Source organism: Electrophorus electricus, chromosome 14, assembly GCF_041902795.1.
Source record: "Electrophorus electricus isolate QZ-2024a chromosome 14, ASM4190279v1, whole genome shotgun sequence".
Classification (NCBI taxonomy): domain Eukaryota; kingdom Metazoa; phylum Chordata; class Actinopteri; order Gymnotiformes; family Gymnotidae; genus Electrophorus; species Electrophorus electricus.
Window position 1 is genome coordinate 25,255,607 of NC_137510.1, and position 241,482 is coordinate 25,497,088.

The following is a 241,482-nucleotide window of genomic DNA, read 5'->3' on the forward strand; positions in this document are numbered from 1 at the left end:
TGTGGTAATCAGTTCACACAGTTGACTGGATTTGTAGTTTACAGCGGAATGACTGTAGCTGGGAATCAGTGGGAAAACTTTGCACCTCGATTCATCCAGTGTGTTTTCAGGGAAAAACTTACTACCTGTGTGCAGTGTGTGTGTGTGTGTGTGCATGTGTATGTGCGTGTGTGTGCGTGCGCATGTGTGTGTGTGTGTGTGTGTGCGCGTGCATGTGCGCAGGCGCGTGTGTGTATAACGACTGACAGATAGTATTTATATCATACTTGCCCCACCCAGCTTATTATAATTCTGCAAGTAATGTTTTGAAATCTCTCTCAAGCATCAATCTCACCCTCACCCACCCTCACCTACCCCACCCACCCTAACCCACCCCACCTACCCCACCTACCCTAACCCACCCCACCTACCCCACCCACCCCACCCACCCTAACCCACCCTCACCTACCCCACCCACCCTCACCTACCCCAACCACCCTACCCCACCTACCCTCACCTACCCCACCCACCCTAACCCACCCCACCTACCCTCACCTACCCCACCCACCCTAACCTACCCCACCCACCCTCACCTACCCCACCCACCCTAACCCACCCCACCTACCCCACCCACCCTCACCTACCCCACCCACCCTAACCTACCCCACCTACCCCACCCACCCTCACCTACCCCACCCACCCCACCTACCCCACCCACCCTCACCTACCCCACCTACCCCACCCACCCTAACCTATCCCACCTACCCCACCCACCCCACCTACCCCACCCACCCTCACCTACCCCACACGCAGGAAGGTGTGGTGTCTCCACCACAGTTCCCTCCTCAGTACCAGGTCTGGTGAAGCAGCCGACTGTGTAGCCTTCATTCAGTATTCGTGGTTGCGACAGAGACAAGAAAGATGGCTAATGTCAAACCCGAGCTTAATGGAGTGAGAATCTGCCATTAAAGACACGTCTGAGTTCACGTGTCAGAGTCCTTGCACAAATGTAATGGACAAACAAAAGTTAAACTGGTATGTACAACCTGAAGGATCAAAGTTTTCTCGAGTTTGTGGGTGAATTTGTTAGGGACATTTTTTTTTCTGCTGCTCTACACTGCTGCACTTAATGTGACTTTTTTGAATGATCCAAAGTAAAGATTATTTGTGTTTCTCTCCCAATTCACTCAGACATAATGAACTCATTGTAGGAAGTGGTCGTTTTACCAGTCGATTCAAAAGTTTAAAAATTCTCTTTTAACTGTAGTGGAGATCAGTCTCCAAAAGCAACAACAACAACAAAAACCAATACTCAAAGATGGTATCGGTAACTGGCCGGTAACTACACACACCGCGCTGGTAACTGGTCACTGGTAACTGGTAACTGGTCACTGGTCATGAATGTTGATAATGGTTAATCTCTCTCTCTCTCTCTCTCTCTCTCTCTCTCTCTCTCTCTCTCTCTCTCTCTCTCTCTCAGGTGTGCTATACCTGCAGTACGGCGATGACACAAAACAGATCCGGATGCCAAATGAAATCACGGGTGTAGACACAGTGCGAGCTCTGTTCGTCAGCGCCTTCCCCCTGCAGCTCAGCATGAAAATGCTCGAGTCCCCGAGTACGGCCATCTACGTCAAAGACGACATGAGGAACATGTACTATGAGCTCAGTGATGTCAGGTATGCTGTGTGTGTGTGGGGGGGGGGAGGATGGGTGTTTGTGTGTGTGTGTGTGTGTGTGTAATCCCTCTGTTCTTGGAATGTTTCTGCTCTTTCCAGCTTCTTATCACCCCCTGTCTGTCAAAGTGCACTTCCTTTTCCTGTTCTCAAACAGGTTCAGTCAGCAGCTCCGAGGACGTGTTAGTGTGAAACCAAATGTAAAGGTTTTTTTGACCCGATACATCTTGGATGTATGTCAGTTGAGCTGGATTTCACAAATTAAAGGTCACAAAGGTCTAGTGTTTCACAGGGCCACCACCTACTGCAGATATCGTTAGGAAATCATTCAGTATTTGCAAAATACAGGCAGAACGGATAAAAACATGGGAATTATTCAGAGAATAAACAAACTGTTGAACATGAATGTGAAACTGTAAAAAGACTTGTCTCCAAATTTCAATGACCATTTCATAATTCATGGCATTCTACTGTTCCCTAATTCTTCATGCTCCATTGGCATGTTTATATTTTATGGTCACACATCTTTGATAACATGTACACACACACACACACACACGCACACACACAGAAAGAACAAACCTAAGGACAAAGCGACCTTATGTTTTGATTGTGTCATTAGTCATTTGAATAGTTTCAGTGAGCTGGTCTCCTCTCTCCTGACGTGCACACTGTCCCAGCGCTGTGCCTGTAGGTGTCCTGCATGAGGTGAGGAGCTCCTGCACTCTCCAGACACACAAGGCCTTCTACCCTACCGTCTCCTGTCTCGTCCTGTGCTTCTCGCCTGCCGTAGTCCCAGCTTTTAATTAGCCCGAGCTTTCGGAATGGTAGCGAGTAAGAGTTCTCCACGCATGTGTGCACACACACAAAAACATACTCGGAGACACACACCGCCTCTTTAATCTTTAATTCACTCTATCGAAACAACAGCCTCGCCCCTTCCGTTGCCACAGCGATGCTGGCTGAACTTTGAGACGCTCTCCGTAGCCTTGCTGCGCGGTGATACTGAATCGCAGTCACATGACCAGAGACAAGTCCCTTATCACACAGATAGATAAACGCACCAAAAAAAAAGGCTGCCACACACAAGCAAATGAGCAACAGGCGAAGTTGAGCTCACCCTCACAGCGTTAGAGCGTCGCGTTAGACAGAGAGCTCGCAGCTGAGGGCACAGGAAGAGAGGCCAGCTCGTAGGGTAACAGGAGCTAGGTGTCTGGGAGTGCCCACGGACTCAGCCATGGAGGACGGCCGCAGTGCCAGAGTGGGGTCTCCTCTCTCCTGGAGTATAGGAGGGGACGCCCCCCTGTCCCGATACCATTCCCCGCTCTCCCGCGTCGACCTGCCTGCCAGCCCTGTCCACCCTGCCGTGGCCGAGCTGAGGCGAGGGCCTCGTGGGCGCTGTGCCCGCCCGCGCTCAGACGGCGCTGTCTGGGCCGCCCACGTGACCGACGCCGATCTCTTCCTCCACAGGGGCATCGTGGACCAGTCCTGCCTCAAAGTGTACCACAAGGACCCAGCGCAAGCTTTCAGCCACGGGGCCCGGCCCAGCAACGGGGACACCAGGGTGAGTGCCCACCCCGTCACGGGGCCCCTCCGTGGAGACATGGCTATGCCCAGAGGGTTTGTCTCCATTCTGAGCTTTCTGCGGTGTTTGGTTAAAACCGCTTACAATCTGCTGGTGATAGTGTCACTAGGAACATGTTCAAGGTAACGTAGCTTTTTGAGTGTCAGAGATCTAGATGTTCACCACACCGTTCAGGCCACATGAACAGCCTATAAGTATAAAATAGGCCGGCGACCTAAATAATTGCCCTTAGACTCCCTCCTCTCGCGGGCACGTTCTGTGATCCTCAGACCCGCTTCTTTCGGCTCGTCTGTGTTGAGTGCATTTATCAAACCCCCTCCCCCTCCCCCCGCGGCCTTTTGATGCAGTCTTTTGTTGCCTGAGCCTAATTCCACAGGGATTAGAGCAGGTCTTGGGTGTCCTCATCCTGTGCTTGGCCCGCAGATCCGAATGAAAGTCGGAGGGCTTTCATCTGCGGCATTCTTTGCCGTAATCCCCCCTAATCTCCCACAATGCCCAGCGTGTTTGTTTGGCACTGATGTAACGGAAATAAGACCCTTCCCCACTGTGTGTGCATGCGTGTGTGTGTGTGTGTGTGTGTGTGTTTGTGTGTGTGTGTGTGTGTGTGTGTGAGAGAGCAAGAGAGAGAGAGAGAAAATGCATGTCCAAAACCATCTGGGTCGACTCCAAATTTTTGCTATGAATGAATCCCCAGTCTGGCTTTTACCATCTTAATGCATTACCAGTCATTTGAATAGATCTTTACATACACCAACCACCAACAGAGAAGAACCACTATGTTGGAAAGTAGTTTGGTGAATGTGGTTTCTTCAGCAAATGGGTGTTCTTATTTTATAGAATAAAGGCTTTCGTGATGCTGAACATTGAGAATTCTCTCCTTCGTGTACGTGTTACTGAGAGGACCGATGGTCTTGTGACTTCTCAGATGAGCACAGTATTTACTCTGGTGTTTATGAGGCAGTGAGACCAAGCTGATTGGCAATGTCACGGTGTTTTGAAAACACTTCTCTCCTAAAAGAGTGAGAAGCATCACCAACAAGTGTCCAATAGCATGTCTTTTCACAAACAGTGGTCTGATAGTGTGGCTTTTCACAAACAGTTGTCCAATAGCGTGGCTTTTCACAAACAGTGGTCCAGTAGCGTGGCTTTTCACAAACAGTTGTCCAATAGCGTGGCTTTTCACAAACAGTGGTCCAGTAGCGTGGCTTTTCACAAACAGTTGTCCAATAGCGTGGCTTTTCACAAACAGTGGTCCAGTAGCGTGGCTTTTCACAAACAGTTGTCCAATAGCGTGGCTTTTCACAAACAGTGGTCCAGTAGCGTGGCTTTTCACAAACAGTTGTCCAATAGCGTGGCTTTTCACAAACAGTGGTCCAATAGCATGTCTTTTCACAAACAGTGGTCTCATAGTGTGGCTTTTCACAAACAGTTGTCCAATAGCGTGGCTTTTCACAAACAGGGGTCCAATAGCGTGGCTTTTCACAAATGGGTCCAATAGTGTGGCTTTTCATTTGCTTTCTCCACTCTCTTTTTTTCTGGCTCCTCAGCTCACCGAAGTGTCAGGTTTCTTCTAGTTTGAGATTACTGGTCAATCTTTTACTTTTATGCACATTGTTTAATAACTGCGTGTTTGAACTTGGGATCTTCCAATTCTGTCTACAGTCATCATAAACGTAGCAATACAAGGCACCTATCTGTGAAAGACCTTGACAGCTTTCTTAAGATGGACTGACTTAAGGTGGAGTTTCTACTAATAAGAGTCTTGTTTTATTTAATAAGAACCTCCCCCACCCTCCTTACAGCTACAACAACCTCCACCAGAGTTTGGCACAGGGCCCAAACCCCCATTGGACTTTACTGCTGGTGCTGTGCATTCTGCTAAAGAATATAATCATCTAAAATATCTTTGTACACTGTAGCATTAACTTCACCCTTCACTGGAACTAGGGGGCCCAAACCCTGAAAAACAACCCCAGACCATTAGCCCTCCATCGGACTTTACAGTTGGCAATAGGCAGCGTCATCCTGGCATCCTCCAAACCCAATATCTAACGATCAGACTCCCAGATAGTGAAGCGTGATTCATCACTCCAGAGAACTCGTCCCGCTATTCCAGCGACGGCGTGCCTTCCACCACTCCGGCCGGCACTTGGCACTGCCCGTAGTGACCTTAGGTACACTGCCCATAGATACAGCCACTCAGCCACGGAATTCCGTCATGCTCCAGGCACCCAGTTACTGTGCCGATGTCTACAGGCTGTTAGGAACTCTGCACTGTGATGCAACAGAGCGGTTTTCCCGCGCCGTGCCTCGGCACTTGGAGGGCCTGCCCTGTCAGTGCGCACGGCCTGCTGCTTTAGCCAAACTGGTGTTGCTTCTAGAAGATCCTGTTTAACAGTCACGACAGCTTGCAGTCGACCAGGGCAGGTCTAGCAGGGCAGATGTTTCATGAACTGGCTTGTAGCAAAGGCAGGGAGTTCTTCATGAAGAGCCATTCCGTTGGTAGTGTTTGTGTTCAGATATCGCATGGCTTGATTTAACACACCTGTTAGCAATGAGTGCAGATGAAACACCTGAGTTGGCCTGTTGGACTTTCGGGGGAACAACACCTCACTTCCTCACTTTCTTTCCACAGACATGTAGACATGCATTCATCACTAGCTGCAGGGTCCCATAGGATGTGATGTACTCCAGCACACATTCACGCAGGCGCAGTACACTCAAGGAACCAATTAAGTGAACTCTGCACCTGCGGAGGTAGAGGCAGTCTGGGGGGTGGGGTGGGGGGATTGAGAGAGAGGAACGATCTGTAGATATCTCACAAACGTAGGACAGAATGCGGATCTGCGCTGCTTCCTAAGAGACGCTGCCTGCAATCGTCCCTGTTCAAGTGGGTTCTCATCATGTCATAGGAGAGACACAGAGAAGGCGTGTATATTCTGGCGCGTCTCACCCCTCCCCAGAAACATTGAGAGTGAGCGTGTGCTGGGAGAATAGGAGCCTGCTCGTGATATAAGAACTTTGGACCGCAAACAGAACAGGCAGAGGCTGTAACATAGTGGTTTGGTTTCATCATGATCTGTTTGTTTGTGTAATTCGATGTAATTTGATGACTTAGTGTTTAATGTTTAATACCCTTTCTAATAAGAAACGATCAAAAGTTGACTGTAGTTCAGTGATTCAGTTGAGTGTTTTTAACTTTTGCTCTGACTAAGTGTGCGTGTGTGTGTGTGTGCGCGCGTGCGTGTGTGTGTGTGTTTATCTTAATTCTTTTGTCTTGTTTGTCTCTTTTTCTCTGTACGAGACACACCCATCTTTTTTTCTCAAGCACTTTTACTACTTCAATCTCCTTGGGCCAAATTTAGGACAAAATTCCTGCATCCAAAATTCAGTTCAGATTCAATCAAATTTTGGTATCACAGTTTTACCACAGGCATCATTACACATCATTACATTGCCCTGCCATTTCTTTAGCTTGCAAAAGAGGACGTTTCAGGTCCACGTCCAACCCCCCAGTCGTACGCACCTACAGTTAGGATCAGATGTTGTTTGAAAGGCGGATGAGAGAGAGCTCTGTGCCCAGCAGCGCTGCTGAGCTGACTGGCGTCTTGGCTCCTGTCCATGCTGGGTGTGGCGCACAGAGACTGACTCAGGCCTGGAGAATGTCCCGCCCGCCACGGGACCCCACAGGACCCGAGAAACCGAGCGATCCCCTCCCTACCAGAGCCCAGCCCCCACGTGCAGAGAGCGCCGTGGAGAACCCGGCGGCTGTCCACCAGCGGGGGCAGGGCTTTACGTCACTGCGCGCCGCGTTGCTTATTATAACCTGAGGTGTTTTATTTTTTCAACTCCTGTTTACAAGAACATCTGTCTGTATCAGAATACAGGGACAGAAAAACCTGGGGCTTTTAAGATTTACGATGTCTGTTGACACAGAATTACGTTTGCTAACCTTTAAAAGGGACGGAAGGAATCCTTTTTAGGGGAATAAAGAGCTCCGTCTTTCTGTTCTGCCCACGCCTCCTGTTTACTCGCCCGGTGCTATTGGGTAACTTCTAAATTGGGGAACTGGCTGTCAAGGAAAAGGACTACAGTAGATCACTTTACATGCCAGAACACAGGCAGAGGTTTCACTTCGGGCCATGTTCACTCTGTCTTCCATGCTGTTCCTGTCTGTGGTGACATGGTTATTCCTGTTGTCTCTCATTGCTGAGACAACAGGAAGAAGCTTTAGTTCAATCTCTCAAGAGATCATCTAGAGACGTTGTGCGGAACTGAGAGAGTCTCCCGCTGCGGGGAGACTCCAATTCTCCATATTCAGTTGGCTAAAACACACACACACACACACAGACACAAACACACATACACACACAGTTGGAGGAGTGTCTGTAAAATGACAGACAAGAGCACTCATGTGCGTGTATACACCCACTTGTGCGCACACACAGCTGCTGTCTGACACCCGTCTGTGGTACATTAGTGTGATTAGTCTACTCTGGGAACCTTCCTGGGCAGCCAAGCCGGTGTGGGCAGCCTGCGTGTGCCGCCTTTGACTGAGGAATCTGTGCCAGACTGCAGGTGTTCTGATTTACCATGTATAGTGTGTCACAGAGAGAGCTCTCAGGATCACTCAAAACCCTGTACACATACTCTCAGTCGCTCTCTCTCCCTCTCTCTCTCTCTCTCTCTCTCTCTTTCTGCATATCCAATACAATAGTAACACTGTGGTCTGAAACAGAGCACCTGAGCACAGTAGGCCGTGAATGCAAAGAGTGAGATCGCATGGCTCTTTTAGAAAATATGTCTCTTGTGCAAACTTGTTTATGAAAAGACGGGTCTTATTTTTTGTGAGAATTCTTGTATTAAGGCAAATTCAAATGTCCTTGTTTACAGTCTGAGGTTCAGCGCACAATGTGGCATTTGCGGGTGAAAGAGCCCCTTAGTGTTGGTGTTGTTTGGGGACTGAGTGATCCAGGCACGGCTTGGGTGGGCAATACGACCAAAGAATGTCACGAAGTGTGAAGACCTTTTATTATGCATTATACATTTTGTTTGCTAACAATTTGGGACAGATGCTACATCAACACAATAGTCAGGTAATGGGGAAAATGCTCCAGCATCCAATCAGATCATTACTATGCTGTCCCTTTATTTCCCTTTAATAATGTGATGCAACTACTATTGTTTCTCTCTCTAAATGGTGTAAATCTCTTTTACATGAACCACAGTTAGTTGATGATAGAAAGATCTAGAAAGACCATCTGCAGTGTTCTATTACTGTGATATAACTCATCACGGTAGTGTCACATCAGATGATAATTACATATTGCCATGTTTCCTGGTACAGGGTCACTATAGGGGCAGAATTACTGTGGAGGGCAAACAATCTGCCCTCGACCAGTGTATGGATGTGTGCAGACTGGTGGCCATATGAGGGGGTTCTTCATTGCAGTTTGCCATTGTTGCACAGTGGAGAAGAGTTTATTAAGGAATAAAGTTAATAGATTTATGCAAATCTCAGGCCTTGTGGACAAATTAAATGGTCATTTATGGAACTTCAGCTCATTAAGGTTTGATGGTCTTTAGGTGATTTCTGATGGGTCCAGGAGTGTCTTAAATGTAACTCTTGGATCTTAATCTTTTAAAGTGTTATTTCTTTTATTTTGTAGAGTAATTCTTCGTTCCAGTGATGTAAACATGTCTTTATGCCTTTCCTCCCCTCAGATGCACAGAGAGGTGATGTACGCAGCTCGTGACGGGCCGCTTCTAATGCGGCAGGCCTCACTCGGCCTGTCCCCAACCCATGCCATGCAGGGTTCGATGTCACCCCCAACGCCCCAATCCATGCCCCCTTCACCATCACGCATCCCCTTTGGCCCCAGACCCCCGGGGCCGGCAGGAGCCACTGTGCCCCGGGAGAGGGCGGGGCACACTCTGGCCACGCCCACCCGCTCCGCCTCCCCATGCCCCAGCGCCATTCTCGAGCGCCGCGACGTCAAGCCAGACGAAGATGTCGGCTCCAAGAGCATGGTGCTTCCCGCCCGCGGGGAGGGGATTTACGCAGACCCCTATATGTTACACCACCATGCCCCGCCCCCTGACGCAGTGGACCACGCCTACCACCGCGGCCCCGTCCGCCCCTATGGTCCTCCTGGAATGCCGACGGACCCAGGAGAGCATCATTCACTGTTTCGGCAGAAGAGCAGGAAGTACACGGAAAGCCAGCTGCCCACACTGGGGGCCAAGACGCCGCCCCCGTCGCCCCACAGGATGGGCGAGATGAGGGTGATTGACATCCATGCTGGCCAGTCCCAAAGTGCCGTGTCTCTGGAAAGGTCGTCGCCTGTCAGGCAGTCCTTCAGGAAGGATGCACCTGTCTCTATGGATATGGTGGTGAAAAGCAGGAATGCCTTGGCATCCCCTGTGACCCCTGACCTTCAGCCCCATTGTCCGCTGGTCCCACCTGGTGACCCTCAAACACGGTAAGACTGTGCTAGGAGAGAACAGCGAGGCTGTGTGGGGAGGGGCATGCACTAACTAACAACACATCCATCACTGACTTTTACCTACTAACCACGACTCCATGATGTAACTCACTACATGCCTCCATTGCATCCTGATATGTAAACATGTCTAACTGCATCCGTGAGCTGTCTGTTCCTTTAGTTTGAATTCTGCCAGTGTTGCAAACCCAGTAACACAGTAGGCTTGTTTGTGAATGGAAACCTTGTATGGCCCCTTTGAAAAATACAAGAGAACATTTAGACTTTTCCGGTTTCCGGTGATTTAGATCGGTGCCATGGTTTTATACAGCGCACCCAGAATTCCACCCTGCTTTCAAACCCATACCGTGGGCAGGCATCAGGAACACAGAGTGTGATGTCCTCAGGGAGTTCGGTGACGTCTGGCATCAGCAGGCAAGGCTAAGAAAAGAGTGCTCCAGAAAAATAAAACTGATCCTTAGACTGTGTGTGTGTGTGTGTGTGTGTTGACTCAGAGCAAAGCATAGTGGGTAAGACCACCCGAGTGGCATAACTGTCCAAAGAGAAGTTGGAGGAGCAGAAAATATTGTGGCCTGATCAGAAGCTGAACACAGTGAATTAAGCTTAGTTACACCTGTGGATGAAACAGATTTTTCACAGTGATACTGTAAAGCAATCCTGGCAGACAGGTCTTTGTTTATTGAGGTTCTATTAGCCTTTGGGACATCCTGATTATATAAGCTTTCTGAATTTTTAGAAACTCTAAACAGTTTCAGATTTTAAGGATTGACGCGGCTTTGGGCTAATTGGTTGGGTTTTAATACGCAATAAGATATTTCCATGAGATTTCCCTCAGATAAATGTCCAGTTTGGTAATTGTGTCTTAACATCGTCCGCTCTGAGATTAATAAAATGCACCATTCATTAAACTCGGCCCATGCCTAGGTAGAAAACAAACTGGTGATTAGCAGTCAGGCGATTTGACCTTAATTCTCTCTCTCGCGCACACACACACACACACACACACACACACACACACACACACACACACACTCACACACACACACGCTCGAAGGCACACAAGCGCATGTGTCTGATCTCTCTCTGCAGAGAGAGAATGAAGGCTATGGAGGAGCAGATAGCCAGTCTGACTGGTCTTGTGCAGCATGCTCTCTTAAAGGGCCCCAGTGTGAACGGCAACGACAGAGAGCAGGCCAGGTAAGCAAGGCAGTCTGGGAAGTGTAGTTCTCATGCCAACCTTTGTCTTCCAGGGAACAGGGTTGTATAGATGAAGAGCTGTCGGTAACCACTAACTCGGCATGCTCTAACTACTCACTCTTATTCACGTCGTATTCACATTCTTGCATTCATGTAGTGTAATACTGTTCTTGTGGTCAGTGTGGAGGTATGTTTGTTTCATGTGAATGTCGTGTGTATAAATATAATGTATTGATGTTATTTTAGCGACACAACAGTGAAGTCAGGATCACCTGTGCACAGCATGTCCAGCACAGGTGAGATATCCTCTCGTTTCTTTCTTTCTCTGCAGAACGAGATACATTGCACACCAACAGAAGCCAAAAATACTTCTCATCAAACTGGCCTTTCCTACTTATTTCAAATTCAGCACATCATGAGATTTTCCACTCATTCCATTACACATTACTCATCACACACACACACACACACACAGTGTAAGTTACCCTCCCAAAAAAGCGCATTGGTCATGAGCTATCAGCTTTATAGGGGAGATCTCTATAAAATACACAAAGTGATGTTTAGATGGCAAGAAAAAACATTTCAATAAATGAATACATTTGGTTTTCTCTCCAGGATTAGTTTCTGTGCTCAAGTTAGATATGGGCCCAAGCACTTTCAGCAGAAACTGAAAGCTGATTTATTGTTGTTATTTTGGGTACAAAGTTTATTTCCGAGTGTTTTTTTTTCTCGGGTGTTTAGGAGGGTCTCCAGTGCTTGGACCCAGAAGCAGCACAGTCCCACCTGAAAGTTTCTCCACCTCTACTCCACCCATCAGCTCCACCCCTCTGCAGGTGAATCTCGCCCAGTTCAGGAAGAATGTATCAGAGCTCCGCCTCCAGCTGCAGCAGATGAGACAGCTGCAGGTACAAAACTGTCAGCAACCAAGTGCATACATCAGTAACGGCCATCCATACCTGTACTAACATGTTAGGACTGTATTCTGCATTGTTCATGTGTGTGTGTGTGTGTGTGTGTGTGTGTGTGTGTGTGTACTGCAGTTGCAGAATCAGGAGTGCGTGAGGGCTCAAATAAAGCAGGCCGAGCAGGAGATCAGTGTAAGGCTGGCTGAAGCACTGCGGCTACAGGAAGACCCTTCACACAAGCAGCGCATGCTGGTGGAGGAAGACAGACACAAATATCTCTCCATGGAAGAGCGAGTCCTCACACAGCTGGGGTGAGCGCCAAACACCACCGTGGGCCTTTGCTGGGTTGCTTGTTTTCTTTTTTTCTTTTTTTGCATTTACAGAGGAGGATAAAGGGAAAATAATTGTGTGGAAAACAAACAACATAATGACCTAAAATGGTTTTTAAAGAGCCCCATTTCTCCAACCCTTCTCAGTTTTAACAGGACGTTCAGCATGGAAAACACTGTATATTTGGCAGGCTTGTTAAAAAAATTAAGAATGACTGACAAGCTAGATAGAACAGCGATTCACAGAGATACAGGATAAAAAATTACTTTGCAAGAAAAAAATCAAATGCCTTCTACATTTAGTAAAGGAATCTCCTTTGAACAGAATTGATTTGAGAGGCTTTGAAAACAAAATGCTATTTACTATATTTACTATAACTTATTAAATCCCATTTCTATTTGCTTGTTTCATATGTCTTGAGTACTAATTGCATACATAAATTGAAATCCTGCTGATATTTAGTGCAAAAAATGCACATCCACTCAACCCCCCTGACATCTTCCCACGATGTTACTCCTATGTTTTACTACACAGAAATCCACTCGAAATGTTATTATTGTTTTACACCAACTTTGGCATTTCTGCTTTAAATTGAACAGTTTCCTAGAAGGTTACGTCTTTGATGTCAAGGCAGGAGCAGGAGTATATATTGTCTTTTATTTTATATTTGTCTACAATGTCCACTTACAATGTTAGTGTGGTTTTAGGTTCCAAAACCAGACATAGTTCATTTTTATATAATAATAGTACGGAATAATTTAATGATGTAATATTTGTATGATACTATATATTATGTATGTGTGTACTGTTGTGTGTGTGTGTGTGTGTGTGTGTGTTTGTGTGAGCGCAAAAATGCATTTGATCCTTTGACCAACAGTCGGTCTATCGATCTTTCCTTTTATTGATGACGTCGTAGTTGGCAGTTGTAACTTCAGATGTTTTTACTGGTGCAAAATCAACTGTAACCTGGAGCAAACGCATACGCTGAGAGGAGCGAGATTTGTTAAGGGCAAATCCAGAATCAGGGTCATAATCACAGTCCAGGGCGTCTGAGAGCCGACACGGAGAGTCCGGGAATGCACGGCTACAGGGAACAATGCAGAGACAAAATTGGAAATCGGTTACAACAAACAGGACTTATACAATCAGGGGTTTGCACCAACAACAATAAGGAGAACAAATCAAAGACAAGGACAGCAAACACCAAAGAGGCGTGGACTCAGAATGACTGAACAAACACGGGGTTTAATGCACATCAAAGAGAACCGAACAAGCCATGGGTGAAACTCATGAATAGAGTAGAAGCAATGGAACCAGAACAAGGAGGCACATGGAACAAAATCCAGGAAGTAAACAAGGACATTTGAAAAGGTTGCCATGGTGATAGAGACACTAGGAGGGGCCAGTCGTAACATCAGCAGGCTCCTCGCTGCTAGTGGCACGGTCGTTAGTTTGCTGCTCCCAGCCTGCGTTTAGTACTGGTTCTGGTTGACGCGCCGTTGTATAATTGTCTGACTCACACGTTCTCTTTGTGCTCTTTTGGAGCCGGGCCAGCGTTGTTATTTAGCATTAACATTGCTTGTCTCAGCTTAGCATTAGGGAGATTGGCAGAGAGAACGTGAATGGCAGAGAGAACGTAGTTCATAACAGGTCATTATGAACCACCCGGAACGGGACATGCAGAGGGCAGACAAAGAGTACAGTGAGCTTGTGAGAAGTGCCGGGACGCAAGACAAAAATCACCGTCACCAAAGAGCAAAAGGTAGAAGTGCAAGCGCTGTGTGCGGGTGAGCAGCGGCCCACTGTGAGCACTGGTGCATGTGACCTCAGAGAAACAGAGGTTTGGAAATGGGCCATTTTGTAATTTCGATTCTAGGTATGAACTCTGGACTGGGGGAGTGAATAGTGTGTTTTGAAATTTTAACAATCTTTACATATTACTTCAAAATTCTGTATTTCAGTTAAGCCAGTGAATTCAGTTTTCCATGACGGGCCCTTTAAATCCTTTACAGACCACCTCCTGAAATGGCAGAAGCGATTGGATCTAAATTTATTCAAATGTGTCTAGGGTATGTTTAGCTTTGCATTCTTATGTGGATATTCCATATCTGGATATAATCCTCAAGACACATGAAATAATAAAGTCAATGGTCCACATAACGTGAATAGATGTGGTTAAAATCTTCAGGGATGCAGTCCGGACATAAGATGCATGAAACCACAAAGTATAAACAGGATTTTAGCTCATTTCACTTTTTAATGACTAGGAACAGGTCTGTTTTGATTGTGTGTGACTATAGCTTTGTTTACCTGTCTAATTTTGTTTAAAAAAGCATATTTTCCCAGGGTTATCGAAGCTACAGGACCAATATTACATTTGGAAACAAGACACATATAAACACATAGACTAAAAGTAGACATTATATTTTATTAGACATTCTCACTAAGTTGAGCCTCGGTAAAAAAAAATGTAAGGTTCCTCAGCATTGTATGCCACATTGTACATGGCCAAATGTAAGCTCATTATACTGACTGACCAATGTACTGGTTGACCAATGAACATAACAAAAACTAAACTTTTGTAGAGCTGTGCCACTTGAAAAAGGTGCATTGTGGAGCAAAAATAGAAGAACAGCCATACCATGAGTGAATGGACCATGAACAAAATATCAGTCAAATTTATTTATATAGCGTTTTTTCAACAGATGTCAGACACATGCGCACACACCTCATTACCCCCTGTGATCTGCCACTCCAAAGGAGCCACTGAAAGTCTCGCACCTTGTTTTCATCCCACAAACCCTCATTCAAACACACCTCTACTCAGAGTCACAGCTCCAAAAGCAGCAGCAGAGTGGTGTTTCCAGTCTGCAGTCGCTCAGGTTAAAGCCAGCGTCTGACAACCTGTAGAAATAATGTCCACGAGTCAGGCAGCGAAGGAGTGTGTGGTCTGTCTGCAGAATTCACAGGGCCGTGCGGAATGTGGCATGGAAACTGCACTTAGCAATCGCTCATGGCTTGGCTGGACTGTTGGGGGACGCTGGTCTTTAAATAAACTAAATAAAGTGACACACGTATGCTGACTAGACAGTAGTCGGTAGTTGTAAGTGTTGGGCCACTTAAATGAATAGGATTTGTACAGTATAACACACCACAGTTCTGTTCATTTGATGACTGTCAGTCATGGATTTATTTTGCGTAACGTTACATTGCTTTTAACCTCATTTCATTCTACCCTGCAGTATTTCACAAGTGTTTGGTCTAGTGTTATAATGAGGTTTATAGTTTTACCCATAATTTTCAGCCAGAATGGAAACTGCTTCTTTCCTTCCTACATCTTTCTTTTTTTAATTTCTGTAAAATAAAATGTTTGTTTTGGTTTTTTTGTGGTTGTTTTCCCCGCAAACTCAGGGTTACAGCACAGTCAGGAGGTTGCAGATGAAGGTCTCTGATCTGTCTTAATATAGACTGTGCTCTCAGATTTGCATTTGGGCTTGTGTGTACGTGTATGTGTGTAAATAAATGCGTGTAGATTAAACACGAATTATGCACAAGTGGTGCCTTTGCACTGCGTTTTGTGCATGCGAGCTGTGTACTTCCTAAGTGCGTGCCTAGCAGATGTCCTAAGACTCTACCACACTACAGTCAGGATGAATCTTGAAGGTGATATGTTAGGATTGCTATTTGTGTATACATTTCACAGTAATTCTCTGTCTTCTCCAGGGAATAAACAAACCTTTTCCTTCATTTTATGAATAATGCTCATGAAACATTATTGAGACTACATGCATTATTTTAATTTATGTACAGATCAGATGCTCCTTTGTCCAGTATTTCTGCACTTTATGTGGTAAATGTGATAGATAATATATGGTGGTGCGTCTGTGCTCACATTCGAATGAATTGCTACTGTTTGTCTGCCCCCTAGAGTGAAAAATATGTAATTACAACACAATTACAACAGTTTGTTTTGTAATTATAATATTTAGGGAATTGAATGTGATTTTAATGTAATGCATATTAGTTCATTTGTATGTGTTCTTGTGTTTGTACAGGGATTTAGAGTTCTATGTGGAGTCTCTGAAAAGAGAGCCGAGTTCAGACGTAACTCCACGTTGCGTCACCCTGAAGGAAGTAGAGGAGGGGGCTATCAGCCTGAGGAAGGTGGGCGAGCACCTGGCAGGACTTAAAGGTAACGGGGGAGGGGTCCTGCAGCTTTCGGTCAGCACGCTTCAGCGCCGCGCGATATCCTCACGTTCTTGCCCCGCTGTGTGCGCGCGCATGAAGGAGAGTTCCCGGGCCTGCAGGCGCGGATGCGCGCCGTGCTCAGGGTGGAGGTGGAAGCCGTGAAGTTCCTGAAGGAGGAGCCACACAAGCTGGACAGCATGCTGAAGAGGGTGAAGGTGCTCACCGATGCGCTGAGCACTCTGCGCAGGTACGCAGCGTTTCAGGGGCTTTCATACCTGAACGACCCATAATCAGTGTGAGGATAATCACATGATTATGTTTCATGTATTAATGTTGAGCCTTGCCTCTCCTTTCCATGGGTGAATAGAAACTAGTTAAGTTTAGTTTTAGGTTCCTTTATGGCAGCTCTTCTACTAGAGTGGTTTGGCCATTCGACCTCTCTGCTCCCCACAGGCACATCTGCTATCTAACGTGTGTGTAGCATCTCAGTCAGCATACAAATAACTTTATTCAGTCTACATTTCATATATCAAAAAATATATAGCAAATATTTCTAATTGTATATATCATGTAATAACCTTATTACTATAGTTACTTATTTAGTAATTATAATGAATTATCCAGTATGAACACTGAGTTAGAATCTACCGGTTGGTCTTTGGAGTGTGGGGAGTTAGCAGTGTTTGGAGTGTGGGGAGTTAAAACAGTGTTTCGAGTGTGGGGAGTTAAAACTGTTTGGAGTGTGGGGAGTTAAAACAGTGTTTCGAGTGTGGGGAGTTAACACTGTTTGTATGTTCACCAGTGGGAATAAGAGCTTAAAAGCTTGCGTGTGTATTACTGACAGACATACCCATGGTCACCATGTATCTGTTTGTATCGTCTAGGTCTGTCACCGAGGGCTTGCTAAAACCTCCAGATCCTGTTACCATGACGACTTTGACTGCAGTGGAGGGGGTGGAGTCAGCCCCTCCTGCTGATCTCCAGGACCCAGTGACCACGCCCCTCCTTGAGCCTCAGAGTTCCTCTGTTAGGTCTGAGGTCATCAACTCCAACCCTGTGGTGATCCACCACGCCCAGAGCTCCCCGGTGACGCCGCGGCAGTGCCAGCAGTCGGCGGCACCCTCGTCCGCCAGCCCCGTGCAGCTCAAGAAACCCAGCGCGCTGCAACCAGACCACGGCCCGCCGTCGAGCAGCGTCGCCAACGGCAGCGCCCGCAGGAGCGCGGCTCCTGGTGACGACGTAGTCCACGACGGCGGGGCGTCTCCGGTCCTGTTCATAGAAGAGATCACAAACCACAGCAAGGGTAAAAACAGAGCCACGTCGATAGAGGTGAGCTCTGGTAGACACGCGGTTGAGATGTTGCATTAGATACGGCAGTGGACCAGTCTTTATAACATACGGTATCTACATGTATTTACACAACCAAATGCATTCAGTGATTGAAATAACCAAGCATAAAAAAAAGTTTTACATGCGTGCACGTCATTAACACGGCACACCAAGAGTCCAGTTCAGCAAAATGAACAGAACCTACACATTTCAGTAGTACGTTGACTGATGGTAATTTGACAGTCGGTCTGTTCAACACATACAGAAACGTGTAACACCTTTTATCGCACAAAGGAAAGCATATAACTATAAAGCCTGTGACTAATTTAATGTACCTGAAAAAAGCACATGTAAAATCTATAAAGATTTATTAAACATCTCCATTGAATTGCATGATAATGTAAACAGCATGAGTATCAGTAACAATCTGCATATCTGATTAGCTTCTACTATCAGTAACTAGATATGGGATATTGGTTTCTTTTACATTGTTGCCCTTAGAAATAATGCTAGCTACCACACTGACTATATTAGTGCTAGTGTTGCTAAGATATGCAAAGGTACATTTACATTTATCACATTTAGCTGATTTGTTTATCCAAAATGATGAACACACAACACTATGAGAAATCCATGTTTTTTCCAAGTCATAGAGACCTAGCTTACATTTATATTTACATTTACATTTATATTTACATTTACATTTAGCTTAAAGTCAAAGTCAAGTTCAGTGTCTTTTTAGACTTTCTCAGCTACGGCACAATTAATCTAATTTTGAGTCCAGTCATTTCTCACTTCCCTCTCTTTCATCTCTCTCTCTCTCTCTCTCTCTTTCTCTCTAGGCTGCTGAGAGAGAGTGGGAGGAAAAGAGACAGAACATGGGCCATTACGACGGGCCCAAATTTGAGAGGATGCTCCAGGAGGCAGAAGCAAACATGCTTAGGGGGATACCCAGCCTTGAGGGTCCAAGCAAGGGGGACAGCCCACCGAGTCCCTCTGCAGTGGCTCCCGCTGCTCTGGAGGATATGGTGGAGAAGCACCAGCCTTCTGCCATCCCCGCACAAGGTAGCCATGCTCATATCAACGGCGAAAGAAGAAACGAGGGCTTTTACGGCCGCTAACGCTTAGCGTGCCCGCCCGCATGTACGCACAGACACATGCTGGGGACAGAGAGATCTTTCTCTCAGTGCAACATATTTAGCGGTCGCTATCAGGCCATGTACAGCTGCTTTGAGAATGACAGTTTGGTGACCGTTTCTGTTTGACCGGAGAACTACATCGTTAGGCTATAAGAAAAAGGTTGCACAATCCTCTGAATGGTCACAGAAAAGGAAAAATTAAGCCCTTCTATAGAAACATAAAAGCATGACTATTTACCATAACCGTTTGTACTAATTGTGTTTCAGAAAACAACCAACCTGAGTCACCCAGTTCTGAGAAGCCCCCTAAGACCGGGCCAGAAAAAGCCCCCAAAGGGCAGCTAGAGAAGCCAGCTAAAGCAACCACAGTGGAGAGGCCTGCTAAAGCAAACCTGACGGTCAAAACCAGCCTTGAGAAAGCCACGAAGCATCAGGACAAAGTCACCAAGCTGAGTCAGGGCCCAGACAAGACCAACAAACCCCCACCTCCTCCCCCACCACGCAGGAACTACCCCACCACACCCCCCAGCACAGGCATGACCACCACGCGCTCAGGAGAGCTCGTCTGCATCAGCAGGAAGGAGTCAGGCTCTGTGCCGGTATGCTGTGTGGCTGTGGGTTTGCGTACATGCGTGTTGCATATCTGTGTTGCTTAATGTGCATCAAAGAATGGAGACAAGACGGTTCTGCCGCTGCAGCAAACCAAGCAAAGTTCTGTAGCGCCCCATCACATGTATGCGTCTGCATGCTTGCACATATTAAAGGTCTACAGTACAGCACTAGCTCAGCCATTGGAGCCTGTGTGTCAGAGATAAACAAGTCGAACTAACTGAATATGACCAAGTTTTGTTCAGTTCTGTTCCCTTTATCATCCCCAGAGGACATTTGATTTGCACCCATGCATACTAAATATACAGTATAAAAACAAGCCACATTTACATTTACATTTATATTTAACATTCAACAACATGCAAAAAAATCATAGACATAATATACATCAAATTAAACCATATAAATACAGTATACGCAGTGTAAGCAGTATAGAAACAGTAAATAGTAACATGCATCACAAATGTAAGAGTGCTGTAGCCATGGGTGTCATGGTACGGCTCCTCCCCCAAATGTCTGTGTGTGTGTGTGTGTGTGTGTGTGTGTGTGTGTGTGTGTGTGTGTGTGTGTGTGTGTGTGCGTGCGCGTGTGTGTGTGTGTGTGTGTGTGTGTGTGTTTGAACAGCAGCAGTTATTTCGTTAGCCATCTTACCAAATCACACTTCAGATTTACACTTCAGGTTTTTTTCACACCTCTTGAATTAGCAGTTTTTTCAGTTCCACTTCTGCACAGTGGGTCTTATATGGAAATGTCATGAGTGAGGTCAAAGACACCGCTGTTTCCAAACATACATGGTGACGAGTGTACTTCATTTGCTTAGTTGTAACATTTAGTTTTAGGCTAAAAAGATGCTACTTAAAATGTAGAAAGTAACTACACTATTTCTTTGCAACCCAACAACACTGTACATCCAAAGCCCAGACAGTCCTGAAAGGGCTGTTGTTTTATGTTTGGAAATATGAGCGGCTGTCTGGTGAAGAGCTGCTGGTAACGTGGGTCTCTGATGCAGGGTGCTGCAGGGGAACAGAGTTCTGCTCCGAAGTCCAAACCCAAGAGTCCCGTAGAGGCGAAGCCAAAGTCCTGTGCCCCGCCTGCTCTTCCGGCCTCGGCTGTGGCTGAGGGGGAGGACAATGGAGACAAGATCATGGCAGAGCTACAGGTGAGCATGCGGAGACACGCGCGCACACACGTCCCTGGTTGTTGTGCTTGTGGGATGTCTGTGTTCTGGTTTCCTTGTGGTTGTAGGGCTTCATTTATCTGTGGCAGCAGGGGTATTGTTTTACTTGACAAAAAAGTGTCATGTCCTCCTGACATTCAAATAACAGATTTAGTGCAAATTATTTCTGTTATTTGGTATATAATGTCAAATATATTCTTAATATTCTTAAAACACATGGTTACTAATCACAGGACTGCATATAGAAGTGGTCCCATGTCTCCCCTGTAAACAGTGAGCTATACTCTGGGAACGGGGCCTTCTTAATCCGCTACACATATTTCCCCCTCAGGTTTTCCAGAAGTGCTCTGTTAAGGATGTAGGGCTCAAAGGTTTGGTAGAGCCACAGATCAAAGAGCTAAGACCCGGGGCCTTACCGCCCCTCAGAGATAAGAAGGTAACAGACATGACCTCTCTTAGCTGTCCCTCTAGCTGCCTGCTCCTCTCAACCGCTTGCCCCTGATGGCTGCCTCATATAGTGCTGGTCTGCGTTTTTCTCACAGTGCTTGCAAAGCTATACATGCTTATGATGGATATCTGTACAAAACATTCTCGCTGATTTTTCTTTTAAAACCCTGTTTTTCTTTTCTTTTCTTTTATTTCTGCTGAACTCAAGGCTTATGCTGTTAGTTTCTAGTTAAAACCCAGATCCAGATATGCCTCTTTGTGAATAAAAGATAATTCTGCTTTATCCTTGCAAATTTGATCAGCTTTGTATATTCCTCCAATCAATAAACTCATGAGTTCTATGGCATTGTAATGTAGCCTTTTGTTGTTGCGTGTTTCTTTTGAAATGGGTAGGTTTTAGACAACTTTTGAACACATATTACTGCTAAAAAATACAAATCTGTAATACTATTTGAAAAATACTGGTGAGAAAATGACACCTCCAACATCGTCATCATGTGAGGATGATTTGACCTTTATATTTTTTACAAGTAGTTTGGACCAACCAGTGTTGTAAACAGTCATCATGAACTAATTTGCCCGCATCGTTGGAATTCTAGTTCATTCTGGTACATTCCGGTAAAACGGTGTCATTGGGAGCACCTACATTCAGCCTTAAGTCCAGCGTAAGGTGTAGCTTCTGATGGGTTGTGGATAAGCTACAGCGTAGAGGAGGAGCATATGAGAGTTCAGTTGCTCTGACCTGCTCACCCTGCATGCCCTGCTCTAAACTTCCTAACTTCTGGGTTTAACGGCTTTCTCCCCTCTACATCACTGAACAACTTTTTATCTTTTGATATTTTTTCTAACGTTGTATAATCTGATCTCAAGAAAAATAAGAATTACATCTTTACTCACTACCATTACCTCCTGTCACTTTATATACTTAAGATGATTTGCCAATTTCAGAGTTCATTTTATAGGTATTATGATTTTCTTTAGGTGTTAGATTTTTTATCTAAAAGTTAATTACTCTATTGTAAGGTTTTTTAAACTTCTAGGAGTGTAATCCAGATCTTTACCATGATATCCTTTGCCACAGATCATAAGATAAATGCAGTGATCTAGAATTTCACTCATATTTACAAACAGGTTGTTGTTTTTTTTAACACAATTAGAATGCATGACATGTTCCTAAAGGTTTCAAGCTTTTCAAAGCAGTTCTATGAACAGTTTCTTGTGGTAGAGAGTTAAGCGGTAGGGTATCTGTGAGCAGTGATGTTATTCCTCACAAACTATCCTAGCAGAATACAGAAATCCAAGAAGACAAAGTTCTGGTCACAGATGAAAATGGCAACAACACAGTCCGTCAAAGTCCAGGGGTAAGCAGCTGTGCTCATCACTACTATTTATTTATCTGTCTATTCATTTATTTATTCTAACCCTCCAAAGCCCCACTTGCACACACATTTTCAGTGTCAATAGAAACAAGCCCTGATGAAGACCTGTGTGCTGAATTGCTTTGGTTGCAAAAATGTTTTTCCAGTCATCAAGTGTTGCTGGTTTTATTTTCTCTAAAATAGTATTAATCTTTAATAAAGTAAGCATCACAATTAATAATCATTGGTCAGATATGTCAGGTACATATTTTAACACATTTGAATATGTAATTTAGTGTCAGTCATTTTACTCTGGAAGGCGTTTACATGTATTACATCATGCTGTGTATATAAAGTCCCTTACTAATATTCTTTTTCATTCCCTCTTTCCTTAAACTTTTGAAGGTAATCTACTATGTCACAGCTCAAATCACCAAGGACACACCAGAGGATTCAACTGACCATAGATCCGCATCTCAATCGTCCTCATCACAGGTTTCACATGTCAGTGCTTCTGAAAAAAAAACAAAAATGCCACAGGTATCCTCAGATGGCTCATCTGGTAGCCCAAAGAACAGAGTCCCTGACAACATACGTGGCCTTCCTAGTGCTCTGTCCTTTAAACAGCTCACTCGATCAAGCTCACTAAAGTCAAAACACCAGTCTCCAACTGAAGAAGGGCCAGGTAGCCCAACACAGGGGAAGGTACATGTGGTCAAGGCTCCCCAGGTACAAGTGAGTGTAGAGGAGAGGGTGGAGTCTCCTACAGCAGTTTGCACACCTGTTTCAGTTAGGTGCCCAGACCTGATCCCTTGCCAGGCAAGCGCAAGCTCTGGTGAGTTGGGATCGGCAAGTCGGGAGCTTGTGTTTGGTTCATGCAAAGCTAGAGAAAGAAAGTATGAAGAAGATGAAAATGATAGCGAGGCCTTCCTCAGTCCTGACTTGCCAGGAGAAGAGCCTCCTCCTCCTCCACCTGATAATATTGCCTTCATGATCACCAACACCAAAGTGCAGGCTTTGTCCACTGGGGAGTACCAGGAGCTTGTCAATGCCAAGAGAGGTAATGTGCAAACTGTCACTGTTGGCAGCAAACCACAAAGCAAACATGGCAATGACAAAGTTTCTCAAATTGTCACCAACAGCGATGGACCAGATGATGTTGAAAACAGTGGATTCAGTAAAAAACCTGTCATTATAATTTTCGATGAACCAATGGATATCCACTCAGCCTACAAACGTCTCTCTACCATCTTTGAGTGTGAAGAGGAACTGGAAAGGATGCTGTCAGAAGAAAGGATAGAAGAGGAAAGTGAGGAAAATGAGGATGAGGAGGAAAGAACTGGAAGGATACAGGTCAAACTTAAGGGGGATATGGGAAATTCTGGGAGGGCACCAAGTGAGTCAAGCCCTTTCTTGGGCACTGGGGACAAGTGCCATGTGTCTTCATCCCCACTGTTATGTGATGGGGGAATGCTAAATGAGACTGCAACTGATCCCAAGCAGGAGGCTAAGAAGAAGTTTAAGTTAAAATTCCCTAAGAAGCAGTTAGCAGCTCTGACACAAGCACTTCGCACTGGTACCAAGACAGGCAAGAAAACCTTACAGGTGGTAGTCTATGAAGACGAGGAAGAGTCAGATGGGACTATTAAGCACCACAAAGAGACCAAAAGGTTTGAAATTGCGAGATCCAAAGAGGAATCAGCAAAATCCGAATCAACCCTTCAGGAAACTCATGGACGGACAGAAGAAATCCGAAAGAGCACTTACAAGACTCTTGACAGCCTTGAGCAGACCATCAAACAGCTGGAGACCACCATCAGTGAAATGGGACCAAGGTCTCCTGAGGATCTGCAACCTAATGAGTGCTCTAAACATCACAGCAGCCCAGGTAGGGAGACCTCAGACAAAGGGACTCCTCAGAAGACCTTCGTTTCCAAACCCTCCAGCAAGAGTTCTGGACTTCGGAAGAAGCCCAAACCACAGATCCTTCCTCGGCCTTCCACGATCCCCACCACAGGCGTATCCATCACTCCAGCATCTTCCCAGCAGGTCTCTCTCTAGCTCTGACCACTTCGCTCATGAAGACTGTGGGTCTCTCCCTATCCTCTTCCTCACAGCAACCCCAGCCTAACCAGTGACTTCCACAGATCCCTAATCTCCTCTTCCTGTTCAGGGGACTGACTTTGGGATCTCAGCTTTTTTAACCCTATCTGTATATGGTGTGTGTGTGTGTGTATATGTTTGACTTGGTGTTTCACAGGTGGTATTAGCAGATCCTATACCTCTACCTTCACATGTTCACTGATAAGTTTCTAACCTTGGGTTCAGACAGCCAAAGAGAGTGCTCACAGTCTTAGAATCACACTCTTTCTGGTTCTTTTAAAGTGGGTTTTAAGGTACAAGCACAAGCCTTGTTGGTGTTAAGGACTGTTGGTGTTCAGGACTGATTTGCATGCATCTTTATCTCTTCTTTCTGACGTTATGAAATACCACAGATGTTATGAAATACCACAGATGTTTTTGTACAGACTTTGCCTACTTCACAAAAGTACCCCCAATGTGGCACTTTTTTGTGTTCCTTTCTTTTTATTCCATTTTTTCTCCTGTGTGGTTTGAATCCCTCTTTCAGAACGCCAGCGTGTCCTCACCTACTAGTCGGATGCCGGTGCCCATGTCTGCCAAGGCCAGGCAGCCGCCAGGCACCTCAGACAGAGAGAGGGCAGCAAAACAGCAAAAGCTACAGGACTCTCAGAGGCAGTTCCGCCAGGTAGTCTTATCATAGAAGCACTGGTCCAGTCAGCCATGAGACATACACTTAGGGACACTTACACCATTTACATTCAAATGAGTACATGCTAGTTGTGAGCTACAATAGGGCTTGAGTCATAAAGGAAAAGGAACTAATTAAAATCATTTTCGTACATTCTCCTTTGTGTGAATGGCTCAGTGCTGACAGCCACCTTGGATCTGTTGTCAGCTCTATGGCTGTGATTGCTGTGACTGAAGGCATGTGACTATCTTGTAACACCACGGAATGCTTCTGCTTGTTGACTCTGCTTGCGGCTTTGGTACTGTGTAGGTGACGAGGACACAAAAAGAACAAACAGAAAGACAATCTTTATCATCTCTTAAGTTACCACCACATCTTTATCCTCAGTTAACAGTTAGCCATGCTTGGGCTAAAAGCTGCTTACACTACTAACTTAAACCAGGTCACATATCTCACACTTCACTTTCACACCTATATTTATTTCTATAAAACTACACAACGATATAACACTACTACCCTTGCTAGCTAAGAAACTCCTCTACTAAACCCAATCTTGGACACTTTCCCCTGTTTGCCTCTCAGGGGATGAGTCCCCTCCCCCAACAACCAGGACCAACCCCCTACTAAATTTGCACCGCCCTCTGGAAACCTTTCCCCAATGCACCTTCTCCACTCTTCCTGGAGCGTCCTCTGGTCTTGCGTACTGGTTGGTTACACTGTGCAATACTCACTTTAAAATATGAATGATCTTAAAAACTGAATAATTTTACATTGCCCTCCCATCTCCTCTCAGCTTTCACTTACACTCCCAAACGAAACTCTGATAATATACTTGACATATATGTGTGTGTCTGTATGTGTATTTGTGTGTGTGTGTGTGTGTGTGTCTGTGTGTGTATCTTAGTCAGTAATTAATGTACTTTCTGCCTTTGATCTCTGATAATTAACTGTAGATGGTAGTAGTGTAATTTTAATGTGTTTTACACATTCTTCACATCTTCGCAATGAGTTCCCCTATGGTTGACAATCAGTGTGTTTTGGCATCTTTGTTTGCAGGCTAACGGAAGTGCTAAGAGATCTGGAGGAGATCCCAAATCCACTTCCCCTACCATGCCTGCCTCTAAAATTCCTGCTTTTTCCTCTAGTACAGGAAAAGGTGCTTCCCAGTCTGATTCTACTAACCCTGTTAACTCCTCGATTGCCCCCACTTCCTCTTCCTCCCTTTCAACCAACAAGTCTTCCATTCCCACTCATCGCTCAATCCCTGCCCCGTCTTCCCAGATTCCCTCCCTATCTAATGGCTCTCTGAAGCTCGCACCTGCCACTCACAGTGCTAAAAGCCTGTCTTTATCCACACAGACCCAAAATGGCAGACCTTCCTCTTCTTCCTCTTCCTCTACCCATTCCCCTTTGTCCCCCACCATGTTGGCTCAGGGTGTGAAGAGTATCCGAACCATACACACACCCAGCTTCGTCAGTTACAATCGGCCACACAACGGGAGTGCTGGAAAATCAGCTATCCCTATGGCAACAGCCACCAAGGACGCTTCATGAAATGCTCAGCCACTATCATACAGTCATGTCTTAATGAGGTATTGTTCCTGCTCATTAACTCAAGTTCTTGGGGTTTTTTTTAACACAGCTTTGTTCCATCCCCCACCCCCTGATTTTATCATTATTTTGCTGTTGCCTTGCATCCAGTGTTCCGACTGCACTTTGTGGGATTCGGGGGGGGGGGGGGGGGGGGGGGGGTGTATTTCAGTTTAACTTTTTGTGTATTGTGTGAGTATTGCTTGTTCATTCAGTAGTTTTTACATACAAGTAGCTTTCAGCCTGTTTTAACTTTCATGAAATGCATGCTAACCAAAACATTGTCATACAGTTGTGGAAGAAAAGAGATTTCATTTAATTGTATACTGCAATCTTGGATTGTTCCATTTCTAATATTTGATTATATTAAATATATATATTTTTATTATTAAGACATTAAACACATAAAAGTTATAACTCACAAAGTGTAAAATAATGAGCACTTTGCTCTTCAGTGACTCTGGGTGGTCATGTTATATTTTGATCTTTTTTTAACTTGACAAATATTGGTTGCAGCCATTGTTTGTTTTTAAAGTGTACCAATACCGTACTGTACCTGTAGACAATTTATAGCAAATTAACATTTTTACACTGAACATTTCTGTTCTCAATTTCACTGCCAGTTTCTTTGGATTTTATTATGAAGTAACAACAGCTGTGCAAAGAGTGATGCTCAGTCTCTTCAACGGTTCTCGTGCCTACTTGCCAAAACGTGTTTATCATCTTTATTATTCAGAACTATTGAATATGTGCTGTGTTAAGAGACTCTAGATGTATATGTACAATGGGCTGTCCCTAACTCAACCTACCTGTCTGCAACACTCGTGCTTTACTGGATGACTGGCTTTTAAATTAATAAAAATGTGTGTCTAAATGTATGGTTGAACGCTAATGAATGATAATCCCGTTCTCTACTACTCCTGTATATACTGTAACTGCGCCTATGAGATTTAGTCTAGTTTTGTTAACAAATTGTACCAAAATGTATTTTTATGCATGCCTTTCTGAAACTGTAGAGAAATGATGCAAGAGAAAGACGGTGTAAAACTATGCTTGCACAGATAGATTTTGTAAATAGAATTGTTTCCTCTGGTTGTGTAAAGCTTTACAAACAAAACAGCACACATGAGCTGTGAGCAAGACTGTAGGCATAAAAGTAATAAATTTCTGCATGTCATCTGTATTGTCTCCTTTTTCAGAAACTTTCATATAAAGGTTTGCGACGGTACAACTAGCCCTCCAGCTGCGTTCTTGTTTACAATCAAAGTGCGTGTAAAATAACTTTAACGCGACAGCTAAGCTAGTTTAGTTAACATGCTCAGACGCCACGTGTTTCACCCAGTCAAACCCAAAGTAAGCACATTACATGTGTGTGAGCCCATCTCCGTTTTGTTCCACACCATCACCATGTGTTTAGAAACAGCATTGGCAGCTGGATAATGAAACACGCTGGCACTGTGAATTAGAGCAGCTGGGAGGCTGCTGGTTTCACACTGCAACCACATGACACACGGTGCTTCTAAATGTTCCAGTAACTACTGACTTGCGCTTGCCATTCGGCAACATCTAACACACAAAATTTAAAATTCTATATCTATAAAATTCTTAAAATGTGGCTATATGGCATAATATAATAGGCTAAGTACACTCGATAATAAATATTGTTCACTGTGATGAGAATAAAATTAGTATTTAAGTAATAGAGATATGACTACTTAATTAAATTATTGAAAATTTCCGTGCGTAATGACGTTTTAGTTGGGTGATAGTCGTAATCAAAATTCGACGCGTTTTTATGTGTTTGTTTGAAATGAAGATATCGTGTCGATTGTAAGACAAAATAGTTACGGGATGAGCACGAATCGTTGGACAGACCAGTCAGACGGTTACGGAATGAGCACGAAGCATTCGTCAGACCAAGCATGCGGTGCTCATAAAGCAGAAATGAGCCAAGTTAAGCGTACTTGAAGGCACTTAAAATGACTTTCAGTTCCTAGGTGAAGAGAATTATTCTGTATGCCAAATTCTCCTTTGAAGGAGCACTACTGAACCTACAGGTAAGTACTTACGTGTTTTTAAAAGCCAGTATATGAAATGTTTTGGTTTTTTGTTTTGTTTTTGACAGAAGTTTTAAAAAGAAGAGTCTATACAGTTCTCTCATTAAGGAAAAATGGAATAATGTAATAGAGAAAACTGACTCCAGCTATGAGTGTAAATGCAGTAAGACTTTACAGTCAGCTCTGAATGTTCTGTTTATGTTAAATTCTAAAAAGCATTAAGAGCCTTTTAATTACTCGACCACTTGCTGATGGTGTTACACGTAGCTGTCATGTTTCAGTAAATACTGCCTGGCAGTTAACTACCCATTGGGCTGTACAGCCTATGCCCAGAGAAAGGACCAGCTGGAAGGCTCAACATTGTGGACAACCAAGTCTATCTGGGGAGTTGATCTTGATTACGAATTCTCCCTGTTTATGGTGATTCCTTAGAACGAACATTGATCCTAAAGCTGTGTCCCCATTCAGACAATTTGTAAAATAAATAAATAAACAAGTATTTTTTTAACATCTATTACCTTTACTTTGTATTGAGAGAGGCAGTACTGAGGTGGTTTATACTTTGCTATATCAGTCTGTTTATAGCTCTTTCTTTCCTTCTCAGGCTGTGAAAGCCGGTTATGAATCGCTCAGAGGAGGAGCGGGCTACCCTGTACTCGGCCGGGACCCACGAAGAGAACGTTTTTTTCACCATCTTCTACATGCTGCTCCTTGTCTCCTCGGTGCCCTGCAACGCGCTGGCTCTGTGGGTGTTCATGCGTGGACAGAGCTGCACCCCTTCCACGGTGCTTCTGCAGAACCTGGCGATAGCCGACATATCCTACGTGCTGGTGCTGCCCATGCGCGTGCTCTACCACGCCGCAGGCAGTCGGTGGCTCCTGGGCGAGGCCCCCTGTCGCCTAGTGGGCTTCTTCTTCTTCCTCAACCTCTACTGCAGTTTGTACTTCGTGGCTTTCATTAGCGTGGACCGACTGCTGGCTGTGGCGCTGCCCCCGCGGTGTCAGCGCCTGAGGTGTGGAAAGAAGGCCAGCGTGGCGTGCGCGATGCTGTGGGTGACGGGGATCGTCTCCATGTCGCCCGTGCTATTCACGCCCCAAACTAGCACCCTTCGCTCCGGAGTAGGCAACGTGACGGTGTGCAGCCAGCTGTACCTGGAAAAGGCGTCTTCCAGCGCTCTTGCGTCCACCGCCGTCGCGGTCACTGTTCCTCTAGTTACCCTGCTGGTCTCGTACACCCTCATCCTCCTCAGGCTCCGCGCGACGCCGTTCCCGGAGAGGACTCGTGCTCAGCGCAAAGCAGCGGCCATGATCGTGCTGACGGTGCTTAATTGCCTTGTGGCATTCGTGCCTTACCACGCACACCGATTCCTTTACATCGAGCGGCACACCCGGGGCCACATATCCGATGCTGAAATCAGGTCCCTGGCGTTTGGTAACCGCCTGACCTCAGCCATCACATGTTTTAGTGCAGTTCTTGATCCTGTGATGTACTTTTTCTTGGCTAGAAATTACCGGCAAGCTCTGCTTAAGATGTGTGGAAGAACAGTGGACAAGGAAAAGCAGCCGTCCACCACATGAATAGGGCAGATCACTCGCCCTATTTTTATTCATTTCTTTTAAGCACTTATTATAATTATAATTTATAAGGAAATAATTGATATAATGTAATACTAAGTAGTATTGTTGATGTTGTTGATGATGCTTTCCTTTAACTCTGTTTAGATATGCCATCGCCAGCCAGTGGTTCATCTAAACATACTTAACCCTGAAACTGAACTGCAATCTCAGTGGCTACAGTAGCTACAATACACTATACTGTAAATGTTACCTGTATAAGCCTATTATGATGTGCTGATTAAACCCACATAAACCTAACCTCATATTTCATTTTATTCCACCGGAATAAAAGTGATCACTCATTAGGCCAACCCGAAGTCATTTTAGTTTCATTATTAGTTGCAGGCAGTATGCTCACCACAGACTGCAGTAACCATAAACAGTCAGGACTCATCATCACATGTGAAGCAACCGACGTGCGTGTGATGTTATCATCATACGGGAAATAGCAGTAAGCATGCTTGTGATGTCTGGGTATGCAAAACAGTCCAAATGAAAGTACTGGAAATAAGCATTTACATATCTTACACTCCAAGTATATGTTTCACATCACCACTAGATCAGAGTTCTCTGGACAGGTGTGACAACCATCTACGGTAAATGTACACAGAATTCACCTATATTTTAAGACACTGAGTCCATAAAGCTGCTCATACTATGAATAATCAAAAACATAATTTTGATGAATATTCATTGTTTACGAAAGCCATAGATTTTAATCTTTTTTTTTTTTTTACTGTTTTTACTGGGTTTTTTTTTTACTGTTCAAGATCTCTAATTATTTTGTTATCATGACATAGCAAACACTTGTTTCTTGTGATAACGGAATAATTTTATTGAGGTATCGAGAAAACTAAAGTTTACTTTTTCAAGATAATTAATTTGATATCATCTGTGATCATCTCAAACATGAATAAAGTTCTAAAGTTACAATTTCTCCATAATTGCAGAGCTGATGAGGACTAGGCCTAAGATCTTATATAATTAAATATGTTCTTAATGGAGAAATATATTTTTCTTAATGGAGTAATGCTTTGTTCTTAATGGGGTAATGTTTGGGGGATTTATGCATTTGTATTTCTAAAAGATGAAATATTTCCTCAAGAAGCCTATTATTTTTTATTCCTTTCACAGAATAAGCACCTGTTTAGCAGGGAAGATGAAAGAACACAAAAGAAATACAGTAACAGTTCAGCTGCGATTTCATAATCAGCACTGGGAAAATCCAACAAACATTTCAGAGAATAATCAACAGCTTGTGAACATTCCTGTTTCGAATGGTTACATGGTACATTACAGGAACTTTACAATCAACAACGCTGCTAACACCATTTCTACATAACGTGTTGTGTGTCTTAAAAGTACCAGAGTGCATTATATAAAAAGGCAACAAAAAGTATCAAATTGCACTTTACAGTATTTTCTTAGGACATGTTATTCATATTTGTTGATCATAGATTATAGGCTACCACATTAATTATGTCATTATTTTAAGAAAATAAAGTTTTGTATTTTGGATACCTTCTCATTATCATGAGAAAACATTGTTTTTATACCGTGATAATGAAAGAAATAATTTGAGATCTCAATAAAACTAATAAAATTAACAAAAAACAAAAGCAAACAAACAAACAAAAAAAAAGAGTTAAACAAATGCCAATCCAGGGCCTTTAAGGGCTTTCTTGGCAACCATAGAACAGACATCAGTACCATTGAAATTCTGGTGGCCATTCAAGTTGGAATGTTGGAGATATATGTAAGATGTATATAAGATGATAAACAAGGATCATCTCCTTTTATACATCGCCATTGCCTTGTTCGTGAACACAGCTCTTTATGACTTGATGAGAAGTTCCATACATTTAAACCCGCACGTGTGTGTGTGCGCGCGCGCGCGCGTGCGTGACTTCTCCAAAACCGCCCGCGTCTTCGTTGCGCACGACGTCCACCGAAAGTGACCGAATCTCCTTTCCATCCGCGGAAGGCGCCGTCGACTTCTGTACCATTTTTGTCCGCCGACGGCCCCCGTGGCGGGAGGCGTGTCTAGTTGCCCGGGTATCTCTGGAAGAAGCTTGAGGAAGACTTGAGGCGTCCCGTTTGTTTACTTTTCTAGCTTTGCGCCCACACACAACTTTTCGCCACGGCGCGTTTCGGAAACGTGAGCCAGGTAGTAATCTGGATCCCACAGTCGGTGTTTGAAGTCGCACGTCGTCGTGTCGTGTCGCGTCGCCACGAGCTAGAAAGTCCTGCTCGGGTGGCGCAGGTCAGCTTAGCTAACGGCAGCTAACGTTAGTGAGTCCAACTAAAAACGCCGCCAGTAAGATCCGTGACAGCCCTTAATCTAACTTTTAACACCCGATCAGCCTCTGCCAGGGCAGCAGGGAAAGGGAACTTCCTCTGATATGTAACGCTAAACCCACCCTGGGGGATACATGTGAAGTCTGCAAGAGCAAAGGACACACGCCTCTCTAAACAGAGTCCAGGCGTTTGTGAATGACGTGTTTGTGGTTGTGGAAGGAGGAAAGGTTTGAATTTCAGCTTTCTGTTGCGTCTCCACCTCCATCTCCAAACGTGCGCGGGTGCGCGCTCGCCGCCGCCGCCGCCGCCATGGGCACGGCCTCTTCCATGGTGAGCCCCGGGGACGTGATCGAGGACGCGTACGGAGGCGAGGGCGGAGAAGCCTGCGAGATACCGGTGGAGGTGAGGCCCAAGGCGCGCCTCCTGCGCGGCTCCTTCCGCCGGGGCCCGCGCGCCATCGGCGCCAGCTTCAAGTCCACGGGCTCCGTGGAGCTCGAGTGCGCCGCCGAGTACGAGCGCCTGAGGAAGGAGTACGAGATCTTCCGCGTCAGCAAGAGCAACGAGATCGCATCCATGCAGAAGAAGGAAGCCAAGCTGGACGAAGAGAACAGGCGGCTGCGCGCGGAGCTGCAGGTGAGGCCAGCACGGGAACAGGAACCCGATGGTACAGTTACGTGGAAACCTTGACTCACGGCTTTCTCCCACAGGTTTGTCATCGTCTGCAGGTAACATCTCAATCTTAAAAAGGAGTGTTTGGGTGCTTATTTGTAAAAAAAATTCTGTGCAGTTCAGGAGGTAAATGCATCGTGTCTCTTATGGGCAGGCTTTGCAGAAGACTTATCAGAAGATTCTCCGGGAGAAGGAGAGTGTTCTGGAGGCTAAGTACCAAGCCATGGAGAGAGCTGCCACCTTTGAACATGACAGAGACAAAGTGAGACGGCAGTTTAAGGTGTGAACGCCCCCCCCCCCCAGAAAATGCTTACTTCATTTTTCATCATTTTTCTTTCCCTTTTCAGCACAAGGTTGTTTTTAGCGAGGTTGTTTCGTTGCGAACGACTTTCACTTTCAGCCGCCCCATGCGCATCTCCAATCCCACGCCTTCCTCCATTTCCCCTGTCTCCTGTCCCGTCAGCAGATCTTCCGCGAGACCAAGGAGAAGGAGATCCAGGACCTGCTAAGGGCCAAACGGGACCTGGAGTCCAAACTGCAGCAGCTCCAGGCTCAGGGCATCCAGCTGTATGATCCCGCCGACTCTGACTCAGACGACAACCACACGAGCATCACGAGTGAGAGCTTAACCTCGTCACATGGAGCTGCTTTGTCATTTACTCATAGAATGTATTCTGGCCAGTACAGTAGGTTAGGGTCCAACATACAAATGTCTCGATGCTTGCCTTCCATGAGACCCAAAGCAAGGTATTTCAAGCCAAGCCGACCAGATTGGTCATTTTTTTGGCTAAAGAACAAAAATTAATTCTCTTGTTCTTTCTCTGCTTCTCTGTTCAGTGAAATGAAGATTTTGACCTGTTACTCTTTATTTTGGTTTTTGTATTTCTCCTGCTCCTTACCCTGTTCTCTCTGTGTCTAGCCGCAGGGACTCAGTGCGAGTATTGGAGTGGAGGTGTTCTGGGTAGTGAGCCCTCTATGGGTAGCATGATGCAACTGCAGCAGTCTCACAGGGGGCCCGAGTTTGCTCACAGTCTCATTGACGTAGAGGGGCCATTCGCCAATGTCAGCAGAGGCAAGTGCACTAAACTAAACTAAACTAAAGCGCTAAACCTGCTTAAAGGTCTGAGATTTCAAAGTGCTAGATCGGCATAATGTCATTGTGTGTGTGTGTGTGTGTGTGTATGTGTGATATGCAGATGATTGGGATGCAGCAGTAGCCAGCCTGCTCCAGGTCTCTCATGTGTCTCAGGCCTTATGGAGTAATACAGTCCGCTGTTACCTCATCTACACCCAAGAGACCAGAGCAGAGCTCCATGCCTTTATACAGGTACACACACACATATGTAATAAAAAATGTTAAAATGACCCTAGTCTTGCTCTAAATTTCCCCTATCCCTACGCTAATTTTACTCCTACCCTTTTCTGCAGTAACCAGTCACAACATTTTGTTGTCAAACTATGGTTAGACACACCGTAATGCGGTGCGCACAACTCCATTCTCTGTGTGACCTACATTCTCGTCCTGTCCCACAGACTCATTCCCCCGGGCTGAGACGCTTTTGTGAGGGTTTGGGACATTTCTACCTGAACGTGTGTTTCCCTGAGGAGAAGGCTGCTCTGTACGTCGAAGAACGCAAGGTGGAGATTGAGAGGAGCTCTGTGTGTGTGCTGCTGCTTAAGTCCTCGGTGTCCAGGTCAGTTGCGCGCACACACACACACACACACACACACACACACACACTACTGTGTTATATGCTAACTTGTCTCTCTGGCCCGATAGCTGTTTGGTTGAAGATGTGGACGAGGCGTTTGTGAGGACTCCCGATGCTCGCCCTCTGCTGCTGTATCTGAGAACCGAGCAGGGGAAGGGCGAGTCGGACAGGACATCTTCCTCCCTCAGTCCTGCTGCCAGAGAGTTGCTGGAGAGGGTTAACAAGGCAGACAAGGGCGCGAAGGTCAAGGTAGGACTGTCCACCCAGTTTTGAAAAAGCGTTTCGCCTTACGGACCAAACGCGGCGTCCAGCCGGTGGTTGCGGAGGCGCTGTGGTGGAAGTCTTTGTCCACTGAGAGCTTGTATGTGAGGAGAGCGTGTGGTAAAGGACACAGGTCTGTGTGCAGGTGGTGGACCACGCAGGCTCTGCAGAGGAAGGAGCCGCGCTCGTCTATGCTCAGCTAGAGAAGATTATAAAACAGGTACATGAAACAGCACGCATGTTTTCTTTACACTGATTCAATGAACTGCAATGGGAAACACCCAGTGATGGGCATGTGTAAGCACGGCTTCACTGAGCTTGTCCAGTGTGCGCTGAAGGGCCGACCAGTACGATGCACTATACATGCCTTTACTGTGTGTTTGCACCTTTTGTAATTTTAGTATTCCATCTTTCTTTCTTTCTTTCTTTCTTTACTCGCTCTCTCTCTCGCTCTCTCTCTCTGGAGGAGCTCCTGGGGTTGGAGCAGGAGGACAGTGGTCCGGCGGAGGAGAGGGAGGACCTCGACTCGGGAGATGTTCTCTGGGACCTTCACGATGACCAGGAGCAGACTGAGGCTTACCAACACACCTGCAGCGCTGCTGCACATGTCAGCTTCCAGAAGGTTCTCCCTCCTCCTTTCCTCATTTTACTCTCATTTCACTCAACACGTCTGGGTTGGTGATAAATATTCACATTTGTATTGACAAAGCTTTGATGAAGAAATTAACATGGTAAACAAAAGACCACAACATTACTACAACTGCTAACAATAACATTAATAATAATAATAATAATAATAATAATAATAATATAACCATAAAAACAATACTCCTATTACCAATAATAATAATAATAATATAATTTCCTGTATCTCAGGTGTCTGACATGGTCACTCAAAGTCCCTCAGACTGTGGCACGAGTGAACGTACAGCGCTGTCAGTTATAACATAACTACAACAATACTCCTATTACCAATAATAATAATAATAATAATTAATAATAATAAACGTCCAGTGCTGCCAGTGTGCTAAACTCTATGTTCACCAAGAACATACAGCAGCTTCTCATCAGGGAGATATGTGGGAATATGTGATTAATTTTAAATATGTGACTAGTTTTGGTAAAGAATTTAGTTCTAATCTAGTTAAATTTTGTGCATTCAGTTACAAAGTGCAGCTCTGTGTGGATCTTCTAATCCTGCCACTGCTGGCACAGTGTCTGTTCTGTAGCCAGGACTGTTTGTCTGCCGGTCTCCATGTCCAGGCGGTGCTCGCTGGGTCTGTGAGGGGGCTGTTCTCTTTGCTCATCTCTTAGTGCTGCAGCACTTTTGAAGGATATGAGTGGGACTCGCTGTGTTGTAAATGTGTCCTGAATTTGTTGGCTTTTTTTGTATCTTTAATATTAATAGAGATCTATCTAATTCTGCCCTGCATGTGTATTTGTGGTGTCAGTACTGTGTTTGTGGTGTCAGTTTTGCTCCAGCAGGTCCATGTCCTGCTGTGGCCCCTGTGCAGTGTTGGACAACAGAACCAACTTGTCTGCATACAGCAGGAGTTGAATCTCTGAGTCATGCAGTGTGAGACCAGGAGCTGGAGACTCTTCTAGTGCTTTTGCCAATTCATTAATACAGATGTTAAAAGTGTTGAGCCTTGTCTCACTCCACGTTCCTAAGAGGAAATCTGTTCTGTTCGAAATCTGTCCGGTTTTTATTCCACCCTGTTTCCTGCGTACGTGGTCTTAATGAGATCATATGTTTTACCCCCTACACCACTTTCTATGAGTCTGTAAATTATACCTTGCAATCAAATGCCTTTTTAAAGTCTATAAAGAATGCAAATATTTTGCTTTTTATTTGTGACGACTTATTTATCAATTTCCTCCTTACGATCCTGCTCAGTAATTCAGAGGTCTAATGGGTTATGAATGTCTGTCTTTAACAGCCAATTATAGCTCCTTTTGTTTATATGATTTTGTTGAAGATTTGCATTCGACTCTGCTTTCCTAGAAGAGACTTTGGAAATGGTTTGTTCAAATGTCCCCATTCTGTATTACCAGTTCTTCATGGTCTCTTTTTTTAAGGTTTGTTTTGACCGACTCCTCAGTGTGAGTTGACAGTGTATTTTGCTTTTTTTTGGTTCTGAGTGTACATTTGTGCACAGTAGTGAAGGTGTAGGTGGGTGTTGTTGGGATCTCTGTTCTTTTGATTTGATCATTTCCTAAGTTCCTTCCAGGTTAAGTGACATTCTTGTTCAAACCAATGATCATCTTTTTTTAGGTTTGGATTTTGATGCACGCTTAAGTTTTAATTTTGCTTTTGCTGATGTCTTTTCAGAGATTATATTTAGATTTTATTCTGCCAGATTGCCTGCTCCTTTACTGTGAACATATGTGGTGTCCAGAAAGGCATCTAAAATTTAGTTGAACTTCCACAGTACTGATTTCTCTCTGGAACTCTTCTGTGCTGTTTTAGGCCTTTCTGTATGGTCTCCTAATGTAGTACATCTTACTGGGCTATGTGAGTGCAGTGTTACTCTCTGTCCTGCTAATGAACACAGTCATTTGGCTGTGATCAGACAGAGGGGTTAGTGGTTTAACATTGAATGCACTGAGAGAGAAAGGGTCTAAATCTGTTTTTACATAAACTACGGTACTATTCCCAAGAGGTGAGCAAAGCATGTGTCTTCCTAAGGAGTCCCCTGGTGTCCTGCCATTGACGATGTACAGACCCAGCAAAAAGAATTGTTATTAATACAGGGTAATTTATTAATAGAGGACAGATCTTTTCCTGTGTGGGTGAAGTCAGGTTGTGTTCCTGTTCTGGCATTCTGGCATTTCCCTGGACCTGGAAACAGCCCACGTGTGTCTCCATCTCTGAAAACACGATGTATTCAGAGTAGTTTGGGAACTCTGAGGTAGGGATGTAGCTGGCACAGAGGAATATATCCCTCTGTGAAGAGACTACAGTGCTTGTGATTTTGAGCCAAATATAGTATTTCTCTTTTTTAAGAATGTCTATATATTGATGTAAATTTGATTTGTATCAGACTATTAATCCTCCTGGGGTCATCTTTTGGGATGATAGTATAACGTCTCTATATTCTGTGGGACAGTGAGTGACCATGTCAGCCTGACACCACGCCTCCTGTAGGATTATGATATCAAGGTCTTTGATGCAACTTTTAAAATCGTTATTTAAAGACTTTAAGCCAAAGCCTGATGAGCTCAAACCTTGGCTTGTTCCACACACTAACTGAAAGGGATGGTCATTTAAAATGAGAGACACTGTAAAAAAGTAATTCAATATAGTATTTGATGAAGAGTGTCCAGTGTTCAGTATTTTTTCTTTGATTTTCTCTGTCTCTGTCTCTGTCTCTCTCTCACTGTCTCTCTGTCTCTCTCACTGTCTCTGTCTCTCCCTCTCTCTCTCTCTCTCTCTCTCTCTCTCTCTCTCTCTCTCTGTCTGTAGTATGTCGACAGCCTGAACGACATGGTGGCTGCCCCTCCTCCCACTCCTCCTCTCCTGGTTTCAGGAGGTCCAGGCTCAGGCAAATCTCTCCTGCTTGCTAAATGGTATTGTTCACTTCCCCACACGAAACCCTGCTGCCATAACCATTCCCAAAGGCCCAGGGGAGAGAACGCACCTGGTGCTTTGTCTTTAGCTCGTTTATCTCATCTTATCTTAGCTCAAAATCCTTCTTCTCCAGCAGTGTGGCCTAGCACCAAGGGAAATTTATTTATACAGCGCTTTTTTGCAACACAAATTGTTACAAAGCAGCTTTACAAATGACTGGATCCAGATCCCTAATGAGCAAGCCAGTGGTGAGGGAAACTCCCTGGGCGGATTAAGGAACAAACCTTGGGAGGACCAAGACTCAGTAGAACTGATCCTCCTTGGGTGGCCCAGCTAATAAATAGTCCATTATGTTTAGTCCTAGTAGCCACTTCAGTATTGGTGTGGGAGACTCAGCTAGTCTGGCTGGTCTATATAACGCCTTCTCTTGTCCTCAATGTCTCAGGATGGAACTGCAACACAAGCACTCCCCCAGCACCCTGATCTTCTATCACTTTGTGGGCCCTGCCCTCTCGGCCAGCGCAGAACCCGTCCTCATCATCAAACGCCTCACTGTGAAGGTCTTTAACCTCTCAACCCGCATCTCACCGCAGCACTAAAACGGCTCCGCTATTGTTGTTATGTCTCAGCTTATTAAGCCTGTTTTATAGGAGCTTGTTAATAATATGTTGAACTAAGCAACCTTCTGTGATGAGTATCGTGTTAGAGGAGGCAAGTCTGTTTTGCTAGCTGGCTGTGGAGGACATGAGGACGTGCCATGGACTGGCCCGTCCTCAAGCCCCAACAAAGAGCCCATAGCCAGACTGAACACACTGACGGGTGGTTGTATATCATCCCCTCCAGCTCCTGCAGCACTTCTGCTCAATGTCGGGCCTGCCCACGGACCCCTGCAAGATTCTGGAGGAGTTCCCCCGTTGGCTGGAGAGGCTGTCAGCACGTCACCATGGCAACATTGTCATCGTCATCGACTCCATCGACCAAATCCAGGTAACTCCCATCAAAAAAGTGTCTTTACTTGGCTGAGGGCTTTCACCTGTTCAGATGTAAACATTAGTACTGGCTCTAGTACTAAAACAACAACAACAACAAAAAGTTTTTATTGTCTATATCCCAGAATGCTGAGCGACATATGAAGTGGCTGATTGACCCTCTTCCTCCCAACGTCAGAGTGCTGGTGTCAGTCAATGTGGAGACATGCCCGCAGGCATGGAGGTATTTACACACAATTACACACACACACACACACACACACACACACACACAGCATTGTTTTTCTTGTTTCTTCTATAGGCTGTGGCCCACACTGCACCTGGAACCACTCAACCCCAGAGAAGTGAGAAGTGTCATCCACACAGAGTGTGTGAACACTAACGCCAAACTCACAAAAGACCAGGTGCGTGCGTGTGAGTTAAAACGTATCAGTATGTTCTTTTTCAGTGTCGTACTTTCAGTTCGCCCGCTGCGAGAACTCTGAACTTGAACTCTGCCGCAGGAGATGAAAGTGGAACGGCAGTGCTGCTCGCCGTCCCACAGTGCCCTCTATGTCTCTGTGCTGGCCAGACTCCTCACCTAGTGAGTTCTCGCATGTTCGTGGTTTGATCGGCCTGCGTGTTCCACCCACCCTTCACCCGCTACTGTGTCTCAGCTCCAGGTCCACCTGCTCCTTGGAGAGGAGCCTACAGCAGGCCTCCACGTGCCAGGACACGGTGGCGTTGTACAGACTCAGCCTGAAGGTGGCGCTAGACGCACTCAACACCGACAGAGAAAGGCACGTCATGAAAGAGGTGAGCTCCCGTCTTCAACCTTTGACCCTGTTATAAGGACGTTGGGAAAATACTCGTGTTCAGTCCAAATCGCTTTTTTACAAGTTAAAGTTTTTCAGAGTCAGTTTTTGTTTCTTCTGTTCGTCTGTGTTTGACTTTGTTCTCGTGCAAGTTACTGTTGGTCTGACTGAGCCTCTGTATGTGGAATTCCCCCTGCAGTTATTGGGCCTGGTGTGCGCCAGTCATAATGGCGTGAGCGAATCGGAGGCATTGGAGATGTTCCCGGAGCTGAGCTTCCCCGCCCTCTCCTCTCTGCTCTGCTCCCTGCGCTGGCTGCTCCTCGTCTCATTCTCCTGTGGACTCGTACGCTTCTGCCACCAACAGGTCTGTTGCCTTTAAGTGTGAGTGTGTGTGAGTGTGTGTGCATATTTAATTTTGGAATGGTGATTGGTGGATATTTTTATTTTGTTTTGCTTTGTCTTTTTTCACATCTTCAGCAGAAAGAAACAAAAATGTTTAAAAGGGGTGTGTGTGTGTGTGTGTGTGTGTGTGTGTGTGTGTGTGTGTGTGTGTGTGTGTGTGTGTGTGTGTGCGCGCATGTGTGCGTGTAGGCGTGTGAGGCCGTGATGCAAGAGTTTCTGCAGGGCGGTAGGTCCTGTTCCGTCTACAGACAGAAGCTGATTAGCTATTTCAGCCACCTGCTGAGGTCAGTGCTTCATTAAAGCCTTTTCTTGTTGTCTTTTTGAGAACACACACACAGCTTTCTAAAATGTGTGTGTGCATTTATAAAATAAAGCACCGGCCATTTGTCCACACCTGCAACTGTGTGTGTGTGTGTGTGTGTGTGTGTGTGTGTGTGTGTGATCTCAGTGAGAACAGAGTGACATGGCGTGTCGCCGATGAGTTGCCATGGTTACTGCAGCAGCAGGATGACCGGAGTAAACTACAGCTCAGTCTGCTTAACCTGTTTGTCTCACAGAATCTTTACAAGAGGTGTGACTTTCAGTCCCCACCCACACACACACACACACCCACACCCACACACCCACCCACACACACCCACCCACCCACCCACACACACACACACACACACACACACCCACACACACCCACACCCACACACACACACACACACACACACACACACACACACACACCCACACACACACACACACACACACACACACGCTCCTTTCCCGCAGCTGACAGAAGGCGCTTTCCCAAAGTGCTGCTCAACAAGTCTCCATGACAATTCCGTGCAACCTGCGCTGCCACATTAGAGGAAGTGTGTGCAGGTCGTGTGACCAGGGAGAGGACGTGTGATGCCTGTTACTGTGCACTCGCAGGGGTCGTTTCTCCGAGCTACTTGCCTACTGGCAGTTCGTGGGGAAGGACAAGGTGTCCATGGCGACGGAATATTTTGATGCCCTGAAGGATTTCGAGCGCAAGTGCGAGAGCGAGGAGAGCATGAGCCGTCTGGCCAGCCTGTACGAGATGCTGGGGCGTTTCCTCAAGGACCTGGGTCTGCTCAGCCAGGTATGCCCGCCCGCTGCCCCTTACACACACCAAACCCGCCCTCACTCGCGCACACACATACACCCTGCCCGCTGCCATTTACGTCTCCCGCTGCTTCTTCCACACTGCCAAATCACTTGCTGCCACCTTGCTGGTCGCATGCTCCTGCTGCCACTCGCGCGGCCTCTGCTATGCTGCCACTCGTGCGCTGCCTCTGCTATGCTGCCACTCGCGCACTGCCTCTGCTATGCTGCCACTAACGCGCTGCCTCTGCTATGCTGCCACTCGCGCGCTGCTGCTGTCACGGTCACACAGCCCACTTTACCGTCCCCGCTGCCCTGGTCTGACCACCCCTTCCCCTCCCCAGGCGGTAGGCCCCCTGCAGCGCTCCCTGGAGATCCGAGAGACAGCCTTGGACCCTGACCACCCCAGCGTGGCCCAGTCGCTGCACCAGCTGGCCGGCGTCTATGTGCTGTGGAGGAAGTTCGGCAACGCAGAGCAGCTGTACAAGCAGGCGCTGGAGATCAGCGAGAACGCATTCGGACATGAGCACGGCAGCGTGGCCCGCCACCTCGACGCCCTGGTGCTCCTCTACCAGAAGCAGAACAAGTGGGGCACGCGGCACACGCCACCCGGCACTGCCCTGGAGGTTTGGTTCCACTTCATTCCGTTTCGTTATGTTTCTATCCGCAGGTATGAGCAAGCCGAGAAGCTCCGCAAGAGATCCGTCAAGATGAAACAGAAACTGGCTCGGCAAAAAGGTCACATGGTGAGGAGCTTCACGCGCGCACGCACGCAGCACCATACATGAAATATCTTTAGATTAACATTCCTAATCCATGTGTGTCTGTACAGCACATAGAGTACATACTTGGATGTCTTAATAGACATGCTCATTCTTATATTAGTACTAGACCGTTGTATGAGTTTGAGGTTTAAGTTAAAATGCAAATATAAAAAAGATGTGTCTAATTTATATCGTGTGTGTGTGTTTATAGTATGGATTCACTCTCCTGCGTCGGCGAGCACTACAGCTGGAAGAGCTGACTCTTGGTAAAGACTCCGCTGACTGTGCCAAGACTCTCAACGAGCTGGGAGTCCTCTACTACCTCCAGAACAACCTAGAGTCAGTGCATCCGCGCTCCTGCCCACCATACCGCTGCTGTCCCTGAGAACAACCCGGTTGTTTCTACATCTTAAACACAGCCTCCACAAATCCCCCGGGTCTTCCGTAACGCATGCACGGCTGTCCCTGAGAACAGCCCGGTAGTTTCTACATCTTAAACACAGCCTCCACAAATCCCCCGGGTCTTCGGTAACGCATGCACGGCTGGCAAACCCAGCAGGTTACAGAGATGGCCCACGTTTGCTGTTCCTTTAAAATCATTTGCGCTACACTACCCAGGCAGGCTGGTGTCAGGAGCCCTGCAATGGGAAGCTCAGTGTGGGTGTGTCTGGGAGAGACGTGTCTGCTCTTCTGCGTTGGCTTTGTGTTTAGTCCTGCAGACCTGTGTGGTCAGATTATTGAACCTGTTGTTTGACTGTTGTTGTCTCATGCTAAACTGCGCTGTAATGTGTATGTGCGCGTGCATATGTGCATGTGTGTCTGTCCCTCTCCCCAGTGCGGCGAAGGTGTTCCTGACACGCTCTCTGGAGATGCGCCAGCGCGTGCTGGGCGCCGAACACGCAGAGTGCGGGCAGTCGCTCAACAACCTGGCGGCACTGCACAGCGAGCGGGCCGAGTACGAGGACGCCGAGCGCCTGTATGAGCGGGCGCTGGATCTCCGCACACGCGCCCTAGCCCCCGACCACCCCTCGCTGGCCTACACGCTCAAACACCTGGCCATGCTGTACAAGCGCAGGGTGAGTGCGCTGCAACCTGGCCTTGCACGGGCTACGCGTCACTTAGCTGATGTGCTGGGGAACTCCCTGGGGAGTTGGGGGTGAAGGTGGCATAACTGGTCATTGACTAAAGAGGCAAAAGGACTTTGATTTTAGTTTGGAGGGATAAATAAAAATAAATATTAATGTTTGATATGATTGCTTAGTCTGGTGCCTCAAATAGGTGCCTTAACGATACACCATTTAGTCCTGAAACAATCCCGCACAAATTCCAGCAAGGAGCAGATGTCGCACTTGTCTTCTGGAATGGCAATTTTCTGTCATGTTATAAAAAATATGGTACAAATATGGCATAATGTTTGCCCTCTTTTAAAACAAAATTAGGCTTTCATTTGAAAATGAGTTAGACTATATTTTTTTTGCTGCTAAGCTTATATTTTAGTATACAAAGGTTTAGCAAACAAGTTGATAATTGTGTTGCGTGTGCGTGTACGTGTGCATGCATGTGCTTGTGTGTGCGCGTGTGTGTGTGCTCCAGGGGAAGCTAGAGAAGGCGGTGCCTTTGTACGAACTGGCTCTAGAGATCCGAGAGAAGAGCTTTGGGCCCAAGCACCCGTGTGTGGCTACAGCTCTGGTGAACCTCGCCGTGCTCTACTGCCAGCTGGTAATGCCACACCCCTCCTCACCTTTGTCAACCTGACATGGTCCAGCCAGGATGTTCGCTTTGACCAATACTTCAGAGCTACACTTCTCTTTAATATAGTGCCAAACATTTTAGCCTGCAAAGTTGTAAAAGACACAGATTTTATCAAATATTTGTTTTTTATATGCCACTTTTTTTTTTTCTTCTTTTTTTTTTACCGAGTTACTACTTTTTTTTTATTGAGTGCATTCCCTGCCCACAGCTCAGAAGAGGACGGAAGAATTCTGTGGCTAATATGGCACACAATCTTGCCCTGAGAAAACCCGACTGAATTTCCATTTATGGCACTTATTTTGAAGAACCGGACGGCTTCTGACCTTAGTGTTGACTGTTTTGTGGTCTGTGTGTGTGTACCGCAGAAGAAACACAGTGACGCGCTGCCGTTGTATGAGCGAGCTCTCAGAGTGTATGAGGACAGCCTGGGCCGGCAGCACCCGCGAGTTGGGGAGACTCTGAAAAACCTGGCAGTTCTCAGGTTTGTTCCCGACACGTCTTCAACGACTCGCCAAAACCTTGTTCTCTCTCCCCAACCTCCATCTCATTGTGCCACTCCCTCGTCCAGCTACGAGGAAGGAGATTTCGAGAAAGCTGCCGAGCTCTATAAACGAGCCATGGAGATCAAGGAGGCGGAGCCGTCCCTGGTGTGTGGGAAGGCCCCCTCCCGTCACTCCTCCAGCGGCGACGCCTTCAGCCTGCAGAGCCCCGCCTTCCTACCCCACAATAGTAGGTGACCCTGATCCCTGCGCTGGTGAACAGACTTCTAACCGAGGCGTCATCCTTTCACACTAAGTGCACCTCTGCAATTAAGCACGGACTGAATTTTGAAACGCATAAGGGAGCCATTTTTCTCTGGTATTGGAAGTATTTGTCAGGTGCTGGAGGTCTGAAACAGAATGTTTCAGTCTTTTTTCCTGCTGTAAACACTACTATTTTACAGTATTTATTAACAGTATTTTTAAGGTGTTAGCCTTGTTCCAGAGCAACGGTCCCTTTCTGTCTCCAGTGTCATGTGAGCAGTAGGATTGGATCTAAATGTGAGTGTAAACCTGCCTTAGAACTACACTACAGCTGTCTGGCCTCCAGTGCCGCGGTCTCCTGAGTCAAAGGCTCGTGGCTATAAATGTGAAAAGAGCTTTAGGAGGAGGACGATAAACAGATGACTGGGTACTGGGGGGGATGATGAAACTATTTTTTAAGAACCATTTAATCGAGATTCCACTGAAGATGTGCTGCACTTTTGAAGAGAATCATGACCTTTTACATCCCCAAAACGCTTCTCTGTAGTGTGTGTGCGGTGTGTTCACAGTAAATGCCAGTCAGACGTGTGCTTGGTTTGTGACACCTCCTGTTGTTTTATATTGTTCATACATCATCTATTGGATCAGATAGTCGGAGGTCCACACGTGATCTCCAGAAGCCCCAATTATGGTTTGTTCTGCCATTTATTATAATTATGTATTTTTATATTCTGATTCTCAGACGTTGCAGCTTTTAGATCCCAAATTCTACTTATACATATAACTTAAATATTAACAAAATACTGAGCTTCTGTTAATTTGATCTTTTGTTTGTTTTTCTGGCGACACATCCACATTCTCCTGTTCAGAGCGGCGGATTCCTGCAGCGTGTCCTAAACGTGGTGCCATAGCGTAGCCTATACTAGCCGGCTCACCCCACTAACGTCGCGCTGTTTGCAGCACTAAGCCCAAGTCTAGATTCGCAGTCTGCAGCTGTGCTGCTTCAGGAAAACATTAACCCGTATCCGCACTCAGCTCAGGATGTCAAAATGCCTGATCAACTCAGTATAATACCCCAGCCATATGAGATTATGGAGGCTGCAACTTGAGAAAAGGCTTAGCACTGTTTTGTATTACATTAAATATTAATAGTCTTCAGGGTGAAATTACAAAGTTCACTGACTTCAAAACATACCAATTAATGTAGATTGATACTGTGTGTGTGTGTGTATATAAAATCTGTATTATTTGGTATGTTTTGAAGTCAGGAGAGAGATTGATTCAAAATTGTAGTACACAATCTCCAGAGAAACAGAACATCCTTCCTCAGCTGCGCAAGCATAGTGGACATATATATAATGTCTGAAGAATACACTGAGAATGTTTTTATCCGTATGACTTACACAGCGATTGCTACCGAGTGCACTCTGAACAACGCCAAACCTTTACTGCGTCAGGCAGAGGCACTAGGGGGCACCGTGTGGAGTTCACGCTGCCGTCCATGTTTTGATACTTAGAGAGAAAGCGTTTGGCCCCCCATGCCAGGTCTTAATGTGAAGCTTGTGTGCAGTCCTAATACATCTGTTTACACTTAGAAAAGAAGTATGTTATTTGTATACATGTATGAAGATGAGTTTTATACGGCTGTTAGTGAAATTAGATTTGTTATAAGACATCTGTTAATAATACAACAATTTATACCATCTTATGCAAGCAAATTTCTACACATTTTATACCCAGAATGTACAGCATGATGTGTACACCATATTAACATAAGTATTACAGAAATACAATGAAGGAACAAATAAAGTTATCTTGTGTGTACTTGCTGTGGCAGTTATTGTGTAAATAAACATTAAGGAACAGTATTTTTCCTAATTTGGGAACCACTACTAATATATCCAGATCACTATGGAGTAGCAGATATCTAGAGGGACTGAACAATAGTCGTTGTTTTTGCAATGCTCACGTCACAGGCTCCACTGTACAAGACAGCCCCCCAAATGCTACAATTTATATACAGTTATCATGAATATTAATAAAGATTTTATTGAACAATGTCAATATTTTTAAGCTAATAAAAGCACAAAGAACTAAATGTCCAGCTTGTTAAGTTTACCAGTAAAGTGATTTTGGAAATTAAGTTCCTTTATGTTGAGTACAGTCACATGTACACACACCTATGAACAGGGTGAAACTTTTTTTTTTTTTTTTTTTAAATTTACATCTAGAATCCCATTCCAAAAGGCAGACAAGTCCTGGGTAAATCAACATGGCTCTCCAAACCCGGAACAGTCAGGTTGGTCTTGAGCAGGTGTTCATTCTTGCTGTGAATGAATATTTCCACGCTTGTGTGTAAGAAAACAGTGTTACGTGATGTGGGGCCTAGTCTCATAGAACCTTATAAATGGAGTGGGAGTGTTTTTTCCCCTGTATGTGACATTCTGAGAAGGTGGGTGGGTGAGAGACACTACATTTTCTTCATTTGAGCCATCAGCTCCTCGAGACTCTGCTCCGTCTCCTCTACCATGTCCTCTGGACTCTCTCTGACCTGTTCAAGTTCACATGGCAAGAATCACAACATGTGAGCATCAAGGCAAGGACTAATGTGTGATGGCCACATTCATGTTGCTGTGTACCTTCTCAGGGGGGATGGTGTAGATTGGAATTATGCCCTCTGGTAAATCTGGTTTTGGGCCTGAAGCAGCCTGCAGTTCGTCCTCTGTCACCTCGTCTACCACCTCGATGCCTAGCGGTGTGCAGTAGGCCCACAGCAGGGCAAACACTCAGACGACACTTTTAACACGATCTTCTGTTGTGTGCTATAGTCTGTCATTATATTAACATCACCTTGACTTCTATTTCGAAAAATGCAATGTCTCTCTGTAGTTTAGGATATATGTACATGATATCTGAAGCCAAAGATTTTGAAAAGGATTAAAATTGTCTGTTTTAGTGTTTACTGCCCACTGCTGATCCAAAAAAAGACCCAAGTGTTTACCAAAATGCTCCTTAATTATCGCTAAGACCAAGTGCAGGTAATTGTAAACCCCTTTCATGTGAGAAAGTGGCAAGAGTTCATTCTATTAACCGCTGCAACCACAAAAAACCCAGATCCCATTTAAGAAAAAAAAAAAGCCAGCACTAGCCTCCATGTGGGCACTTCACCTACCCCACTCATTATCTTCATGCACTACTTCCTCCTCCTCCTTCACTACTTCCTGTTTCGGGTGCTCTGTCGCTTTTTTCTGCTCAAAGAGAAAAGTCAGCACTATTGGGTACGGAGCACCCCGGCCTAGAGCAGTTGGGCTTCAGGGGTTCGCACTTCACGTAGGGAACATTTGTGTCTGAATATAGTGCTACAGTTTTGATTTGCAGCTGTGAGATGCTAGTAAACACTGGACAGGGAGAGGGAGAGACCCACCTTGTGCTCCTCCTGCTGTCTCCTGCAGTGCATGTCGCTGCACTGGGCGTTTGCCTTCATGGTCATGCTGGGGAAGAAGTCCTCCATGGCGTTGTAGCCCAGGTAATAGCTAACCGTTCCAAAGCCCAGCAGGTACCTGCAGAACCGCATTAGTGCACTTTAACATGACCCAACCACGCATGCCCGTAGAAAGGAAAGCACTGGACAAACGGGAAGGAAGTGACTGTCCAGGGCCCTGTTTATAATGTTTATATAATCTTTTATATTTATGAGCAGATACTTTGGCTATGAGAGTGAAGGTTTAAAAAAGATTAATCAGTGTATTGTTCCAAAAAGAAATAAATAAATAAAAATCCAATAAAAACTACTAATGAATATTACTGGACATACGAAACATGCTCAGGTTCAGATGTCACCCAGTGAGGAGCACTAGGACTCAGGGCTGTGTGGGTTGTGACTAGCTTACTTTAGGACATTCTGCACAAGGATCCCAGCAACCACGCCCATGGTGGTGGGCAGACTGGCAGCACAGACTCCATCCTTCTTCAGCGTCTTCTCATCGATGTTGGTGGCCACTACCAGGGGAGGGGCGCACTGCCAGACAAAAACTGGACATGAAGCCCGACATGCTCTAGACTGACGCTGGCATGACTCAGATATGATTACGCCACCATCGTGAGTGGTTGGTGAAACTACGAGCTGCCAGCCATTCAGAATGTTCTAGAATTCCATAAAACAAGGCTGCAAGTTTTGTTCCAGGCAAGCACTACTGCCTCAGACCTCCTTGTAGAAAACAGTGCTTAATATAAGGCGAGGTCTGAACCCAACATGTTCGTTATTAGCGCAGATGTTCTCAAACACAGTCCTGTACATATCTACATTCGCCCAAACCCTACACACCTGATTCAACTCAACAGCTGATTATTCAGTACTTCCTGTGCTGAGTCAGGTGAGGGGGGAAGGGGGAGGGGCTTCTGTAGTGTGTGTGGGTTGGAATACGTGTGCGTACAGCGAAGCAAGCCGTCTCTCCTGGGTTAATGAGCTGGATGTGTCCAGACACGGCATTTTCACTGACTCCAGACTCCATCCAGACCTGACCCAACTCATTACAAGCCTAAAACAGAAAAAAAACCTCTCATTTGCTGTTTACTGACACATCATGAGACATGATGGTGCATAGCTCAGTGGTTAAGGTACTTGACTTGTAAGGTTGCTGGTTCAAGCCCCACCACTGCCAAGTTGCCACTGTTGGGCCCCTGAGCAAGACCCATAACCCTCAATTGCTCAAGTTGTACTCAGTCATAATAGTAAGTCGGTTTGGATAAAAGCATCAGGTAAATGCCATGAATGTAAATGATGACTGGACTGCTTGAAAGAGAACCAACTTTAAATATCACTGCGGAACATCATCGTGAAAGTGCAGTTAACTGCTCACGTGTCTTCTCTAATGTAAATAAACCAAGACCAAGCTCTGTCTGAAAAAGCAGTAATAAACATGTTGTGATCAAATACCCACTGTGTTAATAGCCATTCGAGCCTCGAAATTATCCACACAACTCAAAAGCAGGTCCACTGGCTTTCCCTCTTCAAGTCCACCATTACTGAAAACATTCTCACACAAAGTACAAATATAAGTAACTATCACACCACAAATGACAAAGCATGCTGAGAAGAACTTAACTTGTATTACCCATGCTGCCAGCTAGCTTATGGACAAAGCACCCACCTGATACGGTCCATGAAATGTGTGAAGTTGTCCATAGTGGTGATGTTATAATTGTGTGTCTCAAATACAACATCTGGATTGATGCACCTGCAGGTCAAATATGAGCAGTGATGGAGCTCGGTATAAAAAGTATCATCTTTATAATGTGATCCTCACTTAACTTCAGTTACATACGATAAAAGCACTAAATCCGAACAATGACTTTACTACTAAATCTCAGACCTTTCTTTTCTCCAAGCAATGCATGTGACTGTTTTGATCACAATTGGTTAACCATTAAAAGAGCACTAAAAAACAAACACTCTTTTCAGTCTTAAAGTGAGGGGTAGTCATAGCTCAGTGGTTAAGGTACTTGACTAGTAATCTGAAGGTTGCTTCAAGTTGAAGACCCACCACTACCAAGTTGCCACTGTTGGGCCCCTGAGCAAGACCCTTAAGCCTCAATTGCTCAGGGCATACTGGGTCATAATTATAAGTTGCTTTGGATAAAACCTCCTCGCACACCTGAGTGTGTGTTCTGCTGCCTCAACTTTGCTAAGCCCAGCTTGATGTGGTTGGAAGAAGAGGCGGTTCATGTTGGCCAGCTCCACCTTGTCATAGTCAAACAGCAGCAACTGCATAGCAAGAAACCACAGACACAGCAGAAAAGGCCGATCCACACATCACTGCAGAGCTCTGCTTCTAATACTACCTTCACTTCAGTGATAAACATTACAAAGAGATTACAGGTGCTAACCCTGCTTATACCAAACTAAACAGATGGGGCGGGTGCAGGAGGTAGAAGGCTGGCTATGTTACAGAAGGGTGGCATTACCTTACCGATGCCACATCTTGTGAGCATTTCCGCAGTGACGCTCCCGACGCCTCCTACTCCGACCACCGCAACAGTAAACGAGCGGATTTTCTAGAGACGAAACATGGGAAAGTCGATTAGATAAAGAGGCCACGAGGTCTCCTGAGGGCTGACTTTATATTCAGCACAAGCGGCGTACCTCGTAGCTCTTGACTATACCCATTCTTTTCAACGCCATCAGTCGGCTACAAGAAAATAAACGGCATATCAAAGTCAGATTCCGGATAGTTTATTCACTACTACAGTAAAATGAATCGTGTCTGCAGAACAAGCTGCGGGACAGCCGCGCACCTGTACGGGTTGGAGTCCACCACCTCGGCGCTCATTTCTTCGATCTTGGTTCTTACATGCGCTGGGGTTTCAGGATCTGTTTTCTGTTTGCATTTTATAAGTTCATTTTCTAACTCACGGACGCGCAGCTTTAGTTCCTCGACCGTGGACATTTTAAATAGGCACCGGTACGTTCTGCACGACAAATATGAAGATACAGCTGATCTTATAAACACACCTTTGCTAAATGAATGTACACGTCTGCACTTCTGTAACCAGCTGGAACACGGTGTCTCACAATAACGTGTCCGTGTAGAAACCAAGGTCTCGTTAGCAGTTAGTGCCTTGAAATAACTAGCTAACTCCTAAAATAAAATATAATAACATCATCATCAATAATAATAATAATAATTATTATTGCTATTTATTTATTTATTTATAATTATATATTTTGTAAATAAAATAACAATAATAATTATTATCTAGCTATAATTATTTTATTATGTAGAATAAATATCATCATCAATAATAATGATGATCATAATAGTAATAATAATAATAATAATAATAATAATAATAATATAGTAATAACTATCGACACTTGTCATGTTACTTGTTGAATGAATGCTTTTTTTTGGTCTGTGAAATAAAGTTTCAGTTGAATGAACTGAACAAATGTTTCTGGGGACATCTGCACACAGCTGCCTGTGACAGCCATGGGCTGGTGTCTAGTGAGAGGTGGCGAAGGGGTGATAATTTGGGGCTTTCCTCCAACCTCAGGCAGCTCTCTAGGGTTTCTCTCTGGGGCGGCTCTCTGCTGCCACTGTCTTGGAGCAGCTATCTTGTGGGTGGGACTTTTTTTTTTTTTTCCGCCAGTCGCTTTCGCCTTAGATGTAGCTACTGTTGAACCGTGATACACGCTAGCTGATATTGATGTTGTGTACTTTCAGTGTGGCCAGACATTACTAACTTTATGACTCCAGGAGAAAATGGATTTTAATGTGAAAAGATTCGCGGCGGACGCCGGAACCTTCCTTAGTCGAGCGGTGCAGGTAAAGTCTGGTATTGCTGAAAGGCGTTGTTTGGACTGAAATGACGATAACGATAACGTGTTTATGGACGACCGAGCGGTGTGACTAACGTGGCTGGTTAGCTGAAGAAACACTGGACATTTAAAACATACCAGTCGACTAATATTATTGGTAATATCAGGAACCCGCCGGGCTGTCCTCTTCAGTCAGAGAGCTCGAAGCACTTCGATACAAATAAAACTTCGATTGAAAACGGATTCAGCACGAACATGATCTGGGAACAACATTTACGAAGCGGGGGCGTTGTTCTTTTGGATCTAGCTAGCAATATGACTTTTTTTTAAATCTGGGAAAGGTTGAGCTAGCGAGGCAACAAAAAGTTTCCGAGTGCTAGCTCAGCACATCCGGCCCTGCCCAGCCAGCTCAGGGTGAACACGCCGGGCTTTGTTTGGACTGAACCTAGAGCCAGACTAAGGATTACCACCTATCTGGCTACATTTTGTATCACAAGACAAAACACTAATTCGATAATCCAACACAATCAGATGGTTGATATAGATAATGTTAGCGCAGTAAGATAACGTTAGGTTACCAAATGTCCTGGACCGTATAAGTAACGTTTGTGTAACTGAGTCACTTGATTATATAATGATGTATCATTCGGACGTGGGGTGTTTGTTCTGTAATTTGTACCGTTTTGTGTTGCCTCGGTGGATGTAATCGACTGGCTAAAATGAGTGACTACGATCAAACGGTGGCACTGGAATATCTCTGGGGCTTGTGTGTCCCTGTTAGGTTATTCATGCTTTAGGTTTCTAGACATGTGTCCGCTTGTGAGCTTCCCCCAGTTAAGGGTTTCAGTTATTATGGAAAGATGCAGATGCAAGACTGTCGTATTGCAATGGGTTTTATTTCTATATTTTATTGTCTGTCAGTTTACAGAAGAGAAACTGGGCCAAGCTGAGAAAACCGAGTTGGATGCACACTTGGAAAAACTTCTGACTAGAGCAGAATGTACAAAACACTGGACAGAGAAGATTCTGAAGCAAACAGAAGCATTACTACAGCCCAACCCCAGTAAGATCAGAGGGCCTCAGTCCCCTGTTTGGCTATCTGTTCATATTAGAAATGTATAAAGTATGTTAACCGATACCAGTCCTGTATATGCGGTCTACCTTGTAGGGAAAATGAAAACAGCTTACTCAGCGTTTTAATTACTCAGCTCAAGTTTCAGTGGATGTTTATTTTCCCTTCATGGTGTTTAACATTTTAACAGAACTTTAAAGGTGTGTACACAGCTAAATCCACATCAGTAGCCCTTCTAAGATCTCACACAGTATAACTCAGTCTCACTGGAACACAGACACTCATACACTGGCACTCACACACACGTGAGTGCAATGGCATCTGGCTTATTATGTGAATGGTGTTTGGTGTCAGTTTATTTTTCTCTTAATGGAGTTCCTCCTTTAATTTGCCTTGCAGATGTGCGGATAGAGGAATTCTTGTATGAGAAATTGGATAAAAAAGCCCCCACACGGATGAATAACCATGAGCTTTTGGGGGAAGCCATGATAGACTTTGGGAACGAGTTTGGGCCTGGCACAGCCTACGGTTAGCCTCCATCTATAACTATTACTTGAACTAACTAACTATAACAACAGCTATAACTATAACTCAGTGCTTTGTGTCATCACGCTACTGCAGAACGCCATAGAAATGTATAGAAAAAAAACAGCTCTTCTCTTGCTACTGTGTTGAAAACTTTGATGTGTTTCAGTTATTCCAGTGATGCTACATATTGTTCTGCAGTACTGACTAGAAATGAAATAATTCAAGTAATCATAACATAATAGAAAATACTGCTTATTTAGTACTGAGATAAAATCCAGGGTGAGTGAACGGAAGAACCTTTGTGTAAGTTGCGATCCAGTTATGATGCTGAACCTAGCGGCAGGGCTTCCTGTATGTGTGTGTAGGAAATGCGCTGGTAAAGTGTGGGGAGACTGAGAAGCAGATTGGAGGAGCTGAGAGGGAATTTATCCAGAGCTCAGCCATTAATTTTCTTACACCTTTCCGGAACTTTCTGGAGGGTGACTTCAAAACGATACTGGTGAGTTCAAACCTTGGTCAACATTTAGAATTCATCTGAAGTGCAAGTTAAGGCTTGAGAAATTTGTTATCACATGGAAGCAGGTTCTCTTTTTTTTTTGCAGTAATTTCTGTCCAGTGGCACAGAGGCAGTAGTCTAAAAATACAGCGATAAGCTTTCCAAAAATATTTTTAGTATCGCCATATAAGACTGGAATCAGTCCTAACCTTCGATGAAGGGAAGCACGTTTCTCACACAAACTGGTCATTTTGCACCAAGTAATGAAATAACGACAGCATGATAAGTTAGGATTTATCTGCCTTTGTGCACAATGAGTGAAGCAGATCAAATCTGCTCCTGTTTTCACTGTGACCCAGACAACACTCGTCTGGCCGAGGTCATTAGAGGTCAAGGTCAAGATCAGGCTTGTTCGGGTGCTTTCAGTGACAAGGTTGCTACAACTGATTTGAGACAACTCATTTATTTCAAGCTTGAAAATAGCATAGCAGTTATGTTTTAAAGTGACCCTGTTTACATTAGCAGTAATGTACCCAAGAAGCTCTTAGACGGATATAATCTTGGGAAGTATGTTTTAAAATATTTTTATGTGCTAATTTTCATATACATGAATCTGATATCTGAATAACCGCACATGCTGTGAGGTTTTAGAGTTAACGAGTTATTGAAGGTATTGAAGTAACTAACGACCCTGCATTCTCAGCCCTGTGAAATTTTAGAAGAAAGTGTGTGTATTTTTTAAGTGATTTATAATGAGGTGATGCTGGCATGATGTAGCTGCTCTGACCCCTCCGCCTCCACCCCTGAGCAGAAAGAACGGAAGCTACTGCAGGTCAAACGTCTGGACCTCGACGCAGCCAAGACCAAGCTGAAGAAGGCCAGGGTGATGGAGGCCCGAGCTGCTGTGAGTCCTCCTCCCTCCTCTCCTCCGCCTTTCGCTCGGTACCAAAGGCTCCACGGAGGCCCCTGCTAACACCTCCCCTCCTTCCTGAACGTCCTGAACCTGGCGCCGGTTCGAGGTTGAGTGTCGTAGCGTGGTCTCGTCTCAGCAAGCGTGAGCCTGTCTTTGGCATCCTGGTTCCTCTTTTCAGCTGAGTGAGCTGCCTTCGGGAGCTCGTTGTTAGTGTGCCCGGCGAGTTCCTTACAAGGTTCCTTTTTCTGAGTATGCCTGCGATATATTTTTTTTTTCTTTTTTTCTTTTTTTAGAGGATTTCCATGTTTGCTCAACAGTGCTGAGCCATTTCAAAATTGCACACTTGCTGGTGCTGGGTTGCACTTTTGTAACGGAAGCGCAAGACAGGGCACATCTCTCTCATGCAGACACACACAGATACACACACAATCTAATCTTCTGTGCAATTCCAACAAGCCTGTTTGGTCTCTACTACATTTTTTTTCTAATTAATGCTTTGACTCGGTCACTTTACTAAAATAGTTTTTGCTTGTTTGCTGAGGCCAGTTTCTCAGTGAGGTTTCTCAAGTGAACCACTTGTTGAAAAGAAAGGAAAAGGAAAAAAACCTACTCAGCAGCTGAGGGTAATCGCCTGCTCCCCTATAGTGCTTTAGCGAAGCCTTAAGACTGCTTAGTGCGCACGTGTGTGTGCGGGTTGGTGGATATTTCTGGTTCCCCTCCAAAGATGTGGGCAGAGGAAGTGACAGAGGTAAGAGGAATGATTGGACTTTTGGATTCCTCCATACTACTTGGCAGAGACGTGTTGAGAGCAGCTGCTGTAAGGCAGCACCCCAGTGGCCTTGAAGCCACGTCAGGGTAATGTCCTGAGTAACTGGCATGGACCTCCTCATGGCCGGAGTTTAATCCACAGTCACTCCAAATCTTAGCAATGTTTCCTGTTCGTTCAGTGTGCGTGTTTTAGTACAGGGATAATATAGGTTCAAGGTTCAAAGGTTCAGAAGGCTTTAATGTCATTTCAGCTATATACAAGTACACAGCAAAGATGAGACAATGTTCCGCCAGGACCGTGGTGCAACACAAAACAAGTGCAACAGATGACGCACTACACGAGTGCAACAATACAATGCAGTGCAATATGAAGCTACTTTGTGAGAGTACTTGCATGATTGATGCTTCATTTTATACCATCTAATTTTATGTCTCTCTCTCTCTCTCTCTCTCAGGCAGAGCAGGATGTAAAGATGACCCAGAGCGAGTTTGACAGGCAGGCCGAAATCACCAGACTGCTCCTGGAGGGAGTCAGCAGCACACATGTATGCATGATGGCTACGGCCCAGAGCCTCTTAAAAAGAGAAATACAGTCCAGCAGACGAGTGTCGCTTGACCCAAAATTATGTCCAAAAGACATAATTTGTGTCTCATAAGGGACTCATAGACCCTGTGGTGATCTTCTAAAATATGAAAGTTGCCGACCCTTGTACTTTTTGCCGGCTGGAGTCTGACAGGAACACGTATTGGTGTTCGCATCCCTAGCTAGCTGGCCTGGCTGTCTGTAGACTGTGGACTGGCCTGAAATTTGGGCGTAGGGACCTGGGGTTCGCTCGCTGCCAGCGTTGAGGCCCCGGAAGGTTGCTGACTTTTTCATGCGGTTGAGCGGGGCTCGACTGCGGGACTGGGATGGGAACTTGGCGCGGTGTGGTTACATGTCCATGCTTATCTCACACAGGCCCATCACCTTCGCTGCTTGAACGACTTTGTCGAGGCTCAGACCACCTATTACGCGCAGTGTTATCAGTACATGGTCGACCTCCAAAAACAGCTCGGAAGGTTCGCCGACTTTCAATACCTTGTTTCAACCCTCGTGTCTATGCTAACAGCTTGGCTAAAGCCCGCGAGGCCGCGCTCCAAGAGGTTGCCCGCTAACGCGATCACCTTTCTTCTGTCTGCAGCTTCCCTTCCACGTTTTCCTCCAGTAGTAACCAGACGGGAGGCGGTGCCAATGTCTCTGTGCCCACCCTGCCGGTGTCCACGTCGCCCGCCGCCGCTCCAAGAAAATGCTCCTTGGGGTTCGGCGAGCTACTCACCGCGGGGGGCAGTCGCCGGGCGCGTGTGCTCTACGACTACGACGCTGCCGGGAGTAGCGAGCTCTCCTTACTGGCTGATGAGGTATGTACTGTCTGGTTGTTATCGCCGCGATACACGGATAACACTGTTTTGGCGAGCTTCTCGTGAGGAGAATGGCACCTTCAGCAGTGCGGCCTCTGAAGCAGCAACTGTCCTTTTCTTGTGCAGGTGATTATGGTGAGTAGCGTGCCAGGCATGGACTCGGACTGGCTTATGGGAGAGCGTGGGAACCAGAGGGGCAAAGTGCCAATAACCTACCTAGAGCTGCTGAACTGAAGAGGGGAGATGGGGATTCAAGAGTTGAATGCCAAGAGTAAACACAAACAAACAACAACAAAAAAAAAACCGCTGCATATAATTCACGTGTGATTTAACACATTTAATGCATATGTGCAACTATGCTTCTGTGAGCTCCGTCCATGCAGACAGTGTCTATGGATGTTTAGGCCACCAAGGGAAGTCTCATTAGAGGCCTTTCTGTTTACAAGCTGATCAGTTGATGTTTGCAGCACTCCGTTTGGTAACGCGGGACAAACTGTGACCTTGAAAATGTGGCCTTCATTTTGAAATGTGTGCAAAAGGAATCACTTGACTTATGACTGAACCTTTTAGGTTGGAAAGACATCCAGTTCCTGCCCACAGTGGAACCTGCCAAGCTTGAGTGCCTGTAATCACAGCCACAGTGCCTCGGTACACACTGCTAGCAGAACGCTTAGCTGTTTGCTCCAGTTCTATGGCTTATGTACAATTAACCCCTTTGCCCCCAAATACCTCCATTTCCCACCTCCTTTTAGTCGAAATGTCAGTTGAAACAGTTTTTTAAAACAATTTTTAAATACCTTTTTACTTTTACTTCGTAGGCAAAACATTGTGGAAAGTGGACCAGCAGTATTCAGTGTAACATTTGTAAAGTGTTTTACAGTTTAGTTTATTGTAAGGTACAGTTAAGTTGATTGAATACTGTAAGTTCTGATCTTGTGTGCCTTAATGTCATTGTGCCTTCTTCTAAAGTTGACAGTAGTTCTTTTCAGGTATCTGAAACAGAAATGGTGGTCTAATGAATGTTAGGCAGCATTAGGGCTATACAGTGTGACAGACTGCACCAAATGTTCATTTACAGCTGTGTTTGTGGTTAAATTCAACTCTTCACATGACTCTTCCTGTTTACGGGTTAAGTATAAGTATTATTTGGGGTTAATATTCAATTTGAAAATGCATTGTTTTTGGGTTTTTGTTTTGGACAAAACATTTTTATTACTAGTCTGTCTTAAGATGAAAGCTGGCGTCCGTTTTAAAGGATGACTTTTATTTGAAATTTGTCTTTGTTTTGTGGTATTTTACAACTTGATTAACTTTTTTTAAAGACCCGTCAGCTTATTCACAGAGTGCAATAGCACAATGATGTTTAAAATGTGCATTTGGGAAACGGTTTCCCTCAGAACTTCAGAAAGTATAGCTTATAAATTCATGTTTGACAGAACTCTAGTCTTAAATGTGAATCTGCTGTCTTGAGACAGGTGACCGTCTTGGTGTATGTTTTCTGCTATACACTACTCAAAACAAAAGCATCCTAGCAGTGCTGTGTGCAGATCCATACGCTTCCGTTTTCTCCCCACCTAGAGATTATAAATATAGGCTGCTGCCACATTCATGAATCCATTATAAAAATGTCAAAGACCTACAAAAAACATGCATCAACAACACACATTCATTTGATGATAAAGTGAACGTGTACACATGATAAATAAGACTTTCAGTATTGTTCCAGAGAGGAACTATATTTGCCAAAACGTTTCTGATTTCTGATGCACGTCTAGAACGATTAGTTTTTAACTGCTAGACTATCAACACGATTGAGGGAAAATTGTACAATATCCTTCACATTTGTTTAGTTGGTCATTGGTATTTTTACACAGTGGTCAATGCTAGTGTGGTCATGGTCATGAGTTTTACCCCAGCTGAAACCTAAACCCAAAATCGCAATCTGGAACTTATTGCAAGTTCACATCCTCAACATCAACTGAGAGGTCTTCTTAGTGCTGATATTTTGAATTGAGATTAGTTGTTAGTGTTGTGCAGTTAGTTTCCCTAACTTAAATAATTGCACTTTACACCAATTACCATATGCAGTACATGCCTGAACTATAATTTCATTTTGGGAGTCCACTGGTATAGTATTCATTTTATCTTATGACCTGCTGTAGATTTATAAAATGTAAAGTTTTTATAATGGATTAAAGACAGGACTTAGCCTTTCGCACTTTTGTGCTTGTCTGAATTTCCGATATTATCACCCTAAAAACGGTCGACCCTCTGTGTCGGTCTATGAAGTTATCTCCATTTGTGACTGATTTCTATATGGACCAGTAGAGGTCAGTCTTTTCATGCAAGTGTTCTATTAAATAATGTATATTTTAACGCTATATGACATGTCTTAAGAAATAGTTACATAATGGAGAGGGACAGTGTTTTTTTTTTTTAATCCTTCTGAAGAATTTCTCTGAATTTCAGGATTATCTTAAATGTTTTCCAGAGCAGCTGATCCTGTCCTTGCAGATAAGGGTTTACTTGCAGTCCACACTTGGATTCTTGGAGACTCACACTCATATTACTTGTCTTTTTTACCCTACAGTAATGAAAGGGTTAAGTGGAAATGGAGCTCACTCGGCTGTTCGCTTCCTGTGCTGTGGTTCTGTAAGCCATCCATCCTTGGTGTCCGTTACTGAGTCTCATATGCTGGGGATGGGGGAGTGGCTTTTGGTGTGTGTCTGCGTTGGGGGATCATTCGGGTTCCTTTCTGAAAATAGCAGTGGGAGCACAGCCAATGAGCTGGCCCGGTGAGCTGTTCGTACCAGTACCGAACACAAAAAAACAGACCCTTGAGTATAAGAGCCTCTGTAATGAGAAGAGTTCTGGCCAGGGTGGTTATCAGCACACATGACTCACTCTAAAACACTCTGATCAGCCACATTAGCCAAACGCGCTCACTTCAGCCTGAGAACTCTGGTACATGCTGACAGTGCAGCATCTCTTCAAATGTCATTTTTAATGTTGAGTGGGGTTTTTTTCCCATAGAAAAATTCTAATCTGAACAAATGGGCACGTTTCAGTTTCACCAGTGGAACGCACTCTTCCTCACATTTCTGGAGTGATTTTTTTTTTCTTTCCTCTTTTACATATCTGCATTTTTATTATTATTTTTTGCCTCTATAACAACTAAAGATCATTTGTATTACCCCGAGGCCATAAGTCTCATGACTGTGACTCAACGTGAGACCAGAGATATCAGAGCAGCTACTGCGAAGTGCAAACAAGAAGTGTCACAGGTTTCATAAAATTTGACCTCGCCAGCTCCCACACTCCCTGGGATTTCAACATCTAGCATAAAGAGGGAAGTTTCTGCAGATTTTTCCATTCCAACGATTGCAGCAAAACGATCACAAACTTCATTCATTCCACAGGAAACAGGTTTTGTGCAAACAGAAATGGGGCTACTCATGACACACACACACACACACACACACACACACACACACACACACCCCACCCCCCTTTATTCTTTATTTATTTATGCCAGCAAAGCAAAATGAACCCAGACTCTTACACGGGCTGAACCCGACAGGTGGCAGCTGTGGGCTCCGCCTGTGATCCCCAGTTTCTCTTTCTCTGCTCAAACCACCATGACCCATAGTATCACCACAGTGGTATTCTGGTTACACTCTGGTTTAGCCTGCATGCTCTGCTTTCAGCACACTTCACGACTGCAGGTTCCAGTGCCTCGGGACTGTAGCCATGGTCGGGCTCCTGCGTACCTCCTCTCGTGCGCCGCCACCCACAGAAATCCGCTTGGGCAGATCTCCTGGGGGGGGGGGGGGGGACGAGTCGTAGGGGTTAGGTTCAGCGGTCTAACCCGTGTGTTGCGTGTGTTTGAGGCATTGTTGAAATTGACCTACAAGCTTCACTTTGGTCTCTGTGGAGACGCACTGGAACCACCTTGTGGGGCACACTACGAAGATACAGCTCACATCTCTTTTTATTCACACACACACACACACACACACGTGTGTGTGTGTGTGTGTGTGTGCGGTTAAATATACAGAAGTATACAAATTGCAGTGTATTACATTTCAAGAATATGTTTTCATGAGATACCGTGCACCGAGGTCCGTGTGGATCTGAAAGTGCTTCTGAAGCACCGGCATTGGGAGGTTAACCCAGTCTGAGCGGTAGAAGTTCACAGAGAGTGGTTATCATTCCTTTCTCCTCAGAATGATTTGAGGTCTGATTCTCTGACTCTTAGTGTGCAGGCCATGAGCAGTGAGCTGCTGGGTGTGCTTGCAGGACTAAAACAAAGAAGTGCACAAGTCTTCTAGGCCCTGCACGGTGGCCTCTTGAGAAGTGAGCATGGAGCCAAACCTCAGCCCTCACTGACACCTTGTGCTGGGCAGTTGCTACAGATCTGAGCAAAACAGGAAATTTCATGTTTCCTCTGTTGCTTTTGGCAACTGTTTGCAACACGCAACTTCTCATATTCAATTTAAACTTGTTCACACATGTATATGTGTGTAAGCAACAGTTTTGCTATAGCATTTGCAATTTGTGAAGTGTTTTTATTACAAATGTAAATTGATTTAGAATCAAACTGTTGTGCATGGTCACCTAACTCCTAGCAGGTCACGGAGACATCTGGCTTTGGCTTATCTGACAAGAAGAAATAGTGTACTTAAGAATAAATCAAAGTATTGATCAGACTTCTGTAAAAAGACAAATAATTAGTCAAACAAAGGGTTTATAATATAGACTTGTTGTAACCTTCATATTTTAAAATACACATGGCACATTTCCAGTTGTGGATTAAGGTTTGTCTTTTACTAAATTGTGATCAACATTGGAAGTTATATGGTCATGGTTTAAGATGGAAAACTGATCCATGATGCTAAGTGGTTGAATAAGATGCATTTCAATAATTTTGGTTCATGCTATTATCACATGTGATAATAGCATGTGTTTGTAAATGTAAAGTTGTATATTTTTGTCACAATACAATATTAAAATTGGACACGGTTGAACTCATTTGAAAGGTTGTAGGAAAACGATCATCTTGAGTTATACAAATATACACAATTGCTCAAAGTTACTATGAATGGGCCACTACCTTTCTTATCCAATGTCTGACAGCCAGTGATGTAAAGAACAACTGTGTGTTTATATTGTTAAATAAAACCCTCTGATTTTAACTACTACGTGGAGCTGTAAATAAATGCTTTAGCTAACATTCATTTTAGGTGGACTAAGACTTGGACTAGACTAAAGTAGGTAATAAATTACATTTGAAATTAATAATGAAAGGCTGTAATTATATATGAAATAATGAAAATGCAATAAAATATATTTTGCTATATCAGAGGCTATTTTTGGTGAACTGACCAAGGAAGACATATTGGAGAAGTGGTAGAATGGCCATATTCTCAGCCACAGAACTAGTATAGTTAATGACTGTATCCGACCCACAGAACTAGGGTAGTCAATGACTGTGTCTCAGCCACAGAACTAGCGTAGTCGATGACTGTGTCTCAGCCACAGAACTAGTGTAGTCGATGACTGTGTCTCAGCCACAGAACTAGTGTAGTCGATGACTGTGTCTCAGCCACAGAACTAGCGTAGTCGATGACTGTGTCTCAACCACAGAACTAGCATAGTCGATGACTGTCTCAGCCACAGAACTAGCATAGTCAATGATTGTGTCTCAGCCACAGAACTAGCATAGTCGATGACTGTCTCAGCCACAGAACTAGCATAGTCAATGATTGTGTCTCAGCCACAGAACTAGCATAGTCGATGACTGTGTCTCAGCCACAGAACTAGGGTAGTCAATGACTGTGTCTCAGCCACAGAACTAGCGTAGTCGATGACTGTGTCTCAGCCACAGAACTAGTGTAGTCGATGACTGTGTCTCAGCCACAGAACTAGGTTAGTCAATGACTGTGTCTCAGCCACAGAACTAGCGTAGTCGATGACTGTGTCTCAACCACAGAACTAGCATAGTCGATGACTGTCTCAGCCACAGAACTAGCATAGTCAATGATTGTGTCTCAGCCACAGAACTAGCATAGTCAATGACTGTGTCTCAGCCACAGAACTAGCATAGTCGATGATTGTGTCTCAGCCACAGAACTAGCGTAGTCGATGATTGTGTCTCAGCCACAGAAGTAGGTATAAAAAAAGTGAAAGTTATTGCTGGAGCTGAACATCATGAGACTTCCTAAGCATTACGTATGTGTCAATTCATATACAAAAGATTTCACAACTTGTCATCAACACATCTCTTCTCTGTGGTATGTGTCCTCAAGAGCTCACATGCTTTAAAAAAAAACAAAAACACTTTTGTTTTAAGGAATAAACAAAAATACTACAATGTGCATGTAGGAAAGGACTTGTGCAAAAATGAGGTTTGTTTACATTTTGTAATCGAGATGGACAATCGCTTTCATGTTCTCTTATTTAAAAGAATGAGCTTGCAATTTCATTATTAGAAAAATGTGTATTTAACTTTATTTGACCAGTTTTACAAGGGCTGTGTATTTCTTCAGTATGGTGTGGGCCGCCAGCATCTCTTTTTGATCGCCCGAGGCAACACCTTTGGCCTGAATGTAAGGAAATAAATGACACCAATGCCCACCAGGGACACACTAACAGATAAAAACAGTAGAATGTACCAGAAAAACGACTCCTCTGTGTTCCTGCGACCACAGAGGAAGGAGTTAAAAAGCACAGCTCTTTGTCTTTGGTAGTGAAGGTCCGTACATGTAACTTCTGATAGATCAACAACAGAAAGTGTTCTGGATGCCTCAAGTGTCCTGTACCACTGAAGCTGGCAGCAGTTAAAGGCATTTCCATTCACATAAAGAATCTGAACTCTGTCTGCCAGCACAAATGCCTGTTCTGACTGGATGGTCGACAACATGTTATCCCTCAAGTCCAGGAGCTTCAGGTTCAGTGTCATTAGTGATCTCGGAAGTTCCAACATTGAGTTTTTGGAGATGTTTAAAGACTTCAAGTTTTTATATGGAGAGAAGTCAAAATTTTGCAACCCTGTGTTACTCAGTCCCAGATGCTGCAAAGTCCCACTGAGTCCTAATAAAGAGTCTTGGTCAATGAGCAGACCAGGGTTGTTAGATAGTTCAAGATGTGTTAGTGGAGTACCTTTAAAAATGATAGGTGGCACATTCATGATGTTACACCCAGCGATATGGAGCTGTTTTAAGGAGGAAAGATTTCTCCAAACAGCACAGGCAGAAGAGTCCAAGCTAGTGGTGTCTCCTGGAAGGCACAGCCCCACCCTGTTGTAACTGAGGTCTACACTGCTGACGCTAGGAAGCATAGTGAACATGTCGGGCGGGAGCTGCTGGATGTCGTTTAAGCTGAGGTTTAGATGCGTGAGGTTGTTCAGCTTGCTGGTTGAGCTCAACTGTGCACGCACCTCGGTAAGTCTGTTGTTGCTCACGTCCAGCTGGTAGAGGGTGACGGGCAGGTCCTCTGCTGTCAGGTTCAGGGACTCTAGACAGTTCCTGGTCAGCCACAGCCTGTTGAGGTGAGGCATTTTCTGAAGGAATCCCTGAGGGAAGTATCTCACCTGGTTTACTCTGAGATCCAGCAGCTCGACGGAAGAAATGTCTCCATGAAAGCTGTCATTCCAGAGATCCACTGTAATGTTGCTGAGGTTTCCACCTAAGTTGTAGTACTCAACACTGGTAGTCCAGTTTGGAGAGGTGTGCTCTGCAAGATGACCATAAAAGCTAATCTGGTTGTTGGAGAGTAACAAGGTCTTTAGGCGACTTTTTTGAGGAAGAAAGGGGAAATACAGCAGCTGGTTGTCAGACAAATCCAGCGTCTCCAGCTGAAAAGTCTCTGTGAGGTCCAAATTTGTTATGAACCATTCGATAATGTTATGACTGGCATTCAACACTACCAGCTGGGTCATCTCAAATTTCACCAAACAAGGCAGAGAATTGTAGGCCAGGTTAAGCCGTTGGAGTCTTTTCAAGTGATCAAATGCTCCATCAATTTCAAACAACAGATTCCTCTCGAGATTAAGCTCCTTTAGCTGATGTAGGTCTCTAAATATGGCTTCATCTAGCCTCAATAGATTGTTATTTGATAAATTCAGGAATTCAAGCGATGAGAGGTTCTGTAGCAGGTCAGAAGCCATGTCTTCTCTAAGCCCATTACCAGACAGATCCAGAGTTCTCAGCCTAGTCAGACACCTCATAGAGTGAGCAAGCTGCACGTATCCATGGTGAAGCTCATTGTTGGCTAAACTGAGACTCTCTATCAGAGGTGAACCGGAGAACCCATCCTCTTCTACTGCCCTCAGATGACTGTTTGCACAGCTGAAAAGGCGAAGGGATGGATACCGTGACAGGGAATCATACTGTAATTTTAGGACGAGGTTCTGATTTAAAAAGAGCTCCTCTATTTGATGTGGCAAGTCACTCGGCACAGAAGTGAGGCGGAAGCCATCACAGCGAGCCGTGTTTTGAGTCTGTGGGGTCAGAAAGAAGATAAGAAAGAACACAGGCAATGAGAAAAAACAAATATCTCAAAGTAGATACCCCACACAAAATAAGGAAAACCAAATCAAATCAAATCATGGAGCAATAATTAATCGCTGGTGAACAACAGTTGATTTTAAATGAGCAACTAGTAAGGCTTACATTTCAGGTTTAATTTAAGGATAGATTTTATATTATTTACAAATGTTTACACAGCTAGCTATGTTCAAATAGGCTTTGTGAGTAACTGTGCAGCACTTGAACATTACAATTAAAAGTTAAGTGAACAGAAAAATACCTGGTTATATACTTATGCGACTTCACTTTATAATGCCATACATTGATATTTTAAAATGACAGTCAAGTCTTAGTAAGAGCTTAAAACTGGATTAGTATTATTTATAGTACAAAAGGAACATACTTTATAGACACTGTATTTTATATAAACTATTTTTCATATATTTAACCGAAAAAGCCTCAGTCTGTAGATGTGAAGTCTTATCTCGGAACTCTCCTATATTGTATCATTGGTGTTCAAATAAACTTTGTTGCCCAACAACAACAACGTCACCTTTACAGATCACTGTGTGGCATCGTAGTTATATGTGCGTCGCATTGGATTGGTTTGGTTGGTTTTCCATCTTACCACTCTGCATGGGCTGTTGGGTGGATGGCTCAGCCCCTGCGACAGGGCCAACAGGACGGGCAGAAGGGCGAAGAACGGCAGCGTGCGGGGGGCGCCGAGGTCCGGCATCTTACCATACTCGCTAAAGCCCGGAAAAGAAAGCCAAGATAAAGGCAATAACAGTGAAACACGTGCCGAAGAGAAAACTAATTAAGATATCACACTTTGTTTCAAGGTTTGCTCCATACTGGCGCGTTCACACCATCAATCGCTCTCCCAGTAAAGTCGCTATTCTGAACATCCATGTACGCTGGACACTGCGCTACCGATCGCCTTTTCATATACTTAGACCTAATATTAATGTAGATGTGTTATGGACATATCAAATAACATTTATTTTGTGCTTAATAGAAATCTATGTGAGTTGACATCTATTTTAATAATTTATTTTTCAAACTGATTTTGCATAAAATTCCGAATTTTAATTCAGTCTATCACTTGTTCCAGCAATTTTATCCACCATTAAGAAATTATTAAGCAAATAAATAAAGTTTCAAAGAAAACAGTGTAACCAATACGATGTATGCAGCAATAGATGTATTTGTTTCCACTATAAATAAAAAGTGGAAAAGAGGATAAACACGGCTTAAAATATTGATAACTCTTAAATTATTTTTTTTCTGATTGTATGCCTACCTTAGCCTACAACTCCGAAACCTCTAACTAATTTGATTTAGCACTGACAATATATATCAATACATAGACACGCAAAAGATAATATGACTGGTCCAGCGATGAACCCACGAGTAGGCGCAGCCAGTCTCTGGGGTCAGGCGTTCCCTCCCTGGCTACAGCTGAGCCATACCGGAGGGAGTCCGCGACATCGCCGCTGTCTTCTGTAGACTACGCTTAGGCTCACGCTGAGGGCTGACGGACAGACTGGCTTTAATCCCGCCGTCTCTCGCCGCAGGCGCGTAAAGCTCCGCTGCGGGATCCTGAGCGCTCTTACCCCGCTGGTTGGGCTCGCGTCCACTGCGCAGCGGCAGGTTCGGCTGTCGACCATCACTTGGTTTTGCGACCAGCGCGCTGCGATCGGGTCCATCGGAGAACCAAGCGCTTGACATCTGCAGCTCTGCAGTGTCTTTTGTATTTGCGGAAGCAAGAAAGCAACGGAAACCAAGTCACATGTAGCCTGCCAAGACAGTACAGCGTAGAGGTTCGTATTGCGCGGTGGTAGATTTATATTAGCAGGGCGCGCTCGCTCTCGCTCTCTCTCTCTCTCTCTCTCTCTCGCTCGTGGACTCGCGGCAAACGCAAGAGCGAAAATTCTACTTCTTATATGGTCTGATGTGTCTCACAGGCTGCAAAAAAAAAAAAGCATAAATGATTAATGCGTCTTGATAAGTTTTATTTAGGTCTTATTTAGTAGACCACAAAATCATGCATAAGGAACACACCCATGTCAGCCACTACTGGTTTTGCTCATCAGATACTACTAAAGAGGAAACCACGGAGCGCTCACACCCTTCCTGTCAAAAGCTGCAGCTCCATCACTTTGCTACAACAAACCGTCATATGCTCTGCACAGCCATGCATCAGTAGTCAGACAGCTCAAGCCTGTAAAAACTTTCACCTTTGCCTTCTTTGCCAACATTTGTGTTCTACGACAAGCTCAGGGTAATGTTATTGAAAATGTGTTGTACAGTGCACTTTCTCCATCTCTGTAGCCCAATTTAGAGGCTCTGGCCTTGGGTAACTCTTAGGTGTCTTAATAGGTTTAATCCAGTACATCGTGCAAGCATGTAGGCCAATACATTTTAAATGGATCACAAGTAGCCATGAAATCCACGGGTTCTAAGGTGGGGTGCCATCTGAACTATCTGAGGTCTATAACATTGAATAGGCCTGCAACGAAGCAGTCGATGAACAGAAAGAAGTGCAGGTATATAGTATATAATCCATGCCAATAATGCCACTGGGTAGCCTCTACATAGAAGCAGTCGTTACTCATCTTAAAGTAGTAAATTAGTCTAAACAACTGTTCAGCGCGCTCAGATAGACATTCTAGGAACTTGACAAATCTGGGAAATAATTACTTAAAGTAAACCAGTTAAGTAGGTTTAACGCCCAGTTAGTACAGTCTAGGAACGTACGGCTATTATCTCGTGTATTCTGCATTTGTACAATAATTAAATTCTAGTGACTAGCCCAGTAGATTTTATTTCCCTTATATTTCCATGTTCTTATTATTATAGTAGTATGTATTGACCACTAAAAACAGTTGTAAGTAGTTTACGGACCGTAAACGTTTTGCTCACTGACGCACTAGAGTCCTAGTTCTTAAGCATTTGACCCCACGAGGCAGTGTGTTAACCAGATTAGTTAAAGGCTGCTCCCCTTCTCTTCAACAAACTGGACTGTTGCACCAAATCTATTAACCAAATATATGTGCAAAAGTTGCACAATAGAGGTACCGAACTGGACTGGTCTATGAGACTTTGAGGAATGAGCATTATATGCCCTCTTGTGGTACAGCCACATTCTGTCACCATACACTGGATATTACAACATACACTGCTTGGCCAAAAAAAAGGTCACACACTCTAATACTTCGTTGGACCGCCTTTAGCTTTGATTACGGCACACATTCCCTGTGGCATCCTTTCCACAAGCTTCTGCAATTTCACATTTATTTCTGTCCAGAGTTGCATTAATCCCCCCCAAGATCTTTTATTGATGATGGGAGATTTGGACCACTGTGCAAAGTCTTCTCCAGCACATCCCAAAGATTCTCAATGAGGTTCAGGTCTGAACTCTGTGGTAGCCAATCCATATGTGAAAATTATGTCTCATGCTCCCTGAACCACTCTTTCACAATTTGAGCCTGGCATTGTCATTTTGGAATATTCCAGTGCCATCAGGGAAGAAAAGATCCATTGATGGAATAACCTCGTCATTCAGTATATTCAGGTATATTCAGCTGACCTCATTCTTTGGGCACATAATTTTGCTGAATCTAGACCTGACCAACTGCAGCAACCCCAGATCATAGTACTGCCTCCACAGGCTTGTACGGTAGGCACTAGGCATGATGGGTGCATCACTTCATCCGCCTCTCTTCTTACCCTGATGCGCTCATCCCTCTGGAACAGGGTAAATCTGGACTCATCAAACCACATGACCTTCTTCCATTGCTCCAGAGTCCAATCTTTATGCTCCCTAGCAAACTGAAGCCGTTTTTGGTGGTTAACCTCACTGACAAGCGTTTTTCTACACACAGCCTACACAGCTATTTAGTCCCAATCCCTTGAGTTCCCTTCGCATTGTGTGTGGAAATGCTCTTATTTTCACTATTAAACATATCCCTGAGTTCTACTGTTGTTTTTCTACAATTTGAGTTCACCACACGTTTAAGTGATCGCCAATCACTATCATTCAAGATTTTTTTCTGACCACATTCCTTCCTCAAAGATGATGTTTCCCCACTGTCCTTCCACTTTTTAATAATGCATTGAACAGTTAACCCACTTTTAGTTGTTTCAGCAATCTCCTTAGATGTTTTCTCTGCTTGATGCATGCCAATAATTTGACCCTTCTGACACAAATTAACATCTTTTCCATGACCACAGGATGTGTCTTCCTACATGGTTGTTTAACAAATGAGAAGCTACTCACTGCGTCAGTTAAGGTTCAATAACTTGTTGCCAGCTGAAACAATCACCCATGCAGTAACTATCCAATGGGAGGCTCTTACCTATTTGCTTAGTTAAATCCAGGTGGTGACCTTTATTTTTTTTGGCCAGGCAGTGTATATGGATCAGCAGCAATATTAAAAAGGACTGACAGGTGAAGTGAATAACTGTCATTAGCTTGTTACAAGGGCACCTGTCAAGGGGTGGGATATATTAGGCAGTAAGTGACCAGTCAGTTCTTGAAATTGATGTGTTGGAAGCAGGGAAATGAGTACACTTAAGGACTTGAGTGACTTTGACAAGGACCACACTGGGTCAGTGTGCGTCACACTAGTCAGCTGGGGTGTTCCTGGTATGTAGTGGTTAGTACTTCCCAAGCCTCTTCCAAGAAAAACTGGCAATAGTTTCACAGGCAGCCAAGGCTCAGTGATGCACATGGTGAGCGAAATGCTAACACAGAATCCCGCAGAAGGGCTAATGTAGCACAAACTGCAGAAAAGGTTCCTGGTGGCTATGACAGAAAGGTGGCAGAACACACAATGCATTGATGGTTTGTGGCTACACAGCCACATATGCAGACTTCCCATGATGGTCCCTGTCCTCAACCAAAACGCCTGCACTATACAAAGGCATATCAGAACTGGATCAAGGAGCAACACAAGGTGGTAGCCTGGTGAATCAAGTCTTCTTTTACTTCATGTGGATGGCTGGGTGCGTGCGGGAAGGGACCGCACCTGGACTATGGGAACGCAAGCCAACAGAAGCAAGGTGATGCTCTGGGCAGTTGCTTTGTGTCAACGGTATTCCCTTGTGGCTCTTTCAGCAGGACGATGCTCCATGCTGCTCTGTAGAAATTGTTTAGGAATGGTTGCAGGAACATAAAGCAGTAGCTCAAGGTGTTGACTTGGTCACCAAATTCCACAAAGCTGAGTCTGCAGGACATGCTTGAAAAAGAAGTCCAATCTTGCAACTTACAGGACTTAAAATATCTGCTGCTAACATCTTTGCACCAGTTACCACAAGACACCTTCAGAGGTTTAACGGAGCAAGTGGCTTGACGGGTTAGAGCAGTTTCGGCAGGCTGGTGTGCATTTGTGTGTGTATAAGCACTTCGTACTTGCACATCTGATGAAGGACCTCCTGTCCTGAGACTTCCTGTTTCTCTAGAAATCTTGCTAACTGTAGTGGACTCCAGTAAAAGAGGTAGATTTAGTCAGAATTACAATGAAGTAGAGAGAAACATGGTTCCAGAGAAACAGGACATTTCATGCAGAGGTCCTTTTGATAATTTTGATACCCCGTCCACCATATATCTGTGTGATTGAATTATTAGTTTTGCTCAAACTGAATACTGCTAATATGTAAAATGCTTATAAGGTAGAAAAATACAAACATTTAAAAGTACAAACATCTACACTTAGACTGGCACCGTATAGTTTATTCACTGGTTCCATGAACTCAATGATACCAAGGAAAAACCTAATAAATAAATATATCATACACTATTACATCACAATGGAGAAGTAGTACAGGAACAGTTACAAGGTTTCCCTGCACAAACACTAATGGCGAAAGACAGCTTCAACTTATAGTGCATGCAAAGTACTAATTCTTGTAGTGAAGCAGTCTTACCTTTGAGCTCAACATGGTCACGTTGTGAAGAGGCAACAGAAACATCATTTTGGCATGTCATATGCCTGCATATGAGTTGGTTTTGTGGTGCAGAGTAAAATTCTAAAGTCATCCCGTTGTTGTATTAATGCAATACTTATTGGACATGACCGCTGTCATGTGTTATAAACACACTGATTTCAGATTATGTATAGAGTTTGGGTTAAGATTAGGGTTAAAATTTCCACCTACCATCTTTTCTGGTTGGCTTGATTAACTAAGACATAGCCCAGTGTCTTTTAATAAATTAAATTCAAATGAACTTTAAAAATAACCATCCTCAGCCATCGAGAAAACTTGCGGAAGCCAAGCACGCATCCTGTGGCGCGTCGGACCCATACCCCCCATTTGTTCGTTCCAAACAGCTCATCTCTGTCACACCAAGGGCTGTTCCGAGTCACTGTCATGTGAATGTCTCCTGGTCACGTGCGATGTCTCAGCCATCCAAAGGTTTGCCCAGGTAGACCATTGTGACTTCGGTGTTGCCGTAAACCGCTGAAACTGCTGGAAAGAGGCAGGCCTTGGGCAGCCCCCTGAAGGCCACGCCCAGGAACTCAAAGCCTCGCTCAAAAGCCAACGTCTTATCGTCCATGTCCAGGATCACTCGTATCCTCTCCCCTATCTAGAACACAAGACCATCAGAGTTTCATATTACGTGATGATGAAAAGATGATTCCATGCAAATTTAAATGGGATTCCTTACTGTGCAATCTGTGTTCATAATTCAGAGAGCAAAATCACTAGTTAGAGAAAATAAGTGAGTCTGGAAATTACCAATTATCATGCAGCCTAAATTTTGTTGTAACATTCTGATACCATATGACTATGTGATGATCTGGTTTCATTTAGTTTATAAACAATATATAACTGTGGAAGTATAAGAAAAGCCTGGTTCTGCACAAATAACACCTGTGTTTTAAGCAACTTCAGGTAGTTTTATTGCTTGTATCATATACAACCATGCTGCACATCTCAAGTGTAGTGAAGACCACCTGGATGATCCACAGCACTTCTGAAACAAAGCTCTGTGGAAAGATGACCCATAAAGCTGAAAGTTTTGGTAACTGTACACAGTGTTATATCTGTAGAATCAAACACTGTGCCAACTAACACAACAACCGGACACCAACTGTAAAGTAGGGTGGAGGGAGTTTAATAGCGTAAGACTGCTTTGCCAGGGTGTCAAGTTGAAAACCTCAAAAGAGGTTGTCATGATGCGTTCCTGTGTTACGGGTTATTGTCTTGCTATATTAACAACATAGTGATTCAAAGAGAAGAAATACTGTATTTTAGACTTAGCCAAGTCAACATCTGGCCCTCAGTCTAAAGTAGGATGTTTGAGTAAGACAGCCCAAAAGTATACACAAACCTTTGTATAGAGCAATGGGCTAAATGAGATCAGCACACATCTACACCTTTGGTTGGGTGAAGCAGACATTACTGGTTAGGATATTAAAGCAGAAAGCAACTTAATTGAGGTAGGTCTTCTTAATAAGGAAACCCCTGAGTGACCCTGGAGATCAGATCATATTTTAGGAGCCTGTTGTACAGAAAGAATTAAAAAGAAATCAAGTTTTCACTACATGAGAATATCTATCAAGCTTAAAATAATTTCTTAAAGTACCTGGAAATTACACTATTAAAATGGTATGTCAAAAAACTTTGACTTTTAACATTTCATCCTCCCCTTGATCCTTCTCTCAACAGGTTTGTTCCTAATCATCTTAACCTAAGGTTTTAAGCATTGTCAATGTTCCCATACTTAGGCCTTTCTCTGTTAGTGAGAGATTTGACCTCAATTTGATTTCCACCCTGGCGATTACTTTCAGAGTTTGGGCAAGACGAGACTCTAAACGAGGGGTACACTTCCATCCTGAAGGGCAACCATTCAGCGCATCTTGTTCGTTGCACCTGCCCTGAACCCATCGGTGGATTACCAGGTTTACTGGTGTATTAAGCCATCTTTACACCATGTGATTATCTTGACGATTATGCCATTGCGGATAACAGGTCACTGATTGTGGAAGTCTTTGTTCACAAGCTAATATTCGCCTTTGACCGTATAGTGCATTCTCTCCACGACAGCCTGATTATTGCCTACAATTATCTTTTGGAAGCAGCAGGAATTTTGCTCCATTATTCCGTGTGTGACCACTGCAGCTGCGTTCGTCTAAAAACAGCCAATGGGGAATGGCCTGGAATTGTGCACAACCAGTATGGAGTGTCCTGGAATTATGCAGAACCTGTGAGCCAACTGAAAATATGCAGCAGTGTAGTAAAATGAAGGAGCGGAATGTGGGACGCAAAGGCGGACTGTTCCGTTTAGCAAACGCAAGTCGCAAATGGACAACAAAAGCAGAAGAAGAGTTTTCTAGCACCGTGGGTTTTGTCACCAGAAAAACTTCAATCACATAGTCTGACGTTCAGCACAAAGTCCGTCCTGAGGTTTGGCCAAGATTTCAGCATCTCATGGTCTGATGAGCAAAAAACAAAGAAGACAGCTGGAATGGCACAGGGCACCATGATTAAATGTATACCAAGTCTTGGCGTTTTGCCCATCCAAAATTGAGGCTAAACCGAAATCACTGGGCTTCCCCCCAAAAAAGTGATACTCTCTGAACAGACAGATTGACAGATTAACAGATTAACGGATTAACATATTAACGGATTAACAGATTAACTTTGCTTTTTCGTATTGCCCAGAGGACATTTCAAACCCTTGCTTATTTCAAGGTTTCTTCCTTATGCCATTGCTTCCCCTGTTGCATAAAGTGCTATACAAGTACTATGCAATTAAAGTAAAATAAAGCAGAAAGCCCATTCACAGTAAAACATCTTGGCTGCATTCGTTCGCACTGACTTCAGAGTAAGGAACCGTATTAAGTTATAGATTCTGGACCCCAACTGCCTCGTGTAAACCCAAGCCATCTCACCTGGTACTTTGGTGCATTGTTGCACTGAGGGAAGTTCCCGTTGACTTCACCGTTGTGAAGGAGGTTGTTATCCACCAGGTTCCATCCCCAGCTCTGGTCATCACTACCCAGCAGCGCTACGTAGCCTTGGCACTGCATTGGTGCCCGCTTGGTTGCAATCCCAATCACTGCCACGGTGCCAAGTGGCCCCTCCCACCAGATCTCCCAGGCATGCCTGCCTTCCGTGAAGCCGATCTTACCACGAGCGCCATCAGTGCTCTGGGCGATGGGGTTGCGGTGGAGGGTGAAACCGTTCTTCTTAACATACACGTTCCTCGAGCAGTCGTGGGAGCTCAGAGCATGCTGAAATGACTTCAGCTGTAGAGAGAGCAGGAAAATTAAGTGACGGGTTCAGATTCCGTGCTTCAGATCAAGTACATCCAAACGTAGAAACAGTGTACGCGGAAGGACAAAAATGACAACTATGACAGCAAGGCTGCGGAGCTTGTTCAGGAATTTTGTAACTGAGATGGCATGGCAGATACAAAAAATGTATTCTTGTGAAGGCTAAAACATGCAGGTCACAGATGAAGGAGATATAAAAGAGTACTTCTCAAAAGGTGAGTGATATCTAACAATAACAATGAAGAGCAAGGATGCCACAGCCTGTTCCTTAGGAAGTGAGTTAGTCTTGGCTTAAGCAATAACTTTCTTAAAGCAATAATTCTGCTGCTCTTTGGTTAGTAGGGTTGGTTAAGTTCTACATATGAACCTTACAATTAAACGCTATGTAAGTTTCATCTTGTTTGATATAGTGCATCTTAAAGAAACTGTCACGGAAAGCTTTATGAAAATAGTCATTACTTGACATACTTTCCAAAACATACATTTGGAAATACTGATGTTCACAAGCAATAAATATGTAAGCAATTTAGAACCTATAAATTGTCTGCAAACTGTGGGAGCTCAGTATGACCAACTCCACCACTCTCTTATCAGACATGCTAGGGCTGACTAGGCAGCAACACTGCAACCTGGAATACAGCGCAACTCCAGGACAACTCCAGGTCAGAAATCCTTCCAGACGGCATTGGGATGCGCCGAGATCGTGCGGTCGCTGTAAACGGCTAAAATAACCGATTCCGCAGATCTATATTTAGTATTTACAAGTGACGTCATGAGCAAGTGTCAAACAATCTCTCGGCTGCTTGTAACGTCGACCATACACTGTGCGGCTGCTTTTAAACCTTTTTAAGGAGGTCGTGTGTCCTCTGACGCCCACCCACCCACACACACACACACACACACACACACACACACACACACACACACTATAAATGTGCACTAAACAGATGGAAGTACAAATTCAGCCGGCCAGGTCGTTACTAGCTAGCTAGCTAACCAGCTAATAACGACTTGTAGACATAGGTTAGTTTAATTCCCGATACTTCGTGTTGGCCAACTAGTTAGCCGTGTCCTGGTTGTTGGAATAATGCAGAAATGCGACTTACTTTCCCTCTGTGCGTTGGCAAGTTGCAGAGGATGTCTGAGCGCAGAGCCTCTTCGCTGAGCAAGCGGGCGCAGAGGCTCCGCCACACCTCGCTGTTCTCGTCGGCGAGGCAGTGGTTCCAGTGCCAGCAAACCAAGAAACACTTCGTGAGGTCCGACAACTCCAGATACGAGAAAATGTGCTCCAAAACCCGAGTCGGTAGTCTACCCGCAATGCCCGAACCGCCGCATAGTGCGCCAGAGGTAGAGCCGGCTGAAGTACAACTCGCGGTGGCCGCGCCAACGCTAGCGCACGCCCCAGCTCCAGCCACGCCAGACATATCAGGCTCCTCTCACAGGGCTAGTTGGTGTCAATTAGTGCATAGGAGCACACCGGTACAAACATGAACCGATCTTAGGATACAGGAACCGGTCAGAACCAAATCATGGTTCCGATAAAAAAAAAAATGCTCGGCTAGGAATGACCGACCGAATCCATTTCGCCGCGGTGTTGGTGGTAAGGAAAGGACCAAATCTGGGACTTTTGTTAAGGTCCTCATATGTATTCTGAAACACCGTACTCACAAAGCAAAGCAGACCTTTACGTTGATACAATATTTACAACGTTCGTAATAATATTTGGACGAAACGCACTTTCAGCGATATCTGCACATTACACATGACGCCTCATTTGAAAATATTGCTTCATTGCTTATAAATTACTACACGCCTTCAAGGACCTGACTAACAAATTACGTCTGCCATTAGGCTACATTTCCCCGACAGGTGGCGCCAAAAGATGCTTTCACAAGTCCATATCAGACCAAATTTTAAATGAGATCCAATATTCACTGCCTACTGTATAAAGTGGGGAACACATGAGCAAATAATTCCAGACCTCTTGGCATAAATAAAATCATGTTAAAGAAGTCTCACATTTTGTGTCTCACAACCTGAGGGAATCCATCCTGCTTTAAACTCAAAGCCAACATTCATGATGGATTAAAACATCCTAAACATCAGAGCCTGTAGGAAAGGCTTAAAATCCCACTTAACTCTTGGAGAGGCACTAGGCTCGTACTGCTACAGACTTATCACGTGACCTGTCACCTTGCTCTTTGTCATATGTCGAAGCCCAGTCCAGGTCAGTTATCTTTTGATGAAAGGCTACAGGTTAGAGATCCAGTTGACCCATTACTACACAATAATCAGTGCGGCCTGCGCAACATAGAATATAAAGCAACTGGGAACTGTATAAGAGTACGTCTAGAGAACCACATTTGAACTAATACAGAACAGCATTTTACATATCGTCGTTGGCATTTCCTTTTCTGAAGCTAAGTATGGTGGTGGTAAAATATTCCACAAACAGCTGACTTTACAGCTGACGTCTAGACAAACACTTCTAGATATTCAGATTGTAAGAGGAATAGTACTACAGAGGGAAAACACCATCTCTTTCTGCATATTAAAAAGAGCTAAGAATTACATGTAGAATGAGGAGCGCGACAGACTTGACAAGGCAACAGCAACATGCAGATATATAAACTGTAATTATTTCAATTATAAATAACAATTAACTATGCACAGAACCTCACAGCATAACATCAACAGTAATGGATTTGAAAGAACTTTGCCTGAAAAGAACAGGATCAACATCTTAGAAAAATACAATGTTTGACCTAAGAGAAGTGAGGCTATAATTTACAGTAAACGGCTGTGTGGAAAAACTGAAGACAGAACCTGTCTGGACTTGTTAATGGGTCATTTTATAATTTTTTTTTGCAGCACACAGAGGAGCCTTTATTGGACCAAGTAACTTTTACTGTGCTACATTAAAAATGCACCAATTCAGATCATGTATTTATACATCACTTTATTTGTATATCCATCAAGCGCCGATTTTATGTACAAATGTTGATAGAATTGCTAAAAATCTGAACAATATCCACTGTTCATGAGAATATCTGATCATACAAGAATTGCTGCTCTTTCAGTTAACATGCCCATTTGAGATATTTCCCTCATTTTATCTGTTACTCTCATCTTGGACAGTGTCATGCCTGATTTTAAACAGACAAATTACCACAGAGAAATTTTGGACAAGGTTTCACTGAAAGCCAAAACCCACACTTTTCGTTATAAATAGCAGTTCATTTGGCTTCCATCAAAATGAATCATATGAAATTCAGATTCAAATTCAAGCTAAAACTCCCAGGCTGTGTCTACACATTATCTGACATTTGATATTATTCTCCCAAATATCTCATCTTAACATTTCTACTCAAACTCATTATGCTCGAGCTTGTTTTCCACCTCAGTGCTTACACAACGTGCACAGATGCAAACAGATTTTTCTCACGTGACCCAATCCACTATAACTGAGAAAACAGCTGGACTGCACCATCCACATTGACAGGCTCCCGAGGGTTTTCCTTTATAACCTGTAAAACATTTTTAAAATAAACTATAAACCAACTGACAAATTTTAAATCTTCAAACTGAGCACTATTGAATATATGTCTCAAAAATGCAAAGCATGCTAAAGCCATTTTTACTTTCAAAATTTATGGGAGGCATTTAACAAACGGTAGGTCATACATTCTGCTGTTGAAAATAGCCTTAGTTTTATCTTAGTTTGGTCATGATGGAGCATACTACCATTGCTTTCTGTTTAGGGTCTGGGCCTGTAGATTTTGAAATACTTTTCACATCCCTCTGGACCTCTGAGAAGATCTGATTCAGGTTTTCCACTTTCTCGTTCTTCAAAGTGTTAATCTTATGTCAAGATAAATACAAACGTCAACTCACTCTTCATTCTGCACCCAAACAGCAAATCAAGAGCAAAGCAAGTAGCTACAGCACGTGGGAACGCTTAACGTACATGTTTTAACGAAGTTTTAACAGGCTTTGTTTTGGTCTTGGGTTTGGCTTGCTGGTTGGCAACTTGAAACACGTTCTTCTGTTTTCTACCCTTCTGTTTATTTTTTGCCATCTCTTTCTAAAAAGAAAAAAAAGTAGTGAGTTGATAAAACAAAGAAACATTGCATTCTGAGAAGTTAAGTTACGGCGTCAACAATAAAATCAGCTAAAGAAAACATATCTTCCTAACGTAGCTAGCTAAAGACTTCCATGTGGCTAATGTGAGCAGGTCTGATGAAGGATAAATTACTGCCTAGATCGACAGTTAGCCATTGAGGAACCGGTTATACGTTGTTTTTCTATAATATATAGAAAAATAGAAAGGATAACTTACAGTAGACGTCAGACGTTTCTGCTAATATAGCGTTAGTCTACTACCTCAGCAACGCATGTGTTGCTACATACTTCCGTAAGCATCTTCTTCTACGATACTGATTGATAACCAAAATCAAAATGTTTTACCGCCATCTACTGTTTAAAAATAAATAAATAAATAAATAAATAAATAAATAAATAAATAAATAAATAAATAAATAAAATAAAATAAAATAAAAAAAACTTCAGTAAAGTCTCCATGGGACCCAAGAACAGTTTGTGATCTCTTCTGGGGCTACAGATTCGCTAGACAGGCACAGTTGGGGGTCCAGTTTGATTAGGCTGGTCCGAAGGGTCGAGCTTGCATCACAACCAGAAGAGACGTGAGGGACCATTGCAGATCTTGGCAGACTCTGGCAGAACAAGCTATAACAGCTAAGCAGGGTGAACGCATGAGAGCAGAGGCATGTCAGCTCCAACATCTGTTTACCTTCATACTCTATGTCCACACACACCAAGATCTGCACCATTTATTAATTTCAAAGCTTGACTAAATAAACAAGTTTTCAAACTAGACTTTAAAATACAGTCATAACACTGACTAGAAGATTATTCCAAAGCTGGGGGATTTGTATGAAAATGCTATTATCTCTTGCTATAACTTTCATAATGCTAGGTGTTAATAGATAATCAGCACCTTGTAATCTAAGTAGGCATAAGGGTCTATAATAGGAAATATGTTTACCTAGATACTGAGGAGCAAGGTCGTGTATAGATTTGCATGTCAGTAAAACAATTTTGTAATCGATACGGAATCTGACAGACAGCCAATGCTGCGTTGATAATATCTGGCTAACATAGTCAAACCTTTTGGTTCTTGTAAGGACTCCAGCTTCTTAACATCCAGTTAGCAGGGCATTACAGTAGTCCATTCTTGAGGTGATAAAAGCATGAACTAGTTTTGGGGTGTCTGGTACAGACAGTGCATTTCTTAGCTTTGTTCCTGGTGTAATAGGAACAAAGATTTAGCATTAAATCGGATCATTTGTTTCTAGTAACTTTAGGTCCAAGAAGAGGGTTCCCTCCCCCGTACTGTATTCTTTAAGGAAATTAGTGAATATGTGGTTTTGGAAAAATTGTCTCCAAGCTGACATCTAGATGTACTGAAGAAGGTCAAAAGGGGCAAAAATGATAGAGTTCTGATTTGAAAACCAAATGGTATTATGTGAGGATTATTTAACTTGATGTCTTAGAGGGTACTTACACATCCCCAGTGCTTCATTTATGTGTTCCTGTAGCAGGGCTAAATGAGCTTGGACTGCAACATTAGTCATAAGGGTAGTCATATATCATTTCACATAGAAGAATGCAGTAAAGTGATGCAAGGTCTTTCAAACGACAATCATTGATCTTCTTAGACTCTTCAAGCTAGAACAGTTGTATTTTCTTAAATAAAAAAAGCTTAATAGCCGTCCTGGAACAGTTTGATTCTTTTTTCAGACTTCTGTTCTGTCCAGCTGTTTGTTGTCTGATCTTCTATGACCACTGATCCCTATTCAGTCCATCAATATTCGAGCTCTAGACTAGACTACATGCATGCAACTGGTTAAGTTTAGGAAAGTGAAACAACTGAAATGTTATTTATAACTATTCTTAAATCCTTTTAAACTCACGAATTATTATAAATATTTGGCTGTTGGTTTCAATGCTTTCTTCTTTGCCGCTTGAACTAAAATTCCACTCCACCGCCAGATGGCAACGATGGATTTAGCTTTTGCCGTATTCATTTCTCCCCACCAAGCATGCTGATATGATAAATGAGACGAGCCATTCAGTGCATCCATTATAAAAAAAAGCAGCAGTCTATTTATTTTCCACTTTATATCAGCGCAGCGATGAACAGATCTTTTCTATGTGCGTTTGCGCTTTTCGGCCTGCAGTAAACCTCGTTGTAAGTGCGGCACTGCAGCCACGGAAGCGCGCGCGCACGCGCGCGCAGTGCTCTCCCCGAGCGTGCTTACTGCCCACGAGCGCCGGAGGAGTTACACGGACATTAGCGCGGATTAAAAATGCAGCAAGGTGCGCATTCCGACGGAGGATGAAGCACTGTGCGCGGCGGCATCTCGAAGCTGTGGCACAGCAAGAGCGACATCTCAGGACTGTTAGAAAGAGAGGAGAGGAGATGAGAGGAGAGAGAAGGAGAGAGAGATGTGTCATCGATCCTTTGCGCTAGTACCTCCTCCTAGTCGCGCTCGAGTGTGTGCGACCAGCTTCAGAAGAATCGCGCTCAGGGGACCCTATATAAACCCCGACGCGTCTGCGTGGATACTGGCGGTTTACGCACAGGGCTGACTCAAGTAACAGCAGCTGCTCGCACCTACAATCAGTCCAACTGTGACAATGTCTGGCGGATGGGGCTACGCAGAGCACAACGGTGAGACACTACGCTCTCTGTTCCTATAAAGTCAGTTAATGTCACCTATTCGTGCGCTCGGAGGACAAATGTATCAAACCTGCCTGACTGCGTAATAGTGGTTCATACATGCCTGCAGACCTTGTGCATCACTTTTTATTTGACATTGCCAGCGACATATTCACCTTGGCCACGGCTAGACTGATTTTGTATAGACCGAGGTTGCGGTTTTGTAAAATCATCGTTCACTTCTCGTTGCAGGACCTGACAAATGGTTTAGAAACTTTCCAATTGCCAATGGACCGCGGCAGTCCCCCATTAACATTGTGTCTGCCGAAGCGGCGTACGATCATGCGCTCCAGCCGCTCGCCCTGATGTACGACCCTTCGACTTCCCTTGACATCCTCAACAATGGACATTCCTTTCAAGTTACGTTCGCTGACGACGCGGACAGCTCAAGTTAGTGCACCTCTCCCTGCTTTTCAAGTGAATACCGGCATGTGTCGCGGTGTCCGGCGGATGCATCAGTTACAAGCATTTAAGATTACGTGCTTTGCGCTTCGGTAAAACTGGTTTTCTCGCTCGACTGATATTCTGGTGGAAGAATGTCCCTAATTTAATACTAATAGAAATATACAGGCGTGCAGTTGCGTGCAATATGACTACTGTTTGTTGTCGTTAAAGTTATGAAATTATGCAAAAAGGGAAGTTTCATCAGCAGGGTAAAGTAAAAAAGTTCCCAATGAACTTTTGACTTATTGCTAAGTTAAGCATTAAACTCTGCAGTTTGTGTCCGTCATCAAATGTTACACTAAAAGATTTTGCAACGCTCAATCAACCTTATAATTCACACCCGCAAAGGTGTCAGGAGACGCATCTTTTTTTTCCCTACAGTAACGCGCCAGTTGCAAATCGCGCGCACAGTACTGCAATCTTATCTAATCTGTTTACAGCAAACCTACTTTGTCTTTATTTTATTAGCACGGGGACAACATGAATTAAGATCAGTTCTAAGTGTCTAATTTAATGCGCTTACCTAAAATGTATTTAGCATGCAAAAAGGATTTAGACAGTGTATTGTGTCGGTAAAAAATTATTGCACTTTGTGCGCGCGTGTGTATGTGGTGGGGGAGGGCGTATTACGCAGGTGTGTGTGTGTGTGTGTGACTGTAGCACTGCCCGATTCTTTAGAACTTGGTTTATTCTTTAATTGTGGCTGGAATCTCTGACAGCCTCACGTGTATGATGTATCATGCTACATTTGAACTTTTTTTCTCCACATAACCATTTTTTCCCCTTCCGTTTTTGCATCATGCTCTCATCAGCTCTGACAGGAGGCCCTGTTTCTGGCACCTATAGGCTGAAACAGTTCCACTTCCACTGGGGCTCCAGCGATGACAAGGGCTCGGAGCACACCGTTGACAGCAAAATGTTCCCTGCCGAGGTATGGAGCCTCCATGACTTAGTCTTGTACTTGTAGAGAGATCAGAAATGTGGCAGTGCACATGATATGGGGGTTAAACATTTGATCTGTCTTCAGCTTCATTTAGTACATTGGAATACTGCATACCCCAGCTTCAGCGAAGCTGCCAGCAAGCCAGATGGTCTGGCCGTCGTCGGAATCTTCCTCGAGGTTTGTGTACCTGAAAACGTTCTGTTGGTTTACTGTGATAAAATAACTGCTAACAGAGCTGCTCTTCAGGGACATATTTAACTGTGTAGAAGCACCGGTGTCTGCAGGCATGTCCCTAATGTCCAAGGCCTTGGATCGTTATGTACCTGTGCTCTTTTTGGACGTTGATCAGGTTGGTGATGAAAACCCCGCACTCCAGAAGGTTCTAGATGCACTGGGTCCCATTAAGGCAAAGGCAAGTTCTGCAAATTTCTATTAATTGCTTTTACTTTCTGAGGGCTTGAACAGATTAGGCCTGAAAATCCTTTCCCAATCCTTTTCCGTCTCTGTGGTTCTGGGAACAGGGCACGCAGACTTCGTTTGCGGACTTTGACCCATCCGTACTGCTTCCAGACTCTCTGGACTACTGGACATATGATGGCTCCTTGACTACACCCCCTCTCCTGCAGAGCGTCACATGGATTGTCTGCAAGCAGCCAATCAGCATCAGCTCTGTCCAGGTCTTACCCATTTATAAGCCTATTAATTATTTTAGGAAACTGCTGGAATCCTGAATTCATAATTGGTGTATGGAATAGCACTAACTAATCACCATGCACCATGGAACCAAATATAATTTTTTAAATACATAATATTCATGGGATTCCCTTAAAGAGATTATGGCAGACAGAATGTTCTACAACACTATGAAATACTATTGTAATGCTGTAATAATATCTGATTGTTCAGGACTTTTTGTTGTGCTGAAGTAGAGTACTGTGGTTATCTGAACTGTGTAATGTGACGGTTAGTCACTGGACAGATTTTGGGAAATGTAATTACGCTCACCGGGTTCTCCTCCAACGTTTGACCCATTTGATCACTGGCTTCCTTATCAAGGTTGCAAGAGGTCACTGACAAGCACGAGCTAGTTGAACAGTAACAGACAACTTAACTTCCTTACCGCGTCTGGACGCTTTTCTTGTCTTCTGCTCTTCTAACTGGCCTAGTGGGCATCTTGCAACTATATGGAAATGAACACTTTCCAGAGAAATGTTCAGATTGCCTAGAATCTTTTTCCCAAACTTATACTGGGAACATAAACTTGACAGAACAGCCTCCTTTCACTTGTAGTTGCTGTCGGATGGAATTTGCGGCTACTCACTACAAACTTTATCTCAAATTCACAGAGAAGTAAATGAACAGCATTTCCTTTGGCTGCTACTGTTCAGGGCCCCATTTCCCAAAATCATCATAGTGTTAAGATTAACATAAATGAGAGCGAGAGTTCAGTATAATACTCGCTCTACCACTTAAAGATCATCTTTGTTTTATGATGCTTTTGCAAAACCCATCTTAGTGAAATTAAATGAATGAAAGTTGTGTTTCACATCAAGCACAAAGAACAGAGTGTTATGGACACATACCTCTAATCTAAGTTTAGGCTGCATTATCACCTCCTTGTGGAGACTGCAGTTTTAGTCACGTAAGTGGCATTGACAGGTGCTGAAGTCTTTCTCCCCTTTTCTCTCTCTCCACCCTTCGACAGATGGAGGAATTCCGCAACCTGCTCTTCTCAGCGGAAGGGGAACCAGAGCGCTACATGGTGGATAACTACCGCTCCCCGCAGCCTCTGAAAGGTCGCAAGGTCCGCGCCTCTTTTGAATAAGATGGCCGCGGCCTTTACCCTGCACCCCTGTTGCTGTAGTGAACCCCGCGTGCCTCAGTAGACACAGATGGAGCCCACACGCCTGTCATTTTATTCTTTCACAACAAACCTCGCCTGCAGGAGCTCTCACTGAGAGAGTGCTGATGTCTTTTTGATTCTTGTCGCTCTGCAGTGCTGTCATGCCTGGCAGATCCTCCGCAGTCTTAAAAAGCAGGCCGAGAGTGATTTTGCATTCGGTTCCCAGCATGCCCTGATCCTGCTACCCAAAGACTCTGTCACAGCTATCCAGTACAGTGGGGCCATAGGCAGACAGTCCTGCCTACGGCACCAGTGGCCCTGGCCACTGGCCATCTGCGACGGCTGTCGCCCACCGTGCCCGGCTGTAAGCTCTCTCTACTTACCTCAGGATCACTGCAGCTTAGAACTCCCTGCAACACGAACTCTCATTATGGCAGAGTGACCTCGAAATTTCCTCTGGTACACACACACACACACACATGGTCCAGTACATTGAGGCTGGATTTCGCAGAGGAGATTTTCTGTAGTACTGATTCTAACGCTTATACCTCAAATCATAAAAGCAATTTGGTCTGTTTTGCATTAGGCAGCTTGTCCATTAACTCGACATGAATTGTGATATTAGCGAGGAAGCTTAGTGCGGGGTTATGTTGAATGATTCCATAACGAATGTTTATGATCTGATGCGATTTCCCAAATTAGCTGTATGATGCGCGGCTGTGTATGAAGTGTGCTCCTAAAACTCATCTCTTTACGTGAAACTGTGGGACCAGAGAATTGTATCTTGTATGTTTTTGTGAAAATGACTGGGGTTGAATGAAATGGAAACATTTAGATTCGATATATATACACACGCACACACACACACACACACACACACACACACACACACACACACACACACACACACACACACACACACACACACACAGTCTGCTATCCACTATTTTGGGAAAAAAGATATTTTAATTAAACGTATTATATGTTTTGAATCTCATTTTATTGTGTATGTACAACTATACTAAGCCACATTAAACTTAAATAGTTCATCATCAGCCACATTCAACTTATATTTAATTTATATTCATGTAAAACAAACAAAATCTTCTAAAAAGTGTTTAATTATTGATTTACATGTTGATAGCTACCTTTACTGATACAGTCTGTCTAAAGGCTAGCCATATCTCATAAGTCTTACGACTTTGATACAGAAATTTAAGGAGCCATTCTGTCTACTCTGTTTTATACTGGCATCGCTCTGCCATGCTGTTTGTGTGGTGCAGAAGTTCTTGACTGGCATTTACTGCTCATTGATGATGCCCACAAATCTTGATGCATTCTCATTATTTGCTAGAAACTGACACTGTGTCAGTGGACTTAGTTACGTGATCTGCCGCTCACGTATAATCTCTGCCTCAGATCTCCTTAATGCAGGTTTTGTGCCAACATAAAATAGAGTGACAGAGCAGACTGGATCAGCCAGCCTGAAAGGGGCCCGGAGCAGTGAGACTATGCTGATGCAAGCACTACTTACGTCTCTCTAGCAAGGCAGAACCAAAGAAGAGTGAGTCTCCAGAAGGAAAGCCTTTCTTCCTGGTCCAGAGGCGGATAAAGCACACACACACACACACACACACACACACACACATATATTATATTATATAAAAATTATAAATACACATTTAGTTAAAGATAAAGATTTCAAAAAAAGAGAAGTACACAAGGTTTACAGAGAAACAGGATGTTTCAGACAGAGGTCCTTCATCAGCTGTGCAAACAAAGAGGTGGATCTAATTTATATATGAAAAAGTAGATGTTTAAATGATAACATTCAATTCATAAGGTCTTAAAGTCCCAAGAGTGTAGATCACATCTTTTTTTTTAGTTTCACTGCTGCCATAGCTACAACTGGCAATGCAAACAGAACTGTCATTAATGCGGTGTCCATTAATATTAAAATGGATAGTCACTTGAAACGACAAACCCTTAATTCTGATGGTCCAAAGGTGGTCACTAAAATGATTGGCAAGCCTTCTCTTGGTTTCTCCAGTGTAAAGCTGATTACATCTTACAACTTTTACACTAGGCACAGTAATGCAGGAGGAGGAATCATCCATTCATGCGAGTTATTTTACTGGATTTGTTTTGTCTCAGGTGTTGAGCAGTGAAGGATCCTTAAAAAAGGAAGTATTCTTTGCATCACCTTGGAGGAGTCTGAAGTGTTTAAATATAATAATAACTACTGTTTTATTTGTAGGGTAATAAGTCAACACCAAAGAAATTCTTGTTGTCTTAACAGTAGATTGTTTGTAGGTCATTGCATCCACTCTCTGGTATCAGGTATAACAAAAGAAAAGGCATCATCTATGACTTCCTCGGGAAAGCCACAATTATAAGAAATATTCACACATTTCCATACTTTTCTGGAGGAAGTCTTCATTCTCACTGTAAATGCACTAAAGTCGTAATAGCTGTGAGAAAAGGAAGGAGGCCTTGAAATGTGAAGAGTGGTTCTGTAAATAAGAATGACAATCCATAGCTTTATAATAGATGGTGGTGTTTTCAGACTTCACTGAAGCATCCAGAATGGTTATCCCCATGCCAGGATGTGCTGTATTCCATGTATATCCCAGAGATGGGTGGAACTTGCAGAAGGAAGCAGTAAAAGTTGGAGTTCTTCAAATATTTTTGTAGCTGTACCAAAAATATCATCAATGGATCTCAGAAATACCAAGGGTACAGGTTCAGTGTACTGTTAAAAAAACGCTTCACAACAAATCCAACAAAGAGGTTTGCATAGGACAGTCCCATTTTAGTACCCATACTAACTGCTCTAATCTATGAGTGGTACTGGGAGTCGAAGATGAAATAAGATGAAACACCAGTTCTGAGTCTTATATCTGAATATCTGAAGGAGGGTTCTTCTCTAATCTTGCATTAAAAAAAAAATGCTTTCAAGATGTCAAACAATTTTCATTAGGGATGACTGTATATAAACCTTTAATGTTCATTGAAATAACGAAGGAGCTGACAGGTAAGGTTTCTTTCTTTTAGGTGTTCACAAATTTGTAGAAAATGTGAAGAGTCTTTAACACATGTAGATAATGACTGAACAGTTGGTTGAAAAACTGGGACATTATTTCTGTTGGCCAGGAACAAGTATGTACAATAGGACGTCCAGGATGATTTTCCTTATGAATTTTCGGGAGAAGTTGGAAACGGCTACAGCGAGGATTGTCCACAGTGAGATTCCGTGTGGGATCAGGGAGGTGTCCTGCTGAAATGGTATGACTGAGTGGAGGTCTGTAACTGTGGAGTGAAGTCAGATCTGCTCTGCCTATAAAATCTGGAATCATAAAGCTGTGTTATTGCTTTGTTCTTGTAAAGTTCTTTTCTCCAAACACTCCACCCTTATCATCAGGTTTAATAGCAATGTCATTAATGGCAATGTCATTCCCATGTCATTGTTTTAATTTTATGGACTTATGGGTAATAAGAGCTTTTGATAGAACAGATCACTTCAGAGACGACTGTTCCAAATCACTGAATGGTAACAACTGTAGTCAAAATAGGCAAGAATATATTTATATATATATTTAAATATATTTAATGATATTACATTATATATTTATATTTATGTTGCACAAATACTATCCTTAGTCCAATACTGTGATCCACATGCCAAAAATACATTTTTGGACTTGCATTTTGGAATATCGAAGCAAAGATCTTTCTTGGAGTCAGTTTCACATCATGATCCCAAAATAGCAATTCTATAATAATTCTAAAAATCTGCTTTTCTAGCACTATAAAGATGTCAGGCAACAGACAACCACTGCCCGTACTGGAGCCAGAGGGACCAAACCTTGGGAAAGGAAAACAGGCTCCTTAGCTAACGCCTTTAACCTCATCCTCCAAAGAAAGCGAACGCCCCACTGCTCATAACTAAAACATGGAGTACAGTACACAGCACAAAATTATACATGAGTGTATGAGGCCAAAAAAAACCATAATTAAACCAAAAATGGAAATATGACAAAGAAACCGACAAATGCTAATGTTGAGACTTATCGTGTTAGATTACGCTTGCTACGTTTGTGTTTGCTCACTCCTGACTGGAGGTAACGTGATCATATAACTTTAAAATATGCAGGCGGCATGAGCAACAACAGATGTGTGATTACACAAGCCTTACCCAAGACCGGTGCCACCACGTTTACATCAGACGGGGAGAAAATCTACAAAAGTACACATTGAAAACACACCCATTGTTCATTATCTTGTGTACAGTGTACTCCCAAAAGTCCAGCATGAACTTAATCAGAATGCAATCACAGATGCAGTCATTAGGGCTTTAATATCTATCTTTAATATCTATCTATCCTTCCTCTCCACCACACCAGTCAGCCTGGAGGTGTAGATTAACCATGCAGATTTTCACGTGTCTAGGCTGTACCATTAAATCAACACTGTGTTCCTCACTGTTAAATCCAACCCTAATGTTCAAAGTAAGATACAGCAAATAACCCTTATTTTAGTGAAATTGAGTTGAGATGGAACAGTGAACGGCCACAGCAGCGGCATAGGGATATTTATGTGAAAAAGAAACATGAAACCTTAGAGCTGCGTTTCATGTAGACCATGTCAAGCTCCTTAAGGTTCTTCTAGATCTAGTGCCCCCACGAGCTAATTGGAGGATAGAGACTAACAGTAAGCATACCAATTTTTTACAGATTTATGGGCGTTATTTTGAGAATGATAATTTTAATTGGGATTGGGTGGCAATAGTTTTAAATAATGCTTACAGACAACATATTTTATTCTAGGAACTCCAGACTCATATTACACCTACTAATGACACACAGTCCCCACGGTCCTTCATCAGCATAGACAAAGAGGACACGAAACCAGCATTTCTGCTAATTCATCAAGTGCTAAGGCTTTAATATCTTCTACTTTGTGAAATACGCATGCTAATGCCAGGAAAGAAGCTGAAAGGGCCAAATATTATAGAATTCAGTCAGAAGGGAACATTGGAACCTCTAGATATATGTGAGCAGCTTTTCCTCAACAGCCTTGTGAGCCGAATTCCACCCGCTTTATATCAACAATGCCTTGCACATTTGCCACCTCTGGGACAGGCCATTGCTCCAGGCATAGTGTGGGCACATGCCATTTGGATGCATCCATTCCAGCGATGTTCTCTCCAAAGGCTTCCCACGTTCAGTTTGCATTGCCCATAGTAAACAATATTAAAGTTCAGTGTTGCATTGCACAGTATAGGTAGACCTGGTTTTCAAGTGACTTAGATATTTATCAGTACGGTAGAATGTGTGCACCCAGAGAAGGAACCCAGTAATCTCAATGTAATTAGCGTCTTGCTGTCTCTGTGCTCTACCAGATGAACTACTGGACTGTATCAGCTGCATACATGCAACAGAATTTAGGCAACAATCAGCCTCCTCCACAGAGAACTTATAGCCAATTTATAACTGATATATCATGCCATACATTTTCATACATGTGGATCTGACATCCAGTTTGACCACAGTGAAAGTGCACAGAGTCCAGATGTCACTGCAAAATTCATGAGAACGGGGATCACGGTGGTGGTGTTAGCACAGATGTCTGCGAGGCAACAAGCAGCTAGGCACTGCCCAGGGCAGCACCGTGCCCAGGTCATTCGGACCCTTTTGTGACATAATAGAGATGATACAGATACAAACGAGCTCGTGTCCTGTGAACTCAGAGCCATTGGGTACCACTGGGAATCACTGGGAGTGATTTAGGCATGAACCAGCTGAAATGACAAACTGATATGAGGGGTCAGAGTAGCACACTAGTGACATCCCTCTGACATCAATTGTGAGAGGAGGGGAGCACTTGTGCAGCAAAATATTACATAAGAGAAAAGACACACAAACATGCTCACATACGTTCATTACTGTAGAACCATCTTTATTGGGGATTTTTGTAAAGCAGCAATACAATGCTTAGATCTAAGCCTACAGAAATGTTTTGGCTTGTATCAGTGCAGAATATTACATAGACATAACACATGAATGTACACACACACACACACACACACACACACACACAGCCATCTTGGTAAACAGTGTCTCTCATCCATCCCTCTGTCTCTATCTCTTTATCTGTTTCATATGCATCCACCCCCACCTCCCCTCCAAAAAACCAAAACAAAAACCAAACACGCACGCACACACGCACACACACACTTTGGCATGTGTTAATTAAAGAAGAGAATCTGCTGTGGTGAGGTCAATAAAGCGGACCAGGCTTGTCTTCATTATGAATCAGGAGGAGCTGTAGTCAGGAAAGGACAGTCGTGTCTGCAGGCTGAACTACTTTCACTGCTGTGTCAGTGAAGACGCCAAGAAAATCCCCCCCCCCCCATCATCTTCTGATATAACAACCTTGGAACTGAGTAACTACCCAGCAAGCACTGCTGCTGGGTAGTTTATACGTATATAGACCTGCCCTGCCTCTCTGGGAACACACAGCCCACAGGCTAAGGTACCGGCTCTCTAGAAGAGGTCACTTTGAAGGCCACAGGGACAGTTACAGTAGAGTGAGTATGCAGGCTGTAGGATTTATCTCTGTATACACCTCAGGGACAGACAACAGAGATTTCGGGCTTCCGTGTTATGCGCAGCTACTGCCGTCCTTGAGTGTGTCATATCCGAGTGCAAATTCACACTGTGCAAGGATTTACTTACTGCCATGATACTGCTGCTAGTTACATAAACTAGTGGCTGCAGTGGAACCCTGTTTTATGGAGCAGTGCATGTGTGCCACATATTAATCCTCATAAATGGTTGCACAAGTTTTGTAACAATTTTCTGCCGTATAGCTGAGAACACTGCATTATCTGGTTAAATGCTCCCAGTTTCCTCTTTCATTCCATGCAATTGCTTGTCAAGCGTCACTGAACCAACATTATATTGACCTTAGCTGAGGTACAGCAATAAATTTTTTTAAGAGCTAAAGCAAACATTGAGATGTAACATTACTTCATGGACAAACTGCCTGTATTTCCTGGACCTTATTCATTCATTGTCGTTTGGTTTCACAAGCCCAGTGTGTCAGGTACTTTGGCTTTTCAGCAGTGGCTATGGAGATGGCAACTGCACATACAATGCAAATGAGGAAATACCTTACAAAATATGTGTGTATTTGTAAAGCATCTTAAAATACGATGATATAGCAAAATACAACACTATATGCAGATTTTCTTTTCCCCATAAAATTCATTGTTGGATTTTAATTATTCTTATGCAGTTATCACACATATCTTTAACTATATTCTATCATTGCCCAGTGATCCTGATTTATCAGATGAACTCACTGGTCCTGCTCCAAAAAAAACATTTATTTAATCAGTTTCTGCATAATTACAGATTAATCCACGAGAATCTAAACAATCTTGTGCACAAGACCCCAAGTTTTGTTTTTTTGTGGTCAATACCCAAACCTTTTTTTTTAACTGAGAAAAAATATAAATATTTGTTACTATAACACATCCCTAGTGGAAAAAAAAAAAAATTCTAGGAGAGAAAGCACTTATTTTGCTAAAGTTTGATAGTATTGCTATGATAAGATAATTTATCTTAGATATGTAAATTATCCGCATTAGTTAGTAAAGGAAAACTCGCAAGTAAAAGTAGGAAACATCAGCACGGCATGCTTAACGTGATTTCCAGTCCATTGCTGCAGATTCCTGTAAACAGAGATAGCACAGACAGGAACATAGAGCAGTTCTGCTTTCTGTGATTTCCCATGACTGCTCAAACATGTCTCAGCAGATCTTATCATGGGTGGAGAGGCAGAGATAAGTAAATGATCACCAGAGATATACTGCCTATACGACAGTGTTCTGTAGGATCCCCCCCCCCAATAAATAACACCACAAACAACTCCAGTCACCACAACAAAGGCCTTTGCAAGCCTCCCCAAGCACACAATGTATACGTACCACCGGTAAGACAACAGTTCACTAAGCACGGCCCTGCACAAGTCAGGCATGTTTGACTAACTTGCAGCCAATTAGCCAGCATTTTCCCATTAGCTCACCTCTCCTGTCTCCAATTAGCTCGCGTCTCGTGTGCAAGGGCCGCGTGCTCTTGTTTCTCTACACTTTGTTTCTCTCCCATGAACTTAGCAGTTTACATGAGGTGGGTTTTAAATGAGCCGTCCAAGTTTCGGAGAGCCTGCATCTCCCGCATGGTGCTGGGACTCGCTGAGACATGCCACAGTACAGGCTCCAGGCACTCGAACTTCCATTCAGAGGAACCGCCTGCTGTGTAATAAGTAGTTCAGTAAAATGCTACTGGCCAGTGCTCACAAAATATAATACATTCATTCAGTGATTTAGTGTTTAGCCAGTTGAAATGGAAGTCGATGTATAAATCATCATTAAATTAGACAATGTGAATTAGTAATGAGGCCAGAAGAGGTTTCAGGGCTCCTTTTCCACTTTTAAAAAACACTGAACTGTTACATCATATCTGTAAAGTATTACATATATATATATATATATATATATATATATATATATATATATATATATATATATATATATATATATATATATATATACATATATATAATTTATTTTTTCCCCCCCCTAAATGTATTTATTTATTTATTTCAAAATATCAAAAATTCCCATTCCAGCCATGCAGAGTTTAAGAATGTTTAAATCAGAGCACTGTGTGGTGATATAACCATTATAATCTATACTTTTGGACAAAATCCTGATTTACATTAGTCACACTACATAACTTTCATTTAATACTTACATTTATGGCATTTAGCAGACGCCTTTATCCAGAGTGACTTACAAAAGTGCTTTGTCATATACTCATAGAATGTATCCTAGCCAGTACAGTAGGTTACAGTTCAAGATACCATTGAACTAAAATACTGCTGAAATGCAGGGATCATTTCTGATGCCTAGAGGTGCAAAACACATATAAGATCAATCTTAGACACCAATAAGTGCAATAAACAATACCCTACAATAAGTACTGGTGTTTCAATTACTCAACATAGGTGCAGCATCAGTGGTATTTTAAATATTCCACGAATAGATGGGACTTCTGTCTGCTTTTGAAGACTGGTCTGGATTCAGATTCATTCCACCATCTGGGAACCACAACAGAGAATAGTCTCCATGCTTGTCTTCCATGAGACTTGAAGCATGGTGTTTCAAGATGAGCTGTATTGAATAATATGTGTATAGTATGTGTATAGTTTAAAAGTTAAAAAGTGTTTTAAACCAAGTAATAATTATTTATTCCTCAGGCCAGATTAAGTGCTATGGTGTTAGAATGAATTCTAAAAAAAATCACTTGCCGGTGCTAAGAAATACACAGGATGTATTTTTTAAGTAGTATTAATGAAATACAATGTTCTCTACAATTATTGGCATCCTTAGTAAAGATGAGCAAGGAAAAGCTTTGAAACGGTGTTCTCTACTGGCTCACAGTGTCACAAATGTAGTGGGATTAAGGATTAAGAGATTAGGAGTAAAATGGAGGCAGGAGTTGTGCCTTGGGCATGGTAGAGCTACCTCAGGTTATAGTGGTGGCTGTAGAAGATGAACGGTTAGGCCACGTCCTCTAGACAGACTGGCCCCACTCCTCCTGGGCCCACTGGATGGTGAGGAGCTCCTGATTCCCCAGGTCATAGTTGCACTCTGCTGAGGAATTTCCTGGATACAATGTGACTGTCAGTTTTTCAGATTCTTCCTGCTGGAAAAGTATGGTCAAAGGGAATATGATGGAACTGAAGCTCCTAATGAAGTGGCGCTAAAACTTGGCAAACCCCAGGAACCATGGGAATTCCCATACGGTCATGGGTTGTGGCCACTTTTTCACTGCATTGACCTTCTGTTCCTCCATTTGCACACCATCAGGTGAGAGGATATAACATAAGAAGGAAATTGTGGTTAGACAGAACCTGCATTTCTTCAACTTAACAAATAGGTGATGCCCCAGAAGCCAAACAAACACTGCCCCACCATAAGTGACTACTCCCCCTTGATCAGCAAATAGGTCAAGATGTCATCAGTGTAAACATGACCAATGAAGCCTGTTCCTGAGTACTTCACTGATGAAGGCCTGGAATATCAACAGTGAGTTAGCTAGGCCAAACGAAATCTTTCCCGTCTTGGTTGCATTTCAGGTTATACATCAGAGAAATTGGTAGATTAAAGAGTGTGGAGGTGAAGCACTGGGCACAAGGTCAGAAGACGTCAAGGATCAACAGTCCCACTACTGGTGTTGGGGGAGTTCAGTGGCATGGCGCTTGCTGAACACTTCCTCCTGGTCTTTGTAGGCTGCAGGGCTGCGGGACCAGTCTCTCAATGGTTGGAACCTTTACCAACCAGGACTCAATCACCATAGAGGCACAGGAGAGCCATGGCTTGTGTCATTCCAGCCAGGGAAGTCGTAACATAGAGGAACAGAGGCGAGAGGAACAAAAATATGTGTATATAACATGTATTAATAAATCAATAATTTTTGCCTCACCCTTCCAGTGTGTGGTCATATTTTGTTTTTAACAACACTCCTTGGTATAGATCCTGGTGAGGTGGATCAATGAGTCAACAACCCTTTCTGAGTTCTGGATGAGGCCTCTTATTGACAAATTAACTTTATTCATAAAAGTTTTCCCCCTCTTGTTGTTGTATTTCTTTATTGTTGCTGAGTTCTACAGAAATCTTGAGATCAGATGACTGTTTGAATCACTGCTAAGAAATGCCACCTATTTTATCTTCCTGTGGTCTTGTGCAATGTATCTCTCTATTTGCCAGGGAGTCTCTGCATCAGTATAATTGATCTGGATGTTCCTCTCCCAAGGATGGGGTTATAAATGAATAGATATTGGAGCTTGGCTAATAATCATTTACCATAACTGTCCCCAGTCCTTAAGGCATCATTACAGTGGGGTTTCTTCAGAGCCTGCTTTACAATCCACACAGCAATGACCTGACCCTCTGCAACATATAGTCAAAGACCCATCCTCAGCCACTTAGCACAGTTCAGAGTAAACAACAGCTTTCTATGGGTTTAATCATCTAGAGCTAGTGGCTGAACAGAAAAAGAGGTACAGAAGCAGTATTCCCAAGTTTGGGGGATGTCACGATATGTCAACTCTTTCTGTACACATTCCCACAATCCAGGAAGGTGGTTATGAGGGCCAGTTGCTCCTGGCTGCCAAGGTCTTGAAGGAGCATTGATTGTGAGAAGCCCACCTGTTACCTTATCTGGGATTTATCAGTTTCTCTTCTGTCCCACTACACTCCATGTGAAGGCCAACCATGACCTGCTACAGTGTTACTAGGGCGCTGTCTCTGCCTCTAGCTGGTCTTAGTAAAGAGGTTGGAGCGAGTAATGTAAAAGGTGCCTATTGTTCAGGCTTGGTAATGGTCCTGTCAAAGGTTACAGCCTTGCCACACTTAATGGAGTCAGGTTACAAATACATACAGGCAAGTCTATTGATGGTGGATTTAAGATGCTGATGGGATTCCTGCTGTTGCTCTTTCTGAGTCAATTGTTTAGGTTTACAGCATTTTGCTGATGCTTTTATCTAAAGTGACTTACAATTATGACTGAGTACAACTTGAACAATTGAGGGTTAAGGCTCTTGCTCAGGGACCCAACAGTGGCAACTTGGCAATTGAAGGGGGGGGGGGGGGCTTGAACCAACAACCTTCTGATTACAAGTCAAGCAACTTAACCACTGAGCTATCACTATAGTTCCAGACTGCCTGCTCATTCTGTTGTTGTTGGGTTGCTATTGACTGTGTCTGCTGATGGCAAAGTAATAGCTTTCAGCTCCTTTTGATGTATTACAAAGCTATTCAATAAGAATCTGATGTTCTGTTTATTTATTTTAAAATTGCTATTAAGTGTATTGCTGCTCTGCTGTATGTTATTACTTTGCTCTTGTTTCCAGGAACTGCATCTGCTACACTAGTGGTAGTTGTTCCAGATTTTCCTTCTTAAGCATCAGCTCACTAATTTGTACATGCTCTGTGACCTAAATTCATATCAAGGCAGTTTTTCTTTTTATGTTCAAATGGGTTTTTTAGGTCACTTCCTTGGTCAGTTGTCAGGTGTTTGTTTACTTCATAGATATGAATTATTTGATATTGCCTTGAGCTACACTCATTGGAATCAAACATGACAGGGTGGGCAGAGTAGGTCACTATGATCCAGAACACAGCAAGAAAGAAAAACACACAAAAATCACAAAGATAACAAAGTAAAAATAATGTACATGCTACCTTTCAACAGCCCAATTTAATTAAGTGTAACCCATCACAAGTTTATAATTTGGATTAATATAAAATCTAATCTGCATTAATTACTTACCTAAGGCCCCAATAACTACAGGACCATGCAGACAGTCACATAATTACAGTCATAGTAACGTGATGAAATGAGGTAGGGGTTAGGTGAGAAACATGAACAGATCAGGCATACAAACATATGCCTCCAGACAAGAATACAGTACTGAAATTAAACACAGGCTCAGTTTCCTGTGCATAAATGAACAGAGAGTGACAAACACACATACACACACACACAGAACTCCCTGCAGATGAATGTTATCTGAAAAGATAATGTCACAGATTCACACACACATACACACACACACACACACACACACACTTGCACACACACACACACTCGCGCGTGCACACACACACACACACACACACACACACACACACACACACACACACACACACACACACTTGCACACACAGAGCCTGTTGCAAAGAAAGGTGCTGAACAGCCAAGGCCACAGGTGCACAGAGAATGTGGTATTTTCATAAAGCACTAATAAGTGTTGTGAATCTATTTATCACCAGTATCTCAGAGCATAAACGATAAACCCCTGTTCTTACTCAGCTCTTTAGCAAACAAAAACCAGCATGTACAGGCTGGCATCACATATAGTCATTATTTGAATGCAGGGCTTCTAGAGATAAGCCTGACCTTGCTGGAGCAGAGGAAAATGCCCCCACAAGCCAGACTTCCCATGCTGTAGTTTATTAGGCCATCATATCTGACCTTTGCCTGAACCCTCTGTACCACCTGCAGGAATGCAAAAAAACACCCCTTTGTATGCGGGTCAAATAATGTAGTTTGTATCCAATCAGGCAGAATGGTATGAAAGGGGAGAAGTAGAGCCTGATAATGCTATTAGCATGTGGATCTCATCACCAGTGGAAAATGGAGCTCACTGTGGCAGGTGCACAGGTCATGTCAGGAAGTGTTCAGATCATGTAGCAGATAAAACCACAAATCCACCCACAAGAAATCTGGGGATTCCAATGAGTAAACCAGTGAAGGCCTGTTTAATGTGGGATAATTTCACTCTTTGTAATATCTAAATAGGCTTCTATAATGATTCGCATGCATTGTTTTCGCATAGTTGCTAAGATGGGCCTATGTTTAAATGTACAAGTTCAGGCAGAATGGGTTTAATTGGGAGAAGCCAAAATCAAAGACAAAAAAAACGCTCCACTTTGTCCCAGCTAGACATGGGCTTGCCCCAAGGACATGGTGCAGGCCAACTGTAGCAATCCACAGGGCACTGTGAGCTCAGAGTCTAGTATGTCTTGATGAGTTGTTGTCTTGGGGGGTAGGGGATCATCTCTTCTAGGACACCAGAAATCGTTAGTCTAAGGGATACATGAAAAAATGGTGACAGACGAAAGTAGGCAGACCCCTGAAGCTTATAAATAATGGGTGATTTTGGTGAATTTCTTTAAAGGATTATTGAGTTTAAGTTTACGATAGCACGTGAACCAAGTCAACCACACTATGTCACTGAGCCGGAATGCAGGGGCCTCACTGTGAAGCCTGACAGATTGTTCCTTGACATGCTACTGGGTTTGGTCTATCCTTGTATGTGTGATTTCCCACGTGGCCTCTCTTCCACTACAGAGCAATCCCTTCTCTCTGGATTCTAGTTGTAGAGAGGGGGTTGATAACCTAGGGTAATTTGAAAGGGGAGAGATGGAGTTCTGAGCATTATTTGCTCAAGGAATGTGCCATGCCCAATGCATGAGTTGATCCATGGTGTAACTACGTAAGAATCAGAGTTCTACCTACCCATTTACCTGGAAAGTCATAACCAAATGCCCTCCAAACCTTCAAGGTGAACTGTGAACCTGTGGCAATGTCATCTGGTATGCTGTAATGATGGAAAACCTTGAATAGAGCCTTGGTGACTTGAAAGGCAGTAGAGAGACTGGAAAAGGGTATGAGTCATCACCCTTTTGAGAAGCAGTCTATCACTACCAGCAGAGGTGTGACCAGGGCCTGGAGGCTGTGGGCAGAGGAGCAAGCTTACCTGCTAGGGCATGACGAGGAGACTTGGGCCTAGCACACACTGTACAGTAACTGACAAACTCCTAGGTCTTTCTCCTTATACCTGTTCACCAGTACTTCCCAGCTAGAACTTGGAATGTTTTAGCAACTTCCAACCAGAACCCTCAGAGGTGTGTGTGCCCAGAACAATAAATCAGAACAGCATTGCTCTGGCATTTAAGAAAATTCATGTGGACCTTCATCAGGGGGCACCGGGACTGTTAAATGTCTTGACCAAGATCCCAGATTATGGGGGCAGTGAACAGTGAGAGAGATATAATTACTTTATCTTTCACTTATTGTCTGCTTCTTGCCCTGACTGAGAAAGGGCATCAGCCTTAATATTCTTAGAAACAGGTCAGTAAGATATGAAAAACTGGAATCAGGAAAAGAAGAGTATTTTAGCTGTCTTAATGTACACAATGTTCTGACAAACTGCAGCCAGTGGTGACACTTTCCAAAGCCAACTTGATATCTGATTCCTAGTGTCATAGTTTCTCCCTGCTGATGGGAATCTACAAAAATACACACAGAGGAAAGATTTAGGGGGTTTCCTTGCCTGTGAGAGATAGCCCCTACACCCTACATGCTTCATTGATATACACTTCCATGGCCTTTGGTACCGAAAGAGGGTAGATTTTTCCCCAGGGGTAGTGGTGGTGGAGCCATGCCTGCACAGAATTCAATAGCAGTCTTCAGAATGATGAGGAGAAAGTTCAGTGGCATTAGTCTTAGTAAAACATCTCTGAAATCAAGATACACAAGGGGAATTTTGGTCAAAAGTGAGAGGACTTTTAGTGCACTGGAAAGACTGGCAATTAGGAGACCATGCAACAATTTCCTGAGATGTCCAGGATATAGTGGGGTTATGCTGTGAAAACCATTAGAGACCCAAAATAGTATGATGGGTTGGGAAGCTAGTAATAAAGATATCCTCAGGATGGGTGGCATCTACCCTGAACTGAGGGGAATGCAAGCATGTATAATTAAGCCCTTGGCTACAGGTTTGCTCTTAACTATACATTGCAGTTACACTCAACCATACAATGCACACAACACCAATTCCGTATATTGTTTATTATTAATATATATATATATATATATATATATATATATATATATATATATATATATATATATATATATATATATATATATACACACACACACACACATATGCGTGTGTGTGTTAAAACTAACTACTTATTTTAAATATATAGTAGTTATACTCATGAATACTGATTTTTTTTCTCTAAGTTATATTTTCTATCTTTATATTGTTAGTTTCTCTATCTATACACTACCCTTCATGCAAGCAGGCAGTCATCAAAGCATTTCACTGCTAGTTTTATGGCATTTAGCTGACACTTTTATCTAAAGTGGACTTACAAATATGAATGAGTACATCCTGAGCAATTGAGGGTTAAGAGCTTAGACAGCCAACAGTAGTAACTTGGCAGTGGTGGGCTTGAACTGGCAACCTTATAATTACCAGTCAAGTACCTTAACCACTGTGCAACCATTGCACAATAGTTGCACTGTGTATGACTACATTTGTGACAACTATAAAGAATTTTAGAGGGAATGAACCCTCATCTACCAGAGGCGGGTATTGGTGTAATGGGCAACTAGGTAGGGGCAGTTCCATCAAATATGATCCTTATCATTGCAGTAGACATAGAGTCTGAGACAAAGATAACGCTGACGTTTTAGAGCAGGATATACCTGAGTGCCCTAGAGTTCTAATGTTGCCTCAACTGGTTTGATAAAGGACATGGGAATTTCAGGTTTTAAACTATGCTCATGCAGGAGATTGTCTAACCTGATTGCCATTTGGACCACTTTCTCCATTTACAGCCTTTAGCTGACACTTTCATCCAAAGCAACTTAGAATTATGACTGAATATAACTTGAGCATTTGAGAGTTAAGGGTCTTGCTCAGGGGGCCAACAGTAGCAACTTGGTGGTGGAGCTTGAACTGGCAACCTTCTGATTACTTGTCAAACACCTTAACCACTATGCTACCACTGCCTCAAACAGAGGGCTTTCCCTGACCAGGAATCGAACCAAGACCACAGATTTGACAACTCTGAATTCTAGGCACTAGACCACCAGGAAGGAAGCTCTAGACATGTCCTCCAGACATGAAATGCTATCACAGGAAACCATCTCAGTTTGTATCTCTTCCTGTATTCCTCTATGAAACATAACGTGTTGTGCAGTATCATTTCATCCACTCACCACTGCCTTGGTTCTGAATTCAGTGGTGAATTTTGAAGTGAATTACCCTGTCAAAGGGACAACAGTCCATCCCCACCGTCTTAACCCTCAACAGAATAATACATCCTTAATGAAATGCTTGTCGGTACCGCTGGTACCACACTGCTCTAGCCCATTCCAGTTCACATCCAGTCAGGAGAGAAAAGACTGTAGCTATTTTTCTTTTGTCTGTCATGGCAGCAGAAGAGCAGGGGGTAAAATACAAAGAACACTGCAACAAGAATGTGGGAAGCTAATACCAGTTTAGAGGGATGGCACACAACATGGTAGTGGTAGCTCAGTGGTTAAAGTTCTTGACTTTTAATTGGAAGGTTGCCAGTTTATGCCCCACCACTGCCAAATTACCACTGTTGGGCCCCTGCAGAAGACCCTTAACCCTCAGTTGCTCAAGTGGTACTCAGTCATAATTGTAAGTTACTTTGGATAAAAGTGTCATGTAAATGTGGGCTAGGTTAGCACTGCCCTGGGCTATCAGTAGAAAAATAAACGTCTCAATCCTCTTCTTCCTACAAGACACATTGGTCAATATTATTTTAAAATGGCCGAAACCATTTTTGTGGGCAGTAGCTCATATGCTACATGACACAAAGTTTTTGGACAAGACTCCACCTCTTAATGATATTTGATCGTAAGTTTTTGAACATATGCTTCACTCCACAAGGCAGCAGGTTTCCTAGCTGTCTGTACAGTAAGATGGCTTCCCCAATCAAAGCTGATGTGACAAGTCTAATTGAGGAATGGAGTTCCTCAGGAATGTTTTGGCATCTTGAGTAACAGAAGAGCTTCCCCTCATTTTGAGATCTTCCAAATATTTTGAATATCCTTCACATTTTGGTAGTTATCTGTAATTCACTGAATCATCAAGACAAATTTGTCCAAGGGGATTAGTTTAATGTGCTAAAGATGAGTGCACCAAGGTTGGTGCCATATGTCTGGGTCAATCCTCAAAACCTCCATACCCTATCAAATTTTGTTCCATTTTGACATTGTACTCTTTTACCCTCACTCCAACAACACATTACTCACATTAAGATTTTTTCCATCCTAGGCAACAATTCTTTGGCTTTCTTTCCAATTTTCCTTTATGTCTCTTCTGTCACCACACAAAACGTCATTTAAATGTGCAAATCACATCATAGCCCATCCTGCATTTCTGACCTCCGTTCTTTAATAGATGAAGTGTCAGAGTATAAAACTAGGTCAGCGTTATGCAGTGAGCTTTCTCATATGTAGGCAGACCCCTTCATGACAACACTTCTACAAACTGTGATCTTACTTATTTGTGCTTTCTCCATTGAACTCATTTGCAGTTAGCAGCACTGCGCTAATTTGGTTGTAATGCAAGTTAATTCAATTCCACTGTCCAATAAGAAATCGATGATTACTGACCCACTTTCTTGCTGTCATCACCCCTCTAGGGTAACAGGGGTTATGCTATTTTTATTAATTTATTTTGTGCACTGCTACTCTAGCGGTAATGCCTTTAATGGCTCCATTTGTTATCCCCTCATGTGTAAGCTGAATGAATTGCTGATAAACTTATTCAGTCACTCATCTCCCAAAGTGCATAATCCAATTCAGGATCACGGGGGAGGTTGGAGTCTCACCTGTCAGAACAGGCACAGGGCAGGAACCAACCCTGGACAAGGCACCAATTGATAAACCAATTTGTCTAATGTTATTATTCTCGGTTCAGCTAACAGGCAGGCATGAGGTTCGGATTCTAATTTTAGATCTTAGAATCATTACATGATTTTGCCTCTTGTGACTGAATGTTCCATATTGTCAATCTTCTGTATATGTGAGCATGTTCTTGGTCCAATCACTGCATACTTTTTCATCACAGGGCAGATGAATGTGCATGAAAGAGAGGTAGCCGGCTCCCAGGATTCTCTAGCCCTGCCCCACATCCACGGAAAACAGGGCCAGCCACCGCTCTCAGAGACTCTCTCCCTGTTGCACTTGTTTGGATTTATAACCATGGATAATGATGACTCCATTTAGGATTTCACCGTGGCTACCTGGAGTATAGGACACAACCCGAGCCAGTCATACCAATCAGGAAGTAAGCTTGTTAAGTTCGTTTTCTAGCTTTGCAGTGTTAGGTTAGGTTGTAGTTTTGCCACATTGACCAGGCCAAAGAGAGAATGATATGCTCACCTTCAACTGGTACACACTAAAAATTGAGCCACAACCAATTTCAGAACAACTGATTCCTAGTTTTCTTCTAGAGTTCTATTGTTGTAATGTAGATGATTTCATTCTCTGGATTTGAATCACACATCTGCATTACAGTTTGTTTATAGCACAAATCTCTTGTCTTTTCCAGTGTGGAAACTCAGTGAAAAACCTGGAAAATGTGTTTCTTTTTGGTATTTAGGATATCAGCAAACAAAGTGAATAGCAAACAAAGTGTATTTACCCATGTGAGTAAGAAAATATATTTTTTAATGAAACCACTTTGGTTATGCCTATATACTACATTCAACAAAACTAGTTATTCCCATGCGTTATATCCAACAAAATCTATGACCCCAAAATCCTCAGTGGAATCATTCCTAAGTTTAACTAGTAAAATCAGAATTTATACACTAAACATGTTTGTTCTCTTTCATTTACTGATATAAATCAAACTCTTGACCTTTGCTTGTCCCTGATCTTTACGGTTAGGAGCCACTCAATGGCAGTCTGTTGGACTTTCTGGTGTATCCTTCAGGCAAATATCTCACACCAGCATACTCTGCTGGGTTTGTTCAGTCAACTTGCTAACAACTCAAGCAAGCCCAAGGCAATGATGGTCTGATGCATCAGTATTCTGCTCTGCTCTGGTCTCTATCTATCCATCCACCCATCTATAAATAGAACATAATGTTTTTCTCTATGACATGAGAGGTCTGTGATTGGATTTTTTTCAGAGGTGTGGGGGTGAGGGGTATTCACTCAACTCACTTGTTTTCCTTGTTTTTTGTTTTTCCTACCACCTTCTTCACCTACCACACTCTACACCGTTTTAGGAATTGGCCTTTATCAGGGGAGGAAGCTTGTCAGAGAGGAGAGGTAATTAGATTCATATTGCATATTGACTCTGTAGCTAATGACCTTTGCAAAGCATTGCATCAATGTCTGCTGTGCAGATCTCATTACAGAAGTCCTGTACGGTCAAAGCTTAAAATACTTTGATGGGTTCGGGGGTTTGTAAGGCAAACACTTGGGAGATCTTTAGTCAAAGTAACACCTGTGGCATCTGGCAAAGCCATAGACTGATTACATAAGGCATGTATTATAGCACATAAGCCAAGACTCAGGCCTAGTTTGAGATATTAATATTAAAGACTCAGGCCTAGTTTGAGATATTAATATTAAAGACTCAGGCCTAGTTTCCATATTAATATGAGCATTTAATCACTTTTCTTACTGCCTTTGTTACAAATTCATGACTCAACTTCTGTCACAAATTCATGACTCAGCTTCTGCTTTGTAAAGTCACTTTACATGATTGTCTTGTCAAGATTTTTTTCCCCACAAATAATTTCTGTGAAAGAAAGATTTTTTTTTAACAAACTGACATAAGAATGTGATGAACAAGAAGTGATATGACGATAAAAATGACAAATACCGAAAAGAAGAGAATGAGGGATTCTTTTTCAAGATAAAGAATATTCACATACGCAGAGGTCATAACATGATTACATCAGCCCAGGGCCCATATTAACAGTGGCCCAAGCACTGTTATGTAATAGCTGAGCTCTCAATATAAAGATATCTGTATAATATAATAATCATCAATTTGTGCTTTTGCCTGAAAGAAACCGGGACTGAAATCCCAGTTTATTTTAGGACTGTGGTATAAACACAGATAAGGAAAAATCAACAGGAAGGACCAGAGTGAGTTTTGTTCTGCAACTGGTGCTAATCTTCTAAAGATCTGCATACAGGAGCAGCAGGCACCAGATCTGTCCAGTGTTCCCACAAAGAAAAAAAAAAGACAATTATTCAAGCATTTCAGAATATTGTTTTGTGTGATCATACATTCATAGAAGCACCAAGCCCTTTGTCTTGTGACAGTCTTAAGACAAATGAAACACGCATAAATGTGCATAAAACCCATGTTCCTACCATTTCAAATAAAACATGCTTATGCAGATTGCAGAGCTTTCTTTCCCACCCACTGCTGAAACAAATGCAGCATCCTAGTATAGCTGCCTGGTTTCTTACCTTCAGTGTGTTATATTGTAGTGTACTCTTGAATCATTCTAGTTTATACACGATAGCTTCTTAACTTTAGAGGTTTTCCCTCCTGCTGTAACTATTAAGCCATTCTGTATTAGAGATCTAAGCATGTGGATTTGAGGACCAGTTTACATGCTCTGTATGCTCTGTATGTCTTTCAGTGGCATATGTAATATGCCACATATGTAATAATAGCCACATTAGACCATAAGACCATACACTAATCAACTACAAATTAAGTTTCTTACATCTACACTTAATGTTACAGAACTGGATGCAACTCTGTAAGTTCATTGAGCCAGTGAGTCTTTAGAAGTAGTGGAATATTATGGTTTCTTTTTAACATAAAAACAATGATAACTATGGAAGAGTTCCAGTACAGTGCTAATAAAGTCATGGCAGACATTGTGTTTGCAATATAAACTAATAGTTAAAAGATGTTTATACAGTTCTATAGACATAGAGGAAATACATCTCCTTATCTAAGAGTTCCTACAACTTAAGGAAATTTTGAATGCATAGCCATTATTTCAGTAGCCTCCCTCATCATGTAAGCACATAAAATAAAGACTAAATCTATGTTCTTTTGAAGCCAAGGACTTCAGACTATGTGTATAAAATCACAGGCCGTGTGATGGTTACAAGCTCTCATTAACGGCCACTATTTAGCCCTTGTATTTCATTAATGTGACATTACTAATCCTGCAGAAACACCAGAAGTATGTGCTGCTGACCCTAAACGTAGCTGGGCCATGAGTTCCTAGCAGAGCGTTCAGATAGAGTCTCTGCTCCCATGTGGCCACACGTGAGGTTAGGGTTAAACAGAGACCTCTTCCTCCCTACACTTTTCCACTCAAGTTCTGCAGTATGTCTGACGGTCACCATGCTTCACCTGATGAAATACATTCCATCTGTTGGATCTACACCAGGCTCCGTTGGCATAGAAGCACTATCCTCTGACTGCAAGCGTTCCGCTCTGTGACCAATAAGCACACAATCATAAATACTGCCCCCTACCTGGTATACAGTGTAAAACACTTAGGGCTACAGTGCTTAGTAATACGCTTGTAGGCCACTGTGTCCAGGCAATGTTGTCTACGATCTCATATACTATATTATCATGCATACAGAATCTTACTGGGCATGCTGTAAGGTATTATAGAATGCTAGGATACACTCTATGGGTGAATGACAAAGCACTTTTGTAAGTCACTCTGAATAAGAGTGTCTGCCAAATGCTGTAAAAGTAAATATTATTTTGTTTTGCCACACTTTGTGATATAATTCTAATAGCATGGAATCTATACTAAAATTGTTTACACAAAATTATGCGCCTAAGAGAGGAAAGAGAATGGTTAATTTGTCAACATCGTGCCTGAGGCTCAGGTCTGTTGTCAAACTTGTCGTTTCCTTCACACATCAGCTGCTAGCCCAAAGTTTCAGTGCAGTCTATGAGCTGATTCTATGAGCTGATTCCGCATGTTTTGCGGTTTGGTGAGTTGACTTCACCAGGTATACAGAAGCGTGTGCTGACAACTTTGGAAACAAGATGAAAACACAAGGAAAACCAAATGTTTGGCAGAGAAATACATAACAGGTAGACTGTTTCATGTGTAAACAGCGACTGTGTGGGGGTGGAGAGGCTTGATAAAGGCTGATATATGTGAGTGTAGGCAACCATAGGAAAACAGTGTGTGTCTCAGAACAACTTGACCGTTTCTGCTTAAAGAGGGTTAGCCAGGGGCTTTGCATCTCACAAAATAAGACCCATTTGTGTATAAAGTCAGAAGGAGTTTTTCTTTATATAGACAATACTCGCAATACCCATTTTATTTTCCATGAATTGTTTCTGTAGTTCCCAGTGTCTGCTCATAAGAACCTGCTCATCAGAATCTATAAAAAAAAATCGTAGTCACAGCTACTCAGTTCTTATAATGTAATGCAGACCTTGTGGAATGTTGAGGATATGTGGCCATGGAACGGAGTCACTGATTCACTAGCATTTAAATTGACAGTGTGGTGGCAGTGTTATGTAATTTCACAGGCTTTCAAATAACTTAGAACCAACATGTTCATAGGCCTTCAGAAATTGTTGTGTCTATTTGTGTGTCCGGGCGCGTTTCTGTCAGGACAAATGGAATCTGGACTCCCCATACGATCTTCTTAAATATTAATATCAGAGAACAAAGTTTCCACTGTAGCCCAGGATTCGGTTGTATTCAGGCATGGAAAGCTGGCTTGACATCTGTCCCTAAATAGCACAAGAAAATGACTGAGGTGGAGCTTCTCAAACATTCAAAACCTGATCAGTTTCGTTGGAAAGAAAACACATATATTTTTGTCCCAGAATGACTGACTCAAAGATCACAGTTTTCCTTCAGGGTAAATGGGCTTAAACCCTTTAGCCAATGAGATGTGATCTGGTTGACTGAAGATGCTCTAATTGACTTTGCTGTCCTTTCCACCTCCCATGTGAAGATGCTCTAAGTCTTATTTTTGGAAGTCCACAGGAAGATCCCAGCAACCACAGGAGACAGAAACTTTGCCATGTTAGATCTGCATTTCCAGGATGTCATCCTTTGATCACACTGGGTTGGGTTACTGCAATACCAAGCTTTTCAATGAACCTTGGTGTGCATGACAATCAGTGTGTGCTCAGAAGATGATATATTTTTCCAAGCGGCTGCAAAATGTCACATGATTAGATGCAATAACAACCCTTAGCCTTTTATATAAACAAAGCCTGTTGCATAAAGTTATTTTTAGGTCATGACTTATGAATTATATTTATGTTTGTCAAGTTATCAACACTGCAGGCCAAACACATGTCACTAACAACTGCTAAAAGAGAGGGACTATACATTAAGTCAAGTCAAAGTTGAATCAAATTTATATATAGTGCTTTTTACAGACTTTGTAAAGCAGCTTTACAAATGACTGGATCCAGATCCTTAATGAGCAAGCCAGTGGTGAGGGAAACTCCCTGGGCGGATTAAGGAACAAACCTTGGGAGGACCAAGACTTAGTGGAACTGATTCTCCTTGGGTGGCCCAGCTAATAAATAGTCCATTATGTTTAGTCCATTATGTTTAGTCGTAGTAGCCACTTCAGTATTGGTGTGGGAGTCTCAGCTAATCTGGTGGATCTAGAGTGGGGAAGCTGATCTGGCATCCATTAGAGATGGACTGTTACAATGGCTTTCAATCACCTACATTGCAATTAATCTAATTTTCAAATGGGTCTCAACATGAGCTTATTAAAAAAATGACTTTTTTACTCTTTGGATTTGGGCCAGCTTTAAAATGAATTCTCATAAAATATACAATTTACATATAATTTACATACAATTTATATAAATTTTACATGTCAAACACACGGGCTGAATGATTTTAACCAAGATGTCAAATGCTGCGACGCCTTGCCACTGACCTACAATAAAGGCTTCTTGCTATCGCTCCAAAAATAGCTCCTGCACTCATTCACCTTGAGCTCAGTGCACACCCTGCCTCCAGGAACAGCCGTGTACCGAACCCTCTTCATCATCACAATGGCAGCCTCCAGTCCACGCAGACAGCACACTCACATATGGCCATTACACCTACACTTTCACTGGAGTAATGATTGCATTATACACTTCTATCCTGTATTCCCAAGGACATCAAACAGGGAAATTATTCATGGTTATTAAGGGTTATTAATATCCCGGGGGAGTTGATATCTGGAGAAGTTCTTTGACAAACAGCAGGCAGGCAAATCAGATACTGGGATGTATTTGATGTTCACAAGAGCAACATCGGTTGTGCTTGAAGATCAGACACCAGCTGCCTTATAACAGTGGAAGGAAAATGTGCCACTACTTCAAAAGATGAAAGCACACATGTTCCAGAATATTCCAAAATACAATGTGGTATTCTGGGATTTAGCTTCAGGTTTGTATTTTTGTGTTTTAGCCTAAACCTCCATGATAATCCATTATATATTTATTAATGTTAAGTATTGATGTTAAGAATGCATAACACCTCAGCTTACACTGGAAGAAAAAAAGGTTGGATTGGGAGTTGGTAATAACAGGAGCTTTTTGAACCGTATTGTTGTTATTTGTTTATTTTGTTCCTGTGGTGTCTGGTGTCATCCAGATATGCTCTTAGGGGGTTTTTCCTCACCACTGTCACCTTCAGCTTTCTCACTGGGGACTCGGACATCTGTAAAGATGCTTTGTGACAACAGCTGTTGTAAAAAAAAAAAAAAGAAAAAAAAAAAAGAATGCTATAGAAACCAATTTGACTTTGGTTTTAAAGTTCTATCAGAACCAATTGCAAAAGTAATGGTGTCACTAGGTCACCACTTTTACCAGCATATATCTGTTATTGAGTTGTTTGCAGAGTATAACAATTGCTTCCCATAAATCACTTCCATACACCAGAATGCTTCTAATAATTAGCTCTCAATGTGTATTCATGTTGGCTACTTCCAGCTGTTGACCTTCCCAGACTAGACCAGTCCATGGCTTATTCATCTTTATTAATGTATTAATTTATTATCTGTAAGATAGTATACGTTTACAGCTGTTTGTCAAACACTCTCTGCGTCATGGCTGTAATAAATCTAGAAAAGAGAAGAATTGAGGTGAGATATAGAGATAAACTTCTTTTAAATAAACTTCACTGAAACTTCACTTCAAGTTTTTTTCACACTAATAGGGCAACAGCAAAGAGTTGTAATATAGTTTTATTCTATTTATAACCTCCTCTTTGTGTATTTAACTGTTCTGGGGAAGGAAATGTTTACTCAAGCACTATCAGCTGATGTGTGACAACACACATCCTGTTCTAGATGTCCCTGAGTATATCAGTACTGTCATATTCACGGCTGAAATAACACAGCTTTGATTAACGTCAGCTTGGACTGATCAAAGCACCAGATCCTTCACCAGTGACAGTGCACGGGCTGCACAGCACAGATGAAAAACCTGAGCTTTAGCTTATTACTTGGTCTGTAGGGCAGGAGTCTTAATAGTACTCTCCCTGTTTTAGGCAATTGATTTCTTAAATAATAGTGTTGCCCCCTGGTGGTGTTGTGTTTTATTTAGCCATGAATCACTGTAAGGTCAGCAGAGAGTTGGTGGTTTTTTGCAGTACAGTATGAAATGCCAGCATTCTCTTCTCCCCAGAGGAGCTTGGTATCACACCAGTCTGCAATGGGGCCAACAATGAGAAGAAAAAACAGCTGATGTGAATGTTGTGTGTGTGTGTGTGTGTGTGTGTGTGTGTGTGTGTGTGTGTGTGTGTGTGTGTGTTTTGTGAGTGTGTGTGTGTGTGTGTGTGTGTGTGTGTGTGTGTGTGTGTGTGTGTGTGTGTGTGTTTTGTGAGCGTGTGTGTGTGTGTGTGTGTTTTGTGTGTGCGCGCGCATGTGGATTTTAAGAAATAAAGTAACAGTTGTGCATGGCAATTAATGACCTGGGCTGAACTCAGGTTGGAGAGGTGAGTGCTGGAGTGTGAATTTTGTCATTCAGCTGCAATGAAAAAAACTGCATCAAGAGAGATTCTCACAATCTGATGATCTTGCATTTGTATCTGAGGTCTGTGAAGGTTCTGAACTACCACATCTCATTCAATTAACTAATGAAGCAATTATATTAACTACTTTAATATAGCTAATATAATTATCCTAAAACCTTCTAAACATCTAAGCCTTAGCCACTTTAAACTGCCCTCATGCCCACTATATGGCATGGTATTTCATATATGGCATGAGGACATCTCATGTTTCTAAAATATTTTTTGGCAAATACATTTAGCCTGCTAAAGAAAACACTGCCTTTTTTTAAGCAAGAAAAACGATGCAGTTCAAATGTAAACAGCTACTGACCTCTTGTGGTGAACACAAGTAAAACAAAATTGTCACTGAGATATTAGACCACACTAGAATGATTAAAGTAATAGGTCAGTAACTAACACGCCACACAGTAGCATACGTTGTTTTAAACCAATTGATTGCCTAATTTAGAACTCGGATATTGCATAAGATATATATGCTGCAGTTCCATGTTAATATGCACGGCATTTTGCATGCAAGCATGAATGTACTGGTTATTAGAGTAAGCTTAATGTTTCTGAATACTACTATTTATTTTATATATCTTTAAATTAATTGTTCTAACATTGAAAAATAGTTTACAAATATAATGTCTGTGATGTGTTGAAAGTTTAAAAAGTACATTATTTCAATGCATTCACATTCCAGGCTATGAGGCAACAGGAGGTGAATTTCCTTTTAATATATTCTATCTGCTAATGTTGCTAACCAGTTTATACTATTAGTAAAGATAAAGAGTAATAATAACTTTGAATCTCCATTCATTTGCTTTATTTGGGTGTGATTAAATTGTAAATTGTAATACATTTCTTGCGGCAATTTCCAGTGCAGAAAAAAGGTTTAAAATTATTTTTAAAAGGGTAAAAAGGGATGAATTTAGCATATGTTACACTTTTCCTCCCAGAATGAACCCTCTGAAACTTGCCTTTGGGGCTTGTGTGGAATAGCTTCGGGATAATAAGAATAAGATAAAAAATATCAACACACACCAGATACAAACACCAGATAATATGAAAACTAAAACAATGAAATAAGATTCAAATTGAATAATTAAGGAGATTTTTAAATTTTGGGCATTTTTTGTTAAAGACTTGATAGTTATATTTTCATCAACGTGAATAAATGTATAAATTGACACAAAACCCACATAAAACTACATTCAAAACTAGATTAAATCCTACACATTTAATTTTTTTTTGACAGTGTAGGCCTATTTGTAGTTTATATGTAACTGTTTGTGTGTACTGTAATAATTTGAACCGTATAGTTATTGAATCTCATTTTTGTTTGTTTTTATTCTATGTTTAATGCATTAACAACTTTAATGAATGAAACAAAAAAAATCCTAGGATTAGGGTTAAAAAAATATTCCCTTTAAACATTGCCATAATACCATAGAATATTCCAGAATTCCAGATAATAGATATTATCTAGGCTCTTTTATTATTATTCTTTTTCTGATGTAAATATCATGCTGGTGTTTTTTTTTTGTTTTTGTTTTTGTTTTTATTAAAACAAGACAAATACAGAGATAACATACTATATAATCACACACAAACATCCAAGCCTACAGATACACATAGTTCCAGTTGATCACAAAAGTAATTCATAGATTTTTTTTAAATGTCATTTTGATGTCATTCTAATAAACAAGAGAAAGAGAGTTTGTAAATGACCACAATTACATTTATGAAGAGAGAATTTGGTAAGTAAAAAAAGACTAAGAAAATCACAGTATAAAAGCTGTTGTGTATGTGCGATTGGAATGCATTAGACCAGTACTTCACCAGGACAAATGCACAAAAGTTTCAGGATTTGCTTCAAAGAAAGAGAAGGCAGCATGCAAACCCTAAACAAATCCAGCCAGAAACGTGGCAGATTCTATGAAGTAAGAGAAATATATGCCTTCTCTTGCTGTATTTGTCAACAAGAATTTGAATGGCAAAGCCCATACGTTTATCTATAGTATGTTTTTCATTGTACTATTCCATAAAGATATAATATTACATATATAATATTACAAAGAGACCTGTCCTATTGAAAAAAAGTTTTAATTTTCCTACTATTGGAACAGTACGTAGAAACAAACTTTCCCCACAGCCAGCACACAGCTCCTGTAAGAATGCCTGTAAGAAATTATAGTAAAAGCTGACCATTGAGGTTAAGTAATTGACTGACCAACTAAACATCATTTAAAACTAAGGTTAAAAAAAAAAAGATTTATTTTTACAAACAATTTTTTGTTGTACCATATGAATTATACATGTGTGTGAGAGTGGGGGGGAGTAATGTTTAAAAAATAATAGATTTGCTGGTGTAAATTTTATAATTTGACGGGCATTTCTGAAATATTGTAACTGCAGATTAATAAGCCTCTCAGGACACCTACTTTAGAAAATGTACTGAATGGATTGGCATTCCAAACAGACCTCATTCAGGAACTGGGAGCCAGTTCACCCTTGAAGAGGAGGTGTGGCGAATATCACTTATTCACTTAGAAGGAAGCGCTGTTGTAGCCAGCCAATCCCTTTACAGTTGTAGCGAGCTTTATCCAATCCACGTACAACAGGGACGGAGTGGGCGGGCTAAGGCGCCGGTGGTGTAGGTTGTCCCATACATTACCGGCGCTTCTTAGTCGTGTAACTGGACCGCATTACACAACGTGAGTATCACACGAGGCCCTACGAGTCGTTTTATGAATAGAAAAGGCGGACACAAATGCGACTAGATACAACTCTTAGGTCAGGAAAGGTGAGCTTCATGCAGGATATAGCCGTATTGTTAATTTAGCCAGCTACCCTAGCTTCTCTATGGTCGGGTGACCAGCTCAGTGTTAGCTAGCAGGCTAGCGAGCGAGCTAATTAGCATTAGCATCTTAGCTTACCTATCTTGGCAAATGAACCGTGGTCACGTCGGTTTTGATGTCCTAGCAACTTCTTTGTAAACTGTATTCCTTCGTCTAATAAAGGTTTGACAGCAATACTGCTGATAGAGCTCCTCACACTGTCTTTTTTGTTTACTGGTTTGCCGTTGTAGCCTGGCGTAAGCACGTTGCTTATCTTAGGTGTCTTAGATGGAGCTAACTGCTACTTTCCTTCCCGCAAGGTGACGCGTTGTAAAGTCTAATGATTTTCGCTTTCGGTCCATTTTAAAATTTTAGCGATGCGCAGATCGCTGAAATCACACTCTTTAAAAAAAAGAACATGCCGAATGCCAAAATAACAGACTTTATTTCAAGGGCTGCCTGTGTAGCTAGCTAGCTAACATTTTAACTACTTTACAAAAAGGATTTGTGAGCGAGATTTCACCCAGTGGTTTTGCTTTCATCTAATAAGATGGTGATTTTAAAAAACTGCATAATAACAATAATGTTTACCTCTTAGCATGGGCAGTGTATTGGCTGCCAGCTCCCCAAACCCTCCTGGAGCAGGGGGTGGTACCCAAGGGGGCCCTGGACTAGTGACGGTGCCTCCAGGATTCACCATGCCACCTGTGGTCCCAGGCACACCTGGTCAGCCTGGGACAGAGTCCGATGGCTCTCTTCTTAACCCAGGCACATTTGAGGAGTGTCATCGTAAATGCAAAGGTCAATTATATTGCAGACTGTAAACAGACACTTTCTTTTTCTTTGTGATTATCTCTAAATATTATTAAGAACAGTAAAATCAAATTTGTGTGATGCACATAATGTTGAATAGAGCAGTCACAGTAAACCTTTAATTTTTTTCTGACCATCAGAGGTCTTCCCAATTCAGATGGAGGGAGTGCGACTGGTGGTCAACAAGGGTTTAAGTAATCACTTCCAGGTAAGTGTTGATGTAATCTTGCTTGAATTATAAAATAAGAGGTTAATTTCATCATGGCATGCCAATCATCCTTTTGTTTACATCAGGTTAGCCACACCATTACTCTGAGCACCCTTGGAGACTCGGGTTACAGGTTTGGAGCCACATATGTTGGGAGCAAGCAAACTGGCCCAGCTGAAGTGAGTTTAAAATTATTAGTCAAAATTTCACCAATCCGATAATTTTATGCTGATATCGTCAGTCCACTGTAACTTCATGAGAGGATTAAAATAAGTCTTTAAGTAAAATAAAGAAGTTCATCATAGATATTTTTTAAAGCTCCATGCATGAGCAGTCTTTCTGTAGTAATCAATGTGTCAGTGACATGTAGCACCTTTAAACTCTGAGGATGTTTACATCACTTGTATTGTAAAGTAGATAAAAACACTTGTGACAAAGTTGCATGACAATTTCATGTACAATTTTTTTTGTAGTCTTTCCCAGTAATGGTTGGTGACATGGACAACACAGGCAGTCTCAATGCACAGATTATCCATCAGATGACTACACATGTACGCTCTAAAGTGGCTATGCAGGTGGGTGCTGCACACCATAGGAAAGGATCAGCTACCACTACACCTTGACTGATTCGGATTCAAGTTGGATTGGATTGGATTATGTGGTGAATTTATGCATGGATTCTCTAATTTCTGTGTTTTTGCTAATAACGGTGTGCCTGCAAGATTTTCATATCCATAAGCAATTGTCCTCAAATGGAGTGTCAATTTTGAAGACAAAGAGAACAAATCCATGGTTTCCATGTGATATTCCAAAGGCTTTGTCAATCTATCTTTGGGCCTGAATATTTATCAGAAGTACAGATATGGAGCATGTTCAAACTAGCAAGTTAGTGAGTTTATGAAAGGATGTGCAGGCAAGACTTCAGTTTTAAAGTGTTGTCTGAGGTTTTTGAAAACTGTCAAAGACTTTTGTAAGCCATTTCTGGTGTAAAAGTTGTGGTTTTCATTGGGTTGAGGCATTGTCTTATTTTGCAGACACAACAACACAAGTTTGTGAACTGGCAATGTGACGCAGAATACCGCGGAGACGACTTTACCGCTGCCGTAACTCTCGGCAATCCAGATGTCCTCGTTGGATCTGGTAATTTCTCACTTGATTTCAATTCAATCTAATGCTTATTAAGAATTAGTTAAGGATGTTTTTCAGTTTAAATGTTATAAATCTATACAGGCTTGTGCTGACCTTACCACAAGTTGCATTGGCAGGTGTCCGCTCCTTTGTCCTTGATGGAATTTTGCTATTAATTAAAAAAAAAACCTAATTACTTGTTCTATTAGCCCCCACCCCTAACTCCCACTGTAAACATTAATTTAGGAAGAAATATCAAGAAAGCAGCTTTCTAACACACAGTAAATACAAATTCCAACATCCAGCTTTAGGTAGATTTTTAGGTTTTGTTTGGAAGTTGTTTGCTATAGGTAGGAAAAGTCACTCAAGTGTGTAATGCAAGAACATGCAATATATAGGGGGTCATATAATAAAGGGATGAAGTCCCTTGCAGAAATAACTGCATTTTTCTTGGTTCATTAGGTATCCTAGTGGCTCATTACCTTCAGTCTCTGTCTCCTGCCTTGGCGCTGGGTGGTGAACTGGTCTACCACAGGAGACCTGGAGAGGAGGGCACAGTGACGTCATTAGTGGGCAGGTACACAGGTGAGAATGGGGAACCATTACAAACATGCCACATCTGAATAACGTTTGCCAGCACCAGGAACATGAAATGTGTCTTGACACTATATGATGCTGTCCTTCACCAAAACGCGCTGTAACTTGTGGTTAATTTAACCAGACAGCAGCAGGTGGGATTATTCATAGTGTTATAGTAATTGTGACAGTGTTATTGTAAATGTATAGGCTAGTCTGTTTTGGTCAGTAAGTATTTGAGATGAAGGACCTGGAGAATCAGTTTAAACACCTCTTGGAAACTCATTTCAGTCCTCTGGAACAGTCATCATGTCTGGGAGGTCTCTGAGAGAGAGACCTTATTCTGGCTGGCATGTTTCCCACATTCAGACTACTGCAATTCCTCCTATTACCTATAGATTTTAACATCTTTTCCACTCCCAAGGAAGGAGACTGTTCTAACAGCGTAAAGGCAATTAAAGGAAAAAAATAACCTAAAGGAAATGTTTCCTAGTATCCTATCATTAATATATGCTTGTTTGTAATATTTTCTTGCATTTATTTTTACTTGTTCAGACCTCCATATAGATTTAGCTGTTTGGCTCTAACATTCAAACCATAAAGACATTAAGCTTTAGATTAGTCTTTAAGTAATAAAATTTATGTCTTGGCCAGATTTAATAATGTTCTTTCATATTGAACCACTAGAGGCAAAAAAACAGCATTATTGCATAATATAGATGATCTCAAAAGATGGCTCTGTGGTAATGATACTATTTCTCTCTTTTAGGCAGCAACTATGTGGCCACGTTGACTGTTGGAGGGGCTGGCGCTCATGCATCCTACTACCACAAAGCCAATGACCAGGTTGTCCTCAGTTTCTCACCCCTGCCTGTAGCGCCGCATGTAACAGCAGCACGACACAGCATGTCTGCCAGGGTTGCAGATGCAATTGTCTGTCAGAATACAATAATCTTGCTGGAATTTTTACTTGCTCAAAACCATTAAATAAATTTACCTGTTTGTCAGATAATAGTGTGAGTAAAATATCTGCACTGTTGAAATGTGGGTATCAGTGCTGTGGTAGTAAGGTCAGACTTTAATAAATGGATGGCATCTGTTCTTTGTCATATGAATGCCTCAGCTGCAAGTCGGGGTGGAGTTTGAGTCAAGCACACGGATGCAAGAAACAAGTGTGTCTTTTGGCTATCAGGTGGACCTGCCCAAAGCTAATCTTCAGTTTAAAGGTACCACCTGTCATATTAAACCAAAGTACTTAATGATTTTAATCAAAAACTCATTTGTATGGAATCCATTTTTTTCTTTTTCATTCTTCATCATTAATTATGCATAGTGGTGCATTAAAACTCAGATGCACCTGATGTTTCCTCAGTTAAATAACAGGCTTCTAAGGTATCTTTGAGCTGTCCTGGAGTCCAGTCCTCCAGGACTGGACCCGTGTCTGAGTTTAACAAACCAAAGTTAATTTCATTTCCATATATATTTCTACTGCTCCTCCCAGGTTCTTTAGACAGTAACTGGGTGGTGGGGGCTACGCTGGAGAAGAAGCTGCAGCCCCTTCCCCTGTCTCTGGCCCTTGGCGCCTTCCTCAACCACCGCAAGAACAAGTTTCAGTGCGGCTTCGGCGTCACCATCGGCTAAGGGCGAAGCCCAGCGGTGAAGGTTCGTGGCGGACTCCGCCCCTCTGCCGGCCTAGGACTGGTGAAGGGAGACGGGGGACACAGAGCGCCGCCGCGACGCATGCCCTGGCTCCCAGCGGCCCTGCAGTTAACCCCCACCTCAGACGGACCACAACCAAGAGCTGGCAGGACTGACTGTACTGAGTCCGTCTATCCCTCATCTGTTTCTACAAAAAATCCCAACAAGCAAACAAAAAAACGGGAAAAATGAGACAGTTTGGCAGTTTGCTCGTCCACTTCATGATTAGACAAGTATAATGCTAAAATAACTAAGGAAAAAAATTCTTGTGTGCTTATGATATGGTGCATCTAGATTTCATGGGGATGTCTTTTTTTGTTTTATGATTGTTCCTCATGATTTCTGCAGTTTAAACCCCCGACATCTGTATCTGGGCATATTTCTGAAAGGGAAACGTTTAATCTGTTAAGTCTTCTCATTCCTGTTCTGAACAAGCAAGTATGCATACTTAAGTGCTTACTTCAAATACCTTTGCTTTACAGGACTTTCATGATGTGCCCCCCCCCCCTTTTTTTTTTTTTTTTTTTTTTTAACTTAATGTGACTATTGTCAGGAAACCAATTTACTCACTTTTCCATTTCAAAAGCTCAAAAGCAGCGTTCTGGTTATTCAGGAACAGAAAAAAGTGGAAAATAAGCAGGTCACTATCTCCCATTTCCAGTTTGTAGTATACTGTACTGTTATGGAGTGAACGTTTCCCTGTCCCAGTGTCAGACATGTAGTTTTGAAAGGTAGTGGATCTCTGTGTCATTTCATTTGAGGCCTTGGTCCAAATTTGTATGCTGGGTTCGTATTAACACATTTTTTCCAGTAGAGTCAGGGATCACTTTTCAATGCCACAAATTGAATCCATTGTCATTTCTTCATATTGGTTTGAGGATGATGTAAACTCTGGATTAAGTTCTCATTGTAAAGCAGTCATAGACATGATGGCATGCTGTTGTCTGCTGAAGTGACTCAGTTTACACACGGTCCAGCTTCAAACTGAAAAAGTCTGGTGCCTGTTATCTCACAGCAAAGTCACTTTAGCTGAAATCCAGACTGTCCAACAGGAGACTTGGTGAGTAAAAAACACATCCTACTGGACAATCCTGACCTTCCAATAGCTGCAAAATCTTGCTACTAGCCCTGTGTTAGGTTCGATTCCTCAATATTTTAAGGAAATGATTAGTGACTACATTTCCCTGGATAAAGGGGGAAGTGTGATATTTGTGGAGGGGAAGCATGTTACAAACAGTGGTTGTTAATCATTTTCTTGGGGTGGGACTTACTGCCTTTTTCCTTGGCATGTGGGGCGTGCAAACACTCAGATTTGCTCAGTTCCTCCAAGAAATGGTACCAAATCCAGACATCACAGAATTCATGGTGGCTGGTTTCATCAAGACTACTGTGTATCATATTGGGTTGGGCATGTGTCCCATTTGACTGCCTGTCTAGATAATGTGCATTATTACCCTGTAGTATTCATTTCTCATGCAATGATTTCATGTCTTTGACAAGGAGAAAGACTACTTTTATGGGTGTTTTGATTATTTTACAATGAAAATTAAAATCTGGCTCTGGTTTCAATATTGAGCATATGTAATTTGTCATCAAGATTTTAAATAAAGAATGATCATTCTTTCATAAATATTTTTTTAAAGATCACTGCTCCATCCAAAAACATTTTCATAAAACATCTTTGCACATGATTCAATCAGTAATTATTACATAGTGTAATGAAGGCTGAACATGATACAAAACAAAAGGCAAAGGGTACAAATATGTAACATTTATTTAAAGGTAAACAAGCCTAACACACATTAAGACATAGGAACAATTTATACTTTGAAATACAAAAACAAAATCTCAAATACCACTCAATAATGAACTAATATTCTATCAAAAATAAAGATGGCAACTATTACGTGGCTCAACCTCAGCTCTTTCCACTCTGCCTCTTATGATTCTGGATCATCCTCTTCATAACCATGTCAAGTTCCAGATCCGACTTCCTGACATCTGTGTTTCCACAGCCAACCACAGGACAGCTGTTAAATCAGCGACAAGGACGGGAAAAGGTGAAGATATTCCCAGCTTTTAAGTGTATGGTTGCAATCTCTGCTTACAAATGATGTGATTAAGCTGTATATTTTAAGACTAGAAAAGTGCATTTCCTGAAGAAAATGCAGAGTGACTGTGCAGCTAAAGTGATTCCTATTATTTGGTAGGTGGTTGCTTTGGTGTCTCCAGTGGTTTCTATGGTGTTACCAAGTGGTTGCTCTGGTATCCCAGATGGTTTCTAGGGTGTTACCACATGGTTGCTATGGAGTCCCTTGTGGTAGTGTTACCAAGTGGTTACTAGAGTGTTGCCATGGTCTTCCTAAGTGGTTGATGTGGAGTCCCAGGTGATTGCTAGGATGTTCCTAAGTGGTTACCATGGTATGCCAGGTGACTGCTACGGAGTCCAACTGATTGATAACCAGTAGTGTAACCATTTAATGTGTAACCAGTGAGAGTGGGTATGGCTGTGTGACAGAAGGTGTGGCTGTGTGGTTTCAAACATTTCACCATTCATTTCCTATGGGCCAAATTTGTGGAAACAAATGGTTGCTATGCAGAAACCTTTTTTCCCCCCCAAACAAAAAACTGAATACAAGCATGTCTTTCCCAATCAGAACAAACATTCCAGGGTTGGTCTTGTGTTGATATCAAAAACAGCGGGACAAAGTAACGGTAAACAATCCAGCAGAAAAATAATAATAAGAAGAATATAGCATTGAATAACAATAGTGATTGTGCACTGCATTGTGCAATCACTAATAATGAAATATATCTGGCCTTGTGCAGTAAAATCTGTTTACTACACCTCTGTCCACTGCAACCCAGAATACAGGCATGAGCTATAGGTTCTAATTGAACAAAGTAATTCAGGGTCGGTCCCTTTTTAGGGGTCTAAACAAACACACACATCTTGGCATTGTCCCCAGTAAAATTCCAATATCATACAGATAACAATAAATTCAAAATTGTCCTCATCAGTAAATGATACATCAGATGCCGATATACTGTGCACCTCTGCCTAAAAACTGAACCAATTCCCTTCTTGTCCCTCCTTTACACAGACTAAACATGCTCAGGAATGAACAACACCAGAAAGCAAATCCAGCCAACTTCACAGAACCCTGCACAAACTGAGCATTGCTGGTAGGCTACGGCCATGTCAAATGAAATCAGACGTTTTAACCGAGTTAGGAAGTTGAATCAAGTCACTTAGCAGGTAAAAGACTACATTTTAAATGTCTCCAGACTGCCTTAAGACATTTCTCTTTAAAGCAAATGAATTCAGACATCTGCGCTAATTATGACACAGAACAAAAAGTCTATGAACCTAACCCTGGATGCTCTGAGTTTTTATAAGGGACAGCATAGTTAGAGGTCTTACTGCAAAACATGTACCAGTGGAATCTAACTGGTTTTGCCAACAGGCACCGTATCAGCAGTTCAAGGTTAACTTCAGCTTACCGAAACGACTTCTTCTTGCTCTGCTTATTTTTAATCATGGCCAGCACAGCGTCTTGATCGTAGTAATGTTGGCACTTTTTGTTTTTTACTGGATTCACCATCTCAACCTGACAATAAAAAGACATCAATTAAGCACCACAGTCATCACCTAAAATGAACATTACCAATTGGTTACGATAAAAGAAAGACACCAGATAAAATTGTCAAGTGTGATGACTGTCATCAAAATTTCAAAATTGGCCTTGTCATACAACATCGCAACATTCCTCTTGTTTTGGTGATGACAATATCAGTATGATGCTACAACAGGAAGACTTTTCAATAGATGCTAGGCCTTTTTTAAGACTTGGATGTGCTGAATGATTAAGCAGGAATGTGCCTGGGTCAGAGGGCATGTAAAGTTTGTCTGGCTCTGTGTGACCGCGATGTCCTCATCCAGCTCCTCTTCGACATTGGAACCTGTCATTTCATTTTCTTTACCCAGGCAGAAAGTTGAATGGCAGTGTCACACACACACACACACACACACACACACACACAGTATCAGTACTGAATCATCTAAATAAATGTGTAACTAAACAGGTTAATGAAGCCATCCTGTTTTTCATCTTCATATACTGTATTTATCTGACTAATCTTGCTAGTTTAACTCATGCTAAATAAAAAGCACTATTAAAAATTGGCATTTACAATGAATTAACATTGAGACTCGAGATAACAGATTACATTAGTATCCTACGTTTGATCAGAGATTTCCTGATGCTTTCTTTGAAGGCGACAACCTTGCTATGCCTTCGAACATCTGCATCTGAGACTTCAGCCATAAGTTCTTTGAAGCGGTTCTTTACTGAATCTTTCAAAGTGAACATGGCTTGTGGAGGTTCATGTCTCACCTAAAGAAGGAACGAAAGACCTGGGTAAATGAACAGACTGGAGGTAATTAGCAAGCAAATGCGAACTCATCTGCTGGAAGACTGAATATATTGAAATACTAACCTGAGCTGTCATCTGTTCAGTGGATGCTACAAAACAGCTGATCTCTTTGTCCAGTCTGGCGCATTCTAACATCATCTGCTCCAGTCTCTTCAGATTCGGACTGTCGTCAGTATCTAGATGAAAAGACGTAACCAATTAGCCACATTACGCCAGACAGGCGAGTATTTATATATGTCGCTTGGTCAGATATGAGCATCATAGACAACGTTCATGGTGAGCCAGTATTACTTAGAAGCTATTAACCGAGTCTCCACTAACCTTGTGCTTCCACCAGATCCAAGGCAACCTCTGACACAATGTCCATCCCCGTACCAATGTCTGTCTGGCATGTCTTCAGAGTAGACACCGTGGGTTGGATTGAATTTAGTGACATCTTTCTGTGTGCAATTAATTTTTAAAAAGTCAGTCAGACCAATGTCGGTCATACGAATGTGTTTGGTTAGCTATCCTAGCTAAGACAAGTGCTCATATTTAACTAGCTAGCTAGCTACCAAATATTGCGTTATTTCGTTAACTGATCCTAAAATGCAGCAAGATTTCCCTTAATAATGGCGCCTCTTCAAAACTGCATCAAAAACAAACAGCCAAAATATTCAGTTTGTTTACTATTCTAGCTAGCTACTATTTACCTGTCAGAACACTTGCAGCCAACAAAAAGGTTTCCGCTTTTGCAAGTTAAAAAGGCATAAGAGTCTTTAATAACATAAGAGTCTTTAGGACCAGTGTCTGTTCTCGTCTGTTGAGATAATAAGTATAGAGTACACAGAAAAGCAACTTTACTTAAATTTAGATTTATTTATTTTTTTGCCGCGATGCTATTACAGTTTGAAAGGATTGTGTTTACACAGCTTAGCAGACCTTTTATTTTGACAATCAAGCGCAGAACCGGAAAATTGCAACGTGAACGTCTCCTGCGGGGCCACGTCACATAAACGGAGAAAGAGTGCGTCGCTCCGTCTAACCAAAATAGAAGCTACCGAAACAGGATTTCCCCGCTGCGATCGCAGTCACATCAACTTTTACCCTACACACACCGGGAAATACTGGACACGGTGTCTCCGGGGCTTCGTATCATATGGAAAGATGTCGGACATCGGGGACTGGTTTAAAAGCATCCCTTTCATCACTCGCTATTGGTTTACTGGTTCCATTGTGGTCCCCTTAATAGGGAAACTGGGATTAATCAGTCCAGTTTACCTTGTGCTATGGCCGGAGGCATTCTTCCATAAATTCCAGGTAAGATGAAACACATTTTTGAGCATGATACACATTATGGGGTGTTGTTCAGGCCTAGGTGTCGCTCTCGGACAAACAGGGAAACGACACGCAAATGGGAAACTTGGACGTGCAGCAGAGCTAGTAAGCGTGGTGGTGTACTTCCGTGGCCTTGGCCTCATCATCCGACCACGGTACCAGTGTTCGTACTTTGGTCTGCGTGTGCAGCCGTGGAAGTCATGCAACATTCGTGTTTATGGGGGTTGCTTGTTCCGCAGTGCGCGGAATCGTTTTGTTTTTTGTTTTTTTGAATTACGCGCCCCTTGTGCTTGCTAAATTGTGAACATATATGTACACTGAAGGGACATGCATCGCTCGATAATGATTAAATATAAGCAATGTAGTGCTTTCCAAACCCCACAGCAAATGAACGTTATCCACTTGCAGTGACGTTTTCGCACGTGGGATTTAGGTTTTCGAGGATCACTGGTCCGAGTCTGTTTTACCGGCGATTCCACCAGAGGGCGCGAAACACAAATTATGCTCTTTAAAATGTGCCAATGGAGCAAAATGTTTTAAACATGCCACCGTTATGTAAATAAAGTACATTTACATAAGTAAGTAAATATTTTTTGGCGCCACCCCCAAATAAAGACAATAATCGGCCCCTTAACTGCATTAGTTAAACACTGGCTTTGCACTCCAGTGATTGTGGGCACGTCAGGTCTGGATCTGTTAAGACATTTATTAGTCGGATTATTTTTGACCCGTAGATTTGTTATTCATGTTAACGTAGTCTCAAAGTCTTTTTACAACGTTTTTCGGCTTTTGTAATACAGAAGCTATGTGGATATATTTTTCTTACAACCGAAACGGGCGGGGGGGTTTAAAATAAAATAAAAAAATTAATAAAAAAAAAAAAAGCTCTTTCAGGTTCTGGTACAAGCTAAAAGTAGGCGAAATGAAGGGTACATCCACAGGGAGTGGGTGGACCTTGGCAGCTGCCTCTGCCTATTGTTCAAATGGCCCCCTTCTGTCCCTCTGTCACAGAACGCTGGTACACTCACACTAGCACATTTCTCACACTTGGCCTTTTAGTGACGCTCTCAGTACAAGTGCTGCATTAGTTTGAAAATAGGACCTAGTCGAATTACGCGTCGTCGAGTAATCGAAACAAAACAGGATACTTCTCTCTAGCAGTGGAGTTTTAATGTCCTGCTGGCTGTAGAAGTCGAACACAAAGTGTTTCGCCATACGGAACGACGCGACAGGCCTTGTGAGCAAACCGTTGTGCGGTTGAGAGGCCACACGTATGGGCCGGTCTCTCCCTCCCCCACTCCTCTCTGCCCAAGCCCCCTCCCCGCACAGCATCCTCCTCCCTCTCGAGTGACCCTGCTGTGCTTTTTAACCCACTTTTTTTCTGTGCTGCAGTTGTCAGAGGTCACCTCTCTGTGCGGGCGAGCAGCCCTGATTTATGCGGTGGCGTGAGGAGAGGAGGATGCTGGGATGGCTGGCGTGGTGGGACAGCCGGACTGAAGTTGTACGGCTTGGCGCCAAGACCTGTAGACCTTCATTGACTCTATATGTGCGGGGGGGGGGGGTTTGGCGGTGACTTCACGGTGTAGTAAACTGTGAGGGGGGGCAGTGTTTGCTAACCCAGATCTGTGCTCGTATGGATGACGGGGCAGATAAAGTCTGCCTGCACATACTTCTCCAGCGCCGCTGCTCCAGCTGTGCTTGTGCATGCTGTGGCTGGTTCCCACAGCAGCCCGTCAGGTTCAGGAAAAGCCAGCACAGCACTGACAGGGTGACATCACGTAACAGGCCACTTGCCTTTATCCGTGCCTCGCGCTGCAGACAGCGGTGGCATCTGTGGGCATATTGTGACTGTCAAGACCCGCTTTGTGCCTGGAGGTCTGACAGGTGGAAAGCAGCTTGCTGTTTGATGTCCCAGGTTTACTCAGCATGCAGCTTACACAGCTAGGCCTAAACAAAACATCTTGTACGGTGATGCACTGGAGTTCCACTGTTTGCAGATGAGTGGCTTGTGTGCGTAACCTGCTGGATGAGAAATGTGATCTGCATTGATTGTACGGTCTGCTAATGGTTCTTCATTGGCTTGCTGCAGATATGGAGGCCAATATCGTCAACGCTGTATTTCCCAGTTGGGCCAGGGACAGGGTTTCTCTATCTGGTCAACCTGTATTTCCTTTACCAGTACTCTACTAGGCTTGAAACAGGTAAGAGGTTCTGTTCTATGGCCATTGATGCTGTTCTGAACTACCACTGCATGTGGTAATTAACACTGTCTGAGCAGTAGAGCTGAATTTGATCATTTAGGCCTAATTGTTTATTTTAAATGTAAAATTCATGATCTGCTTTTAGAATAATTACAAGAAGTGCTTAGCATTTGTAAAGGTTGCACCCTCAGAAGTTTTATGAACAGAAATTGCTCCAGCTGTTTTACTGTCAGAAATGTTGGAGAAATTAACTAAGAATCAGTCCACTGCTGGTGTCACGTATTAACAGAAGTTTGGCATCCGATCAACACTTGCACCAGTAGTGCACATTTATTAAACAGGTTTATTGCAGCTCTGCTCATGTAGAACTTCAGAAGACTCAGACAGTGTGTAAATTTAATTTGCATCCATGCAAGTCAAGATGTTTGTTGTGTAGAGAATGATCATGTAAATGGAGTTTTTTTTTGGGGGGGGGGGGGGGGGAATCTAATGCATTTAAAAAAATAATTTAAATGGGTGAAAAATTGCAGTGATTACCATTTCAACACACCCTTTGACCTTATAATAAGGGAATATGTCTATCATGCACTTATGTGGTTATCACTAAATATTATTGTTTCATTTAAAATTATTTAAAGCAGTCATGTAAACATTAACAGTAGAATTTATATATTTCAAATTGGTAACCACTTAATCCATTTTATGTTGGCAGTATTGATTCTGTTGCTTTGCTGCATATTTATAGTGTGTCTCCTTTTATCCTTCATCAGTTATACTTGTGGATTAAATGAAATCATAAATTTGATTTTGACAGATCTGTTCTTTTTACATGATCTTTTTGTCATTTAGGGGCATTTGATGGAAGACCAGCAGACTACATTTTTATGCTCCTGTTCAACTGGATTTGCGTTGTTGTATCCTTTAAGACTGAAGGCATTATGATGGTGCTTGAGAACTGATTGCAGTCAGGTGATGGTTTAAAGCTGTGAGAATTTGCTACGCACAGTTTGCATAATAGCAATGTTAATGGTAAACAGCCAGTTTCATAGTAGGAAAACCTCTTCCTCTAAAACCATATTGGTAAAAAACAGGCAAATAACATCAAGTTGATTAATATATCCATTTATCATGTTTTTGACTTTAACAATATTAATTCAGATAACAGGCTTAATGATTGATATGCAGGTTAGTCTGTTGTTCTCCTTCCCTCCAAATTTCACGCCGTGCCGGACATGTAGACATTCAGGCACATCCGCTTATTTGAAAGCCCCCAGCACTTGTTAAAGCCTTCCACAGCGTTTCACTTTTGAGTGCAGTAGGTGTACTCTTGGTGAACTAGTTCATTAAGAGGCTACTCCCATTTGCTCCGAAAGCGAGTATTGGTGGGCTGGGTCATGTTTCAGAGAGGGCTAAAATCGCTTCATCAGCACAAGTGCACAGCTGCTCTGGATCAAAGTAATGTGTAATAAATCTGTCCAAAACCTTCATGCGAATCTCCATGAACTATGAGACCAGTAATTCTACTCCGTGTACTCACTAGACACTATTTGGCTCACACAATCTGGCCTGAAACTGCAGTAGCATTTTCATAGGGGCATAAATTATTAAGATCATTAAAAAAAGATGGTTAAAAATATTTTTGGAGACTGAAAGCAGTTGACGGCATTTTTTTTTTTTGCCCTCCTAAGGGACAGAGGCAGTTGCCTTGCAGCACATGACAGGTTTCGGTGCAACACCTGCCTTTTCTACAGAAGTGTCTGCAAGCCGCCATTGCTAAACCCTTTGCATTCTGTCTGGTGGAGAGCTGCCTTGTTTTTTGCCACACAGTAATTCATTGATTTTCTTTTCTTCTTCTGATCTGTTTCCCAGCTCCTGATGATCCCTTTGATCATGTCTGTCCTGTATGTGTGGGCTCAGCTAAATCGAGAGATGATTGTTTCCTTTTGGTTCGGTACTCGATTCAAGGTAGGCGCCGAGCTTTGCCGGACCAGTGGACCCTTTCATACCTGCAGTAAACTCTTCTAATGTTTTCATATCGAACGTTTGCAGGCGTGCTATCTCCCGTGGGTCATCCTGGGATTCAACTACATCATTGGTGGCTCGTAAGAAACTTTTTCAAATTCCAAAACCCCATATAGAGTAACGCCACCTGAATGTGTTCCTTGCAAACAATTTTCTTCTCCTACTTCGCAAGTTGCAAATTTTGTTACTAGTTCTGTGTTCATTCGCTGTGTCATAAACATTGTTTTCCTAACACTGCTTGTGAGAGCACATTGCTGAACCGAGGGAGTTGCATGTTCTTAACTTTATTGATTACTACCTCATATTTAACAGGTTTGCATGCTGCCCTTATGTGTTCTTGGGTTTTTGCCTCATTATGGTAATTGAACAGAGCTGTAATATACTACTGTGCATATTAAATATTGCCTCCAAAATGTTTTAAAACAATATGCCCAATGATAAAAATATTTACGTGGTGTCTGATGAGAACACTGTTAATACTGGATGATGGCTAGCTGGTACAGTAGAACTAAATAAACTGAATTGTTATATTGGTTTATGACATATATTTATGATCTCTTTCAAAGCCATCAGAACATCAGCCTGGGGCAATTTTTCCTTATTCTATACAAGCCTAATAACACATTTTGCTTTGAACAAGTTGACATTTGTTGACCAAATGACAACTGATAAATTGTTTCTTTTGTTTTGCAGCATTGTGAATGATCTGATTGGAAATTTAGTGGGCCATCTTTACTTCTTTCTCATGTTCAAATACCCGATGGATCTGGGCGGCAGGTGTTTCCTCTCCACCCCACAGTTCCTGTAAGCTCCTAGTCTGCATGTTCTCTGTCAGGTGTAGCCTATGGTTCAAAGAAAAAAAAAAAACACAAAAAATAGCCTATGAGTCAATTTGACAAAATGATGATGACAAATGATGACAAAAAGTAGGCTCTCATTTAAAAAAAAAAATCCAAAAGCAGTTGGCCATACTTTACTTTTTCTTGCCTTTGCCGCTAGAGATCTGGGTTGTCAAGCTTGTCGAGCTTTTTTGTAATGTAATGTGAAATAATTACATTTTAATTTCTTTTAGGTGGTCTTTGCTATATATTCCTATATTTAATTATAGTACATTTTATAAATTAATATAAGAGAGACTTTCCTGGATGTTGTACAAACAAAAAAAAAAAATCCTGGAAAACATCTAGCCAGTGAGCTCAGAGGTGAATTGGTTTACACAGACCTTCCAGACTTGAGGCTGCTTTATAACCCATTGTTTAGGTGCCTGTCAGTTCCGTTATTGTTTGTTGCAGTGCCATTCTGTTCATTCTCCACAGTACAAAGAATGACGCTCATTATGACGTTCTCGTGTGGGGCTCCAGCTCCTGTTGTCATTTGACAAGAGAATGTTCTGTTCTCACCGCGCTTTGTCGCAAAAGACTACGACCTTCAAGCCTGCCCGATTCCTGTTCTTAGAACCGTCGGGATTTCCGGTAGTGCTAGGTTCATTTGAGCTCTCTTGGTCTTCAGGTACCGGTGGTTCCCCAGTCGGCGAGGTGGGGTGTCTGGGTTCGGAGTCCCACCCAGCAGAAGACCCATGCCGCAGGAACAGGCAGGTGGAGGAGGAGGGGGGGGGGCAGGCGGAGGACGTCACAACTGGGGTCAGGGCTTTCGACTCGGGGATGACTGAGGGTGTCCTCGCACGTGGCACCTATGGACACTGACGCTTACATAGATGCATACCGGGACATCGATGCTGCAGAAACACAAGTTTTATACGTTTGAGGATTTTGTTTGGGGTTTTGGGTTTTTGTTTTTTTTTATCTCTCCTTCTGAATCTAAATGTAAAGAAAGTTATCACAGAGCTCCCTCGCAGTTTCACATCGGTGCGTTTATTTACTCTTGAAGTAATGCCGTATGTCACACCGTAATTGAGTTTCTCTGCATACAGGAGCAGCCTTGCAGAAACGTGCTCGGGCAGAGCTTGTTTCGAGGAATCGGTCAGTTTGGCAGAGTACTGAAATGTATTTGTTTTCGTTTTCCCAGCATATTCTGGCAGGGAACACTGGATTCATCTTACATGCTTTTATTGAATAGTTCAGTTGGTTTCACAGTCTTGTAACATGTTCGTATTCAGTTACAGAATCTGAGGATGTACAAATTCTAAATATTAATTGCTAGTTTTATTACTGATTTTTGTTCAAGTATTAAATTATTGTAACCTAAGGCATAACGGCTGAACTTGCTGCATCAAAGGCTATAACAACCACAATAGCCAATGAGCATCAGCGAAAGGTAATTTGTGAACACAAATATTTTACTGCGTCACTAGAATACATGTAGATGCCAATATATTTTATTCCCAAGTCCTAACACAAATATGGTGCCTTCCAGTAGACAGTAAACTGAACTATGTCAGATGTAGAGCTTGCATCTAAACATACCAGGCATGGCTCAGTCTGTTTATTTGAAATAAGCAGCATATTATACAGGGGTTGAGGCAAGATATGGTTAAACTGTTAACATAAACTTTTTTTTTTTTAAATTTACAGCTGTATAATTGGCAAATGATCCATCGGAATTTTTCTGGATACCCCCACCCAACAAAAATTCATTAACAACCCCTTCATGAGGGTAGTTGGATATGTTTAGGGTGCAGAAATATCTGTGGCCTTCCATGACTAGAGCACTCCTGACTGAAGATGCATCACGTAGCTAATTAAACTGAATGCAACTTGTATGATGTAGGAACGAGGCGATGTTCCTCCTCTCATCTCATCCTTTGGAGCAAAGTAACAACTAAATGATTGAAAAAAAGAAGTCCATAGTGAAAATGTTATGATTGTGTGAAGCAGCCATGTCTAAGTTGTGTGGCAATAACTTGCCAAAATCTTTTTCAAGCAGGAGCCTAAATAAAATATTACTGCTGGTTCTGTGTGAATACTTCTACTCGTTATATTCTACCAGGGGTTGGGATGGAAGAGATCATTATCTCCAACTTTAAGCTTTAGTTTCATCCCTAGTTTATGTAGAGCTTTTATTTTAAACTTTAAAACGTATATACAGAAACAATGAGCTGAAGCAGATCATAAACGGTCACCCTGACCAACACAAGAATGCTGTATAAAAGAAAACTTTGATTATAATGTCTTGAAGAAATGCCCAAAGCTTGTGAACAGCCTTTTGATAGGTGGTGTATTTCTTTTCTTTTTTTTATTGAGTTACAGCAGACTTTTTGAAAGAGCAAGCACGGTTCTTGATAGCAATACAGTATTCCTCATACATGTCTGAACATGACACTAGAGCAGTGGCAAGAGAGGAACAGAATACACGGAGCCATCTGAAAGCAAGCCACAGCTGACACTGAAATGGAACTTATACCTTGAATACCAGAAAGAGCCAGCCAGCACGATTCTGCTGTCGTAGTAGTATTGCAAAAATGAACCACAAATAAACACTTTTTTTTTCTTTTTTTTGCATCACTGCACTGATTTCAGTTACATCTATCCCCCTTGGTGGGAAGGTACAGTGGGAAACTGCAGGTAATGCTTCTATGGTCCAAAGGAAAGTTCGTAATTTCACCTCGTTTCAGGAATGAGATGGTTTTCAAAAGAGCACCACTTTGTCCATTTGAAATATTAAGTGCTATCGTGACCATGTTTTTCAGCAGGTGAATCGGTTTACTGCCCTTTCACAAAAAAAAAACAAAAAAAAAACCAAAAAAAAACACAAAAAACACAAAAAAACCAAAACAAAACATCATTCCATTGTAAGGGTTAAGCAAAATGGCTTGGGGACACCTACATTATTATAAATGTAACAAAACTCTCATCCTCAGAAAATTTTACAAATCTGTTGAAAATATATTTACAAAGGGCCCTTTTTCTAAAAAACAAAACAAAAAACAAAAACCCCCAAAATCCCCAAGTAGTAACATAGCAGTCTGACTTTGGCACTCCATGGTCAGTCCCTGGCCAGTGCTTCACACTTCTAGTCCTCCTTTTCTCTGATGATGTCAGAGTCCAGGTGTGAGATCATTGGTTCCAAGTATGTCAATGCAACTAGTTTCTTGTTCCCCCTTTGGGGTTAGTCGTAGCAGCCTATGTTTAGTCCTGCAAAAAAACAAAAACAAAATCAACAAAAAGCAAGTTTTAGGCTACACAAAACTCGATCATTAATTTGACAATGGCTGAAAGTGGAGAATGGTAAATAAAATATGGAATTAACATCAGATCGCATCTCCAAAAATATTTGGCTGTGAGTACTCTCTAGGAGAAGATTTTAATGTCAACATTCCAGGTGGCTTAACACTAAATCAGCAAAATGTACAATGAAAGCTTTCACTCACCATTTTACAGTTTACTGTGACTGTTACCATAATGCTAAACCAATACATATCAAATGGGGTACTGATTTTGAAAGAATGTTAGGAACCTTAAAAAACGAATTTTGGATTTATAAAATGGTGGGAACCTTAAAAAAAAAGTTTTTATTTAAAAAACTCACTAAAAACAACTAAAACTCAAAGTGATGCCTACGTTTCTCATTTCATCCTGTTCCTATGTGTTCTGCTGACAGTATTTCAAGGTCTGAGCCCACTCTCTGTGTCTCAGAATCCTTTCTTTCATTGTCAGCTGCCATGGAAACCTTAACCCATCTCCCATTGTCCGCACTCCCTTGCTCATGTTGGTCCTTGCCCTTGCTGATGTCTGGCATGGTGTGACCCAGCTTACTGGTAAACCAGTTTACTATATCCTGGTTGGTGAGTTTCGATCGCTCTGCAAGCTTCTCAACATCCTCTCCTTTCAGGACATTTGCCTCCTGGAAGTGTCGCTGTAGGACACTCTGGGCTGGTTCTGTGGTCAGTGAGCTGTTCTTCCCATTGTGCTTTTTGTTACTCATATTCTGGAACTGCTCCATCCATTCCAAGGTTCCGTTCTTCAGGGCTGATCGGTTGTCCTTAAACCAGCGGACAAGTTCTGTGCGAGCCAGGCCTGTCTCAAGTTCCAGTTGGTTGTATTCCTCTGGCGATGGCCACTGAGTCTGTGAAAAAACCTCCTTAAGAAGACCAAGTGACTTGCTGTCGATTTCAGGACCCACAGAAGATGTTAGAAGGGGAAGGGGAGAGGTTCTGGCTCGAGCTTCCTGCTCATGAACACCATTCAGAGCTACTCTGTCCAACCTTTTGGAGCCCATAGAGTTGAGCAGGGCTTGTTCAAGGTTATCTCGCAGAGCGCGCCGCTCCGTAAACCAGCCCTCAATTTCTGTTTTGGACAGTCTAGTGTCAGCCGCAAGGCATTCAATCTCAGCCTGTGTGGGAAAGCTTGTCTTCTGGAAACACTCCTCCAACATCTTCATTTGCTCAGAGGATTTACCCTTCACTCTTTCCAGAAGTGGAAACTGCGTTGCCACAGGTTTCTGCGGCTGGCTTTCCTTCAGTGGAAGGTCAGCCTTCAGTGACTGCACTGCTTTATGGTTTCCGTGACGCTGATCACTGAACCATTTTTTGATCTCTCCCCAAGAAAGACCAGTCATCTCAATAAGACGATACACTTCTTCGTCATCAGGAAACTGGCATTGGGTATAGCTGGCCATCAGTTCTTTGATCTGATCTGGAGTCTTTTTGCAGTCTGAAGCAAGACTTGGTGTAGGGGAAGCAGATTTCGAAGTAGTCTGAACCGTCTGGATTATTGAGGGTCTTTTCACTTCAGGTGCAACCACAGAAGCTGTGAGGGGACGCTTAACAGCCTGTGCTGCTTGACTTGCAACTGTTAGTGCAAGGGGAGCACAAGTCGCAGCTGAGCCATTGGCAACTGGCGTCAACACCAAACCGGACTGTCCAAGCACATGGCAAGGTACGGTCTGAATAAGAGATTGTGTGGTTTTTGGAGACTGGGTTAACTGGGCAGGTAAGACAGTAAATGCTTGTTGTACAGGCTGAATTGTTCCATTAAACATTTTCTTGCGTGCCTCTTCAACCTCCTCTGGAGACCAGCTAATGCCTTGTTTTAGCCTTTGGGTCGTGAACCAGACTTTGATTTGTTCTTCTGGGTGTTTAGAAGCTGCAGTAAGCCATGAGAGCTCAGCTTGGGTTGGGTACGGGAATTTATTGAAGGAAGTGATGAGCGTCAGGTTTCCATCCAGGGATGCGTTGTATTTTGAGGTGTTCAGAGGGACAGCGATTTTTGGTACTAAATTGTAGTTAGGTGGACGTTGCAGTGCTGGCATTATGTGAGAGAGACCATCCTTTAGTGTTGCATCTGGGATTATCACTGTTCCATTCACATTTACTGCAGTGATCTGTTTTTTGGGTAACTCTGTAGTGAGCTTATCCATCTGACTATCTATAAGCGGACGTTTGCTCTCGGTTTTTGGCTTACCTATCTTCACTGCTATGGGTTTGCTCAGAGGAAAGGTAGAGAGGTCTTCTCCAGTCTGGGGACTGGTTGCATCATAAATGACTGCACAGTTGGAACCCTCAATTGTCTGCTCCAAGATGGTCTGACTGTTGAGTTTGATCCTCTTGAATTTGAAATTGCTCTCGCCAGGATGGCATTTCTCATTGTGTTCCGTCAACGTGTCAAACTTTTTTGTGTTGAAGTTGCAGACGGCACATAGGTACAAAGGGTTGAGAATAACATTAGGATGGTTGGAATCCACGTGTTCTTTAAACTCGTTAAGGTTCTGAGTTGAGAAAGTACAGTATTTGCATTCATAGCCTCCCTGTACCTTTTTCTGTGGCCGAGCGTCTGCCTCAGGCTTGTCTGGCTCAATAGTCTCTCGTGTAGTGCTTACAAGATTCTTTTTGTCAGTCCAGTTCTCACTAGCAGGCACATGTGAGGCTCCATTCTCCAACGTGCTGTCCAGACAGACGTCCATGTCATCCTGTTCTACCAGGTCATTTGGCCTGATCATACAGGGAGTTGTGGACTTTCTGCGGCTAGCCATGACCTTGTCGGGGACTGCAACAGTGCAACCTTGACGAGGGACAGTTGGTGAAGGTTGGTTGGATCTCTGTCTGAGAAAGAACCCAACGTGAATATTCCTGCTGACTTTTAATGTCAGCTGCAATGAGTGACTTCATGAGACTTCATCCCAGGCCACACAATCTAAATAAAGAAAAAAGAAAAATTCATTTTATATAAACACACTACAGTACACAACATTAAGTCTATTGCCAGCAGTTCAAAATGGCTAGGAGGTATCACTGCAATAATTTTAGATTCTTGTAAATTAATCTGTTTTCTTCCAAAACGTCACAATCCACCTACTACACAAAAGCCACTTAAGCAGGGTCTGTCACATGTGAAGCCAGTTACCACATCTTTGTAAGCAATGCCACATGCTACCCTCTTTCTGAAATGTTCATTTATACAACATAGGCAAATTCTCCCTACTGGGATGTCACTTTAGACAAAACTGTTGTAGTGTTAAACAGAACAGTCATGGGGGGATAGGGATGCATATAAAAATATCCTAAAATGTCCACATACACACTTGACCTTTATAAATAAAACCCAGGTCTCAGATCTGGAGGCAGCGATAAACGAAACTGCATTCTCACCTTTTCAAAACCATGGGGGGCAAACATGGAAAAAATAAATAATAGGGCCAAACACTGTTTATAACAAAGAAAATGAACATTGATTTAAAGGGACTTTGGATTTTGTGAAGTTGCTGGATTTTGGATTTTATTTTTGTTTACTTTACAAAGAAGAGTACATTTTAAAATGCATATTCTGATTAGTTCATTTAGTTCAACTAAAAACATCCTAAGAAGTTTGAAAGGGAAAAAGAGTCTACAATGCTTTCACACTGAACAGCAACCCAGATGCATAAAATGTGTTTTGGTACTAGACTGTTTAAAGTAACAGTCTAAAATGCAGTTAGATTCTAATGAAATATACGAGGCACTTGGCATTTACTGAAACTTCAGTCACATTGTTCCATAGTTCACCATCTGGAAGGAATCGTTCAGTAGTTCACCATCAGGAAGCTCACTATGAATTATGGGGGCGTTCTAGGAATACCTTTAACTGGGAGATATCTGAGCCTCTGGTTGTCTAAATTGAAGATGTGGTAAACTACTTTATAGTTGTACAAAGAATCACACGAAGGGATGGGAAACTGCAGTGTAAAAAAAAACCCCAAAAAAACAAACAAACAAACAAACAAAAACCCAACAAGCACTACAGAGTCAGGTCATAAATCCAAACATGAGCACGGATTCTGAAGTTCACACTACCGGCACCAAACCGTTCTGGAATGGACTGCCGAGTTGTTCTCGATCCATACCGGGTCTGCCCCGTCATAGTCCGAGCAGGACTTCATTAAAAATGTATGTAAGCCTCATTTTCATGCTGTAGTTATAGCAACTGCATTGAAATATGCTTGTGCTACTTTGCAGCTGCAGATTAAAAGGGTCCTTGCCGACTTTAATTAGAGGGGAACGAGAGGTCACTGGCAGAGCTGGGGCAAAGGGTCCATGCCAGGTTTGTGTGGTGGTCACCATCCTCCTCCTTTCCTCAGGCTTGTAGTGACCTCACTGGATCACAGTACAGCAGAGACTGATGAAAAATGCATGAGGTCACAGTCATCTCGTATCTCAGCTCACTTCGGGAGTACCAGCCAGGCGCAACCGAGGGTTAAAGTTACCAGGGCTTTCTTGGTTTGTTTGTTGTTTGAAATTGTGCTACAGGCAAAAGAAGAAGCAAAAAAAGGAAAGTAAGTGAAAGCTTTAGAGTTGGGAATGATCCCTAGTAAGGGGTTGGTTCATACTGTAACTTCTTAAATAAGATTGGGGGGGGGGGGTGAAAGTCAATTAAGGTCTAGTTAGAGTAGATCATAAAAAGTACACAGCCACTGTCTCTAGATATAGGAGCCAAAGCCACAGTAATGCCATGCTTGCTTTATATAAACCTTAACCAAAGTTTTTGCAAAATATCAAGCAATGGTTAAGAAATTTAGCATTGAATCCCACGCTATTTATAAGCATTCGTCTATTATTGTATTCATTTTATTAAGAAAATAACTAATTGCAGTATTTTTCCAGCACTAGTTCTATTAACCTTTTTAACAATTACAGCTGTTAGGAATACAATTAAAATATAATATAATTAAATATAATATGTTTAGGATTTTTTCTATTCCTCCCCCTAAATCAACTTCGAACAAAAAACAAATTTTGTTTGGACAAATTTACTAAATAAAATAGACCATGTATGTAAACCATGATTGTGTCTCAACAAACGACCCAGAAGCGAATGCACCCAAAATGATCCAGAAGCAAAGTGTTAAGCGCACACGGGCGGGCGCGTGCGCTGTTCATCGTCGCCTGATTTAGCATCAAAGCGCTCGCACGACACACTGGTTAGTTCAAATCCAAATCGTCAGCTGCACGAGACCAGGCAGCTTCAAATGAAACAAGCAAACCAGCCTCCCTGTACTAGATTACAATTACAATCACAGCTTGTGTGCTTGGGTTCCTATCTCTTAACAGCCATATCCCACACATGTTTACATGAGTGGGACTGAGGCATGTGCTACGCAGAGTTGACAGGAAGAGGTAGAGGGAAGGAGAGGGCCATCGTGCGCTTTTCCCACCGGCTGAGCCGCATCCGTCCATGGGAGGATGTTACTGCAGAGCTGCTGTGCGAGGGGGTGGAGACCGAGCCGTGTTAATACCACTCTGTGCGGAGGGGGCCAGCGGGTGGAGGGGGTGGGGTTGGAGGGGAGGAATTTGGGATCACAGCAGAATTAATTTAAATCTCATCAAATGGGGCCTAGGAAGTGAGCAGCGCTGCACGGAAACTTGTTCCGGTCGCAGTGCTCCCACAACGCAGGCGGGAAGGGCCGGGAACAGTCGTCTCAAACGACCGACTCTCGTATTCAGATCGCAGGCTGGATGTTTGTGCGATGGGAAGTACATCGCGGTGCCGCATGGTGACACACACACACGTGGAGTCTCTCAGTGGGGGCTACTCGAAACAATACAACTGACATTTCAAGGACACACACAACAAGCCCAACAATTCCAAAAATGCGGCATGTAAAATACACAATTGTTTACAGAACTTTACAATGTAAACGGATAAGTGTTAAGGAAACAAAACCCTTCTCTGAGTAATCAACTACAGGCTTAAAAAAGCCCATCTTTGTGTATGTAGTTACTCTTTCACATGTCGTATCTTTCACAAAATGAAAAGGATACAAAAACAAAACAACAAAAACAAAACATGTCTCCCCGGGTTACTTCAGTTTTTGGGGGTACCTGGGGACGAGGCTAGAAAAATCTGAACTCATGAGTTACCATGGAAACGGCCTAGCAGCAGGTGGGAGGGATTTTCTCAACAGATCCAGATGAGGAACATTCCGCATTCCTATTTTTGGCCAACCCAATCCTTTCGGGTGGAAATCCACACAGAGCAAACGTGACTAAAGCTATTCACATTGTTCTATATAGCAACTAGTGATATACTACTGATGTGTTCTATATAGCAACTACTGATATGTACTATATAACAACTACTGCTATACTACTGATGTGTTCTATATAGCAACTACTGCTATACTACTGATGTGTTCTATATAGCAACTACTGATGTTCTATATAACTACAGATATACTACTGATATGTTCTATATTACAACTACTGATGTGTTCCATATAGCAACTACTGATATACTACTGATGTGTTCTACATAACTACTGATATACTACTGATATGTACTATATAGCAACTACTGCTATACTACTGATGTGTTCTATATAACTACTGATATGTTCTGTATAGCAACTACTGATGTGTTCTATATAGCAACTACTTATTCCTATTATCTGTAAATACTGCCATGACCACTGGACAGCTCCATAATAACAATGATATAACTTGATGCACATGAATCATTGTCTAAAAACAACTCTGGACAAAATTATGAATAGATGCATTTTTAACAAAAGAAAAGAATTCCCCATTAAAAATTATATACACCATAACCTATTGTGAAGTTATTATTATGCATCAAGATTAATAATAGCATGATATGCATAATAGCTATAAAAACACCATCTTTCCAGTACATGCATTTATCAATAATTATTAGCTTAATTATCAAAGCCTAGGTAACATCAAGGTCTGATTAATAAACTTTGATATTATTTATAACATAATTACTTTTTTCTGTAAACTCCATAGCCCTAGTCTCGCCTTTGCTGAACTCACGTCAGCTCGTCAGAGGTGATTAATATTTTAAGTGGTACAGCAGCTTTAAAAGTCCTTAAGCCAACAGACAGGTCATGCCTTGTTCGAAGAGTTTGTCCTAATGAACAGTCTACACAGACCTCATCCATGAATTAAAGCCATTATCCATTTACTCTTTAATTCACATTTTTAGCAGTGTATTAAATACTGATAAGTATATTCTGATATGTACATTTGGGGATAATTCATATTTGTAATGAGGCACAATTAGGATATTAAATTGCAAACCAGACATGCACTGGTTACAGTTAATTCCTAACACATTTTCCTGAACTTTAGAGTAAGGCAATAAAACCTACACACACACACACATTTATGCACATACTTTGCATATACTTACTAGGCCTCAGCGGTATGATCTAATACTGCTAGTTGTTGCGTTTCTCACCACTACTACATCAGAACGTTGGCTTAAGAGGACACTCAAGTTCAATGGTGGAACACAGATCCCTAGCAAATTCTTAGTACAGGGAATTTTGCTGAAGAAATAAGAACTTGGGGATGTGTGTTTGCTCCAGCCATGTGTAAGACGGAGCCTGTGGCCCCATATGGCATTTCCAGCAGAAACTAAATCTGTGTCACCAGCCATGACTTCTATGGCTGCCATCCCAGTTATGAAATACTGGCACAGCGTCATGGTGAGGATCAAAAGATCAGAGTCATGTTTTAGTGCTTCCCCCCATTCCGGCTTCGGTACATTTATGAAACAACACACTGACAACAGTTAAAATCCAAGTCCCATCATGTGACCCAAGACACACACCTTTTGTTTTCTACCCATGGCAAGATCTCAGAAAGGGTCAGCATCTGAGACCTCTCTTGCACGAACCAGGAGCCTATGCACAAACACCAGGGACCCGAATCGTGTTCGGATCGGTTAGTATTTACCAGGAAACACATTACAGGGGTCTAGCATGGTTTGGCATGGCTGCACTTTTGGAGTTAGCGCTCACAATGATGACCTCACTCCTCACTTAGTCTGCACTGCAGATCCAGACATGTACATCAGCTCTGCCTGGAGCACGCCCACCAATGCTTTGAAAAACAGCAGAGAGCTCTGTGAAAGCACCGCCGACATCCAACTGTGAGGTTGAGTCACAACATCCAACAGCTTGAATCATATGGATCCCACAAACCTGTTACACTGCCCTTGCAAAAATCTACACCTGAGGCTATAAAGAAAAGCAATACTAGTACTCTGCAATGGACATTTAGTTTGAAGTTCTAAACCCTCCTTAGGGGACCAAGTGCTAACAGGAGGTACATCACGACTCTTCTCCAGGCTTCTGACACACAAATGAGAAGAGCATGCACATAAAGAACCTGCAAAGAACCTACACAACTTCACAGCGTACACAACAATGTACCGAGACACTACATTAGTGGACTACTTCATCCTTTACACTTCACTACATGTTTTCTTCCACCAGACGGCAAGATTCACTAAAAAACGTCAGATCCATCACATTTTAATCTTAATTCAGTGTTACATTCACTGAAAGTTTATTTGATGTAATGAAAACACAACAACAACATGAGCACATGATATTGGAATCAACACTAACCAACCAGATTCTGTCTTTCATACAGGAAATTGACTCAGAAGGTTGTCAAAGGTCCAGGAAGAAACCCAAATAGCAAACTTTATATTAAATGATTTAATATTTCAAAAAGTAACATATACACACATACATCCATATTTTATATATATATATATATATATATATATATATATATATATATATATATATATATATGTGTGTGTGTGTGTGTGCGCATATAGACGAAATTGTCCTTTATTACTTCTTTATGTACATTAATTATCTTATAATACTTCTTTATATACTTTAATTAACTAACTGGACAATTCTGGATGTGTCAGCAGATTTGACAAACACCAGGCCAAATTAACTAACAAAATACATTTGATCTAGCTAGGACAGCTAATTATTAACTCATGAAAGTGTAATAACAATGATATCTAAAATGTTAGAAGGTTCCCGCCAGTAGAAAATCTGGGTAGAAAGCAGGCACTCCTGTGAGTAGGTTAATGTAGAGTTAACGTAGGGTAAACGCAGAGTTAACACAGAGTCAATGCAGAGTCAATGCAGAATCAATGCAGAATCAATGCAGAGTCAATGCAGAGTCAATGTAGAGTTAATCTAGAGTTAATGTAGAGTTAATGTAGAGCTCTGGTGGGGGGAAAAACTTTTAACTGAAATAGAAAGATCAAACCACAGCTCTGAAACAAGTCAGATGCAACAGTATAATGTTTCCAGTAGAATGCAGGTTTGGATAGAATAGCTGTTTAATTCCCTGGTGCCTGCTTAGGGTAGAGTGAGTATGCACGGGGGGAAGTGTATGCCACACAACACTTTCACACACGAAACCCTCCACAATGGCTAGTGCCCAAATTAAATTTGACAATCCTGAAATTAAGGTTCTAAATTCTTACTATGACCCTACGGTGTCCAACTAACACCTCACACAAAGAAGCTCACCAGTCAGAGAGCTCCTCCCCTGGGGACAGAGCCCGTGACGTGCTACGGCTCCAAAATCTCCTGCTGCAATACTGCTGTTCCTTTGAGTCCCCTTCTGTACCTACATTTAAACAAACAAACAAACAAAAAAGATATTGTTGATATTCTCTGACATTAGTTTTGGAGAAATCTGAAGGTATGTGATTTCTGATGTAAAATTCAGAGAAATTCACCCACAAGTTGATATCAATAGTAAACATCAATGACACAAGGAAGGTAAAGAAATTTTTTAAAAACTTCAACGCTGAACTGAAAACAGGCACTTGGCACTCTTACTGCACTGATCTTCACTTACAACTTCTGACTAAGAGGTGATGCCACTGTGTAATGGAGTTATTTTAGGGTATTTCCACACCTAAAGAGGTTTCCAGCTTTCAAGATCCAAGTCTCTTTTAGCATTCTTAATATTCCTTCGCACTGTGTACAGCCAGGGCATATTTTTCAAAAAGGATTTTTTGCCATCAGACACTCACACAGATTACAGCAACATGGGGGGAAAGAAATGCAGGCTAATGTTTGGCATTGTCTTATGAAGTGTGCTTATCTAATTTCTCTTATAAAGCATACAGTAACAGAATTACACAGAGATACACGTGAGTGACTCATTTTCATGCAAGAACTTGAAGTCAGTTAATTATAGCACCATAGATCATTATTTTCTGACTCAAATAAAATTAAATATTAGCAAGATTTGTTGGGACTGTGTACAAATTAGCAAATCATCCTATGAAATAAGTACAGGATCCTGATAAACACCAGGAGGCTCAGAATGAAAAGCAAAATATTTCCAGTAATATTCTGTGTATTGGGTATGCATGATTGACATGAAATTTTGTTGTGAGAGCTGAGGTATAAAATGGCAGGGTAATCAAACATTGAAAAGATGGTGCTTGCTTGTGTTGTGTGCTCAGGGTGGTGTTTACCAAAACCTACAGCACCATCAGTGTCAGCATATAATTGTCATCAATTTTGTAAAATGTTTTCAGAAAAACAAACCCACATTTCACTATAATATAAGGCTGTCCGTAATGATGTTACCTATGTTTTGATGCGATACAACTACCATCAGCTAAGACAGAGACCAGAAAAGTTAACTCAAAACATATTAACCTACTTTATAGTTATTACTGTTAAAGGAACATGCGACACAAAAAACCCAAAACAAATTCAGTGTTCTAACTACAAAGAGACCTAGATTCAGAGACCTAGATAGATGTCTGTTGTCTCCATGAACGTAAGATAGATGATGGTGGTACACATAGGACTGCAAAGATTGAACACAGAAAGCCCATACTTAAGGCCACCAACACAATAAACATAAACCTGTGTGGGATTTACCATTTGTTTGCAACTCTGAGCAGAACATGATGCTGTGGTCAGACAGGACAAAGTGGGAAGGTTCTGAACATCACTCACGTTCGTGTCAAGCAGTGAACCTCACAGCAGCCATTAAACATGGTCATGTACGCTTTGGCATCTGGTTGCCTTGCGCGAGAAACTGCATCACTGGCACGCCGAGTTCTCCTTCTACCAAGTCTGTCACCCGAAACATCTCGTGTCCATCTCCGACGCGATTTAACATGAACACAGACACCACACAAAAATCGTGTGATGAGTAAATCTCATGAGGTGTCCTGCCACACTGATGCTGTGTGCTCGCTGCTGGGAACCACCGCCTATTGCTGGTGTTCCTCAAAATGACCAAGGGCCACCCGAAAGCATCACAGCACGCTGTTAATGGAGCAAGTACTACTTTGGAGAGTGTCAAAAAACACAAATATGATGGCCATTACGCTGCAAAGCTTTTGAGAAGCGTGGACCCGCCCATCTGTCCTAACACTTGTGGCCTGGGCCAAGTTCCTGCCACAATTATAATAAGCTAGGTCATTAGCACATTCTGGTCAGTGCACAGTTCATCTCAGTGGACCAACAGCTTGCTAGCTAGCTAGCTCTCACACTTCACACGCTACTAAAACAATTGACAGGCACCTTCGGTAGAGCGCCCACTAAATCAAAAAGCCGTGACAAGAAGACAGGAAACGAACAGAAAAGAGGGACAATAGCTTACTTGAAAAGAGTGGTTTTGTGAACAACATTTAGACAGTAACTCTGCTTTAATATCCTGAAATTAAAATCACCTTACAATTACTATGTCTTTTTAGACAGTGTGAACTGCTCGAGCGTAATTCAGTATGTGAACATTCCCACACAAATTCCCACACAAACAACACAGTAAATGTAGCCTACTTGTAGTAATTCAGTTCAGATCAGATGCCCATCTGCTGCTCATTGGCATAACAGCACCAGGTAATGAAAAATAAAAATAGAGGTTAATTTTTTTTTTCACTTATATCATAAGATTCCTATATAATTTTGTTTTATGTGAACCAGGTTAAAGCAGGTATAATTCATGTAACAGCTACAATTAAAAATTCACCAGCTCCTCAGCAGTCTACCAGGCTCTGCTGTAAATATGTGATCAGCATGTTTTACTTTAATTTGCTCAAAAATAAGAAGAGACATGATCCAACTTGGCAACGGAGCACTTCTTCCATGTAGATTTAGAGACGGGGTGCAACGTTCAGCGTCTTTACTAGAGGGACTTGTTTGAACATAACAACTAACCTGATGTTAAGATTTTGCCAAAAGTCTCAAAAGGTATGACATCAAAAATATTTAACACTATGAAAGGTCAAAATAATAAGATGTGAAGATAAACTTGAATATAGCAGTATGTGTCTATAATAAGTGTGACACTGGCAATGAGGGTTCAGGAGACCCAACAAAAGTGATCTGAAATCAAGTCCATATTCAAACAATGACTTTCTATGTGTGGTATGAAATCTGGTGCTCAAACTTGCGATTATTTTGAGAAATTACAGTGGTGGGGGAATAAGATCAAAATATGGTGTTCAACTACTTTACACACATTCCTGTGAGTAAAGGAAGTAAATTCTGAAGAGTGCACACATTTAGCTGCTGAACACTGTACATAGCTTAGTTTAGGTTGTCTCACCCACATACAAGCAGAACACAACCTAATACTCTGTATAGTGGGAGGTTTGTGATGTTGTAATGTACTTTTTTGTTTCTACAAGCTCTGGGAAACTTGCTAGAACACACAGCATCAGAGATGTCATCCTTTTCCAGAATATCTTAGGGTAAAAGGTGGCCATCTCTGCCAGGAAGCTAAAACTGGGTCACTGTTGGATCTGCTGGAACCACAATGATCCAAAACATTCCTCCAGATCCACACAAAAACATCACTGACCACAAAAGTCAGGCTGTGGTAACAGCCTGCGTAACCCAACAGCTTCGAGGTGAGCAGAACAAGATGAAGGAGTACCAAGGACTCCGATCTGCGTGGAGAGATTGAAGCTGCACTGAAGAGCATTGTCAGATTGCCTGTGTTCCTTTAACTCATCAAACATTACAAAAGGGAATCCAGTGCTGTTATTTTACTGTGTACACACTTCACGGGTACTCATATCAATCTTTAGCCCCCCCACCCTCCACCCCGGAATAATTCATATTCCCATGCTTAGGACACACTTGATAACCATTCAATCATTTCATGGTTAAAGTAACTTGGCAATACAGGTGGCATTCAATAGCTAAAGTGGTGCACCTTCATCACAACATACATAAATAAATAAATACAATTTATACCCAACACAGCACTTCCATTACTAAAGGAAAATATGATATGGTACAATGAGAAAGCATAACCTGAACTACTTTTCATGATGTACAGGTCAGAGGGCAGCACGAGTTTAATTTCCCAAAATAAAACTAAACAGCTGAAACAACCCACTATATTAAAAGATATGAACGCAAAAACAAAGCAATTTATAGCTTTTTGTGAGAATTACGAACAAATAGCGTGGCCCCAGTGTGAGGCAAGAAACCCTGACAAAAAGGCTCTCCATGCAGTGAAGTCATGACCACCACCGACAGAGAAAACACAGCTTTGAAAGGAGCCCTGCCCACGGCTATGACATCAGCGACTCTGCTGGCTTAGTCACCGACGCCACAAGCTCCAGGCAGAGGCAGTAGCAACCGCCTCCTCAAAGACGTCAGCCCTTGAGTATGAACGCAGGCAGCCATTTTGAATCCAGCCAGTCACCTGGCACAAGAAAAGATTTTGTGCCACAGCCTTGGAAGCTGAATCGAGGTCCTGAGTTATTAGTCTGGTAGTTGGCTAAATACTTTAAGTCTCGATTTTGTATCGCTGATAAAATCTTTTTAAAAAGTTCGTAATGGACAAAACTTTCCTAACTATAAGACATTCGTGATATCTAATTTATCTGTAAATCAGCCCTATTCATAGTTTAAGGCTATAACCAAAAATACAGTCGCCAGTCATGCCTTCCAATAATCCGAATGTTGCTCAAACCTCCCTTTGATTAATTAGACGCAGCTTAAATGAGTTTGTATTGTCTAGAGAGTTTTACTGATTATATTACTGCCACCAAGCCTATATATGTCATGGCAGCACTTTTCACATAAATTCTATGACGATGCATTTTGCTAAAGATGCTTTAAAGGTCAGGAATCTGAAGTCCATTTGCACAGTACTGCTTCAACCCATCAGTGGTCAAGCTTTCGCTGTAGGAAAACACAGTTTACAGGGCAATGGTGGCAGGGAGATGGTAGTTTAACATATATCTGACAAATGTCAGGTCTGCCCACAGAGGATTTCAGAGAACTTGTATCCTGATGCAGCCCTTCAGGTTGTAGTGTCTGACACTGGTTTGAGCACGTAAACTGCTCCTCATTATATATAACTCCAATACAATGTTGTTTAGCAATGTTCTATCAAAAATTAATAATCCATCAGACACTTCAAAAGCACCCCTAACCACAATCCAATTTGTAGGGTGAAGTTAAGTTGTAAACACTTGTTTCACTTCAGGGAGAATGCCTAAAAGGTTGCATCGTGCCTCATATCACGACCTGGTTCAAAGACGTCGATTTCTGAATAACGCGTCGGTTACGATACGCCGGAGGAAACAAGACTCGAGCCCAAGTTAGGTCTGCAAGTGCCACAACTGTCCATTTCGCGCGGCAGTTGCGACAGTTTTGGGAACTATCGCAGACGCGAACACGGTGCTGCAATGTAGCGCGGGGCTTGACGCGCGAGCCATGCAGAGTGCTTGGAGCAGGCGTCACCAGTGCCTACATCACGCGACTCCAGCCCAAAATCAAAGTGGCTGGCTAGCGTTCCAGGGGTCCGCGAGCTCTAGCCCCGTACCCGTGCACACATATGCATGAATAAATCATAGCGGCGAAATAGCACGGCCAGCAGCGCTGCGTGCACAGCACGTCGGGCTTTTGTAGCTAATGGTCAAATGACGGACCTATACAATCACTCGAGCCGACGTAACGCCATGTCGACATTGGTAGCCATATTTTGCTGGTTATTTCGACATCGAAGTAGGAGGCATATTCACGCGCACGTCCCCTCTTTTCAGGGTTTTGATCAAACCATCAAGTTCCTGCATGAAATCTGCCGACGTTTAATCACGACACGAGCCTATTTAAAACCGATCTTAACAGGGCAGCCGCATGATGTTTTCAGGTACCCACTTTCTACAATATGGCTAGGACAAACAAAGTTCAATGGATAAGTTAAGAAATTATAGCCACCGAGTTACAGTTTGGACCACAGCATTGTTCGCCTAGCGAAGAAGTTAGCACGCACACACGCTATAGTCACAACTTTTAGATTTGTTTGCTAATTTTACAGTCGAGTGAATATTTAATTCGGCGGCTTCTTACCTGTCCGCCGCGCACGGTACACTGCGGGGCGACAGTGCGCACAGCTTTGTCCCCAACGTGCTTACTTTTCCCAGCGAGGGATGAGCGGAGGGCCACTATAATTGCAAAGATTCTGCCGGATCCTAAAGACAACAGCCGAAAAAAATCGGCGATCGCAGGGGGATCTACGCCAAAACCCACATGATCACCTACGTCAGCGGGCGGATTTGCATACGACACGAGGAGCGCTCGCATGGTTGTCCTCGCGAAATGCGTCTGCACGGGTGCAAGTTTCCGACACGCCGACAGCAGGTTTACTGGGCGGAGAGAGCGAGTCACCCCGCACGCTTGCACTGCCAGCCTTCCTTCTCTCAGTCGAATGGACCACTGTTGTTTTCACAGTCCCGCTGCTGTTTTAGGTGATAGGTCATTGAATATTAAGCATTTGATACAAGACCAATGATAGGATCTCTCCCCCCCTCTCTCTCCCCCCCCCCTCTCTCTCTCTGACCCCTCCTTTTCCCCAAGCGTCTCCTCCCACTTGCTTGTATCCTGCATTAATCAGAACGTGCAGAAAACATATGAAATGATATCCCCGCAGAATCCCCTCAGGACTATTATGGGAATTAGGCTATTAGTGGCCCCCTTAATCTCTCCTCCAGCCACTAGGCTTATCTGTGGGAAATAACTTATCTCAGCTACCTTTTAAAAGTGTAAACGAAAAGTGTTTTTCACCTGTCCACAGCGGCAGACTCGACGCTTCCCAAGCTTGACTAAAGCAGCACGTCCATTTATTTATACAGGTCACATTAGTCATGTTAGTTCTGTTCACAATTTACTTTTCGCTTCATCTGGGAAGGGTTGCAATTATGTGAGCTAAATGACATTTTCTTTACAGTGTGATATAAAGATTGGACGCAAGAAATACCCACAAAGAGAGATAGCAATAAATCTGAGAACCGTCTCTTGACGTACCGTTTATTTTTTTACAGGCACGTTCAGTTTAGTTCACTACTTGACTACTTGGCGCGCAATAGAATAATTACTGCTTTATAGCGGGCTACTTGCTGCCCTCTAGAGGATTGTTTGTGTAGCGTAATTATACACTATTGCATTATCTGTGCAGTTTGTAAGGGACAGCCTAGAAAAATATAAAGCTGCAAAAATACGTTTATTTGATATTAGTATGCTAATAACCTAAGTATTTGAAAATTTCTCATCCATAATTACAAAATTACTTCAGTCTATTTGATAAAATAAATGAATGATAAGCTACCGTAATAATACATGTGCCCAAATCAAAACACTGAATATTACATTGAATACATTGAATATTAATCTTACCTCTCAAACGTAGATTTCTTATTGTTGCAATGTAGTTATTACAGTGAACAGTATTCTCAGTTGCTCTAATAAACTTTTTCATTTATGATTACTGATACTCAGCTTACTATTAAATATCGATTTGCCGCAAAAGGTTACGTCATGTCGTCCTGGAAACAAAACGATCGCGAGCAGACTTTGCCCGTCATAAAGCTTTTCAGGAAGCAGCGCTGGTACCGAGTGTGGAAGGTAAGATGGAAACTCTCCCTAAAATTAAGTTAAATCTAGTCATAAAGAAGTATCAAATAGATAGACATTAAAAAAATAATCACTAATATACTGCAGAGAAAGAGTAACAGAAGTATCAGCAATTGAAAATTACTTTGAAAACCTGGAGTCTTTTCATTTTGTGTATGTGTGTGTGTGTGTGTGTGTGTGTGTGTGTGTGTGTGTGTGTGTGTGTGTATATATATATATATATATAAGATTTTATGTATTATTAACCATTTCAATTTACTCTTCCTCATCCCTCATTTTGGTTAGTCAGACTTAACATGGAAAGACCAGCAGTGAACACCAGTGAGCAGCTTCCCCCTGCCTACAGCCCCTCATACTCCCAACACGATATCCATGGAAAAGAGAACAGGACTGGTGAGGAGGTTGGTCAGCACAGCAACATAGATATGCCAGACAGTGCTCCCCCGGCATATGGCCAGAACTTGGAGGATGTTAACTGCTTCTCAGAAGCTGACATCAGAAGAGGTGGGTTGAACTGTATGTGCCTGGTCAGAACTAGAGTTATTAAACTCAATTACTATAACCCTTTATCACAATATTATGTCTTTGTTTAAGCAGTTTTGTGCCTGTTTGTTGGTATGAGGGTACTCCAGTGTTGCTGGAGTTTTTTCATGTGTCAGTGTCCTTGTTTGATTGCTAAAAAAATGCAGCCAACACCACTGGTCAGAAACTAATAAAGAGTAGGAAGATATAACTATCAGATCCTGAGCTGGGCTATAGGCCAGTCAAGCAGACCATTATTGTCATCGCAGCCATATACAACGTGCATTACAGAGTCAGAATAAATAACATTTCCCCTGGAATCAACGTGCAAGGTACGTGTACACATGTTTAATACTGACAGTATTATCAGTACACCTACAAGGTGTTCCTACTAAACAAGTCTTTCTAATAACATCCATGTAATTGTAGAAGTGAATGTATATGTTTCAAAGTGTGCTAGTAAGGTCTACCAATTTCTGCATGATTTTATTATTAACAGTAAAGCTGGATAATCCATGACAAGATAAAAAAATATGCATAGCAAGGTTTCCATCTTTGAATTCAGTGATTGGAAACGGCTCATATGTTTGCGTACAGGTTTTGTGAGAAAGGTGTATGTGACTCTTATGGTTCAATTGCTGATAACAATTGGCATCATCTGTGCATTCCTCTATTGGTGAGTCAGACATTTATTATCACAAATTAATGCAACAATTTGATCAGGTTTTTGCAACACCTTTTGAATTATCTGGATTTATTCATAAATGTCTGATAAAGATGTGACCTCATATTAGGAATGATGCCATGCTGCAATTTGGAATTCATTGGTATTCCAAAGATGGAAAGTATCCTTGTTTTGAGGCATCAAAGGAGAATATTCTGTTGTATTCCCATGCAATGGCATCTGTTGAACCCCCATTCCCAATGGCAAAAATGCTGAATTTCTTTAATTTTTAAAGTGGACTAGGGTTAGGTTCAGGGTCATCTGCCTGATGATCAGTTCAGGTCCAAGTGTTTAGAAATCCTTTTCTAATTGCCCGTTGTTTTATTTGGGCCATGGTGCACCTGAACATAAATCTGGAGGTAACCAAAATGACGTGTTTTTATATGGCAGGGAGGGTCCTACGCACACCTGAATTTAATTACCCTCAATGAGCTTAATTATTCCATAAAGATATAGCAATGCAATATGTGTGTTGTTTGTTATATGTCTTTATTTATTATGTCTTAGATAAAAATTTAATGACATTTTAGGAGCCAATTATGCATAAATCTAGATCATTTCAAAGGATATATTTTTTGCAAACCATAAATGAGTAAATTGGACCAGAGGGTTGAGAGAGCTAAAATTCTCTGTATATGGACTTTTAACATTAAAAAATCCTATTTAACTGGTTCTTTGATTGAAATACCTTTGGAGGACCACTTTCTTCTCTGTATTTTACAGGGACACCCTGAGAACATGGACAATAAGGACCAACTGGTTCAATTACGCCATGATGTAATTATTCTAAAGTGTTCATCTGCCAAGTGGGCTTAGCAGTGATCTTATCTTAAACCCTGAGTCACACAATTCTGAAATGCTTTCTTTTTGTGATTTCCTCACAAAGGGCGACAACATTCGTTCTCATCATGGTGCTTTCGTGCTGTGGGGACATACGTCGAAAGGTTCCCTTGAACTTCTTTTTCCTTGGACTGTTTGTAAGTAGGAGTTCAACCAGCCACAAATCTAAGAATGCACTGATTATATGCAGAACTTTACAGGTTCTAACTGGCCTCTCCTAAACAGACCATTGCAGAGGGTCTGCTGCTCGGATCAGTGACAGTGTGAGTACTTAGAGTGTGTACTGATTACCAAGAACTTATAGGTTTACTTTAAAAGTGACAGGCATTAAGGATATAGTGTATAGTTCAAACAAGCCCCCAAAAAAGGTGGACTACAATACCGACATGTTTGTTTTCAGGTTCTATGATGCACAGGCTGTTATGTGGGCTGTGGGGGCCACTGCTTTGGTGTCCTTTGCTCTCAGTGTGTTTGCAATGCAATCTAAGGTCAGTATCATGTTAAATTTATGACATTTAGCTGGTACATTTATCCAAAGTGACTTAAAATATGACAATTTGAGTAACTGACGATTAAGGGCCTTTGGTCAGGGGCCCCAACGGTGTGACTTGAACTGGCAACAGAATGCAATGCTATGAAAAGGTGTTTGTCCTTTTCCAGATTATCCATTTTGATGACTTATATTTCTACTTTAGCATGCAGCATGATCAAATATGCAACAGTAGGACAGATTAACTGTCCCCTCTAGTTAGTACAGCCTGTTTGTTGAGGTTCTCTGTGGGTAGGTTTAGGGTTGGCCTTGCAACCAAGGGCAGGTTCAACGCAATCTTTGTTAGAATTGGTGTTTCCTATTCCTTTATAATCATGCATAGCATTACCCCACTGATAGCTTGAGAGCTTTGAAACTAGGCATCTCACTGGCTTTAAGTCCACTGGGAAAATCATATAAGGCTTCCAAAACCCTCAGAACACAAATCTTCATATCTTCATTCCAGAAAAAAAATCACAAACTATGCCTTCCGTCAGTTTTTACTGACATTATTTTGTGTTTCAAAATCTATTTTCTCTTTGTTACCTCGGCACCAGAAGCAGGAAGTTGGACACCTAACTATTTTTTCCTGAGAGGCTGTTTGGTCAGGACGTATCCTATTATAGCTAAGTCCAGCAGTCTGGAATTCAGCAAAGAATAAGGGCTTAGAGGGACTGTGGGTTTTGAGTGTTATTCATAGTTAAATTCTAAAAATTTAGAATTGTAAAACATATCCTGTGTTTCGAGTTGCATGTACATATGCATATATATACACTTAAAAATAAATGCAGATAAGTGTTCAGACTTGCTGTCCAAACTTTTTTGCCTTTTAGTGGGACTTCACAGTAGCTACTGGTTCGATGTGGGTAATCTGCTGGACACTGATTTCATTTGGATTACTTTGTGCTATCTTGAGATCCCAGGTCAATAATATGACTATCAATAATCAATGAAGCTATATTATCTATAGTATTAACACTATTAACAGTTCTTCATCCAACTACCCTTATTCTACTTTTTTTTCCCCAACAGTATCTTAACATTGTGTATGCATCTCTGGGAACATTGGTCTTCTCTATTGTAAGTATTCATCTGAATGTTTGGAATGTGGAAATCCATAAAGCCCTGTAGAAATCAATGGGATCACCAACACAGGTGTCAAATCTTTCTCTCTTTCTGCCTCTCTCTAGTACCTTGTAATGGACACACAGCTAATGCTAGGTAAAAAACACAAATACAGCATCAGTCCAGAGGAGTACATATTTGCAGCGCTGAATCTCTACATTGATATCGTGGTCATTTTCCTGATGATACTTCAATTGATTGGGCTCAGCCGTTGATGGAACTTGTCAGCACCTACCAAAAAGAGGCACTGTCTATCCTCCAACCATTACTCCATTTTTTTTTTTTTTACATTTATGTAATTATGGGTAGCCTTATTACTGATATGCATGAAGCAATAAAGTCTAGATACATCGTTATGAACTCAATCACAGCAGAAAGCTGAAAACAGATGACAGAATAATTTTTTTTTTTTTAAATCAGCGAGCTCACAAGCTAGCTGATATGAGTTGCCAGTGTCTTTCAATACAGATGAGCTGCAGAATATCTGCTACTGCTTACTGCCTGAACAGAGTGGCACTATGAGACTGGACTTCCTGCCTACATCCTTCACATAACACTCTTGCCCACATTCAGATCAGTTCAGACACCGCTGTAACCGTTCTACTGTTTAAAATGATCATGCACAGAGATGGAGTTATAAAGTTCACCACGGGGGGCACCCTTTCCGTTTCATTTACCGTGCCCACCAAACATCTATCACAAGTTTTGAAGCAGTAACAAAAAATAATAATAATAAAAAGTCAAAAGAAGTCTGGCTTTGATGCAGCTCTCTCACCTGCAGCATGCAGTACGTCTATGCTTGATAAACCTGACATTCAAATGATTTTTTGATGACAAACAGTGACTAGTTCTCTCTGCTGGTTTAGGCTGGTTGTCGACTGACCAAAGATTACAGAATGCCTACAATGCAGATATACGTTTTTTTCCCCCCTGTGGGCTATTGAAACGAATGAAAAATGCAAGAATTAAGCGTATTTTACTTCTGTAAATAACAGCAAACAAACAAACAATACAGATTTCATACGCTGTCTAACCTTTGCTTACGGATTGTGGTGCCGGGCCAAATGTTTGATACGTCATTTCTTAAGGCTTCCTTTAAGCTACACCTAGGTTTTTTATATAGCAAATTAAAGTTAAAATCAACTACATTTGTTTGCTATTATTGGTCAGTCAGAGGATGTATATACCATAGGATGCATATGATTTTCCAACCACGTTTAGGATAAATCCATTCGGAGCAGTGAACTGTTTCATGACCTACTACTACCCCAACTACGGCTAATTTTATCAAACCCTAGCAAACATTCCCTGTGCCCGTCCTCGAATGCCATTGCGTGAACCGGCCCGGTGGCGCAGTCTATCCCGGTAAGACCACAGCAAATCCCGAGCGTGGGCTATGCCCACATTACCGTAATGCTCTGTATATATGTCCGCATTGCACGCCAACTTGCTTGCGATGACAGACCTGTCATGGCGGATTCGGAAGGAAGAGTGCATGAACTGCCGAAAACGCTCTCAGGTGCACCTGGAACCGCGAGAGACATGAGCCCCGTTACGAAACACAGGCCTCGGAGCGCACGGGGCGTTCCCAGCACGAAGGAATACTGCGAAAAACTGCAGGAGTGGATGTGGCAGTACTACTGCGGTTACGCAAACTGGCAAAGCTGGGGCTCCTTTCTACCCGGTTTCGCAGCGCCGGGGGCGCCGACACGGGGGCTCGAGTGGACGAACGCAGACCCGCGCGGCTGGGTCGAGCGCTCGTGGGGATTCGCTGCACCTTCCGTCCCTGCGCCCGCGACAACGTCTCCCAGTAGCGCGAGGCCCCGAGAAGTTCCTGATATTCCACCTGCGCAGTTCACACAACAGCAGCACGGAAATACGCAACCGCCAGGTAAATAAGTCACATGAGTTCATTTTACTCCTATATTTCATGTTCCCCCTCTTTTCAAATGGGTAGCGTTAGCGGGCCTATTTAGCTCTTAATTTCAGGCCAGCGAGTGCATCGCGATTGTACTGGCAGCTAGTTTCGCACCACCAGTCACATCTGGGTGGCGGGCAGCAAGGTGCCTGCACGTAAACGTGTAGCCTACAGTTTAGCTGGGCAATGCAATGCAGCGCTGCTATCCCTCTAACTAATGTGCAACGTTGCCTTAGGTCGGGAGTATTCGGTTCCCTCTCCTTTCCAACGGTTCCTGGCGGAGATGCTGGATTTCTTCCTTCTTTTCTTCATAAAAGCAGCCGTCATTCTCAGTATAATGTACATGAGTGGAATGAAGTGAGTCGTACATTTTTTCAAATATTCTTTTCAAATAATTCTGTACAATTTTGTATGAGATGACGACATTAGCAATTCCCTTAGCATTTACACAATTATGCTTGATGTAAAAAAACAAACAAACAACAAAAAAAAAAACTGCTCAACTTCAAACTCTAATAGCAGTCAGTAAAATAGTTGCTCTGAGGGGAAAAATGTTCTGATGATCGTCCTTTAGAGGGTGGGGCTTTGGAGAAAACGTTGCATGGAGGGTGTGGGACTCAAGGGAGGGGGAGAGACACCAAGTCTGGCAGGGCTTAGCAAAAGCAAATAAATCATGGCCTGTTTGTTTTGAATCGCTGCTACGTAGAGCGTTTTCGGAATAGTAGAGCAGTATCAGTATAGGCAATGTTAAATGGAAGCAGTAGCTTAGTACTTAAGGTGCTTGACCCCTACTCAGAAGGTTGCTTGTTCAAGCCCCACCAGCTTGCCCCTGTTGGGCCCCTGAGCAGGACCCTTAACCCTCAGCTGCTCAAGTTGTACTCAGACATAATTGTAAGCTTTTTTTGTATAAAAGTATCAGCTAAATGTCATAAATGTAAATCACAGTAATGGTCATATGCAAATGAGCAAAAACCTGTTGGGGATGAACCTCCAGAGAAGAGAACAGATGTGAACTAAACTCACAACAGGAACTCCTCTGAGCGCTGTACCTGTTTAACCTGTGTGTTTGGACCACGGCTGCTTTGGGGTGCATTATACACAACCTTTACGCAGACTTGAAGTACTTAGTTGTTATCCAAGTTATTTGTTTGAAATAAGTGGGTTTTTAGAAACGCCGATATTTTATAGGGACCTATCGAAGTTTGCCCTGCACTTCGTTGTGGAAGAGATGGATGAAGACACATCAATGGAGGAGCTGCGAAAGATGATGCTGGTGGCCCTGGTGTACCGGATACTGGTGTGCTTCTACGAGGTCGACTCCTACGCATCCGTCACACAACGGGTGCAGTGAGAACCTGGCAGGCTGGATTATTTGAACACGTGTGAATCATGTTTCAGATCGTATGTATATGGGGCGCCGGCGGAGCCACTCCGGGTAAGTTCCTGATTGGCCTTCGGGTGGTCACGTGCGACACTGCGGTCCTGACGCAGCCCAACCGTGTTCGCGTCGTGCCGGCGACCAATGTCAGCCTGTCTGCGTAAGTGCTGACCTTTTTATGCAAATCAGGGAGTTGTTGCTGTGGTGATAAAGTGAACAACAGCACTTTACTGCCAAGAGCTACGTTATTCTTGAAAGCATGTGGGTTTCTTTGACACCGTGTTCACGTGCCTTTCCTTTTAGATCTGCAGTGCGAGCCTTGAACAAGAACTTCTCCATTGCCTTCTTCTTCCCAGCGTTCATCACGCTCCTGTTTTTCCAGCACAACAGGACTGTGTACGACATTGTGGCGGGGACTATTGTGGTCAAGAGGAACAGGCTCAGATGATCCCGACCAGCCGTGGTCGCACGCGAAAGCGGAAAAAAACAACCACATTCTGAGGTTAAACCTCCAGACAAGAGAACAGATATGAACTGCAACAAAATCAGGAACGCTTCTTTAAAGCAGAAACCTGTTAAACCTCAAGTGTTTTTCGCTCTGTGTTTCCAGTGCGAGAACTCTTTAAAGCCCAGGTTACTGCGATAAAAGTCTTTTTTTTTTTTCCCCGCACTGAATAAACTTTTTTTTTCCACCATGAATAAACTGCATGAACAGCTCTAAATATTTCTGAAGTTCACATATACTTTACCTGTGCTAGCTTTTGGGACACAGATACACAGTCATAACCAAGCCAGTCAGAATTGCATTGTAATTTTAATTACAATCAGGACCCATCCTGTATCTGAAACTGATGAATTGTTTTGTCCAGTTAAACATTTTCCAAAAAAGTATGGCCCTTGTGTTTTTGTTGTTTGTTTAATTATTATTTTTCTTTTGAAGTTATCAGAATGGTATGCTTTTTTTTTTGTTTGCACACAAGCACCATGCATGGCTTCCTCAGGTCAAAAGGTCAAAGTAACACTCTAGGTGTTGGATTCCTTTTAGAATGCAGTAGTCCTGACGAAAATCTTCATCACAGCAACCTGGCAAAAAGTCATCACTACAGTATAACCAAATTCACACCTTTTGTACATTTAGTACTGGTTAATTTAATAATATATATTAAATGAAATATATGCACACTTCTTGGTCTTCTAACCCTTCTAAGTTTTCCAGTGCCATCTGGAATTGAGTGAAACCCGCATGGTGAAGCAAATCTCTGCTGTGGAGTCCAAAATATGCCTCATGGCCCATGTATGTCATTACAGTTTACATTTTACATTTACGGTATTTGGCAGATTCTCTTATCCAGAGCGACTTACAAACGTGCTTTGTCATTTACTCATAGAATATATCCAAGTACAGTAGGTTCGACTCCAACATACCAATGAACTAGAATACTGTAGAATACAGGGATGAATGCTGATACCTAGAAGTGCAAAATACATAAGGTCTGTCTTAAACAATGATAAGTACAATATACAGTAAGTGCTAGAGTTTGTTAAACAACATAAACAATACTCTACAATAAGTACTAAATTAGTCAATATGGGAGCAGCGTCAGTTGTCCTTTAAATATTCTGCAAATAGACGGGTCTTCAGTCTGCGTTTAAAGACTGCAAGGGACTGCTGTCTGGACAGCAAGTGGGAGTTCATTCTACCATCTTGAAGCCAGGACAGAAAATAGTCTCGATTAGTGGTGGTTATGTCACGGTTTGCAGCCTTCAATGGATAAATCACACAGAGCAGTTTCCGAAGGGTCAGACCTTACTGTTGATCTGATCGGCCAAGGTTTACACCAATATTTCTCAACTGTGAAATAAAGAATCAGTGTTCCTGCCCTAACTCCAGGAATATTTGATCTGCATAACAGGAAGTTAAACACTTTGTAAAGGAGGCTGGAGTGTATTAACTAAACCTGAAATGACACAAGGTTAGTAATATTTAAACCTGAAATTATGCAATGCTAGTATGTGTTAATTAAAGGTGAGCTGATGTAAGCTGGTGATGTAAGAGGTGTCTCCAGTGGGTTACGAATGATGCAAAACTTTTTCGATCTTAAATTATATCATGTTCTTTAAAAATGCTCAGTTGGTTCTGCTACACTGTATAATTGCAGTTATTTTAAAAATCTGATACAGGTTGCCCTGTAATTGGTCTTGTTTCTTGAAACAGAATAACCTTCCTTATTCAACAGATTTGAAAGGGCAGTTAAAACTCCATTGTACATCCCATGCTACAGTCTGTAGTATGCCAAGTATAGAATGTAGTGTTTTCTTTAATCAGAGAGCCTAGTTCACCAGTAGATGGGGTAAGAATGCTAAAGATTCCTTTATGTTCCCATCTTGCCACATCAGCTAGCTTTATCTTCCAGTGACTACTACCAATAGTAAACGCAGCCATGTGCCAACATGTCACATGGCAGATTTACTGGGGTGCATGTGTATTTCCATTAATCATTATCATAACTGTTGACACATTAAACAGCAAGCATTAGAAATGGTACCATATAATGTGACACTGTGCAGATTCAGGGACACGTGCAAACCCGTGATTTTAGGACAAATCTATTAGGTTGACATGACCTGCTCTTTGGTACTGTTCCGTTAAGCATGTCTGTGAAGATGTGTCCAGTCTCATTTTGTTGGAGGCCTTATCAGAGACTGGGCTTTCTCTTGCATGCACTTATTGTGTTGGGTCTCAACAACACGCAAAGGAAAGCTGACAGAGACAGATGGTTCTCCCTCATAACAGACCCCCTCTCCCCACAGATCTCTCGCTCTCTCTCTCTGTCCACTTCCTGTTAACACCCTGTCACTATCACCCCACTGTCTTCATAAACGCAACGCATGAGCAGGTCTTGACTCTGCTCTGCCTGCCCTGCGTCTATCCGACACCGAACTGCTGTGGCAGTTGCATGTGCTGTTATTCGGTGGGAAGCAAATTCATGTTTTGGTGTCTAGAGTTTATCCTTAAATAAGAAAACAGTTAGTGAGGTGGAAATGTGTTCTGTAAATAGGAAGACCTTCAGAGAACCACTAGTATTCTCTGTGGTTTGGTTTGATGTGACCAGAGCTGCAATCAAATCAAGCCACAATCAATGGCCAATACATGCTGGTTTTCAACCACTTATGTGCAGGTGCATTTTTCTAGTATGTGTTTTTGCCTGTCCTTTATCTGTTAGCCTACATGCATGTAGCAAAATTTCTAGTGCTCAGTTTTCAAATCTCAGTGCACTTTCATTCATGCCTTGAATGCATTGTTTGCATTGTGTAAGATGGGTGTGCACGTGTGCGCACTCCCAAGCGCACGCCTCTGCCTGCACATACACCGCTGTGTTTGCATGGGACCGTGAGAAAATAAAGATGTCTGAGTGGTCTGTGGGATGAAGGAAAGAAAGGACAGCCAGCCAGGGTGGCTGTGTGTTGTCAAGGGCTCCCTCAGAACAGCCTCATTGGCTCATTGTGCAGCGCTCCCACATTAATTGATGAAGTATCAGACTTGTTGTAGTAATGATGTCATTTTCAGCCAATCAGAGCCCATAGTGACTGGCACTGGAGGGTCCCGATTGGCTGTTCATATCAAGAAGGGAAGAGGAACTGGTTCACCACCAAAGACTGAAACACACTCGGAGAACGAAAAGGAGGACCTTGTACCCTCGAGGAAGATGGACAGCAGTGGATGAATATTCCCAGCTCCAAACAGTGAACATGTGACCTCTTCTCACGCCATAATTTTAATCCACCATGGCCTACTTTCCTTTGTAGGCACGTTTCCTCCCGACAGGGTTTTGTGTATAATGTCATGAGAATGCAGCACGCAGCCTCATGATGGTAAAAAAGAATTAGCTTCACAAACTGGGTTTACTGGGGCCACCCTATGCTACTGGGATGAGCCCTGCACACCAGGGAAAGCTTCTTACGCATGAGTATACAATAGCACATGAATGCAATCTGCCTTAAGATGCTCCCATTGTTTAATCTCGTCCTTGCATTTGCTTCGTGACCTTGACAGATTTGCGTTATTTAGTAGGTTGACATTTAAACTTGTGCTTGGATTTTTAAATTAAATCATTCTCTACTTACTGTGTATCCTGTACTTCAGCTTTGGGTCTTGATTTGTTTCGATATGTTCCTAGAATGCCCTGCATCATCCATATATATGATATGCATAAATCGATTTAGATTTAGAAATGGGTTCAACCTGTTTTACCTTCATTTCTTAGGCAACATTCAGTGATGGACCAGATGAACTGACATCTGAGGGAGCCGTTCTGGTACAAGCATGTGAATTTCCTAATTACATTGTGTATTTGTGTATTGCACTAGAGGTTCTGGATTGACATGCTTCGGGATGTGGTGTTCAGCACTGATAAGTTTGGTACAATGCCTAATAATCATAATCACAGACCCACACTGTATGGATTACATTTTGAAGGGTGTTGTAGGTGATACCAACCTCAGAGATTATAATTCTAACTTGTTACACCAGCTTTCCATCATTAATCTCATTATTATCATCCCTGAATGAAGTATTACCTTAAGAGGAAGAAATATGTAACCACGGCTGTATCAAAGCTCACTGGTCTAATCTCTGACTTGGTGCATGTCTGCTTGCACGTTCTGATTTCAAAGCGCTTCTTCGCACCACGAGTTTCCATTCAAATCTGGTCTATGCCATGCCTTTAGTTCTTGCCGCTAACTGATGGAGACTGTAATAAGCAGGCTGTCTTTGTGTCAGGTGAGTGGAGTCTGTAGTTTAATTAAGAAACGTTTAGTTGGCGCTGAGAAAAAAGGACAGCGCTTCCCATAAAACTTGGCAATGAAGCTGATTTTCGTGGGCCCAAGAACCATTTACTCCGCAACAGATCCGTAAACTAGACAGCTACACAGTGGCTTTATTAAGAACTCCAATAATATACGGATTTACGCATTCTCCAGTACACATACTGGGTGAGTAAAGTGTGTGTAGAGTCTACATCCAAGAAGACAGCCTCAACCATTTTCAATATGTTGCCTGTTATGAAGGCTAGAAATTGCTTGTTGGCTGCCGTGAGCCAGAATTGGGGGAATGTTCTGTTCTGTCTTTTGTGCTGAGTGGCAACCATGACACTCTGGGGAAAGGCCGTAGTGAGCAACGGGGCTCTCCTTCCACGCCCTGTGGCAGCTGAAAGTGAAGTCACACTCAGTTACACTAGTGCAGCTTCCCCTTTTGGAATTAGGCACAGTGAATGAGCACTTTGGATCTGCCCAGCAACAGGTTCACTGTTTACCAAACAACCTACGGTTCTCCTTTTCCCATACAAAAGGTCTCAGGAACGTCTGCAGAATTCTGTCCATACACTCTGAAAATGTGTTAAGTAGAAGAAGAAAAAAGAAATATGGAGATTGCGATAAAATCAACTGAGTAATCACTTACATGTGTGGAGAAAGCTGTTGTCAAGCAACAGAGATGATGTGACCTGTGTAGGATGCTGTGGTTGTTTAAAGAGACATCGTTCATTTTACACTATAGACCGTGTAGTAGCTTAACGCTTTAAAGTCTGCTGTGTTCCTCCATGTTTGCATTTGAGAATGGGTCAGACGTGGTCTTCTGAAAAGGTCACACATCGCTCCCCGTTTCTAAGAAAGCTAAGGATTTCTCTGAAAAGTTCACCGGGTACAAAGTGGACATGCTACATTCGGTCAGATCGGATCTTTGAGCATGACTCTTTGCTTCCTTCCTGTTTGGCTGCCAACCGGTTGGCAGGAGCAGAGGTGCCCTCATCCTCGGGCTCGTTACGGAGCACTGCTGGTTGCCAGACCTGCAGATTAAGGGGATCTTGTTTGACTCGTGGCAAACAGTAGGCAAAAATCACTAACGAGCAGTCTGGGTTTCAGTGTAATTAAGATCCAAGTTCTTCTGTCCCTCATTTTAGTGTTGTCCGCCTCCCTCTGCATCCGATGAGGGTAACACGTAGAGGAGCTGCATCATGTTATGCAGCAGGATTTGGTAGAATGATTGAGTTGAAGCCACATGGGCTTTTTTTCTTCCCCCTCTCCCTCCCACTCATGGGGCTTTGCCCTTACAGCACAATGCCTAAGCAAGGCCTGGCTATTTTGGGGATAAATTGAGCTCTTGGCTCTGTGAGACATGGGAAAAAATGTTTTAGCTCAAGAGAAATGCACCCATCCATTGCTGTGGTCAGGCTTTATTTAACAAGAAAGATCCAGCTTTTCTCGTTTAGACAGAGAGCAGAGAACGCGACATTTTTCGCAGTGATAAACAGTTGCGGTGATAACCAGAGTACCAAATTCTAACTGAGAATGCTGAGATCTTAAATAATAAGAAAACCTTTGCCTGGTTCCCCATTTATGAAACACAAGAATGGCCTTAAGTGGTCTATATGATAAACCCATTATTAACAACACAAATCCGGCTTTCTGTGATGTTTCACAGAAACTGTTAACAGCAGTTCTTTTTTTTTTCCTTTTGATCTTCCTAGAAAGACATACTTTGATACTGTAAGATCATCCAAGAGGAAATGTGAATATAGACCTTAGTTTTTTACTCTGAAGTTAAAACCGTGAGGTGTGAACTGGCGTACAAGAAAAACATGGTGTAGGTGTTTAACATCTGTACTGTCTCACAAGTCCTTGGTAAAGGGTGCTAAAGGGCAATTTTTGGTGAACGAATTTCTGGGAGATTTTTCGTCAATACCACCTGGCCCTGGGGTTTACTGGCCCAACCATGCTCCCCCAGGTGAGCTCAATACGTTCTTTGACTGAGTCAGGCTACAGCACTGCTGGAGTTCATGCACACACACACACACACACACACACACAAGCCATGCTCACACAGACACAGTCGTGCTCGGATGCGTGCTTACACCCAAATAAATGTGTGTTTAAAAATTGCATGTTTCTTAATGGGTACCATAAGACTCTACGGCCAGCCCATGTTACCTCGGCAACCAGGGTCCGTTCATATTCTCCACACATACCCAGCGAGCAAGCACTTCCTTTTGAATTAAACGGACTCTCTTTCTTCCTGTCTCGTTCTCACTCGCACACACCTTCTGTGGAGCTCAGTGACCAATGCTTATTTTCTAAAGGAGACTGATGTAATATCTGTCTCGTGAATCCAGACACTTCAGACGCTTTAAGCTTTCACTGATAGACGGTCTATACAGAGCATTTACATGATGCTACTATTAAGTTTTTCTTCCAGTTTTTTTTTTTTTTTCTATTGCACATTTTTGTGATCATAACAACAATTACCAGGATACATTTAACTGGACAATTGGACAAGCGTTAAATGAAAGCCTGTGAAAGTCAGTGTAAATAAATACCCTAATTTCCGTGAAGTATAACGCCTTACAGCACTGTTACTAGTCTTATATTTATGTAGACTCTGTTGGAATATATTAATGACTTTTTTTCCCATACAATTTTATGTTCCGTTGTCTTCAGCTCTACCTTGAAATACCATGAATGCCAGAGGAATGTATGACCTCTGCTGTGTTTCACCTAATGAGTTAAAATACATGAATTCTATCAGGTGATAAGGGCTCAGTATCACTGACATGATGCACCATATTATATTAAACAAGTTTATCAAAAAAAAATGTTTTTATTATTCAGCACTCTCCCCAAACTAAAGGTCACTGTACAGATCAGATCAAGGAATATGTACTGACTATAAAACAAACATTGGGAAAGAAATCATATATATGACAGCAGCAGAATGAGATAGAACAAAGAGAATCTAGAAAGACATTTTAACTGGGATTTGACATCAGTGATGGAGATGCTACAGATACTCAGATGGAGTTTATTCTAAAACTGAGACACTACTGCACTGAAACATCTGCCATCCATGGATGCGAGACAAAACTTGGGGATGGTAGGCTGAATAATAAGACACAGAATGAGGAACATGGTTATGCAGAGGTTCAAAAGTCAAGAGAAGTATCTTAATAGGGGTGATATAGTCACTTTGTTTAGTGTGTGTGGGTAATCTAGCCACTGAGTTTTGAATATACTGTAATCTAGAGATGGTGTTGCAAGGCAAACCTATGAAAAGAGCATTGCAGTAATCATGTTGATAAATGCAGTGACCTCTGACCTCTGCTTTTTGTTTGAGCATGGGGTCAACACATGCCGTGTTGCACAAACAGGAACAAAAGCAGTCCTTAAAAAGGAAGTTAAAATGTGCACCAAAGGTGTGTCTTGGGTCAAAACTAACAGTAGGGGGAGGACACCATTTAAGGCAACAGCCAGATCTGCACAGATGTAAATCTGTGAGTTGTGACTACAAGGACCTGTGTCTTGTCAAGGTTTACTTTGAGGAAATTTGAATGTAAAGTAAGTAAACTTTAAGCAACAATAAATACACAACCACAAACTTAGGTCTTTTAAATAAAAATGCATTCATATTTCATTCTATTCTAGTGAAACCTATCACAGACTAAGGCCATAGGCTGCTTTCACGTTACTACTTTTCAAGAATATTGTAAAATATTTGAAACAAAAATGAAAAGGCACCAAAACAGGCACCAAAAGGCACCTATCGCTAAGTGAGTCATTTTCTCGAGAATGAAACGAATGTGATCTTTATTGGACTGCTGGGAGCTTGAAGAAAATAAGAACAAATTAAACAACCAATTGGATTCTAAGAACAACATTATAACCTACATGCCACCTATATGTTAACTTACAACTTCTTCTGCTATATTACAGTGGGAACTATTGGAAGCTGAGGACTATAAACTCAGTTAATCCTGTTCTATGAACAGTATTCAGTTTCTTCACCCAAATAATCAAGTCACAAAGCCAAACTGATAATTTACAACTGCAGGTAGTCACTTAGGTAGTCACATTTTAAATGATGAATGCCATATGTATTGTTCTTGGCAGGTCGATACTTTGACTGGCATTAAAGAAGTTGCCGTTGTAATTTGTGAGTATAATATTTTGAAATGTTGATCTAATGAACCATAAACCCTTAAATCTGAACCCCCAAACCTCCAACCCCCCACCACACACTTGTTATGTCTTATGTTCTGACGACGTCAGCTGCTCGGATCCTATCCCAGTGCATGAACCTTGTCTTCTTCATGCATGTCCAGACAAGTTGGGACATGTCTTTATGAATAGTTTGAAATACTAGTTGAGACACCTCGTCTGAGAGTTGAGTGTGAAAAACAGGTGCTGAGGAGGATAAACATGAGGATATTCTCTTTTCTATGGGAAAACACTTCTGATGACATCAAGGTAAGCTATGGGACATTGAGCAATGAAACAGGACCTAATATTGGACTAGAGTGATGTGATGTGACTCATTGGGGATTTAAAACTTGTTCTATGAATCTGATTTTTTCTTTGTCATTTATGTGTTTACTTGTGAGTGCACACAGGTACACATTTAACTCTTATTAATTATTTATATTTTTAATAATAAAGCCTGGCTCTGTATCAGACCATATGTGTACCATCGATATTTAGTGTCCATGCATAATTTGAGTAAACTATACATATTGTTTCATAATAAATTGCATTGTTTATTTTGAATTTTTAAAACCAAAATTGGTTTAATCAGATTGGTTAATCTGAAAAAAGAATTGTAGAATGTCCTGATGTGCAGACAGTAGCAGTGAGAGAGAGCCACAGAAAGATGCTAAAAGGAGGGACCCTGGTTCAACAGAAGGCCTCTAAACACAGTAACGTAGCAACCTTGGTCAAATCTCCTTCTATTAGGAGGAGTAGAGCTATCAAAGGCTGTCACTCAGTGTGGCTTTGTAGGGTTTAGGCACTGAGCCCTATCGGCTGAAAGCACCAGTTCTCGCACAACGATTCTGTTTGGCTCCAGTTCATCGCTGCTACTACTGCTACTTTGACTCCTAGAGGTTTTCAGTGAGGTTTTAAATAGCTGTATGGAAAACCTTTGTCATGTAATCCACGTATACACATTCAGGGAAAATAACCTTGACTAACAGAGCTGTAATTACCTGTATGCACAGTGATTCAGTACAGAGGCTATCCTAACTTGTAATCTTTACACACTTTACACATCTCTATGAAGTTAAATGAAGAAACTGTTAGACTGACTGATTGTTAATGTTGCTTATATTAGCCAGTAGTGAGTCTCTTTTGTTTTGTTTGGCATGCCTGAGCTATGAAACTCCTATTACGAGAAATTAAGGGAACTTTTCCCCTTCAAATGCAGGATGTTCTGGCAGGAAGTTTCCGTGCTACGTCTGGGCTTGCACATGTACGGAGCGCTGATCAGAAAATACGAGTCAGGGTGGCGGGACCGGGCCAAGCTAATTTTAGAGACAGAACATTTTGCTAAGGGCTTGTCATATTTCTGCACAGCCTGATTTGACAGTCCACACGAGGGTATTTCCATTTAGATGTAATGGTCAGAGGAAGTGTTTTCATTCGCTTTTCAGTGTTACTCTTGCAGAGTCCATATGTACTTTTTTGTGTGTGTGCATGTGTGTGCATGTGTGAGTGAGTGTGTTTGTGTGTGTGTGTGTGTGTGTGTGTACATAATGTGGAAACAGCACTTTATTCTATTTCATATGTCAAAATAAACTCATATAGACAAACAAGGCAGAGAAGGTAGAGATGTTGAAATCATTTTATTGGGTTATACTGCAACATTAAGAAAAAATAGCTAAGCAATTAACAATTGTTTGTAAATGTTTAATAATTAAATAATTAAAAACCATCAAAATCTCAAATTACCAAACTATTAGAGCCAGATAAGACGATATCACTCACCAAATGTGTTACCAAAGCCCTACAGGAAACAGATTCAAAAGGGGGACTTGATGTACTTAATCTGATGGCAAATCATTTAAAACTATCTTTTTTGTGTGTTTTAAAATAATCTTTTCTTAACTGTTTAATAACATCCCTGAATGATCATTTCAGAGTGTGAGGTCAGTCTGATGTGAGACCTCTGCTAGAGTATTGGAGCTCTACAAAATATTATCCTTAAAAACATTCAAACTCACGACTACACAGAGTTGAAGTTTGGTTTCTTCTCAGCCTTTGTCTGTGTGTGTGAGTGTGCATGGACAAAACTTGAGGACTAAACAGGCCTTGGATGCCAGCTGGTCTGGTGTAATCACAAGATAGCTCCTACCAGGAGCAGGTGTGGGCGAGGTGACACCAGGACAGAAGCATGCACATGTGCTAACCAGTGTACTAACTCCCAACCCCATACGCAGCTGGGTGGAGGCGAGGGGAGTGGGGAATTAGCTTCCCACCAAGGAAACCGTAATTAGAGAACAACCATTGTAGCTTGGTGAGAAGCTTTGAAAGACACTCTTAGGAGGATTACATGGTGTTTTCTTTCTCTCGTATGCGTATGTATGTGCGTATTTTTGTGTTGAGTATGTCCTCCTGTGCATAGTGGGCTCCTTGCTTTTCTAGCTTCTCCCTCCCTCCGTGTGAGCGTAGTCTGGGCTCCCTGCCAAGCGGAGTGTGGTTTTTTGAATGAATACCTGATTAGCCTGACTGCGGGAGGAGGAGCTGCATTCACTAAAGCACTGAGCATGTGTGTGTGTGTTTCTGTGTGCGTAGAGTGAGAAAGGGAGAGGAAGGGAGGGAGGGAGTGAGTGAGAGAGTGAGAGTGAGTGAGAAAACGCTGGTAGTCCGCTCTCCTTGCATAACATACGCTGTGCCTCGCGCGCGTAAGGGCTTCACGTGAGACAGCCCCAGACGAGGGGACTTCCTTTACCCCCCCACTCCTCCGGGCCAACCGCAGAGGGGAGGAGAGGACAGCGAGGGGCAGGCACAGGACATGGACGTGAACGAGTGACGAGGGGTCTTTAGAGGCGACTTGGCGTGTGCGCTAAACCTGGACAAAGGACAGCTCACCAGCGGTAGCGTGCCTCGCACTTGCACACTGTGCCAAGAGAGACATGTTTGCTCCGCTGTAGAGGTAAGGCTCTTCACAAAGGCATCCTCACCCGGACGCGCTACGGTGTCGCATGTGTTCGGGCGCTGGGCTTTTCTGTTTATTCTCCAGTCTCCGGGAAGCTCTGCGTTACTACATTAGCCCTATAGAGTGAAAGAATGACATTTCCACTCATTTAAAGAACTGAAAAATGCAAATCATGTAGCCACGCAGCTATAGGTCATCTGTGTGTGTAGAATGTTTGTGTGTAAAAGTGTGTTTGTGTGTGCATGAACATGGTAATGCTTTCCTCAGAGAGAGAGCGGGGGGGGGGGAGAGAGCGAGAGAACGAACGAACGTGCAGAATAGCAGTCTGTAGTCATTGTAAAGCAGCAACAGCTCTGTTTGGATTCTTGTCTAGCTTAGGACTCCCCAGCCTGCCTCTTAAAGTGACAGGCACCTACTGAAAGGGCAGCAAGACGCAGAGAATAGTTTCTTAAAAAGCAGTGCGTGGTAAAAAAAAAAAAAAAAAAAAAAAAAAAAAAAAGAAAAAGAAAAGAAAAGTAACACTTTTCCTTGACCAAAACGAACAAGTGGGAGTTTTCCCCAACACACACTGTTTAGATCAATAGTGGTTGATTTTACACTGCAAGTGCTTGAATCCAGTCTGTCTCTTCATACATCTCTGAGATGACATCATGTTTTAGGTCCCTTTGATTGCAATGTTATTAGCTTTCGTGAATCGATGTATGTAACACAAAAAGAACGTACACAGTAATTATCAGTACATAGTTGAATCTAAATGGCAAATGCATAGCAGGGCTTTTTTTTGTGTTTATTACATGTTAAGGTGAAGGTAAATTAGTCATAGTGGAGTATTTTTGTTCGTTTTGTGTCATTAAGCCTGTGCTTTGGCTTGTGTTCTTTAAAGCCTTGTTTCAACATGTCTAGCTGTGTGTTTGGGTCATTCAAAGAAGCAGGCATTTGTGTGTGTGTGTGTGTGTGTGTGTGTGTGTGTGTGTGTGTGTGTGCGTGAGTTGGGGAAGTTATGCTGGGGGCCTTGGTCAGCTATCTGCAACAGGGCAGCTGTGTGTGATGGCCGATTTATTCAGAGTAGAAGTGATACTGCAGCGTACATATGTGTGTGCGTGTGTGTGTTTGTGTGTATGAGAGAGATTGAAAGGTGGGTGGAGTCGCCGCAGTTGACAAACCATCTGTACTTGACATGAGCAATAGATCTGGGAAAATCCACATATCATTGAAACCGAAATGAACACCAGTGCCACAACTGACTTGTGATACTAGCATGGCCTAGTACTGGCACACAGGAAGAAAGGAATACGTGCCTAGGAATATGGGAAATGTAGTTTTTTATACAACTTCATTCTCACGGCTAAGCTACACTTGGAGTCCCTGAAGTGTGTCTGTTAAACAGACTCGGACAGTTAGCTCAAACCGAAACAATGACCAGGGTCTGTGTGGGCATTCCAGAGAAAAGGCTGTGTGATGCAAATGTGACTTGTAGACTTCCGTTTATAAAAGTGTGTAGGTGTGTACTGGGTTTGCGTTGGCGCATTTTTAAATGAACATATCTCATCATATGTTGTGTCTTTGTATGCTAACATTGCAACATGTTATATACGGAGGCGCAGTGTCGATTCTTCCTTGGAGTCATGGTGATAAAATGCATGTCTCTGTTGTGTGCTGGATTACACTGATAATAGTGACATCTGCTTAGCTGTATCACCGCGATGCATGCATAATTGTAAAAACATTGATTTCTGCATGCAGGTACACACTTTAATCTGTATGTAGTTACAGTTCACGCCAGCATTTTTCCGAGCCGGATGTGCCACGCTGTTCTAAGGCCTATTCTACATGCAGTGGAGCGCAACACTTGTGTGATCTAGGAGTGTGGGACAGTGATCGCAGCTTTACTGTGCCTTTCTCCTCCAGTATTTATCTCTTTCTGAGGCAAAGTGAGTAACACTGTTTGGAGTCGTGGTGCCCCAGTGTCACTGGAGGTACGGCAGTGTGGGAAGGAGGTCGTCAGGTTCAGAGATAAGGAGAGTTGAGGCCCAGCTTTTCAGCAGTTTAATGTAATCTTTTTTTCATCTTGCATTTTCACACACACACACACACACACACACACACACACACACACACACACACAAAGGTACATTAGTGTATATACACAGATTGTCTATGTAGACACCAGATACCAAGCAAATTATTATGAATGATTTTGTGGGGTTGTTTTTTTTTTTTCAGATAGCTAGAAGTAAAACCACCTGGCAAGAAGTGTGAGATGATTCCACATGAAGTATCTAGTGACTGCCAGAACAACTTTCTGCTTCAACAACTAATCTCCTTGGTACCCTAAGACGAAACAGAGAGGCAAAATTTAAAACGGCACATAAAAGACAAACTGTGAAACGATGGGCTTCCCAACATTGGAGTTGCACTCTTGCATTTGATTTCCAATCAAAACCAGCACAGAGAAGCGGAGGAGCCTGAAGACCATGAAGTCCAACCAGGAGCGCAGCAATGAGTGCCTGCCTCCCAAGAAGCGGGAGATCCTGGCACTGGAGGAGCGGCAAGTGCTGGTAGCGTCAACTGTGAGCGAGAGCCAGAGTGGGGAGAACCTGGCGTGGTTGGCCAGTGTGGCCACCATGGCCAGCATGGCCAGCGTTCCGAACCGCACTCCGTCGCGGAACAGCACTTCCGAGCCTGACGGCCCTTGCCCGTCAGCCAAGGCCCTGGCCGTGGCGGCGGAGTACCTGCCGTCCACTTCGGCCTGCAGCAGCTCTCCGTCGGCTTATGTGAGCGCTGTGCCCAAAGGAAACCTACGCGGGACCGCCACGATAACAGCCAATCCTGCCGTCCTCTCCTCCAGCCTCCCTCAAGCAGCGGGACCAATCCAGCACGCCCAGCTGCCACCTAACATCCAAATCATTGGACCATACACAGGCTACATCTCCTCCCAAATAGTGCCAGCAGCAGCAGCAAGTCCAACCCAGTCGTGCAGAAGCACACAGGAGCTGTATGCCACCACGGCTGTCATCCCACAATCTCCTAATGGAAACCCACAGAAGCAACACATGATGTCCTCCTTGCCGAGTGTAGCTCATACCACCAGTCAGTGCATTCAGGTAGAGGGTGCCCCTGTTGGCTTGACGGTTACATCCCCCTCTACTCAAGTACCCCTTCAACTTCACCCCCATTCGGCTGTTCTTGCCTCTCATGGCCTGGCTCTTGCCCCTTCCCAGGTGCTTGTGCATTATGCTGATGGACTCATCACCAAACACCCTGACTCCCAAAGCAGAGATTTGCAGAACGGTGCTCTGGGAGAGGTCGCGGTGGTCAAACACGGTGCCGGCGTGGCCAAGGATTCCTCTAACAAACTAGAGAGCGATGACAGTCAAAGGCAGAACCAGAACCTGGGCCTCCAGGCACAAACTCAGGTCTTGCTCCCTGCCGACTACGCCACTCACGATGGTGCAGGACTTCAGACATCACTCATGCTATTGTCAGGCAGCCACCTGGTGGCCAGTAATAGCACTGAGCTTCAGAGCGCCCTGGATAAAGATCAGTCATCTCTGGCTCGTGTAGAAAGAACAGGACTCTCTGTGGGGAAACCAGTCTCCAGGGTTTCCTCCCTTACTCTATCATCAGCAGACGGCTTGGCGGCACCTCTAGCCCCAACTCTGTCCTCTCATGCCCTACTGCAGACGTCCCCGTGTGCACCCACCCAGGACCTTTCCACAGGCCTCTACTCAGCTGCACAGCTGCCCATTATCGGGTACATCACCAGTGCATCTGGGGGGCCCCAGCAGGTGATGGCCAGTTACCATAGCAACCTTCCACAGCATTTAGTGATCTCAAGCAACCCCTCCCTCCTTATCCCTGTGAGTGCTGGCAGCATCAACACGTCTTCTGCTGACCCAGAAGTTACGCGCTGCTCCATCTCCACCATAACCCCCTCCAACATACCAGCCGTAGCCACAGGTCTGCCTCAGGCCTACATCACCACGGCAACGTCCGCTGTTGCGGCCTCTGTTGCCCCTAACGATAAAGAGGCCACAGCGTCCGAGGGACATTACGCAACAGCTGCAGTGCAGAGTTCCAACCAGGTGCAGCTACCTGTCCTCTCAGGCAGCCTTGTGCCATCCCCAACGCCTGCGCTCACCCCGGCCCCCGTGAGCCCTCAGAGCACGCCCCTGTCTCCATCTTCTGCCCTGCCACCCTACTTCATGAAGGGCTCCATCATCCAGCTGGCGGACGGGGAGCTGAAGCGGGTGGAGGATCTGAGGGCAGAGGACTTTCTGCAGAGTGCTGATTTGAGCGGAGAGCTGAAAATCGACTCCAGCACAGTCGAGCGGATAGACTCCAGCAGAACGCCCGATGCAGTGATCATACAGTTCTCAGTCGGGGAGCACAAAACACAGGTCAGTCATGAGTCTGTAGTTTTTTGACATTGTGTTCCAACATAATCAAATAATTGACTGATGCTTTTTAAAATTTTGATAAAAACAGCCAGTCCTAGTTTTGGCCCATACCTTACACTTTCACTGATCCTCTGGAACCATGTGGACCATATGTTACTGTGTACATTACTGTACAATGACATGACACAGCTACTCGACTGGCTTGTACTCACTGATACACTGAAATATTGATTATATATCTATTAGGCCAACTAAAGTATTTGGGGCAACAAAAGACCAATTACAAAGCCATTATAATTACCAATCTATAGTCATTTTTGCCTTTTCAAATAATAAATAAGCTACGTTATCACATTATATCTTGCCAGCTAAATAATTATTATTTTTTTTTAGTTCAAACAAAACTCAAGACTGTGCAAATATAATGAAATGATTAAGTTGTGATCCTGACATGACCATTGGTTATTATTCTGAGAAATCTTTTTTTTAAATTTACCTTTAGCAATATAATCTTGATGTGACAAAGTTTACAAACTCTGGACACCCTCAACTTATGTAAAAAAAAATATATAAAATTTTTAAACATTTTCTAACATTCCTCAAATGTTGTTTCATCAGTAAAACTAGCAAAGTAGTTAACATTTTACTAACTAAATATAATCTAAAAAGGAAGTACACCTTTTCATGACATGCCCATCTTGGCAGAAAAAAGGGTTTTATTAACTGAAGCTGCATTTGACCTTTTGACTCATGGAGAGCCATGTTTGTGGTCGTCTTCTTGGCAGGTGTGTGTGGAAGTCCTGGTGGAGTACCCGTTCTTCGTGTTTGGTCAGGGTTGGTCATCCTGCTGTCCACACCGCACAACCCAGTTACTGGCCCTGTCCTGCGCCAGGCTCTCCGTGGGAGACGTCTGCATCTCCCTCACTCTGAAGAGCCTGAGGAACGGCGTGCTGAGGAAAGACCAGCCCTTTGGCTCAGTCCTGACCCACAACACCAATCACGTGAAGACAGCCAAGACCAATGGCCAGGTCGTGGAAGGGCCAGCTTGGAGGAAGGACGAGGGGTATGGAGGCAACGGAAGAGCAGGAGGAGAACAGAATCGTGAAGGTATCGGGCTCGAGGGTCTCAGCTCTGCGAGGGGCGTCGGCCTCTCAAAGGAGGGGGAGGGGCAGCCACGGAATGCCGGAGGCCGCAAGAGGAGGTGGTCAGCCCCAGAGAGAGGAGAGATGGGGAGATCTTCGGAGGGCATTCTCCCTGAGACTTTGCCCAAAATGTCCTTCCTCTCCCAGGAGGTGAAAATCAGCATAGAGGGAAGGTCCAGTATGGGCTCCTGAGCCCCACTGTGTCTCCCTAAAGAGTCCCGTCACTTGACATGGAGAACTGGACAGTCTCCCCAGGCAACAGTGCGTCAATGTGGTTCAATCTTTTATTCATACTATGAAATAATTCCTTCTATAGTAGTGGCGTTGGCTGGCAACAACAACAGTTGGAAAAGATTTTTTGTTTTCACTGGATAAACAAAAAGGCTGTCTCCTGCCCAGTCACAGAGAAAGGTCTTTACCACAGACGTGTACCCAAAAACATAGCAGGGCAAGAATGACAGGATTTATTTTTGTGAAATGTACTACCCTTCTCATTATAGCGTTTTTGTTACATTAGCTAAATTTGTGTGACTTGGTATGTGGTTTTTGTAACGAGACTTGGAGACCTATACTTTTTGACTGGCTTGAGGCATACCTATTGAGGGGGGCCGGTTTGTTTGCTTTTTTTTATATATATATAATTCTGCCCTTATCAATTTTAAGCACACACACACTGTCATGTGAAATGAGACATCACTGTCTTTCAGTCATAATCAGTGACTTGAACACATATGGACCAGAGGATTGGAGGAAGAGATAGAGGAAAAATACGTTCTGTGACAAATTTGGCCCATATACAGTGTTTTAAAGCTAAACTACTACTACTATTATTATTATTATTATTATTATTAAAATATAATATGCTTAAAAAGACATGAAACAACTGAGGTAATCATGTCCTGAATGACCCTTTGGCAAGTATTGACCATCATTCCTGTTTGAGATTTTAAATAATTTATTTTCAGATGAGTTTTGATAACCCAGCATAGTTGAATTAGTAAGGCTAGAGCAGCATTTAGCCTGTAGTTAACCCTCCCACAAACCAGGGTACAGGGAATATGTCCAGTTATTTTAATGCAAGCTAGAAATAATGCTCAAATGAACAGATGTTCCAGTAATCATGAATATTTTTTTATCAGTCCGTGCCCATTTGTTGAGACATGACATAAATATCAGATTGAATGTTGGATAACACATTTTCCAGTATCTTGCAATTCAGTCAGTGTCCTCCTGATATGCAATATTAAGATGATTCATATACCTCATGTATGACACAAGGCTGTTTCCGATAGCCCAGTAGGATCTGTGGCCTATGTAAAACATATTCAGAAACATGTCCATGTTCATATTTATATAGAGGATATGCTTAGCCCTTGAATATGAGCACTTTATAGAAGGCAGTAGATAGTTAACACCCTCACCTCTGATATGTTGCCTAAGCAACAGACATTTGCACAATGTAGAGTTTTAAATAATGTCAGGCAATCTCGGCCCCATCACAAATTCAATGTAATCATTTTATTCCATTGCTTATGTGACTTCAGGATGTTTGAAATCCAGCTGCAACAAATGGAACCACAACCTAGTGACCTGTAAAAGCATTCTCATCGTAATAAAAGTCTTGTATAGTTTAAACTATTGGATGATTTATACACCTTATGTATATAACGGCTGTCCCACGGGGTTAATGTAGACCTTTTCAGTACATTGGCCCCCCCCCCCCCCAAAAAAAACAAAATCCATTTATTTTGTTTTGTTTTTGAGGGTTTTATTTGGGGAGGTTGTTGTGTTTTTTGTTGCTCTTGTTTTGGTTGTCTTGTCAGTGAAGGTTTATGAGACCCAGTAGCGACTACAGAAGTGGTATAATGGCAGACAAGCTCAAAATGTCAGCGCAACAAAGTTCTGCCAAAACATCAGGAAGCTGTTAATATTTTAAAGGAACAAATGAGTCAGGCTCATAATTCACAGAAAATAATAACCCCTGTGATTTTTTTCCCCCCCTTAGACTTCTTTTATAGTGCACTGCTCAGTGGGTCAAGCAGACGTTTACCAAAATGTTCAACACAGGCTTTTGACAGGAAAACCTCAGATTTTATTTTCAGTAAACAGTGGCTCATTATGCCATTGTTGGGATGCATATTGTGACATGCAGTCACAACATAACACACACAACTTCTCTGGCTGTCTAATAAATAAGAATGCTACTATGATGACAAAGCTATACTTTGTATACCAGTAAAAAGAATTTTGCTATTTGCACAAGTAGAAATACTAAAGTAGGATTGTGGAATGTATGTGTTATTTTGTTATTAGTTGTTTTTTTTGCCTTTGAGATATATCTGCTTTTTGTGTTCTTACCACTTATGATTGAGTTTGGATATCCTTGTAAGAGTGTCTGAATAAACCTTGCATTTCCATTTTTTTAGATGACCAAAATGTCTAAATATACTCATAAGTGTGAATGTTCCTTGTTTTAGTCGACATCTTTCAGCCAAACCTTGTCGTTCATATTACGATCTAGAGAAGAATACGAATGTCTAGAAGAAATGATGTTAAATCTCATGTTGCAGAAGTAATGCATGATTGCACATTCAGCTGTTTAGGGTAGATTTTACGCACTTTCAGCAGTGTGTGTGTGTGTGTGTGTGTGAGAGAGAGAGACAGAGATGCACAGGAGAAAGGGATGAATAGAGTCAGCACAGAGATTGTGAGGTAGTGAAGAAGTGTGAAAGAAGAATGTTCAGTCCATGGTTCAGAACAGTGTAAAAAACTAGCATTACATACACACATTAAGGTGATGCAACTTAACTGTTTTATTTGATGTTATCAGTAAAGAGCTTGGTGCTATGACATTAGAACAGAAGCCATCTGTATAGAAGTCTGATTCTAGTCTCGTGTGTCACTTGTCATTTCTGGTAAATGTACAGTATGAATTTTCTTTTAGTTGTACTAAATTTCGATGTGTAGACTGTTGTCTGGGGAACTTCAGTGACAATATTTTGCTCTCAGTTAACTACTGTAGATGTTTGTTAAACTGTTGATATGTTTTAAATATCAATTAGTCCAGCTATAAATCACTGGGCAACTTAGCAGTTCATAACACCCTAAGCCATGTAAAATCACAGCTTTCCAATTATTTGATTTGCTTAAAATCTGCTATTTAGTTTCATTATTGGGTTGAATCATTATTTTTAAAGCATGCAAATGATGCCTTGAAAATGAAGTGTATATAAATGTGTTTTGCAAATTCAAGAGCACCACAAAAGTAGCTTTCAACTACTGTTTTCAACATTGAGTTCATGTTGCGTCATGTTAACTAATGGCATTCTGTCAGTGTAGACATAATCATTGGTTGCCCAGAGGGATTTCATTTTAAATAAACATTTGGTTTTTATTTAAAAAAAAAAAAAAGTGAAAAGGATATATAGTGACCTACTTAAGGGAGCAATAAGTATTTTTACCAGCAAAAAGTAGCAAACAATATTTAATAATATTCCCTGTAAAGTGCAGCTCACATGAGATTAAGAATCAAATTGCTTTGTAGTCCTCAAATTAACCAGTTTATGCTCCATAGTGCAGGTTCCCCACATGGAGGTGGCCATGTTTAAGAGAGATTTTAGTACAGTCTCTCCAAAACATCCAGGCCACTAGGTGTCAGTATAATGCCTGTTTCATAATGTGAAGAAGAATGATTGGAAAGGTAACTTATTGCTCCTTTAAGTTCAGTCAGGCTTCTAAACAAGGGATTTCTATTTGATTTTCCAGTGCAAAAAGACAGACTTTAGGCTCAGGATAGGACACTGGCCAAATGACTGTTTCTTTTATCATATGCATAATACCCATCCAAAATTACAGATCCCAATGTGTTGTCATTTATTTTGGGCCCAGCATAATGTCTGTTTTTCACTCTGAACTGCATGACTGCTACCATGTTTACACGGTTATCCTTGCTCCAAGCGTTCACTGTCGCATTTGCTGGGCTCAGTAGGCCTCATGTGCTGTGTGTTAGTTTGTATGTTCAACATGGAAAACGTATAAGCACCTTGTCGTAGTTCCACGGCTGGAAAACCAGGCGCATTTCACTTGGATTCAGTTATATATGCATGCCTCAGCGCTCCATGACCAGGAAGAGCCTCAAGCAATAGCACCACGCCACACTTAAGGGGGAAGGAAGGTCACTGGACGTCTGCGCTCCGGACTGCTCTACTCAGATTACACGTACAAGTGGTTAGCAAGAACTGGAGCTTGGGGGAGGGGGAGCAGTGTTCTTTGGCTCACACAGTTATAGCGCCACTTGCTGGACAAAACCTCCACTAACAGACTTTAATATCTTTCTAGTAATTGATTTTATTAACAGTCTTGTGGGATTTTGAATACAACTGTTGATGAGAGTGCTGAGGGCGGATCTCTTAGCTTACCTAATAAAACCTCAAACACCAGAGTGGTCCTTTATCCAGATGGAAAAACAAACAAACACAAAATGAGTATTTCTTTTTTCTGTAATGTAATTACTGTATCATAATGTTACTATTTGTGAGTAGTTGTACCTGTGTAAAATAATTTTGTTTTTTCTTTTGAACTTTTCATTTTGCATAAACACCAACACAAGCAAATAAGGCAGAATGAAACCTCAGATATTGTTATTGTGACGTATTTATGTGAACAATGCATCCAAGACTGTTCCGTGGAGTCAGTGGTCTATTTTGTTTGGCGGTGCTTGAAGATTTTTATAGATAGAATATTATTTGATTTACATGAAATGTTGGACTCAGCTTTTAAAAACTGTCCAATTTAGAAATAATTTGTTGTACAGTACACATTTATTGTCTCTGTATACGCTAATAAAATTCGGTGCAAATTTTAGTGCCTTTGTTTCTTGCCATTTTTACTACTATTTTACTATTACTTTCACTGCTGCTACTACTACTGTTATTATTGTGTATTTTACAAATAATATGGTTTTAGCTGTTTACACTAGGAGGCCACAGGAGGGCGCACAAGTTATTGAAGCTCAAGTAACAGCAGTTTGACAATTGAGTGCAAAAAAGATGTGATCTGCATGACCGTATAAAATTAGATATGGGACATAGAATGCCATTGTTATTCTAATCTTAAAGTTCAATACTGCTACCATTTCGGCAGAAAGATCAAAATAACTACAAATATTTTTAAATTCAACTAAGAATGTCAGTGTCACATAGAATCTGGACACTGATGGCTTGCAGTAAAAAGCACTCTTTACCTGATCTTACCTGCAGCAGTCTGTTGGTATTCAGCCGATGATCTGAACTGGAACGTGCTGGGGGGAAACACGAGAGCGAGGCCCCTGCGATGCGGCCTTTTTCGGCTCCAACACGCGGGATTAAATACGTAGCTGACCGCGCGCACGCGTGTGTGTGTGTGTGTGTGTGTATATATGTGCAGAAAAAAAACACACACTCGCATGCACTGACCCATTTCCTGCTTACCTGTCTAGGTGGGAACACCTAGAAAGGACGAAAACGACCTCACATGGCGCAAGAAAACAACTGGGCTTCCCGAGACGCCGACCTTGCAGCGTGCTCTTATATAACACCCCCCCCCCCCCCTCTCTCTCGGTTACGTAATCCCTGAAGCACGAGTGCTGAGACCCTGCGTGGTACAACGCTCCGCATCCCGGTTACAGGTATAGTAACATAAAGGCTGAGACGTGGTACTGTTCCCACTCTGGCGCTCCTCAACTCTTCAACAGAAGCACACAGTGTACAGGGGCACGCGGACGCATGCTGCGCGTGTATATTCCACATTTAAAAATATATCCAAAGTGACAACTCGTCTACTTATTGCCAGTGCTAGAAAATAACCACACTTGCATAATATTTTACAAAGTATTCGTTGTGTTGCTTTAGTTAAGTATACTTAACATATTTACCTCTTGGTGTGGTTTAAATTTCTATTTTTTTATTTTTTGAATTTTTAATTGTCTTGAACATAATTTGAATGCACTATGCTCTACCTGAACTATGCAGATCCAGGGAGAAGATTCCAGGGATTAAATGCAGTGCACATGGTTTCAGATAGATCACCTTCAACAACTGTACATATATAAAAGTACACTATGTAACGCTGAACTTTTGGCACAAATACTGCAAAAGAAGGTGTTAAGATATATAAGGGATAGAAAGGAACAATTAATCAATAGGAGTGAATAAATGTCAAAATTGTCAAATATTTTATATACTATAAGGGAGGCCATGCACAGCAGAACTATTCTTATACAGAATGTCATGAAGTAGTAGTCAACTGAAGACGGAAACAAAAGCTATGTTCAAAATGTTATCGTCACTGTCACCAAAAATAAAGACAAAATGAGTCTTCTTAATAGTGTGAGAACACTGCTCACTATAACATAAATGAAATTATGACAGAATCAAACACTGCAGCAAGGACATTTCAAAGGAAAGGAAACATCCAATAAGTGATTTAGCACAACTTTCATGGAACAGCGGACTTATCTTAAGGGACAGTATTATGTCAGAATAAAAGTGCCATATAATATGTCTACAAAGTACCACAAACAAACACACTAAAACTCCTCAGAATGCTACTTAACCCACATTTGGTTAAAGACTACAGCATTAAAAATACAAGCCAGGAGATACTGAAAACCTGTGGTAACATGGATGTTTAACATGGAGTGCTGGGGTGTTCACTGTCATCTTGTGTCTTTCCACTAGTGCAAAAAAAAGGTATGTGATACCTTTAGAGTGAATACTTCTATGCAAAACAGAAATAAATAGGAAACATATTTAAATTGAGAATAGAGTGCATTAATTACAACATGCGAGGTCTGTTTTATAGATGCATATAGACTGAAGTCTCATCTCTTTGAAAAGCACTTTAATTAAACCTAATCTGCCACTTTTAACAGTTGCTCTCGAACTGTGTTGTATGCTGTAGGATTGTACTGTATCTCCCATTCTAACTTTCAGCACTGACCACTGGGTTCTGCCAGTGTCTCGGTTAAGGGTATTTCTGGACTCTAACCTATTTCTGCTACGTGAGGGTACTTTGTGTAAACAACTAAAAGCACTTTTCTAAGTTGCTCTTGATAATAAGATAAATAATAATAATAAGATAAATGTAAATTTAAATATAGCCTCAAGGATGCAATGGCATATTCTGTCCTATTATCACTGATCTGGTGTGGTTCCAGAGCTTTCCAATGGGGTGGTTCCCCAGCCAGATCCGTAATGAGAAACATGCAGTCGCAGAATACTGGCGCCCTTTCCAGTGAGGTTCTGGCCAGCCGCCTCAGTAGTCTGTGTTGGCTGTGTTTAGGAACTCGCCACAGACATGCGGGCCACGCTTTTCTCTGCCAAGCTCTGTGACCCCCGGGGACGTCCAGGTGCGGTGTTGGCTTTTCCCCGTGGCTCCGTGAGACCCAGCAGACTGGCACATGTGGGCAAGTAGATACGCCGGACGTTCTCGTCTCCGGAGCGGCACACTGGGCACCACTGAGGAAAGACGACGGCACGGATGTCAGGGTCATCCAGAAAACGCCCGTGCTTACACACGATTGGCAAGCGTCAGAGGCAAGAGCTCGACTCATCTACCCCGACTCTAATTCCAGCGCGATGAGACAGTGCGTCCAAAATAGCTGTGCTACATTATGGCAGCAGAGAAAATCAAGCTTTACCTCGTGCACGTCTGCTAACTGGGTTGATTGATAATGAGGTTGACCTCTGGTTGATCCCCAATAAAGGCTTATACCACACATTGTGAGCATATGTGGGGTAACCACCAGTTATGCCAACGTTATAGTGTGCTTTCTCTCAATGAATAACCTCTTCGATCACTGGAGCACTAATGGCTATATTCTAGTATTACATGACACTGGGGCTACAGTGCTGCAGAGTTGGTTAGTTCTCTGCTACACTCTCAGCCTTTGATTTTAATGGCAGCAAGATGGAATCTGTTCGATCCATCTTCAACCACATGCTTTTAATACCAGTGCATCAATGAATAAGGAAACGCCAGCCTTAAATAAAAGGATTACCTTTGCACTGTTGATGTATAGAGAGTACAAAAGTTCACAGCTCAAATATTAGTTAGCGGTAAGACGTATCAGAGCGGGGAGGGGGTTGTGTCTGGAGAAGCATTAATCTCCGGCTCCACTCACCTGAAGCTGGGCGGCACAGTTGTAGCAGCAGGCGGCGTGGCCACAGGGATAGAAGGCGGAGTTGAGCTCCACCTCGCAGCACAGGGCACAGGTCAGAGCTTCCTGCAGGCTCTGGAGCTTCTCGTGCAGAAGGTGGGTCTTACTGCAGCTCTTGCACGTGGATTCGTCTTCATCTTCCTCCTCCCTCGCACGTCTCGCCGGGCTGACCCCCGAGCCCCCACGTCCTGCCGCACCAGGTCCTGCACTGAAAAGGGCACGCCGGGTGCGGTCGTGCACCTCCCTGGATGTGCGGCAGACGTGGAAGACGTACGCGTTGCCTAGATCAGTGGATAAAGTACTTGACTTTTAATCAGAAAGTTGCCAGTTCAAGCCCCTCCACTGCCACTGCTGTCACTGTTGCAAGACCCTTAAACCTCCGTTGTATTCCGTCATAATTGTAAGTTGCTTTGGATAAAAGTGTCAGCTAAATACCATGAACAATACAAGAATTCTATGTGATATGTCTGTTCACCTGTAGAACACATGTATTTCAGTAATGGCACAGTCCAACAGTCCAACAGCAGCTCCTGTGGTGATAAATTTAAAAATGAGGACAAGGGCATCTCCACTCTCCTTGGTGATGGTCACATACACATTCTTCCGAGACTGTGTGGCCATTTGAATCGCTGAATACATAATTCTGTAACAAACAAAAATGGGTAAATTTCCCATAGACCAGACAGCACAAGGCAGCGGGTCTCTGTAAGTGGCCACTGCACACTGCTGATCTTCTGTTTCCTTCCATCTTTACCTCTCGGAAGGCATGAAGTCCTCTTTGCAGATGAACAGGCCCTCTGGTCCGACCCCTATGGTCACCATGTGCCCCTGGGTGTCCCAGGCCCAATGTCATTCCACACCATAGTTCTCAAGCGAGGAGACCAGCTGCAGGGCCCGATACTCTGCTGAGGCCTGGCTTATACCACGGAGCTCTTTATGCCTCTCAGTGATGCTGCCAAAGCAGCCATGGCACAGGTATACACACACACACACACACAAACACACACAAACACACACCAACTTACACACTTTGGTCCGATAAACTACATCTGGGTCTCTTTAGGAGCTTTTCCGTAGTTAAGTACATTAGAACTGTGGGGTCATGGGGTCTTATTTTGACCAAGTGAATAGCATGAAATGAGCTAAAAACTTAGATGCTTTTTCCGTCATGTTTTATTCTGTAACAATGTCCAATCCTCAAAATATTGTTCAGTCTTCTCTTCTGCTCAGGTGTGTATTCTGCTTGGTGGTGTGTTCTGAATGAGCAGGGCTTACCTGTTCATGGTGGCCGGGCTGGGTTGCTGGCCGTAGATCCGTGTGTAGAAGTATTCGGCTGTGTTCTGGTTGTAGTCCCCATACTCTGCCTGTGCTAGCAGGGCGCACAGTTCTACCTCTTGCTCCGAGTCTAGTCGCAAGCTCCCACGCACAAGTTCCTCCTTGACATGCATCAGGAAGAAGTGTCTTCAGAGAAACAGCAAATGAATAACCAAAATCTCAAATGAATAACCTTCTATGGTCAAAGAAAAGGCCACTGGGACGAGCCTCTATATTAAATTTCAGGAAAATAAGATTTGTAAATTTCTCTGTAGATTGTTGTGCACAGTTTTTTTTACGCAGGGCCTAACTTTTGCTTGGCATATCGGGTCTTGAGCCACCTACCACAGGGCACCTTTGTATGTGCTAAAATTGCTGCTTGATTGTATTAGTATTTTGCTAGTACTTAATATCATGCTAGGTCTAACTTGACTTTGCTTTGGGCTTAGTTGGACATTTTAACCTGAACCATTTGTACTGATCAAATATAACTATGATCAGTCGCTAATGACTGACCAACTGACTGCGAAAGCTTCCAAAGACCCCAGGATTCAGCAGTGTGCAGATAACCCAAGTGGCCCGCATTCGGTCCTGGAAGTGGGGTCCCCTCAGAGAGGCCTCAGATTTGATTACCTTGTGATTACATTAACGAGAATTTGACATTCTCTGATTAACTCTTTTGTGAACTTACTCCTGTGAACTTAGTACTGGTGTGTGTGTTTCCCTCTAAGAGCAGGGACATGTTGTTTCTGTAGTGTAGTGATCATCATTGGCCTCTAACACACAAAAGATCTTCAGTTCCAAAACAGAAATCAAACAATCCACCGATCTATCAATCTATTGAGCTATGCTGCCTAAAGCAGGATGCCTAAGACAACCCTGAATTAAAGCCAGAACGTACTAATGTACTTGTATACCAATATGCTTTAGTAGGTACAAGAAATGGCCTATTCATGTAAGTGTCCAGGTAAACTGGATGCTACCTCGTTTGTTCTTGCAGTATAAGGTGGGGCTCCACAAAGAACTTCACAAGCAGCTTCAGTCGCCAAGGACAACCACAGTCCACTTGATGAGAGATTCTGTTTCTTAAATTCAGCCATAAACTCTCTCCTTTACTGCCATTGAACTGAAGTCCAAAATAGTCTGCTTCAATTATTCCCAGTCTCTGACACACCTGAATAAATAAAATATACAAATTGAGCGACGTTGTCATTATTATTATTATTGTTGTTGTTGTTGTTGTTAATGGCCATCTGCAAATGACCATATGCATGAGTACAACGTTTGCAAAAATTTTGAAAATAAATAAAGTTTACATTCGCCGAAATTTTAAACAGATGCTATTTTAACAGATATAGAAATAAACAGGTCGTTTTAAAACTCGTGTATTGTAATGCTGCCGTTGCCAGTTGGTACTTATCAGTTCTCTGTGCTAACCCTGCATTACATGATGCCAGCCTCTCCTTGCTTGTCCATGGTGACGGAACCACGCTAATGCATGAGTAAATAAGCATGTCAGTAGGTGACTGCGGGCTACGTGTCCATCATCTACAAAGTTTTTAGGCTCTGTTGCTAAAACATCCGACTGTAGAAAGAAAAACATATATGTATCAGGACCACGAACTTGTAGCTCTGTACCTTACTGAGACAGTCCTCTCCGACTGCTTTGGGATCCACCTCAACCTCCATTACGACAGAATCAGGACGAATTATGTGGCAAAGCATGTCGGTGTACTGTTGTTACTGCTCCTCCGTTCCGGGACAGCCTACGTGTGCTGTACAGTATTCCTAACACAAAATTCCCAAAGAGGGTTTAGGAAGTCCACCAACCGGCGGAAACACCAATCACGGTTTCATCAAGTAAAGGGGCGTTAATAGACTTACGCTCTCATGTCAGGAAGCAGAACGTGGGCAGTGGTTAGGTGACGTGGGTGCATTTTAATTACACAGAAATCTGCTTTTGTTATAATTAGTCACAACATTGCTGGAGCATGCGCATGCGCTGTTCAAAGATAGTGTTTACGTTAGTGCGGCAGAAAGTGGCTCGAGCGTAACCTAGGTTACCTAGCTATCTTAGCTAGCGTTAGCATAGCGACGATTATGCCCCACCACCTGACATTCCTAGTTATGGGATGGCAGGCATTCTCCTAAAATAGCTTAACTAACTTTCTTTTAAAGGATCCCAAGCGTCCGTGGATTACGTTGCGTGAAGTGGATATTTGTTATATGACTGCTTCGTCTCGACGAATAAGAGGAATAAGAAACGAGATGTTTGAGAATTTCCGAGAGAGACTGCAGACAGTGCAGCAGGACTTCACGTCGGGGTGTGTAGCTATTCTGCTGACTAACTAGCTAGGAGTGTGTCATTAAGTTAGCCTTGTTGTCTTTGTCCTACTCAATCGTAAAATACTCTAGCTGCCAAGATATCCATGTCAACCCTTAGCATCATCATACGACTTTGTGATGTGACTTTCCACAAAGACGGCCAGTGTAAGCGTTTGGTTTATTCCCGAGAGAGCATTGCGATACATGGGTTTGCTAGCTGGCTAGTCTATCTTAGCAAGCATAGCTGGCTCGCTACTTCTGGTATGTTGATCTCCTTTTGTTATTTCTGCTAGTAAAGGTCGTCAATGTTGCGCAGCAGCAGGCGAAGCTTCGAAGACTTGACATTTACTTAGTGCCATGTAGTTAGTTGGCCAGCCAGCCAGCTAGCTAGCTTGTTAGCCAGCTGCTAACAACTGCAGCCCACAGTATTGCTGAAGCAGTATTACTTTCAGATGACTGGCTGTCAGGTGACTAGGCGTTAGTTATGCTCTGCAACATTTTTCTGTTCTTTTCTTTTCATTCTTTTTGGAACAAACACATTATACTTGTGATACACTAAGCATAGTTTAAGTCTATTTGTTAGTTATGTATTTTAGCGCATTTTAGCACCTTTCAACGTCCTGGGCTTCGAGTGAAACATATTGTCCTATACAATGAGGAACTGGAAGTGCAAAGCTAGACGATAAAAGCAGCGTGGAAGTGCTTCGTTTGGCTTCATGCATTTGGTTCACAACACCGTTTAAACTTTTTTTTTTTTTCTCAAACCCTCTTAGAATTAAGACCCTGAGTGACAAATCCAAGGATGTCAAAGTGAAGATGAAACAGAGGTATTCAGTCGTCTGCTAATTTGCCTATACAAACTGTAGAGTTAATAAACTATATAAGTTATATATGTTAATAAACATGTTAACATGCATGTCTCATCTCGCCTGTTGACTGTGCACAAACACTAATACATTTAGCTAATACCACCTACAGCGAAGGAATAATTTGTTGATAGTACACTGGAAAATTCAGTACACTGGAGTTTATTTATCCATATATGTATATAATGTGTGTGCGCGCGCGCGTGTGTGTGTGTGTGTGTGTGTGTGTGTGTGTGTGTGTGTGTATATATATATATATATATATATAATATATACACATACACACACACACTCTAGCATGGCCAAATTATCTTGTCTTTTAGGTGTCCTGTTGATTAAATTGTCTGATAGCTGTTTTCATTTGTTTTAGAAGAGAAGAGCATCTTCCTCAGCACTCAGCTGGAGTGGAACTGCTGAGTCGGTAATAATAGTGTAATAAATAAGCAAACCCTGGGTTTTGCCAGCCTGAACTGTTTAATATTTGTTTAATATTCAATATACTGTTTAATATTAACGTCCTTCTCTCCTTCCTGTTCAAAAAAGTGTACAGTGTTTATTTTCAAATGTGCTGCTCTCATTGCCATATATAAATGACAAACATTAATCACGCATTTTTCCTAGAAAGTCTTACTTTGGACCTCCACTACCTTAATAAGCTCCACCTATATTTTAGGTGCCGTTTCAGACTATAGCCCATTTCTGGAGTTGCACAGTTGGTCAGACACCTTATTTTCTAACCAGGGCAACACAGCAGTGACACTGGCATGGTAGGAATATAATGGTGGGTTTTACACTGGTGAAAGTTGTATCAGATAGAGCTGCACAGAGAGTGGATTTCAAATGTTCTGCCATCCAGAAATCTGAAGGCGAGAGCGGCCCTGTAGTGGGAAACCAACTGTTGTTGAAGGTTGCCCAGAACAGACTCTGCATGGAAACCAACGACCAGTAGTCTAACTATATGTTGCTGTGCCATGGTGGTTATTACCAGCACAGATTTCAGGAATGAAAGTGGATGTCTGTGCATAACCCATTTAGAGTCACTTGTTAGCTGTAATCTACCAGTGCTGGCACCATTTTGTATGTCTTTTGTAAAGTGAGTGTATTAGACTCCTGTACCCAGTATGTCCTGTACAGTATGTCTAGCATTTAGAAGACATACACGGAATATGCAGGAGTGCACAAAATATACAAAAACAAAAAAAAGAAATACTGTGTAATTGATGAGAGGCCACTGTAATCATGGCACGTACAGAAAGGATGACAACGCGTAAACTTTCAATTAATTTCTGAGTACATAAAACTGACTGAGTAGGCAGGTAGGCAGATGTGGGTAGGTTGAGAGGAAGCATATCTTAAAAGCTGACCAGTCACTCCATGCAAATTCTACATTGTCTATCTACTGTATATAGTTATTTTAAAGACCCTCAAGCAGTATTCTTTTCCTGTAGGTATGAAGAAACATGGGTGATCCTGCATAAGCGAACAAAAGAATGTGCCAAGGCTACAGAGGTGAGCGAATGGAAATGTTAATGTGACACGCACTCATGACAGCACTCGTTATGAGTGACTAGTAATACTGTCATGTTGATGTCACACACTCATGACCCCACTCTAGTGACTGTAGTAATACTGTCATGTTAATGTCACACACTCATGACCCCACTCTAGTGACTGTAGTAATACTGTCATGTTGATGTCACACACTCATGACCCCACTCTAGTGACTGTAGTAATACTGTCATGTTAATGTCACACACACTCATCACAGCTCTCTGTATGAGTGACTAGTAATACTGTCATGTTGATGTCACACACTCATGACCCCACTCTAGTGACTGTAGTAATACTGTCATGTTAATGTCACACACACTCATGACAGCACTCGGTATGAGTGACTAGTAATACTGTCATGTTGATGTCACACACTCATGACCCCACTCTAGTGACTGTAGTAATACTGTCATGTTAATGTCACACACACTCATCACAGCTCTCTGTATGAGTGACTAGTAATACTGTCATGTTGATGTCACACACTCATGACCCCACTCTAGTGACTGTATAATACTGTCATGTCGATGTCACACACTCATGACAGCACTCTGTATGAGTGACTAGTAATACTGTAGTAATACTGTCAGTGGGCAAAGCAAAATGCTCTTGTGTAGTACTGGGACAGTGAAATCAAAATGTTTTTGTCTTGTCAGCTAGGGTTAAAATGGAAAAGAAGTATGAAACAAAAGTATTTAAACCAATTTATTTAAAACCAAAAATATTTCAACTGAATTAAAGAAATGAAAGTATGGCTTGTCTTCAATGGCTATAACTGCACACAGCAACACCGAGGTCACCCACTTCCCACAGTTTGCCGGGACGCTTTGCCAGGCCTTGTTTTTAGCCACTGTTTGCCTTGAGCCAGTTTAGTGGGGTGTTTTTTCCTTCTTCTTTTCCCTCATTTCATTTTTCCCTTCAGCTGGCACAATACTGGCTTTATTGGATGTGGATTGGCAAGTACACAACTTGACACATTTTTCAGTAGCCCGATTTCTAAGTTCCCTTTTTCATAACTTAGCAGTGTGTGTTTTGCCAGTGTCCCGCCACATAATATAAATGCAGTTAGTGATTTTAGATTTTGTAAATAAACAGTTATATTTATAATATTTTTGTTTCCTTCTACAGCTGTATTTCTGTAGTTCTGTCACCAGAAAGCTACAATGCTTCTGTTTACTTTTTTTTGTAGTGTGGTCCTTTTCATTCTACTATTAATGTCTTCTGTAGTTTCCCTTTGCAAAATACAGTCGTTCTTGTGAGGCTTGTGTGCCCTTTTTGTGCAGTTAAAATGTGGATACAGTGCACAGTGTCATCATTCCAGAATAATACAATAAGCCTTTAAACACCCAGAAAGAAAATATCATGTACTTTTATTAAACGGCTTTTAAAAAGTCACAAATCTAGGTGCATAAAGTAAACAGTAAACAACAAAACCCAGAACAAACAAATCGTTTTCTATTTGAACGAGGAATGGGTAAACCAGTCAGACTCACATAACTAAAGCAGCGACAATACAGGTGCAGATCAGTGAACAGCAGGAGTTAAATATTAAAAAGGTTAAAAAGGCTCACAGATCATCTAATGAACATGCTTGATGTAATTCAGTCATTCGTTCAAGACATTAAGGAACTGCATTTCAAAGGGAAAATGTATTAGAGGACCATCTGATGAAGCTTTTGTCCAATGTTCTTAACCCAGTGATGATGAGAATGAGGTCAGTTTCTCAGGTCAGCCTATGCTATGATTTTGGAACATCTGTACAGACAGTAGTAAAATCATTCACTATAATCCTGTTAAAATCCTAACTGTTATGCTGTTAGACCTAGTTGTATAATTGCACCATTGCCTGTTTGTCTTGCCATAAGTAAGTAATGGAACAGTGTTTTGACTTCACTGCTCCAATACATTTGGCTGATATTTGATGTCACAACTCTTTGATTTTACATATGATATGTTGCAGATTTTGATATTACAGTAGATTTTTCAATACCAGCACAGACAATATCAAAAGCCTTATTTGGATTTACCATCCGCCACCTTGAGCAAATGTGTTGTAAGTCATTCATTTAAGGAAAATCTAGATGCCTGTGGACTTCTGCATGCTGATCAGTGTGTTGTGACCCCAACGCGGTGCTGGTCTCTCAGGTGGTAGATGGGGAGGTGGTGATGCTCTCTGCCCACTGGGAGAGGAGGAGAGGAGCCCTGCTGGAGCTCCAGGAGCAGCTGCAACAGATCCCTGCCTTCCTGGCTGACCTGGAGACCATCACTGCTCGAACCGGTGAGGACATGCGCACAGAGCACATTTAGCGCTGCATCTCCTGCATGGCCATTACAGGTGACAGGTTAGCGAGACGTAGGATTTCAAATGGGCTGGCAGCCCTGCCTGGTGTTTGTGTACCTCACAGTGCTTGGTCTTAAAATAGCCAAGCAGGGCTTTTAGGAGTTCAGAAATTGGGTTCCTTTGATGTCTTAATGTGGCTAATGTGTGTCCATTTACTCTGACGGCATGTTGCATCGACCTGCTGAGGTTTCCCACTTGAAGGAGTTTTACTGCTTTCATCTGTTCTGTTGGATGACCTCAAAACCCAGATACCAGAAAAGAGCTGTTTGGCTGCTGAGGGCTGAGTACTAGGTGCACACCTCTCTCCCCTCACTCCCCTCCTCCCCTCCTCCTCTCCCGTCCCTCCGAGTGCAAACACCCGCTGGTGTAAACCAGCCGACCTACTGAGATGTCACACATACCTGCACCTACGATGCAGTCTGTCCAAGGCATGTTCTAACCAGAATTAAGGCCAAGAAGACATCGTGCCCTAGCTTTAGGGTAAGAGCCCTCCCACTCTTAAATCTTTTTGAAGAGACCAGACACTAAGCTGTTAGTGTTGCTAAATAGAGCCTGAATGTTGATTTCCCATCAGCATTACTTAGTTATGTGATCCATCATCCGTAGGAAAGTTATGTTTGTCTAAACTGCTGCTACGCACTCGTTGCTGGTGTTTTTTCCCAGCCAAAGGGAGTTGCTGAGCTAGGGTGGACTGGTACCATCACCTTGAGAGACTTTACAGGCAGGGCAGCTGCTCACGGATCACCACCACCTCTGCCTCCGCTGATGCGGTGGCATCGATGGCAGGGGGCCCGCGGTGCTCCATCTGGTAACTCGTTGCTTAGGGCCTCGCCGTCATCTCCAGCTTCTCCTGTAGGCGGTTGCTGGATCAGCGCCAGCCGGAGGCGGCGAACGTCGCAGCACAGCTAAAGCTATGGGTTACCGTGTGCGATGCGATGCAATGCGGTATGAGGCAGGAGTGAAACTCAACGCAGAAAGACAGGCCTCAGCCGAATGCGCTGTAGTTACTAGCTCTGCAGTTTCATCTTGTATAACTGCAAGATGTTTATAACCTGTAATGAGGTTGACGTCGGGGAATTTCTTTTTTCGGTGTACAATGCACAGATAAGATGTTTTTCTCGTATGTGTCTAAAGGTATTATTCATATCTTTACTCAGCTAAATAAACTCAACAAAATGTGTTTCTTGATAAAACAAAAAATAGGTTGGGATTAAAAAAAAACCTTTTTTTTTCTTCAGTTCATCAGATTCATGGTGGTCAAGTCATGGAGTTTTGCACAATGCCTAGTGTCGCAGACAAGAACTGAATGCCTTAAATTCTGTGGTGAACATGTGAAATCCTTTGAGCTCCAGGGTTGTAGCAGATATCACAGCTGTGAAATTCCTTCCTCTGTTATAAAAAAAAAATACCCAGATGTTTGGCAGCAGAAACGGATCTGAACCTGATTTTTACCTTATTGTGAAATATTCTGTCTAACCTCTCACTAACACCAGCAGTGGAAAGTGTTACAAAGTTGGACCTGGTATCGCCAGTTCACTACTAGCATCTGTGCGACCACTGAGACCCACTTCTGTCCACTTCTCTAGAACTGCCACTTGGTGGCACTGGTTGTTTGCAACCATTATTTGTTTTACTTCTTGTAAACAAATCAACCTTGTTGCAGTGTCTCCCAACCTCAGAAGGACCCCTCATAAAACACTGAAAACCTTAGCAAGCTTGTCAAACTACTGACACACTTAATTCCCTTTGCAATTATTAGATTAGAATTCCTTAATTACAAAATAAACTTTACTTGGAGAAAGAGCAGAAACCCCAGTGGATAGTTTTCACCAAGCACAGCTGATGGGGCTTCACTGTGTGCGTGCGGAGAGGAGTCATGCTCTTTGCCCGTGTGTCTCCCCCAGCCCAGCTGGAGGCAGAGTTTGAGGACATGGAGGGCCAGCTGATGCGCCTGGAAGACCTGTGCAGCCAATGTGAGCAGCAGCGCCTCAAGGACTTTCACTTGCTCCAGTTGGAGAACTACAAGAAGAAGAAAAGGTGAAGAGCATCCGCCGTGCCCTTATTTCTCCCCATCGCTTCTCCCCGGCTCTGCGCCTTATGAGGTCAGCAGCTCTGTGACCTCCGCACCGTCACTTAATCGGCATGGTTAAAAGTAAATGCTGCAATAAATGTTAAGTGCCATTGTTTAGAAATACAGGTCACCTCTTTGGTTTAGAATTAAGTGCCATTACTGTGGTTTAGAAAAAAAGTGCCATTATCGACAATAAGAAAGAAATGCCATTGCTGCCACTTGGTAATAAATTCCATCACTGCCGTTTAGAAGTAAGTGCCATTACCAGTGTTTAGAAATAAATGCCATTAACTGTCGTTTAGAAATAAATGGTATTACCATCGCTTAGAAATAAACAACATTACTGTGGTTCAGACATAAATGTCTTTACTCTCACTTACAGACAAATACTGTTGTTTAGAAACCTTATACGAGGCATTGGGATGGTACTGGGGAGTAAAAGCACTTGTAGCCGTCACACCATCCATCTTGGGTTATGCACAGACGTCCACTTTCATTCCTGTTTCACTGTGGAACTGAGTGGGATTGAATCTGCTGGTACTAAGCACCATGGCACAGCAACATATAGTCTTGACTAAAATCACTAATGTTGCATTTTTGGCTTTGTAACTTATCTTTCGTCACCTTTTTTTTTTTTTTTAGCTATCAGCAGAAATGCTTCTCTTGACTGTAATCAGGCCGAATATAAGTGTGTGTGTGTGTGTGTGTATCACACCACAGCAGGACTAAGGAAGAAGAATGAAGTCATAGTTCTTAGGAAATAAACGCAGTTTTGGGAGGCTTGTCCAGTGAAAGGCCGTATGCAACAAGCTGCTCTTTTTTTCACGCATACAGGGACCAATGGTCACGCAGCCTATGCACAGCAACACTCAGTTTCGTTCAGTTATTTATCGCTAATTTATCCAAGATTGAGTTTTTCTCTGCTTTTCCTTCTTTTTATGGTGAACTGAAAACCAATTTGCATTTTGCTTTTTTTTTAGCGTGCAGCTGCAGTGCATGTTTGCAAAGTATGCAGATTTACACTGAGCCCGACATTTTCTCTGGAGTGAAAAAACCTGGCTGAAATGTTTTCCTTTTATTTTTGGCTCCTTTTACAATATGAAATATGACCAGCCTCTGCCCAAAACAACGTGTAGTGCATACATAGCATAACACACCTTGATTTGCATGTGGAGGTCTACTGGCCGTCTACTGTCCAATGGCATCTGCTGTTTCTCGCCATGTTGCTTGTCTTTTTAAGCCTGCAGCTGTAGCTGTTGTGTTGGGGACCAGCTGGGCTCCACTCCCACTCCTGCCTCCGCTGAGACACATTAGCAGCGACATGGAATGCAAACTGTCTTGCGTTTACAGTTTGCCGGGCTTGGCATCTTTGTTTAGTTGTTGTTAAAGTCTCGATCCCCCAGCCTGTATTTAATGTTTCTTTTTATTTATTTTGCAGAAAAGAACTGGAGTCCCTTAAAGGTAAGAGAGCGATATATAACTCGTGGTTGTGCATGTTGCCACAGTTTAGATTTCCCAAAATCTCAGTTTCCCAAAATTGGGAAACCGAGCATCACGTTACATTTACTGCGTTTAGCTCATGCTTTTTTATACAAAGCAACTTACAGTTCTGACTGAGTACAACTTACAATTCTGACCTGAGCAATTGAGGGTTAAAGGTCTTGCTCGGGGGCCCAACAGTGGCAGCTTGGCAGTGGTGGGACTTGAACTGGCAACCTTCTGATTACTAATCAAGTACCTTGACTAGTAAACTATTAAGCAACCTCTGCCCCTACTTTTCTTGTAGTGTCATTTCTAGGTAAAGGAAATGAATGGCCAGTGGGTGTGACCCATAGTTAATTTTAGGACATTTAAAGCATGTTCATATTCATATGAACCATTTGCTTGAAGTTTAAAAAGGGGGCGGTGCATCTGTGTGTGTCTTGCGCCTGTTACAGATGTTGTCATTTCTCATTTGCCTCCCAGACCTCATTAGTGCTCAACAGTGAGTAGAACTGTTTTGGTAATTGTTTAGTAATTATCTAGCAGACACTAATTAACCTCGGCGAGGGAGCCGTATGCCCGTGAGTGGAATGGGCTTTGTGGCTCTGCTCTTTACCACTCTGTCAATATCCCACTAGCCTCCAAGGAGGTGCGTTGTACTTCAAGAAGCCTTTTATGAATGTTTGGTTTAAGCTTCTCACTGCTCTGCAGTCTTGCAGCCAGTGGTTCAAAAAAGACACGTTTGCATGTTTTCCCACGCATCCATAATGAATTTAATGAATAAACAATGAAGCAGTAGTTTTTACTCACTCAGAGATGCAGAAATTCTTGCTGCTGTGAGGCTGCCATGGTGACGGAGGGGGGGAGGGGGTACATGACGCCTGGCTTTATCCAGTAATGGTGCTGCCTCTGGATGTGGACTGCCTTCTGTGCAGTGCTAATAATGCTAATGCTAAGGCTTGGGGCAGGGCCTGCCTTAAAGGAACAACTCAGGGCAAAATCTGGCATTTTAATATGTGACTCCTCCCTGAGAGGGCCGCTTGGAAAGCCAACACGAAAGGCCAGAGGTTGGGCCTTCTGCGGGCGTAGCTGGATGAAACAAGCCAGCGGAGATTTAGATGCCACATGACTCGTAAGATGACTCTGTGACCTTTTTAAGATTGAGAAGCAGAAAACTTATGCTTATGTGATTTGTAGTGTCACATGGTGTATGTTAAATTCCATCAAACTGTGTTTCTGTAAAGGACCTGTATTTAAATGTGTAAGTTTTTGTGCATTGTAAAGCACATAAAATTCTTTGTGTCAACATGCACTATTAATGAACATATTTAAGATTTTAGGACTGATGTTAATTTCAGCAGTTTTCTGATAGCTTTTATATTGGCATTTTTCCCTAGTATGCTGTTAAGAACCTCAGTAACAGCGCACATACATAAGATGCTGGGGGATTTGTAATCCTCAAATCTTTTCATGAGCACTTTCTGAAGATCCCATCCACCCGCGCACCTTGAATGGTACGATCCGAGCCCACGTCTCCGCGAGATTGCCATTTCTCTGAGCACCGTGTTTTGAGCAGGCGTTGAACTCACGGTGTAGGACGGAGAGGAGCGCTTCTAGGTGTTCAGCGACGAGAGAGAGCGGCTTTAACCCCATCTCCACCAGAGACGGCTCCTTCCCCCACCCCCTCACCTCCCATAGGCAGACAGAAAGGCATGTCCTCGCCTAGAACTCTGGACACCAGTAAGGGAAATTTGTGTAGGTGTTCCCAGCCACGATTTGTTTACTCCGCTATGGATGGGGCTCAAGTGGCGTGGCGAGCAGGGCCGTGGCGAACGAGACATCACGCGGCAGCGACCTGGCAGGCCCACTTTTAATCATCCTGTTTTCCGAGCTTCTTTTGAATCCCAGATGCAGTTGTTTTCAGAGGGACCCGTCGAGCTTCGGCGAAGTGGAAGGTTTAGTCGTGGATTTACTTGCGGATTTCCGCTTGGAGCCCGACCCAGTCGAGGTGCCTGGTGATCTTGGGTGTGTGTGTGTGTGTGTGTGTGTGTGTGTGTGTGTGTGTGTGTGTGTGTGTGTGTGTGTGTGTGTGTGTGTGTGTGTGTGTGTGTGTGTGTGTGTGTGTGTGTGTGTGTGTGTGTGTGTGTGTGTCTTGGCTCTGAGGGACCCATGCTTGTTCTCAGCTGCTGTTTGCTATCTTCTCACTTTAGCTGGTCAGCATCACTGAGGTTCTGGCCTTCTTCTAGCCTCCCAAGCCGCTTCACAAATTCGCCTTTGAGGTTCTAACGTAGCTTTGCCGTTATTGTTCCTTTTGAGTATTTTTCAACACCACCAAGGAAATATTGAAACCCTTCTGAGAAGTCACTTCTTCTATGTGCTGCTAGTTTGGGTGCATGAAGGGTTGGATATTAACATGCTGTGTAGTGTAACCTTTCTGCTCTCTGCATCATGTTAATATCCATGACACTGAAAAGACTTGGCATATATACGGTTTTGCAAATGTATACTCTGTGATGCACACTGGTTTTATTATCCTGCTATTGATGTTAAAGACCCAGGGACTATCAGTGGGGATTTTTTCCCCATTTTGATTAGTCTTGCACTAATTGACACACAATGTACACATTCAAAGTGTGTTCTATGAATACTGTTCTAAAGTCCAGTAAATGACTCATTTATTTAGCCAGAATCTTTCCCCCTTCTGATGCAAAACTTAGAAGCCTCACTCTCAGCTAGGCGTATTGCAATATACGAGTACTGATGATAATCGTGATATTTTGGTTTAGTTAACATGAATCCTTATGGCCACAATAATCAAGTAGTAAAAATCTCATCTCATAATAGCCCTACTCTACAGTCAGAAAGCTTATGCACCTCCCACGTTACAGACACTTTCTCGTTCTCTGAACTAGTGAGTGAACGTTAACCTTAGCCAAAGTGCAGTATAATTTACACTGGGATAGTTCTACTAAGGATGTACAGTAGAACTGTACTGAAACATTCGTTATAATATGACTATGTATGATTATATATGTGACAAATAAACCAAACTTGAACTTAATGTGTGTACACATCAATATACTCTAGTGAGTAACCTAGGTCACAAGGTCTCTCAAAATTCAGGGCGTCCTGGTGAAACCAAGAATGTATCTTGTAGAATGATGAGAGACTTTTAATTGTACTAAGAGGATTTAGTACAACTACAATAAACTACAGGAAAACTCCAAGGTTGTCATTGGCAGGTTATAGTGCTCTGCAGTTTTTCACCATCCATAGTTATAGTTTCATTTTGATAAGGTTGAAAGCATTGCAAATGTTTTTTGTTTTTGTGGATGTTGGGGATTGAGCAGTGTTTTATCATATTCATATATTGTCATATTCTTGTTTTTATTTAACATCTGCTAACCAAAATGCTATCCCTAACTCCAGTTTAGTATCATAGAAAGTTTTTATTACTTAGTTTTTATGATGTTTTTATTAGAATTTGTACTCTGGTCCTTTAAGGGAACGTCACCACTTCTAATAATCTGGAAGTTATGCTTTGTGTAGTTAAATTAATTGGCTTTTACTGATCCATTTCATAACACTGAAAATCCAGCTAGGCTTTGGCTGCTGCACATACAGAATACTCCATGTGTTTTCTATTTTAAGTATCCTTTATTCAGTCAGTTCATTTAAAGCTCTTATTAGAAATCGCTGTAAGTGCCACACTAATTATATGTCTTTGTATAAAGAGACTGACAGCCTATAAAATTACACCTGCTCCAGTGAAACATGAACACTTACTATGTTCTCCGTTACTGAGCTCAGCACTGGTTCTGTGTTGGGTGGCATTTCACCTCTGCCTTCACAGATAGCTGCAATTTAGAAGTCAGGACTGTTTCAGAGTAATATCTTGCACCCCCTTCGGTCCTGGGAGTGCAAAATGGCTGTGAAACCGTGGGGTGTTGTTTTGGCAGTCCCGTTCAGGGCTCTGTGTGTTGAATGAACACTGAATCAAAGAAGATATTGAATAAAACCTATTCAGCTTGAACTGACGTATTAGTAATGTGTAGAAATGGCATTCCTAGGAGTGGGAAGGGCATTGTGTGTCAACCCCAAACCAAAAACACACCATGCTTCTCCAGGGACGCCACTGCTTTTAGGCTGGCCGCATTAGCCATTAGCAGTGCCGTGGGGGTGGGTGACCTCGTTAGGCCGAGCCATTAACCAGGCAGCCCGTGGGCTTCACCTGGGCTGGACTTGCCACTGAACAGCAGCCAGGGAACTCTGGACAGGTACCAGGGGTGCATGGAGCCCCATTCTGCTCTTAATGACAGGGGCCGTGGCACTCAGAAAAAAGCCTCTAACTGCAGGGTGGGCATGTGTGTTCTGCACCGTGTTGAGTTCGATTGCTGGATTGTCCGTCCCAGTACTCGAGGGAGGGGGGTGTGTAGGGAGGTGGCAGCACTGGTTTCTGGGTCTGTTTAGGTGCCATTCTTCCCACAGCTAGCACAAACTACAGACACATGGCGACTATGTTTCGCCTGCTCTGTGGTTATTGATCCAGTATACCCCTAGCGAGGCAACAGTTCTGCTTCTCTAGGAGCGGTCTGACCAGGTTCCATTAGTTCTCCAGTGTCTGCAGTTGTGTTTGTGTTCGCGTCAGTGTGTGCTCGTGCGTGTGTTCCTGTGTGTGTGGGTGCACCGGTTTTTGCAAGCATGTGTTCACACGCGTGTGCTCCCCTTTCCATAGAGTGTTTGGGGCGGTTGGTGTGAGGGTTATTGAGTTGCTGGAGGGTCGCCCCATGCATTCCTCCACCATTAGCCTTCAGAGATATGGTGAAGGGTACACAGCAGAGAGAAGTAGGAGAGTAGGCCATGTAGGTTCTAGCTGGAGTTAGTTAATGGCATGCTGTGGTGGTGATGCTATGTCATGTTGATTTGGCTTTGCACTCCAGCACTCTGGGTTTGAAATGACCAAAACAGAGACTATGAGGAAATTATGTCAGCCTTAACACACGGGTATTTGCATCTATAGTGAGTGTACTATATAGGAATATGAAACTAACGCTTTCATTATATATACACCCTTTTCAGGGGACCATAAGTGATTGGCTGCTCCCCTGTTTTGCTGTCCAATTACTTATGCACTTCGATTCATGTTAATAATGAAATCACAGTAAGTATGTGTTTTAATTCTGGAGGCCAGTTATGTACTCTTTTATGGAGGAAAGTACGCAGCACGCTCTCAGGAAGCTGTGGCTTTTTTCGGCTTGCCTGGGTTGTCTTTGCAATGCCTGTTTCCACCAGAGGCGTTTGTCAGAGGGCAGTGTTTTGCCACGTTTCTACAGTGAGCTGGCAGAGCTGCATTCATGTGCATTGCCTGAGGTCTGAGAGGAAGTACAGAGAGCGTACAGGAAGACGAGAGGGACTAGCACGTCAGAGATCGCCCTCACAGGACAGCATCAGGTTATTTGAGCGTGTGGCCTGGAAAGTCCCCGATGAGGGGGCCACCCAGAGGAGAGAGCGGAGGTAGGACGGTTGCCGCAGTGCCCCAACACGCCAGCGTTCCTCCACCACACCGCCCCAAAACGCCAGCGTTCCTCCACCACACCGCCCCAACACGCCAGCGTTCCTCCACCACACCGCCCCAACACGCCAGCGTTCCTCCACCACACCGCCCCAACACGCCAGCGTTCCTCCACCACACCGCCCCAACACGGCAGCGTTCCTCCACCACACCGCCCCAACACGCCAGCGTCCCTCCACCACACCGCCCCAACACGCCAGCGTCCCTCCACCACACCGCCCCAACACGCCAGCGTTCCTCCACCACACCGCCCCAACACGCCAGCGTCCCTCCACCACACCGCCCCAACACGCCAGCGTTCCTCCACCACACCGCCCCAACACGCCAGCGTTCCTCTGCCATGCGCCACTTTCGTGGTGGGTTGAGGGCGGTGGATTGACAGCTGCACATAGTGACACAGTGACCTTTTTTTCTCAACGAGAACTTTTTTCTGAATTTTTCATGGGTGCATGAGGCAGAAGGAGCGTGCCTTTTGTGAGGTTAAACTCATATAACCCTCCCCCTGCGAGTCGTGAATTTCGGCATCTTTTTCACAGGATGTCTGTGCAAGGCGTGCTCTCAACGCCTCACACTTAGGAAGCAAAGGCCTGCTTCCTGCTCTGTCACTGCGCTGTCTTCCTGTGAGTTAAAGTAGATAAACAAGTGTCTGGCTCAGGGGAGGTCCCGTAAACCTCACACCCGCTGCACGTCTTTCTACTCGCCCACCCCACTCCCCACCATGACATGCTGCAGGTCGCACAGGACTGAGCAGACAGGCAGATGGCACCCTGCATCCTGACAGCAGGACAGAGGCAGCGACACTTAAGACAGCCACTGTGACATCACGCTTGGCAGTTCGTCTGGTAACAGCGAGGTGACATGACCGTAAAGGACAGGCCTGCTGAGTACTCAGATTGTGTTGGCTACGACGTGTCATTCGGGGAGCAGGTTATGCAAGGCTGCAGCCGGGGGAATAGCGGGTTGTGTCTCGTGCAGCGCGGACCGCCCTTTGCAGTGATCAGTGCTGCCTGCCAGTGTCATTTTCCTACATGTAAAAACCTCCCTCTGTTTCTCTCTGCTTTGCATTGTCTCTCCTCTTTCCCTTTCTACTTCTTTCCATTTCTCTCTCTCTCTCGTGCACGTGTGCACTGTCTCTCGCATGTTCGCTCTCTCTCTCTCGCGCTCTCTCTCTCTCTCTCTCTCTCTCTCTCTCTCTCTGTAACGCGTACCAGCCGAGCTGGACACTGAGCATGCCCAGAAGGTCCTGGCGATGGAGCAGGCGCAGCAGTTGAAGCTGAAGGAGAGGCAGAAGTATTTTGAGGAGGCGTTTCAGCAAGACATGGAGCAGTACATCTCCACGGGCTACCTCCAGATCGCCGACAGGAGAGGTGAGGCGCTCACACATACCACACGCCTGTTCTGCCGTCATTTGTATTCTTATCCTGAACACACAGCCACTCTCGTAGCCACTCTTTTAGCCTCTGCAGTCCTCTGTCAGGCAGTACAGGAAAAAAAAAAACATCAGAGAGCTTTCTCTTTAACCATGGAACTAACACTGTAGCCTGCGAATCTGAACACCACGGCTGGAGTCCGTCAGACCCGAGAGAACTGCACAGGCTGTGGTCGTGGACTACAGACTGCTGGGCAAAATGCAGTGCAGTTCCTGCCATAAATATTCAAGGCTGTTTACTGCTGTGTTAAGTGAGAGTTAATGGAGCTGGGGGTCAGGATGTAGAGCCGGTACAACTCACTGTCTCCTCCCTCCCGTCTCCCTCCTGCCTCACGCTGTGGCCCTTCTCTCCTGCTGCGTGAGGTACGCTAGCGCCGCGACTCGTTCCCACTCTCTCCTCCTACCTTCTCGTGCCTCTCCACACATGCTGCCTCGTCCACTCTGAGCCGTCAGTCTGCGTGCCTGAATTGTGACTTCCTCCCTGCCACATGCTTGTGTATGAAGTGTCTGCATTGTGTGTGTGTGTGTGTGTGTTTGTGTGTGTAGTTTTGATCAGTTTTGTAAGCGAACGAAACACCCAGTGGTCTTGCCATCCAAGTAGGCCCTTCTGTGAGACTTTCTTTTTGGAGAGCACTTCTGTTGCTTCTCGATGTCTCTATTAGTCTTAAAAATAAACTGTGGTTGTGTGACGAGGAGTTAGGTGGTTGTTCTGTCATCCTTGTTACTGCTGTCTGATGACTGGGGTCCTGTAACACCATAACAGAATGAACACCATGACGTTTTTTTGTCCCTGGGCAGACCCCATAGGCAGCATGTCCTCTATGGAGGTGAACATAGACATGCTGGAACAGATGGACCTCACAGACGTGTCCGACCACGAGGCCCTGGATGTCTTCCTCAGTTCTGATGTTGAGGAGAACAACGCTGGGTCTCCAACCACACGTGCGTTCTCCTTATGTGCGTTCTCCAGTGTTGGTGAAACCATGATACAGGCCCGTCGGTGAACTGCTCACTCACCTATTTGACTGAAGGTCCTGTGGAGTTTCAGGCGTTCTTGTTTACCCCTATTATCACGTTCATATGTTCCTGAACTGTTAAAGCACATAGTATGCTAATTAAAAAAATTAAAAATGAAAAAGTATGTGAAATGTACACTTCTTTAAAAGCATCTGCTAAAAGCATCTGCTAAACGCTCCAGTAAGACACACGACCTGTTTGTCATGTTTGAGGTAAAGCCGTGTTGTTTATCTCTGTCTTCACATGGGTGGTGCAGTCCCTGGAGTGGAGTCTTCTCCAGCCGAGATCAGCCTGAAGGTGCCCGGGTGCTCCCAGCCAGGCCGCACCACCTCCTCCATCTCCTCGTCCTGCGGAGACACGTCTAGTGGTGCGACTGAGGGCCCCGACGAAGAGGAGGACGAAGGCAGCGAGCAGAGCAGCACCACCGGAGGCGTCCCGCTGGTGCAGTCCGATGACGAAGATGTACAGGCCGACACAGCCCTCATGGGCCTCGCCGAAGGCCAGGAGCGGCTTCACCGTTCGGACGACAGCGACACGCAGGCCCCCTAGTGTCTGCTGGGTGGCGTCGCAGGCGAAGTAACTCCGCCCTCCGCGACGAGGCTTGGTCCAGCTGAAGATCCAGCAGGCTGCTGACCTTCCTTCAGTAGAGGTCAGGAGGAGGGCTGTTCAGGGCCTCTCTGGGAATGCACACACCATCTGAACTGGAGGTGACACTTGGAGATGGATTGCCTGCCGTCAGCTTAGAGAACAGTACTTCTGGATTACTACTAGCACTGTGATTTGGCTTATAAGTTATACTGTTCATTGTATGACAAGGTTCTAAGTATTGTATGGACAACATGCAATGTAAAATTATATGTCATATAATAAAGATTTTCCTATTAAGTCACAAGTGTTGCTAAAATACACACAGCCGAATGTATATATTGTGTGTTTGGTGAACTATAGCACATTTTTTCAGATTTGTGGCATAAATGAAATTCAAGGCTTTTCCAGTGTGGCAATTCAAAATGCTCTTAATTTGACTGAAGTTAAATCCACTTTGGACTGGCAGAAGAGTTTTGGTCACCTGGCGGAAATGTTCGCAAAGCCGTGTCTTATTCAATGCTGGAATAAAAGGTCTCAACATTTAGATAGCTTGTGTTTGAATTTCTAGGGTTGCTATTTTACAAACCATTGAAGTGGCACACGACGACAGAGGCGGCTCGGGTACAGGGAATGCCCCGAGATCCGAACGGAGGAAGACTGGCAGCAGAAACACTCTTTACTACGGCTTTGCATTGTTCACAAACAGATTCTTCAGTATCTGGTCGTTTCTTCAGTATGTTTGGCAGTGTTTAACTGGCACTGGCAATCATTGAGCCAAGTTTGTCTTTTAAAGTTTAGCTGAATCACAAACGGACCTTTTAAACGAGAACAGCGTACATCTTAAGTTGGTGCCAGCCTCCATCCACATCCATGCCAAATATTCCTGTGCAAAAAATCTAATTTTATTATTATTATTGCCCATATTCAGAATGATATTAGAACCTTTCTGGAAGGATCAACAATGGTTTGTTTATTACAACAAAATTATACAAACCTGAAAAGTAAAAAAAAAAAAGGCCAGTAATCAAAACAACACTAGGTCGAGGACAGCGCTTATAAATAAAACATAAGCCAAGCAAGAGGTTGACTGTAGAAAACGGGAAGGGGGAGGGGTTAGAGAGAGAGAGAGAGAACGTGATCAAAAACATTTTAAGGCTATAAAAAGTTTACAACCACATTTTTGGAAACACTTCATTTTACAATGCTCAAACACCAGTCTTTTTGGAAGAGAGCAACTACCATGTTGGACTACAGGACTTCATTACAGTCAGTGCATTATGGCTAGCTACTACATGGTCGACTTGAAGGTAAAAGATTTCTTTCCCTTTGAATAAAAAAGTAAAGCTAAAAAACTAGGGATCACCACTATTACATACTTCTTCAGTGATTAAGCAGCACTTATTTTTTTCCCCCATATGTTACAACAGCAACCCTGTGAACATCTAACTCGTAGAGACGAAGAAAGCGGAAGGAGAGTAAGGCTTTTTCTTCATCGCACCTTTCTCGCCCAAACCCTTGTTGGGGGGGCCTCTCTCTCGATAGGCTCAATTTTAGGTGAAGAAATTTATTGGCATATAAACATATTTGGGACATTTGTGTTAGATATTTTTTGATGTTATAATAAATATTCTATGTAAACAGAAGAATATTCTTTTTAAAAATGGGGTAATTACATGATTTAATGTCAAAATACTCTATATAGTAATGACCAATCACAAAAGCAGAACCGGAGGCGCAAGTGTTTATGGCAAAACGGAAAGTGCTTTTTCACAATTTTAGTACATCTAATTGCTCTTGAAAATATAAATACAAATTGTTCTGGGCATTACCTTGATATTGCCACTGTTAAATTAGCTTATTTCATATTGAGTCTGTTTGAAAAAAGGCCTCAAAATGTGCTTTGAAAATTAGTGACAAGTTCCGAATGCCTTTCAATTGCCCAGCAGAACGTGTGGTAAAAACAAAGCCATGGTAACACTCACTGATTGACTACAGGGTATAAAGGTATTACGTACAAGCCTTCAGCTTTTCTAAGTTGCTAATAACAATTCCTCTAACATTACAGGGTTGCATGGTCATCCATGTTGGCCTGTGATGTTCCATAAAACTTTCCACGTGGGTTAGCCCAAGAGAAAGAAGCCAGGGAGGGTTGATGGAAGATGTGACACTACAGCACCAGTTAAAACACAAACAGTACAGTATAGGATATATTATTCATATCTATGTATATGTGTATTTATATTTGATTGAACGCCGAAACAACGCAAAAATTCTCTACAAAAAACAAAACAAAAGAAAACTCAACAAAAAATCTCAGTACTAGTGCAAAAAAGGTTTCCGTGTGTGATCAGACTCCCCAGTCTCTTTTCTGTCAGATGGCCCTAGCAACTGAGTTTTTACACAATAAGTACGGCGTAACGTGTGCGCATGTGTACACGATGTGTTACATTTCACCCCCGATACATTCATATCGCCGTGACAACTCTTGCTAGCAACTATGTATACCTAATACGAAAGCGCCATGTAGCAGCACGTGTCTACACACTAGCTCTGACGTACTAGTATTTTTAATCATGATGGTGCACAGGTAGTAGGAACATTCCGTCTGAAGGGTGACTGAATGCCCTGTACTAACTGACGTGAAGGGGGGCGGGGGGGAATGGTTTTTGACAGTTTGGTCATGACCGGGATGAGTTCTTCAAGCGTGAGAGGGAGACCTGGCTTGAGCTCCTGTTTCTGGAGCTTCGTTTGGCTGGTGGAGTGCAGGCACTGGCCCCTTTCCGCTTGTCCCCGGGCCTCTCCAGAGCCTTCCCGCACACCCCATTCAACAAACCGTTTAGCTGCTCCTGCAAACAGGTCAAAAAGTAGCCGTAATTAAAGCAGAGTGCACACGCTGACACTGAGTAGATCCGCTTGCGGTGACGAGAGACTGTGCACTACCTCGGTGTAACGAAACATCATCTTCAGACCTCGAGGGGACCTGCGTTTCTGGATGTATCGCAGGGCACATTCCAGACAGAACACCACGTTATCGCTTTCATGAACCACCTGTTCAGAAGGAAGCTGTAATCAGTGAGGGGATTGTCACAGTGATGAGGCTGAGAGCCACGTCTGAGGAGAATTCTGAACATCACTCTGGCCACACTCTTGGGGACTGCACCAATCCCTGTCAGATCTTGGCAGGATTAAGCCTCATCACATCTAAACCTGTGATCTTATCCTGATTGAAATTCCTGTGAGCTTATCCTGATTGAAATTAGTGGCCCTGCAGAGTTTGCCCAGAAGTGTCAGACTCACCATGGAGAGGTAGCACAGGTGCTGGCACACCTGGCACCGCCGGTCCGCCGTGTCCTCGGTGAGACGGGAGCGGGGTGTTTTCTTCCTCTCGACGGCAGACTGGTTGTCCGGCTGTGTTCCGTAGCGGGCAGACAGCCGCAGTCCAGCCTTGAAAAGTTGCTGCCGCTGACCAATCTCTGTGTCCCTGTTCACGGAAGAGACAGTTGTCTGAAAGCCTGACCATCCCATGTCCACAATCAGTGGAGAGATGTCCGGGTGCTCAGGTTTCAGTCCTTACAGCTAAAAACTTACAGAGAGCAGACAAATGGGCGCAACATGGGTGCTCTTGTCTTAGAAGGAACGTTCTCTTACAGATCTCCTGGATTAGTGGACCTGCCCACATCTCCATCATGTAAACACATCAAGCAGGTACTACAGCCCACCTGAGATCTACGATAAGAGAGGAAGCTGCGCTCAGAAGATGTTTGTTTTCCTGTTTGCATTCCGACGTGACGATTTTGCAGAGCAGTTTCTCCGTGGAGAAGGGCTCCTCTATACGCCTCCTCTTCAGGTCCTGCAAAGCAGCCGTGGCCAGGAGGTGAGACAGAAGGGCAGGAGTTCTCCCACGCCCATGCCGAGAGCAGACTAAAACCACAGTCCTACCAAACGCAAAGTAGGCCGAACGGTTTGGCATTTGCATCCGTTTAGCTTACTGGCTAAAAGCTGTTCTCCTTTCTTCTTTAAGAGAGACACTCACCTTGGCTGCCTCATAGCCCAGCGTCATCCACTCAGGTGTGGCAAAATGCACTGTCTCAGACACACTATAGCCACAACACACCTTGGACACGAAGGCCCCAGGGAAACACACCACGAACTGGCCGCTTCGCTGCACCGTCCGGTGCACCTTCACACCTTCTTGACGAAGCACCTCTGGAGAGATCTGTGAGAACCAATGGGGAGGTTTTGGGTTAAGTCACATCTGTATGCATATGTGCCAAAAAAGGGTAGGGATAGCTCAGCAGTTACAATACTGCACTGGTATGCAGAAGGTTGCTGGTTCAAGCCCCCCCATTGCCAAATTACCACTGCTGGCCCCTGATCAAGGCCCTTAACAATTCACAATTGTAAGGTAATCTAGATAAAGGCATCTGCTCAGTTCTGTAAATGGCAAGTCCCTTCAAATGTATGTAGTCTGAGTGGTTAGTACTTTTTGAAATCTTCTGTAAGAAAAATGTATTTTCAATTAACTTTAGTCTTTATTTTCAATTCTTTTACCTTTGTGTTACAATTGTGTCCCTTTACCAAAATAGCCTCAAATGGTGCCCAAGCGCATGATGCATTATCATAGGGAAGTGGGTAAGAGAAACTGAATAGAGAGAGGTTTGGTTCGCATTTAAGTGCAATTCACTGTCATGATAAAATGCAAACCACTCAAACTCACTTCACTAATTTTTGGTAAAATGGCTTCTGCGAGTAATGTGCAAATGAGTCTACATTATTTCTACGAGCAAAGTAGATGATAGTCTCATTTCAATAATGCATACATGTTTCACATTTATTAGGCCATCCAAATAATATTATTACCATAATCATAGCAACTAATTACAAAATGTGTTTTAGGGAGTTTGCCATGTTACTCGATTTAACAAAAGCAACAGCAAATGGTTCTTCAATGGGAAAACTAGGACATACCCTGGAAGGTAAGGATACAAGGGTGCTGTTGCCATGGAGTATTCATTTTGAAAAATAAAAGTCTAATAAATAGTTAAAGGTCACTGGATTTGTGTACCTGAATTTATTAGAAGCTTAAAAAATGATGAATTGCATTTCTGGAAGTACATCATTTAATATAGTAACTGAAATGACAGTACTCAATTTGTAATGTGTTAATTACAAATACAGTACTTATTAAAGTAATTCCACTATGCAGCACATTGCTTATGTAATGTCTCACCCTCCAAAATTGTGAACTCTTCACAAACAGAAGTGGCTTTGTGGACGAGTAAGCATATGGAGAACCTAACCACCATCTCACCATAATGTTCTTCTCCAGCATCTCGAGCCCTGGGGTCCCATTAGCCTGCAGCAGTGTGTGTACTACTTTGTCAAGTTTTGACTTCTCCTCAGCAGGAATACAGTACCTAGGAAACAGCGTGACAGGGGTATAAGATTCAGGAAAAAGTACATCACCCAGTTCTCAGGTTGTGTGTCAGGCCCATCTACCTTTCATCCTTTATTTCTAATAATAGCAGTTAATTTCTTAAATGGGGAGCACATGACACAGCTGGGATTCAAATCTGTCACCCAGCTTAGCCTCTATACTTATAATTAAAGTTTTTGAATTGCTTTTGTCAGAGGAAAATACAGTAAACAATATCCTGAGAATTTTTTTAGTTCCAGTATGAGTGACTGAAACATTTAAACTCTTACCAAATGCAATCAGCACCAGTGTGTAGATAATCTATGTATGGAAGGCTATTCTGGTCCCTGGACCAACATGAGGTAGAAAAGACCATGCCTATATTCAGCCAGGGGATGGTCACTCCTGTTCACAACCAGAAACAACCAGCGCAAAATATTTCAGCTTTTAACAACAGACACCCATCGTATCCAAAGACACTGAATTCATCTAACATTACTGCAAGCTCTAACTAAATGTCTGTAAAGTCTATGGTAAGGGGTTCTATATGGAAGAATTGGAGTGAAGTGTTTTCGAAGGTCAGGAGGAGCAGCCTAACCTGGAACAGCACCCAAATGACGCAAGACGGATCCTGAGTTATTGGAAAGGACTGTTAGATTCCATCCATGCCTGAAGTTAAAGGAAGCGTCAGGATAACAATTAACAGACTTTAATTAACATAAAAGCACATCAAACTGAAATGTATTCGTTTTTCTGCTCTGACCTGATGAGCAGGTATTTTAACCATGCCACTAAACAGTGTGAGAAGAGGAATATTGACCATGGCGACTGAGTTAATACCTCATGCTTGGCCAGGATCAATCCACTCCCACACAGTAAACATACTTAAGATCCACAAATGCAAGTCAAATGAGGAAATTTCAATGTACTTTTTTTCCCCCTTTCTTTACTACCAATGTCTTGCATTTCAATTTCGATTAGCAAGTTATGACTCAATATTTCAATATTTATTCTCTTCAATATTTACTCTAGTTTGATTACATTTGGGAATCAAATGCTAATTACAATACTGTTCATGATGAAGATCTTCAGAAAATGTATGGTGCACATAAAAGACCAAATTGTAGCGTGGTGTATTTGTCGGCATTAGGTTGGGTACTACATTAGACTGGCTAGTTTGGCTAACTAGCCAACAGGCCTCGTGAGGATCTAAAAGATTTGCATTCAAGCTTCTGGTAGCTTGAACATTTTTAAAGAATTCTTTCTGATGAGCTGTGATGCTAACAGTGAAATGAAATAAACCAGATAAGTTAAAAAAATAAAGAATAATTAAAGACACTAGACTTCTGTGTATTTGTGTCAAACTAGAGCAGGCACACAACCACTGTGGAATATTGTAGCAACAGTAAATAAACAACTAAAAAACTGTCTATGTGATTTCAGCATTAAGTAGCTCTACTTAAAAACTTGCATGTAAACAATACAGCTCTGAATTGAATACTAAAGGGGTAAAAGGTGAATTATGCACACTAGACCAGTTCTCTGCCGAACTATGTTGCACCCTTGGAGTATCAGAAGTGCCATTTTAGATGGTTGTTGATGACAAAAATGCATTTCTGACATCAGTCTTGGGATTTTTAAGAATCAATGTCAGAATGGTTAAATTAAATTCTTGATAATAGTGAAAATTAATACGTATTTACACAGCTCTAAGTGTGACATTAAAACCTATGGCCACTGGCTAATGGCTTCTTAGGGGTTCTTACTTTGAAAATGGCTCAGACTTGCCCACAGGAAATCCACTCCCATGAGTCTTTGTGTCCACTCGCCCACAATGCACTGCAACATGGCATTGTTTTGTCTCTACCAGCCTCCAATACTCTTGCTGGGAAAGATCAGAGAAGAAATGAGGTTGCAAGGTGGTTAAATAGTTAAATAAACACCAGTGATCTTCTCTCTTTTTCTTTCCCCCAAGAGGGGAAACAATACAGAGGTCTCAAAAAAAGTGTGGAATGTCATCAACAGCAAGCTATTCATGTTTCCACTGGAAACGCAAAAAAAATAGGAAGAAAATTGTTTCTTGTTCCACCATCTGCTGACCAAAAGCTGAGCTGAGCTGCTTTAATCGAGCGTTTAAAGTTTCCCTCCTTTGTAACCAGGCTACTAAAGGTAGTGAGCTTTTCTAGTGTGCTTTGGCTGAACAGATCAGACCTCCACTTCGGCTGTGTCCGGCTCTCTGCTGAAACACATATTCATGGTGTTCCTGGCTGCCCGGTAGAATGTTGTCAGGGAGAAAGATTTCCCCTGCAAGGAGGAACACAGGAGTTAGAAAACGGAAAACGCTGGCTCATTACAGTCTGGCTATTTGCGAATCAAGAACAAGAAAACAGCAGCGGAAAGCACAGAGGAGACCTGCATGCACTACCTTGTACATGCATTTGTGGAGCTCGTTCAGAACCCCGCCCTCCTCCCCCTTTTTCTCCTGCCGCCTGTTACGGCCGCCCCGGGGTTCTGGCTCGCGCAGGCCGCACCGGTGCAGGGCGCCGTTGACCAGGCCGTTTTTTGGCTCGCAGCGGGGGAGCAGCAGTGCCGCGTGCTGGGACACGTCCGTCTGGCCCTCCAGCGGGCCGCTTCTCCTTTCCAGGCTCTCCTTCTCGGCCAGCACCTCCCTCTCCAGCCGAGCTTGCTGAAGCGGCGACAGCGAGTCGTAAGAGAGCAGGTATTGGCAGTAGGCCTCCTGGAGCTTGGCGAGCCTGTCCTGGGCCGAGCGCGGGATGCCCAGCAGGTCAGCCAGGCGGCCCCAAGTCTTCATGTCCGTCACCTGCTGCATGCCCCCCATGTCATTGAGGAGCTGGAAGAAGCGGGCCAGGTCCAGCTCACAGCCCCCTGCCAGAGACCACAAGGGCAGACTGAGTGGAAGACACACCACATTACTGCTAGTAACGTAAAAGGCTGCTGTAGCTCAGTGGTTAAAGTGCTTGCTTACTAATCAGAAGGTTGCCAGTTCAAGCCACACTACTGCCAAGTTACTGCTGTTGGGTTCCTGAGTAAGACCCTTAACCCTCAATCTGTATTCAGTTGTAATTGTTAGTCACTTTGGTTAAAAGTGTCAGGTAAATGTACAAGGGGGCTGGTCCTGACTGGGTGAATCATTTCTCTACCCTCCTGTGTTGTTCCCTTTTAGAATTTCTCATGCGGTTGATATTTTTCAGAGCTTTAGTTAAGAATGAAAGGGCTGGCCGATGCAGCCAAAAACAAGCTTAAGTGATTCATTCAGCTTTTGTCTCTACGATGACCCTCTAGAAAATTCGTCCCTGGTACATTCTACATTCGCCACGGGTAGTCCCAGGAGCCCTGGTGCCAGCTTGGTGACTGCAGGGCCGGCGCGGGCCAAGCTGGATGGGCATGAAGTGGCTGCCTGGAGCTTAGAAAGCCCTCCCCTTGGCCCCCTGACACAGAGCTTTTTCAGCTCTGCCTACAGGTGGCCAGACTGAGCGGGCCGGGCCCTGGCTACAGCTGCGCCGCAGCCCTGCTCCAGCGTGGTCCAATCAAAGGACGGTGCCGAGCATGGGCCAGAGGCTTAAGAGCCAGCAGGAGTGCCCACTTACTCGGAGCCCGTGAAGGCCAAGCCAGGACAGGCGGCCATTGTGTGGCATGAGTTATATACATAGAAACGTGGTCATAAAGGGTAGATTGTTCAATGAGGTCATGTGACACACAACATGGGAGATGCTAGAATTCCTCCAAATATTCAGCATAAAACTTCTAAAAATACGGGTAGTAGACCACATCTGAACACAGCAGTATAATGGGCGACTGTTAACCACAGTCTGGTGCTTTTATTGTTGTAGCCATAATTGCAACTATACAGTTCTAATGTAAGAGGCATAGCAGGGTTCTTGACTATGAAATCTGAAGAAACTTTGATCTGCAGCTCCTGAAGCACGTGTGACAAACTGCAACGCTGAGGGGTTACAAATCTTGATTCAACACGCCTGCTTACGCTTATCGGCTAATTACCTCCTCAAATTCTAATTTTGACTTTAGTGTGCTCTAGCCTGCTGGTCCTGGGCTTCACACACAAGTAAGTCTGAAAACTTTTTTTTTTTTAAACAACAGAACAAATCAAAGTTTAGTTGCTACATGTGCATTTGCACAAAGTACCACAGTGCAGGGAAATGCAGCAAGTCCTAAGGGAGTGTATAATTAAAAAGAAAGAAAGAAATATAAAACACTAAACTGGCGCAGACAACAAAGCATTGGGTGTAGGATAAGGTGGAGTACAAGAACAAGACCAGAACACGAGCATACAAAATACACATGAACATACAGTGTGCTAGTCAGAGAATCCTGGATGCTATGCAGAGCTGTATTGTGTCCGTACCGATTAATGGCGGCTCCTCCATGTCGATGCCCTGAGAGCGCAGGTGTTTCCTGATGCAGGCAAGCCGCTGCACGTTGGGGCCCCAGCGCCGGCCCAGCTTGTGCACGTGTTGCACGTGCGAGACGAATCGCAGCTCCTCCTTCAGCTTGCACTCGGGCCGCCAGCCCGCCGGCGGGACCACGGCAAACATGCCGAAGGGCTGCGCCTGCGCACGCACCATCTCCACATACGGCAGCGGGTCGTGGAACTCCCGTGGCCCGGGGTAGAACACGGGCACCTGCGACTCCATCTCCGCGGCCGCACCGCGCCTCACCCGCTCCTTGTCCTGGGAGACTCTGGGCTCCGCCGGCACGGGTGGTTCTGCTAGGCGGGGGCGGTCGAGGGGACTGGGTGGGTGGGAGGTTGTGCCAGTATCACTGGGCCGGGGAGGCCTGGCTGGTTTGGGAACTGTGGCTGGTTTTGTGGGGTCCCTGTCGGTGTGCTGGGCTGAGGTAGTAGGGCTACTTCTGTCTCGTCTCGTGGCCATGCAGTGCATCTGTTTCATGAACATGAGTTTCCCTGCAGAGGCTCGCCGTGGCCTCTGGCATTGGGCCACCTGCTGCTCCGTCGCCCCACTGCGGCTGTCGGGCGCTGGCGTCTCCTGAGCCGCCCTCCTGCTCCGCGTATCCAGGGGAACAACCTGCACTTTAACCCTTTTGACCTCCACCTCCATAGCAGGCTCAGTCGTTACGGCGCCTGCCGTCTCCAGCTGCCGCTTGGACTGGCGTAGGCCGTCTCGCCTGGTCGGGGCCGAGTTCGGTCCGCTTGGCCTCCCGTTGGCTGGGCAGCAACCGGCAGGCGCCTGCTTTTGTGCCCTGCCGTGGCCAGCCTGGGCCTTTCCTGAGTGGATGTGCTGAAGTTGGGCGTGGGCGCGTGGCGGGCCCAGGGGCCGGCCCTGCGGCCGCACCTCCAGCTTGGCCTCTTTCAGCAGCCTGGCTTTGGTGTACGTCACGTGGCCCTTGGGGTATTTCACAGCTTTGGTCAAGGGGGATGGCGGTAGGTCTTCCTTCCGCACCCTCCGGCTGTTGGCTGAAGCGGCCCGCTGGGGTCGGTGCACCTTAGAGAGAGAGAGAGAGAGAGAGAGAGAGAGAGAGAGAGAGAGAGAGAGAGAGAGAGAGAGAGACAGAGACAGAGACACACACACACAAAGACAGCATGGTTGCCTTCGAGTCATATCAGGAACAAAGGCTGGATTAATTTTGCTTCAAAAATGTGAATAAGTCTTCAATTAACATACAAGAAGTCACCAAAACAACAAAACCTGACCAATATTGCAGTATTATTTAACATGTGTATCTGGAGTATATTTCATACATGCATTACTGTCTTTCTCCACTAGAGGGCTCACGGACGCTAAGACTGCACCCCTTTTGGGAGTGAGTGCGCACGTGAGCAGGGCCATGTACTGTGATTGTTCAGCCTGCAAACGTGCAAGCGGTGGGGGAGGGGAAGGAGACCGCCTTGGCCAAAGCCGGCGGTCTCGCTGTCAGCCACGACAGACATCTCCACATGCTCAGCACATAAACACAGCTTTATGGCAGTGAACCTCCGGCAGGGTGCTTTTCACTCAGCGTGATTCGCTCCAGCGCTCTAAACTGGTTTTCCGTGTGCAAGAGTGTGCTGAGAAGGGGGTTGGGTAGAGCAGTGATGACATCACGTGTTGCTATAGGCCTGCTGCCATGCTGCTGACCTGAACTGTCTGTCTGCTCTGAAATGTTTGTCTGTTCTGGACTGTCTGTCTGCTCTGAACTGTCTGTCTGCTCTGGAGGCCCTTAGTAAGCCCCGGCCGAAAAGCAGGAAACTTCGCTTGGTACTTGGTACACACACACATGCACACTTAAAGATTCACAGACACACACACACACACAAGCATATATAGATCCACTATGAGAATAGTCCACTTGGCTTCCAGTTGTCCAATGATAAACTGCTCCAGATCAATAAGTGTGAACAGTTCAGATGTCAGACATGTCAATTTCATGTTCTTATTGGAAAATGACTGTGCCAAAGGTGACATTTGCTCAGTTCAACAAAACTTTTATAACTACATAATATGTAGAAAAGCCTCCAATACATACTGAAACAAATATCTGTGATCAATTATACAAGAGAGAATAAGTTTCCTTATTAACGTTTCATTTATGGGACTCTTTCTTTCCTTCTCTCTGCTCCTCATAAATCTGACATAGTATGAGTAGCCGCTACATAGAGAGAAATGTCTGTTATGGCTGCACAGTAATGCCATAGTGCATTTCCTTCTACCCTTTAATACATCAGGCGATAAATGAAAGCAGAACATAATATGGCTGGTCCACAGCTGTCTTCTGAGATCAGCCCTACACAACACCCCAGGGCCTTGCCGTGTACAATGGCACTTGAACCAGAAACAAATGATTTCGCTGTGGATAAATAATTCTGATGAAGCCCATTTTTCACCCAGCAGGTGCCCGCCGCTACCTGTGGTTTGTGTTCCAGGGCAGGCTTGCTGGGCCGTAGGTTGTGTGTGGTCGAGGCCCTGGCCGGTGTGCCGGAGCTCCTCTCCCCTGCTGGGTGTCCATCTTTCCCCCGGACCCTCGGGATGCTTTCCCGCTCCCCTGTTGCCCGGGTCTGCCCGTTAAACACTGCCACAAACACATGGGGAGAGGGTAGAGAGCGTCAGGAGGAAGGGGTCTTCACACCAGGTAAGGACACACAGCTCCTCTCTCTCACACACACACACACACACACACACACACGCACACACACACATGCACAAGACCAGCGCAATCTCAATGCAGATCCATTTTGTCCACAAACTAATTCGAACTGATGTCATGAAACAAAGGGGAAAAAAATCTGTAATCAGGTGTTTAAAGCAGAACTTGTATTTGTTCTGTTATTTCTAGAAACATATGGGAAAGATATACAACTTTAAGTGATTGTGGTTAGTTAAGAAAGCTGTTTAAAATGCTTGAATTACCAAAATGAATTCCATTCCAGGTAAGTTAAGCTAAGGGATAATGCAGACAATTAGGCAAAGTCTAGATTCCACTCGTCACGTGCTCAGCAATGGCATCTGGAACCAATACGGGCTCAGTGCTTCACTGTTGAACTGAACAAAGTGAAGCCAACTGACTGTGTGCATCAGGCATGACAGAGTCAGTGCTGACTTTGGAAGTCCTGCCTCATTATAACTGTTGGAATTTTAATAGAGAGGTACAAACATTCTGTTACCTGGGAATCTAGACTAGACTAGACAACCTGGGTTGCAGTCAGACATTCTGGTTTAATGCACTTGACATGTAAATCGTCATGAATAGAGACCACCACACTGTCTGACTGTAACATTTCTGGAGTCCACAGACAGTTAGGAAGGCGTAAGGTAGAAGCGGTAATCTCACGTGAGCATACGTGACCACTGAACCACTGAAGGCTAAAGCACTAAAGCATGAGAGCAGAGCACTCATGATCACTCTCTTCTCCTCACACGTTTTCCTGTGTTCAGGTACTAACCACTGCAGCCACCATCCACAAATGCAGCTAGACTTTTGCCAGTTTCCAGCCATCCTGTAAACTGACTCACAACAGCTTGTACGTGGGGTTTTGTAAAAATATCCAAATGGATACTGACACTCTTTTCGGGTACTTTTCTAAATGAAGGCTGCCCTGTAGCTTTCTCCTGGGGCCAACTTATCAGCCATACCGGCTGGACCTGAGCCAACAACGCGCATAAAAGTGTCTTATTTAGATCAGGGCCTCGTTCCAGACGGAGAGGCAACACGGCTTTGCGACACGTTGAAGCATGGCGACACAACAGGACTCCTGATTTCATAAGGCTTCACACAGAGTTGCCTTTCAGTGCCCAGACCTGCGTAGTCAGGACTGCAGACACCAGGCCCAGTGGGAGCCCAGGAGACGAGTCCATGTCCAGAGCCGTTGTGCGACAGCCGAAAGGGCTGTCAGACACTTTAATCCAGGTTCAAAACAAACAACATCAATAACACAGACGACAAAAGAATGTCTCGGCGGGTGGCGAGGACAGCAGGAGCGTTTCGCTGCCTTGTGTGCTCCACCAATAAGGTGGGGTTCAACTTTTGAACCCAGTGAGATGGAAGGTTTGTGCAAAGCCCCTCCAACATGGATAGAGCGTGGAGGAGGATCGGGTGACGGAGGTGTCGGGTTACGCAGGCCACTGTGCTGAGTAGGCACCCGAGTCTGGTTACACACAGCCAGTGGGGAGTGAAAGGGTGGTTAATGCTTGAAAATAGTGCAGGAACATTAGGCCAAAGTTGTGTTACTGCCTTTAATCGATGATGAGCATTCATGAAGAGGAACACACCGCCTTAACTTATGTGAAAATAGTTTCAAAGAGATGAGTGTTCCAGACAAAAGTTAATAAGATCAAAATAAGGTACTCACTACCCTGGGGCATGCATCTCCAACTTGGACTTTTTTATTTTTCGGTATTATATTTTTGTATAGGATGAATGATGACTAGACGGTTAGGGTGTACGTGTGACTGTGAGTGCCTCTGCTGTATGGGCAGTATACAGCTAATGTAGGCAATCTGACAGAGTGCTGTATATAGACATGGGTCATTAACTCCGTGGTGTGGGGGAAGGCAAAGTCGTAACTCACCTGGCTGGGGTCCTGAAATAGGAACCAAATGTCTGCTCTGTTTGCGACTGACCTGAAATAATGTACTGAACTCTGATACTCCAGCTTATAAGAAATAGAGCATAAACTGTAAATAGGCAAATAATAAGAAGGTTAATAAAAAATAAATAAAACATGTGCCCAGGCGGTGCTGAGCACTATGCGTAGGTGTATATGTGTGTGTGTGTGTGTGTGTGTGTGTGTGTGTTTGGCGCGCGAGGCATTGTGAGATGTACCATGGCCGTTGGCAATGATTCTGCCCGGGGCTTTGCTCTTGCGCGGAGTCATGTGACAGGAAGCCGGGGCGCTGGCAGCAGCCGTCTCCCTCTGTTCCTCGTCTTCCTCTTCCTCGTCTGCATCTTCATCATCCTGAGCAGTGCCAAAGTACTTCATGTTGCTGGGCAACGCAGCAGAACCTGAGCAGCACAGAAGGAGAGCAGAAGGTCAGCATGAGTGAAGGGGGCACAGGACCAGACGGAGGTCAGGGTTCAGGCAGGAAGCAGGAGCGGAACTAAACAGCTCGCCTTCTAAGCGCACTAAGGACAGGTGACGAAATAAGGTCACCACTGTTCAGTCAGCGTCATCTTTTGGATTGATGTCAAAACCCACTTAACATCTTGATCGGAAGCCGCTGAAGGTACACATGCGAGTGTACCAATAGGGCATTTTAGAAAGGGGCGGTGATTTTTAATGAAAAGAACATTGCAAAACTGAAAACTAGCTCACTAAAGTGCAGTTGCATAACATCTGTGGTAAAATTCCAAAAGCGCTTATATTCTTATTATATTCTTTTAACATCAGACCCTGTCGGTCCTGTAGCCTCGTCTTTGGCTCTTCCTCTTTTTTATCTTGTTCTCTTTGTTCTGTGGCTCTGTGCTGCTAGCCAGAGGCCAGAGAAAGCACAGAGGGAATTGTGGTCGAGGTGGCAGAGTGGCCCCAGTTCCCCTCACCCACTATGCTCCTAATCCTTCCGGAAGGCTCCGGGGTTCATAATGGTTGAGACTGTTCAGAAGCTCTGCACATGCCCTCGACAGGCATTTAACTGCAGCAGGGTCACTAAGTGCATGCAAGCAGAGTGAGCTATACCATGTGATTGTGTGTATGTGTGTGTGTGTGTCTGTAGTGGGGTGTCTGTGTCCATGGGAAGAAAGCTGTTCAGATAAAAATGGAACGGAAGTGAATCCGGATCCAGAACCCAACGCCTCCCCCCGGGCCCTCCAGCAATCCCATAAAATAACAGCACATTCTTTAAATATATCCTGCAACTTAAGGGGAATTCAGATCAGTGGTCAATTATGGATTACTGATGCTTGGGGCCTGTCCGCAGGGTGCAGCCATCTGTGAAGGACGGAGCTCCAATCCCCCAGACTACAGCCTGGGCTGGGGAAGGCACCATCTTCAAGATCTTCTACAAGAGCTAATGAGAAAGCCAAGCTGCAGGCTACTGTCACTGGCTCCAGAGGAAAAGTCAAACAAGTCCTCAGCTCTGTGATGGATGTCCACTAGAAGCACGTGCTACTAAGTGCTGCAGTGATAGATCTGTGACTCACTCTCATTACAATTATGCTAATTCTATCTAAATAAGAAATTGATGTAATATACATACATAATATCTACAATATATCCCATTATGTTTCTTATACATACGTTCCTTAATGAAAGACTACAGATTATAGATGAACAACAAGCAGGAAATATTCGAGGAAATTCTGCACGCATGCATTGCCATCCATTACATATCATGGCTTGCATAAAAAAGGTTCCTCACTATGCTCCAGTTCAATTTCAACACCCGTAATACGGTGCACACGAGCTCTTCCCAGTACACACCCGGCAGGGAAGTGATGCTCGAGACGAGGAGGAGGAGGAGCAGGCATGAGAGTGGGGAACGATGCCCTCATTTACATCCTTCATGTCTGAAAATCCATTAACCCACTTTGCCCTCAGCCAATAGTCCCAGGCAAATCTAATCAGGCTGCTCTCTGTCTTTACAGACCTCTATGCGTGTGTGTGTGTGTGTGTGTGTGTGTGTGCAAAGGAGCAAGGGAATAATTCAATTTGGTCTGCCATGTTTGCTCTGACTTGACGCTCCTGGTGAAGCAGGAATGGGGAACAAAAAGGAGAGAACGGCACACCGCTCCTGGCCCTCGGGCCCCTGTGGTTACAGCATGCGCATCTTTTCTCCTCATGTCTCTAAGTTCAACAAGCTTAAAGTGGAGACTTAAGCACAGCTGCTTGTGCTGGACTGACTGTGCTGGACATCCTGGATTTCATTCCTGTGTGTCCGTGGAGGGAACTCAACCTGTTAGATCTCGGCCAGACAAGCGCAAGATCTGAGACACCCAAACAAGACGGGGGAACGTACCAGTCAACAAGACTGATTGCATGGTGGGACTCAATGCGGACCTCCAGTGGAGTCAAACTATGATGGATCTGACTCAAAATTCAGGCTGTGCTCCATGGGGAGACATTACCTCTCCTGGGGGGAGAGTTATAGGTCATAATGCCTAAGAGTGAAGATATTTCAATGTCTTCACCACTGTAATAATCAGAAAAGCCACAAAAAGCAAAGCAGTAGTTCTTAGGGCTTGAGAGTGGGAGAGGACTGAGGTAAAACAGATTTAGAAGGTACTGCTCGGTGCTAAGCAGAACGCCACTGTGCAGCTGGGATTGTAGCCAACGCTGTAATCGACAGCACAAACCAGGTGCCTCCGAAGCCTCCTCGCACTTGTCACTCCCGTCACTCATTACCTGGGTGACACTGGAGGCACAACTGGGGTCCCGTGACCTGGCTGTTCGCGCTCCCCGCAACGACTTACCTCGTAGACAGAGGAAGGTGAGGAAGTCCTCTGTTTTGGGTTTGCACTTGGTGAGATCACTGAGAGGAAGGTTAGGGCTCGAAGGCGAGGCCTCCAGCACCTTCACTGGAGTGGCACTGGGAGAACTCGGTTGTGACTGGGCAAACTTCCTCTGCGCTTGCAGCCTTGGTCTGGAGGAACAGGAAGAGACGAGAGGAGTGTGTTATATGTCTGCATTGCACCTGTCTGTATTGTATAGTGTGGTGTCTTAATATTTTAGAGGCATGTCAGAGCAATTCAAGCTGAATTACCCAAAACATATTATAAATTATTTGAACCTTAACAAATTTGGTATGGAATGTGGAACAAATAGATTTTGTTGAACAAAGAGATTTAATGACTCATTTTTGTAAATTCAGCATAGCTAAAAACCTTTCAACTAGAGGTGCTTCATCTTTTAAGGTGTACGTAAAAAAATACTCACTTATATTGAGTGACATTATTGAATTATTAAGGTTTTACTGACAAAGGGTCTTTGGCCTATAATAGGCACAATTAACATGTTCTTGTATGTTAGTGTATACTCTCTGGACTATAAAAAGCATGCTTAGCATACTTCCCATGTGATTCACAATCTTACACCATACGTCTGATGTCACACGCAGTCTAACCAAATAACTGCTTTTTAAGAAGTGATGGTTTTTTTGGTGGTGGGGGTGTCATATGGCAGGTCAGGCAAGGGTTGCTCAGAATATTTTATTTAGGCTCTGTATTGCTTCAATAGGTGGACACGTGGTTAGACGGCCCAAACTGCTATTTAAATTTCCAGTAGTGGAACATGAATCAGAACAGCTGAGACACTGTCTTGCTTTTTAACAACCTCCATGTATGTAGTGATTTGAAAGCTTTTTTGCACAGGCAGAAGCTACATTGTCAGTCTCTTCCGCCACCTGTGCGCTGTTTTTATAGCAAGCTCGTGTGTAGATGGGCCACGTGGTTATCTAATACAATATATTTATATATTTCTTCATTTAATTTATGGCTTTCAAATAGCTTGACACAACCAAGTGATGGGTAGATCAAAAGATTATATACTTTAGCCCTAGAGACATGGCCAATGTAATAATTTAAAAAATCATTACCATACAAGCATTTTTGAAAATCTAGTCAAAAAAGAAAAAAAATTAAATAGAATATAGAACCTAAAAAAGCCACACAGACACACTTGACCCAACCTTGGCATCACCCACTATGACTTGTTAGCTTCCCACAGCTATACATGGCAGGACCGGCAATTATAACCATGGTTTTAAAGAGGTATAACTGACATCAAACTTTCAGCATGAATTGTCTCTCGCATCTGGACAGGTTTTACTTCAGAGAAAGCTGAAGGAAGATTTCAACCCACAGGCCTTCTATTGTACATTCAGCATGTCAGCAGACCTGTTCTTCTTCAAGAAAGATCCAGTTTACCACCATAGCTACACTGTTTAGAATGTGCACAACAGAAGACCAACTGAAACTGTCCAGAAGGCAAAATCCAACCCCTATATATTGCATATATTCATATTTCCTACTGCGTGCGTTATGTTGTGTAATTTCCATGAAATATAAACGATTCTGAGTACTTTAGGAATGTCTGTTCAACAAAAAAATCTGAAGCTAAAACTTTTAAGTGCAGTTTGATGGACTCCATTTCATTCACCACTATAATCAAGCAACATCATTTGGCTGCTTGTGACATATTATTGGATCACTGATTGACCACAGATATTTATACTGTTGCTAAAATGAAATAACGCTGTATTGTGTTGAAATTATATCTGGTATAACCACATTTTTATGTATAAACAAACAATGGAGCCTTAATGGACACTGTATGATGATCGGATCTGTTCAACAGCAGAGGAATAGCCATGAGGGATTTTAATAGTGATACCTGTGATCTTGAATGGCCAATTACTCTAAAATGAAACCTCTGTGTAGTGTATATCTATCTGACATTTCCACCACGTACAAACCCTAACCAGCGTGGCCTGGGTAACACCACCTCGTGATCAACCGATATGACAGAGCAGACCTGCACAGTTGGCAATGTGTTTACCTATTACGCTAGGGGACGTTAATAAAAAGATAAACGGCAAGAAACCTGGTGTTGCTTACACTAATATTCTGAAGGTCATGATTTGGACCTTAAGATGGTGGGGCCAGGGTTAAATAATGCTGTGTTCTCACTTTTATGGCTAACGGGGCTTTAATGTCCCCATAGTTAACATGAAAAGAATACAAAGTGAAGTCATGGTATACAGTGCTAATCTGCCATTTTTATTAAGACCCGATACACTAAGACTGCATTCACATTACCAATCTGAAGCGACTCGAATGCATTTTTTTCCATTAATGTAATACAAATCTGATTTTTGCAGATGTTTCGACACACGTATCCGATCTTTTCAAATAAGATTTGAGTCACTTTCGTATGTAGATCAGATTTGTATGCGATTCGAGGCTATGCGACTCGAAGGAGAACAGTCAGATCGGAATGTGGCTTTTCGTCTATAGGCACTTGCTTAGCGCCGTAGTCGTCAAAACAACAATGGAGGAAATAGCAGTGACAACCGTATCCGCGGAAACAGCAGAAGTTAGCTGCCTGAATATTAACGTTCAAGAACCGAAACTGAACAACATGGCTTGTAGTGTGAACCGCACCTAAGACATATTCTTCATTATCTACAGGGGTACGTGATATTTGATTTGAGTCTAATACAATAATATCTTGAGGATTCTGTTGGTGTTGTCTTGCCTCTCATGAAACATTTGTAGAAAATGAGAAGTGCACGACCCAGAGCCGATCTGCAGCATGTGGGTATACGGAACAAAGGAGGCAGGAACGCCTGTGACATTTTCACAGGCGAACAGAGTACCTGTAAAGACACTCCGGACTAGACATGTGCCCTGTGTTACAATCCGAGCCGCATAGTGTGCCGCGCCTGGTCTGGGGCGGAGTGGGAACGCTTGGCTGAGCTCCCGGTAGTAGAGGGAAATGGGGGAGGGGGTGTTGGGGGGCCAGGGGTCACTCTCTGTCCGCTGCCAAGCTCTGTAATACAGGCGAGAGTTCGGCAGGGCTGCACAGTACACTGGTTAGGGGTTAGCGCTCAGGGTGGTTAGCATGACGAGCCATTAGCGAGCCACGGTAGGCCTCGCCCACCGTGGAGGAAGCCTGTGCTGGCTTTACACCTCCTGATTGGTAGTGCTGCTGTGCAGTACAGGGGAGGCACTTACAACGATTAGAAGTTGGAGATAACTCAATTGAAGTACAAAATATGAGAGAGAGAGAGAAACGCATTAAAATGTTTTTTTTCAGAATGGCCTACAGTCCATTATAGGCGTTATCCATTAAGAATAGTACAGAGTATCTTACATGGGTTCTAAGTGACAACTCAGGTCTGTACTCAAGGGAGGGCCAAAGACTAGCAGCCAGACTCTCTCACGCCATAAATATTATTTAGCATAGACATTCCAGGATAAAGAGGTGTGTGAATCTACGCATTTGTAATTCCAGCCTGCATGGCAGTGATGTACTCTTCCCTTACAGAATTAATCATGTGGCAGAGAAAGCACCGAGGAGGGAGCCTGCGATATCGGAGCCCAGCAAAATGTCCCACCACTCGGGCAATTATCCAGCACCGCTCTGCTTAATGAGCAGTGGAGGGGTTTTATGGAGACGCTCTCGAGCCCAGCCAGAGACAGGGGCATCAGCAGGCCCGTTTCTCTCTCAAATACACAGGCCGACCTGGGCTCCCATTAACCTTCGGCTGCAGATGAAAGTCCACGCACGGCCCTCTCCGAGCTGGAGTGGCTATAATATGAAAGAGGCGAGCATGTGATCAGTGGAATGGAATGCAGCGAGGGGGGTGTGTGTGTGTGTGGGGGGGGGTTCGACTCCCGTTCAGCTCGAGGGCTCGCAGATGAGAAATGCGGAGATGAAAGCGAGCTTACCTCTTTCGTACAGGCCCTTCTCCTGAGTACTCGCCGGCGCCACCGTTGATCTGAGCCGCGCGCCGGGGCCTCTCCGCTTTGCAGCCGCTGGTGAACAGGCCTGCTTTAGCTCCCGTACCATTGAGGTGGCCGTTTGCAAAGGACCCTGGAAGAGAGATGAGACGCCGCAACGTTAAAGAGGGCAGCCGTTTGCGCACACTTGGGGGGGAAAAATGCAGAAAAAACAGTGCAGTAGTTGGCACAATTCCTCACGTTCTCGAATCCAAACAGCTGTAAGACTTCAGTATCAGTATTCCAGCTAAATGCTCCCAAGAGCTCAGATCAGATGGTTTGGTTTATGAAGAGAAAGGCCATGGCCTTCAAGCACAGAGGATGTCGGTGAAAATATTGCTTTGTGATTTGTGTGGCTGAAAGGTACCTCAGAGTGACACGCTCTTTAAGAACTCTTTATAATTGATGATGTCTGTGTCACAAGCATCATGTCACATGTACTATGTCATGAGGTGGTTTCAGATGCACTCACCATTCATTTCGCAGTTAGTTCACACACGACTGTCACCTCAGTTTTGTAGGCATCCTCTATCATTTTATCAGTTCATCGCTTTCTGACCATGGACACATTCGTTGGCTGGTTACTTTCGGGTTGGGGGAACTCTCTCAAACCAGGAGTGAAACATAAAAACCAGGAGTAAAACTCCTTAAACTCTGCTATGCATGAAGAACTCGTATCAGCACAACACTCACAACTCACTACTATGTCTGTGTTAATGCTATGCTGAGTGTCTTCCACCACCCAAACATTATCCACTTAACAGTGGTCCTGTAGTCAGAAACCAACAAGTGATGAACAAGGTATCGGTCAGCTGATGAACGAAACAGGCCATCAGAGGGGCCACCCTTTACCCTTACATGCCTCAAAAATCAGGGCTAGTGGGCGCCAGCGCACAGACGTGTTTCAAGCACAGTAGCTTGTTAGTGTAAATGCCATAGCATGGTCCCAAATGTTTGAGGGTAGGTAATATTTGGTCAAAACAATAGATGTGTCTGAATTTGACAAGCAAAGACTCTGAGTCCCTTCTTGCTGCACAGGCACAAGGCTGACACCCTCACACACTGTAAAATTTATGAAGGTCCACGAACTCTTTACATCCTGCGTTGGTGTTTTTTTATTGCATGTGCTTAATGCTCTTTGCTGCTGTGGGATGATTGGCTAAAAGCTTTGGGATATTTAAATGAGATGAGGACATATCTTTTAAAATCCTCAATGGAATACATTGATTTTCATTCAGATTTCCAGGCCCCAGTACAATGCTTAACTGATGAACAGCAAGCAACATAACTGGACTCACACTCACCAACAGTGAGCAATGACACATCTGGACACATTTCCTGACATCAGACCTTCTTCTTAACACCCTTACCATAGATTGTTTTTGCATAAAATATTGCATGACATTTACTTATAAAACATCTAAAGCATTTTCCAAACAAATGTTTTATGATGTGTGAAGAATATTATTTTTTAAATAAAACATCAAACATTCATCTGTGGTCTGAATCCAACACCGTTCTGTGACAGTGTATTTGTTGTAGAGTCATTTTGTAACCTGGTCTCCGTGGCAGCCATCTTGTAACTGGCTGTCAAATTGTACATGCAGTATTCTGATTAGAATGTCTATTGTGTAATTTTATTTGCTTTGCCATCTTAACTGACTAAAAGGTATGGAGCAACATCTCCATTCCTTGTAAAAGTGCATTCTCATCTTTTGAGATGAGAATACTTTTAAGAAGGACAAAACAATATAATGTACTTTAATAACCAAAACCTGCTTCATCTTGTTGAATCGTTTACATTTTTTTAATGGTCAGTTTGGCCAAACCAGAAAAAAATTGTTCTGTCCACACTTCTAAGTCTGTGTTATCAACACAATAAAAACATAAACAAATTCAGTCTGATGAATGAGAGACTACTGTGATGCCACAAGCAATTAAGAAGTCACAGACTTCTCAAAGATTTCACTCAAAGCCAGCAGCCTACTAACAATATCACAGCGGTAGTAATCTCAGATTAGAATCGTTCATCCTTAGACAGCGATTTTTAAACAAGCATAATAAAGCTGTATTTCAGGATATACAAAGCTAAATATGTCTAATTCTATTCTGAGAAATATTCAAGGATGATCATTGTTATGCTAATGTTTCCTATGGAAAAAAAACATTCGATCAATGCCTAATCGCATATAATTATATACATATGCTAGTATGTACATGTTTAAAAAACGAACAATAAACATTTTTAATATGTGTAGTATTAGGTCACTTTGTAAAAAGAATGATGTCATTCGCCGAAAGCACAACCACAACAAATATGCGCGCACGCTGTGCTACGCATGCATGGTGACTGAGCTCACAGGCTGTTTGTGGCCATGCAGGTTGTCCCGGGAGAGCGCGAGCGGGCCGTCAGGCAGGCACCACGCGCAGGCAGGCCACGGAGTTCACCCATTAGAGTGCAATGACTCAGGCAGCCAGCGAAACCCATACAGAGAGGGCATTATACAGGGAATCATTTACTGCGCTAACGCATGCTCGGCGCAATCACGAGGTAAACAATAACAATCCAAATGAGTCCGCGAGTGGCTGACAAAGTAAAGGCCAAAAAAAAAACAAAACATCAGCACGAGGTGGCGAATGCGACAGTAATGCGGTTATGGCGCGGGATACTTTACCCCCGTCGTTACTAAATCAGTTAATGTCTCACTAATTACACTGAATCTTATCATACTATATAAAGTTAATACCATTCAAAACGTTCTGCACCTTATCATTGCCTTACATAACGTAAAATGCACGTTTTCAGTTATAACTGCAGCGACAAGGTCGTCATTGTCTGGTCGAAAGCTAACTATGTGGTGTTCCTCAACCTGGCTACGTTTATTGTAGCTATAACTCACGAATCCCAACATTTTACTATTAAAAAACCCACTAAAAGTCGCGGTGCTTCAGAGTTGCAGATGCGTACAGAAGGAGAGCAGAAAACGGGGTGAGGACTTTTCTCTGCAAAGGTCAGAAACCTGCTGCGGCGTGGAGCAGGGTTTTCTCTGCAAAGGTCAGAAACCTGCTGCGGCGTGGAGCAGCAGGAACCCTGGGAATACCAGTCACTTTTATGTGCGTTATTAGCTCAGTGGCACTTTAATGCAGCAAAATGTCACATCCGTTACTCTCTCAGATTTGTCAAGCGTTAGGTAGTGAAGTAACTCATTGTGTAACTCATTGACGCGAAGAATGATAACTGGAGTTCATTAACTATAGCTACACGTTTCCAAAAAAATTTTGTCCTAAAATTACTTGGTGAATTACATTCATGTCATTTAAAAGATAAAGTAGACCAGACTAGACTTAATGTGATGCAGATCTGATGTTCTCGGAGCTTTGTGGTGACAGATATCCTAAATTCTTCCAGTCAGACTTAACTCACTTTCCTTTGTGATCGATCACGTATCCGATTCGTAGCCACGCCACATGAACTGTACCGCTTAGGTCAGAATTCACGCGCGTTTGGAAGCACGTCAAAACAATGGAATAGCGCTATGGAAAACTGCAAAACCCAGCTGCACGGCGTTTTGCCTTCTCTACCTCAACATGCACACCTGACAAACTGTTTGCTGTTTGCTTAATGTGAATGCTGCCTAATTCTCGGGCAACGTGTTCTTTGTACGACAGGAGGAACGCGTTGTATCTGAAATTCAGTATTTCACCACAACAAACATGGGGCAGAAGGGATTACTCACGGTTTATGATTCCTGTGCCATTGTCAACTTTGCTCTTCTGTGCTCGTTTAAACTCTTTGAGGGAGAGATAGAGCACTCTGCGCACCACTCGCTCCTCAGACCAGGGTATTCCGTCGTTATCGTCCTGCAATAAAAACGGACACGTCAGTTAAACGGAACCGAGACCTGTGCTAAAAACCTTCAATTCTTTACCTATACAGTGATATCATATGTACCAAATGCAAAGTATTTTAGTAGCTAGGCCTATACCAGTAATTCGATGAGGTCTTTTACTCAAAACAATTTTTCTGACTACTTGGGAAAACAACAGTAGATCGTAATGCTAATGGTTATGCCTCGTTTACTGACAGCGTCCTCTGTGATACTGTGTACACTATTTAAATACATCACTGTTCCACATTTTAGCATTTGTTGAATTAAGTGTGATTATTTTAAAAGCATACTATTTAAAATGTAGTGTAAATTTAGATACAAAATTATCAAGCATTTGGAACTTTTCACTTTACATATCACTTTGAAGGGATAGGGAATTAATGCCACATTCATGTCTTCACTTGTCCTAAATACCTAACACAAGTAAAACTGGGTAAAATGCTTAAGTATACTCAGTTATAACAGTGTAATTATTAGGATTAAGTGCTAATAATATTAAGGGAACATTTTGACAGTGTAGTGTAACAAAGAATACCTCAGTGTCTCTGATGCATATGATGATGTCACCTGTGCTATTAAAGTGTTTGCAACATGTTAGTCCTGGGCCTGTAGTTAATACTTAAATACAAAACCTGTTATTATAGCACTTAAGTGCATTACAAAGGAAAAAATAATTAGAAACTGTGGACTATGGTGGGTTATCTGATTAGATAGGACTGGTTTAGTGTTGTTCTGAACTCATTCTAGATATCATTTATCCACGCATTTATCTACAGCATTAGTATTTACATTAAAATCACACGTCACCATAATAATCTTATCATACAAGTGAATAATTCAGCTGGGCAGTTCGTATTTGCATTTAGCTGAAAATACATGGCATTATTCATCTTAAATCTTGCTTTTTAAAAAATCTTGATATCTGCTGATGACTAATACTGACTGGCTAATAACTGCAATTAATTTACGTAATGTGGCTTTCACAAAACATTCACAAAAATGCAACACTGCTGAAGGAAAATGAACAGAAATACCTGCTTTGTTCCAAGACAGAAAGCACATATCCACTAAGCAAAACCAATCTGTGACCTATTTTGTTTCTGCTGTGGCAATGATTTTTATATAAGCCTCAGTCAATATAAATGAAGTGGAAGAAGGTTATAGAATATAGTCTTAATGACAAAGAGTAGCATAGTGGTAAAAAAAAAAATATATGAGAGTTCTGCACAAACAGGAGATCTGCACCGATCTGATCTGAAGCCCAATCTATAAATAGCGTGGATAAGCTGGAGTCTTCAGAACCGGTGTGGCGAGGAGACACGCGTCCGAAAGCTCTCCATTACTGTACACACTGACTGCTACCATAACACATCTACTTGGTGTTATCATAACACGCATTCCCCGTGGGTGAGTAGCTGTGTCCTGGAATCATACACATTCCTCACACTGTAGCTTGTTGGACATCTTTCTAAAGCTCCATGACTCTCATGCTAATCTCACCTTTTGCCTGTTCCAAAACCTTGTAAAACTGAATCCCCCATTACCCTTAATTTGCAATGTGCTCAGCAGAGCTCAGTTTTTCCACCATGGTCCTAAGCAGGCATTTGCCTTGTTTACTCCAAACCTCAAGAGTTCCTTTAAAGTGAAGTTTTTTGAAAATCAAGATGCAGACTTTTGTTTGAAGACCCTGTCTGGAAATACACAAAAAATGTAACCTTGCTAATGGTCTTTTCGACCTTGAAATTGAATCAAGCTGACCTCAACCTTGCTTTACACAAATGGAGTGGAGGACTGGGTTAGGCTCTCTGATTACAGCTGTACAGCACAGCTGCTTCTGGCCTCAATTCAAAGCAATGGTGGTTAGCGTGGACATGACCCTCAAGCACTACAGAAATCATTAGACCAGTCCTGAGAAGATGCCAGTTACCTTGTTTAAACACAGGGAGAAACCTAGTAGTTGTAGCTCTGCATGCTCTCATATTTGCGCAGTGCCCATCCTATTATTCAAAGATGTGAGTGACGTCACAAACAACATTCCCTCTTCGCCACATCTACTTCCTTTTCAGAATTCCATTATCCATTTTAACAGCTTCCCTTGAAGGCTGTCACACCCAGTTCTTATAACGGATGCTTTCTCCCTTGCATGCGACAGCGGCAATGATCCGGATACGCAAAGGCACACATCTTCCTGGAAACGCTTAGAGGGAGCCGGCTATCCCCCGTGGTCACTCGGAAGGTGTCTCTATTCAACTCTTCCTGCCTGCCGGAGCAGACGTCTGGACTGACTTATAGTGGAACCCTGTGGTCCTCCAGCCGCTGCACAGGCACCAGAGCTCCATCAGGAACCGAACTCAGAGCCTAACAAGAGGGCCCACCCCTGCCCTGCAGAACTAGATGTGTGATGAGGAGAAAGGGGGAATGAGATATATAAAATAAAATTTTAACTGACCTAATAAAAGTACCTAATAACTAATATGTCTGCAGCTTCATTTTTCAGTTTTTTTCTTCAGTTTGTTAATCTGATTAGACAGGTCTAAACTGGCATGTCTAAATCTACAGACATGCATAGACCCTCATCACAAATTGTTAGGAAATTCTGTACCCTTATATTTTTTTCCATAAAGGATAATTGCAATTATAGTAACCTAACAGCCAGTGTGATTACCAGTTGACAATGGCAACTGCAGCAACTGGATAAACCGTGTTGGATAAACACTCTCGATTGCACAGATAAACACAAATTCAAAGACCCATTTTCCTTAGCTTGGGTTAGCTTTTGGTGTCCAAAAAGATCAAGGCTTTCACTGACATCAAAACTCCATTATCAGTGACACCAACAACAAAGCAGGTGGTCCCGAATTTTCTCAAAAAGTGTCATTATATCAAACTTTTCGCATGGGTAATATTTATACTCTTGTCTGCTGATGGCAAGGAAGGAAGAAGATGGCAAGGTATGATAATACCAAGGAGTGATATTAAATGTTCTTTTTAAACAAAACTCAAAGCACTAGACTACATATACTGCATCTGCCTGTGCTGACAGTGTGGGCTATATACATGCACGCGACAGGAGAGCTGTATTTAGCCGATCCATGCAAGGCGATCCCTGGCCTTTGCTTGCCCTCACCCCTACCCATTAAAACAAAAATGACAACACTCAGGAGGGTCCCACTGCGAGCCTGCCTAGAGCTGCTATGGACTTTGGGTTCGCTTATCAAGGACGCTTTGTTCCCGGCGACAGCACCCTCCACACATTCACCTGGCAGCAGAGACAGATGGTGGCAGACCAAGCCAAGAAAGCACAGCTCCACCCCATGACAGTCCCCCTCCCACACAATGACGACGGAAGAATATCAGCCTGGCCATTTCCTCATTCGCACGTCTCTCTCTCTCTGTCTCTCTCTCTCACTCTCTCTCTTTCTCTCTCACTCTCTGACAGCCCCCTGCATTCTCCAAGTCCCCATCCTGCCTCAAATACAGAGCGGATAAAGATCTCTGCGAGAGGCATGGTGTCACACAGAATCCAACTGCCTGAAGGGCTGTGAGCTTAAACAGGGCCGTGCTTGACATTTTTCAAGCCCAGCCGGAGCTCCTTAGGGCTCTCAGGGTTCTCAGAACTACAAAAAAACAAGCTTTCCAACCAGAAATGCCCCCATTAAGATGTGCTGATATGTAAAACATGGGTTCACTGTGCTATTGATGCAGTTCGGTTCTTGAATGGGCCTTGTATCTTAATACACACTACAAGCATGTAGGGACACTTTAAAAATAATCCTATTGCTGTTGATACTATTTATCAAGGCTCCACTGATCTGTTTAGAGTATGTAACACTGGAGGACGAAATCACATGGTGTCTTGGGGAAAGTTTAGAAAGTAGCTTCCAAGTCCTCTGAGGAAAACTTTAAATATATCAACATGCCATTGGTCTCCAGTTGTCCAACTCCCTTTGATCCTGGAGACAGATGAAAAGCTACTTGTCTAAGAAAAAAATGTCACGAAGAAGTATGTACTAATCCTTCATCAGAGTGGGGGGAGTGTGTGTGTGTGTGTGTGTGTGTGTGTGTGTGCGCACCCACACCCGCGCACCCACGTGTGTAGGGGAGGCAGCCGAGAACAAAAAGAATGGGGCCCGTTTTAGGGTAGTGGGAGAAAAAGACAGAAATGTAAAGGCAGGGTCTTGTGCATAGAGATGGTATAGCTTTAGTCTAATTCAGTACCATGCAGGAATGTTAAAATGACCATGAAATGTTCAGCATTTTCAACCCTTTCTCTCAATGCAAATGGAAAGATTTCTGTACTTCTATTGACAACATCAATAAAAAATATAAAATAGAACATGTTGATTTTCTTTGTGACTCTATCAAAGCTTCACTATTACACAGTAGCCATTTAAAGCCATTTTCATCACTTGTTGGTGAATGATATATGTAGTGTGGCGATATAATGTAGTGGGTTTAAGGCCATATAGAAAATGTCTTTCTGTAACTGATCTGACTGTAGCCAAGAAGACAAGGACAATAAACAGAGACGAGGACTGTGAGCAATTTTCACACCTCAGACAAACAGAAAGTTTGGCTTTATATGTTTGCTTTATCTAAACATGACACGTTCACTTCTGCTCACGCCAGTCAGTACTGGCACACGCTGATGTACTGCTGTATTGCAAAGTTTTAAAAAAATATGAGTGACACATAGTGTTCATGAACTGAGATTCATGTATGAAAATAACAGTGCTAAATTAATTTATACAGAATGAAGTAGCTTTTTGTTAAATAGCTGGTGAGTTACCCAAATGTATTGTATTTCCATACCAAATTAACATAGCAAATTTTAGATCAAAGAGCCAGTATTGTATCACTGTATGGAAAGAGTAGAACTGCAATCCTTTTTCAACAAACCCAGGTTTTCCTACTTTGGAATGCATTTTTATTAACTGTTACCTTTGTAAAAATGAAGACCGTTTACTTTCACTGCCAGGTACGCAGTCTCACAAATAACATGCCAGCACCCACCACACTGTGGGAGTGCTACACCTAACCACACCCCTTGCGTTACTATGTCTGCAGGTGTCTTGATATTGTGGAGCTGCAGCCCTTTTTGCAGTGCATTATGGGACAGTTTATTTCTTGATAGCATGCACCTGAAATGTAACTCCACCCTCCTGCTCTCTGAATTGCTTCCTTCTACACTGAGTGTGAATAGCCACTGATATATGTTAGCTGGCCTACTGATTCCTGCGATTGCTAGTGCCTGCTCCCTACAGGACGAAGACCCAAAAAAAAGGATGGTTCATATTTTCAAACTATCACTTGTAAACACACTGTCCTCATCCTTCTTCCTGGGACGAACAGAGTGGTCGGGAATACATAATCCAATTTACACTGCATATGTGTCCAGTCTCTCTATAACACAGCGATAAGTGCCAAAACTACAGGTTCGCTTTAACAAAAAGAACATGGTGATATTTCTGCAAGGTGTGGTCAGAGATAAATTGAAAGGTACTAAGGTCTTCCTCTAAATACCTTTTATACAACTGTGTTATGACCGATGAATTAGGTTGAAACAATAATATATGTGTCTGTCTCTGGCAACCCTAATAGCCAACAAGATAAATCAAACAGCCATGACTCTGAAAGACCAGGGCACATAAAAGTACTTAAGTCCAAATAATTGCGGTTGGGATCTTTTGTCTTTCATGCTCTAGAGTTGTAGAGCTTGAAGTTCTGTTTACTCTGCATAATCTTAGCAATCTTACTATAAACACCAGCTTGACAGGTATGAGTTTCTGCACAGTCCTGAATGGCATTGTGTAATATTTTCGTGCGGATGGCGGGAGATTACATAATGGCAACCACAAAGCAGCCCAGCTACTGTGTGAAGGATGAAGTAGAAGAGGCTGATTATTCAAGGTCCAGGGCAGATCAACTGCTGATGTGGAGAGCTGTGATCAGCAGAGAGGAATGTCTCAGCTGCTTCAGTGGCCAAGCATTATGCTCTTCAGGAACTGTATACATTTTCAGTTTCAGTGTAAAATTAGGTCAGATGCAGTCATTCTTCTTTCAAAGGAGTCCTTCCTTCTCTCTCTCTCTCTCTCTCTCTCTCTCTCTCTCTCTCTCTCTCTCTCGCTCTCTCCTCATATTGCAGTTTATTTACAGACCATACAGAGTGCTACATTGAGTATCCCTGAGAATATCTACAGAGAGATCTACAGAGAGTATCCCAGAGAGCATCTACAGAGAGATATACCGAGTATCCCAGGCATGGATACTGGGATACCAACATACCCAACCTTTGTGGGAATATATGACAGACCACTTAACAAAGAAATGCTACGTAGATATCACGTGCCACCAACAGAGGTGCCAGTGTCGCAGAGGATTTGCCCATAACCTTACACAAAGTTTGCCACCCAAGAAGACAAAGCAAGCTTTGAGGCCCTCAACATATCATTGTTGGTGCGTGTTTGTGTGTGTGTGTGGGTGGGTGTGCAACTAGACGTGCCAGTTGTGTGCTGATAAAACAGACACTGACAGGCTCTTTTATAGGACTAAACCCCGCAGCAGCTGGGTTTAGACCACTGCACCCCAACAAATTACACTTTATGACCAGTTAACCTCACAGAAAGGCCTAACACACAAAGAGGCAATGTCATTGAACTCATGATATACTTGACTATTTTGCACAATTTAGCAAAAGCCATTAAAGCCAAGATTAAAAAATGCTCAAATAAGATTAAGTAGGAACTATTTGTGCTTCCTAGTACTGTTTTTGATGTCTTTAAGAACAAATATGCACAATAAAAGGCATACTTAAATACATTGCAGGGTTTACTCTCACGGTATTTAAAACCAAATCATCAAATACTAAAATAACTGGTCTTCTTCAATGCATATGCAGTGCAATGTGTGATTCCATATACCCCTCATTTAATACTGCTACACCAAGTTTACTTAAACCTTAATGAGGCAGCAATGAGTTTAGTGATTTGGTTTAAAAATGAATTTGTATATGTAGTGGAACTGGTGTATAAAGTATTTGCAGAATGTAGAAGATATGTTTGCAAAATATTTCCCTGTTATTGAGTCTTCATACTGGATGTGTTTAGGCTACAACACCCCAAACAAAATTAGACTGTGAATCTGCTTTGAATAGCTAAATTCAAATGACATCAAAAGCCTGATGCGGACCAAATCTGTCAGCCCGTCTCCAACTCTCCAACCGAAGTAGTCGCACTGCATGCACGCCGTGACCGACGAGGCAAGCGAGGACCACCTTCAGGGAGACTACACAATTACAACAAATCGACAATCTAAATCAACGTCGCTTCAAGGGACAGAACCCGGAAACGCCAGATGTGAAGCGTGACTGTGTAGAATACTTAAACCCCCCCCCCCCTCTCTCTTACACACGCACGCGCGCACACACACACACACACACACACACACAAAGAGAGAGAGAGAGATCGAGAGCGAGAGCAATATTTGGGTCAACTGCGAGACCCACATTACGGTCTGCCAATCCGTCCTTAGTCTGAAAACCAAAGTCAACCCACATAATCGTGTCTCTTAGCCCACACCGGTCATTTGGTTGGGCAAACTGGTTGCCCAACCAAACATGCTAGTCTGATCTCTGGAATATAAACCACAATAGGCAACTACCATTACGCTGCATTAATGATGACCTAAAAGGTTGGCACAGTACCTAATAAGGATAAGCAAGGGCAAAATTATTGAACATTAAGTATACACTTACAAATTTCTTTTGAATGATATTTCTCTTCGGCCTTTCCTTACTCATTTTGCTCTCCAAATTGAATTAACTACAAATCAGCTAGACACATTAATTTTGATGAAATCGTTACGTTCCCGTTGTTGTAACACGTGATTATTTAAATCCCTGGTAGCAATATGTCGAGGTAGGCAGAGAAGGTTTTATCCTGCTTGGTATGGTCTCTGTTCTTCTTGCGATCGAGAATCGCAAGGGAAAGAAGAATACAAATTTAAAGATCCATGGCTACTAAAAAAAGAGGCAATAAAGGGAACCACAGCGGTGTAATGTCCACAAAAAGGTGCTGGAGTAGCTATCCTCCATTTGTTGGTCAAATCGGCGTATTGTCAGTCTTCGAAGCGCCACATTCTCGCAGTCAAAATAAAAGCCAGTTGTTGGCCTTAGCCTTTGCAGTTAGCAGCGTGCCGCTTAATTTTACATACTGCGGGTGTCGAGGAGACGAAGGTGCCGAATAAAAAGTCGGGAGTTACGTTTCGGCTTCTGTTCTGCTCCCGCATATTGTGTGAACTCGGCGGCACAACGTTAGCGCGACCTAACTGGCGTCTTTCTTCTCCGGCACGCTCCTATCGCGCGCACGGACCGCACGGCAGCGGGAAATTTAAATGTCGTCGCGAGGCGTTTTTCGAACAGAATCTGTGCCCGTTTGTCGAAAAGGACGCGGAGGACGGCGGTTCGTTTTAGCTGCAGCACTATTTGGACAGATCCTGTTTCAGTTGGTTAACTTGTCTTTGCAGAAGTGAAACCCTTTGGGGTCAGAGAGAACTACAACTTAAATGAAGTATCATGTAAGAATGCTTCTCGTTGGAGCCAAGGTTTCGATAAACGCTAACACCTCAAGTATTTAATTATAACCTGCTTATATTATGTGTAATTTTCAAGCGTACAACAAAATTAATAATGTGCAGGCTAGTGAAGTACTAGAATCCAGCATTTAATCCCTTCACCATGAAAGAGAATTACACAATAATGCGAAGTTGCCCCCCCCCCCCCCCCCCAAAAAAAAATGCATTAGAACTGATTTAGAACAGAGACAATTTGTGTGATTGAAAGGTGGGGAAGAAGCTTATGTTGACAAAGACAGAAAAACTCAATTACAGATCAAAAAAGCTCCTTGGGTAAATACACCCAACTATTCACTACGTATATATGGTTCTATGTATATTTCTGACATTCAATCTTATCTCTTGGTTTACCACAAAAACACTGGAACCTGCGACTTCATGGTTATCGACCTGAAGCAATTTATCACCCCACAACTGCCACCCAGCACATAAGCAATTTCAGACTAATTAAAATACCATGGCTTAATGAATAAATAAACACTTTTATCAATGTAATATTGCTATCAGACAACAAAGGACACTCTCCATAAAGAGTAAAGAATAGGCGTATAGCCAGATCTGTCTTGAAACTGATTACGACTGTACCACCTATCTAAAGAATGCTGAAGCATAACAGCCAATAGTGATCAATTTGTGAGCTTCAGGTAGTGAGTTGTGTTTTAGGGAGTGTTTTAAGCCTTTGTAAGGGAAGAGGAACTTGGAGAATTTGGGTGGCTTCTGCATGGCAACAAAACACCTTGCTCCTCTTGCTGACCTTCTATTAGTGGAGTGTCACAAGTGGAGGAGTGCAGAAACTGGTCACGGAGACACCACCATGAGCGGTGGTGTCAAGCTGGAGATATATGAGCTAAGATTGAGTTTCAGGCGTGTTTTTCTCTCTCCAAATTAAGTCATTGAATAATGCTATTAAAGTCGTCATATTGCTTTACATGTAAATCTATAACGTGATATATTTATAATATGATCTGTTCAGTGAATGTGTGTGCATGTATGCATGTTTGTGCGCGTGTGTGTGTGTGTGTGTGTGTGTGTGTGCCAGCACCAAAATGAGTGGGCTCAAATGATCCTGCAGAATCCTGCTGACTGTACATTGTGTACAGCAGGGATTCTATGGGCACTGTGTGACGTGAGAAGGTTTATATCTGTGCATATTACGGTTCATATCTAGATTTGTACACAGTTTTCATTGCATTTGTTGTCTTTTATATGGAGAATGTGCTCTCATGGTGGTATCCATCAGCAGAAACAACTTTTCCAGGCTGGGTAAGGAAAATATATCTCTGCACAGCCAGCTTAAAGGAAACTCTCTTCAAACTCACAGAAAACTAATTAACTATGAATGAGTACATGCTGCAGCTCACCGTGATATATCCAGCACTATGGAAACATTCGAGCACACTCTGCTCCGCACACATCATACGGGCAGTTGCAGCCATCCAGTTTTCAAATAAGACATCACTTTGCATGCACCATCACAAATCATGAACTGGCACTAGTTTCAGTCTAATGAAAGTTTATATGAACAGGATAGGGTTATTCTAAAATGACATTCAGATTTGTGGTTTTATGTTTGTTTGTTTGTTTGTTTGTTTTAGAACTAGAAAATATAAAAATCTAACAATTCTGTTCTTGAGTATCACAGCGTCTGGCATTGCATAACTACCAAATACTTCATCTGTTTCTTTTAATATTTCAGTTTAACAGATTCCCATCACATTGTGATTAGAACCTTATGCCTAACAAAAGCAGTGAGTCCAAAAAAATTGTAATCAGATTACAGAGATGGTGTTTGGGGTGTGTAACCAGCAGTGTGTACTTTGATAATGTCATATGTGCTGTCATCACAGATGAAATGCTATTCAGTGAGAGACTTGCTTTATTTGTATGCCTATTAGCCGGGACATATATTTTTTCAAGGTGCTCGGAAAACTCCCTGCAATGCATAATAAAGTTGCTGTTTTGTTTCTTTTTATGCTATTCCAGTCTTCCAGCAGGAAAATTTATGATGGTTTTTGCGATGTTAATATTTCACGCATAAAAAAATTATTATTATTATTATTATTGTTAAAACATTATTGAACACTATCATTTTCCATGCATGTCCAGGGAAGATTGGCAGCTACAAGGTGAATCCACTAAGAATGAAACAGTGTAAAATATTTATGCTGCTGACTTTGTGCTTAACGGTGGTGAACATAGAATTAAACTGAACTCTAGCCACTCACATCTTTCTTTGACCCATGACTGGAACTTTCAGGTGTCTTTCCAATAAGTTCAGATCATGCCAAATATATTTTGGCAGCAATTCCAACATTTATGGAGAACCCCCTAAGCTAGTAATGACTGCTACCTACTAATCACTGCTATGTGGAAATAAAAGAAGTAGAAAATGAACTGAGTTAACAGTGCAGGAGCTCCGAGTGCATATTCCTGCTGGGTGAAGGAAGACACTCCTATAGATGCTCTGTGTTTTGATAGAACAACGACCTCTCTGTGTCACATTGTAGAATTTCCATTTGTATGTGCTTTGCTACTTTGGGCTGTCCTGGGAGAGTTGGTTAAAATAAAATGGAAGATGTACTAAAGTGAGATGCAACCTTTAAGCGTGAATTGATTTGAGGTACCACATTCTGTCGATGTTGGGAGCGTGTTTAGTTTTCAGGGTTGACAAATCATCCATACATGCTTTAATTACTAGTAGCTGGTTTCATTAGCATTTAATAGCTGACTTTGAGATTAGTGTTTCATACAACCCAATCTTGTGTCTTGTATGAATGTCTGCTGAAAATACTTGGAAGTGGCACATTACACCACAGCCGTCAGGGTTCTAAAGCCCTGGACTGACGTTAGTGTAAAAGAACAGTTAAAATACCCCTCGCTGAATAACCTGTTTGAGGTTTGCTGATGCATTAGGGCTGTTCACATTGATTTAAATGTTTTACTGATTGAAAATAACATGAACAAGAATTAGTGTCAGAGGTTTTATGAAATATCATGAAAAGAAAATCCTGGAAGAACTGCTAAGACCACTAAATCCACACCAGTAGGCTACATGATCTCTCTTTAAACCATAACGTCATAAACACCATAGTTCCATAAGAGTTATTGGCTCATTTTTATGTTAGTTACTGAACTTTACTGAACTTTAACTAAGGTGTCACTTTGCACCTTTATGGATGTTACTGCAGAAATCTTTTTTTTTTTTTTTTTTTTTTGTGGGACATCATTTGTAAAATGTGCAGAGTGAGCAGTATGTATTCATGGTGGCATATCTCCTGTGTCTGCGCTTTTAGAGAGCTGCCTCAAGTTCTGCACTTTGCTTGTGACTTCTAGCGAGGAGCGGGAGAAGCGCTATCATTTAGCCATGGCCCGGGAACCATGGACCATTTTAATTGGGACAGAGTTTAAAATAACCCAGAGAAGTGTGAGGGCCACATCACTGCATTAGTACCCATTAATGCCTACGAGTCAAGAATTGACCAGGACATAAAGACCAGATTAAGACAACCTAGCTGTTGTCAGGGAATATTGAAGGGGATGAAGGGTTTTTTTTGTTTGTTTTTTTTTAAATTTTAAATTATTTAAAAAAACCCCCTGATATAACTGTTCTTATCATACTCAAACCCACCCCCCCCAAAAAAAAA

General features: G+C 43.0%; 19 protein-coding genes across 55 annotated transcripts in view; 11 read left to right on the plus strand and 8 right to left on the minus strand.

The window, feature by feature from the left end:
• Nucleotides 1-27,959, plus strand: part of kiaa1217 (KIAA1217 ortholog) — a 116,444-nt gene extending 88,485 nt beyond the window's left edge. For 6 of the 18 annotated variants that reach the window (XM_081696716.1, XM_081696718.1, XM_081696721.1 and 3 more), the window contains 18 exons: nt 1,460-1,658; nt 3,126-3,219; nt 8,965-9,722; nt 10,833-10,940; nt 11,187-11,236; nt 11,682-11,845; nt 11,981-12,156; nt 16,231-16,367; nt 16,463-16,610; nt 17,248-17,692; nt 18,535-18,757; nt 19,099-19,430; nt 20,450-20,599; nt 20,949-21,053; nt 22,348-22,425; nt 22,828-24,471; nt 25,052-25,189; nt 26,249-27,959. In XM_081696716.1, the coding sequence (XP_081552842.1) occupies nt 1,460-1,658; nt 3,126-3,219; nt 8,965-9,722; nt 10,833-10,940; nt 11,187-11,236; nt 11,682-11,845; nt 11,981-12,156; nt 16,231-16,367; nt 16,463-16,610; nt 17,248-17,692; nt 18,535-18,757; nt 19,099-19,430; nt 20,450-20,599; nt 20,949-21,053; nt 22,348-22,425; nt 22,828-24,471; nt 25,052-25,189; nt 26,249-26,746 (5,447 nt within the window). In that variant the 3' untranslated portion in view covers nt 26,747-27,959. Of the gene's footprint in view, nt 1-1,459; nt 1,659-3,125; nt 3,220-8,964; nt 9,723-10,832; nt 10,941-11,186; nt 11,237-11,681; nt 11,846-11,980; nt 12,157-16,230; nt 16,368-16,462; nt 16,611-17,247; nt 17,693-18,534; nt 18,758-19,098; nt 19,431-20,449; nt 20,600-20,948; nt 21,054-22,347; nt 22,426-22,827; nt 24,472-25,051; nt 25,190-25,774 lie in introns of all 18 variants that reach the window. The other 12 variants (XM_081696717.1, XM_081696730.1, XM_081696729.1 and 9 more) reach the window with 10 other exon arrangements.
• A 141-nt stretch (nt 27,960-28,100) lies between these two features.
• On the plus strand, nt 28,101-31,155 carry LOC113575672 (uracil nucleotide/cysteinyl leukotriene receptor). Its single transcript, XM_027007283.3, has 2 exons — nt 28,101-28,839; nt 29,444-31,155. Exon 2 carries the CDS (start codon nt 29,460-29,462, stop codon nt 30,414-30,416), a length of 957 nt encoding a protein of 318 aa, XP_026863084.2. The 5' UTR covers nt 28,101-28,839; nt 29,444-29,459; the 3' UTR covers nt 30,417-31,155.
• Nucleotides 31,156-32,277: 1,122 nt separating this feature from the next.
• On the plus strand, nt 32,278-47,350 carry nphp3 (nephronophthisis 3). Of its 5 annotated transcripts, XM_035530768.2 has the most exons (27): nt 32,283-33,386; nt 33,577-33,702; nt 33,889-34,039; nt 34,342-34,494; nt 34,619-34,749; nt 34,956-35,116; nt 35,203-35,383; nt 35,541-35,615; nt 35,862-36,017; nt 38,862-38,965; nt 39,412-39,526; nt 39,810-39,953; nt 40,081-40,178; nt 40,257-40,359; nt 40,459-40,538; nt 40,612-40,750; nt 40,949-41,113; nt 41,341-41,435; nt 41,600-41,722; nt 42,076-42,265; nt 42,612-42,853; nt 42,938-43,013; nt 43,243-43,370; nt 43,867-44,107; nt 44,625-44,750; nt 45,149-45,264; nt 45,352-47,350. In XM_035530768.2, exons 1-27 carry the CDS (start codon nt 32,949-32,951, stop codon nt 45,518-45,520), a joined length of 4,026 nt encoding a protein of 1,341 aa, XP_035386661.1. In that variant the 5' UTR covers nt 32,283-32,948; the 3' UTR covers nt 45,521-47,350. The 5 variants fall into 5 exon arrangements, with proteins under 5 accessions (XP_081552433.1, XP_081552432.1, XP_081552435.1 ...); XM_081696309.1 differs by having other exon boundaries at nt 32,281-33,386; nt 40,081-40,359; XM_081696308.1 differs by having other exon boundaries at nt 32,282-33,386; nt 42,612-43,013.
• A 303-nt stretch (nt 47,351-47,653) lies between these two features.
• Nucleotides 47,654-52,089, minus strand: uba5 (ubiquitin-like modifier activating enzyme 5). Of its 2 annotated transcripts, XM_027007231.3 has the most exons (12): nt 51,821-52,089; nt 51,669-51,714; nt 51,491-51,580; nt 51,181-51,290; nt 50,677-50,763; nt 50,467-50,551; nt 49,960-50,064; nt 49,417-49,544; nt 48,951-49,086; nt 48,699-48,774; nt 48,166-48,275; nt 47,654-48,077 (listed from the first exon to the last, which is right to left on the minus strand). In XM_027007231.3, the coding sequence occupies exons 1-12, from the start codon at nt 51,970-51,972 to the stop codon at nt 47,997-47,999; spliced, it is 1,206 nt and encodes a 401-aa protein (XP_026863032.2). In that variant the 5' UTR covers nt 51,973-52,089; the 3' UTR covers nt 47,654-47,996. The 2 variants fall into 2 exon arrangements, with proteins under 2 accessions (XP_026863032.2, XP_081552436.1); XM_081696310.1 differs by lacking the exon at nt 51,821-52,089 and having other exon boundaries at nt 51,496-51,580.
• A 460-nt stretch (nt 52,090-52,549) lies between these two features.
• On the plus strand, nt 52,550-60,233 carry sh3glb1a (SH3-domain GRB2-like endophilin B1a). The gene is made up of 9 exons (XM_027007232.3): nt 52,550-52,851; nt 53,766-53,907; nt 54,316-54,444; nt 54,810-54,943; nt 55,752-55,844; nt 57,077-57,166; nt 57,580-57,680; nt 57,803-58,019; nt 58,146-60,233. Exons 1-9 carry the CDS (start codon nt 52,789-52,791, stop codon nt 58,251-58,253), a joined length of 1,077 nt encoding a protein of 358 aa, XP_026863033.2. The 5' UTR covers nt 52,550-52,788; the 3' UTR covers nt 58,254-60,233.
• Nucleotides 60,234-63,974: 3,741 nt separating this feature from the next.
• On the minus strand, nt 63,975-68,564 carry nrros (negative regulator of reactive oxygen species). 3 transcript variants are annotated; one of them, XM_081697046.1, is made up of 3 exons: nt 67,959-68,157; nt 67,176-67,296; nt 63,975-66,519 (listed from the first exon to the last, which is right to left on the minus strand). In XM_081697046.1, exons 2-3 carry the CDS (start codon nt 67,281-67,283, stop codon nt 64,564-64,566), a joined length of 2,064 nt encoding a protein of 687 aa, XP_081553172.1. In that variant the 5' UTR covers nt 67,284-67,296; nt 67,959-68,157; the 3' UTR covers nt 63,975-64,563. The 3 variants fall into 3 exon arrangements, with proteins under 3 accessions (XP_081553172.1, XP_081553173.1, XP_026863035.2); XM_081697047.1 differs by having other exon boundaries at nt 68,020-68,153; XM_027007234.3 differs by lacking the exon at nt 67,959-68,157 and adding an exon at nt 68,164-68,564 and having other exon boundaries at nt 63,979-66,519.
• Nucleotides 68,565-72,263: 3,699 nt separating this feature from the next.
• On the minus strand, nt 72,264-77,869 carry fbxo45 (F-box protein 45). 2 transcript variants are annotated; one of them, XR_014117097.1, is made up of 4 exons: nt 76,941-77,869; nt 75,451-75,807; nt 74,896-74,991; nt 73,002-73,139 (listed from the first exon to the last, which is right to left on the minus strand). XR_014117097.1 is itself a non-coding variant. In XM_027007318.3 (3 exons), the coding sequence occupies exons 1-3, from the start codon at nt 77,256-77,258 to the stop codon at nt 72,954-72,956; spliced, it is 861 nt and encodes a 286-aa protein (XP_026863119.2). In that variant the 5' UTR covers nt 77,259-77,653; the 3' UTR covers nt 72,264-72,953. The 2 variants fall into 2 exon arrangements, 1 of the variants encoding a protein (XP_026863119.2); XM_027007318.3 differs by lacking the exon at nt 74,896-74,991 and having other exon boundaries at nt 72,264-73,139; nt 76,941-77,653.
• Nucleotides 77,870-78,776: 907 nt separating this feature from the next.
• Nucleotides 78,777-80,300, minus strand: rbis (ribosomal biogenesis factor). The gene is made up of 4 exons (XM_035530918.2): nt 80,174-80,300; nt 79,802-79,918; nt 79,579-79,695; nt 78,777-79,361 (listed from the first exon to the last, which is right to left on the minus strand). The coding sequence occupies exons 2-4, from the start codon at nt 79,910-79,912 to the stop codon at nt 79,293-79,295; spliced, it is 297 nt and encodes a 98-aa protein (XP_035386811.1). The 5' UTR covers nt 79,913-79,918; nt 80,174-80,300; the 3' UTR covers nt 78,777-79,292.
• Nucleotides 80,301-82,041: 1,741 nt separating this feature from the next.
• Nucleotides 82,042-86,806, plus strand: ca2 (carbonic anhydrase II). Its single transcript, XM_027007316.3, has 7 exons — nt 82,042-82,588; nt 82,829-83,026; nt 83,893-84,011; nt 84,108-84,200; nt 84,373-84,435; nt 84,545-84,700; nt 85,729-86,806. Exons 1-7 carry the CDS (start codon nt 82,555-82,557, stop codon nt 85,846-85,848), a joined length of 783 nt encoding a protein of 260 aa, XP_026863117.2. The 5' UTR covers nt 82,042-82,554; the 3' UTR covers nt 85,849-86,806.
• Nucleotides 86,807-114,929: 28,123 nt separating this feature from the next.
• tomm40 (translocase of outer mitochondrial membrane 40 homolog (yeast)) lies at nt 114,930-121,159 on the plus strand. 2 transcript variants are annotated; one of them, XM_027007313.3, is made up of 10 exons: nt 114,930-115,044; nt 115,766-115,968; nt 116,121-116,188; nt 116,275-116,367; nt 116,662-116,763; nt 117,223-117,328; nt 117,779-117,901; nt 118,662-118,738; nt 119,016-119,118; nt 119,394-121,159. In XM_027007313.3, the coding sequence occupies exons 2-10, from the start codon at nt 115,767-115,769 to the stop codon at nt 119,531-119,533; spliced, it is 1,014 nt and encodes a 337-aa protein (XP_026863114.1). In that variant the 5' UTR covers nt 114,930-115,044; nt 115,766; the 3' UTR covers nt 119,534-121,159. The 2 variants fall into 2 exon arrangements, with proteins under 2 accessions (XP_026863114.1, XP_026863115.1); XM_027007314.3 differs by having other exon boundaries at nt 115,009-115,133.
• Nucleotides 121,160-121,346: 187 nt separating this feature from the next.
• Nucleotides 121,347-124,814, minus strand: nsmce2 (NSE2 SUMO ligase component of SMC5/6 complex). The gene is made up of 7 exons (XM_027007206.3): nt 124,720-124,814; nt 124,349-124,467; nt 124,091-124,203; nt 123,834-123,987; nt 123,474-123,568; nt 123,095-123,201; nt 121,347-121,620 (listed from the first exon to the last, which is right to left on the minus strand). Exons 2-7 carry the CDS (start codon nt 124,461-124,463, stop codon nt 121,509-121,511), a joined length of 696 nt encoding a protein of 231 aa, XP_026863007.1. The 5' UTR covers nt 124,464-124,467; nt 124,720-124,814; the 3' UTR covers nt 121,347-121,508.
• Nucleotides 124,815-124,997: 183 nt separating this feature from the next.
• derl1 (derlin 1) lies at nt 124,998-132,475 on the plus strand. Its single transcript, XM_027007213.3, has 8 exons — nt 124,998-125,326; nt 127,434-127,545; nt 128,395-128,459; nt 128,704-128,730; nt 129,415-129,510; nt 129,595-129,647; nt 130,261-130,371; nt 131,077-132,475. The coding sequence occupies exons 1-8, from the start codon at nt 125,174-125,176 to the stop codon at nt 131,234-131,236; spliced, it is 777 nt and encodes a 258-aa protein (XP_026863014.2). The 5' UTR covers nt 124,998-125,173; the 3' UTR covers nt 131,237-132,475.
• A 273-nt stretch (nt 132,476-132,748) lies between these two features.
• Nucleotides 132,749-149,498, minus strand: zhx2a (zinc fingers and homeoboxes 2a). 3 transcript variants are annotated; one of them, XM_081695729.1, is made up of 4 exons: nt 149,320-149,498; nt 143,308-143,407; nt 134,085-136,655; nt 132,749-133,658 (listed from the first exon to the last, which is right to left on the minus strand). In XM_081695729.1, the coding sequence occupies exon 3, from the start codon at nt 136,492-136,494 to the stop codon at nt 134,095-134,097; it is 2,400 nt and encodes a 799-aa protein (XP_081551855.1). In that variant the 5' UTR covers nt 136,495-136,655; nt 143,308-143,407; nt 149,320-149,498; the 3' UTR covers nt 132,749-133,658; nt 134,085-134,094. The 3 variants fall into 3 exon arrangements, with proteins under 3 accessions (XP_081551855.1, XP_026863012.3, XP_081551856.1); XM_027007211.3 differs by having other exon boundaries at nt 149,128-149,498; XM_081695730.1 differs by lacking the exon at nt 143,308-143,407 and having other exon boundaries at nt 149,128-149,498.
• A 1,091-nt stretch (nt 149,499-150,589) lies between these two features.
• Nucleotides 150,590-156,090, plus strand: zgc:110410 (protein lifeguard 1). Its single transcript, XM_027007281.3, has 10 exons — nt 150,590-150,678; nt 150,977-151,191; nt 151,807-151,885; nt 152,657-152,710; nt 152,820-152,910; nt 152,999-153,036; nt 153,174-153,261; nt 154,136-154,225; nt 154,335-154,382; nt 154,493-156,090. The coding sequence occupies exons 2-10, from the start codon at nt 150,984-150,986 to the stop codon at nt 154,640-154,642; spliced, it is 846 nt and encodes a 281-aa protein (XP_026863082.1). The 5' UTR covers nt 150,590-150,678; nt 150,977-150,983; the 3' UTR covers nt 154,643-156,090.
• On the plus strand, nt 155,840-158,614 carry fam8a1b (family with sequence similarity 8 member A1b). 2 transcript variants are annotated; one of them, XM_035530399.2, is made up of 5 exons: nt 155,840-156,318; nt 156,582-156,702; nt 157,534-157,642; nt 157,744-157,883; nt 158,027-158,614. In XM_035530399.2, exons 1-5 carry the CDS (start codon nt 155,841-155,843, stop codon nt 158,169-158,171), a joined length of 993 nt encoding a protein of 330 aa, XP_035386292.2. In that variant the 5' UTR covers nt 155,840; the 3' UTR covers nt 158,172-158,614. The 2 variants fall into 2 exon arrangements, with proteins under 2 accessions (XP_035386292.2, XP_026863001.2); XM_027007200.3 differs by having other exon boundaries at nt 155,898-156,318; nt 157,534-157,657.
• A 10,425-nt stretch (nt 158,615-169,039) lies between these two features.
• Nucleotides 169,040-180,105, plus strand: atxn1b (ataxin 1b). 2 transcript variants are annotated; one of them, XM_027007236.3, is made up of 4 exons: nt 169,040-169,697; nt 171,609-171,751; nt 171,924-174,100; nt 174,886-180,105. In XM_027007236.3, exons 3-4 carry the CDS (start codon nt 172,175-172,177, stop codon nt 175,432-175,434), a joined length of 2,475 nt encoding a protein of 824 aa, XP_026863037.2. In that variant the 5' UTR covers nt 169,040-169,697; nt 171,609-171,751; nt 171,924-172,174; the 3' UTR covers nt 175,435-180,105. The 2 variants fall into 2 exon arrangements, with proteins under 2 accessions (XP_026863037.2, XP_026863036.2); XM_027007235.3 differs by lacking the exon at nt 171,609-171,751.
• A 1,109-nt stretch (nt 180,106-181,214) lies between these two features.
• mylipb (myosin regulatory light chain interacting protein b) lies at nt 181,215-186,790 on the minus strand. The gene is given in 8 exon segments (XM_081696573.1): nt 181,215-182,738; nt 183,404-183,787; nt 183,887-184,082; nt 184,194-184,391; nt 184,715-184,900; nt 185,737-185,927; nt 186,392-186,541; nt 186,638-186,790. Coding segments are annotated over 7 exon segments (1,422 nt in total). The 5' UTR covers nt 186,479-186,541; nt 186,638-186,790; the 3' UTR covers nt 181,215-182,558.
• Nucleotides 186,791-186,792: 2 nt separating this feature from the next.
• On the plus strand, nt 186,793-204,539 carry dtnbp1a (dystrobrevin binding protein 1a). 3 transcript variants are annotated; one of them, XM_027007248.3, is made up of 10 exons: nt 186,793-187,077; nt 187,852-187,905; nt 188,315-188,365; nt 189,393-189,453; nt 191,641-191,773; nt 193,741-193,873; nt 195,346-195,368; nt 202,173-202,328; nt 203,189-203,347; nt 203,664-204,539. In XM_027007248.3, the coding sequence occupies exons 1-10, from the start codon at nt 186,980-186,982 to the stop codon at nt 203,954-203,956; spliced, it is 1,161 nt and encodes a 386-aa protein (XP_026863049.1). In that variant the 5' UTR covers nt 186,793-186,979; the 3' UTR covers nt 203,957-204,539. The 3 variants fall into 3 exon arrangements, with proteins under 3 accessions (XP_026863049.1, XP_026863051.1, XP_026863050.1); XM_027007250.3 differs by having other exon boundaries at nt 203,189-203,332; XM_027007249.3 differs by having other exon boundaries at nt 203,198-203,347.
• Nucleotides 204,540-205,277: 738 nt separating this feature from the next.
• jarid2a (jumonji and AT-rich interaction domain containing 2a) lies at nt 205,278-237,669 on the minus strand. Of its 5 annotated transcripts, none has more exons than XM_027007247.3 (18): nt 236,961-237,669; nt 229,055-229,178; nt 225,267-225,411; nt 221,289-221,458; nt 218,706-218,885; nt 216,292-216,455; nt 213,796-214,891; nt 211,837-212,297; nt 211,623-211,715; nt 211,178-211,296; nt 210,010-210,080; nt 209,702-209,816; nt 209,307-209,412; nt 208,110-208,211; nt 207,715-207,845; nt 207,293-207,476; nt 206,936-207,043; nt 205,278-206,841 (listed from the first exon to the last, which is right to left on the minus strand). In XM_027007247.3, exons 1-18 carry the CDS (start codon nt 237,003-237,005, stop codon nt 206,674-206,676), a joined length of 3,582 nt encoding a protein of 1,193 aa, XP_026863048.2. In that variant the 5' UTR covers nt 237,006-237,669; the 3' UTR covers nt 205,278-206,673. The 5 variants fall into 5 exon arrangements, 2 of the variants coding, with proteins under 2 accessions (XP_026863048.2, XP_026863047.2); XM_027007246.3 differs by having other exon boundaries at nt 208,029-208,211; XR_014116978.1 differs by lacking the exon at nt 207,715-207,845 and having other exon boundaries at nt 206,801-206,841.
• Between the last annotated feature and the right edge of the window lie 3,813 nt (nt 237,670-241,482).

Coding starts and splice junctions, on each gene's coding strand:
- zhx2a (XM_081695729.1), bottom strand. CDS start 136,494: ATGGCTAGCCGCAGAAAGTCCACAACTCCCTGTATGATCAGGCCAAAT.
- nsmce2 (XM_027007206.3), bottom strand. CDS start 124,463: ATGTCACTAAATTCAATCCAACCCACGGTGTCTACTCTGAAGACATGC. Junction 123,202..123,473: donor TTACATGCCCTCTGACCCAG/GCACATTCCTGC, acceptor TTTTATTGTCAG/GTTGAGATGGTGAATCCAGT. Junction 121,621..123,094: donor AGCAAGAAGAAGTCGTTTCG/GTAAGCTGAAGT, acceptor CTGATTTAACAG/CTGTCCTGTGGTTGGCTGTG.
- dtnbp1a (XM_027007248.3), top strand. CDS start 186,980: ATGACTGCTTCGTCTCGACGAATAAGAGGAATAAGAAACGAGATGTTT. Junction 193,874..195,345: donor AACTACAAGAAGAAGAAAAG/GTGAAGAGCATC, acceptor TTTATTTTGCAG/AAAAGAACTGGAGTCCCTTA. Junction 203,348..203,663: donor CACACGTGCGTTCTCCTTAT/GTGCGTTCTCCA, acceptor TGGGTGGTGCAG/TCCCTGGAGTGGAGTCTTCT.
- ca2 (XM_027007316.3), top strand. CDS start 82,555: ATGTCTGGCGGATGGGGCTACGCAGAGCACAACG. Junction 82,589..82,828: donor GGGCTACGCAGAGCACAACG/GTGAGACACTAC, acceptor TTCTCGTTGCAG/GACCTGACAAATGGTTTAGA. Junction 83,027..83,892: donor TGACGACGCGGACAGCTCAA/GTTAGTGCACCT, acceptor TGCTCTCATCAG/CTCTGACAGGAGGCCCTGTT.
- fam8a1b (XM_035530399.2), top strand. CDS start 155,841: ATGCTCTGTATATATGTCCGCATTGCACGCCAACTTGCTTGCGATGAC. Junction 156,319..156,581: donor CGGAAATACGCAACCGCCAG/GTAAATAAGTCA, acceptor ACGTTGCCTTAG/GTCGGGAGTATTCGGTTCCC. Junction 156,703..157,533: donor ATGTACATGAGTGGAATGAA/GTGAGTCGTACA, acceptor GATATTTTATAG/GGACCTATCGAAGTTTGCCC.
- sh3glb1a (XM_027007232.3), top strand. CDS start 52,789: ATGGATTTTAATGTGAAAAGATTCGCGGCGGACGCCGGAACCTTCCTT. Junction 54,944..55,751: donor GTGACTTCAAAACGATACTG/GTGAGTTCAAAC, acceptor ACCCCTGAGCAG/AAAGAACGGAAGCTACTGCA. Junction 55,845..57,076: donor TGATGGAGGCCCGAGCTGCT/GTGAGTCCTCCT, acceptor TCTCTCTCTCAG/GCAGAGCAGGATGTAAAGAT.
- LOC113575672 (XM_027007283.3), top strand. CDS start 29,460: ATGAATCGCTCAGAGGAGGAGCGGGCTACCCTGTACTCGGCCGGGACC.
- zgc:110410 (XM_027007281.3), top strand. CDS start 150,984: ATGGAAAGACCAGCAGTGAACACCAGTGAGCAGCTTCCCCCTGCCTAC. Junction 151,192..151,806: donor AGAAGCTGACATCAGAAGAG/GTGGGTTGAACT, acceptor GTTTGCGTACAG/GTTTTGTGAGAAAGGTGTAT. Junction 152,911..152,998: donor TCTTTTTCCTTGGACTGTTT/GTAAGTAGGAGT, acceptor TCTCCTAAACAG/ACCATTGCAGAGGGTCTGCT.
- nrros (XM_081697046.1), bottom strand. CDS start 67,283: ATGCCGGACCTCGGCGCCCCCCGCACGCTGCCGTTCTTCGCCCTTCTG. Junction 66,520..67,175: donor CCAACAGCCCATGCAGAGTG/GTAAGATGGAAA, acceptor CTGACCCCACAG/ACTCAAAACACGGCTCGCTG.
- uba5 (XM_027007231.3), bottom strand. CDS start 51,972: ATGTCCACGGTCGAGGAACTAAAGCTGCGCGTCCGTGAGTTAGAAAAT. Junction 51,715..51,820: donor GTGGACTCCAACCCGTACAG/GTGCGCGGCTGT, acceptor ATTTTCTTGTAG/CCGACTGATGGCGTTGAAAA. Junction 50,065..50,466: donor CTCGAATGGCTATTAACACA/GTGGGTATTTGA, acceptor TTTCTGTTTTAG/GCTTGTAATGAGTTGGGTCA.
- derl1 (XM_027007213.3), top strand. CDS start 125,174: ATGTCGGACATCGGGGACTGGTTTAAAAGCATCCCTTTCATCACTCGC. Junction 125,327..127,433: donor CATTCTTCCATAAATTCCAG/GTAAGATGAAAC, acceptor GGCTTGCTGCAG/ATATGGAGGCCAATATCGTC. Junction 129,648..130,260: donor AACTACATCATTGGTGGCTC/GTAAGAAACTTT, acceptor TTTGTTTTGCAG/CATTGTGAATGATCTGATTG.
- fbxo45 (XM_027007318.3), bottom strand. CDS start 77,258: ATGTCTGGCGTGGCTGGAGCTGGGGCGTGCGCTAGCGTTGGCGCGGCC. Junction 75,808..76,940: donor TGCCAACGCACAGAGGGAAA/GTAAGTCGCATT, acceptor CTCTCTCTACAG/CTGAAGTCATTTCAGCATGC. Junction 73,140..75,450: donor ACAATGCACCAAAGTACCAG/GTGAGATGGCTT, acceptor CTTGTGTTCTAG/ATAGGGGAGAGGATACGAGT.
- atxn1b (XM_027007236.3), top strand. CDS start 172,175: ATGAAGTCCAACCAGGAGCGCAGCAATGAGTGCCTGCCTCCCAAGAAG. Junction 174,101..174,885: donor TCGGGGAGCACAAAACACAG/GTCAGTCATGAG, acceptor TCTTCTTGGCAG/GTGTGTGTGGAAGTCCTGGT.
- tomm40 (XM_027007313.3), top strand. CDS start 115,767: ATGGGCAGTGTATTGGCTGCCAGCTCCCCAAACCCTCCTGGAGCAGGG. Junction 116,189..116,274: donor GTTTAAGTAATCACTTCCAG/GTAAGTGTTGAT, acceptor TGTTTACATCAG/GTTAGCCACACCATTACTCT. Junction 117,329..117,778: donor AGATGTCCTCGTTGGATCTG/GTAATTTCTCAC, acceptor TTGGTTCATTAG/GTATCCTAGTGGCTCATTAC.
- rbis (XM_035530918.2), bottom strand. CDS start 79,912: ATGGCAAAAAATAAACAGAAGGGTAGAAAACAGAAGAACGTGTTTCAA. Junction 79,696..79,801: donor TTAAAACTTCGTTAAAACAT/GTACGTTAAGCG, acceptor TCTTGACATAAG/ATTAACACTTTGAAGAACGA. Junction 79,362..79,578: donor ACCCTAAACAGAAAGCAATG/GTAGTATGCTCC, acceptor AATGTTTTACAG/GTTATAAAGGAAAACCCTCG.
- jarid2a (XM_027007246.3), bottom strand. CDS start 237,005: ATGAGTAAGGAAAGGCCGAAGAGAAATATCATTCAAAAGAAATTT. Junction 221,459..225,266: donor GAAGGGCCTGTACGAAAGAG/GTAAGCTCGCTT, acceptor CTGTTCCTCCAG/ACCAAGGCTGCAAGCGCAGA. Junction 209,817..210,009: donor TCATTTGGGTGCTGTTCCAG/GTTAGGCTGCTC, acceptor GGTTGTGAACAG/GAGTGACCATCCCCTGGCTG.
- nphp3 (XM_081696306.1), top strand. CDS start 32,949: ATGACGTGTTTGTGGTTGTGGAAGGAGGAAAGGTTTGAATTTCAGCTT. Junction 34,750..34,955: donor AGCTCCATGCCTTTATACAG/GTACACACACAC, acceptor CCTGTCCCACAG/ACTCATTCCCCCGGGCTGAG. Junction 44,108..44,624: donor CCATGCTGTACAAGCGCAGG/GTGAGTGCGCTG, acceptor TGTGTGCTCCAG/GGGAAGCTAGAGAAGGCGGT.